The sequence below is a fragment of the Corvus cornix genome, chromosome 1 (assembly GCF_000738735.6).
Source record: "Corvus cornix cornix isolate S_Up_H32 chromosome 1, ASM73873v5, whole genome shotgun sequence".
Taxonomy (NCBI): domain Eukaryota; kingdom Metazoa; phylum Chordata; class Aves; order Passeriformes; family Corvidae; genus Corvus; species Corvus cornix.
The window spans coordinates 27383042-27623444 of record NC_046332.1 but is presented as its reverse complement, the minus strand read 5'-3'; the positions used below and the strand labels follow the sequence as shown (position 1 = coordinate 27623444).

Below are 240403 nucleotides of genomic sequence, written 5' to 3'. Positions count from 1 at the left end.
AGATCACCTAGTCCCAGTGCCCCCTGACATGGGCAGGAACATCTCCCACTGGGCCGGGTTGTTCCAAGCCCATCCAATCTGGCTTTGAACACTGCCATGGTTGAGACAGACACAACTTCTCTGGGCAACATATTCCAGTGCCTCACCACCCTCACAGTAAAGAATTTCATCCTAATATCCAGCCTAAATTTCTCCCCTTGCAATTTGTACGCATTCCTTCTTTTCCTATCACAACAGTTCCTGATGAAGGATCCCTCTCTCTTTCCTGCAGCCCCCTTCAGATACCAGAAGGTTGCTATGGGAGGGGCTCCAGTCCTCTTACCAACTTAGTGGCCTTCCTCTGGACTTGCTCCTAGAGTTCCTTGTCCTTCTTATGTTGGGGGCACCAGAACGGTATGCAGCACTCCAGGTGGGGTTTCACAAGAGAAGAGGAGAGTAGAGGGGGAGAATCACCTCCTTCAGTCTGCTGGCCATGCTGCTTTAGATACAGCCCAGGGTAGGGTTGGCTTTCTGGACTGTGAGTGCACACTTCCTGCTCATGTTGAGTTTTTCATCAACCATCATGCCCAAGTCCTTCTCCACAGGGCTGCTCTTAATCACTTCTCTGCCCAACCTATTGGTGTCCCTGGGATTGCCACAACCCAGGTGTAGGACCTTGCCCTTTGCTTTGTTGAACTTCATGATGTTTGCACTGACCCACCTCTCAAGCATGTCAAGATCCCTCTGGATGGCAAAAACTCTGACATCAATGTTTGGGAAAAAGAGGCAACTTCATTCCCTTTACTTTTGAGGGCAATTGCCAGAAAGCCCGGTGTGACTTATTTTGGGATTGGCTTTCTGTCTCATGTTCCTCCCAATCCAGCATGTGAAAACAGCATGTAAAACCCCAATAGGCACAGCGAAGCATGAAGGTCTTGGAGGAAACAAGAGCTTTGTATCAGGTACGCTTGCCTGCGTTTTCATTTACTCTCTTTTTTGCTGTTTTCAGTTTTGGATATAGTCATTATCATTTGAAAGACACTGTCACATCTGTGCTCTTTGACTCCTAAGTTCCTTCATTACCCTTAAGTTCTTTCCAAAATATTCTTTTCTTGCATATTCTCACAGGTAATTAGCTTGTTTTCTTACAACAGGTACACATATTCTATGGGAAGACTCTCCTGCCCCATGTTGAACTCAAAACAAAACTAAACACTGAACTAGTAAATTACTCTTTTTATTTTTCTAGCATGGGGAATTTTTCTGAAATTTCCACCCTATGCAACACCAAGCAGCTCCATGAGCACTGCTGTGAGCCTCCTGGAGGCAGGACATCTGTGACAAAGACTTTCCACTGCTGACTTGGAAGCTATCTCAGGGGCTTGTAAATTAAATGATCCTAAAAATGCATTTACCAGCCTTCTCCCATGTTGTAAATACAGGTTGATTTGCACAAGTTTAATGGAAGGAAATCACACATTAAGAAAATTTCCTTAACATGGCAAGTTCAGAGGATTCTATGATGCCCTCCACCCTAATAGTAAGCCATACAACCGTATAACTATCCAACAAGGAACATATTTTAAAAACACACATTACTCAGGCAACTTCCTATGTGCTTCCCCAGTCAGAAAAGTGTCACTGTTTTAATCAATTGCAAAACTTTTTCTATTGTTCATTCTTTTATAACAATATTTTACTCCAAGTTACATTTAAAAATTCTGGGCTTCTGTTTAATTATTTTGTTATTACATGAAGAAAACCCAAGCCTCTGCCTTCCTAATTTTTTATTTCTCAATGCATTTTATATCCCTTCCCACTCTGCAACATCATTTTATTATATCTAAATCTTCAGGAGAACCATGACTTTCGCTATGATTCTGGGATCATTTTGCTCTAACATATAGAAACTCCTCTTTTAATAACAAGTAAAAAACACCAATTATTTAAATAATACCTTTGGTCCAGAGATCATGGAGCATTCCACTGCCTCTGCAAGCAGAATCCTTCATCCACAACTAGGGGCGGGTATCTCTGAAAGAGAGCACAGCAGCTGCCTAAAGATACAGAGTCCCACCGCACAAATCATAGGATACAAACGTGTTCTCCCTGCAAGTGAAACTGCGGGGGAAATTCAGAGGGGAAGAACGTCATCAAACCAGAATTAGATACTCGTTTGGATTAGCTGTGGTGTTTGAGTTCCACCTAAAGGACAGGTCAGGCTGACATATTTTTCCACACTTTAAGCCAGGCCTGGCCACAGAATTGGCAAGTTGGTTGAACCACTTCTGCATCACAGGCACCATAGGTGACGTCTGTCCTCCTTTCCCAGCCCTTGGACTTGCATCAAAGCTAGTAAAGCAAACTTGTCAGCTGGGAAGTAGCAGTTGCTGGGTTCACTTCTCACCAAATCACAGCATCCTGTTTGACTTTGCAGTGACACAGAGAAGGAGCACAACCCTGTTCCCGCACAGGTCACAATTTAGAGGTGACCGCTGACTAACAGACCAGTCAATTGCTGGGGACTCTTCAAGAGTCATTGTACAGAAGAGGGAATTTAAATGCCCATTCCCAGGTTGTCCCTCTTCCAAGCCTCCTATCTCAGTGCAGGACACTTCGCCTGGAAATGGCATCATGGCTACACAATGCAGTACAAGCATAACTTCAAATAGCAGTTTGCAGGGCACCTCTGGTGTCAAGGTGTGTGCTGTATACAGAAAGATTAATCCGTATTTGATTCCCAGCTATACTCAAACACAGCTAACAAGGATTAGCTGCCATACAATATATTCTATGCTTAGTGCTCAGGTATTATATTCTTTATTTTCAGTAAGAGTCTTTCAAAATCAGCTGGGCATGTGACACCAACCTCATACTGCCTTTCAAACAGAAGGATCGCTGATCAGGTGCTACTTTTCTTGCAATAAATTAATCTAAATTATTAAATGAAGATATGATATTCAGTAGATCAGTTAAATGAGCCAAGCCTCTGTCCTAGTGCAGAAATCACTCTGGAGACACGTACTGATTTTCTCACAGTGCTTCTTATGGCACATTAACTTTACAAAGGTAAAGGAAAAGATTGGTTTTGGTTTCTCCCTTCAACCACTTTGCTGAACTGAGCTTTGAAGAAAGGACCTGATTCTCCTATTCACTGGTGTAAATAAAGACCAGCCTCCTTATAACACACATAATTGAACAACACCCTGGAGATCCACTTTGGTCCTTTCACCCAGGTCTTGCTTATAAACACCCTGCTCCAGGAATTCAGGAAATAATTGTGCTGATGCCGTCATAGGATGGGCTCTGGCTCATTCTGCTGGTCAGCTTGCTCCAGGAAGTGTGTGAAGCTGCTATGATAGCAGCTGTGGCTCAAATGAAACAGAGAGCAGCTGTGGAGTCACTTCACTAATAGCAATTAGATTTTTACGAAGGTGTGCTCCTACTAGTTTATAGGAGCATTACAAAGGCTTGTGTCTGTAACTGTCCTAATCATTAGCAAATAAAGAAAAAAGGCTAAAACACTCAATCAAAAGGATTACTACAATACTGGTGAATGCCTTATTTCTTTCTCCAGTGTTCCTGACTCAGAGGCAGCAAAATACTTCAGTATGGATCTTGCTTGATAACAGAAATATTCATCCTATCTCTGTCCTCAGTGCCTGTCCTCCACCATGTGCAGAAAGCCCAGATCACAGAAAATCCAGCCTTTCCTATCACGAATATGTTTGTGCTACTTATAGAAAGTGCTCTCTGTGCAAAAGAAACTTCCTCTTTTTAAGTTGAAATTCCCCTTTCAAAGCACATTTAATTCTCTCACAAGTGTCGGTGTTATTCATAGTCTCCCTGAGCCACCGTGTAGCCCCAGCCTTCACAAAAACTTTTGCTTGGATTTTGCCTGAAGGAAATAACCCTTTTTGAAGAAGACTAAGTTTTTATGGCTGACAAATTCCATTCTCTTTTCTTTGCTTAAATAGGTCTCAGAACATGAAATACAGTTTTTTGGCAAAGACTGAAGCTACTACAATGAGATTAAACAAAACAGCCTGTCCTTTCCCAGTACTCCACTGCTGAAAGTCACCAAGTTAATTTAAGAACTGATGACACAGTAAAAATACATCTGAATGGATTGTTATGTAAGAACAGTGATATCAGGACTGATTCAATGATATTTATGGGAAATTGAAGAAATTTAAGGCCATATCTATGCCGCAGCTGCCTTTCTTGCCATGTTCTCATTGACTTTTCTACATGACTGAGTAAATAAGTTGTGATTATGTGTTTGACTATTTATATGTATAATTCTTTGATAAATTGGTAACTTCATTTTCTTGTACTGCCAATTTATTTACATGGAATTTGATTTCTCCTGTAATCTCATTTTGATTCCGCCAGCTTAGTAAAACTTGTAATTTTATCATCCATTCAGATTTGTTTCAAGTTGGCTTATGAGCGTGCAGTGATCCTTATAAAAGCCCAGCTTAATGAATGCAGTTGTTCTTGCCAGCTGTAGATCAAACAATATTCACACCTGAGTCTCTTTAGTCTGAATCACAGTTTATACATGGCATTCCAAAAGGGGCTCCCTGGGGAAAAAAGAAATCTGTCCTGTATCCTTTGCCTATTAAGTATCTGTATCTATTGCCTATTTTTAGAAATGAATTCCAAATCAGTTTCTGTACGCACGTTTTTTTTGCCCAGGACAAACTACTCAACCGTTCTCATTAAAAATAGAGAAGTAGGCTGTTAGGAGTGAAGAAGGGGAAGTTTTTTCTCCAGTCTGTAGCAATCAGAGAACTATAATTTACTTTTAACAGTTTCCTGTGAATGCAGCCAAAAGAATAATTTCTTCAACTAGATTGATTGAAGACTAATTGGACCTAATTTAAGTGTTTCCCAAACATGTTCAGCAAAAATCTAAAACCTAGGCGCATTTACAGGCTTCAGATTTTCTCCTTGCATGCAACTTAGTGCTGCAGTTAACAAGAAGAACAAGAGAGGTGCGTAGGATTTTCGGAGATGATGGAGTATCCTCCTCCCACTCTGAGATGTCACCAAAAGTGATGATGGATGAGACCTAAACATTGCACTGGAAGAAATCAAATTGGAAATGTTAAATATTCTTTGTCTTTCTGCTTACAGAGCCCCACCATTTATACTGAATGTCATACAAATTTCTTGAGTTCAGTTCTCACCTGAATCAAATCACCAACCAGCCAGGCTGGTTCCAGTTGGGTTAGAGGGTAGTGCTCTTTGTATGAGCCTGGGTAACTTTTGATGAGAAGGGATATGGTTCGTAGTTCATGGTGAAAGTTTTGCTATGCATTTATATGTTAGCTTTACCTATATTTTATTGAAAATAATTGGTATTTAATGCATATAGCTGTGTTGGCAATGTATTGCTTGTGATTCTCTCTTAAAAACTTGTTGGGTGACCTCTGAAATAGGAAACCGATGTGTCTAAATCAGAAGAGAATCTAAAAAGTTTGAAGCAAGACAGAGACAGTGCGTAGGCAAGGAAAGAGAAACTAGATCAGGTTTTAATTGAAACACATAAAAACTACATGAAAAGACCATAGAGAGGCAGGGATTTTGTAGAATAGAACTAGGAGTTAGCAGCTGATAAGAAGGTTTTTAAGAAGAGGTTACCGAGAACACTCTAATAGTCTTGGGAAAAACATACTTCATGGTAGATCATAAATAAAAGGTAAGCAATTATTCAGAAAGACAGACTGAACTTGAAAGCCCATGCTTAAGAGTGAATTTTCATCAGAATTTCATCCACTCCTTTGTCTTTTGCTAAAAGAAAAACCTTGAAGTTGAAATTGAAGAAAAAACAAAGATACAAAGTAAGGATTGAATATAGATCTCCAAGTTGGCATATACAGAAAGAGGAAACATGTTCTTTGTTGAAACTTGATCACACAAAACATTGCGTGTATGACTAATACAGCACAACCCTAAAAGCTGATAGGTATTGGGAAAGATGTTTCCTTGTAGTTTAGATTCCAGCTCAGAAAAGGTTTCCCTTGGAGATACATAGCAGCAAGGACAAGATGCTGTGGTGTGCACAGAGCCTCACTGAAATTTCCAATTTTGCATCAGGGCTGCAGGTTGAAAAGGTTTGGCAATCTGGAGCTGCTTGTGATATTGCAATGCACTTACATTATGATAGGATTGTAGATGCAAAAGATTGATTGAAGCATATGGGGACACATAGGGACATAAGTCTGCCACCCACAGCACAGGTGCAAATGCTGTGAGCAGCCCAGACATGCTGAACAGACGCCCCCAGCTGACAGAGGGCCAAAGTGAGGACGGCTGAAGTCTTAATTTTTGTACGCACAGGTACTACTTACCAGTTAATGTTAGAAAGACTTTACTTATGGTAGGCAGATGTTTTGTAGGTACTTATCAGAGTGGGAAAAGCATGAGATAAAATGGCCAAAGGCAAGCAGATCTGGTGTACTGAATTATGTGAGGATGTGGAGAGGTTTTTTAAGAAAATTGGTAGTGGGTTGTACTGGAAAGGAGGTAAAGGACGTCCTGAAGGAAGGGTTCTTAGTGCCCTAGGAAATGGTGTGGCCTGAAATTAAGTGCTGCCTTCCTTGGGAAACCCAGAAAGCTTCCAGAGGAACTGTGTGATCCAGTGCCTAAGGCTGAAGTGGCCACCAGGAAGGCAGGTGAGAAATCATGAGGAGCCCAAAACTGGGGTGAAAGCATTGGCGGCAAAGAGAATCACCAATTTTACAGTGACAGAACCCCTTTAGCCATATATAGGATCTGAGTTTTCTGTTAAAGGCAGAAGGGATGTCAAAATATTCTTAATTATCCCCAGACTATTAAATGCTGATGCAGAAATGATGCCTGACTGATTAAAAAGCAAGACGAGTTCCAGACAAAGATGTGTTACAGTAAACAACAGAGAAGTGCTCAAGGCGTTGTTAGGAGGTATCTTGACTCTGGAGATAGGATTAGGAAACTGTTTTGGCAATTTCCAAAAAAGTCCCCCTAGAGTCTCTGGGTACCACCAAGGCCATAACCTCTGCTAAGTGGCTTGAGGGCATAAAGCACAAAAAGATTGAGAAACCAAACTGTCTTGTTTCTGCTCCCACAGTCACAGCTCACTCCGAGAAATGAAAGGAACTCTGGCATGGAATATTCTCACAATGGGTTGTACTGGACAAATCTTATAACCTAGGGAAGGTGGTGATGCATTTTTTGCCATGAATGGATGAGGCAAGTTTTATAGACAGAGAAATATCTTTTATTAATCCAAATATTGGGGGGAAAAAACAGGAAGAGCTTGAAAAGGCTTTAAAAATGCCTGATAGCCTGCTTTCCTTTTCGTGTTGTATGAGTTGCTCTAGGAAACATGATCTCTCTACAAATCTTGCTTCATTTAAACTATCCTGGCTACAGCAAGACTGCTATTATAATTAAGGCTTTGAATGTCCCCATCCAGAAAACAAGAGTTGCTAAACAGAGTTCATGGGGAGAATGCAATGCTTTCAAATGGAAATTTTGGCAATTAGCACACTGAGGAGGGAGTCACCTACATGAGTCTATGGGAGAAGCCTGCAGAAATATGTCTTCAATCTGACCACTTTCTAGGGTATGGCTTTCTTATTCTATGATAATAGGTTCCTGATTTCCCTCAGGATTCCCAATCTAAAAGTTTTTTCTGCTAATAGGCGGCTTCATCACCTCCTCTAAAAAGAAGGATGCATCACTCTATCAGAAACTCTATCAGACACAAACCAATCCCCTTTCTCTTCTTTAGGAGGCTCAGGTTTATCAGAAGATTCTGACTTACTTTTTCACACTGCAGGACTACTTTGTGTACCAGGCTAAAGGCAGTCCTGCAGTAGGACCAAATCACTTCTGAAGCCGCTCCACTTTGCACAGAGAAGTTACAAAGCCTCTTGGTCAGAAAAGAAGGAGCATAATGACCTCCATTTACTGGTGCTTCAAGTGGGATATGGGAGCTCTGGATTCATATTGCTGCTCCCAGGACTGTATTAAGACTTTTGTGTGAAGTATTATTATGCCAAAAGCACAGGCAGTGGTTGGGGCTGAAAAAAGAAGACCGGGAATGACCTCTTCTTTGAGACTGCTTGCATCAGGCAACTAAAGCACTATTCCCCCTTTCTAATTCACAGGTTCACGAGAGGTTGAGAGTTGTCATCTACCAGGGAATAGCTGTCTACAGTGCTATTCCATAATGTGAGAGTTGGAAGCATATCAGCATCTGACAGGCAGGACTGGGAAATGGCCTGCACCCTCCCCACCTCTGAATGAGAGCTCTAACCACTAAGCAACTGTAGAAATAGTCCCAATCCAATAGGCAGAGAGAGACATTATTCCTCTAACCATATTTCCAAAGGAATAAGCACCTGCAATCCAATTTTGTGCAGAGACTCATTCAATAAATATGTTCTGAGACAACCAACTATGTCAAGTCCATCAAACAAGACAACAAGAGGAGAAAGGCTGGGACTTGACTCTTAGTAGGGCCTGAATTAGTAAACTGTCTCTAAGCATCTCGGGTTTTGTTATCTGGAAACCTGAAATCCTGGAGGCCTATTGAATTTAGGCTAAATAACAACTGAAAAGGGGCTTTTATCTTTGTCAGTCTGTGCTTGGATGCCTTAAATCCAGCCCAGGAACCATACTAAGTGCTGAGAGATTTCAGTGGATTTGTCCTAACTGGACAGACTTTTTCACTCCTTTCATGGCCAGGGCAGCTCCTGCACTGCTTTTTGTTATGTCTTCGGTCACTGGTGAGTACCAATGTCTGCTGAAAATCACGTCCCACATCTTCTCAATGCATAGCATGGAAAAAAACTTCTGGAGATTAAAAGAAATCTCATAGAAGGTACCTGCTGCAGTTCCTAGGAGCCATGGCCAGCAGTGCCTGGAAAAACCCTCTACCCTTCAGAAAAGACTGAGATTTAAAATTCTGCTGGTCCCAGGACCCACTTTGACAACAGTTGTCCAGGAATGAGAACTCTCAGGCACACCCTACTTAGTTTTGATTCAGACAAAGGAGTTGCTATTATGGGGCAGGGGAACTACATGTAAACTTCGTTCTTAAGTTTATTTAATCGACTGGATCTTACCGGATGTTCCAGTTAAACTGGGAGCAAAGTTTATTTAATATATAATGCCTGCAGTTTGAGAGATGGAGATTAAAGCATCCAGTGCATTTAGAGAGGATTTCATTCTCATGGAGCCTGGTTTTGCAACTTGTTTAAACAAAATGTGGTCCTTTGATGTGGAAGTGATGCTAACATGCAAGGGAATAAAATACATGAAATTTAAATACAGGGAATGAGTTTACAAGTACTTAACCCTGTATATAGGCTGATGTACTGAAGCTCTCTTGTTCCATGCATCCTATATACTTATTCACTCTTTTGATATATTATGCCAGCTGGAAGAATTATGCCCTTTGAGACCACAGCAGAGAGAATATGCTGTTCAATTCAAGTCCTCCCCAAGCATAAGACAATCTGGCCATCCTCCTAATAAAAAATAAAAACAAAAACAGGCTGAAAATGGAGGAAAATTACTGCAGCCTCTTATGCAGTGCAAGTCCACCGTGTGGAAATATTATCAAAGGAGATATGTAAGATTTTACTATTAAATCTTTTCAAGGGTTTTTTATATATACCTGAAAAGAAATTAAACTCATCGCTGAAAAATAGAAATAATCACGTAAGTTGACAACTTATAATCACTCAATCACTTTTGTGCTTTTTTTCCAATAAATGTTAAGAATGACTAGTTTCTTTGAAGCCACCACTTGGAAGCAGCAGTAAGATAATAAACTCCTCTGGACAAAGGTTATGCATTTAAAGCTGTCTTTCCATCCTCTCCTATCTAATGCTCTGCTAATGCTCGTTTTATTTGCTTGACTAAATTTTTTATTAATGTACCTGAAAAAATCTTTGGCCAAGGGTGACCTTCCTTCAGCTAGGATGAATAAAATGACTTCATTCCCTTGACTCTTTGCTGCTAATGGGACCAAAAATGATTGAAAAATCATTGAGAGAGTACAAAATATTGACAGGCGCAATGGGACTATCAATGAAGTCAGAGAAAATATTGGTGAATCAGATCATCAATGAAACTAAACAGCCAGAGGAAGTGAAAGAACCTGACAGCATCATCAATTTACCTCTTATCCTATGTGGGATTTGATAAAAGAGCTGTGCACTCCTCCTTATCCTGAAACCTTCCTATTTTGAGGCCCTTCCATCATGGCTTTAAAGGAGGTTGACAACATGCAAACTGCTAGCAGAAGAGTTCAATTTACAGGGTCAATTAACTGAAGATAATCCCCTGAAGTTATAGGGGACAGAAAAAGGAGAGGAAACAGCATATTTCAGAGATGTACTATGTGACATCCCTCAATACATTTGAGCAGTTGAAGAGAAGGAAGGATCCCATCCATGAGGATAAGCATCACAGGAAGTTTCCTCTTGGACCAACAAGATGCAGATTACTGCTGTCCTGAGGCTAGTCTAAAGCAGAAGACAGCTCAAGACTCTGCAAACTTGCCTATAGATAGTTTTCCTACTGGTGAGTAATATTTGTAACCTTTAGAAACTGTGATTGTGTCTGCACAACAACTTGTACACATCCAAATATGTAGAAATTGCTGTCTTAAATAATATTGCATTGCAAGGGTTGGAAACTGTGTTTGTAGTGTATTAGCTTGCCAAAATGGGAAGGAGAGGGTTTTAAACCATTTTGAGTGAAACAAGGGCAATTAGGTTGAATAATGGAAAATTGTGTAAGTTGCTCAATAAACAGCAATTCTGATAAGCCTAATGGCTGCCTCAAAGAGACTGGAAGAAGGTTATGTTTGTCATATGTTACCATTATCATGTGTTCTTAAGTCTCCGACAGGTAATTTCACAATCTGAATCCCAATTGTGCTTATATAAAGTGCAGTTGTTGACTTCATATTATATCTTAAAAGTATATTTATTGTATATGTATTGTTGTAATTTAATTTGAGCTCTATCTTGCTTTATTTTAGTTAGCTTAGTGGGTAACACTGGTTATAGGCTTCTTAGTTTATTAACAGGTAATCATCCTTGTAAAAGGCTCTCAGGCATAGGGTTTTTCCCTTTCAGAAATGCAGTCAGGTTATAAAAGCTATAGTAATTCTGCTGGTAAATATTTATCCTTGTTTCTTGATGTGTACCTGTGTTCTTCACAGTATATTATACAGTCCTGTGTAAGACACTTGCTTACCTTAGGTTTTAAGACTCTTACTTTAGATGCCTACATATACCTGTGTGTCAGTGAGCACTGTATTAACAGGCTATGAATACAAAAACTAGCTGTTTCTAATTATATATGACTTCAGAAGGTTTAATGGACTGTTTGTGAAATTATGGTCTCCTAAAAATCTGTTTGGTCTACACTGCAGTTCCCACTGTACTTTGTCATCCTTCATCATTAGGCTCTACTTTTTGAACTACTGTAACTTCTAGAACTTGAAGTACTTCACCTTGAATTTGCATTATGTATAACAGCCAATGGATCTTGAAATATTCTTCAAGGTGATATAATGTGCTTCTGCTACCTCATCACGGATCTGCCAAACACAAGTGAAAAGCTGTGGGGTTTATTAGCCATGCTGTAAATATTTAATCCATCGGAATATGCCAAAAAATAATTATATATAATTGACAAAGATGTTTTTTATACATTCTAGATTTACATTTTTATTGCAAAGGCAGGCTCTTCAAAATTCAGAAATTCCCGCATATATTGTAACACTCCACCAGCCTTGCCCAGTGCATTCATTCATGTAGGCCTGAAGGAAGCAATGTACCAAAACCAGTATTGTGCAAGAATGGCATAGTCAAAACCTCATTAATTGAGGCAGATGTATCTGCTTATGTGTAGTACTGTTCAAAAACCTCCTTCAATGCGTTATTTCTGTTACGTACTATTTATATCCTACAGAAAGTCAGGAGCAGCATTGGAGAGCCTCACTACGCTGGCATACTAACACTTGAAATAAGACATGTTATCAAGGATTTTGTTTTTATGAAGCATAAAGGCTGGGTTCCAGTCTGGTGAGGAAAAGACCTGAAGAAATGGAACAGCCTTAATAAAAAGACATTTTAATTTCACTGACATTATCAATTACATTGACCTACTGAGATGTTAATGATGTGAATGTTAACACCTCTGATTATGATGTGATTAAGACAGATAGAGAGGAAAAAAAGAGTTTCAGAGGTAGAACTGTACAGGGAAGATACAATTACCTTGTTTTAGGTCTGTAGCTCATAGAGCCATGAATTATTTAGGTTGGAAGGGACCTCTGGGGGGCATCTGGGGAACCTCCCTGCTCAAAGTAAGTCTAATTAGATCAGGTTGCTCAAGACCATTTCTAGTGGAGTCTTGAACACCTCTTGGGAAGGGGATCCTGTAACCTCTCTGGGCAACCTCTTCCAGTATCTGACCACTCTCAAGGTAAACAGAGAAACCCAAATCAAACCAAAAAAACGTGATCTATAATTGAAATTTTTCATGTTCTAACTTGTGTCTTTCGCCTCTCACGTTATTGCTGTGCACCTGCAGCAAGAGATGAATTAGAAGTGAAGATTCCTGAATGCCTGTGGACCAGTGTGCCAACTGACACTGGAAAATACAATGAGGCAGCAGGGTGGAAGGAGAGAATAAGAGAAATATGAAAAGGGCCAACCCCTTAGAAGGGTTAGAAAAGCTGCAATTACATTGATGAGTTACACCTAACCAAGTTTCTGTAAAGGGTAGAATTCAAATCTGCACTGTTATGGGGAAATTAAAAACTGAAAGGTTTGCAGTTACCAATTAAACATCAATAGAGTTTCATTTTTGTTCAAAGACTTTCAGACTCTCTGGACAGAAGGGACCTCCCTGTTCACCTAGGCTGACTCTCCACATGCAGAGGCTGGATAATGTTTTTTCAGCACTAGATCAAAGAATGTCTTTTAAAAAGAGATCTGATCTTGTCTTCTGCATTCAAAGGGATGGTGACCTAACCACTTTTTCCAAAAAGTTGGTAAAATGTCACTTATATAACTTAAAAGCCTTACCATCATAAGATAAATATTTTGGACTTCACTACAAGGAATAAAGATGAAAGTTGATGAATTGGAAGCTGGTGGTTACCAAGAGACCAGTGCTCAAGGCCTGATTATATTTAGTGTGGCCAATTACATGAAAGTCTCAAACAGACAGCTTCAAAAGCTTTAATTTATGAAATCTCCGGAAAGTTATAAGGAGAATCTGTTTGGGTAATATATGTGGGCAGAACAATGTATATGGAAGATTTTGGCTCTTGAGGAGCATTTATTAGCTGTCCAAAAGTCACCATCAAAGAAAAGAACATTGGTACAGTTTTCATTTGTTAAGGGAAAGCCATGATTAGAAATAAAGAAGCAATTTATAACAAATGAAAACGTTGGGTACAGACTGGAGGAATGTTGAATGAGGAGCCACAAACCTTGGGAAATTGATACAGGAAGATATAGCTGCCAAAGAAGAAGGTCTCTGACTGGAAGGTCAAAAGGCAATATACAGTTAAGAGCATAAATATTAAAAAAACCCCAACAAACCCCCCTCTCAAGCCCCAGAAATGTTTGGCCGTAGCTAGATGAAGCTGGTAAAACTGCTTCTAATGGTGCAGAATAGACAAAATAATAATTTCCTTACTATATTTGGAAGAAAGCAGTGTGATACACATATATAAAATGAACTGCTTTCTGACCCACTAACTATTGGCATGTTAAGTAATGGATGCTAAGATTGATAAATCTGCAGGCCCAGATTATTTGCTCCTATGAGTTATAAAAGTATTGGCCAACTTGACTTCTGCACCTTTGATAATTTTAACAAATACGGGAATGATGGAAAAAACCCAGAAAATCATGTCTTACTGATAATATTGTGTCAATATTCAGAAAATGAGGATGATGCTGCTAATTATAACTTAGCTTGCCTGATTCAGTCATGGTAAAATAAGGGAAAAGCAGTTAAGGGATTAGCTGAGAAAGACCTGAGGGGCAAGATTATAATTAATGCCAGTTAGCACATTTTCAGGGAAATGAGTCAGATCAAACAGTTGCGCTGGGAAGAGGGCAAAACACACCAATGAAGGCAACCCTGTTGATACACAATATACAGATATTTGTAAGGCACTGGATTTAGTACCTCATTCTGCTGATCAAAACTTTGCACAGTGCAGTGAGGAGGGAGCCCACATAAACAGGGTTAATAACTGGCTAAACGAGGGCTCCCAGTAGCCGTCTGCAAAGCAGAAGCTGTGGAGGTGAGCATCAGCTGGCAGTGGGCTCGTCAGTGCTGTGTGCTGTGGGTTCCTTTGAAACTGCTTCTGGGCAGCCACGCTGTGGCTGGGCACACGCTGGTGGCTGGGTCTGTGCTCTACAGGGTCGTGTTGGGGGGCAGATGCAACTGTGAGGAGCCTGAGGACTCTCACTGGGATAACTCCAGCACAAAACCATAGGTAAATGGACCACAGCTTCTTCTCCAGATGGTTTTGAAAGAAAATGTCCACTTTCTCAGCGAATGAGTGGAGGACTCTGGTTGATAGTCCATGCACGTGGACAAATAGCTCAGAGGAACTTGGTGCAAATCAGGTCAGAGGGTCTGATGGCCATGGACTGGCTCTTCTTGGGCAGGAAAGCCAGCTTGATTTTTCCCTGACTGTGGCAGGAATGCCCCAGAAAGATATTTTCAAAGTCTCCTTACCTAATTTAGTCAGAACTTTTCTTTTTCAATTCATCGTTCAAGATGGAAACACTTTGAAGATAAGATTGTAACACAACAGGAGTTCCCCCTGCTTTCCTAATGAGAATGGCTGAAATTTGTTTTGCCTAAATTTAACAAGAAAATTCAGCAACTGGATAAACCAAGCATGGGAAATTTTTGTCAGAAGGTAATTATGGGCAATTGTAAACAAGAGATTTGAATTTAAACCCTTATGCATCCTAACCAAAATGAGCATTACTGATTCAATAAAACTACAGTTTAGATGATGTATCTTCTGTTTAGCCTCAATTTTTCAACTAGTTTCTATTTTTTTCCAAAAAAGGGGCTCAGTGTAGGTACATATTTCTCTGCTTCCCACAATGTGTGTCCATGAGCACTGAGCAGAGGCAGACTAAAGGGAGTTTTTGAAAGATTTTTCAGAATGAATCTTGGGTGCTTTCTTCTTAGGTGCATTTCTCTTTCAGTAATGATAAAGAAGTACCACAGTGGAACATTTATTCTGACCTGTGGGGAATGTGTCATGATTTGTTTTCTGCTTGAAGACTGATGAAGCTGCTAGCATGTGGAACTCCAGTTGTTGGCCATGCTGACAAAAAAGGAATTTGTAGTTTTTAAGAACTGACATTAATCATACCTCATGTCAGGGAGGGAAGAGTGCAGCAGTGCCAGCACACTTCTAAGGAGAGCTGACAAAAAGGGGAGTGGGACTAAAGAATTGTCTGTGCCTGCCTGTGTGGCTGTCTGGTGCTGTGTCATGCAGATGGGGTGGGCTGGTGTCACAGGTAACGGGGTTCCCCAGGCAAATGCAGATGGGAAGCTGAGCTGCTGATTCAGAAGGTAACTTTCACAATGCATATGCCTTTGGGAGAGGTGTGGAAGGTGGAAGCAGGTTTTTTTGCCCAAACTTTTCGCTCCTTTTCTTCCCAGAGTCCGTGCCAAGACTATTTTGTACTTGTGTACCTTAAAATTATTTTTAAAGTGCATCAAATTAGTTTCCTAATACATTTCAATTGTTAAATAATGTCTGTGAGGGATATGAAGTGTAGCTGATGACAGAGAACATCCAAGATTTATGTGCTGTCATTAGCTGTACACGAAGTTTAGTGCTACAAGCCATACTTGAAAAGCCTTCTGTCTAATGCAAACAGTACATTTCTTTTACCTGTTGGTAATCAGGTAAATAGACATGAAAAAAAAGTGAAATATCATAAACAGAAACATTCCAGGCACAGATCTACACTAAGTGTTACAGACATTTGCATTATTTATTATGGGATATCCATGAACAATCTCTGAATCTCTGCCATGAGAAAAATTCAGCCAAAACTAAATTTCAAGCTCTTCATAAAAAGAAATCATAAAACCTGAATGTTGGTACTTTAACAGTAGCATTTGAGCAAAAATGAATGGCTATAAATTAGCCCAAGCAAATTTAAAACAGATGCTAGAAGATTTTAATCACTGAAGAATGAATTTCTGGAACATCTTTGCACACTGAGATGTAGTTGCAACCCAGGCTGAGTCAAATACAGCACAAAGGAGGCAGAAAATGTGGGTATGGTATGTCATAAACTCATAAAAATGTAGCTGATAAATTGAGAAGCTGATAGACCTGATGATGGGAGAATGATGGGCTGGGAAGTGTGTCAGTTTAGCCACAGGATTTCTGCCAGAATTGCTCCTCTATGCAAAAGCAGGCAGAGCAGGAGCAAGCAGGATGTAGAAACCAGGCCTGGCAATATCCAGTCAGGTCCTTGTGTCTGCACAGAAACATCCACAGCTGCAGAGCATGCTATGAAAGAGTTTTGTGAGACAATGTCTACCAAACACATGAGAAGAACAAGTTTTTAGTTTTGTAAAAAATCTGCAAATTACAGTGATCTCCAAGGCCTTCTATAAATATTCTTTTGTCTCTGGGAGACATCTCTTTCCTGCTAATACAGCTCGGTGTGATGCAACTGGCTCACTCAGATCTGGGTCAGGTTTGTTAAGGAAGCTGATTTTCTGTAGTTGCATACACCTTGTTAAGGCCAAACACATGTGCTCCCCCTGAGACTGATGGAAACTCTCTGGTTGCCTGGGTATACCCCTGTGCCCTTATCTCGGTGGTCTGCCTTTTCTCTGAATCGATGCTGCCCAGATCCTCGGTTCCGGAATTTCTCCCCCAGTGTGGCATTTTACTCTATGACATTTCAAGCTTGTTCCATGTATATAATAATTTTGTTTCAGTTATTTCTATTTCTGCTTTCACTTTCCTTGATGGAGTTCTGTCTGTTCTATATGTTAGAATATAAAACTTCCGTGCCTGGTTTCATCAGGTATTCTCAGAAATTGTACATTTCCCCTTGATCCTGCCTACAAGGGCCTTATTCCCAGTCATTCCATCTTTAACCCAAATATTTTCCTGCCTTGTATGTACATCTTTGTGAACTAGTTGGGCTTATCACTACAACCACTGCTATTTTAACATTTTCTATTATATCTGCCAGCTGCTGTTTTGCTGACATTATCTGGCATGTTTATTTATTTTGCTTTTTTGTTTTTCTAGTCTCTACTGAAATAGTTTAAAATGAGTTGTTTAGTATCATGTAATTGTGCCTTTTAAAGACCTTTGGGACTTTGATTCAGTTGTCATTCAGATATTCCTTTTTTTAATGAATCACAAGTTTCTTGTCATTAATGAATAGTTTGGATTAAACCAAACAAAAAAACCCCAAAAAACCAAAAAACCCAAACCAACCAAACCAAAAAAAACCCCAAACAAAAAACCCCCCAAACCCAACACAAACCAAAACAAAAACACCAACCCAAAAAACAAAAAAATTATACAAAATTCTTCAGGGTGGGGAGAAAATCCTACTTCCTCTTTTTATTCAGAACTGTCTCTGAGAAAATGGACATTTCTTCCTATGGAAGAATGTTCTTCCTACCTTTGCATTGGGATTTCCAAAAAATGCTCTCCTTTAGCTCCCTACACAAAAGGCTACCAATATTCCCCATACCAGCACCATTCCTTTAATGGTCATCTCTTTACTAGTCTAAATAATTTTCATGTACAACAGAAAGTGTTGGTTGAATCTGATCTTTTTCAAGATTTCATCAGCGCCTCATAATTTTTAAAGTTGCCACGTTATTTACACAGTGCCACCCCAGAGACGTTGAAACTCTGCTTTTATTGTGATTTTTCTGTACCAAGGTTAGTGATTTTCATCTAACATCTTAGAGTTATAGGATCATTTAGGTTGGGAAAGACCCCTGAGATCATTAAGTCCAACTGTAAACCTGACACTGTCAAATCCAGCATTAAACCATGTCCCCAAGTGCCATGTCTACATGTGTTTTAAATACTTCCAGGGATAGTGACTCAGCCCCTTTCCTGGGCAGTCTCTTCCAATGCCTGATCACCTTTTCCATGAAGAAATCTTTCCCAATACCCAATCTAAACCTCCCTGACAACTTGAGGCTATTTTCTCTTGTCCTGTTGCTTGCTACCTGGGAGATGAGACTGACTTCCAGCTGGCTACAGTCTCCTCTCAGGGAGTTGTTGAGAGTGATAAGGTCCCCCCTGACCCTTCTCTTCTCCAGGCTTAACACCCCCAGCTCCCTCAACCACTTCTCATCAGGCCTGTGCTCCAGACCCTTCACAGGCTTTGTTGCCCTTCTCTGGACCCACTCCAGCACCTCGGTGCCTTTCTTGCAGTGAGGGGCCCAGAACTGAACACAGCACTCGAGGTGTGGCCTCACCAGTGCCAAGTACTGAGGGGCAATCCCTGCCCTGGTCCTGCTGGCCCCTCTACCTCTGATACGGGCCAGGTGCCATTGGCCTTCTTGGCCATCTGAGCACACTCTGGCTCATGTTCAGTCGACCAGAACATCCAGATCCTTCTCTGCCAGGCAGCTTTCCAGCCACTCTTGCCCAAGACCGTAGTGTTGTAGGGGTTACTGTGACTCAATTGCATGTCCTGGCAACATCTTCCACTGGCTTGATCTTTTTCCTATATTTACTGGGAGCTGTGGTTTCCATTCTAAGGACTCCAATACAAATTTTATATGCAAATATATAGATATACAAATATATTTCTATACAAATTTTAGACAACAAAACCACAAACAGTAAGCACAGCATTCATGCTGCTAACTTTTATTCTGGCTTTTGACTCAGCCTCTGTCCCTGAAGGAGTATGCGAAAATCTAGCAATGATACAACACAATAACCTGTCAGCAGTTATTTAACTATTGGATGGAACATAAACTTCCATCGCTGCATTTATAGGGAGGCTGGATAGGCTCTCCGAGGCATGAAAGGACTAAATGTAAAGCTCTGAAGACATTCAGGTAAGATCAGCAGATTTTTATTTATACTTGAGAGACGGGACGAAGTTGGCTTCATTCCTCCTGAGGGGACACAGCTCTGTGTTCTTAGTTTTCAGAGTGTGTGCTCACGTGTGGGTGTTTCTGGAAGGGAAAGGAAGAGAATCTATAATGATGGTGAAGGTATATAATCACAGATGCAGTAGAACAGAAGTACCCAGTCTCCTGTCTCTGGGCATTCTCATTAACAGCAGCAACTCTGGTCATCACAACAAGTAGAAGCAGCAACAGAAACATCTTTTTTCTGCACCAATATCCCATGCCTAGATTTCACCAGAGAAGCTCAGTTTTGGTATCCAAAATTTCAAACTTGCTGGAACAGGAGGATTTCTAAGTGTATCTAGTAGATCCAAGTAGCTGCAAGTCTCCTGCATAGTTGTTCCAGCTGGGGGGGCTGTGTATCTGGAAGTCAGGGTGATTTCCAACACACACCTCATACAGTTGCTGCATGCCTGTCAAGTAGAGCTCGTGCCGTGAGAATGCACTGGACTCAATTACTTTCCGTCTGCTGCTCAGCCAGTGGAGCCTGAACGGCATTTTAAACAAATTCTGGGTTCATTGTGTATATATGACTTTGATTCATACCCTAATAAATGCAGCATGATCAAAAAGCTGAGGCTTACTACTCACCCACACCCACGTACATCTGGGAAATCCCAGACCAGCAGTGGGAGGCCACTCAGCCTCACATGGCACAGCTGGAATACAGGCAGAGATCCTGTGGGATTTGTGGCTAGAAAGCCTCATGCAGTGGAAGGGGGGAGGGTATTAGAAGGTGCACAAGGCATATCCTAACTAGAGGCACTTTGGAGACACAAAGTAGGGCCTTTGCTGGATACATTTCCATTGCAGCTTCTGCAGGGAAGCCCTGAAGTGCTAGTCTGATGTTTGGATATGTGTAATTACAGACCTAAGCACAAACTCAGCTCAGAGATGGCGGGTAGGAAGAACAGTGGCCACCTGAGGGCTGGGTGGCTTTAGATGACTTGGAGGGAATGATGGGGGAGAGGGAGAAAATGCTAGGTAAATGAGGAGGAGGAATACTGAAAAGTGTAATGGGACTAACAAAGACTAACAAATCAAGAGGAAGCCTTGTGCTTGGGTGAGTAAATCTTCCATGGAAAGCATTTCCACTGGCTTGACTTTCAACCTGCACAGAGGTGGATGGAAAAATCCCTGTCTTACTGTTACCAGTCCTGATAGGCACCCTGATAGCTTCACAGGGTAGCAAGGATGAGCACAATGCTTGGGACACAGCACTGCAGCTTTCCCAGCTGCACATCGATCTGCAGCCAGCTAGATAAATGCAGGACAGACAACAGTCTGACAGACATTTGTTGGCTGAGCATTGCATCCATGCAACAAAGTCATGCATTTGCCCACTGTAGCTGATGATGGTGCTCCTGATATGGCTTTTTTGATTCATTTGGAATAAAGGAACATTGGTACATGAACTTCATGGTGTATCCTGTGAACTGACAGCTACTGCATCTGGTCAATTTGTCTTGATGCCTTCAGCTCCACCCTCAGGCTTGAGTCAGCCTAGGAGATCCCAGGTATAAAGGTAATATAGGTAAAGCCTGGAAGAGCTGCCATTTGTGTAGAGCCTTTCTTCCCTCCAGATCTGCGGCTGGGCTAATGTAGGGGGGTAACAATGTGAGAGCTGACGCTGTTATTTTTACAGCAAGTGGTACATCCTCCTGTAGCAGCAGAATTCTTCACTGGCTGTTCATGCTCCAAGTCTCATTCAGTAACATAAGCTGAATGAGAACGTTTTACCCAAAGTTTAGGCTTCCAAAGGGCTTGCTTATCAACTTGTTGTAGGTCTAAGGCAGTTTACACTCGAATGTCCATCTTTCCTTTATGTCTTTTTCTTTTTCTAAAGCTAAATGTCTTTTAATTGCTCTTTTAGCATTGAATGAAGATAATGCAAAGCTATCAATAATACAATGATAAAATGTTAAATGCAATATATGCAGGGGCCCTTCAGTTTTCTACATATTTATGACTGACTTTCCTTTAATAGAAAACATTTTTTTTTTCTTTCAATGTACAGATATAGAATAAAAACACTTGAAAGCAAAGCAAGAAATTGGATCTCATTAAAACATGGAGTTAGTGAAATGGTGACAGATGGGCCCTGCTGGGAAGGAGAAGATTGTTGAACAAGACTGGGATAAGTTAGTGAGTTTGCAATTATAAAGCATGTGGCTTTGTAATTTCTAACCCCCAGTTCTGCAAAGTAATCAGTGCAGTTGGGCCCATATGCCTGCAGGGAGGCTCATTGAGACAGGCATGAAGATCTGCAGAGAGGAAGAGGGGACATGCAGATATTCCAAAACACAGCTGCAAGGGAGTGAATCTCTCTCTTTTCCAGCCAAATTTTAATCTGCCCTCTCCAGAATGGAAGAAAGCTTCACTATGAAATATGAACTTGATTTTCACGCTCCCCTGTAGTTCTCACCAGACTAGGGATGGAATTTTAAGAAAAACATGACCCTTTCAAACATTGATTGATCTGCCACTGTTAAATGTTGTCCATCTCAGTATGCCTGTGGCAGTGGGCAACAGGTTTTTCTAATTATGTTTCAAAGAGGACTCTCACTTGTTTTTTATAATGTTGAAAGTGTTTATCTTGACTCATTTCTGTAATAAACTTCTGGCAACAGGAAGCTATGATTTATTTACTTAGAAATTTCTCATCTCTATTATTGTAAAGATGTCTTAGCAATTCTATTTTTAGGATTGCACAAATGGGGCATAAATCCTATTTTTCTTTTAAAGCAGATTGTGCTAGGATGTTGTCATAGGTTAGCAAGCATAGTCCCGGAAGGGATGTCCTTGCTAAGGGGTGCTTACAGTTTCCTCTGGGAACTGACAGAACCTATCAGCTGGCCAGGTTGAATATGGACAATTCTTTAAGCCACTTAAAGTTGTGACCACCTCTGTGATCCACATTTAAGAATAGACAAACCTCCCCCCCCACAAGCTCTCTCTCGTTTCTGGTGCTGGGGACAGGTGGCTGCAGGCCCCGTGCGGGGGCCAATGGGCCCAGCCCCTGCTTGGGCCAGGCCGGGCCGGGCCACGGCTCCAGGACGACCCCCCCAGCAGGGCTGTGGGCAGCCAGAGCGGGCTCGGAACCACCCCCCCTCTCCACTGCGGCCAAGATTTCAGCAAAGAGGCACCTCTGTCCGGCAGAGGCCGGGTGACCAACAGCGATAAGGCACACAGCTGCAAGGCTGAGGTGAGATTAACCCTTTTATTGCTGTGAAGAGCTGAAAACCTGAGGGAAGAGAGAGGAGATGCTTAAAGCTGAAAGTTTGTTGTGAAGCTATGATATATCAGAGTATCCTGTTGTAATTTCATGAAGATATGGGGGGTGGAGTGTTCAGCTCGTAAGCAAAAGCACCTGCGCTGAGATAGGCAGATGCTGACGCAGCTGTAATTTCATGAGAAGTTTGGACAGGGAGAGATGGAAGTGATGAGGACTTTTGCTCCAAATGGGAAAGGAGAAAAACTCAGTTCCTAGAGATGCTCCCAGAGATAGTCCTAACGATGAAGATGAGGAAGACCCTTTGCTCCCAGGGAAGGAGAAGGGCCTCTGTTTTTTGTTTCTGAACAGCTCAACCTTAAAATTGTACCCCAAAAAACTTCAAGAGTGGACCCTCGAAAGCAGTTGTGGGAAAAGCTGCAAGTCGGGGGAAGGGACTCACATGGGAGCAGAGAGACTCCTCTTCCTAAATGGACTGAACAATATTTGGAAGTGGGCGGCTGTCTCGTTGTGATAATGTTTTCATAGCATGAGCAAGAAGAGACTTCTCTTTCTAAATGGACTGAACAAGGTTATTATGGAAATGGTGAACAGACTGAACATCTTAAGGGCTGTCTTTTTATATTGTCAGTGGGAGAAGGGAGGAAGGTGGGGGGAGGAGGAGAGTTCTGAAGGTGGTATAATTTTTTTTTTCCCCTCTTTTAGGTCTGTTAATAAACTTCTTTATATTCTTTCAAGTTTGGTGCCTGCTTTGCATTTCTCCTAATTCTTATCTCACAGAAGATAAACAGTAATGAGTATTTTAGACCAAACCACTACACTAAATTGGTGTTTCTGCCCGGTTACAAACTGAACCCGCGACAGATGTTGAACATCAAATGTGTGAGATTTGTGTTCATCTGAATGATCAGCTTGGTTTTTATTTCCAGGGACAACCTCAGCTATCAAGTCCCACCATATCAAACTCAGACCACTAAGCAGATGATATATTTAACTTGTTAGACAATCTCTTCCATGCATTTAACAAGCTGCAATAATTCAGGAATGGTCTTCCCAGTGCGCACTACAGGCAACTATTTGGTTTCAAGGTCTTGAAGTTGTGCAGCTCTTGGTTCTTTTTTCTGACCATCCCTGCAAAACTTAATTTCACTTTTAAGACAAAGAATGGCTTTGCTGCTGCTGATCCCAATACACACTCATAGGTACCACATTTTCCTTTACAATCTGATATTTATGCCCATTTTGTGTCTCTGTAGAGAAGTTGCCATGAGTAAGCTCAGTTTTCATAGCTGCAAATTTTCTGGTGTAGTCTAATACACTTTCATGGCTCCCAAATTTCTTTTTGATGTGCAAGTCCTTTCATGCCTTAGGGAAGCACAGAAGAAAGCATGGAAGTACTTGAAACATTAATAAATAGGTGCTGGAGGCTGATATTATGGGCCAACTGGGTGTAGGAGGAGCTGGTGTCTTAGTGAATCAGAAATGCTAGGAGAGGGGGAAGGCATGTCAGGAAAGATTGGGAAGATGCAAAGCTTGAAGTGACACAGCAAAGGCAATCACTCACAAAGAAAATGCCTTTCCAGAAGCACTCTGAACAGCCATGAAAAGTGCAATACTGCCTTTTTGAGAACCAGAGACAAGGAAGCATGACAATGGCTAGGTGGAATAGTTTGGCTGAGATGATGGATCAGAAAGTTCATATCTTTGATATGTTACACAGAAAAAACTCGGCAAGGAGTGACTCAGAACTTGGATGTGAGGACGTAAGGAGAATTCAGAGCAGAAGACCTTGCGTGGGATATAGGCCTGAATTAAGAGGAGATTGTGTTCTCACCTTGATTGAAAATGGAAGGAGGAGAATGAGATTAGGACAGTATTAATCATCCTGCTATAGTGACATCAAGGATGAACAAGGCTAGTCTTCCTCATAAAGTTATAGGGTCAGGGTTGCTTGGAACAAAATGGGATCTGAATTGCAAATAATTGTGATTATTATTTTGATAGAAATAATAGTAAAATGTATGTTTACATACATCCAGCAACGCAGGGAGGAGAATATAGAGAGCAGGGCAATGGGGCAAAGACCAAAAGTTTGTAGCAAAGCTTGGCTGAGAGTAAAGTCTTTTCTAGAGAAGCTATGATTGGAGGGATAGGGGGAGACACATAAAGACAGTCACAGGAGGCACTAGTGAGTCTAGTCACAGCAGAGACTAGATTTCATAAAGAATGTGCTCTTGGGACCCCAGTCACCACTGAGTCCAAGAGAATATGAATGTTATTTCAAGCTACATCGGACTTTCCATGGAACCTGGAAAGACTGGACAGTTTTGGGGAGAAAACTGAAGAAGAAGCTTTGCAAATAATGAATCCAGACTGTATGCTCAAATTGTGATGCTAGAAAGGATCACTGCAGTTTCAAGAAGAAAGAAATAGTACATTGATATGGATCTGTACTTCTATAAGACTTACTTTGTGTACCTTTGAAAAATGTGAACTGCCCTAATAGCTTTCCAGAAATGTTGGCTTGTGGAAATGCAGTGACTTTAGTACTGATGATCAAGCACTTTTGGACCTCAAGTTCCCAGTTACATTAGCAATTGATCAAAGTCAAGGCAGTGAGTACAGGAAATTCCTGGCTCTTGTGAAAACTTTTAGGTTTCAGCTTGGGACACTTCAGAGAGGGTTCCGGGCATCTGTGATAAAACACTAATAGATGCAAAATCTATATAGTGTAGCACAGGTTCATAAACCCCAACTAATTCAATACAGTTCTATATTTAATGTTGTTCATCTACAGGGTAACAACACTGCAGCATGGAAAATCACTGGCAAACTTACAGGGATATGCATATTACCCAGTATGACAGAACCAAAGATTGAAAAATTACTATTAGACTTTGGTAAAAAGTGAGGAAGTTGAAACAAGCGCAAAATTGTAGAAATACAAAACTTCATCATGGTTTAGACACAGATGCTTTAGAATTTGGAAAGGTCATCGTAAACTAAAAAACCTACAGAAATGTCACTTTCTTCCAATAAGCTAAACACAAAGAAACATTTTATAAAGAAATTGGAAGCTTCTACTCAGTCTTTTAAAGGAAAGGAAAAAAACAGCAGTTGGCAGAGAAGAGTGAAGCAAAGGACAAAAAGACTGAAGAACAAAAGCCTTCATGGACTGATCTTTGTTTTCCAGACTGTGTGTAAAAGCAATTTAACAAGTGAAGACATGAACAGATTTGAAGACAGTTTGCTTTACCAGACCAAAACCAGAAGACAGTTGGAATGGCCAGCAGACCAGTTGAAGCATGTTGATCCTGTTCTAACATTAAATGTTGGGTTTAGTTGCTGCACTGATTGGAATGCATTGTAGTATCATTGATAATACAGCTCTTTTTGTACATGTCCTCTCTTTGGTATTTCTGTCCCACACTGGCTTTTTGGGTTTTATTACCTCACGGCAGTTTCTCACTTTATTCTGCTTTTCACTAGTGCAAGATGACTGAGCAGGGCCCAGCTGTCTGCTGCACAGCATTGTCATGGGTCCTCTTTGTAGAAAACCGAGAGGAGGAAGCAAAATAAGTTGATGGAAGAGTTTAGCTGGGTGGAGAGTTGGGAAAGGCCAACACCTCTGATATGTTATGCAATAAGATCTAGCAAGGTGGGATTCATAGCTTGGTTGTGAGGACATAAGGAGTGATCAAAGCTGAAAAGTTAATCTTGCCAAGGTCTCCTTTACCATGAGCAGTTAACTTCAACTAACTTGATTGGCCTTAAGTGTTCATTAATCTGGATTTTTTTTTTAACACACCCACACCTGTACCACTCTGTTGACTGTCAGAGTATTTTTTGTTAGCTCAGCTGCTTTCCTTCCCTGGAAACCTCCCAAAGTAACCTTTCTTGAGGGGTTAATTTTCATAGTAAACCACACTCAGACCAGAAGCTGAGGAATAACCTTTATTAATTCAACATGTCCAGTTGGACTTGGACTTCTTTTTCCACAGGCCACAAATTCAAAACATGTAAAGCAAAGTATAAGCCTGAGAACAAACCTAAATGCCTGGTATTGCTGTTATCAATCCTGCATTACTCAGATTCCAGCTGCTGTGACAGGGATCAAGGGCACCCCACGCAGGGCCATTGGCAGCATTTCTGGTAGTGGAAGCTGCTCTTAGCTGTGTGTCTGCTCTACCTGCAGGACATGTGCCTTGATGCTTTCTCCCTCACTTTCTTTGTGTATTTTCACCTCCAGATAGGATTCATCATCCTTCTGGAGCTTGTCTCAGCAGGAAGGTTTTCTGCGGGGAGGCGCTACCTGTGCTTCAGTTCAGTTCTCATCCTACCACTCCTACCCCAACCTAGGGATGCTGCCTTGCACCTGGGAAGTCCTCTCCAGCCCAGTCAGCCTTACTTCAGCAGGCTGAGCTGACCTGTTCTCTCCCCTGCCTTTATGCTTCCTTGTCTGCAATTCAGATTTGGCTGCCAGCGTCACTAAGTAGACTCTGCTTTCTGCCATCTGGGAGTACCTCAGCCTCCAGTGTTGTTAAACCTTTAAAACGTGGAAAACACTTCACTTTGAAGAAAAAAGCTGTAGGTGCAATTTGTGTCCCAAACTTATGGACCTGCTTTTGTTCTGTGACCTCCACTGAAACTGGTTCCGGCAGCTTCCTCGACCAGGCCTTTCCTTTACCATTCTTTTTGCTTTTACGTTAAGCTCATGTACATGGGACCCTATCATACGGGGTGCCCAGGATGATTTCATGGAGATCTCTAGTCCAAGCCCCCTGCCGAGGCACAGTCACCTGGAGCAGGTTACTAGGTGCAAATAATAGGGCAGGAATGTGTCCAGGTGGGTTTTCTACGTCTCCAGATAGGGAGAGTCTAGACAGCCTGTTCCAATGCTCTGCCACCCTCAGTGAATAGTTCTTCCTCCCGTTTTGGTGAAACTTCGTGTGTTTTAGTTTATGGCCACTGCTCCTCGCCCTGTCGCCGGGCACCACAGGAAGGAGTCTGGCACCGTCCTCTTGGCGCCCACCCTTGAGATATTTATGAGCGTTAATGAGATCCCGCCTCAGTCTTCTCTTCTCTAGACTAAACAGGCCCAGCTCCCGCAGTCTCTCCTCGTACGAGAGGATGCTCCCAACCCCTCAGCATCTCTCTGTGGCCTCCGCTGGGCCCCCTCCAGCAGCTGCTTTGTCCCAGCAGTGCTTCCCCACTCACTCGCGCGGGGTCCGCAGCCCGGCCGCCCTCGCGCTCCCGCCGCCGCCGCTCCCGGTCCCGCTCCCCGCGGGGGCCGCGCCGGCCCCGCCCCCGCCCCGCCCCCCGGGCCCCGGCCGCGCCCCGCGCGCGTGCGCCGCCCGCCGCCGCCGCGCAGGCGCCGTGGGGGCGGGCAGAGGGTCCGGAGCGGGAACCGGCGCGGCGGCCGCTCCCGGCGTCGTTCGCAGCGGGGCCCCGCGCGGGCCAGGGGGATGCGCCTCCGCCCGGCCCGGACAAGGGGACGCGGGCGGAGCGACGCCGCGCGCCAGGCCGGGCTCCGGGCTGCTCGCCGCCGCTCGTCCCGCAGCCCCGCGGCCGCGGAGCTCGGGGAGCGCCGCTGACCGGAGTCCCCGCTCGGGCCCGGCTGGCACCCGCGGCGAGGGAGGGAGGGAGGGAGGGGGCGCGCAGGTAGCGGGGCGACCGCGCCCGGCCCCAGCCCCCGTGGGGGCGGGGGCCGTCGGGGCGGCCCGGCCTCCCCCCCCGCCCTCCCTTCCCCCGGCGCCCGCGGGTAGGATGGTGATGGTGCAGCCGCCCGCAGCCCCCGAGCCGGGCCGGGGCCGCCCTCCGCTGGGGCTGAGGGGATGAGCCCGTGCCCCGCCGGGGGGGTCGCTAGCGGAAGGATGACCACTCCCGCCCTGCTGCCGCTCTCCGGGCGGAGGCTGCCCCCGCTGAACCTGGGGGCCTCCGCCTTCCCGCACCACAGGGCTACCTTGAGACTCTCCGAAAAATTTATCCTGCTCCTTATTCTTAGTGCCTTCATCACCCTGTGCTTCGGGGCGTTCTTCTTCCTCCCCGACTCCTCGAAGCACAAGCGCTTTGACCTGGGCTTGGAGGATGTGCTCATTCCCCACGTGGACACCAGCAAAGGGGGCAAGAACCTCGGCGGCTTCCTTATCCACGGGCAAGGGCACGACGAGCACCGGCACAGGTGGGTGCCTCGCTCGCCGGGAAGGGAGCGGGACTGGGTGACAGGGAGATCCCTTAAAATAGGTCCTTTCCCGTACTGCTGTCCCTCCTCTCAGCGACATCCTCGTGTCTTCCCAACGTGTATCAACTTCTGAGCGCTAGCCTTGCGTCCTCCAGCTGCCATATGTAGCTGTGGCTCCATGTGTCCTTTCCCAGTGCGAATTTAGCCTTCTGGCGAGCGAGAGCTTGGAGGGCAAATATGAGGTGTCCTCCGGTGACTGATTTATTTTCTCACCCTAGCCAATTCCATGCATCAGCCATGGAAAGAAGGGGGTTAAGTTATGGCATTTGTGGAGACAGTATAAGTGACTGAAAAACTGCTGCATCTCTTTCATAGCTATTATGTACTTACTCAAAACAGCTGCTTGTTGCTGAATAGTGCACAAGAACTTTGATCTGCAAGAGACTTAATGCTGTGATCCAGAGGCTGTCAGCCTGTGATGTGCAGGACACAGAACTAGTGCAGGTGGCACAATTGCCTTTTTCTGGCCCTTAAAATCACTTGCTCTAGTGTTAATCCAGACGATTGAAGGTGCCGGTGGCTGAGTTTCCTTAATTGTATTTGCCAGCGTAAAGAAATTACAGATAAAATAAGAGTATCAGGGGTGGATATGCTGTATCAACAGCTTTTTGGGGCCACCTAAAGCTTTGTGTGGTGCAAGCCTCTAAATGTTCGGGACTGGATCATGTGAAGTTAAGCATTCAAAACGAAGGTAAAAAACCTTAAATGATGACTATACAATATATTTGCTTCTAACATACTTCAGTTGCCTAAATTCTACCCTGCTGCCTGGATTTTAGTGAGGCTGACAGATCTCTTGTCACTGTCAAATATATGTTAAAATATGATGATGGGTGATAAAATGCCTGCTTTTCCATACTCAAATTAGTAATACAGGGAATTTTAAAGGAAGGTTACTTATGCTGATAGTGTTCCTTTAAAAACAGCTTAAAATATATCTCATTGGCATAAGAATAATTTAAAGGTTATTTGTATGAGATTAAAAGGAGAGGGTTTAATTTACTTCTCTTTATTAATCTGTTATGAGTTATAAAGAATACGTGAATACTATGGTATTTTTCCTTAAGGCATCTTTGCTGTTGGATGTCTTGGGGCACTTAACATGAGCCCTTTCTCCCTATCTGAAAGGGCATGGGTACTTAATATTTAACAAGGACTTATTTTGTCTATGATGTTAATTGCTGGTGTGGTTAAACGCTGCAGTAAACATAGGTTTAGACAGTCTCTAATATGCCTTTGAAGTTCTTGTCTTTCACTGTGTGAGTTTAATTTTTTGTATGTGTGATCTTATTTCTTAGCTTCCCCAGTCCCTGTGGCACATGCAGTCAAAATCAGTTTCTAAAATATAGGACAGATGAAACAAAAAGGAGAGTTCAGAAATGTTCAAAACTCCAGCTGTGGCTGTTGTACCTTGTGTTGCCCAGTAGATGGGCTGTAGAAAAAAGGAGTCTGTTGATAGTGATAGTTCATATGAATCCTTTCCAGGTTTCCTCTTTTAGTTACTGAGGCCACAGCTTTAGGAATGAGGTACATACTTTTTTGTCTGTCATGTGTAGATAAGCAGTAGCTTACAACTGTCAGAGCTAAATGCATTTTGGTTGTTTGGGATCTGTTCTTAAAAAAAGTGGTTATCCTGACGTCAGTTAACTGTCCTATGGTTCCTGTACTGCTATGAACGTGTGTTCCTCTCACCTCCCCTCCATCCAAAATTTCCCTGTCACGTTCATTTTTTTAGTTGTTATTTGAGCAAGAATAGTTATTATTCCTGTTGTTTTAGCTTTGCAAACCAGGCGTATCTTAACTACTTAAAAAGCCTGCCTGCTTAACCTGCTTGTAAGACCCTTGTGTGAATGTCAGAATATGCATTGTGAAGCAAGGTTATGTGCTTTTGTGCTTTAATTTTGAAGCAACTGCTTTGGCTGGTTACCACATAGTTTTATCAACGGGCTATTTGCCATCAGCTTGGAGCTGATGTGGTTGTTTACCATAATGGAAAACTGCCATTTTTGTTGCCAAGTTCTTGCTCCTGGATTGCCTGGACGTTGACAGATGATATTTTGAGTAAGTGTAGGACCTTCAGTGGTGAGCTCTAGATTACTTGTTGTCTCACTTTGGGGTGGAAAAATTTGTTCTGCTTACTATCAAGGGGCAAAGTCAAGCATCAGGTACTTTTTGACTGTTGGTTTGTTGGGTGAGGCAGAGGAGTTATGGTACCAAATGTCAAGAGAAATTAACGTAATCCTAATATGAAGGAGGATGCAGTCTAAAATGTGAAGTGTGAGGATGGATTGGCAAACTGTATTTCCAGAAACTGAGGGGCTTCAGAACTAACTGGCTCAAAGGTCATTCATATGAAGTATACACTTGATTGTGAAATGATGGGTGTTTTGATTTAGTCACTAAAAAAAGAAAGTGTTTCTTCTGTGGATGGTGGTATTGATGCCTATCAAATGATAAAACACACATCACATTATACTGCTCCCTTAGTATATAATATTTTAATGCTCATTTTGCCCCGCTCAAATTTTTAGTTTTGTAGGCTGCTGGAAAATATTTTTATTTCTGTCTTCTAGAAAAATGCAGCAGTGATGTAGGTAGAAAATCATTTCACGATCATGCTTTAGTGTTGGGTGTGCAAACAATGGTTCCCACTGGACTTCTCTGTATTCCTTGCATTGCTTTCCCACCTCTTCCCCTGGGCACCCTTGACATTCTTGAGTGCTTTTATTTTTATTGTTACAGTGGTTACCCCTTGCTGACATTAACTTTACATCTTCCATTAAATTGTTTTCTTTGCTGCTCCTGTCCCTCTTTTGTTTTCCCCTTCCAAGCAGAAAAAAAGGGTGGGGGGGAAGCCCTACTCCCTTCTTGATGTTCTTAAATATTTATTCAAGAGTTACAGTGTTCTTGCCTATCTCTAGAGAAAAACACATTTTTTCTAAGAAGATGGTTAAAATCTGGGGTAAAACTGCAGTTTATGTTTGGGAAATGGACGGGCTGTATTACAAGGTAATACTCACTTCCAGCTGTTCATTTGATCTGTAAGCTCTTCCTGCAGGGTAGTGCGTGAGGAATGAGTGAATAATGTTGGGAAGGTGTACCACTAATTTTTGCCTTTGAGAGGAGGGAGAGTGGAAAAGATTAGTCCAGGACTTAGGAAGATATGTGCATACATACACTTTTAAAAAATCAATTTAATTTCCTGAAGATGAATTTCTTTCCATTTCAAATAGGCTATTGCAGAGATTCTGGAATGAGAGCTGCATGGTTTTGAAGACACATCTTGCCAAACGAACTTGTGTAGCATCCAAAATTTGTTACGTGATTTTAGATAACTGTAATTTTTCCCAAACTTCTGCATCTCTTGCCACACAAAGATACTTAAGGTGTTTCTTACTAACCAGTTACTTTTCAAGTGTATGGTATTTCATTCTTCAGTACCAGATCTAAAAGATAGCTCTGGAAGTAAACCAAAACATTCTTACAGCTTCTTTGCATCTAATGTAAATGAGTGAGAATGCAAATGCCCTGTAATCTCCTTGATTTCTCAGATTTTTTAAAAATAAGATTAGCTGCAATATGAAAATCGAGAAGACTTGTTTCTTTAATGATGTGTCAAAGCAGCTGCTCTTTGTATTACTTGACAAAAGCTAAGGCCATTTCTGTGGCGAAAGTACATTAATCCTAGAGGCAATGAATAATGTAATTTTATGAGCTCAGAGCTACTTTGTAACTGCTGTTGGGCCAACAGTTCAGTCCTTCAGAACTTGTGAAGATGTCTCTTCAGCTGCTGAATTCCTATGTGTGCCTTCAAGTCAAAATTTGTGGTTTAAAAAAGCAAACCCACCAACCCTCAAGTCATCAGGTTGACAGCAGCTGCTGCTAATACAAGTGACCACCTCAATGGCCTTGGCCTCTGTGGGGCAGTGGGTATAGATCAGTTTAAATCATGCTTTTGACTTTTTGTTTCTGGAAAGCTGGGGAATATTGACTGCTGTATTATGCAAAGATGGAAGCTCTGCAGTCTGATATGACGAGCTGTGGGTCAGCAGCTGTATGGCAATAGTCTGAAAGTGCTCTTCTGTTGCTCAGTATGTGGTTGTAGCAGCTGCTGCCTCTACTCTTAGGGAGTGAAAGTAACAAAAATTATTCTGAGATGCTTTTGGCCTTAATTTCTTCTTCTAATTTCTACTTTAAAAAAAAAATGAAAAGCTTAATATGCTTCTTTTGAATCCCTTTATCTTCTCTCATCTATATGACTTAATTAGCCATAGTAAAAGTGGGCAGAGGAGATAATTTAGCTTCTATTACTCAGTGGGGTCAATGTCTTCTGTCATCCTCTGCCATGCCATCAAGTATAAAAGTGCATAAAACTCTTTGCTCTTCCTTTCCAACTTTACTTGAGACACACTTCATTAATGTAATTAAGAGTATTTGCTATTGTGATTCAGGCAACCTGTTTTTTCCCCTTAAAAATCAGGAGCCACTCTAGTGTCTGCGCCCCAACTCCTACTCCATTCAGTTTTTCAGTGCATGAGATCGAGCCTGTCTTCAGAGCAGACTCCCCACAGTCTCTCTGGAATGTGGGCGCTGATGTTAAGCTGAGATGCTCAATCTAGAAGCAAGAATTTTCTGGGTGCAACATGCAGGAAATGCAGGTCCTCATGGTGATGCCTCTGGAGCCGAAGAGGGCAGGATAGTGCATTCCAAGTCAGAGTTCAGAAACATCTTGTATGTTCAGTGCAAAGTTGAGGTAAATGCCTGGTGTCAGTCTTCAGCTGCTGAAGCTTTTGCAAGAGCACTGACCCTCTTTAAATAAAGACTTTTCTCAGCTGGAGTTTTTAGTAGCCACATGTTATTCTTTTCTCTGGAGCCCCTGTTGAGAAGAGACTTGAGAGATGATGCTAGTACTTGAAGAATTATGGGAGTTTGATGTCCCACATTATAACCTTAAACTTAATTGTGATTTTTCCTGAAGTTGCTCTGGACAGTGGGAGAGGTGCCCTCTTGGATTATTTCTAAGGTTCTGCTGAAATTAGCACTTTATGTTGTAGGCTGAGAAGTGCTTTCAATTTTGAAATACAAAATGCAAATTTTAGACCATCTGTTTAGATGTCCTCCCTCCTCCCCCCCCCCCATCTGCTGAACAGCCTACATCATATGTAGAGTGCTGCTTTCTTCATGTTCTCTTGCTGTACTCCAGTTCGTCAAAGTATTTCCTGTATTATGAAAGAGAGGAGTTGAGTGCTGGTGTTCTCCAGTTCTTACCCTTTCCAGTTAAAAAAAAAAAAAAGCTTTAACTTGTTGGTTTTCTGCATGATCTACACTTCGTCTACATGCTGGAAAACAATCAGGCGTGGGAAAACTGCAGAAAGCCTGGCTGGATTTAGGCCAGCTAGTGGGTGGGAGGCAGTAGCAATTTGGTTCATTTGGAGTTTTGTAGATTAAAATCTCGAAAGAACTTTAGCATAAATGTGGGTTGCTTGATGATGGTAGCAGTGTAGGCAATAGTAAGCAGTATGGCTAGTTGTGGGCATACTGCACTACAAGAGTTCCCCCATCTTCTGATCCTTTCAGTTTCATGTAGTAAATACAAACATCTCAATCCTACTCAGTTTGTTCTGAGTTATGGGTTTTTTCTTCCTTACAACAAATATTAGCAAACTTGTAATTGGTTTTACATACATGTGTGGTATGTGTACATGTTTTCATAACGATTGAACTGAGACTGAATATGGGCAAAGAGGAGGAATTTTGTAATGCCTTTCTTCTTATGTCCATCCCTAAGAAGCCCGTAAAATTCAAAACGTGGTCAGTGACTTTATTCCACCATCCTTCACTTTTAATTATTGCAGTTCTCGATATTGAGAAAAGTCTGGTCTCGTGGGTAGGCAGCTGTTTCTCACAGTAGTTATTCAGGCTAACAGAGTAGGAACTTGGAGACGTGTGTTTGGGTATAGCTTGTGGGATTTGTTCTTTTCCCTTCATTTTCAGATGCAGGCTCGAGTGAGTGCTATGATCTGTCTTAATTCAGTAACTAGATTATCACTTTTTTACTGAAATTTAGAGTTCTCGTGCAAGTAAACTGTGGTGAGAGGGGTGGCCAACAGGCCAGTAAGGGGCAAGAAAGGGAAAAAACAAATGCTTTTTCCTGCTGCCTCAAACCTTGAAATAAAAAGTCTGAAGGCTCCAAATGTCCTGTATGACTGTAACTGGTTTATTTAGAGTGAATACATGGAGCGGAAGATTGGGAAAGGTTTTTGTGACTAAGTTCTTGTCATATGTTTGCTCATAAAATTTGTAGGCTTTTGATTCCTTGTGTCTTTATGTTGTCTGATGTAGTGCCCTGTATAGAGCAAATTATGTAACTTCATCCATTCACTCAAGGATGTGGAAATTCTGTATTATTTTTGAGATCTACAGATACTAAATGATAAATAGTAAGGGAGATAGCTGTCCCTGGTAACTTCCATTCCTGCCATTTTTGTTTTTTTGAGTACCTAACCAGATACACTGGAGTTTCTAAAACAAACAAACAAAAAAGTTGAGAAGATAGGTTAATAAGTAAGCAGTAATATTCTTTTGTTACCTAGAGACTGCTTTTTAAAGGTCTTTTTGGCCTTGTCACCGAAGCAAGCAAAGTTTATCTGAACATGCTATGGACACATTGTAGCTCTCACTGATCCTTCGCTGTTCTCTACTCCCTCTTTTTCCCTGATCGATCAGTAGCAAAGGGTGACCTGTTAAAATAAGTACATTTCTGTATCTTGTGTGTATCCTGGTGCTGAGGGAAAGACCTTAATTGGAAACAGTGCTGAAGGAAGGATCACAGACCCCAAGAGTAGTTTGTGATACTTGTTCTGCTGCTAGTCAGTCTGCACAAGTGTAATTTTGAACCAGCCACAGCACGTGTCCTCTGTTCTCCACTGATAGAGAAGGGTGGTTGGAAATGAATGCTGTGGCAGGGAGGACCTGGCTTTTGTGGGATAGCAGTAGCAATGGGGTGTGTTTACTGAGGTGGTAGACAACATTGGGACAGAAAGCTAAAGGCCATTGATGTTTGAAATACAGGGGTGTGTTAATTCTGCTTCTCAGAGGATTTATTTGCCCAAACATTGAATCATATTTGTCATTCTGTCTTGCTGCCTTTGTTCTTTTAAATATTCTTATCATGCACACCTATGAACTGGATTACCTTGTATGTTGTATTCAGCATCAGTTTAGTTAATGTTTTACGTGCTCTGTTACTTGTTAGTTACCTCTTAACCCACCAGAGGATTTTGTGCTTCCCCAGCTCCTTGCAGTAGCACTGCCATTGCAGCTTACAGTGGACAGCTAGCTATTTTCTGTGATTCTATTTGAGAGAGCAAGTTTGAGGTTTTCACTTGGCTTAACATTATGTAATCTGATCAGTATGGCATGAGCAAAATTACAGTTTTAAGGGAGTGCATGTGACGAAAGTATTTTCTTGCTATATAAAGCTTTAAGAGCTCCTCAATGAGATTACTTTGTGTCTGTTAACACCAGCATGCAGAAATGTCAATTTTCACAGAATCCTAGAATGGTTTGGGTTGGAAGGTACCTGAAAGAACATCAATTACTAACCCACCTGCCAAAAGCAGGGACACCTTCCACTAAACCAGGTTGCTCAAAGCCCCACACAGCCTGGCCCTGAACACTTCCAGGGATGGTACATCCAAAGTTTCCCTGGACAACTTGTTCCAGTGCCTCATTACCCTCACGGTAAAAAATTTCTTCCTAACATCTAATCTAAACCTTTTTCAGTTTAAGGTCATTTTCCCTTATTCTAATCACTACATGCCCTTGTAAAAAGTCCCTCCAGCTTTTTTCGTAGGACGCTTTTTGGTACTGGAAGGCTCCTAGAAGGTCTCCATGGAGTTCTCTCCAGGCTGAGTCAACCCCAGCTTTCTCAGCCTGTCTTCATAAAGAGGTGCTCCAGCTTTTTCTGTATGCTAGTAGCCAGCTGGAAGTCTTTTGCCAGATGACATTCATCTCATCTGAGTTTTAGCACTGTTTGCAGGCCAGCCAGGCATCTGAAGCTTGCACAGAGAAGCTGCATAAGTGGTTTCTCATTAATTTGTTATCATATCTCTCTGTGACCTGCTGACATGTTTTAAGGCTGAAGTGTATCATCAGGCCACTTACGAGCAGGTGACCATCAGTGGTAAATCAAACTAATCCAATTTACTTTTTATTGGATCAACCTGAATGTACTTACAAAGGGTGAGAAAACCATCATCTGTGGGAGTGGTATATTCCTTAAACCCTGCAGTGGGAATGGGAAAATCACATCTCCTTGCTTTGACTATCCTGCTGGATAAACAAACTTGTGGTGAATATACTGGATTCTATTCCTGGTTTAGGTTTGTTGGCTGGTAAGAATAGCTTACAGCCATGTGCTGTTTCCTCAGCAGATTTTTTTGGGTATGTTGCTATCTTTATAAATGTATTGCATTTTGAGTGCTGTTTGCTGTTTTCCCAGTGCAAGTTAGAGGATCTGCTTTTGCTCCAGAATACTTGCATCCTTTCTGCAGTATATTTAGAAAATCATAATCTAGAGCTGACTTTCTGGACCACAAACTTCCTGTTTGTTTTCACCACTTTTATGAAATAAAATTTGCTGTATGCTTTAAACACAAAACTTGAAAAAAGACCTGCCACTCTTTTGGCTTGTTTGAGATGGCAGTAGTGGGAAAGATGCTGAGAGAAGAGGGAAGTTATTTTCCTGGTTAAGATAAAATATTTCTCCCCCCTCCCTTTTTCTTTCTCACAGAAAGAAAGTATTTTGTCTTGAAAAAAGGATAGCGTGAACTAGTTTGAATCAGAACCATGTTTCTAATGACCTTTTAAATCTCTTAATCAGTTTTATCTTGGAAACACTGATGACTATTTAATTCTAAACTTAATAATTGCAGATGATGCAAGCATGTGTCTGTTTTTTCAGTACTGTAATCACACATCCTTAGTTTCCTAAAGGCATCTGTTCTGTTGTCACTGGCTTCTATTTGAGTGGAAAGTGTTCTCCAAGTTATTAAGTGACACATGTAGTGAATTCTGAATTGCAGTGCACGGAGTTCTGGGGAAGAAAATATTGCAGAGGTGTAAGAGGCTCTTTGCATCATCGAGTTACAAGGGGTATCTTGGAATTTCATATTTCTAATTTGTGAATAATTCCACCTTCTACAGACAGTGGGATCCATGACAAAATGTTAATGTGTCTGTGATACAGCCATTTTCTAATAAATAGAAAAAAACATAACAAATGTGCAATAATGCAAGCAATTAAACAAATTTTAACTTCAGTTTTGTCACTGTCTTGCACAAAATTATTTAAACTGGTTGTTACTCTGAGCTGTTCTGATTTAGATACTTAAAAACAGTCAAGCTGGATCTGCTAGTTGTTATACTTGTTAAATTGGTCCAGATCCATGCAGTGAAAAGTGCAAAGAGTTTCACTGTTACACCCATTTTTATGTGAAATGAGTTACTTTTTCACATTGTAGATGCTCGAAGGGAACTTAAATGCTCTTCAGTAGCTGTCACGCTGATAACTAAGAATTTTTGTAGTTTTACATTGTGTCTGGGAGCTTTGTCCTTCTGAGGGTCTGATACCTATGGAAGGATACCAAGGTATCTGTGTATGTGATATCTATAAACTGCCCCGTGAGGTTGATAATCAGCTGTCACTGCCATCATTTAAGTACTTGAATGTGGAACTTCAAAGCCAATGGCTAAGGAGATGACTGATATTTTACTGGCAGTTTTTATGAATAACTTCCGTATAAACTTGGTTCATCATTTTCTTGAAGTGATATTGGTGAACATGGTGATTGGAAAGAATGCAAAGTTGTATTGTTAACCAAAGGAAGCTCTTTTGTGAAAACAAGACCAAAATCCATTCAAATCCCTACTCAAAACCAAACAAGAAACCCTGCCATCACTCCATCATTCTTGGTATTCCTTAATGTGAAAAAGATGCCGAGTTCTTTTCCACCAGTGTTTTTTTGTTGTTCTTTCTGACTGGCTTTTACTTTGCCCCATGTTGGCATTGCAGTACTTGGCAGCTGCTTGCTGGCCAGAGTAGGCAATGGGAGCAGTTTATTGACTCACAAAACCAAATGCCTAATGGTGACTTAGTTCTTGTGTGTGTGGTGAAACAATGGAATTTTTGTGATTGTGTTATAAGCACTGCATGTGGGCCCCAGGTCCTTGGTTTGGTCTGGGTTTTATACATCTGTAGCCTTTTGATATGTTTGTTTTGATTTCCATAAATCACTTGAGCACTAATTTTATTCAGATGAATTTGCTATTGCAGTTAAGCATTGTCGTTTGCTTGACACCCCGTCTCCCCTCTTTAGATGTAATTTTCTCAGAATAGCATCTGGCCATCACACTACAGTGGGACTAGATCATCTCATCTACTGCTGTTAGAAAGAAAAATGAGGCTTGACATATTCGTGTCAATTTGGCACGATGCCTGAACCATTATGCTCAATGAAATATGTGACATTTCAAGTGGTAATGTAACCTGCAGGAACACACTTGCAGGAGAAACTTGAGGCAGTGCAAAGAAAATGCCACCCTTACTTGGGCTGGGAGGTTCAGGTACTGACACAAGCCACCTGATCAATACCCATCACAAGATTGTGGTTTAGTCCATTAAGATACTTAATTTTGGTAAAAATTTTTCAATCTCTAGAATTTGGTGGTGGTGGTGATCCTGGGAAATTTAATGTGCCTTTTGAGTTTAAAAGAAAAAAAAAAAATCCAAGGAAACATCTATGGAGCTTCCTTTCATACAGTAGCAAGTAACCAACTAGCAACTAACCCAAACTCCGAAGTAGTGTGTGTAACTTTAGAGTCAGTTGTAATTACTTCTAGCAAATTTGTTTTGAACCTTCATGGATTCATAGTGTAGAATTTTTAGAAAAAAAGCAAGCTGTGTAATACTGTCTAGTGTTTTACTAAATAGAAAATACATGGAAGCATAAAAAATTTTAGGTATTCCTTAAATATGGTACTTAGCAAATTCATTTTTCTATATCTGAATTCTTTTAAGAAGAAAAAATTCTGGAGCCTGTACAGACTGTAAGTAGAGTTCTTCCAAGCTGTCTTGAAAAATTGCCTTAAATTCCATCAGCCATAACCTTGCTCTTTCCAGCTTTAAAGTGTATTTAGTAATGCTTAAAATAGAATGCCTTTTGAGATTTAGAAACTCTTGTATTTACATCAAACTGTTCAAACACATTTGTGGCAGATGGTTTTTGGTTTTGTATTTAATTTTCAGTTTCTACTCTACCTTTCCTTTTTATAGAATTGTTCACTTATTTTTAGCAATTTGACCCTACTGTTTTCAGTTCAGTGCTCAACAGTTGAAATACAACAGGGCAGTGAAAGTGGCAAGGGCCATCCAATGGCTCTCTAGTCCAGGACTTCTAAAACAGCAGCATCATCTTCTATGCTCTGTAGAGATGGAAAAGCTGGGAAGGGAGGAAAGCATGGGAGGAGCTGGATTGAAGTGTAACCCAGAAATTTTTCTTATATTCCTTTATACCATGCTGTTTTTCACAGCACAGCCTTTGGCCCAGCCTTTTTCCTACAAAGGCAGGTGTGGCCCTGAAACGTGTTGTGGTGATGGATGGGCAATACTGCCTCTTATTTTAACCTGTTAATAATGACTGAACTTTAATTCTGAGAAGAAAGAATGAGTAAAAGCCTCCATAAAACTAAAGAAATCCTCGAGAAAGGAAGCCACATTAGGCTTTGACAGCCATCTTAAATACCATGTTTTGTGTTATTTATTTTTCCCCATACCTTTTTTCTGGAATACAAAGTGGTAATGACTGATGGTGACATAATATTTATAGAGGAGGGAATAAAACTTCCATTTCCTAGGCTGAGTGCTTGATTTTGCAGCATCTTTTCTTTAGGGGTGGAAAGAGCTTCCAGCTAATATTGTCTTCCATAGAATATTACGTGGGTTGGGCTGCAAGGATATGACCTTTTGCCACACCATTAGTTTTGAGAAATAGAGTCTGTCTTTAAAATTGCCGTAGGTGAGTGTTCGGCGTCTTCTACCAAGCACAGAGGTTCTTCAAGCAGGAGATTCACAGCAATCATTTACTGGCTCATGCAGAGAGCCTAGCCAGTTAGGCAGTTTACTCTGGATTAATGTGCTTACCCAAGCTCAAGGACTCCCTGCTGGCCTGGAAGGTATAAGGTAGGAAAGTATCAGCCTCCTTTGATCTCAGAGTGGGTTGATTCTTGATCTTGCTGAGTCAGCTAATTCCAGTTCCACTTTTTTCTCAGCTTTTATGCCTTTTTGAGGTAGTATTTTTCTCTTGAATTAATGTCTCATCAATTACACTCTTTTTCTTACCCTTTGTGGCTTATAGCTATGAGAGAATCCTCTTAAAAGGTACCAGTTTATTTTTAGAGGAGCTCAGCCCAAGCTCACACTGGGTTTTTGGGTTGTAAGAGAGTTGAATTCTTGGTTTGGTGATCTTGGGACTGTGTGCTTGTTTACTCGGGACCAGTATATTTGCAACTATTAGACCTGAGCTCAAAGTAAACATGACTTTGATGCCAGTGAAGTAAAGGGTTGTAGGTCTTTTTCCAGTTCGAAAATTTTCATTAGTCAAATCAACAGTGTTATCCTGCTTGAGTAATCTCTTTCTTAATTATATGCTGTTATAGTGTGGATGTATTTGTTAGTGAAATGAACACTTTTTCATGAAAGAGGTAAGAATGTTGCCATAATAATTTTAAGTAATGAAACAGATCTTAATTTAATCTTCAGGGAATCAAACATGGGACTATGACTCGCCACGAGCTGCATTTTGTTGTTGGGAATTCAGGGAGTTGTATATGGTGCATATATTGTGGAGAACGAAGAAATGAGACTCTAAATGCTGGATGCATATGTTATTTTATTCAGCAAATGAACAGAGGAAGATAATACTGTGTACTATGTACTGGTTTCTAAAGCTCTCTGAAAAACCTGAGATTCTATTGATGAAGACAATTCAAAGATCAAATTGCTGAGACGTTTTATACCCCCAGCTCTCTCATTGTTTTAGATTCGTGTTTTGGGCTACAGTATTTCTGTGTGTTTTCTGTTTTGGTCATGTCAAACATGAGTTTGTGTCCAGCTCATCTGCTGCTGCATACATCTAAAGCCTGTATATGTAGCTTGTAAAACATGTTAGTATTACAGTATTTTACTGATACTGGAAATACCACTGATAGCTTTAAATCAGCATTTCATTGCATTAGCTTAATCTGTTAATATTATGATAGGCTTGTGAAAAGCACACATGGTAGTTCTAAATGTACATACTACTGAAACATTGCTCATTTGCTGTATTTTGTTTCACTTTGTGTGTCCTGACAATAATTTGATTGCAGGTATACATGAACAAAGATTTGCTCAGCAATTCCTGAAGAATGCCAAGTCATCTTTGGCTGAATTATTTGTTATGTGTTAAGAATAGTTTACGCATCACAGTTAATTCTCTTGTACTTTTCCATTTTGCATTCTGTTTACTGCCACGATGCTGGCATCCTTACCTTGTTTATGGGTCAGTCATTCCTTAGACTGCATCCTGGATTTTGCTAACCGAGATGGCTGTCAGTGGTGTTGTTTCCTCAGCTGGGAAGACATTTCAGCTGGGAAGGTGTCTTTTGCAGAGTGAAGCTTATAATTGATATTTTGTGCAGCTTGCTCATGGAATGGAGCAAATGAGCAAACTCCTGCATAATTTGTGGCAATGATGTCTATATTCTTGGAAGATATTTGGAAGCTCTCTGGACATGATCCTGGGCAACCAGCTCTAGGTTGACCCTGTTTGAGCAGTGGGGTTGGATCAGATGACCTCCAGAGATCCCTTTCTCCCCTCAACTTTTCTGTCATTTTGTGTTGAGGACTGTATTCTCATCTGACACGCAAAAACCTGCTTTCCATATGCATAGATGTGCTGAGTAGTGTGAGCCTTGCATTGTTAGTTAGGTTTTTTTGAATGGGGAGTTCCTAATCTAGTGTTGCTTTTCCGGCCTTTTTGAAAAGGAAAAAACCAACATCCAGTTATCTGTCTCCTGAATCAAAATTGCATATTTTATTAGCAGTGGGGATTATTTTCATGCAGAAACTTATTAAAAGCACCTGGAAGGCTAAATAATTTGTCACGTAGTTTTCTCTTATCCTCTGCTTTACTGACAAGATTAAAGAACTTTGGGAGTAATGAGATAGAGTTTTGCTCTGTGGAACAGTGCAGATTAGACCTTATGTCATGATTTCCAGGTATTTTGTTGCTCTATCTTTAGTTACTGTTTTGGCTGATTTGCTAAGTAGAGAGGTATAAAGTTTTTCTTTCTTTCTAACTAGTCCCAGCAGTGCTGAATGGGAGAAGAACTTGTATTTCTGTTTTAATTAATGCAGTATTACTATTAAGTACATCCACACTGCAGTCTGTGTCATTTTATATGAAAACCTTTTGAATCACAGCATTTGTGTTATGTGTGTGTATGTATATATTTCCCCCCGAGACAAGGACAAGTGTTTCACAACAGACTGTTGCTTGCAGCTCCTGTCCTGTAAGAGTTTTTCTGATGATGTGTCATGTAATACCTTCTGGAAACTATTGATAATCTGACACTGAGTTCGAACTGAATTTTTTTTTGTTGCTGTTGTTGCCCTGTAAGTCATCCAGTTTCTGTAAAGCAGGACTACATTTTAAACTGCTGCCACGTAGAAGGAAGGGAGTGATTCTGCCAATCCTGTGCTGCAAGGATCTGTGTGCTTCAGACAAATCCAGTGCTGCCGCTGTGCCACAGTGAGGCGAATCGAGTAGCACTGATGCTGTGTGAACCAGGAGGGTTGTGCACAGTGGTGTCCTGGTGGCGAGAGGAAGAAGTCAGGAGAAATTGCTTTAGACCTGGGTTTGGACAGAACTGCACACCCCTAATACCGTTGATTCCCCTTAATGAAGAGCTTGTCTCCCTTCCCTATGGGAGATCCCAGGATATTCCCCCTCCTCTTTCTCTTCAAGCTCTGCCATACAACATTTCAGTGCATGGCTTATGGCACCGTGCATGTTGAGTACTATTCTGATTTTAAACACATTGATAGACAGGTGTCAATTTACCATACAGACATATGGTAACAATTATAGGTGCAGGAGGAAGATAAATCTGAGCAATGTTTGTGAACTTCCAATCAGATATTTAAAGCAGTGTTGCTTCTGGGGTGTGCAAGGCAGCTTTGGCTGGGTGATTAAAATAGCATTATGGAAATGTGGTAGCTTGAATTGACAGAACATCTGTGTGAGGGTAGTCACTTCCTTAGAGCTTTGTAGGACCTGCCAGAGGGTTTCCCTTGCAGAGAAGCCTGGTACCATCTGCTTACCTGAAAGTTTGCCATCTCTGAGTCTGCATTATGCACCACTTGCTACTTTTACTTTGTAACAGCCTTTCTCACTTTGTGGGGTTTTTTTTTTTGCTGTCAGTTTACTTGGTATTTGAACAATTAAGAACTTCTAGAGTAAGACCATACTAATATCATGGTGATTGCTTTAAATTGCTGACTTTCCCCAGCTGTTTTTCTTCTGTTGGTTAGAGTTTTGGTGCTTACTGCTGGAGATCAGGCTACCAAGAAGACTTAGAGTGTAAAAGGAGGGAGCTATCTTATTTACTGGGATACCCCTTTGGAACACAGACATCAGGAAGAGGACATTGCTTCAGTTAATATAGTTCTCATTTTCCGAGTATAGGGGGTGGGAAAAGGGAAGGAAGTACCTGAGTAGGAATTGGAAACTGAAGGGGAGGGGGGAGATTGAGCCAGTGCTAGCAGAGGACCTTGATGGTGGTGAGGAGCAGCAGTTTATTTCTTTGAAAGCTGGAGATGGAAACTGCACTTGGAGCAAAATAGAAGAGGGTAGGATAACTCTGAAATAGTGCTTTTTGGTTTCCTTCATTTTTTTCCTAAATAGAAAAAGATCACTGTTGTCTCCAGTGTAAGAAGAGTTATTGGCTGAATGAGATACCAGAGACTAGTCAGAGTGGCTGTGGCAAGAGGAGATATTTGGAGGCAGTTGATAGGAAGGCATAAATAAAATTTAGGATTGTAGGGAGTGACTCTTGCTGATGGAAGAAGTGGTATCAGTGGGATAAACTAGAGAAGAGGAAACCATAGGGCTGAGTGATGGAATAGATGATAGAACTGAGAGTGGGGAATGGCCATGGATAGTAGTGGTTAATGGCCGTGTGAATTTGTGTGCAGAAAACTTGCTACTTGTACCTTGGGCTTTAGTTTAACACTCTTGAACGTGCAGGTCTAAAGCAATTGAAGCTCCTTTCCTGTTCTACTGTGTCCCCAGATGCTTAATCTTGACTATATTCTAGCCCCAACATCAGTGTTTGGGCAGTCAGCCAGTTAGGAGACCTGATTTGGCCTGAAATGATCCATAATTTTTCAGCTGGCTCAGCTCACCACTGGCTGAATGGCTTGTTGCCCAGTCTCCTGAGTACCAGCATAAGGAGTAAGTGAGCTTGCTTTTACAGGGCCTCTAAAGCCCTGAAAAAAGAATGATTTGCACAGAGATGGTGACCAATATAAGGAATATAGGGTTATAATATCCTTCATCCGTAAACCAGTATTTCAGCTGTTACAGTTGATCATTCCAGTAATGCTGCAGTCATACACAGTCAGTCTTTAACGTAGTAAATCAGCAGCATGTATGAACATACAAGCATCCTTACGTGCCAGTAGACTTGTTTCCACAGAAGTGCTGGTTTTGTAGCCATAGGTGACTGGCTATGACAATGCCAGGGGAGCTGTGTTCCTGTGCTTTATCTGGCTGGTGATCAGCAGAGGGGATCCATGCTGATGGTGTGCAACTCTTACTTACCCAGGGATATCTTCTTACCATTCCACACAGCTGAACTTCTTGACCCCAGGCATACAGTGAAGGCGGTGTCATCACTTTTCCAGCTGAAAGTTTGGTCTGCAGATGGGTCCCCTCTGAGTTTGTTAGAGAAGAGCTTCCCAAAGCTTAATCTGCCAAGGCTTGTGCATTGCCGTGGTGCTCTAGGTGTTGTTTGGGTTGTCCAATTATCATTTATCTCACTGTGGTTTTTATCCAGTAGTCCTCAGTTTCCAGCAGATCCTTACCCTACTGCTGTTGGGACCTTTCACTTGTCAGTAGCTAGGTATTAATCAGCTTAAATATAATGTGCAACTGTAACTGGAGTCTCTTTTATATTTTTTGCTGCAAGCTGATATGTGTGAAACCCTGTCAAGGTATTTTCTCTTCCTCTGTGGTTTACCTAGATAGAGGATGCCAGCCTCCTGCTACTAGCTCAAATGGTGGATTCTCTTAATGATGAAAAGCTCCAGCATTTCCATTTTGAAACATGAGGATATTAAAATGATTGTCATAATTTTTAGTGATTGCTGCGTCTTAATTTTCTTAACAACCACACCTTTAGCCCCAAACACAATTCTATATGACAAATGTCTTTTGTCAGCCCATTTTCTCTTGTCTCAAGTTCTGTTCTTAAGGTGGCTGACTTGATATTCTAAAGGTCAGTAAGATATTGCTGCTCACAGTGTTTAAATTTTTCTGGTTGTTATTTGAAGCTAAATAAACTGTTCTTAACAAAATAAAATAAAAAATTGGGTCGATAGAGGTGTTTGCTTGTTAACTGTGTTGACTGAAAAGTTTTCTTGGTCTGTGTTATGGTTTGCTTGGTCTTTTATCCAAAACAAGAGCAGACTAGGAGTTTTCTTCTTTCTACTTTTGTTCATCCTGGAATCACATATTTAGTGTGGAGCTTTCGGGACAAATTCTTTTCTAGTATGTCCCCTCTTGTTCTTTCATTTTAGAACAAGCTTATAATATCTGTGTAGAATGTCACAGAAGCATCTATCCTACCAGATGTGGAGAATGAGGCTCTCCTGTTTTATTAAGCATTTAAAGCATTTCTATTAAGCACTTCCCATTGCAAGGAATTAATGCAGCTTTCACTGTGGTATTCTTACACAGTGATTGCAGCAAGCTTTTGATACCTGCTGAAGGAAAGTTTTTAAGCTATAAACTTATGAAGGTAACGGGCAAGATCCTGTTTCTCTTTTGCTTAAAGATTCTCATATATTGCTGTTTCTGTATGTCAGACGAAATGTTAGAAAACTCTTCATAGCTTATTAGGCAAACAAATGTTGCTCTCAAGGGCATATACACATCAATAAATGTGCTAAAAATTCCTTTGCTTTAACATGTGCATATGCAGAAGGAAAAGAAATTTTTTCAACTGGCCAAAGCTCCTACTCAGAACTTCAGTTTCTGGAGGCTATTATTTGGGTCGTTTCCATTACTCCTGAAGATTTTCTGCTGTGCCTCCCGGAACTTTTTTTCCCTTCTGGTAGTACCATGTGCAGAAGAAGAGATTTGTAATTCTGGGGTCAAGGAAGATCAGAAATGAAGAGAGAGCAAGATACTGTGTATAATGCACGTGTACGATTGCAGTTCTTTTGTTGTCGCTTTGTCCTTGTGTTTGTCCCCATATCCTCCCAAAATTCCTGTACAGATCTGAGGTTTTGAACCCAGCATCCTGTCTTGGTACAACTGTCAGGCAATGTGGGTGGTACAGAGAGTGGAGTAGCAAGTCAGTACTGTAGTGCTGAAGATGTAATGCAAGCTTCTGTAGAGCATACACTGAAACAGTTGCGGCTGTTGTATAAAATGATGATTCATTTTCTTTAGGTAAAAAAATATTTTAAGAATTATATTTTTGAAAAATCAAAAACTCCTCACTCCAAAGAACATTAAAATGTTGTGTAGTATAGTAGTTGCACGTGCAGTTGTGGGTCTGCACATTCTTGAAAGGATGAAAATTAAGGTATAGGAGAAACCAGTGATATTCTTGGGTTTTAGATGTTTGAATCTATTTTGTTTAATCTGAAAGTAACTAAGTCTAACTAATTTTAGGGTTCTGTTTAATATTGGGTAGCTAAGTTAGCAACTTCTTCCCAGAAAAACTTCTATCAAAGCAGCTTTGTTTATCATTGTGAAAAGCTTGAGTTTACAAATTCAAAAAGTTTTGTATAGAATAGAGAAAAATAAGTAATGCTTGTAAAGACTGTAGCATGGTGACCTCTGTGAAAGATGAACTTTGAGTTATATGGAAAATGCAGTAATGCTTCGGACTTTGCAGCAACTTTTGTGATACGTGCCAATTCATAGAATGTACCACTCTTATTTTCCTTCATGGCCTTGTGTTGATGGGGTTAAGTCCTTGGGGTTTTTTCCTATTGGAAATTTACTTTTGAGCAGTAGTAGTAGACTAGAAATAATATTTGAGAGCTTAATGCTGTATGTGGGAGTACTCTGGTTCCTTTTAGCTCTGCTTGAGCATATGCTTCAGTATCTGATCTGTGCCATCAACATCAGTGGGACTGCCTTGTCCTATATGTAAATGTGCATATTTATAAAAATTCCTTCTTTAATAAGAAGCAGAGATGATGCATTGGTCTTGCAGGAGAACTCAGTTCGTTACTTCCTCAGTGTCACAGGATCAGTTATGTATTATTCTGGCTTTATCAAACTGTTCTTTGTATCAATAAATATTAGAATATCCAAGGTGTTGGTCCATGCTGTCTTAGACTTGACTGTGGTGAGTAGAGTGTAAATACATTGCTATATATGTGTTTAAATTTGTATAATAGCAGTGTTTCCAGTGACTTAGAGTGGTTTATAGTAGAAAATATTGTGGTTTGACATTGTTAATTGTAATGGGCTTCTGAAATTAATCCTGAACTAAAATAATCCTACTGTTTTTTGGTGGATTGAATCCCACATCAAAATAAACCTTACATTTCCAAATGGAAAATTTTTAACTTTTTATCCAATTCTCTTGTTCAGTATTGGATTTCTTTTTCTGTTTCTTATTCCTGTAGTCTGTATGTGTTTTTCACTCCCATTTCTTGTGAAGTTCTTTCATCTTTATTACTTTTAAAAGAGAAAGTCTGTCTCATTTGGGTACTAGTTGGAAAGGAAGATCTGATGCTCCAGTCAGTATGGTGCTAGGAGACAGGAAGCTATTTAATACAGTTTTACACAGGGCAAGGTAGCACCATTCTCCTAATTCAGTTTTCTTGAGGAAACAGGAACAGATCCTAAATTTCCTGAACTTTTAGTAGACTTTTAGAGTTCTTTTTTTAGGCATAATACTGATTCCTAAAAGATTTTTTTTTTCCCTCTGTATTAGCATTGTAAGTGCTTTGACAGTCAGATTTAAGACCTTGTTCTGCAGAGGTTTAATATTCTGCACAGAAGTAATTAGTTGCAGATGTTAACTTGAGTTCCTTTAATCATCAAAAAATCTGAAATAATGCCTATTTTTGATTGTGTTAGTGCCTTGAGGCACATGTAGTTGTATTCTCTTTTACACTGTATAAGCAGAAGAGATACAAATGAGATGTGTTTGACAGAGCTGTAGTGATTGAAAACTCTACATTGTTGAACTTTGTGAAACTCTTGCTTTTCTAATGAAATGGTTTTGTACCAGAATGACGTAAAGATACTAAAAACTGAATGAGCTTGCTTATATCTAGTTGAAAACGTGTAATTTTGTTTGTTCACCACTAGTGAAAGTTGCATTCATTGCCGTTGTAGTCTTTAAAAAATATTATTTTTCTTCCTGAAGTAGTTGATCTGATTCTTCTGAAAATCTGTTTCAGCTGATACTGTAACTACAAAACAAAGATGTTTCATGTAAGCTTAAAATGTTTACACAGTATTTAGTGACCTTTCTTAGCGTTGACAAATGCCTGGTTGCTCATGTAAGTACAAGTGTAGGAGTGTTTGTAGAAAATGACTACTTTTCTTCCCTAGTAAAACTTGAGCTGACTGTACCAGCTGTGATGGTGCTTCCTGAGCTTGGCACCTTCCTTCTTTTTTGAGTTGGTGTTTGGGATTACATGGCTGCTGTAGGCAGAGGGGAGGAACAAATGCCTTTGCTAATGGTCACACCACTTGACAGACTCTCAAAATAAGTTTTACAAATTCTGTTCATGTAAATATTCATAACATAGGAAGCAAATAATTCCCAAAGGATGATCCCTTACCTGCATGTCTTTTCTTTTTTCTTCTCCCTTCGAAGGCTATACATGTTCCACATTTGATAGTGTAATCTGTACTGTTTTGTTCTTAATTGGAAGGTATGTTTTGTTCTTTTTATTATGGTTGTAAAAAAATCTTATGAGTTGTCTTTTATGTTAACATTCTTTATTAATAAATTATTAGCATATGAAGATTCATGAAAGTCCTGGCTATGTTCCAAAATACTATAAAAGATACCTAGGAATACTTAGTTTCTTTTCGTTTTGCAGAGGGTTTCTATGCATAAGGGATGTGCTTCAGCTCTGCATTCCCTTCTGCAAGTTCTGAGTGCCCATTCAATCTGTGTTTTTGAAATCCTCTCTAAATATATTTCCCTCAGGATTTTGCTTGTCCTCATTCCAGAGCTGTTTCCATGGGCCATATCTAAATTATAAGCCAAAGGACAGCAATTAGATAGAAACGGTAAAGGAGTGTAGTGGTTTGGTCCAAGGTACTCATTACTGTTTACCTTCTGTGAGATAAGAATTAGGAGAAACGCAAAGCAGGCACCAATCTTGAAAGAATATAAAGAAGTTTATTAACAGACCTAAAAGAAGGGGAAAAAAAAAAAGCATACCACACCTTCGGAACTCTTTTCCTTCCCCCCACCTTTCTCCCTTCTCCAAGTGACAATGTAAAAAGACAACCCTTAAGATGTTCAGTCTGTTTACCACTTCCATAACAACCTTGTTCAGTCCATTTAGGAAGAGGAGTCTCTCTTGCTCATGCTATGAAAACATTACCACAACGAGACAGCCGCCCACTTCCAAATAACTTTGTTCAGTCCATTTGGGAAGAGGAGTCTCTCTGCTTGCCTTCTCTCGTGAGTCCCTTCCCCCGACTTGCAGCTTTTCCCACAACTGCTTTCGAGGGTCCACTCTTGAAGTTTTTTGGGGTACAATTTTAAGGTTGAGCTGTTCAGGAACAAAGTTCTCTTCACCCATCTCTGGGAGCATTTAATCTCTAAGAACAGAGGCCCTTCTCCTTCCCTGGGAGCAAAGGGTCTTCCTCATCTTCTTTGTTAGGACTATCTCTGGGAGCATCTCTAGGAACTGAGGTTTTCTCCTTTCCCATTTGGAGCAAAAGTCCTCATCGCTTCCATCTCTCCCTGTCCAAACTTCTCATGAAATTACAGCTGCGTCAGCATCTGCCTATCTCAGCGCAGGTGCTTTTGCTCACGAGTTGAACGCTCCACCCCCCATATCTTCATGAAATTACAACAGGATACTCTGATATATCATAGCTTCACAACAGAATTTCAGCTTTAAGCATCTCCTCTTTCTCTTCCCTCAGGTTTTCAGCTGTTCACAGCAATAAAAGGGTTAATCTCACCCAGGTCTTGCAGCTGGAATTTTGCTTATCGCTGTTGGTCACACGATCTCTGCCAGACAGTGGTGCAGCTTTAGCTGAATCTTGGCCGCACTGGAGGGGGGGAGCCGAGCTGCTCCAGCTGCCCACAGCAGGGCTGTGGGGGTTCCACGGATGGAACAGGGCCCATCGGCTCCAGGATGGCCGTGGCCCAGCCCGAGCAGGGCCTGGGCTGGGCCCGCTGGCCCCCGCATGGGGCCTGCAGCCACCTGTCCCAACACTGGAAACAAGACAGAGCTGGGGGGGGGGGTTTTCTATTCTTAAGTGTGGATCACAGAGGCGGTCACAGCTTTAAGTGGCTTAAAGAATTGTCCATATTCAACCTGGCCAGCTGATAGGTTCTGTCAGGTCACAGAGGAAGCTGTAAGCACCCCTTAGCAAGAACATCACTTCTGGGACTATGCTTGCTAACCCATGACAAGGAGTGACAAGCAGAAGTGGCCTCTAATGACCAGCATGGAAATCTGTGAATTTAACATGCTGGACTTCTGGAAGTAGACATGTTCTTTGGGTGTTTCTAAAAGAATACATATTATAAATTACAGTTGCAGAGGGAAAACAGAAAGGCAGTCTGAGGATGTCAGTAGTTAAGTGACTTGTCTTCCTAGTGGAATTGCTGGATGAAAGGAGCACAATCAAGTTCTGAGGGCTTCTTACAGTATGGGTAAAGAAAGACTGAATTTAAAATACATGGGAACTAAGCAGATAAATTTAAGTGTAGTCAAGTTCTAGAAAATGGGAAGAATGCCCAGACACTGGCAATCTGGACAATGGAGAAGTTTCCACTGCTAAACAAAAGATATGGAAGGAAAACTAAAAGTTAAATTACAGTTTATTTGACTTGAAGGTGACACCCAGCTATCGACAAAGAAATGTCAAGGGCTGAGGTTTCGATTTAGACAAGAGACCAGATCTTAAACAGGATCTGTGAGCTTGCATCATGGAGATGAGAAGTCCTGAGGGCAGTGATGAAGGTGGCTGAAAGCCCAGATGCTGGGTCTGAGATTTGGCTGCAAAGGAGATCAATTAGAGGCATCATTTCTTGCACAGGAGTAGAAGTAAATTTTATTTGGAGAATGTTTATGCGGACTTTGTGGGAGTATTTAGGATTGAAGGAAAGTGCCTGTGTCAGTGAATTCTCTCTTCTCCCTAGCATTGTACAAATAAGTTGGATGATTACAGTGAGGAGGACTGGCATTCAGAGTGGTGGCCCTGCCCTTGTTGCAGACCAAGGAAGCAAGCTGGTGAAGCCTAAGTTGGTTCAAATAACAGTAAAGGAAGGGAGAAAGTAGGAAAATGAAGGAAGTCAAGAGGAAGTGTCAGAGCAAGAGGAAAAAGAAAACTAAAACTAGATGGAGAGGGATAGGAGTTGAATAAGGATTCTGTCTCACATTCCTTCTGTTTGAGGAGCAATGCTCATGTTGTATACTTATCTAACCACTTGCTAGAAATGAATTCTACTGTCATCTTTGCCTAAAAGAAGCCATTTAAGGAATCTGTTTTTTGGGGTAATTTTCTGGGCAGTGAATCACAGAATCATAGAGTATCTTGAGTTGGAAAGGACCGACAGGGATCATCGAGCCCACTCCTGGTACTGAGAGGACAACCCCAAGAGTCACACCAGGGGTCTGAGAGTGTTGTCCTAATGCTTCTTGAGCTCTGCCACGCTGGGTGCTGTGACCAGTGCCCAACCACCGTCTGGGTGAAGAACCTTTTCCTGAGATCCACCCTAAACCTCCTGTGACACAGCTCAGACCATTCCCTTGGGTCCTGTCAGTGGTCACCACAGAGAAGAGATCAGTGCCTGCCTCTCCTCTTCCCCTCATGAGGAAGCTGCAGACTGCAGTGAGGTCTCTCCTTGGTCTTCTCCAGGCTGAACAGACCAAATGACCTCAGCCACTCCTCACACGGCTTCCTCTCCAGACTGTTCCCCACTGGAGGATGGCCCTCCTTTGGACACTCTCTAACAGCTCAATGTCTTTCTCATATTGTGGCACCCAAAGCTGCCCCCAGCACTCGAGGTGAGGCCGCCCCAGTGCAGAGCAGAGCAGGACAATCCCCTCCCTTGCCCAGCTGGCGATGCTGTGCCTGATGCCCTCCCAGGGTAATGTTGGCCCTCCTGGCTGCCAGGACACTGCTGAATCAGATTCAACTTTCTGTTGACCGGGATTCCCAGATTCCTTTCCACAGGTTTTCTGCATGTGGAAGAGTTGTTTAACAATAATTTTCAAAGTGAATTAGATATGTTCTGATGTCATAATGAACTGTTATTAACCCCCTTGGGGAAGAAGGATTGAAATGGGAAATATTCTGCATTTCAGCATTATTCCCAGGCCACCACATACACGCACAAGTAACTGTATAGTGTAAGTAACTGTATAGTGTATGTATATAGCACATGTAGGTATTGCTGTTTTAACTGAAACAGTGAGCAGGTAGGATGCTTGCCGATAACTAAAATCATAATGTTCTTAAAAAACCTTAGAACATTGACAAAGGACAGTTTGACTTTGTCATTTTTTTTAAATAACAAAAATATTTTACTACTAAGTTATCATCTATCTACTCTGCCTGTGCTAGAGTTTTAGGCCGAGTCCATTTGCAAGGGTATTTTAAACAAAGGTGAAGATATATTTAGAAACAGTGCTTTGGACAAACACTGTCAGATAGATGATTTGGGGACAAGATATTCCCTTGAAAACATGCATAAGATTCTTCTTAGAAGTCTGTTTGGAAAATCTTTATAACCAATACTTTGATACAGTGTTTTTGATACACTTGAGTTAGCTTCAAGTTACCCTGTAGGATTCACTTGATTTTCACTTATTTTCCACTGAATATTCCTTTCTAACCAGTGATCTCTGATTAAGTTCATTATGTGAAGAAAAAAAAAATCAGTGAAATAAATACGACCTTAACTTGTCTCAAAAGGGAAAACTCTTGCTAAGTAACAGCCAGCCTCCCTGTTAATGGTGGAGCTTCCATCTTCAGCTGTCTTAGGCACACACAGATCTGGTACTCCTACTCCTTCATGAGTGTATTTCTGCTGCCTCACAGCAGCCCAGCAAATTGGGAGAGAAGTTGTAACTTTTGCAGGATGATCATCCATACATTAGAAAAAATAAGCCTCTTTTTCTGTACATGCTTGATAGTAGAGAGTAATGCAGCCATCCATACAGGAAGGGTGATCAAGCAAGAACAAAACCCAGCACAACTGCTCCTTTCTTCCAGTTCTTCCTTCTTCAGACTCCAGTCATGTGAGGGGCAATATATGTATCTCCATGACTCTTGTATGCCGTGAACGTATATTCTCCATATACTGAGAGAACATAATGGGATTGTGATATGTGGGGATATTATAAAATTGTGTATGCCAAAAGACTGGAGTAAAGTCTTGCAGTTAATGTGTGAAATTCTTTTTAGGCACTGACTCTCAAACTTTTTTTTTAATTAGTGCCTGTTTTTCTGTTTCACTGTCTCTGAAAGTAGCCTCTGGTTGAAGATCAAGCTTGACCAAAGGGTAAAAGTTCAGAATTTCCACACAGGAGGTTGTTTCTGTATGATAGGCTTACACAAATATTTATGTTCTCTAACAGTTGTCTATCCATCTGCTGAAAATCCAAATGATAATAAACTGTGTGTCGTTTTGGTATAGTGAGCCAGTGGCCTGCTTTTTAGTGGCAAGAACAGTTGCTAGTGGCCTGCTTGCTTTTCTTGATTCTATTCTCATTTTTATTTCTGTTTTTTTTTAAATCTTGAATCTCAGAAAGAAATTTGAAAGCATTTTTAGAGGGTTTTTTATGCAGTTCTTTCTAAAGAGCCTGTTGTGTCACAGCAGATAGGAAAGACTTTTGTTAAAAGTCATTGTCTTGACAAGTGAGGCTTGGTAGCTGTTCAGAAAACTCGCTACTGTGTGCATAATTAAAGCACATTAAATTCCGGTTGGTGATTCGGGTGTCAAGCGTTATAATTTGTGGTCTTCTCTGAATGATATTTAGGCAGCTCGTGGACACTTTGAGAACTTACAGTGTTCCTGCATAGACAGCTGCAGTAGTTCATTGCAGTGATTGTTTAAAAAACTTGCACCTGTTTCCAGTTTCAGATTCTAATTATTAGATCTATTTATGGTTCTTCTTGGCAAAAACAGTCTAATCACAGGTTATTTTAATAACATTGCTTGTTTTGAAGTAGCTACTGCTGTAGTTTCATGGTACTTGAGCCTCTCTCAATACTTTTGCATAAGCTTTTGGGATGACTAGAAGAAAGTAACTTTCTGTTAGATAAGGTTTTTAAGATTTACTCAAAATACTTTAAATTTTAAGAGTTTGCTCATGTTGCTTGGAAGCGGGGGTGAGATACGGAAATGGTTTGACAAGTTTTGGTATATGTGCTTTTATTGGAATTTTCTCCAATCTTTTTTAGATTGATCCTTCTGAGGTCTCTTCTTTAATTGTGAGTATTTTAATATAGTGCTCTCTGCATGTGTAAAAGTGTTGCTTACTCTTTCTTCTGCTGGCCAGGTAGCTTGTTGGTGACTTGAGGGGGTGTCAGCTGCTCACACCTAATCAGTCTTCTCATTCCCTTAACTTTATTCTGTATTTTCACTTAATTCTTGTTGCTTAAGAACTCAGAAGAAACGCGGTGTTGGTATTTAGGGGTGCGATTTTTCTTCCATTAGGGTCATATACTTGAATATATTTGGTAAAATGTCTTTAGCTGGCTTGTAGAATATGACATACCGTGTAACTCATGCTGTCCATCACTGGTAATTGCACAGAGAGTGTGTCTGCAGAATAAGCTCTTGTACTATCTCTTGTAAACGCCCTCAAATACCTGTTGACCTTTCTCTTCATCTTACTGTTTTCTTATGTTTATCTCAAAATGTCACTTCCTGGAAGAAAGGCTTTGAGCTGAGCATACAGTTAGCGTTGGGATTTTTCATCTCTATTGAGTCTGTTTATTTTCTTCTGAGTGACTGAAGGAAAGCTGACTGTGCCATTCAAACTTCCTAATGACTCTAATTGGATTATAGTGCTCTAGAAATCGACAGCTTTTGTATGTTTATACAGTGGTTCCTGCAGTGTAGACAGATGTGAGCTCAAAACTTGTTTTCCAATTTATGGCTGTTTCATGCGGTTTGAATCTAGAAACAGATGAAGTTTGTGGAGTGATGGAACTTTTATTATGGTTGTTTCATGCAGCACCTGGAACGGAAAACTTTTTTTTAAAGGTGAAAGATTAAAGCAAAATCTTCCTGGCACTTCGTCTTGATGGTGTAAAGTTGTGAAGGTGCACAAAGCACATCACCAGTGACTCATTTCAGTGAGTCAGACTCACTGTAACTACTCAAACTTCATTAATTTTTTTCACACCGAGGGATTGTATTTTGGGTCCTGTAAGTTAACCATGGGTTTTACCAAAAACATTTATATTTAGCAACAAAACAATTAGGTTAATGTAAATACACTGTGACCACCTTTTTATTAAGGTCTGGGATACATTGTTACCTCCCCCCCCCCCCAAAATGCAGTTATTTCAAGGATGGTTGATCTTTTGCAAAAAGAATTTCAGTATCTATTAACAGAGTGTTAGTCAATTTAGTCAGAAAGTAAAGCCTGTCACTTGCTTCCAGATAATGAGTTTTGAATATGAGAAATGTACCTGCAAAATACATTATTCCCACACTGAAGTATTTTGATTCTTAACTGTTCAGTAACATTTCAGGTTTCTCATTCTCTGTCAAGCACCTCTTTGGCTCCTGAACAGTGTGCTGTCTCATGGGGAGAACATGACTCTGGGAATGATGTCTTGTTCCGGCGACCTCATTCACATTCTCTCTAGTTGCATCTTACACAGAGCACTCTGCTAGCCTTGGAAAAGCTTTCCAAAGCTTCAAATCTTCCAGGTGGTAGAAATTTTTGTCTGCTTTTGATATTGATATTTGAGCATGATATTGCTGCCAAGACAGAGTGTGAGTAGCTTTTGCAGGAATACAAGGAAGTTATTTTCTCATATAAGTGGGTCATAGTAGGAGTAAAAGTTATCTTAAATGGTATTAGTTGTTTTGTCTTTTTAGAATAGTGTTTTGGCACTTTGAAAGTTTTTTCTTTGCTCCTCAGTTAAGGGAGAGAGGCACTGATACCGTTGGACAGTATTAATGAGCTTGGATTTGACAGTCAATTTGAGGATCTCAGTCCTTTGTTTTTTTATTGTTTGGAAGAAATATGGATGTGGTGTGAATCATGTTGAGAAAAGTGGCTGAAGATCTTCAGTTTGAAAGCATTTCCATCAGTGCATCTATTAAAATGTTGCTTTGTATTTCTAGTACTGATATATTGAAGGTAATAATGCTGCTATAATTTATTTTAAATGCAAACCTAATAGCACTTCAGAAAAATGTAAGGGCTAATAAAGTACTCTTAGTGTAACAATGCATTTTTTTTACCTAGTGCTTGTTTTAAATCCCTACAACTTTTTTTGGCTTACATTAGTCATTGAGCAGCTCTGTATTTTAAAGAAGCTTAAAAAGGTGGTGCTATATTGAGAGTCTGATATGTGTCTTTCTGATGCCTTGAAATATTTTAGGACTGGAATGGGCCATTTTTGTCTGTTCTTAGAATAACCTCTTGTTTACATGAAGCTTTAGAACAGTACTTTTTGTTTTGTGTGCAAATCTTAAAACCTTAACTGATCATTAAAGATCACACTCTAAGATACTGCTTAAAACCAATATGATGTTGGTCTTGTTGACAGTGAATTTCAAAATCATGTTTTAATAAAAACTCCTATGCTCCTAAATGGCTTCATAATTAATTCTGTTTTTAGGACTGATGCTTTAAGGACTGTACTGATTGGAACAATGAGTTGTGAATTGAAGGGAAAAGATGTTGTGGTGGGGGTTGTTAATAAACGAAGTGGCTGTGATTTTTTTTTTTTTTTTTTTGGTAGTGGTTACTTCAGATCTTGTCAAGTTGTTTATAATTTATTGTGCAGAAAGTGAGGAAGAGCCCTTCTGATTTCTTCAAAAAAATTACTGAATTATTGCTAGACGTGCCTTTGCACATATCTTGTAGTTGAAGTACAGGATGCAGGGCTTTTCCTCTCTAAATTCTTGAGTGGACAAGTAAATGTGCCAAGACAATCTAAAAAATTCCTATTATGAATTTTTCCACAATAGTGTTGTGGATGTGTGTGCTGTTCTTTTGGGGTTCATGGCAAAAATAGTGTAGGATTGTGCACTAAGATAAAATCAATAAACTTGTCTGAATCATTAGAATTACTTAGAGAAAACCAACTTAGGATGTGGCTTCTGTTGAAGCTGCAGTTTGTTTGTAAGCAATGTGTTTTTAGTAATGAGATGCTGACTAGCATTTGTGTCTCTAGAGAGGAAGAGGAACGTCTGAGAAATAAGATCCGAGCAGATCATGAAAAGGCTCTGGAAGAGGCTAAGGAGAAATTGAAGAAATCACGGGATGAGATTCAAGCTGAGATTCAGACAGAAAAGAACAAAGTAGTGCAAGAATTGAAAAAGAAAGACAGCAAGCCACTGCCTCCTGTTCCTTTACCAAACCTGATAGGGATAAACAGTGGAGAACCAGCAGACCTGGATATCCGAGAGAAGAGGAACAAAGTCAAAGAGGTAAAGATGACTGTGATATGGTCCTACCTGTTCCTGTGTCTGACAGCAGTTATTTATATGGCATTTAGTTGTTATGCTTTATATTAAAAAAGAAAAACAGATCTCCAAATCATTAGTAAAAAATAAACTAAAAGTGCACAGGTATTAATGAGCATCAGCATTATTGCATGGGGTTTTTTTTCTGGTATTGGAGTATTAATATTTCACTGGATAACAACTTAGAAATTATTTTATAAAAATTATTTTAAGGATTTCTTCAGCTTAGTGGTATGGATTCAAAGTGAGTTTGCCATTAACACATGGAACAGTAACAAGAGCTTCTTTAAAGTAGAGCATGACTTTGTCAGTTTCCTTTCAAAGAATGGGATATGTTACTGTGTCATAGGATATTTTTAGATGTTAAAAAATTGGATTGAAAAGATAAGGAAAAAGAAGACCTGCTGCTATTATTTGAAAATGATTGAATTATCACATGCTTTTCAAAATACATTTTAAATGGGTCTAAAAAATTAGTAAATTTAAGTAGATTGAATGTTTTACAGGTAAATGAAGCACACTAAGATGATTTTGATTCTGTGGCAACTTACGCTATGGGAATTGCTGTTTGTGGTCTTACCCTCTCCACTCCTGGTTGGCTGTGAGATTCATTGCCCTTTTTTGTCCTGGCCATGCTAATTTCCTATGACTGCTGCCAGACATTCTCTGAGTCTGTACTTCTAACTAGTATGGCAGAAACCTTGTACAGCCTTACTGTTCTTCTTCTTTCCTGCAGTCTGATTTGTTTAATCCCAAAAAATTGGTTTAGCAAAGCAGGAATGGTTCAGGCCAGACATAAACAAGCACAGACTGTTACTAAAGAACATCCAGGACACAGCACTTAGTGTTTACATCAGCTAAATCTACTTTTAAATTGTGATCTGAGTTTAGTTACTTCATAAACCCAAAGAGAAATTAGTCATACACCTGTCCTTGTTATAGGAAGGAGTTGTAGCTGAAGTGTGTGCCATTCTGTGGGTATCACCCAAACTGGAATTTTATTTTGAATATTAATGGTGGCTAGATGGAGTCCACTCTTATCAAGTAATGAACAACTGTATTATACGTGCATGATATGGTGTGGAGCTGTATCACTATTTGTAGTAGTTACTCCATATAGAGCCCTGTCACAACCTGAATATCTGAAGTGGCAAATCATTCCCTGGAAGATGTGCCTGTTAGTGATTACTTCAGAAGGACTTTTGCTTGGGAAGTTGTGTCTGGAATATTGGACCTTCTTGACCCTGCTTGGTTAGGGCTGCTTCCCAAAGGACAGCATTGAATCGTGGATTTGAAAAGGCTCTACTGCTTCATTTGTAAACATTCTGAATGAGAATATACAGAGCATTTTACTTTTCTAAAAGTCTCTGTAAGGTGAAGATGAACAGTGAATGGCATGGTTGTCAACACTTCTTAATTTTTACTACCTATTACTGTAGTTAAATACCTTTGAGATGGATTTAATGTGTAGAATAAAATTGAGTTTACCAAGTAGTGCGAAATTACTGAGCACAGCTAACAGTGAAGAACTAGCTGAAAGAAATAATCAACCAAAGTGTGGAATTTGGAGGGAGGGTTGAAAATTAGTATTTGCATTTCTGAGGTTGTTTGGTCAGAATGCAGACCAAGAGGAGATGATAAGCTCTAGGTTAGTATAGAATAGCAATTTTCTTGGTGTCATGAAAAAGTAGTAAAATTTGGACCATTCTTGCTGATGTAAACCTGAAGGTGTTAGCAAATTGTATGGAATTCAGGGTAGTTTGTGAGTAAGAATCACCAGGTGGTGATCCTTAGCTGCAGTTGCCACACACCTTGTGCTGTGAAAGTCTTACTCCTTTTTTTGGTGATCAGCCTACGTGTGAGTCACACTGACAAGCTGTTTTTCTATTGCATAACTTGTTGATGACTACTTTTATGGTTTCTGAAGTGTAACTTTTCATTACCAGACCAAAGGTTTTTGTGAGACCATGTCTTAAGTGGGTAAGTCCTTCAGCTAGGATAATAATGCCTTTGTCTTGAGCAGTTTTCAGTTGTGTGACCACTGTGCTTGAGCGGCCCAGGATCAAAGGAGCATGACTAAAAATTCTTTGTTATGTGAATTGCCTTCATTGACTCAGTCACTTTAGTACTGTAGCTACCAGGTGATCTCCAGAATTTTTAGTTTTTGTTTCAAGCAGGGCAGCAGATTGTCACTTCTACAGCTGGATGTGTGAAGGCATAGAACACCGGGGTGGGAGGTCTGCCCGGGAGGGAGAATGGACAAATGGTAATGCTGAGGAACAATTGTTGGAACAATGTGGCTGAGATAAAATGTGTATTAACAGTGTCAAATGAATAATATTTTGCCTGAAACCTGTTTTTGACAGCATCAGATATTTCAGAGAAGTCTGCAGCGATTTCAGAGATGTGAAGTGCATTCTGAAATATGTTCATCACTGAGGTCCTCCCTCACTGTTTTATGTAACTGGTATAGACTAATACAAATAGTCTTTGTAGAAAAAAAGAACAAGTTCCAGGAGACAATATCGCTAATGTAGGTCCACAACTAATATATATATATATATATATATATATAGCTATCTATATCTATCTATATGTAAAATATAATTTTTGACATGCAAGATACTATGATTGCCTGGACTGAGACCCGAAAAATAGCCCAGGGAAGCTCCTGCCTCTTTGGAGGCTGCATATCTGGCCACAGAATTCCAGGTGATTTGACCTGCTTTGGTTTACTGTGAATTGTCCTGATACATATTTGAGGAACTTGACTCTCCGAGAACAGCTTTAGACTGTTCAATTTCGCAAAATGAACGATGTTATACAGCCTATTTCACCTCCTATCAAATGGTGAAAAACTGGATAGGATTGGGTGGAATGATGGGGACCATTTGTAACACACACAAGTCTTTACATTTGGGAGAAAGGCTGGAAAATTTTCAAATGAGGATCCAGTTTCTTTTTTTTTACAGAAAATATATTACTAGTTTTTCTTTCCAAATAGCAATTTGATGAAGTCTGTTTTTTTAACATCTCTGTATAAGAAGTGGTTTGGCAGTACTTTAATATTTTAAAAAAGCATAATTTGATTTTAGAAAAAAGTGCATATAAAACTAAAAAAAAATTGTGTAATGCTCTTAAGAGAGCTTTGTAAAAAATTTGAAAGCTTTATATAATAGGAATGTTTGCTGAGCACAGAGAGGGAGGCTTCTTAAGGTCGTGGAATACAACTGGGAGCAGAATCTGCATCTTACTGGTTTTGTTTTTGTGTGTCTTTTGCTTCTGATAATTATATTTAGTGTTACATTGTGTTCTCATGTTTAATTTACAAAATTGTATAATCTGTCTATATTCTAAGAAGCTATTAATTCAGTTATTTCAATAAGGAGCATTTATGAGTTGGCTGATTATTTTAGATGCACAGTGACAACTCTGAAAAGTAAAGGTTTTCCACTTGCTTACCATACATGCTTTATAGCACTTCTCTGGCATATTAGCTTGCTGTTCAGGCTTTTGAAAGATGCTGTGGTGTTTAATTAACTGGTATTTTAAGAGCAAACACATCTGAAAATTCTTCTTGCTGCTACGCTTTAGCTTTGTATTCATATTTTGGCTTTTTGTACTATATAAAAGAAAAATATTGAAAATAGAAAGTTTTTGGGTTTTTTTTAAGATCTTAAGTGCAACCTGTATAATTTTATAGAAAGGCTTTAAGATGTATCTTTTCATTGTGGTTAATGCAAAGAAATCAAGAACAAATTCTGTCTTTTGGAAGTTGTTGGCTTCCTTTCCAAGTTAAATTAGATATAAATTGCTTGAGCACTTGGAATTTTTGGCACTTAATTTCCATTATTGTATTCTTTAGATGGTGTTCAGAATATTTTTTCTTCCTTTCAGTTTAAATGTAATCGTTACATAGTGGTCTGTGGTCTATAGTGAGTTTTATTTCCCTGAGAAGGTAAATTTTACCCAGTCAAATAAGGAAAATTTTGTAATTCTTTTCACTCTATTCAGGGTTCAGGTTTTCTTTTAATATCAGCCTGTCACAGTATTATTTTACTGCCAGCATTCATTTAGGATACTTGTTAAAATAGCTATTTCACCCAACAATGGTTCTAATCCTATGCCGGTGATCCTTCCTCTCTACTCAGCACTGGTGAGGCCACACCTGGAGTCCTTTTTGTTCAGTTTTGGGCTCACCAGTATGAAAGAGACACGAGCACGTTGGAGAGGGTCCAGGGAGGGACCACAAAGATGCTTAAGGGGCTGGAGCATCTCTCATCTGAGCAAAGGATGAGGCAGCTGGGCTGGACGAGAGAGGGAATCTTACAAAATACCTGAAGGGAGGATGCAAGGAAGACAGAGCCAGGCTCTTTTCAGTGTTTCCCAGTGGCAGGCACAAAGGCAGCAGACACAAACTGAGACACAAGAAGCTCCATCTGAACATCATAAAACATTGTTTACTGTGAGGGTGACCAAGCACTGGAGCTCACTGCCCACAGAGATTGTGGATTCTACCTCCTTGGAAATACTCATAAAATGACTGGTAATGGACCGGGAGAGCTTGTTCCAAATTACCCTGCTTGAGTGGGACCAGATAACCTCCAGAGGTCCCTTCCAACCTCAACCATTTTGTGGTAGGATGATGTTTGTTGACTAAGCCTGTCAGCTGGAAGACAGCTTCTCTAGAATGTTACGAGTGCACATGGTAAACTTAACAGCGAAGTAATAATGCTGTGGGTTTCAGATAGACTGGGAAATCTGAGTTCTCTGGAGCTTTTGTTCTATTACTTGTTCTGTATTTGTTGTGATATGCAGTTGTGTAATTACACAGTGCTAATTGTAAATACACACTTTAAAAATAGAGCTCAAAGGAGGTGTGGTGTCCACACAGGTAAGGGTAGAGTTATGAAGTGACTGAAGCTGCTGGCTGTACCATACTTGCTTGTGCAGTTTAAAAGCTCTTATGTTTAATGGGATGGGATAGCAAGGTGTGGTATCTTTCTGATAAGCTGTTCTCAACACAGCAAAATTCTGGTTCTGTTCCTGTGTGTCACAGCTTTCTGGTAAAAAAAAAAAAAAAAAGGGTGGAGGAAGACATTTAAGCAAAAGTTGTTGTGAAATGGACATCCAGGAAGTATAGGTCCCAGAGTTAAAGGTCATGGAGTCATAGAATAGTTTGGGTTGGAAGGGACCTTTAAAGGTCATCTAGTTCAACTTGAAGTTCATTTGTGACGTATGACACCTGCAGAAAGAATTACTGTTAAGTTTGGATGCTTTACACAAGTGAGGAACAAGTCTGTCTGGGAAGCTGGGGTTGTTCTGACTTGAGTTCTTTTGCCAGTGAACTTCCTTCAGCAGAACTTTCCATTTATCCTCTTTTAAAATTAGACTTGTAATATATTGCCTCTTTGAAGGGAAGGTAGGAAGTTAATTTATTGAATATTAGTGGAGGCAATGCCAGAAATACTTACAGATATGTGCCAAGAAGAAAAGTGATTAAAATGTATTTTCATCGTCATCTCTGGATGATACTCAAGAGGCTGTTAACACTGTTGAAAAGTAACAGACTGTGAGATAAGCAGCAAAACTAATGGTTTCCTATGGATTTTTAACCTACATCCCCTTATACCACCCTCTGCTCATCATGCACTTGTTGCTGTGAATATCCTCTTACCTTTCCTGCTTGACTGCATGAATTTCAGTGTGTTCCGTGCCTTCTTTAGAGCTACTGGTGTGCTAAATGCTGCCTCCTGAATGAAAAAAGGGCTGAATTATAACTGCCTTTGTCTCAGTCAGGATACTAATTTCTGTCTGTCTGCCTTATTTGGCCACAGATACTTTTTCTTTTCCTCAACACAAGAAGTAGAGTATCCGGTTCCTCCAGCTCTTTAAAATCAAGTGTGAAATTAGAGAATGGATTAAAAGGCTACTGCAAATGTATGTGTCAAATGATGGGTGTACAGACAGCAAGGTTGCATAAGCCTCATTCTTTTAAGAAATTGGGCTAAAAATAGTAAGTAAGTGTCCTTTTACCTGAGTTCTATTTTGTGTGCTTATTGAGAAAAGAGCTGTGTAGAAGAAAGAATTACTTAATTGTCCAGAGATCTTTCCATGCTGCCTAACTCCTCTTTTCATAGTTACTATTCATACAACTTTCAATGCTAATCTCATTTATTTTTCTAATTGCAGTGTTTCTGATCTAGCCAAATAGGCTGCCTTCTGTGACTGGGAGACCTTTTTTCAATATCTGAAACCTATTTAGAACAATCCCATTATTGCTGGCACTTTACAGTCTTCGTTTTCTTGGTCAAACTTGCTTGGACTTCTAGTTGGTTGTGAGATCAGTTTTTAGTAATCCATGTTTATCAAAGGTTTTGCATTGTATTTTGTAGCTCACTGCTCCTGACTTACATTCCTTCAGTTACATCCTGAAACTGAAGGATGTGTTATGACCCAGCTTTTTCAGTATTTAAGATAACACTCCCTGCAGCGTGAATGTTTGTATAAAATCTATACACATTTTATATGTAAGTGTGTGCATATAAAAATCTCTTTGTATCTCTACATGTGTATACACGCAGGTTGTTTATTAGCTGGTTTTGTTTGCACACTGTTTGGATTCTCTGTGTTCTGGGTTCTCTGATGTAGTTTGACAAGTTGAGAACAGGTAAATTGGCTTTCAGTTAGTTTTGCTACGCTCTTCTAAAAATGATCTTAATTTTACTGAATTAGTGAAATCTGTAAATTATGGATAAAATCTTTTTGATCGAGCCTGTTGGTAAACTAATTTTCCATTTATATATTAAAATGGATATTGTGCAATTAGCCCTTTGGCCAATGCAGGCATGTTAGGAGTGGCCCTGAAAAAGTTGTGTCCCAGCTTGTTGGAATGGTTGTATAAAGAACTCATTTTCCAATTGTAAATCAATCATTTATGTTTGTGAGAAGCTTTGCAGCTTGGTGCATTTATTTTGCTGGAATTGCAGAATGGAAATAAAGCTCCTAGTGTGGTGCTTCATGTGCAATATTTCAGCTGCACATCCTGGATATGCGGATTTGATTTGTAACTTAAAATGTGCTACTCATGAAGAATGCAAGTTTTTGTTTGAGGGTATTTTAAAAATGAATCAATTTAGTCAAGTTGTAGAAATTACAGAATTCTCCAGTGCTCATGCAGTGTTGGAAGCCTGTTAAAAATTCAGGAAGGTGTTCATTATTAAAGATGTCTTTTTTCTAGACCATTGTGAGAAGAACCTGTCTTTCAACAATGAATTAGCACATTTGCAGTATTTAAAACTCATAAATGCAAATTAAAATCAAAGAAATAAGGATGTATTTCACTTTCCTGATATTATCAGCCAAACAAAAATGAGCAAAACTCCAGGTAAATTTCTTGTCTACAAAACTGGGCAAATCAAAAGGCTCCATAAAATTTAATTGACCTTACCGCTTTTTCTTTTTTTCTAAATTTTGTATTTTATATGCCATTTACTCCTGTAAAACAGAAATGCTGGTAGCAAAAAATCATGAATTATGGCTAGATTGAAGAGATCTCTATTTTAAATTATACCTGATCTATTATACAAGTGACAATAGGTGTGTTTCCAGCTATGGAGACTTTGACTGGAAAGCCAGAGCATCCTGTTATGTTCTTGTTAGTCATCTTTATATAATTTCTCCTGTAGTCCCCTCTGTGTTTGCTGGAGCAACTCCATAGAATATATGCCGGTGTGTTCTTAACATGCACTTTTCCTGATGGTGTTAGCTCTCAAGTATTGATATTAATGATGTCATTGATACACCATGTGAGCTACTGGTAGTTGAATGAGTAACCTCTCACGGTGCATTCCATTAAGACAGAGACCACCTGCATACAATACTGAACTACCTGAAACTCCCTACAGTTCACTCAGTCAGTTTGCTCTGAGATCTGGATTCCTGGTTTGCATCGCTGGTGTCTATTCTTATTTTCTGCTTTGTTACCAGAGGACTAGTGGCTATCAAGGCATCAGTTTTTGAAAGGGCTTCAAGGGGAAACCAAAGCACTGCAGAATCCTGTGCCTGCTGAATGAACTGCACATTAACAGAAGCCACAACAGGGAATAGAATCACTGAGCATACAGATACGTAAGATGTCCTGCTCTATTTTTATTGATACCGTGGTGCACAAAGCTCTAGACAATCCCCCAAAGAGTCAAAAAACATGTGAACAAGAGATGGTTGGGTACATCATTTTTCAAAAAATATTTGGCAATGTTCACTGCTAGTAGGTGTTGAACTAAGCAGCCATGGCATGGAGGATAGTTTCTATGTTTGTCTGGAGAAATTGGTTAGAAGGCAAGAAATTGAGAATACAGATAAACAGTGCTGGAGGCCACAGAGGACATGTGCTGGGGATCCATGCTCTAAATTACACAAATGAATTATTTAGAGTTTGAAAATGAATGAGTAGTGGTATGACACCTTTACTGCCAACATGAAGAATTGCAGAAAAACCTTATGTGGCTGAGTGATTATCTCCATTTTTATTTCTCAGCTAAATGTAAAATGATGCATATTGGGGCTGGAGATGGAGAGATTCCAAATTCATGCTAAGTATGGAAAGCTGTGAGGTGACTTAGTACACTTGAGAATGAGAAATTGTCTTTTTTATAGTTCTTGGAAATGTCACTGTGTAGTGCTCAACAGCAGACAGTGAGCAGATATTCAGTATTTCAGAGAAGAGAACAGATAGCCTATGAAGTTCAGGTGCCTGCATCTTGCAAGCTTCATGTAGTTATTGCCTTTCAGTTTCAAAAAGGATAGGGTAAAACTGGCAGAGATGCAGGGATAAGCTGATGAAGATGCTTAGACTGATGCCTGAAAGGACAGGACTGGAAGAAAGGAACTGTAGGAACTTCTTTCTGCTGGCTGATGTGCAGTTGTGATTGTTTGCAAAGATCATCCGAGGGGCTCTACTTTTCTAAACAACACACCACCAGAGAGCACCATTCAGTCCTGTTAACACCATATTCTCTTGAAACCATGAGGATGCACAAGGTCAAAAATACCTGTTCTTCATCTTGGATTAAAAATATTTCGCTTTCTTGAACATTTTTGAGCAGTCAAAACTCTGCTGCAAGCTCTCCAAATTTAGCCTCTTTACATCAACTGTTTCAGTTCTCACCAATCTGAAGGATTTTCCTATGTAATTTCATCAGGCATCTAAGACTTCAAGTATTTAGTGCCAACAAAAAGAGTTTTCCACTTTGCATCCATTTGATTTGCATCCATTTGGTTTTGTTTTAGTAATGGTTTTGTTACCAGACTTGACACTAAAAGAAAACCCAATATTCTGTGTGTGTTAGGAACATATTCCAAACAGACTCTTTTGGTGACAGTGTTCAAAAATGCATGACAGAGGCATGAACTGATGCCTGAAATAATTTCTCTTGAGACAGAGCTTCCAGAAAAACAAAAAAAGTATGAGTTTTCTAAGTTTCATCAAAAATCTGAGTATACAAGGAAAAGATAATTTCTAAAATTAACGTCCATAAAGTATTCTTTGCAGACAGTAGGAAAATGGTCGTTAGTTTTTAATCTGCCAGTTGAGCAGTAATTTTGTCTATCAAGTCCTTGGTTAATTTTAAAACAGAGTTTGAAGGTGGTTTATATAAATCTCTCAAAATTGTACCCTTAAGCAGAATACATTGCTTTGAAAGCAAAACCTGTTTGCTGTCTGTTATGCAAGTTCCTGATGGAATGGCAGGAACCAGTAAATACTGCAATTTGCCAGTAAATTGGTTCTTTTATTTTCTCAGGTCTCCTACTTTCCGTTTGCTAGTTGCCTGTCTTTTTTTTTTTAAGACTGGAAAGGGTTTTTTTAACCAGTCCTTGGTTTGAATTACTGTTTCTGACATGCTGCTGTAGTGGTAGAACTTCCTTACAAGTCTCTTTTCAATCACTGTGACCTCCTTTTATTGTTTGTCAAAAGACATCATTGCCACTCTGTCTTTATAAAGATCTGATTTCCCAGAGACTGTAGAGGATTAGATCCCATGAGCACGTTCTAAAGTCAGTAAAACCAACTGGATAATGGTGTACCTACAAAAACAGTTTCATTTGGCATGCCCTGCTTTTTGCCTTTCTGTCTGTCTTGCAGCAGAGTCCAAATCAGTCTTTTTGTAGAATTATCAAGTTGTGTGTGCAGCAGCATCTTGCTGGTTATTTGCATTGCATTCCATAATAATTTTCAAAATTAGTATGCAGCAGACTGATACCCTATGAATGATTTTGCTTTCAAAAGCAAAATCTGTCATTAATGGTGTCAGTAAAGAGTCCATTGCCAAAACTGCTCGTTCTCTGGGAGACAGATTGCAAGATTCTATATATGATATGCTATCGAGCTCCAAGCATTTCCTGTGACAAACTGCTATCAGGTATGGAAATTTCAGCTATGGAAATGTGTGTCTTGTGTTTTTCACCGTTATTGATCCATGTTATTTTCATTCTACTCAGCTTGAGGTGCCCCTCTGAGTTCTTTAGGGGTTGGGTACACTTTTTTGCAAATAGTTTTACATTCTTTCTACTATCCCTAGTGCTGATGTCCCAGTCAGTGTCTGAGACTTTCCTCTCCTCTTAAAGACAAAGTTTTGTTTTAAGAAAAGCCTATCTATTCCTGCAGCTATTCTTCAGCATTTCCAACTTTCAGTACTCAAACCTAGTGTACCTATAGAAATCAGTTTGTTTTCCAATCAGGAGTTCATGTTGCTTGTACTTCCTGAGCCAAAATGCCAACCGAAGGTAAAACTTGTAGCTGTCAGAGACGTCTGTCTTCTCGTGTCTCTCCAAAGCTTTTGTGTGCACAGCTGCTCCTGATAATATAGATGTTCTGTCTATAGTATAACATGCTATCTGTTCTGGCAGTAACAGCAATCTCCATGTTGTTACAAGATCTCTTGGTATATCATCCTTACAAAACTTAATACCGTATACAAGAGCTGTGGGGCTTCTCACTTGCATGTAATGTGCAGTTCTCTGCTAACATGATATTGTGAAATCTCCTTGCTTTGTGGTGGAGGAAAGCAGTGAATTGTGTGCCAAGTAATGGTCAGCATTCATCTGGAAAAAATCAGTTGGCTACTTAGTGTAATAAAGTCAAAGGATTCTCGAGGACTTAAAACACCATATTCTTAGTGTTTGGGGGAGGCAGAGGGGCAGGACAGATGTTTGTGGTTACCAAAGTAGCTCAGTCTCCTCAAAATACGATTTCGTATCTCAGTCTCAGTTGATGCAGTCAGCTATGTCTTAGTCTCTCGTGTTCAAGAGACTTTCAGGTCTCAGTAGTGTATTCTTATGTTAATTCTGTGTTAGTTCTTGCATCTAGTGAAACGTACTCCTTTGCAGTTTCTATCTTAATAAAATTTTATCTTAGGATAAATTATATCTATAGAAACATCTTGTGTTGTATGTATTCTGTTTTAGCCCTTTGTAATTTGCATACTTTTTGGGGTTTCTTCAGAACTAAATATTCTGTAATAAAATATGTACCTTCCCCCTGGAAGCACAGCAAGTTAGGATAGTTAAATATTCCACAAGTAACATTTTGCTGTGAGGAAACTAGTTGTTCTTCTCCTGGACTTAGCTAGTTTTGATCTGTTCTGGTATTTGCCTATACCATCAGATTTTTACAAAGCTAAAATGGCAATGGTTACTTGATTCTCCTTCATGAATATTTATTTGGGGCATCCAAAGATCTCAGAAGCCCTGTCTGCCTTGCATGCAAGCCAGTTGGTTGGATCTGCCATGTCATGGTCATGTTGCTGTTTACTCATCTATCTGTTTTCAAACAGAGAAAGTGGACTGGTCAGTCTTTAGTTTCATCCTCTAGTACTTTCTAAACCTTTAAGTCTGTCTTCCCAAGTAGAGCTTTTAGGGCTGGCAAGCTGCAGGTTAGAGCAGCACCCTTCACAGAAGCCTTGACTGTCCCCTGTCCTGAAGTCTACCCTGACTGCATAAAGCCTTAAGTAGCCCAGTCTGATCCCGTAAGGGATCATGGTTTGACCAGGAGGTTGAACAGGAGAGGCATCCTGAGGTTCCTTCCCATCTGAATGATACTGTGATTCTCGATTTTATGATATTAACATAATGAACAATTTTGTATAGAAATTTATAGGTTCGTTCTGGATAACGTTAGTGAGAGCTCTCAGAGGAACTTCTGTGCTTACTGCCTGTGAGCAGGTTTTTATTAGGTTTGTCATGCTGCAGTTTTGTTACCTGTCCAGAGAGGATCCCTTTACCCGAGTCATCTTGATGTTCCAATAGCTATGAATTGGCCATTTTGATAAGTGCCATGTAAACACTAAGGAGTTTGTGAATGCTAGGGAAGTGGCTTTTCTCTCCTTAATATATTCGCATCCACTTTTTCTTACACTGCTTGTTCATGACACTAAAAAACATTCTAGAGTATTATGACCTAATCAGGTGTCAAAATTAGTGCAAATACTAAAAGCAACATGTGAGCTGACTTTGAATGACAAGCAGTAGGAGTGGGACTGTGGCATCTTGAGAGGGACAGCTGTGCTTAGGTTGATGCCAGTTTAACAGAGAAGTGCTCCCCAGCTTCTTGGGCCAGTGTGGGGTTCAGATTTATTGTCTAGGCATGAGTTAACTGAGCTGTGGGAAATTTGGAGGGAGTTTACATTTAAAGGAATTACAGCTTTGTAGTTTGGACAGGGATCTCTTGATGGTTGTAGGGAGAACAGAGACTTTGTTTTCCATGTCTCAGCAGGCAGTTTAGCTGCAGTTTGAAAGATTTGGGATTCTTGGATGCTGACTTCCACTAAATCTTGAATTTGGTAGGAGGAGGGACCTGAGAGGTGGTAAGAGGAGAGATGTGAGGTAGTGCTGGTAAGGCAGCTGGCTGCACCTCATTTTTTAGCCGGCATCTGCTTGTTCCCTCACATTTTCTGTGAGTATGGTGACTCTCTGATTAAAATAAGAAAATTACAGTCATATAAATCATAGAGAAAACTGATTGCCTTGCCTCAGTTCCTTAAAGGGTTAGTATTGTTCTGTTAGATACATTCACATAGTTTCTCCTTTTAGAAAGCATTTCTAAATTTGTGGAAATCATGGTTTTAAAATCCTATACATTTTCTTGGGGATTTTGTTTATATTAACACTATTTTAATACCATTTTTAAAATGAGATATAAAAATAAAATAAGTATAATGTTGTGGATACAGACACATGGCTGTTCTAAAGGTTTTTCCCTACTGTTCTTGTGTCTGGTGCAGTCAGTGTCTTTTGATATCCAATTTCTTCCTATTACTTGCACATCTGTTTAGGTACTAATAATATTTATTTCTTTAAAACTGCATTCACTTTGCAATTTGGCGGCTGCTGAATTTCCAACAAGGAAGGAGTTTGAAGAGTTTTAGCAAGTCCATAAAAGCTTTCTCAGTGGCTGAGGTGCACAACTAGTCAGCAAGACGTTTTGGGTTTTGAGACGTAATTTTCTTACTAGGTGGTGGAAATATCTATTAAAAAGCTAAATGTTCTGTGTAGTAAATATTAATGACATTACACTGCTTTGTTCACTATGCTTTCTAAAAAAGCTTTTGGCATTTCTTTTGGTAGAGGCTATATGACAGTACTTCTTTGTTAAGTAGGTGTTGCTAATGAGAAATTTATTATGCCTTTTGCAAAATTGTTTAGTCCTACTTGGATGTACCAGTGTAAATAAATCCTTTTTATGCTTCAAGTATCGGTAGATATGTTTTTCTTTCAGTTAGCATCTTAAGACATTAGCCAGTGTTTTACAGCAATTCCTTACACTTAAATGTATTCCTTATGCTTACATTCTTAAATGTCTGTGCATCTCTTAAGGGAAAAGAAAGAACAGGAAAACAACCTAATGCAGAGCATTAGGCTCCATAGCTCAAGTCAAATAGACTTGAAATTTTTTCCACATTTATTCATGCTATAAAATCTGATTTCTGTAAAAGACTGAAGCAGTGACAAACTAATTAGTCAGTATGCTGGAATGCCTGTGAAAGATGAAGTCTCAAATAAGGAATAAAATATTGTATTCATAGAGAGTAGTTTTGAGAGTAGTTTTATGATGTAATCAAATCCTATTTTTTTTTCCTGTTTCTTAGATGATGAAGCATGCCTGGGACAATTATAGGCAATATGGATGGGGACATAATGAGCTCAAACCAATTGCCCGGAAAGGACATTCCACCAACATATTTGGTAGGCTATATTTTCTGATTTGTTTGTGATTTTTCTTTTTTTTTTTTTAATATTTCTGTCCATGGGTCTTCTCTGAAAGTCTACCCAAACTTTCTAGCAAACTCTCTTGTAATAAAAATCTTTTGACGTGTGAGTGACAGAAATTTATTATTTCAGTGGTATTTCATTGAATTCCTTTGTTAATCTATCTTTTTGGGGGCAATACATTCTTACTTTTGCAAAGGCTAGGCTGTGTCTATGTCCACTGATGCTTTGTGTGTATATGTAAAAATAAAAGTCCTAATGCAATGATGGTTATTTTTTGGGTATATTCTGAGATGCAATGAATATACATGTGTTTATTGTGTTTTATTTATTTTTTTTTTTAAACCCAGCTCATCTTGTCTAGATCTTTGTGTTTAATTCTATGAGAATCATGGAACAGTTTGAGTTGGAGGGAACCTTTTAAAGATGAACTAGTCCAGCCTCCCTGCCATGGGCTGGGACACCTTCAGCTAGACCAGGCTGCTCAGAGCCTCATCCAGCCTCGTGTTGAACACTGCCAGGGGATGGGGCATCCACAGCTTCTCTGGGCAGCCTGTCCCAGTGCCTCACCAATGGTACTTAGCACAGTGCAAGGAGAGAGTGTGAGCTGAAGGGAAGACTGGAGCAAAAGGCTTCTTTTGTGACAGGACATTCCTTAGATACCAGGACAGCATTGTGTAGTAGTTTTCTTAGATACTTTGTTGTTGTGTACACTGGTACTGCCTTAATTTTCACTAGGAAAATCTCTTCTGAAGCTTACTGTGATTTAGTTTTATGTTATGACTAATTGATGGCTTCCCTTTATATTTTTCCAGCTGATGAAATTGGATTTGACAGTGAAAAATCTTTAATATTCACCTGTATGATCATGAAGTCTTTCCTGTTGAAATTACTTGCAATTCTGTTGCTTAATTTGTCATGTATAATTTTAGATTAGCCTTGGTTTGTAACCCAGACTCTATGAAGTTTTTTTCTTCATATGGCAGGAAAAAATTTTTATAATGTTTGTTTTTAGTGCGACTGACATGATATTTTGAAGCAGTTATGAATTATAATTTCACTGTAGTCTTTTCTTTCCATTCCTCCTCTGCTTGCTTCTAACATGTCTGCTAAAGAGTCTGGAGGATTTCTGCTTTTTTTCCTTGGAATTATTATTCTTTGGAATGCTTATTTTTTTAAAATTTGGCATTGCTTTCTGAAAGAAATTGCAGGCTTTGTCCACACTAAAGTTTCTGCTCCTCTTGTTCCAGCTTACTCAAGCAGCCAATGCCCTACATGTTTGTCCTTTTAAAATCCAGATGCTATTTTGTGCCATTTAGTTTTTAGCCAAATCATGTCATGATTGCTCTATTCAAGGCTGTTTCATATGAAAAACTTTTCTGAAACACAATCTTCAGCATATACCAAGTCTAAAATAGAATCAGCTATTGTTCATTTGGTGGATGCTTGATGGGGGGGTGTGTGTGGAAATTGGTCTTTGTACCAAGGACTGTCTAGGCTGTATTGTTATTCCTAGCTCTTTACCAATGTCTATTACCCCTAGTGACACGATTCCCAGCAGTATTTGCCTTTATAGAAGGTTTGCTTAATTTTTTTTGAACCCTCATGCTAGTTTTAATAAAAAGATGGTCAGCAAATTCTGTTTTCATTATTCATCTCAAAGATGATTTGATCCAAACTATTTTCAGCCATTACTGCAATCTACTGTGCTCCCATTTCAATTCCTAGCACGTCTCTGAGATCCTGCAAGGAGATGGTGTCGCTGGTTGAACGGCAACCCTTTGCATGAATCTTTGGGAAATCAGGTTTGCTGATAACTCCCAAGTGAGGTTAAACATGACTCAATTTAGAAGACAAATAAGTCATTAGTCTTCCCTGTTGGACTTCACTTTTGTCTAAAGCAGTGGATAGCTATATCTATGCCAAGGAGAACACCAGGGTTTCTAACATTCCAAGATCTAGCAGGGTTCAGTCTGGGGTTAGAGAAGGGGAGAGAAGGTGGCCTGCTCTGCTCTTATAAATCTTAGTTTTAAGTAATTAAAAAAATAAAGAAGGATAAACGTTATAAACTTTAAAGCAAGATGCTCTGTGCCTCACTGAAGCATGCCAGCAAGAATGTTTATGGGTCCCCTCAATTACTAGTTTGACTTTTATGACAAAACATGCTAGGGTTGCTTTAATTGGCCTGCAGCAAGAAACTCTTGCCAATCTTTTTGAGATGTCTGACTGTAAATTGTAAAGGAGAGTCTGCTAAAAAGACTGTCTTTCAAACTGTGTAGTCAGGCAGTATCTTGAATAGTACGTCTTAAACGGCTGGGTCACAGCATCAGTAGTATGGCACTGCTTTGGGAAAGTATCACTGGGAATGGGTGAGCTTTTAAAGATATTTACATTTAGATGATATACGAAACAAACCTTTATAGCTTCTCTGTTGGTGAAATGGGGTGATAACTGCTTTTGAAAAGGCTGGCATTTATTCCTACCCTGTAAGATGAAATATAAAAGTCAAGGAGAAAGTGCAGCAGAAAGGTGTAAATTTTCTTTCCAGTTTAAATTTTTATTTGCAGCTCTGCTGAAGGTTGTAGCAGCTAAGCTAAAAAAAAAAAAAGAAAGTTGACCTTTTTTGTTGGACTGCTTAAATTGGTGAAAAAAATTTATGGCAGCTGCAGGGTGTTGTTGCAGAGGGAGTTTGTGTGGGATCTGGATCAAGTTCTCATCACAAAGGGTGAAGAGAAAAGGCTGATGGAAAATGATGCACGTAAGATAATGAGCAAGCACAACAAACACTGAGCTTGCTTCAGAAGGGTTTCTGAGTTTAGCACAAACCAGAGTAGTTGACGGTATTGTCAGATTCTCTTCCTGTAATGAAATCTGCCTGGATTTGCTTTGGAGGATGAGAGTAACCATCTGAAAGATGCTGTTCGAAGATGGTTTGTCCCTGCACTTGTTTGATGACCTGTAGGTGAACATATCCTGAAAACACAATTAAAATTATTCAGTCCAGATATGCTTCAGAGTTTGAAACTATTATGTGTTTGTGATATCTTTTGCTCCAGTATCATATGAACTAATTACTGTAGTATAAGCTGTAAGGATACTTTCTTGTGAGTTAAATTGAGTAGTTAGTACTAGTTGGGTTGCATCAGTCTTCAATCGCTGTTTTTCTAAAACAATGTTTATTTGAGAACCTGGATTACTTTAAGGAAAAATATAAAGAAAAGAGACAATCCCTGGGCAATTTGGAACATTGTCCTCAGCAAAACTAGAGATCATGGGCTGCCATGTAATCTGATACTTTCTGAAATAAGAGTTCTGAAATTTGTGGTGTGCTTTATTTTGTTGTTTTGGGGTTGTTTTTTGGTTTGTTTTGCTAATTTTAACTATCTAAAAATAAAGTGAAGATGTGCGGATTGTCAGGTAATAAGTGCACGGCAAAGTACTGATACAACTCTTGCAAAATAGGAGACTTCCCGTATTACTAGCAGTGCATTTCTAAACCTTGTATTTGGATGTATTCTGTCTAGAGATGAGCTGCTTTACATGAAGATGATCTGATAATGTATATATCCATAAACAGTTTTATGTTTAGGTATGTTTTGAAGGGTGTGGAAAGATTTTAATAATGATAAAAAGTTTTAAAGTTGTAGATGCCTGCATACACACATGCCCACTCTCATACACAGATTTAATAAAGTCATTATTTTGTATTTTGTCACACTAGAACTGTCTCATGCATTGATAGAGCTTTCATGCCTCTCCTGTTCTCTCATCTCACATGCCACACAAACAGTCGATTTAATCTGAGTTGCCTGCCAGTTCTCTCTTGGGATCTTGTCTTCTAGGGGGGGAAGAGAGAATTGTCAATGAAGTCACAGCGTGATTACATTTGTGTTACATGGTAGAGCCCCAAGGCTGCAATGCAGTGCCTTATCTCTTCCTTAAAGCGTGACCAAATACCCTCTTTTATGAGGAATTTTTGTCTGGCATGTTAAGTATCATTGGTGAGCAAGATATGTCCAAGGGAATAACTCAAGGATTCAGGTGGGGCAGTTAGTGTGCTGAATATTCTCTAATACACAAGTGGATTGCTTGGTTTGTACCGCATCACTGTGTCCTGTTGCCTGGCATGTGCACAGCCAGCCTTTTGCTGCCAGTGCCACTGGTGAACCCTTGTGACACGGGAGGAAGTTGCTGAGCTGGCTGCCAACTGCCCAGTGCCGCAGCAGTGTAGGAAGCTCCTGCAGCAGCTCCTCGTGTTGCTAAGCAATGGAGATCTGGAAGTGCATTTCTCTCTGTGCCGGGGAGCAGGAGCAGTGAGACTCCCAAAGAAAATGCATCTGTCAGACTGCAAGGATGGGAGGCTGTTGCAAGCAGGAGCTGAGTCAGGCACAGGAGCCTGCTTTTCCAATACCTTTGACAAGTACAGTGTAGCTTGGCAGAGCAGTGCGATTTCTTTGTCCCCTTTGTGGTTCCTGAAAATGAGAGGTGGAATATTTCTTGTAAGCACCACAAGAAAACACTGTAACAGATTTTTTTATTATTACTTACCCTTGGAAATAATCATTAGTTTATAAGGCATGTTTGTTATCTGTCCTTTTAGCAGTTGTCAGAGCAGCTCAGGCTCCCCAATACTATCTATCATCTGCTGTCACCTGATTAGTTGTAATTTACTTTTGAAGCTCACATTAACTGAGTGTCAAGAGTGTCTGTTTTGGTAAGCCTTCTGTATTTTCTGGTTTATTTGCTTGTTTTTTACAACATCTGCAAAAATTTATAAACACTATGGAGACAAACACTTTTACTGGAAAGAAAATAGATGACACACTTTAAAGACTGAGGAATGACTTCTTGAAAATACGACAGAAAACTTCTGGCGTCTTCTCACTGTAAAATCCTAATGAAAAGACAGATGGGAAACACAGTTTCTGCACAGCATCCTTTTTCTGTGCATGTGTTCAGCCTCTGAATCCATGTAGAGGATAAATGAGCACAAAAAGGGGATATTGAGGTATATATGTAAACAGAAATGTTCTGGACTATATGTTATCCTGATGAAAAGAAAAACTCCTTACTGAGCAGTAGTTCTTACCTTTTAACTGTACATGCACAAGTAATCTACTCATTATTGCCTTTTTCTGTTGCAAATGAAAGAGGAAAGAAAATCCATTCATGCTAACTAGTAAAGGGAGGTAATTTCACAATGCAAATTTCAGCCTAATCTCTGTATTTCAGGTTCAACTCAATTTTAAAATAAATGGAAATGGCCTTAGGAGAGGTCTATGCATCTGTGTCCTCTGCAAACTCATGAATGAGTGACTACAGTGAGATAATGTTGAATATTATATGTACATTGAATATGTATTTTTTTTGACCAGTGACACAAATTTTGGAAAGATAAAATTTTGAGAAAGAGCGTAACTCCTGAGTTGCTGGCTTTATTTGAAACTAGAACAGTGTTTTAATATCACGAGAAAAATTCCTTCAGGTCAGATGACAGATCAAACATGATAGTTGTTACTCAGTCTTCAGAAATTGCTCACAGCAGGTACCTAGGGAAGACATGTAAGAGCAGGAAAAGCTTCTAGTGAGCTTGTCTCAGAGTACTCCACAGCCTTACAGAAGTTTGTGTAGTGTTAGTGCTTCTGTGGTCAGAGGCAGCAAATTTTATTTAATAACTTCTGGTTTATTTTTCCTTGATTTTTGTCCAAACTGCTTTGTAGTTTGGGCAACCTTAAGATTAACATAACCCAGAGTGTTTCCATAGTTTTTTGATTTGATATGGTGTAGTAAACTTTTTAGTTTTGAAGTCTGCTTGCTCTCCTAGGTGACTAGTTTTGGTGCTGGAAAAAAAATCAACCCTTCATTCATTTCTTCCTTGCCATTCATAAGTTTGTAGGACTGCATATGCCCTCAGTAGTGCCCCTGTTTTGTGTGGAGAGTCTTGGCCTGTTAACTCATTTCTTGTACTTACATTTTTTCATACCTGATATGTTGTTACCTTCTTTCTTTGTATATTTTCAAGGTGTTGGCTTTGGGGTTTTATTTGGTCTTTGTGAGGAAGACTAAAACTTTGTTCCATTTTCTGTTTTGTTTGCTTTTCCTTTCCTAATAATTGTGTTTTCTGTCTTCTAGGCTCCTTGTTGAGTCTACAAACACATGACAGGGTAGCTTTTCTGCAGTAGCAATCCTTTTGGAAATTGTCATCCACTGTATCCGGTGATACACATTATAAATCTAATGTTATAAATATTTTCAGTTATTTCATATTTAAGCTTTTGCCTGAGCAGCCATCTCAGTAGGATCCCACTGGTAGTTTTACCTCACACTGATGGTTGTTTACACTTACCCCATTTCCTGTCTTTTAAACCATTATTCATCTGCGTGAGAACAGTTTTCTTTTGCCCTGTGGCAGGTCAGTTTTCTTAAGAGCTTTTGTTAAGGGGTGGTCTCACATTCCTTCTGTGTATGTTCTCTGTCCATGTGCAAGTTCACTTCTTCAAAAGACTTTAACGTTGATGCTAAGGTAAGACTTCCCTCTACAAAATTTCTGACTTTTCCTCAGTTTATCTCATTTAAAGCTGTCTTCTGATGGATACTGCCATTTGGGCAAATAGTGATTTGTTAACACTGTTTTGCTTCATTGCAGTGTGTATCATGCTTATTCAGAATATAGCTGTTCTCTGAAACTTGCAAATTTGTGCAGACAGGATACAATCTGGCTGTGTGTTCCCTCTTAAGTGCTTTACAGTACTGGTGCTGTAGATAAAACCAACTGCTTAGCTAAGAATGTTTTTTGAATGTCATTGATATTTCATCAAACTGTCCCAAGTGTGCCTATGCATATCAGGAAAATTCACCAAGAACAGCTGTTGTCTTCTGTTCTTTTTAATAATACAGTATTCGACTGAATTCTTCTCACACAGTTTGTATTAGTTCATGTACAACACATTTAGGGCAGTTGTACTGAGTGGCTTTTTTAAGTGTTTCTGAAGCAATTATGTTAAATGCTATTCAGAAGATTGAAAATTCTGCTTTAACCAGAAAATCCCACAAAACAAACGAACAAAAGATGCACAAATGCAAAGTGGAATTAGATAAACACACCTCGTTTTTGTAATCTGCCTTGTTAGAATAGTGAGGTAAACATCTGCATGAAATGGTAATGAAAAAATTAAATCATACTAGAGTTCAGGGCTGAGGCTTAGACTCAGAATTTTGATTCTTTCCAATAGCATTCTCTCCTGTTCTTGTCTTATAAACCAGATGATTTGCTTTGATTTAGATTGTGGGGATGCTATTCACGAATTTAAACCTTTTTCCTATCATTTGGAATTGAGAGCAGAGGGTGTAATAAGGAAATAAGTTAAAGCTATGCAGTCTTGTTTTGGACTGTGTTAAAATATGAACAGGCATGACAGCTGAGTAAGAATTAGCATACTGAGCTGTAAAACTAAATCTGCTGAGGACTGCTCCATGGGCACGTGTACAGCAAGGGAGTCAGATGTGGGTACGCTTTGCTGTCATCAGAAGCCAGCAGATGTACCAGGCAGCTGGAATTCAGAAACAGTTCAACCACATGAGCGGAGCACTGTGCTTGTTCCTAATGCACTGAGTGAGACTGTTCACTCAGGTTTTGCACCCTTCTTGTGAAGTTTTTGGCTAACCCACTGAAAATCTGCTCCTCTTACACTGTCCCAAAGAAAATTTATTATGTGGGTTGGACCAAAATGTGCAGAAGTGGCCCAAATATAAAGATAGAAAAGCTTGTGTGCCGTAATGGCTCTTAGGTGGGTTTTTTTTAATATGCCTTTCCTACTGCCTAGCTGACAAAGTAATTTAGCTTACAATTATCTGTGAGAGATTGTATCTTGTCTTGGAAGATCCATACTTAGCTTGCTTCATACATCAGGTCATACAACTATACTGAGTCCAGATAACACCTTGTTCTCTTACTTACTCTGAAGTATTAATCTTGCTTTGCTTGCTGCTGTGTTTAACTGATTGCTGCCAGTGTTTAGGTTCTTTGTACTTCCAGGCCATTGTTCACAGGTACTTTTCCTTTCAGTCTTCTGCTTCCTATTTTCTTAAAATGGACTTGCTTCAGGTCTGTATTTTTGGTTAGTTTTGATTGACTGCTTTGTGTGTGCAGCAAATTTGCCATCACCATTCATTTCTCACAGGTTATTCTCGCTTTCTTTCTGGTACACTTTCATGGCCTCCTTTGTACTCAATGCCATCTCCTCTCCCTCATTCCTTTCCTACTCTGAAATTCATCCTAACCTTTCTCTCCTGATATTGTGGCCTTTCAGTTATCACCAAGTCTTAACCTTCCACTAACTCAGATCATAGTTCCAGCATTAATCTTTATTATGGTCTGCACACAGTCCTCTTCCTTGTACAGTAATTCAGTTTGGTTTTTGTGCTTAAAATAACAAAAATATATGGAGAAAATTGGATAGAAATGTAAAAAATTGAAATAGTCTGAGGATATTCAGGCTTTGTACTAGGGGGACTGCATTCAACTCTTGCTTGCATGAATTTTGAATTAATTTAAAGGGCCATATAAGATATAGTTAGGGAACAAAATAAAGCAATAAGTGAAGAGCAGTCGAGGAAGGTTTATTGCAGTATGGAGTCTTAGACAAAGTTTTAAAATTTGGGTCTTAAGAACATAGGTATTTAAACAGCAGTTTGATTATTAACAAATACCAGCAGATCCAGTTTTTAATAGGTTTAAAGTCTAGCATACAATTCAGTGTTCTACTCCCATTACTTCCTCAGTTATGAAATTAAGGAAAGCATTACACTTGATTATTTAATGTTATTTATATGCTAAAGTACTCTATTGTCTGGTACAAAACATTAAGACCTTCTTTTCATCTTGTCTATTATCAGCAATTTAATAGGACTAAGCAATCAACATGCTTAGTTTTTTGTTCTGCCTTTTTAATTAGTCTAAAATGTTAAAGGCAATTGGTTTCTTCATGGATACTTACAGGCTTATTCATTGTGTTTTATGACTGAGCTGAAATCCTACGCTGCAGTTTTGTATGAAATGTATAGTTTCATTGACTAATTTTGAAGCACTCGTTTTCTCAGTGAAATCAAACTCTCTTGTTCAAAATTTTAATTAATTTTCTTAAACGTTATCTTGTTCCTTGTGAGTCATTAAGATATTTCGCAAGTGGTATGCTTCAGTAGTGGCAGCTTTATTGCCAGAGCCTCATTAGAGATACAGAAAACAGTTGATAATTGTTTGCTTTTAATTTTCACATTACATATTTTCCTACCATGTCTGTAATTGTCTGTCACATCAAGAAATCCTGTTGCTACAGTCTGAAAACTTGAATTATTTGAATCTTTGGGAGTAGAAATTGGTATAATTTCTAATATATAGTGCAGTCTTGCCCAGTATGTGTTTTTCAGCCATTATGAATCTGAGCAGACAGGAATATCAATAACAAGAGTATTTATTTTCTTTAAGATTGTAATAACTCTGTATTTAATGTCAGGCTGGGTTTATCAAGGAAGCATTTTCACTCAGTTGCTAGGGATTAAAACAACTCTCTATGTGAAAAATAACTAAACTTTTAGGTTACACGTGTGAGAGAGTATATATTCGTCCTTGGGGAGGCTTTACATCTCCTCCTTTGTTTCTGGAATCACTGTGGTGGAATAGGGAGGATCTGCTCTATGCTTGTGTACACACCAGTGGTTGGGTTGCTGTCAGTAGTTCTGGACCAGTCTGAAGCTGAGGTCCCCTGCTTTAGTGGAAATTTATCTTAGAAATTATGGTAAATTATCCCTTGAGGCTTTGGTCCTCTTACATTCCTTTTGCAAGCTTATCTTCCCTCCACCCCCAGGTAGCTACACCAGTTGTCAAGCACGTTCTGGACCATGCAGGAGTAGGTTCAGCTTCCACTAAATAATGTCTGTCCAGGGCCCTGGAAAAAACAAGAGCTGGATATGAGGCTGGCTGAGACCAATTCTATTTCTGGTGTGGGAGGAGGTCTGTTTGTATCTTATGGTTCTGTTGATCAGTGTGATCATCCCATTGGCCATGGGAAGCTGTTTTGAGAGTGAAAGCTATTTTCTTGCATCTGGATCCCTAGTCTTTGCATGTAACTAACTATGGAATCCAGCTTTTCTATTGCTTAGGAAGATAAGTCTGCTTTCCAGTGTATAAAATAACTTACTTCAATTGGAGGTTTTAACACAGAGGTGCTTGCTCTTTGTGTGGTGTAGAGGCAGCTGTCTTCAGTAATTGTCCAAATGCTTTTACTGTATCCAACTGCTTGTTCTTCCTTAATCTTGCCAATTCCCTTAGCTTTCTTCAAAATGTAGCTGCTGATGTCTGCAGGCTGTCCTTGTAAAGGAGAATAAGAGTCTTTATTAGATTCCTGTGTGATTTTGTCACTGGTTTAGGAAATACTAAAAGCCTACCTTGATTGTAAATGGACTGATGAGTATCCTGCTTTTGGACTCGTTATCTGCTGTCTTTTCTGAGGAATAATAAAATGCTTCTTTCTTAGTCACTGTGTGAGGTAAAAGAGTAGGAAAGGTCACGTGCACCTATTAGGCCCATTTATATGACTTCCTTGGAAGCAGAGTGGCCTCAGTAGTTTTCCACTTAGGCTGATTTCCTTGACTTAGTAGCAGCAGAGTGTACATTTTGGTAATGAGAGATCCATTTGACTAGGTCGGATTTCCTTCAGGTTTGTTCCTCCTCTAGCAAGTCTCTGGGTAGATGCCAAGCATGTTGTAAGACACACACTTGTGGCACAGAAGTGTTGGAGCACAGGCAGAGGGAGAAAGGGTAACAAGGAAATTCTCTCTCCAAGCTTTTGCCTACCCCTGGTTTATTCACTGCAGGGGGATGGGAAAGAGCCTTGATGCTGTGCAAGCACTGCTCAGCAATAGTCAAAATTCTGGTGTGTTTCCAACACTTGTTTAGTCACACATCCAAACCCCACAGCACCATACAAGCTGCTGTGAAGAAAATTAACTCTCTCCCGTGCAGACCGAGTACCCCTGCTCAGCCCTCCACTTGGGCCAAGGAAAGCCCCTATGGAAGTGTTTTTCAGAAGTAATGAGATTTGTGTGTGGCGTATACATTTTGAAGTAAGGAGGAGGTATGGATGACATGTTAAATAATCAGAATTTCTGTGAAGCACCTATTTGATGATTACCTTTCAGCTTAGTGCATGCCTTCAGTTTGCTGCTGCAGAGTTTTAACTTGTCTGTGTCTCATATCTTCAGTCTTCTCTGTTCATAATTGATCTATGCTTATTCACATATTTTCTCTAGTACCTCACTGCTTACAGTCTCTTCTGCTTCCACATAATAAATACTCTAAGCAACCCTGAGCTGGTACCAGACTTTCTAAATCTCTACACTTTTTCTTATGGTATAATGAAAATGGGCTATTTATTTTCTTCATATTCCTTTTGTCGTGAACACTTGACAATGCTCTGTCTCCCTTGTACTTTGATAGTCTCTTGTGAAACTTTCAAATGGTACTGATAAGCCAGTTCTTCATCTAGCGCTTTGGCATACTGAAAGAATTCTAGATAAGAAGACCATTTTTCTTTTAGAGGTCCTAATATTTACACTTAGTCATATGATTTGCTGGAGATTTCAAACTGTAGATTTATGTGGTATCAAGTGAAGGAATTATTTGGCTTATCTCAGGAAACTGAAGTCTACCTAACTACAAATCTGATTTACCATTTCGCAGTCCTTTGGAATAATACTCTTCCTTAATGAGAGTGTGCACGATTTTCTTAATAGTTCAGCTATTTCACTGCTAAATTCTTTCCATTAGCTCATGATGGATGTTCTGTTTTATTTAGAAGAATGAGCATTGCATTCATTAGGCAAACTTCATTAAATTTGGAGCTCAATCAACTAGAACTATAATTATATGGAGAAGAAACTTCCTAATCTGACATTTGTAAAACTGGGCCTTTTTGGAATTGGTTATTATCCTACGCAACATGACTAGCTGAGCCTTTGTATTGAACAGAGACAGACCCTGGGAGGAGTGCCTTCAGCCAGCAGAAGTGTTATTTTCTATTATAGTTTAATTGTTTTATAGCCTTTTTTCACCACAATGAGACATCTGCTCCCTCTGTGTCTGGAGCAATAATGGACTGCTTGAGGTGGTAGCAAGAAGTGTATACTCTAACCTGTTTTCTCATTATTTAGGGTTACTTTATGGCTCTTCAAATGATACCTTCTGCAGTTTAATTCCAGGGAGGTTATCCCCTTGTCCTTCAAGGAAAAATTTATGGATCTTGGCATGGCTATGAAAGGAAAAAAAAGAACATTCTCTATTATGAATGGAAAATTATTTCACTTTGTGACTTCAGACGAATGGTTTCTATCAGCATCAGTAGGGGGAAGTACCGCTGCCTATCCATTTCTGCTTTACCTATAGCAGCACACATGACTAATGCAGGCTAGTGATTGGAACACTTGCTGTTTCTTCCTTCTTTAGTTTTCAGTCAATGCCTTGCTGGTAGTGCAGTACTTTTTAAGATGAAGACAGCTATTGCAATGTTACTGCTTGTTTTGGGCAAGGTGTAGATACAGAAGAATTCAGTGGAAGCTCTTACTTAAGACCAAATTAAGAATGACATTCTTTCCACATAGTCCTTGAAGAAAGAAGCTGAGAGCAGTTAATTAATTTTACTCTCTGACCAAACATAGTGTAGCCCACAAATGATTTTACGTTGTACCCGTCGTGCAGTATGGGGCAGCCAAGGTGTTACATGTATATTGTCCTCAGTGTTGCATTATGTTCAGTTCTGCCCTGTATTCTTGTAAGCACAAGACTTCTGAGTGTGAATTCTGCATTTTGGACTTTTCCACCTCAATGCTCATGAGGAGGGTATTAGCTTGCTTTCTGCTGCCTGATTGACACTAAAAGAAGAAGATTGAGTAGACAATCTGTTGCAGAATACTGACTTGTTATCTCTTGATCTTTTGGAAATGTGTCCAGCCAAAAGGGTTTAAAAATGCAAAGATTGTTCCTCTGAGTCGTCCTCAAGGAAGAAGTACTCATGTGTAGAAAAGAAGAAAAGTAACTCAGATTTGGTCAAAATAGCCTGCTTATATGAAAAAAGAAAAACTAGTAATTTATTATAGGTTGAGATATAAATGCTATCCTTAGGAGATTGTGGTAAAAAATAGTTGGGCTCTCCCATGGAGTCTAAAAACTATAACCATACTGATCTGTGCCTCAGAACCAGGTGCCCATCACTGGTTAGGGAAGAGGCACAAGAGAGTAGAGGGGGCTTTTCTCAGTAATGTTTTGTTGGACATTCATGGTTCTAGGAAAGAAACATAAAAGGTGAAAGAAAGGACTGTAAAGGCAGGCAGAGGGAGGACTTGAACAAACTATTAGAGTGTTGGGCTTGAATCATGCCGCAACTGGGCCAGGAGACACTTCTGAGACAGAGTCAGAGAAGTGGGTATTTGCTTTATTCGGCGCGCCGGGTGTGTGGGGATCGCTCCTCCGAACACACACGCCTGGTGCTCTCTACAACACAGTATTAAGGGCTAAATTATGAATATTCATCACATTCCTTGGGACAGGTGTGGTTATACAAATTATTTCTCGGAAGTCATTAGCATATGGGCCACGCATGCGCTGTATGTCCTGGTGGTCGCACTGAGGAAGACCTCTCCTCTTCCTCGGGGGTCTTTCTGATGAAAACCAGTAGTCATCCTCTCATGAACTTTTCACCTTTCTCCCTGGACATGCGTAGTCCTTTGAGGAATGATTCAGCAGTCTGATGATCCTTGTCCCCTCTAGCTTGACAAGATTAGGGTGAATTCAGCTTCTCAGGCTCTGTAATTAACATCTTCTGTCTGAACTAACATTTGCTGTCTCCCAATAGTTAACTTGTGCTTACATGAGTTAGTTATTGACTGCCCCTTCTTCAGGCTGCATTTGTTTCTGTGCCTGCAAACAGTGCAGAAGGATCTGGCGTGAAATGGGTTGTAGGTAATCCCTTTTGGGGACCACTGGTTTAGGTGAGATCTCTATATGGGGTTGAGGGCTCACTTTTAAGTGATAACAAAAGCAAATTTCTTGTCTGTGTTTGGCGAAGTCATATTGTTCAGTAATCATGGGATGCACTGGGGAAACTATGAACACTTCAGTTCTGGAGAGAGCTCTGTTCTGTTCTCTCTGAATGCATCTATTGGGTTTATGAGATAGCAAAAGTTATTATGTGCTTTTTCATTTCCATGGCCCTTCTTCCATGGTTCTGTGCAGAGAAGGCCATGAAAAAAGTTGTTTAAATTTGTATTTTTGAAGATACTTCCTTGAGGGCTGGCAAGTACATATTCTTGCCCCCCAACCTACCGCTCTCCCATGTTGTGGACACTGGAAAGTAGTTCTGAGAGCTAGAAAACTTTGGAAGATTGTACTATGGTGTCTGAAGTTTTTTGGAGTAGGTGTAGAGAGGTAGGGTGGCGGACAATGACACACCAGTCAATTTACATGCAATGTGTTCTCCTCATCCCATGCAAATTGAAGAATACAAGAGCTTACTGATGGGATTCCCACTGTGTTTAAGTTGGAAAGTTTTTATTTTTTGAAACTATTGCAAGAGGAACTTTCAGGATTTCCCAAGACTTACATGTCCTTATTTATTCAAACACTTCATGTATTTGAAAATTTTATCAATATGGTTTAAATAAAGGAACAGAAATTACTTTGAGCGTGTCGTGGAAGCAGTATAACACATTCCAACTTCATGTTGAAAAATACTTTGTCAGCTGGTACTGAAGGTAGTCCTTTTGTCATGGTCTTATTTACATATTTTTGAAGTGGTAAATTAGATAACTGTCACATTATGCTTTTGAGAAGGTGCTAAGTTAAGTGCAGCGCTGTGGCTCTTCTCACAGCAACCTCCACTTCGGCACAATCGGTGGAATTTGTCATTTGGCTGAAGGCGTTAAACCTTTCAGTACTTAAGTACCACAGTGAATTCATTTCCTGAGAGTTATAGGTATGGCTGATGGACAATTTGTCAAAGGATTTGTCTTTTAATTAATCTTGCAAAAGGTAGCATGTCCCAGTCTGCACTTCAATTTTCTTAACACCCCCAACCTTAGGCTTTCCATATCTAATTGATATTAATTAAAACTGATGCTATTCTTTAAAAATTAGTTGGTGGTTACTTTGTCATGGATACTGTCGTGTTTAATTTTTATTATTTGGGGAAAGAAGCCCCTGAAAATGGAAATAAGCTTACATGTCAGTCATTTAGGTGTGTGAAAGAAATACAGTGGGGGTGATGGCTTCATTCAGTTACTATTATGCTTGAGGGGAAAAAAATAGCTTCTAACCATGTGAAAGTCAGGAATGGATGAGTAGAACTTACCAAGCAGGAACACTCTGCTGTAGAGATTCCCATTATAGGTGGAAAGCACATTTAGAGAACCCAAAAATTGACTTGTTAGGACACTACCGTCATTAAATTGCTAATCGTAGTCATTGCACTGGTTTATAGATTACAGGTACGAACAGTGAAATTTGGCTACTTTCTTGGTGCACAGGAAGTTTTATACACTCCATGAAAACAGATAACCCATGATAATTTTTGCTTTCCTCTAGAAACAAAGATCTTTGCCTACTGAAGGCAGCAGCTTGGGTTGGGATGGCCTTGGGAGACCAGAGCTGTCATGGGCCATGGCTCACCACCTCGTCCTCCCTTGCACCAGACCGATGAGTCACTCATCAATCAGCTCTAAATTGCTGCTGTTTCGAGTGAATGGCATTTTAGCTTAAAGCGCCATTGATTTTTATTTGGCTTTCAATGCTCCACTTGAAGTGGTGACAGTTGAGAAATCCATTAGCGGCTCATAGTGTGGGTCCCTGCAGACGCTGAGGGGAACATCTTGGGACTGCGGCTTTGGCAGTCACGCCAGGCCAGCGCTTCCCTGCTCATCAGTCCGTGCTTTTCAATGATTAGGTAGCATCCATAATTGCAAAACTTTGAGTATTTCAGAAGTAAATGTTGGGAAATGCAAGGCATTACTGCAAGTACTGATTGCTTTGTCTTGCATATGCTTTTTTTTCTTTTTATTTCCTAACGCTTCTGTCCTAGAATTCCTAGTAGCTTTTTGAAGCTGAATGTCCTTCTGTCCTTTGGTATTTTGTGGCAGTTTTTTTTGTGTCAAAGTACGGTTGCTCAAGTTAGGAAAGCAGATGAGTTCAAGTTCAAGTTAGGAAAGCAGATGAGAAGGGCTCTTTTTTCCATCTTTAGTATGCTTTTTTTCCCCAGAAGCCAAACTGTGCCAGAAGATTGATGATTTGAAAGAGAAGTGGGAATCCTCTTACGTACCTGCTCATTTTGGTTCTTCTTTGAGCTTTGTACACCTTTGTAGTAACTTTGCTTTGCTACTGCTTGGGTTATTTTCTCATGTTTGTGATGTTTAAGAAAAGTAACAAAATAGTCACTTGTAACAGAAATCCTTCTTTTTGCATGTAGGAAACTCACAAATGGGTGCTACCATAGTAGATGCATTGGATACTCTTTATATCATGGGCCTTCATGATGAATTCAGAGAAGGACAAGAATGGATTGACAAAAATCTTGATTTCAGTGTGGTGAGTAGAGCCTGCCCTAATATTTCTCTAGTCCTTTTCACAGTGTTCATCTTGGGGGGAGACAGAAGAGGTCTTTCAGGTGAAACTTAAAAAAACGTATGGATCAAAGTGTCAGATGTGAACTTAAGTGACATTCTCTGTGTATCTAACGTTATTGTAGAAAAAAAAAATATCCCACAACCCTTTCACGCTTACAATTGCGAGTAAAGATACATCTATATATTGTATTTTCTAAGTGCAAATTATAATTGGATAATGGAAGAAAGGGGAAGTGTTTTGTGAGAAAAAGCCAGGCTTCAGAAATGAAGACCTAAAGATGAGGTTTTACTGGCTGATAGTAGCTGCAATTAACTGAGCTACGAAAGACAATTTTCCCCCAAACTACAGCGTATAAATTACTTAAGAATACAATCTCTTCTTCCATTTCTTAAGAGTTTTAATGTAAAATAGGCCATTTGAGTTCTTGAGTTTTCCTACAGGTTCTTAACCTATCACAAGAATTTCCCAGGTGGTCATACAGCATCTGACATTGTTGAGAGTTTGGAAGCATTAAATGGAAGAAATGGCTCTGTTCTAGTCTTATTGATTAGTGTTCTTAGTACTAATTTTGGGACTGTCACAGACTCTGTGATGGAATTTGTATTTCAGTCCTTGGATTTGCCCTATGGTTCCAAAAATAATTTTTCACTCAGTAAATGCACATAATGACATGTATTTATACACTCAGAATTCACCAAATGGTTACTGTTGTTTCTCTATTTTATCCTACTTTTCAAAAATTATTTGTTTGGGCTTTTTCCTTTTGATTTATACCTTGACTGTCTGGCAAACATCAAAGAAATCTTATTCTGCTTTTACAGTTAGTGCCAGATAATTATTCAGTCGAAAACTGAAGATCTTAAATATATCAGAGAAAGTGTAGACATAATGATACCATTGTGAGGGTGAACTAAATTGCTTCCATAACTTTTGTCTGATCTAAGGCAATTTCAGTATAAATTTGCAATATTAATCTAGGATTTTGATGGAAGAAATTTACATGGCCCTCTGGGGTTCAATTACATCTTCCTATGTATCAAAAACCATTTCTGAAGGTTAATGAGTTGCCTTGTGTATACACCAAACTTGGGTAATTTCCTTATATGGTTTGGAGTTTATAAATAAATACAGGAATTTGTTCCTCTTAGATTCTTTTACTGGGAAATGGAAATGATTGGTTTCGCTTTACACTGTCCCACTGCATGTGTGATTCATGAGTTTAATAGGTATTAAGTGGAATCATGCTGCATTGGTGTTATTTTTCTAGTATCACCTCTATGTGAAAAGAAGAAGTCTTTTACTAGAAACATTTGGGAGTATTTCAAACTTTCAACTTTTTAATCAGTGCTGTTTGAAGAAATCTTTATTCATATTAGCTTTCTGGAATATGTAATATGTGCAAAATGCATTTAGTTCAGATCCAAGCACTGTAGGTGCCATAGAAATAGCACGAAACACCTGTAAATCTCATTCCAGCTGTGTGCAGATTGGTGAGTCAGCTTGTTCCGTGTACGTTGTAGTGACTTTTCTGGATAAAAGGAAAAGTCTTGCCTACCTCAAAATCTCTTAATAAAACTACATTTTTATGTCTAATAGGTTGAAGAGAAGTTTATGGGGGAGACAGATGGAGTGTATGTGGAAAATTAAGTGAATGGGGCACAGAGGGAGTCAGAAAGATGTTAGAACTATCTGGTTCCTCTTAATTTTTTGTGGGTTAAATGAGTCAAAAGATATGGTTGAATTTAGCCTGAGGGTAAAAATGTGGAGGAAGGCAATAAAATGGTTTATTCTCTTGGGTTTCTCAGTGGCCTTGCAGTAGTTGTCATAACATAAAGGCTATTCCTAGACAAAGAGTATGTTAAAATGGAGCTCTGAATTTGAGCTTAGTAATTCAGGTTAAGAAAGTGCATTATGAGAATGCTCTAATTATTATTTTGCTTTATCTTTTAAACCTAGAAGGTTTGGTGTTATGCTGAAACATAAGAGAAAAGATGCTGAATTATGGAAATGTATGGTCCTTGACTTCTTTCCCATGAGCCCCAAATTACTCTAATTGCACTTTGTGGTGATAAAATGGTTAGAGAGCAGGAGAAAAACTAATTTGATTTTAATAAAATCGGTTGAAGCTGTAACTAGAATTGTCATTTGGTGTCAGGAAGATGTGTGTGAGAATTTCAGTATGGATCTGGAGACTGAAATGGTACAGACCCTTGCATGTGGATTGCCTTAGGATATGTACTTTCCTCTGCCTTGTCAATTTTTTTTTTCTTCCCTGATTAAGGAGTTGCTTAATTATTTATTTATGCTTTCTTTCTGTTTTAGAATTCCGAAGTGTCTGTTTTTGAGGTCAATATTCGCTTCATTGGCGGTCTTCTAGCAGCATACTACCTTTCAGGAGAAGAGGTAAGGAGACTGGAAGGTGTCTGAAATTCAGTGTATTCTAGCAAACATTGCATATGGAGGCTTTTCTAGAATCTTGATTTTTCAATAGCTTGCAAACTAATTTCACAGCAGTCAGTTGTCCAAAATAACCAAATTCTTAGAGTATGGAATCTTTAAAGTTTGCTTCTGAGTAGGTCTCCTGCCATTTAGGACACTTTGTTACCATTTTGAAATGCTTCTTTTATCAAGATATTTTCAGAAGATACCCACTCAAGCATCAGCTTGAAATGTCAAGTGAAATGTCAGCCTTCTCATGCCAACAATAACTTGTTTTGATATTCTGTAACTCCACGAAGGTGGAAATAATAGCTTTGTTGCTTGTCCTGCAAAGCTGTAGGTTTGCCTCATCAAAGTGCTACTCAGTCTTCTTACCATTTTGTTAGTGACAAACCAAGAAATAGCAAGCCAGTTTTATACAACTTTTGAAACGTCTGTTAAAAAAGATGTGGAGACGTGCTTCGATTGAAAGGATGCGTATACCCTAAGTCTTGCAGCCATGGACTTCCTTAGTCCAGCAGTCACAGTGCCGTGACCTCTTATTTCCCATAATTTAGCAAGGCTAGAGTTTGACCCCCAGTTCTTCTCATGTCTTACCTGTCTTTAACCTACTACCCGTGTCTTTGATTTCTTTGGTTTTGTCCTTTTTTTGTCATGACCCTTCTGTAGCTCACTACCAGACACATTTCCTGGCTTAAGGCTTTCAATGTTCATAGGTATCATCCTCCTTTGTTTAGGGAAGCACCACGTACCTATCAACAAGTTCTCAGGGATTTTAAGCCTGCAGCCCTAAAAGTAACCAAGAGAAAACCTATAATTTGTTGGCTCTTGAAGTCTTTGGCATCATCCTGGATATGTGAATTTTCTCTTTCATGAGTATCTTCTCTTCAGAAGAAGAGCTCAGTGGCAAAGCAAAAATCCTGTGTACATTTTGAAAGAATTGGGTAGTTTATTTTTCATCCAGTGCTCCTGCTTCATCTTCTTTAAACTGGAATATGCTTCTTGGAGGCATCTGCTGTGAGTATGAAAAACCTCATCGAAAAAGCAAGGATCACGCATCCATACCTGGATTGTTTGTACAGATTGATACTGCACCTGTGCACAAGTCCCTTAAAGAGAATTTTTTTGCCCCAGTATGCAGATGAGTGCAGCCAAACACTGCCAAAATACATGCTTTGCCTGCATTTGTAAAGCATAGTATTCCTTCTTAAATTTGCTTCTAACCTCTTGGTAGAGTCAGAACAAGCTCCTTTGCTTAAATAGCTTTAATTTCTTTCCTTCGTAGAAAGCATCTACCCTCTCTTTGCTAAATGTTGGTTGGGCTGAGTGTTTTGTTTTTAAGATTTTTATGGCATCATTCTCTCCAACAGACTTCAAATGCTTCATGATTTGTGATACAAGATTATTCCCGTCAAATGTCCATATGTATCATCTTTATTTTCCTAAAGAACTGCTAAAAAAAAGTCCTCAGACTGCATTTCTTTCAAAATAGTGTGGCAGCTAGGATTGCTTTGAGTATCTGAGAGACTGCTTCATTTGCCAAGTTGGATGGGGTTTCTCTGCAATTTGTCATTGTGCGTATGACAAACAAGGGAATTTGAGGCTCTTCAGCAACTGAGCCCAGGAGAGACACCTGTGTCTGGGAACTCCTTGGAGTTGGAAGCAGGTTGCTTGAGATGTGATTTCCAATCTGGTCTTCTCTCTTCTGTTCCCAGAAAGGGAACATATTCCTTATCTCAGGATTGTGACATGCATGATTTCTTTATTCACTGCATTCAGGCATGTGAGGAGACACTTTTTAGCATTGCTAAGACAGACAAGTCTGTTCCCAGCCATTTGGGCTGATCAGGTTGTGAACATGCACATGGGCTTACACCTTTAAGGCAGTCTCTGTCTCCTGGTAGGTATCCTTTCTTTGTTCACCAAGCTACTATCTACTTGATCATATTCACTTGTTGATATTCCAGTCCCCATCTTCCTACCTCCAAGCCTCTACTTCTGCAAGTCGGTTGCTAGATTGGTTTAGAAGGTTTTCATACTGATTGCCATACTTTTGCATGTCTTGTTTGATGTATTTAAAGTGAGGTCCAGTACAATGAACAGGCTTCTTTGAATTAGTTCTGGTTTCTCCTTTTAATGAACACAAATTCTGCTTAGGTCTGCAACAGGCATTACTGCTGTTTGGTGATAGTTACAAAAACTGTTTTTATTTCATTTTGACTTCTATCACTTAGTGTGGATAAAGGTGCTGTAGGGACAACCATAAAACAAAGTGTCTAAGACTCGACATCAGCTGTGGAGCTTTAATCATTTGTAAATGGCCACATCTGGAGAATTTTATGGTCATCATGGTTTATCTATAATGCCTTTTGTAGGGACAGGGTATTTGTGCTCGATAGCATTTTATCTGATTGAGTCATAGTGGTAGATATTGACCATAGTTTTCAAGTACAGCAGACTATTAATTTAGATTAAATAGTCCTTTTTAATGCTTTTATTGAAAATATGTTCGTTTTTAAAGTTTATTTAGCATGTCTAGTGGCATGGCTCTGTGGTCTCCATGCTGTATTTAGACTGTCATGTTACTGGTATTACTTAGAGGAGCATCAGCAGAGATCATGGTTTTAATAATGCTGATAATGGTAGAATTTTAAGCCTTTCATGTTAAGATTGTGAGTATTGCTGTCCTTTTATCAGTAAGGGTTCCCTCTTACTGCAGTGAATGGGTGAATAATGAAATATAACTCCCTTACAACTAAAAATAAAGTTGCTGTTTTTAGCAGCTGACAGCTTGGCTGAAAATGCTGTAGGGCTTGTCCTGTCCAGTGTTGAGTCACAGGCCTTTCTTTGTGAAACATGACACGTGTAAATTTTTTAACAGCTCAGCCTTTCACATGTGGGTATTTCTGCTGGACTTCCATGAGTGAGGAGCATGTAAAGCTAAAGCTTGAGAAGGATGCATTTTGGTGCAAATGTCTTGGTTGTCTTGCCTCACTGTACCTTTCTGCTGATGTAGGGAGACAAAATTGTTTCTCTGTCTAACAGGCAGTTCTCTTGATGTGTGAAAGATCACCATCTTTTTCCATTTTTCCATGTCAGCATGCCTACTGAATAGAAGACAATCAAAATATGCCTGTGAACCTTGACAGAGTGGAAAATTTGCCCATGCATTGTTTCAGTCGTCTGAAGTTGAAACAACACTGATACCTCTCTGGTGGCAGGGGTCGTAGGTCTGCAGTCTGGGGGGCCCTTGTTTAAATCCTCTGCACAATATGTTTTCCTGGCTGATTGTGGACAGGCCATCTGGTGTCTGGCTAGGTGTATGTTATCAGATCTAAGTGTGCCTTCTCTGCCTCAGCTCCCACAGAGAAATGAGGTCTCAATCTGTCATTGATTTTGAGATTCTTTGGGCCAGTGACTTTTCTCCAGGGTATGTTATTGAAATATATAATGAATATATGCTAAAACAGTGGAATATAGCATCATAAAATGGTTTGGGTTGAAAAGGACCTTTAAAGATCACCTAGTACAACTCCCCTGCCATAGGCAGGGCCACCTTTCAACAGACCAGGTTGCTCAGAGCCCTCTCTGAACTGGCCTTGAACACTGCCAGGGATGGTGTGTCCATAGCTTCCCTGGGCAGTACAACCTCATTATCCTCATTGTAACAAATGTCTTCCTAATAGGGCCCTAAGAGGGCTTTGAGCAGTCTGATCTGGTGGAAGGTGTCCCTGCACATGGCAGGAGTTGGAATTAGATGATTCTTTTTGGGTCTCTTCTAACCTAAACAGTTCTGTGATTATATCCACTCTAAACATACCCTCGTTCAGTTTTAAAACAGTTGTCCCTTCTGCTGTCATTAGAGGCCATAGTAAAAAGTCCTCTTCATCTTTCTTATAAGCCAGGCCCCCTTTAGGTGCTGGAAGGTGCTATAAGGTCCCTCTGGAGCCTTCTCTTCTCCAGGCTAAACAACCTCAACTCTCTCAGCCTGCCTTCACAGGAGATGTGCTTCCCTCTGATCATTTTTGTGACCCTCCTCTGGACCTGTTCCAACAGGTCCACATTCTTCCTTGTAGTGGGACCCCAGAGCTGCAAACAGTAATAGGGACCTCAGTGTATGTGGGGGGTATAATGTATTTCTTTTGAAATTATACTGCCAAACAAAAGAAAGAGGAGGTTGGACCAGATAATCCCCTGTGGTCCCTTCCAACCTGCCCGATTCTGTGAAAGAAAAAGAGGCTCAATAAAAAATGGAGGAAAAATGCATAATCTCTCCTGGGAGTGCTGTGTATCAAAAAATAATAGAATCATCTAGGTTGGAAAAGACCTTGACAATAGAGTTCAGCCTGTCCAGGCAAACTCTCTTGTATTTTGCTGTATGCCAGAGATTTCTTCCCAGTTTTCAGTAAGCAACCAATGCAGTGTTTACTTCACTCATCATTATTCTTTATTAAATTGTATGCTAATAGGTAAATTTCTAAGTACCTAAATAGCTAAATAAGAAACGCAAAATTCGTTGTGCCTATATTCAGTAAGGAGCCACTAATTAAATATTTTTGAGGTATAGGGTTTAGGAGAGTTGCTTATTAGAATTGTGAGTGACTGGGAGACACACTGTGAAAACTAGGCACTCCTATTTTCTACCCCAGGTTGTGATAGAATGGATAACGTGTTTATATTTTACATTTTGATCAAACAGGATTGTAGTTAAAGAGTGTGAACTGCAAGTTTTCCACCTTCTGAGTTCAGAGGCACCACTGTGCTTCCTCTTTTGCATCTGTCAAGTAGAGTTAATAGTCCAGAATAACATACTGCTGGTAAAATATATAATGACTTCTTAATTTAAATTGAGCCAGACTGTTTCTCAGTAATCCCTGCAACAATCCTTCAATTTCTAGAAGAACTACATACAGTCTGCATTATGCTTGTGGGGTGGGGGACAACATTATGATACAGCTGATAATACAACAGAAATAAGTAGGAATTAAATGTTCCATATGCCTAGTTTGGAGTAAACATTGAGTATGGCAATTTAGGATGAAAATCAGCCTTACATGATTTAAAAAACAAGCAAACAAAAAACATCAATAAAATCCCAAAACAAAACAAAAAAGCAACTTTTTTTCATGTGGCTGCTGCATTAAGGGATTTTCTTTCTTTTGTGATTCATACTGGCACAAATATAATTTTTGTCTTTAGTTATGAATCCATGTGTTTTTTTTATAGTTTTCAGTGATGCCTAACAAGGCATTGTTTAGCATTTTCCCCAGAACAATAGGCTTCTTTGTTTATTCCAAGTTAATTCCCTAGACTTACTGTATAAGAATGTTTTGTGTTCTTTTTGATTTTCTGTAACGTAGTATCCAATACTAATAAAATATCTTGATATTGTATGTAACAGCATCAGGATAGAAAGGCTTAATGAAAGAGTATCATGTATACAAGGAGATTAGAACAAGATAAAGCCACTTGGATTTCACAAAAAAAGGATGCTATTGCAAGTTACACTCTTACTAGATTGGATCTATCTGTTCACACAGTCTTCTAAAGTCATTTTCCAGGGAGGTTACCTGGAAATGAGCCTATGGTGTATAGCTGGTTTCTCAGGATGTGCCTCTGGAATTCTTTGATCTCCTTTGGTGTCTGACTAGTTCTGTGGTTCAAGATTTTATTCAAGATCAGTCATGTTTGGTGCTTGGTTTTTCTCTAGGTAACACCAGGTTTTTCTCTTCACTATGGATGTTGGGATTGGTAAATTATTTTTTTCAACACGAATTATCTAGTTAATCTATTTGGTATATGATTGTTTATATGTCCATCCACTTCTTTCAGTCACATCTGTGGATCTGGATCTTTCTGGGCATCAGGGTATCTGATACTGATTTCTGAGGGAAGATAGGAGCACTGCTTTGTGAAATCACTGCCTGTCCACAGTGCTTTCAACTCCTGGTGCAAAAAAGCAGCAAGCAGGCAGGAGGTAAGAATGAATGGCACGAAGTAGAAATGAGTTGGCTGATCTCTCTGTGTTAATGCTGAAAGAACAGAGCTTGCCAACAGACCGCAGTGATAAGCTGCAGGAGAATACACAAAATGGATCTGTGATGATTGTGTCTGAATGTAGAATTAGTTGAGAGCAGGCTACCAGGAGATCAGTGTCCTCAAGGACTAAACAGTAAAAAGTCTGTTGCAACCTGATGTAGGATATCACAATGGAATCTTTAACAGAAGCTGGATTTTCTTGTGGTGTGCTGCATCAAGTGGTCCAAGAGCTGTAATTTCTGCTATGCTATCCCCAGACCTGGCTAGTGAAGGAGCAATCAGGACGAGGAAGATGTCACAGATGACAGTGCCAGAAGAAACCAGCTTCAGTCCTTCATATTGGGTGTGTGAATTTTTTTGAGCTCATTAAAGCAGATGGAGATTCTTAGAGCACCTTGAAGGATCCATTGTTCCTCATTTCTGAAACCCATCCAAAAGACAGCAGTGAAGGTGCTGAGCCCTTCTATGAGCACTATTTTCCCTTCCAAGTCTGTGAACACACTGTAAATGAACTTTCTCCTCTCCAAATGTGAGTTTGTTCAAGGAGGGAGGGAGAGACAGCTGCAGTCCGAGTGTTGCATGCATGCAGAATCATCCTGTAATTAAACACAGAGAATGATCATTGGAACAATAAAGCCTAAGTAAGATAAAGAACAATCTTGTACCAGAGATTATTGGTCTGTGTTCAAAATCCTATTTTTTACAGTTGTATTTGATGAATTGCTGTCACTGCTCCTCTATGGCTCCTACCCAAGAGCCTCCAGCATTGATGATACCCATTGCTAGAGTGAACAGGATTGCATGCCAAATGTCTGTCCAACTTCTTGAAAAATAGATAGATAAAGTCCAATTTTTGGAGCAAATTTACAAGAATAATAATCTCTTCACAGTGATCCTAGTCACAGGCATGTCTGCTGTCTCTGGATACTGTGACATCTTCCCAAAAGGTTAATAGTCCTTGAGTACTATTTTTTCTCCATGTTATGGGACCACTTCTTGCTTTAAGGAAGTTTGTCTTTCCAGAGCAGCTTGGCATAGTTACTTCTTACACAGCAAGTCCTAGCCAAGCAGAAAAGGACACCATCCACTGATAGTTACAGAGTTATCAGCATCTCCCTGACAGGGGGGGAGTCTTCTACCTTCTATATATCAAGTCTGTGCCTTCCCCATGGCTACAGCCCAGGTCAGTGATGCTGCATGGCTAACTGATGGCTAGCTGTGGTGGCAAGCCCTCGTGACCACGGACCCCTTCTGGGGCTTGGTGTCACCTGTGGGAGTTGGTAAACTCCCTCAAATAGCAGTTTCAGCCTGAGTTAGGGATTTTGGTATTTCCCCTGTGTGTTTCCAGCATGCTTTATTTTCTGTTCTCTCATAATATGTGTTAGGATATGTGTTAAGTGAGATACTGTTTATATGGAGAGCAGGAAATAAAATCCTCTAACACTGAAAGAAAGTACCTGGAGCAAACATGTGCAGGCACTTGCTGGAGCTGTGTCTCCAAATAGGAGAAGGCAGGTTGCAAAATGCATGTCATCATCAGGAGGCTGAGGAGATGTATTTAACTAAGAGAGTCAGAGGAATATGATGTTACATGCATTTCTTTTGTTTCACTGCAGACTTTCTTTCAGGTACCTAGATTTTTATCCAAATTAAGATGGATCCTTTAAATCTGTGGATTTCCCCAGTCTTTCTGAACATTAAAGAAGAAATAGTACAAAACCATGTAAATAGATCCCACATCTATACAGACAAAACTCTTTAATGGTCGTTTCAGTGAGTAAGCCTATTTTATTTTCTGATTCTCAAGAAGTCATTGCTTGTTTTGATGTGCTTACTCTGTGATTTTTTTTTTTTTTAAATTGTATCACAGGCTGTAGAATGCATCTGCCAGGCTGGTTGTTTTGAGCTAGGGCTTCCTCCAAAGAGGTCTGCATGCTGACTGTAGTACCATACTATCAGCAATCCTCTGTTCCAGGTCTGAGATGAGTACTACATTCCAGGGTGCTTGGGAAGCAGTGCTCTGTCCTGCAATTTCATGAAATGCAACCTCAGCCAGAGGGGAGATCACAGGGGAAGAGCTAGCCAGTCATCACCCATACCGGCTGTGCAGGAGAGTTGGCGGGGGAGGTGTGTGTGTGTCTAACACCTGTCTTTATGAGCACCCAGGATAAACTTCCTGTTCTTGATGTTTTCTGTGGAATTGTATTGGACATATGTCCCATTCAGGTTCATGAAGGTTTACAGTATTGTGAGAGTGTGTGTTCTCATGCTCATTTCAGGCATTAGTAATTGCAAAGTGTATAGACTTGAGGATAAAAATACTGGAGATAGTTACTGGATTTGGAGTGCTTCAGTGATCAGGAGTATGACTTTACCTTTTCTCAGCAATTAGCACTCTGAGTGCCTGTGGCCCTCACAGATTAGAGTCCTTAAAACTTCTGACAATTCAGCACATTTTCTGAAGCAAGAAGAACCAGGAAAAGGAATGCCACAGCTAGCAGTGATCTCTTAAAACTTGGATTTAATTCTTCTGACTAGCATCTCACGGATAGTCTGTCACAAAACCAAATACTGAGCCCATGGCTTCAGAACTGCTCTCCACAAAAGTTCATCTGCAGCTCTTTGCAGCAGAATTTGGAGGCTGTTTCCAGTTCTTACATGTGTTCTGGTTTGTAAAGAAAGTGACTGAGAATTGGGGTAAGTGAGTGATACTTACATGCTCTGCCAAGAGCTCCTTTGTTAGCAGTCCACAAGAGATTTGTAGGGTGTGCAGGAGTGACCCCATCTTGCCTTTAGAGTAACTAAGGATTCTCTGGTACGAACAGCATTTCTGAGGAGAGAGGGCACAAATGACCCATTGACTGCTTGCTTTTTTTCATGAAGTGAAGCTTCACAAATCATTAAAACTTGTGGTGTGACTGGCAGTGGCAAATAAAATATTCCTGCTGGCAGTACTGCATGGAATGACAAAAGCCTGGAGATGGATAGAGGGTCGGTTGTTGCACAGTGTACACGGCTGTGCTTTTGAGGAACAGCGACAAGTAAGGAAAACAAAGTGAATATTATTCTAATGTCTCTTGTGTGATAGCAGCAGGAGGACACTTACACCATTATGACAAAGTGTTCTTGTCTGCTGCTGATTTATTAATACAATAAAAAGGGTAGCTTATTGTTTTATTTTTGTTGAACAAAGTTATTTACGATATTTGCAATATAAAAAAAAAAAGATTAATGGTTTACTGTGTTTACCTTTGCCAGCCTTAGATATAATGCAGTTCATTTCATGACTGTCTTTTTCATCCTTTTAAACGTCATCAAAATGACATATCTTTCTGGGCAAAATAATAATATCATTCCTGTGGATAAATCCAGCCTCAAATCTCATTTAAAGTAGAGCACAAGGGATGTTAAGTACCTGATATTCTATTAAAAGATAATCAAACTAATCCTTTCCAGGAACCTGACAGGCAGCATCTCCTCTGTTCAGGAAAACTCATTAGTCAAATTATGTTATATGGTCAATGGATATCCCCAACAACCAACTTAAATATATAAAAGATAGGTCTTCATTAAGTAAGACAATACTGTGTGTACTGGTTTCACAGAATTCTTAGATGTACTTAGGAAATTACTGAAATTAAAGCTTTCAGCTTTATCTAAATTAAGTTTTCAAAGGGTGAAAATCTCAGAAGAGTTAACAGCATTGCGTATGTCCTGTTCAAAGATGAGATTTGCGCTTGTTGCCAGGAGATGAGCTGCTTATTCATAAGTAGTTGTGACAGCTCACTGGTCTCTTAACAGGACACAGCCTGAAAAAAACCTCTATTTTTCTTTGACTTTTAAAGCATTGTCTCATATTGGGCGTTGCCACTGCTCACTGCAGTGCAGATTGCATTGCTTGTGCAGTTTCTGTTTCCAGGCTTGTAGTAAACATTTTCTTGACTGGCAGAGGACACTTAGCCCAGTTCATTGCTGCATCTTGGTACTGCACGACACCTGAAGTGGAGAAAACTGACTTCGCTGCGAATTTGTTTCTTCCACTCTGAGTCTGATTGGAAATAGGTTTTTCCTGTTAGTATAATATACTTTAAACTGGTGGAAATAAAGGACAATCTGTTTTAGCACTAGAAAATACAATCGCTATGCAGTGATTGCTACTCTTAAAATTCATTATTTGATCATGTTCCCGTAGAGGGCTATAAAAACTAAGGAGGAGTAGATCATTGGTAACTATTCCTCACATGTCATGGATCTCCTCTTGACCAAGTCTGTTTTTCTGTCCCTCTTCAGTAGTTTAAGAGTCATATTGATGCCAATGGGCACCAGTGACAGCAAGCACAGTATCCTACGTGTTGTTTTTCCAGACATTCATTTACTGGCATTACTCTTGACAAAGTAATATATTAGTTTCTACCGTGGAGTTTTCCTGTTCTTTCCTCCTAGGTTAGCATTTGCACTGAGGGTTTTCACGCTTTATCTGATCCAGAAAGGAAGTCTGGCATTGTCTTTTGTCAACTGAAAGCACAGTTTTCCAGCAGGATTTTTTTCACTTTGGAACAGAGCTAAAATACAACTCTGGACATGATACTGCTTTAAAATCGAGCATCTTTGGCTGGCTTTGCCTTTTGGAACTTGTTCTCATTCAGTACTAACTGTTATGTTTCTGTCTTGAAAAGGAATTTGCATGTTAGCTGAGAACAGATATAGTGAGAGGAAAATAAATGCCATGAATGCTCCAATAACAGCTAAGCAAACCCACTACAGACTAGGAAAAATATTACCAGAAAATTGTTCCCTGTAATGATGTGTGTAGCTACCACATGAGAAAGATGGTGAACTCTTCTTGCCTGTTAGGAATCAAGAGGATGCTGCCTGCAGTGATATTCTGTTACCAGTTATGAATCGGATAATCAGGAGACAAATTTTTAAAGGAATGACCAAGAAGTTCTCTAGCCTTCCAACTCAGCATGTTCTGTGATTTTTTTTTATTTTTTTTTAATTCAAAACACAAGATTGAAGATAAGTGCCTAAATCAAAATAATGCAACTCTGTCCATTTTAGGAAAAGGTCTTTTAAGGTGACCTAGGTAATTGTGAACCAGATAGTCTGATTTCACTTCTTCTCCCCATCCCAGAAATTTACATAATGGAAAATAAGAGATCATCAGTACAATAGTGACTTGACAATAAAAGGCTTCTCTTAAGAATTTATATCTGACTGTAGGTTTGCTCTTATTGAGATGGCAAATAAGTAGAAAACTCCAGAGAAATTTAATTGAATGTTCAATTAGGCCTCTGTAAATTAAATCCACTTTAGTGTTGCTAAAGGTGTAGGTGCAGACCGGAAGTTACAAAAGAAATGAACAACCTATGTTGAACAGACTAACATGGGGAGAGAGTAAGGGACTGTGTTTTGAGTCGTTGTGGCTTTGGAAGAGTATGTGAAACTCAAACAAGGCAAGCTGCTCAGCTTGAACTTCAGGTATGAAATCCTGTGACAAAAGACCGATGAGCATTTGGATTTATAAATAAGAACTTCAAATATGAGGAGGAAATTATTTCTGCTGAAGTCATTAATAAGGACTGCTGTTGGTATGCTTCAAGCTTCTTCGTAATCACATTCTTAGAAGGACTTGTAAAAGCAGCAGAAGCAGTAGAAAGTCATGAAAAGTTAGAGGACTGGTAGTTGTGCCTCTTGGACATGAGTACTCAGTATGTGGTACATGACACAGTCCAGATATCTCTCTGGAACGAATATTTCACTTAAGTACTGCTAATTGATGTAATTATAAAGGTATCTTGACACTTACTCCTTTTTTTATGCAGATGATCAGATTGTTGCTCTTGAACATTTTTTGTTTTCATTTGCATGGCATAAAAGAACAACATTTTTATCTTGCATTTCTGGTCCTGAGAACTATAAATTACACTGCAGGAGTCTGGATATTTATCTCACCATTTTGTCAAAACAAATGTCTAGTTTTTCAAGTGCCTTGCAGAATTTATGCAACTATGAAGATTCAGTGCTTACTAATTCATTGCTCATAGGTTTTGTTTGCCAACTAATTTTCTGCCAGAACTCAGTCCATATATATGTATATATATATATAATATATATATATATAAAATTCATATATAAAAAAACCTGTAGATAAGCTACATATCTGTTGATTGGTGAAAATAAGCCAGTTCATTAAAAACAAACAAACAAAAAACCAACCAAACACTACTTAACTTCTATCAGGTGGAATGTAATGTGCTTTGCATCTGACATTGTATCAGGGATATGTTTCTGAAGATGTAAAAGCTGTGTGATTTTTACTTTTTTTTTCTTCCCCTAGACTGCAATTTTTGCATTGTAATCTGTCACATTATACCAGCAGGAGAGGGGAGGCTGTGTGTATAATGACTGCACATAGTGTAAAACAATATGTAATTTAATCTCTGTTTAACTTTTCTTTGTAAAGGCAAATACAGTCTAAAAGGGACTGAGTCATTTCTGGCAAAAACTAAAGGGGAAATCAAGATGAAATTTAAAATGGAAAGCTTGGCAGCACACTCAAGAGAAATGGGAGACAGAGGAATAACTGAGAAAGAAAGTAGAAATTGAGACAATCTAAGCACAGAGTGAAAAGACAAAAAAGATAACATGGCACAGAAAAATATATGGGAAATAAAGGAAATACTTGTCATGAATGGAGAAGGTGTTAGGAAAAGATGTTACCAAAAAGAAAACATATGTCAAGAGAGATTAATAATCACAGGAAGTAGATAACTTCTATTGCACAAAAATTATTCCGATAAAACTTGTTAGCTTAGTACAAACAGCTTAATTATTTGACTTCAGAATCATTTCTTAAGGTTTCTAACACAAATTTTTCTTCTTAAAAACCACAGAGAGGCTGGATCATGAGTTGGGTTGTGAACTTCAGGCACATAATGGAGTCTGTTACTCAACTCAGTAGGACAGCTGGTAGTACCAAAATACCGAAGATCATTGATTAATAGAAAAAAACCACCCAAAAATGGAAAACAACACCCCCAAGATTCATTGATACCATTTGCTTTGCCTGGATGTGTTTGGCTACAAAGGCATATTGAAAGACTGATATATTGGAGTCAATTCTAGCTCCTAGGAATGTGTTTTGGAGATGAGAAAGTGTTTTTCCCCTGTCAGATTCCCCCACATGTTTCTTATAATCCTGTTCCTCACAGCTGTACTGTTGGCAGTCCATCCGTTTTATGTCTTACCTTCTTTAGATCTCCATTCATTCCCTGTCCTTCCTCTTGACACCTTTGTTTCTTCCCTTCACTGCCTATTTAGGCTCCCTTCTTTTACCAACTTCTCCCTGACACTTCACCTTGTAGGAGGTGGGGAACTGGAAGCCCTGTCCTTAACCACTTCTCCTTCCCCACTGGCAAAGCTGTCCCTTGATGGCTCTTTTCTTCAATTTTCTGACGGCCATTCATTTTTCTCCTTTCTCCTTTTCCTTTTTCCACAGTTTAAATCAACCTTTCTCTGTGCCAGCTACTAGTTGGGGAACATTTAAGCTAGAAGCCGTACATTGTCTGTGCTCCCACATCTGGTTCCCTCTGCTACTGTAGTAGCTCCTTCAGCAAGAAGAGATTATGCTTAGGCATGAGTGATTGTGGTTGGTGTGTTGTGCAAATTCAAGATTGTCGCTTCTAGGCCTGGGACCATTTTTTTTACAAAGGTAACTAAGCTGGCAGGTTAATATTGCTTGTGTGGGTAAACTTAAAGTGAAGAAGCCAGAGATATGAAAAGCAGGAAAGATGAAGCACAAAAATTGCCTACTATTCTAATAATAATAGCAGAAGAGAAAATTAACTCAAGACTGCCATGGTTTTTGGCTCAGTTAAATGGGATGTGAAGCAGTGTGCTACATCTTCTGGAATTATCAGATCGAGGAGGCATTTATATGCCAGATTTTCATCACATTTATTCTGAATTTTAAGTCATCTGTGATGTTGACTGACTGGTGTAAAGTGCCTTGGATTTGAAGGCCCTTTAAAAATTGAGAACATGTAACATTTCTACTCAGATATGCATGAAACCTGTGCCAAGGAAGCTGATACAGCTATTGAAGTGAATGGAAATTATGCAGTTTAATTGAAGTATTTATTAGCCAGTGGCAGGTAGTTCAAATATGATTAGCTGGTTGTCCAGTGTATGCCAAATTTTTATGTTCAGATCTTCTAAAGTAAAAATGTTGAATATTTCTAATAAGCTAATATATGCACAGACTTTCTCATATCGGTTTTTCAAAAATATCAGTAGTGTGAAACCAATGAATATTTCATTATATCCTAAGATGCCTCAGTCAACAGTAACTGGATTCCTCATGTCTCTTGTCCAGGAAAGCAGCTTTGGAAAACTTTTGAAGAAGATAAAGATAGTATCACTTAAGAATTCCATTTGCAGATCTTTCCCTGCTGATGGTAGAGAATCACCAGAGTATTTATCTTTTATCTAAGAAGCAGCATTTGAATATGTAATTGCTAATTTGTAAAATGTAAATAGGGGAAGTTGTAGTCCAGCAGACAATATCTGTCTTATCTGCAGTTAACTGAAGCAGTTGAAGTATTTTTGTGTGTTTATTTTTCAGCTCATTTGTAGACTGTAGCTGAACAATATGATCAGATAGGCATTTTAATGCTTTTCAGTACAACTCAACTTAGGAACTACCACTATGATAGTTCTCCTAGATTGTTATGATGGGGTAGTTTCTTCCCATCTCTTTTGCTAGTTTTTGTCCCTGTATTCATTAATCCAAAAAATCATGACCTGTATTTTCATCTCAAAGCAGTCTAGAGGCTCTAGGAAAGAAACAGCTTGGATGTATGAATGGACCTGTTCAGTCCTGTGGGCTTTACTGAGCTTTTGCTTTCAGAAGTAGAATGCAGAACACAGTTGCAGCTTTTACCTTGGAAGTTGTGATAATTCTGATACACTGCATTAGAAAACTTTTACAAGCAGAATCTCTGGATCTCCAAAAAGAGAGACTAAGGATAGCCAAGCTTGTGTAGCCATGAAGTTTAGATCAGAGGCAACTGTTATGTGACCTAATTTCATGTGTCATCTGAAACTGGACAGCCTTCTTTGCCTTCCTACTGTTCTTTAAAATTGTCAGCAAAAGTGTATCTTTCAGGGAGGAATCCAGTGTGAGTTTCTTAAATAAAAGTATTTGTAGAAGTCTTGTTTGTGATTTTACTGGTTAAAGAAAATGTCAACCTAGTCTACATGTTTTGAAAACTAAGGGAGTTTCTTTTTTCCACAAAGAAGGAACATTCCATGACACATTTATTGCCTTGTGAAATGAGCAAATCATCAAGTTATGTAATATTTATGGCTTAAGTGCTATCTGCTTTATCCTGTTGCTCTTGAGAAACCAGAATTCTTATAGCACAGGAATACTTTGCAGCAGCAGAGGTAACCAGTCCTGGACTTCCATGAGGGTGAATTTGGCAGTGTTTTAAAATTTTGGAGACTGTTAAAATTCAGCAGTTTCTTTCCCTCTGCCTGTATAAACTGCCTGTGTGTAACAGCTGAATGCCTTGCAGAGGTGTAGTAGCTTTACTGGCAAAGGTTTAAGTGAGTATCATTGGGCACCAAAGCTAATGCACAAGATGAGCATGATGGCATCACCCCTAAATCTCTCCTGCCTTCAAAAAGGGCCAGCAGGAGGATCTAGGGAACTAGAGCCTGGCCAGTCTTACCTTTATCCCTGGAAAGATGATGGAGCAACTAATTTGGTAAACTATTCCCCAGCCCACGAGCAACAAAGTGATTGGGGAACTCATGTTCAACCAACCCTGATGACCTATGATAAAATGACTGTATTCCACAAGATTCTCATAAAGAAGCTAGTGAAGTATGGGCTAGATGAGCAGATAGTGAGGTGGATTGAAAACTGAACAGACAAGGTCAGAGGGTGATGATCAGTGGTGCAAAATACAGTTTGAGCACAGTAACTAGTGGTGTACCCCAGGTCCAATTCTGTTCAATGTTTTCACAAATGATCTGGATGATGGGGCAGATGGCGCCCTCAGCAGATTTGCTGATGACACCAAACCAGGAAGAGCAACTGGTATGCCAGAGGTTTGTGCTGCCAGTGAGAGGAACCTCAGTAGGATGGAGAAATGGGCTTGACAGGAACCTCATGCAGTTCAACGAGGGTAAGGGCAAAATCCCGCACCTGGGAAGAAACAAGCCCATGCACCACTGTATGTGGGGGCCACCCAGCTCTGCAGAAAAGTGGTGGACACCAAGTTGGCCACGTGCAGCAATATTCCCTTGCAGTAAAGAAAGTGAATGGTACCCTGGCGTGCATTAGGAAATTTGCCAGCAGGTCAGCGGAGGTAGTTCTTACCCTTTGCTGTATCCAGTTCTAGGCTACATAGTGCAAGAGACATGAACATACTGGAGAGAGTCCAACAAAGGACTCACAAAGATAGTTCAGGGACTAGATTATCTCTCATTTGAGGGAATGCTGGAAGAGCCAGGACTGTTCTGCCTGGAGAGGAAAAGACTCAGGAGGGACCCCATCATTGTGTGCAAATATCTGAAGGGAGGAAGTAAAGAAAGTAGAGCAAATTGTCATCATAGCCATTTTAAGTTGTCACCATAATCCAGATTTGATTCTTGTTTTTTTAACTCTGATCTTGGACTGCTGAGATGGGTTTAGATTTTTCATTTCCATACCGATTTTTTTCTGCCATAAATATAAATTCATAGAGCATTCCCTTTGCAGAATAAGCCTTCTCTTGTTTAAAGTTTCAGTGTTTTAGAAATGCTTAGTGTTGTTCATCAAGTACTTTGGTAATCATTGCAGCTTACCAAGGACAGCAATAGTACCTTAGCTACGGCATTGTCTTTACAGTATCTGCAAAATTTCCTTCCTTGAACATCTGCTACAGCTCAAGAAACCTACAGTGCTGATGAGGTGCTGTTGAATTTATGTATTTCTACATCATTTCACCACTATAGGTAGTATAGTTTGTAACTGCCTTGCTAAATTTCACATGAACATGATTTACATTCTCCAGGACCAATTCTAGATATGGCATACCTCTTCAATCATCACTAACAAACATCTGTAAAATATACCTCAGGTGTTCTCCCACTCTCATTTCATACTATGACAGCAGAAATGTTACCAGAATCTTATTGCATCTCCCTCATCTCACAAGATGACTTTGTAATTACATCCATGAAAATTACTAGAAGCAAGTGTGTAAAGAGGGAGCTGTTTTTCCATTTCTTCGTAGCAGGATGGCCTCCACTTGCAGGGGGAAATGCCCTAGGAACACTGTAAAACCCAGGAGCCCCCAAACTTTACAGGGGCAAGGTGTGTTGGAAGTTAAGAGCTATTCATCTAGGAGCTTAGAGCTATTGATCTGGCATGCAGGCATCTTTTTCCTATGCAGTAAGACTTACATATAAACAGGCATCAAACCAGCAATAGTTATTAAGCTACTTCTGGTTTTCTTAGTTTGTTTTTTTTGGTGATAATGCAGCTTGATTTTCACCACGAGCCTTTATCTCCACTTATGCAGAGAGTCCTCTCTAAGAAGTTGAACTTTAAATGAGTGTTTAAGCTACCAAAAGGCAGCGAGGAGCTGACTGCTGCAGATTGAACTCTGAAGGTAGAAAGGTAACTATTCTTGATTGGGCCAAGGAGTACCACATCGTTTCCTCAAGGGTGTGAGTCTGGAATTGCTGTCAAGTGCTTTGGTTTTTCAGTTTATATTTAGTAATGAGATAGGTCTCCCTCATCATCTTCATCCTTAGTGTTCAAAGGAAATGTGTTCAGGATTTGATACCAATAGTAGTACTGATGGTGAACCCCAAGTACTGTATTTTTGTGAACTTGTGCAGTATATCTGTTTTGTCTGATGTTTTTTCAATGATCCGGGGCTATCAAAGCCTACAGAACCAGCCACGTTGCATGGTCATAGAGACTTGCTAGTTAATAACCATCAGATTAGAGAGAAGTCTGGCATTTATTACTTTTTAATAAGAATGATTCAAAGGCTGGTCTATGCACGTACATGAAAGAGGTTCCTTATTTGTAGAAAACATCTATCATTGCCCTCAGAGTTAGGAACAGAGGGCATTTGGTGCTGTTTGCCATTTATAGTGCTGGAAGGGAACACCTAACAGCAGTATTAGCATAATATAGTCTTCTGAGAGCTGCAGCTATGCATTTAGGCAGTCACTGGATACATCAATAAGACTTTTGAAGAATCATTGAAATCTTTCAGGCCTTTTCTGCTGAATGTTTTAAAGGCCTTGCTTGGATTAATAGGCTCAGGAGCAAGCTTTCATATTGTGGAGTGGGTGGCAGGTTTGATATGTTAAGCATCAATTTAATGGATGAAAATTATTCAGGCCCTCACAGCTGGTCTGCTGTACATACTAGTTTGTAAATACTGATTGCTGTTTTCATCTTAATGAGGGATCCACTTACCCGATTTGGGGTTTAGATTTTGCTTTTTCTGCCAATTTTCAGTCTCTTCCCTTCTAGCTGTAAACAGCTTGATTTGTTTTTGAAAGGGGGAAGAAATTCTTCCACTGCTTTATATTATTTACAGAAAGAAGTATTAGCCTAGTAAAGGCCATGTAAACTGATGGATTTAATGTGTTAGATTTTGCCATGTAAAATGGAAATACTTTTCCAAGTCTACAGTGGCTTCTAAAACTTTTCTGAAGAATGTCTGTCTGTATTTTGAGAGTGCACAAAACAGCTACCTTGGGATTAATACCCGTTTACCTAGAACAGTGCTTTTGCATCTTCAAAGCAGGATGTTTGCTACTGCTGTTACGGTGTCTTTGAGAAGATTCTGATCAGTTCTGTACTTGGAGCTTTGTGCTAGCAAAGAAACTTGGGGATAGATGGTCTCCATGATTCATGGAAGGTCCTTTGTGTGTCTACAGAGTAAATACCATACCTGAGAGGCAAAACATTTTCCTCTTACATGTACGGAATGTGCACAAGGCATCTCATTACTTGGGAACTGTGGTGGGTTGACCCTGGCTGGATGCAAGGTGCTCCCCAAAGCTGCTCTGTCACTCCCCTCCTCAGCTGGACAGGGGAGAGACAAAAAAAATGCAGTGAAAGACTCATGGGTCCAGGTAAGGACAGGGAGAGATCACTTGCTGAGTATTGTCATGGGCAAACCAGACCCGACTAGGGGTATTAACTGAAAATGAGAAATAAAAATTGAATCTTAAAACACCTTTCCCCTACCTCTCCCTTCTTCACAGGGTGAGTTTCACTCCCAATTTTCTCTACCTCCTCCCCCACAGCAGCGCAGGGGGACAGGGAATGGGGGTTGCAGTCAGTTCATCCCATGTTATCTCTGCCCCGCCTTCCTCAGAGGGAGGACTCCTCACACTCCTCCCCTGCTCTAGGGTGGGGTCCTTCCCACAGGAGACTGCCCTTCACCAACTTCTCCCACGAGTCCTTCCCACAAGCCACAGTTCTTCACAAACTGCTCCAGTGGATGTCCCCCATGGGGTCACCAGTCCCACCAGCAAGCCTGCTCCAGTATGGGCTTTTCTCCACAGAGCCACAGGTCCTGCCAGGACCCTGCTCCGGTGTGGGCTTCCTACAGGGTCACAGCTTCCTTTGAGCATTCACCTGCTCTGCTATGGGGCTCTTCCACGGGCTGCAGGTGGATCTCTGCTCCCCCATGGACGTCCATGGGCTGCAGGGGGACATCCTGCCTCACCATGGGCTGCACCATGGGCTGTAGGGGAATCTCAGCTCTGGTGGCTGGAGCACCTCCGTTCCCTTGTGCACTGACCTTGGTGTCGGCAGTGTTGATTCTGTGACATTCTCACTCCTCTGGCTGCAGTTGCTGTTCTGTGGTTGGTTTTTCTTTTACCCCTTTCTTAACCATATTTTCACAGAGGCTCTACCACCACCACTCATGGGCTCAGCCTTGACCAGTGGTGGGTCTGTCTTGCAGCCAGCTGGCATTGGCTCAGCCAGGCATGGGGAAATTTCTGGCAGCTTCTCACAGAAGCCACCCTTGTGGCCCTTCACTACCAAAACCTTGCCATGCAAATAAAATGCAGCAACATGGCTGGAAGAGTGGTAAGGCAGCTGAGTAATTCTCAGTTATTCTTCTGTTCCTTGGTAAAGTCAAATCATCTAAGTCTTTGTATGTATTGTACAGAGCATTTTTAAATGCTGTAGTGATGACTTTGCAGTAATCACAGTTATGCTGCATTAGTAGTTATTCTTATCACCAAGTTTTTCCTAATAACTAATTTACTTTCCCTTGGTCCATTTTGGTGTTATTTTCTGTTCTCCATGTCCATGGAAAAAATATTATTTCTTTTTACTTGTGTTAGCCTTTTATATACTGAAAAGTCATTATCTTCTCCTCTTTTGAACATCTTTTGTCTGGACTAAATAACCCCAATTCTTCTACGGTTTCCTAACGAGCTCTATTTTTAAGGCAGCCATTCATTTTTTGTTCTTTTCTGTTCTTCTTGCCTATGTATTTTTTGAACTGCATTGCCTGTCAACAGGGAACTGCCAGGGCTGAAGTAGAATCTATGAGTTCAACCCATTTAAAAAAAAAATTAAAGTAAAAATATTACATGATAAGTAACGATGTTGTCTGATACCGGCACATTATTCATAAGCTAGAGCCTGAGGCTTTTGCTGTTGTTCTTATGGCAGGTTGGAACTTGCTAAACAAGGCACTTTAACGAGCTCAGCAGAGCTCTCTGGACACCTCTGCAGTTTCCCGTAAAAGGCACCTCACTCACCACTGCTTGCTACATTTCTTTCTTTTCCCTCCCTCTCTCCAAGAGTACTCTTGTGGTCACTTGGCTCTGATAAAATCCTATGCAGCTGTCTCCCAGTTCTCACTCCAGCTTGCATAGGTATACACTGTGCCAAGCACTCAGTCGTTTTTTTATGCAGAAGTAGCAGCAAGATAGGACTGAGATGGCAGTAATAGAAAGTAAAGGCATGCCTTCAACCAATTTTTTGTTTCCTTACATTCAGTTTTGGATGAGAGGGATATAGAGAGGGAATGTTGTACCTTCTGATGCTAGATCAGTGGTACTCAAGAGTCCTCAGCCCACTGGAGGTGACAGGAAAGTGCCTTTATCACAGCCAGTTTGGGCAGGTACTGCTAAGAACATGGTTGTCTGAATTAGCAGTTCCTGCTGGTGCTCTGATGCTGAAATGGCTCAGTGATTGCCTTGCTTTAACTGTCTTGCCTGGATTTGTGCACATTTAGATCAGCTCAACCTTTACTTCATACACTCTAGCTAAAAACTCCTTCCCCACGTACCATACGTTTCAAACTGATTAAAAGCTGGATAGCAATGTAAATAGTTAGCCATTAAGAATATTCTTTTAGCAAGGATGTTTCTAAGGATGTTCTTCCATTGAATATTCTCACCCTAATGTTTCAATATCTTTTCTTAATGAACAATATGATAGTGCATAGCAGAGGGTGCAACATACGAAAGCTGAAGATAAACAAATTCATGTTACAAATGTCTTTCCAAACTGTTTACGATTTCACTGGAAGTCATCATTCTGTTCTTGATTAAGTGTTAAAGCTTGCCTGCAATGTAGAGGGAGTCCCTTCAGATGACTCCCAGTAGATAGTTCTGCTCTTGACCCATCTACTACTTAAAATTCTAGAAGTTCAACATGAATTTTTGATGCTTATTTATAGATGCAAATGAGGTAGTTCTTATGCAACTGGGCCAAGACTGAGCTTTCAGTTCTCTTAAGGTTTTCTTTTTTCCCAATTACCATAGATTTCACCTGTATTATACCTCTTCCTTATACTATGCCTCCCTGTTCTGACTTGGTCCTTTATTCAAGGTCAGAGTGTTGTATGAATTTTACTGCTAAATTTCTGCACGTTTTCTCAAAGACCATCTCTTGTCGGTTTCTTTGCTAAAAATCATTCAAGCCGTATTGCCTCTGTTACTTCACAATTCTATCAAATCATATCCTCAGGTATATTCTTTTTCAGTTTAGACATATCCCATCTTACAATTCATATGGAGAACTTCTGTAAAAGTTCTTTATCCTGGCTCATTGCTTTCAGATTCACCTCCATCTCTCCATACTCCACTGCATCAAATACAATTAGATGTCATCTTTAATATTTTCTTCTGGTTTATTTCATGTCTCACTAGTCATCTCCTCAAACATTAAGATATTGATTTTTTCCCACCTTCATATGAAAAATAAGGATGTTCTTGATTGCTTTTTTTTTCAGCTTGCTTCTCTAGTGAGCATCTCATCAGTTTCCTCCCATAGACTTTACAAATCCAACTCCTGTAGTCCTTCCTAAAGTTCTTATTCTTCTTGATTACAGAGTATTGGTCAGGTAGCTGACGATAGAATTGTAGAATATCTCAAGTTAGAAGGACCTTTAAGGATTGTGGAATCCAACCCCCTGCTTCTCTCAGGACTACCTAAAACTGAACCATATGACTAAGAGCATCATCCACACGTTCCTTGAGCTGTGACAGGCTTGGTGCTGTGACCAGGCCCTTAGTGAAGAACATTTTCCCTATCTGAAATTGCCTGTATGCATCTTCATTTGATTTCCTCGTGTCCTATTGCTGGTCACCAAAGAGAGGATGTTTCTATACTAAGTCCATGTTGCATAAGTTATTTTGGGACGGGGTAGCTCTTTTTGTAACTAGTTTGTATGGTGTTAAACTGGTGAATAATCTTATCTCCAGATTAAGGAGATACTTCTCCAGAAATGTAGTGAATACTGAGAGTGCATTAATTAAAAAGCATGCTAGCAACTAACTGGTACAAGCCAATTCATGCCATGGAGATATACCAAATACACCTTCTTTGGAAAACATGCTTAGTAGCTAAGTAGGCTTAGAAGGAACTTTATCCCAATTGCTTGTCTGTCTAATAGACTTTGGGCTCTCAATAAGGCTATTCCAGATTTATGTTCTAAAAGTAAGTAGAAATAACACTAGAAATGACAGAGATTTTGTCCTCTCAGTAATTTCTGTGAGGGATCAGACTAGAGAGGGAAGATTAACCCTGTAATTATTTTTCATGTTATTCATATTATTTTTCATGCATTATCGATGAAGGAAAAACTAGAGGAAACTGCGCATCTGGTTTTGCCTAGACAGTGTTCATAAAAGAATGGGAACTCTGTCTGCAGTAATCTGATTAAAAAGAGACTGGAAGTTTGTAAAAGTTAAAATACTTGGGTAGGAGAGTTGTGTCTTGGTTTTTAATGAGAAATATAAGGTACGATTTAAAGACTGTTTTAGAAAGCACTTGAAATTCCTAATACTGGTGGAGGGAGGTGGGAGGAGACCTGATATTCTTCTGTAATAGGAATCTAAGAACTATTGCTGGAGAGCTTAGAAGGAAAGAAATTAAAATGACAAGTTTTCTTTTCATGTTCAAATCTAACCAAAAGTTATAAAGTGAACAAGTGGCAAAAAATTATAAGTTAATATGTTTTTTACTATGTAAAGCTTTTTTAATACAAAGGGGTAGGTGGAGCAAGGAAATTTCAGTCTTTGTAATTCTTGGAGATAGATCAGACTTTGTAACTATTTGCAATTGATCCTACTATCTTAGGTTTTCAAGATCAAAGCAGTGCAACTGGCAGGAAAACTTCTTCCAGCCTTCAACACACCTACGGGTATACCATGGGCAATGGTGAATCTGAAAAGGTAATGAGTTTCCTTTTGTGAAGTGTGTTCCTCCCCCTCCCTCCAACTTAAAATTAGTAATAGCATACATCACTTTTTCTTAGTAGTGGAACTGTAGAAAATGCAGACAAATTGTCATTCCTGGCATGTTAATTTTGATAGAGTTCAGCACATTCTAACTCATTAACTGCAATAAATTTTGATCATGTTGTTTTTACTTCTGATTCTGCAATAAGCATTCAACCTGCCATTGGACCACGCTGAGCGTATTATTCTGTGTGTTGCTTTAGAGTTTAATAATTGTTTCTTTAGTCATTACAAAATCTATTGAAAACCACAATTGTTTGCAGGGCGTGGTTGAACTTACTGGGTTTTCTGTACTGTGTGAGCTGTATATTACCTTTAGAAGATTCCCAGCATTTGAGATGATGATGGGACTCTGAAGATACTGTTTCATTTTACATTTTAGCTTAGGTATCAAGTCTGATGTGCTGAAGCCAACTATTGTCTGTGCAGATGGAGAGGTTCCTTTAGATGAATGCTCAGATCAGACTGAACTTCGATGGTCTGCATTACCTCATGGAAGACAACTGCCTTGTCTAATTTATTGCTTGCTCAGTGCTGGGATTTCCCTCAGATTTTGAGAGAGCTTTTTTAATGCAAGGCATTCTTTACATTTTTCACTATGTCCTTAAACAGTAGCTGATTTTGGATGTATATCTAGATTGTGTGTACACTTACTCATAACTGAAATATTTTATGAGAGGAAGTAAAATTAATCTTCAGAAATATGTAGTTAACTCCAGAAATTAGAAGACCCAATCCTGAAAGGTGATGAAAACTCCCAAATTAGAACAAACCAGAGGTAATTTAGGAGTTAGGACTTAGCAAGATGGTATCTCTTAGAGTGCAAAACTTAGGAGGTATGTGGCACTTTCTGCTGATTCTTTAAGTGAGCCTGAGGAACTCATGTGTTGTGCCAACAGTAAACATCCTGTATTCCTATGTAGACACAAGATAGGGATGCACATCCCCCACAGGTAAAGGGAAGACAGATCCCTTAAAGATCGGCAGCGTAAAGATTGACAGGACAAGGAAGCGAACACTGCGACCTTCAGAACTTGTGTTTTCTTGATTCTTGTCTTAGGAGCATATGGTGAATAAAGAACAGCTGAGACTGAGCCCAGTGTTAAGTCATCAGATTTGTGTGACATCAAGGTATTATATTTTTTAATCGTAGGACTTCTTGCTGATGTGGTTATGGCGCCTTTTTTCGCAAAAGACCAACCAGTGAACCAATTGATCGATCAAATCACAACTCCTGTAATCTTAAGTGTGGGTTAAAGTGTTGTTGCTACTTGTCTGATGGGCTGTGGTAGTTGTGCTGTGCGCAGTAATTCTGAATTTTCTGTTGTTTTCTCCCCTTTTTTATGCATATTTTTGGAATTCAGTGGTGTTGGTCGAAACTGGGGCTGGGCTTCTGCTGGCAGTAGCATTCTCGCTGAGTTTGGTACTCTGCACATGGAATTTGTCCACCTCAGCTATTTGACAGGGGACCCTGTATATTACAACAAGGTGAGTCTCAAAAATGAGTATTTTTATCATGTTTTTCATCATAAATTGCATTAAAGGGGAAGTACTTTCTGTATTGAATTCTACTTCCCTTCTTGGTAGCAGGTAAATTTTTTCTTGCTTGTATTTCTGTTACCAAATAGATATCTTTTTCAAGTAGAAATATATGACAACCCAGGTTTTCTTATTTGTTTCAGAATACATTTAAAAATCATAATTTTTAAGCATGTTTATATAAGCAGTCCTTTAAAACCAAAACTATGCAAATCTGAAGAAAGCCCTCAAGAGAGCTTGTGGTTCAGATTAATAAAATTTGCTACTAAAAATGAAAGGAAAATAAAAAAGATTTTAGATTTAACTATGTGCACAGGGCAGATGAACGTTGTTAGCGGTGAACCTGATTCTTGATTTAATTTAGGTCATGCACATTCGGAAGTTACTTCAAAAAATGGATCGTCCTAATGGACTTTATCCAAATTATTTGAATCCAAGAACAGGCCGGTGGGGTCAGCGTAAGTATTCTTATTTTATTAATTCCTAATTAGAAGTCTACTTCTTACTTTGTTGCTGAGTTGCAGATCAGAAAGCTTATTCTGTAGGGCACAAACAGCATTGCTTGAAAACATAGAACACAGAAGGATTGCTTGAACTTGAGATCTCCTGAAACAAATCTTTGCCTGTCGCTGTCTGAAGTCACAGAGCTCACATTTTAGGGTACTTCCTGAAAACAGCTTCTGATGCCTGTCATTACGTGTATCGGTCAATAAAATCTTAAGTAATAAAGAATAAGGCTGAAAGTATTTCCTCATTTTAATCCTGTTCCTGGTTTTGTTCTGCAAACCATCTGGTAAGTGGATTATTGTAGGGTGACGCGCATTGCTGTAAGTTAATGCATGTTTGTGGTGGTTAAATTGTGTTAGGCACTGACATCTACAAACATAATTCATCTACTTATTGGCATGTGAAATGGCATGATGAACCTCCTTATCGATGTGAAAAAAAAAGCCTTGGAATGAAAAGAAAAAGCAGGTTTTGTTGCTGACAATGTAAGAGGAGAGATGAAACATCAAGAGCGAGACACAAACATGATTCCTTTCTTGAAGTGGTTCTTTCAAAAAAAGTCGAGTGGTTTTGTGCTTTGATAGTGATGGTGATAAAAGAGAATTTTTTTCTTCAAGATTTCTATTTCTTTTATAAATGCAGGTCTATTTAGGAAAAACAAGCAAGATGATCTATTTCTGTCCTGTTTGACATCATTGATAGGTTTTGGGGACTTCAGTGGCTGGCTCTAAATATCCAGGAGAACATGTTCTGGCTTGCAAACTGAGAATCTGCTTCTGACTTTGAATCTGATATGTGAGGGAGATGAATACAGCTGTCATTGCAGTCATTGTGAAATACTTGTCTAATCCCATCTTTAAAGCCAAAATTCTCTCCAAAGCATCTTATATCTTTGAGTGAATCATGACCCATCTGAGATGGGCAAATGGATTGATGGGACAAATTCTTCTGGTAAATTTAACAATGCATTCAGAAATAAGAAAATACGCAAATGCAAATACTCAGGTGTTATTTATTCAAAAGGCAATTTTATATTGTTGCTTTGGAACAATTTTTTCTATTGATTTTTTTTTTGTATTCCTAACCATCTGCTTGTGCTGGTTTTATCAAAAGTAGTCTAATTTGACATATCACCAGCATTCTTTAGGGACTGTTTCATAGAATCATGGAATGGCTTGGGTTGGAAGGGGCAGTAAAGATCATCTAGTTCTGACCCTCCTGCTGTGGGCAGGGACACCTTCCACTGGATCAGGCTGCTCAAAGACTCTAATCCAGCCTTGAACACTTTCAGGGATGGGGCATACACAACTTCTCTGGGCAACCTGTTCCTCACTCGCCCCACAGTAAAGAATTTCTTTCTAATACCTAATTTTAACCTAGTCTCTTTCAGTTTGAATCCATCTCCCCTTGTCCTGTCACCACAAGCCCTTGTAAAAAGTCCCTCTCCAGCTTTCTTCTAATAACAATGCACAGAATTAGTATCTCTTGGGAATAAAATACTTCTCATCACTAAAAATAAACATACAGTGAAAAGTTTAACTTTGCAGAAGTTTGGTGGAGCTCAAACATACTATTAAATGAATTTTGCAAGATAATACATTTGGGACTCAAGTTTAGGATTATAAACTGAGACTTAAGTTCTGAGGATAAAAAGAAATACAAATTTATAGAGCTTTTAATTTTTCTGTGCTGCTTATGAGTCATAAATTTATTTCCTGGAATTTGGTGGTTGGGATTTGGGGGGTTTTTCTGAGCAAATAACGTTCCAAATGCAGATTCAGATGTTCTGATAGTATTTCTAGGATTTTCCCAGTGCAACAATGTTGTGGCTTAGGATGGTAGTCTCCAATTTAGTTCCCCTAAAACCACACAGCCGCTCATTCCACCTCCTCCTGCCTCCTGTTGGAAGCACAAAAAACAATGATCACTGGTTGAGATAAGAACAATTTGCTGGAAACAGCAATGAGATAAGAAACTGAACAATAACAGCAACAATATTAATAACAAAACATATAAGACAAAGAAACTATTTACATAGAAGACCTGTTCTTCCCAACCACTTTCTTCTCCATGACCAGAAAGGATGCCCTTCTCCTGAGAGAAGAGTCATTTTCCCTGTCCCTGGCAATGACCTGAGGTGGTATTGAATAACATTAGGGTCTGGCCATGTCCCCTCCCAGCTACTGTAAAAAATGAACCCTGTTCTGGCTACAACTAGGACAAACAAGCATTTGTAAATCTAATACTGATTTTGTGGGGACTAGATAGCAGGAATCCGTAATTCACTATTTCCTTTCACAAACCTGGGTGGAATGATGAGAAAATGTCTCTGTTGTATCCCTGGTAGATCACTCTTCAGTCAATCTATTTGCAAAAATTTAAGAAGTTACAGTAAAGGAGCACGTGGTCTGAAACACTGGACAGATGAGATGGAATAGCTGAGGCTTAGGCAGGCATTTCTTTCTGCCTTGCAGAGATTGTGTTCTGCTACGTGTAAGCGAGTCGAGTGAGGATGATGCCTTCACACACAACATCCCAATTCACTAGAGGACTCGTGTCGAAGTCCCCTACACTGTTACTGGCTTGAGTCCCATGGTTGGTATTAAGGGCAGGCAAGGCTTTTATGTTCTTCTCAGAAGGTAATTTCAAAGAGCATTGTATTTGGCTTGTTATATACTTTTGTACTGGAAAGACTGAGACAATGGGAAGAGTATCAAAGCATAACTTTTCTTTTTTCAGCTTCTGGGAAGGCTGCCCTTCTCATCTTCGCTGTGACCTTTAGTTCGATGCATCTTATCTTGGACAAAGTACTTTCTGCAGATAGTTTCTGAGCATTATTTCAGAACACTTTATTAGCCTAGATACAAGTAACTCTTCACTCTGTCCTTTCTGGTGTTGCTTTTCTTTCTTGCTTTCAACAATTTTTTCCCTCCTCAAACTTTTTTTGGTTCAATTCTAGTTAGGTTTTCTGTTAATCTGTACAGTATTCCCACTAAATCATGAGGGGTGTGAAATAGATAAAATAAACTGGCATAAATACATACCTAAATGCACTGCTGAAGAACTATGTGATATAGCTGCAATATAGCATCTTTCTAGTGGTGGGGTTTTTTTCTGTTTCTGTACCTTCCATTCTAGTGGTGAGTACCTTTATTCAAAGTAATAAAAACATCAGTGGTGATGTGAACTTAGCAGTCAGAGCAATTAATGCTATTAGTACCAGTTGATTCTTAGTATTAGACAAAATATATAGTAGAAGAATTCATTTAGGTCAAGTTTTCTCTGCAGGTATATTTTGTCTTTGCTTTTTAATTTTTTCTTTTTTAAAGAAAAAATGTACATTATTTGAATAGAAGAAGAATTGTACCCTTCTAGAAGTGTTGCTGTTTGGTTTAATTTTGTTCTAACAAGATGATAGGTAAACTTGAATATTTAAAGGAAATTCCTGTTGCAGGATCATGGAAGAAAAGAAAAGCATCGGTTTCTGTGGCTTTGGTGTGGCCCCATAGGGCTGTAAACTGGATCGATCTCTACTTGCAAAAAGAACCTTGTGGAAAATTCTTGATACCTTCTACCTTGATATTTGATAGGGTATATTGATACCTTCTCAGAGCTGTTTGCACAAGGAGCCTAGGCACACCCTAATTTTGTGGGGTTTAACCAAAGGTACATTTGGTTCAATGTACTTTTACGTTTACATTTGGTTCAATGTACCCCCCAGCCCTCTTTGCATATCCAGGGTTCTTAAATGGTGATGAGCTAGCTTTTGTAAAGGTCTTTCAAGCCTTTTGGGGATCAGCAATTGTTATGGGGTTTTTCTGTACCTCAGAATATTTCTGTCTTAGCCTCCATGAATGTTTGGCCATGTTGCTTTTTCTTGTCTGGTTTGCCTTGTTTAAATGTATGCTCAAAATGTGGTCTGTGCTCTTCTTGGGTTAGGAGAAGGGGAGTGGTGTATGTGATATGCTGCAACCTTGTTGACATCCTTCTGATGTGAGGATGCAGGGTCCAGTGAGTCATTTCTGCTGGGGTTTGATTTATCAGAGTGCAGGCCTTTTGATCTCAGTATAAATAGCACGTTCTGCAGTTTCACTGCTGGGAATGATGTGCTGGGGACACTGCCCTCAGACATGCAGACCATCTTCTTCACTTGTTCTTTTGCTGGAGCTTAGAAAGACAGGCTTTTTCATTTAAACCAGTCAATGTTTCTGTTACACATCCCTGAAAAGTTATAATCAGTGAAGTAACTTACCAGTCAATTAGTAATAATGATTTCATCAAGAAGGATGTGACCATTGCTTCCAGGTTCTTAACAAGTTGTAGACATGAGTCAAATCATTATGTCGGTGTGACATTAATCTATAGCCATGTCTTTGAAGTAATTACAATTTAATTAATAAAAATTTTCATTTGCATTTAATGCACTTGACATAGCCCTTGCAGAAGGATTCTGGTGACAGATTACTTCCTTTCTTTTTTTGCCTGCCTCAGGAGGCAGCAGCAGCCAGGGTCTGAAGCCACAGCAGGCAGGACTGAGCAGGGACTACTACTTCATCCCATCATTTCTTTCCTCTTGAATGCTGTAAACCCCAGTCCTAAAAACTGCTGGGTGAATGGCTTACTGGTCATTGCTAAATCCCCATCCTTTCCAATCCAAGTGCTTTGTAATACAACTGGACACTTAATGCTGTGTAGCAGCAAAGGGGTTCATTATACTCAGGAGGAGGAAAATGATGGGTAAATATTTGGGTTTAAGCTTATAATGTGCAGGTATTATTACAGCATAGGGGTCATGACAGCTTTTGAATGGGTTCAGCTCAGGATTTGTCAGCTCACTGGGGCATTTCCTAGAAGGCAGAGCTATAATGCCCACAGGAATGTTGACAGATTCCATTTTTACTTATGGGCTAAGGTGATGGTCCAGTAGGAACAAGTTCTTTATGACAATTCTGGTTTGGGGTTTCAGTTTCTCTAAGACTGAAAGGAAAATAGCTGGCAGGAAGCATTTTCTAACCTCTCACATTAACCTTCAGTTGACTTTGTTAGCTTTTTGTTTACACATGGTGAGTGGTTGGTTTGGTGTGAGCATCAGAACTTCGAATTAGATTATTTTCAAAAGCAGTAACTGTACTTTCTAGAGAAGCCTCCTAAGCAGATACAACAGAAAGTTGATTAAAAGCAGGGATTTCAGAATTATGGAAATTGATTTGAACTGAAGGAAAGTGATTTCTTAAAAAATTAAAATATGTTGAGAAAATTTAATTTGCATTTGGAAACACGTTAGATCAGCATACCAACTAGAAGAGCAATAACAAAAGAAATGCCAAATCTGTATAGTATTGCAAAGTCAGGGCACGCCACTCATGTTTGCACATTTCTGTAAATTGGGCATTCTTCCTTTTTGCTTTCCAACACTGAGAATAAACTACTGAATTTCATCTGATTCCAACATCTCTTGCAAATAATAATGTTACTGAAGGGGAACTCTAATTACTCTTGACTTCAAATCTCATTTCCTGCACCTGGGCTACGTATGGAGTTACCTGGATTGGTTACTAAGAGAGTTGTCAGTTTAACTAAAGTTGGGGTTTAGGCCAAATATGGCTTCCATATGCAAGAAAACAAGCAGAAATGTCATTCTGTGTTAATCTTATGTGTTTACTACACCTTAGTTTATTACACAGTAACAAGTTGCTGTGAAGTAAGCTAGCATGTGAATTTACAGTGCATGGGTGGAGCACCGCTATTAGGAATGTAGCAGCAGACACTGAATTTGTCACCACTAAATGCTGATGTGATGAACATTCAGGCTGCAGTCTATTCTCTGGTGCTTTATTCATGTCTCTTTACAGAAAACAAGCCCCTCCATCAGACTTGCAAGTAGCCGAAGTTAAAAGCCTGGTGGGGGACACTCTGTCACCATCTTTACAAGGACTCACTGACAATGTGATCCTGATCACGTGTAATATGAGTATTAAATGCACTAAATTTAAATGGTGTCTTCCAGGTCAAAGTGACAGCTTTCCTTTAAAGACAGTAAGAAGATTCACACAGGTATTTAGCCTGTTACATGCACTACCTTAGCACCTTCTGGTGATGTTCTCACTTTCTTGCAGCGTCCTGCACAGAGTAGGTAGAGGCACAACCCAGGTGGCTGAATGGGAGGAACTTACATCCTCTGTTTCCCCGTTGCTTGTATTGGAGACTGGCCTTTAAATAAACCTAAGCAAATACCTTGTTGGATGTGCATATTGCATTTTCTTCAGGTGGTCTTTAATTTTCAACAATAACTGCTTAAATTAAACCAAGCACTTTTGATTTTAAAATACTACTTGTAGAAGGCTTCTCTGCATTTAATTTATTTGTGTTGGATTTACACTTCTTTTAAAACGGTGCAATTTTCAAACATGGAAAAAAAAACCAAAATGATTTTAAATTACTGTCATTAAATCAGTGGAAATGCTGGGCAAGTATTCCAGGTTTTTTATGCCTGCCCGTACAGCTGGTTTTAGGCTAATGCCCTTGGGCTGAGCTAAGTAATTAACCAAACTGCTTAATTTAAACTCTTGCAGGTAATAGACAAACCATGAGCAATACATCCTATCTATTTTCATTTGTGATGTGGTGTTGTATCAAATACATAGCACCATCTGTCTATATTTACTTTTCAGAATTTAAAGGAAAAGTGAAAATTAATTTGTTGTAAATATATGTAACACAGTTAAAGATGGTAAGAAAACTGCTGCATTCAGTAGGCTCCAAGACCTGGGGATTCCTCCTTCCCAGCTCTTGAAGCCCAGCCAAGTCCAGGTCTCTCCATCCCTGTCTGATGGATGTGACTGCTGAAGTTCCTGTTTGCAGTTTGGCTGTGGCGAGGCTCAGGACGCGTTGCAGAGAGGTGCACACATGCATTAAGAGGACACTGCTGCAGCTGCCCACACAGACAGCCACCAACAGCCCTGCCTTTGTAGCACCCCTGTGTAGTACTGCCACAACTCACCTGCAACATACCCACAGATAGCCAGGTTTTGATCTTCCTCCTTATGTTCACTGTCAAACAGATGCAGGGGCTTGCACCCTTCACAAGTCTCCTCATGCTCATGGACCCTTCAAACATTAGCAAAGGCTCTCAGTCTGTCCAATACCTGTGCTTGCACCCTGGACCTCTTATGCAGCGATCAGCACAGAGCTTGGGTTGTTTCTGATGCAGGTCTCCTGCTGTCCAGCTGGGAGTTTGCTAATGAGCTACACATGAACTCAGGATTAAATTCACTGGGAAAAACAAGCACACACGGGTGTTTTCAGTTACTGGCGAATAAACCTAGGGCCCTGTGACCCACCATCAGCCCCTGAGCTCTACCATCCAGCTCTACCAGCCCCTATCATCTGCAGACACTTTTGGATGAGGAAGGTGCTGTCACATTCTGCGTATCCCCTGTGTGAGAATGTGAACACTGAGAATAATCAGCATGTTAGCTGAAGGGTATTGTCCTGACAGTGTGAGCTCTAGCTGATCCATAGGGAGAGTGGGTCTCTTGAATGCAAGCTTTCAAGGGTGCTGCAGAGATAGAACTCCAGATACTGATTTATTTATCAGTTATTGGGCCTTTCATTTTTAAAATTAATCAAGAAACCTTTTCAGTCTTTACACCTGCCTCTGGGAGATGAAAACCCTTGCAGATTGCAAGGTGAAGTGAATCATACTGAAGAATGAAGTAGTCTTTCAAAAGATTAAAGAAATACTGCAGATAAATATTTCAGATAAAAATGTAATTGTATCATAAATTAACAGGTTAATAATGTAGTTAGAGATAGTGAAAAGATGCTAGTACTGGAAAACCTGTCTTTGCCAGCTGAAGCTGCTCATAATCTCCTTTAACTATGAAGATACTTTGCATTCTCTCTCCTACCCTTATTTATTTATTACATGCCTTGCTTAGCACAAGGGGTATCTTAAATTATGTCTATTAATACCTGTACCTTCTTTAAAGAAACTAGCGATGCCATGAGTCAGGAAAAATAAAACTGTGAAGCGTAATGTCAAGTTCTGGCAAAACATCCAGAACCTAAGAAGCAGCAAAGGGAATTGAGTCAAGTAACCCTGTATATTCCAAAGTATTTTCCAAAACTCATCAGATAACTACTTGCTATTTGGACTTGTGAATAAGAATTTCTAATACTTTAACTCTCAGATGATTATTTTTCCCCTTCAGTGCAAGGAAAAGATTTTCTCTCACTTAAGTAGAAATGGTCCAGAATTAAAATAATTGCATATTGTAAAAATACTTGTAGAGTAGTTCCCAACCTGACTGCATTTTTGCACAGTTATTCGATTTAGCAAGTAAATTGCTTTTTTAAATTTGTGTTTGGAACATCATTTATAGAACTTGAGATATGTGATAGTTAGTGTGTGATAGTTAGTTCGGCCATTGGTGTAAGCATTTATTTATGTAGATTCTTCAATTTGAAATCTGCTTTCAGGTTATCACATTATGAACAAATAAAATTACAACATTATTTCTTGGCTTCCAGCAGTAGGCTTGCTGTTGCAGATGAGGAGGTGGGGGGTGGGTTGGTTCTTTGCACTTTTTTTCCTATCTTGGCAGGTGTCCTTAATTTTACTCTCCAATTTATTTTGTGGTGTTCTGTCTTTAGAAACATGCATGTGTTTTGAATAGAAAATAATCTGTGTAATCTCTGCTGGGGAATTCCCCTTGCCCTTTTGCTTTGCACCCTTGTACAAATGTAATTAGCTGTGTTCCAAGAAAAAGCTGCATTCAAATTTGTTTATTCATTAGAAGCCAAGAGCAAGATAATCTGTTAAAACTTTATTTTACGAAATGCAACAGAACTGTGCATTACAGGGAACATGCTTTTATAAGACTAAACTTAAGACATTTTGTTGGTCTGCTGAGCAAGATGCTGAAAAAGGTGAACAAATAAAAGCTTTGTTTAGTGTGTTAAAGATTCTAGTGTTATTGGAAGGTTAAACATGTATATGAATTACGCATTTGAAAAGGAGCGTCTATAAATAGTTCCTAAAGAAAGGATATGGATATGGTATAACTGGGTTTTGAGAATGCTTGCATACGTAGCTGGGCAAAGAGATGAATATTTCATTTTGATGTACCACCAAGCTGTACTCTTAGAGCATGATCTTGGTGGGGAGTGCATCAATATCCAGAATTTGTAATTTGTCCCACAGCAGCTTTTCCATTTATTTTTCTCACTGTGAATTCAGTAAATTCACCTGTATTAAAGAAATCGGACATGTTTAGGGTACTGCCTGATATTTCTGAAAGTTTACATTGATGGCTTTGAAGACATTCACTTAAAATGATTGGGGAGTAAAAAATTATCCTTTGACACATGCTCTGTGAGTTTTTAGAGTTTGATTTCCTGTGGAATCTCATTATTTCTTTGATAATTATATGCCTAAAGCTGCATTTTTGAACCATTCTTGACTTACTATTTCTTACAAAAGGGAAGCCTATCAAAGTCAGTTACAAACTTGTTACAGCCTTATTAAACTTCCTTGTTTTTATTTTATTCCTTCTCTATCACTTGTTGGAGGCTGTGCACCTGAGTGTTTCTATCAATGCTCTCTAGACGACTGGCAAATTTGGATGACTCATCTATTGTCACATCTGACATGTTTCTTTTCATTCTGTCTTCAGTACGTGAGACTTCATATTCTGCGTTCTACGTGGCGATGTACCTGTTGGTGGTCACATGAGAAACATTTCCAGTTAGGTGACATTGAGAAGAGAGGGTCTATAGCTCTGTTCAGTGAACATTGAATGTATCTTACCAATGGCTTCTTTTCCTGAAGTTCCATTGGAAGCTGGACTATCCTTGTAGCAGCAAGCTAAAATACCATCTCAACGTGGAGATCTGTGTGATCTTGCAGATATGGTCCCATATGACCTATGTGGTCAGAAGTAAGAGAGGGGTGGTGATGAATGCAGTCCACATACAGTGTGGTAGCTCCGTCTCAGCCACAGAGCATGGGCTGAACAAGTCTTAAAATCAGCACAATTTCCCAGCACCTACAGAGTGATCAAAACTTCAGGTGGCTGTGTGTGCCATTTCAGGCATCTGTCTTGAGAAGAAAAATAAGAGATACATAGACTGAAGTTTAGGAGAAAGAAACAGGAAGAGTAGCCTGGGTTTATATTGCATGTGGTGTAATCCAAAAGTGCATCAAAAATGAGGAGTGTCTTTCCTTGCTTCTTGGAATCACTTTTGACTGTCAGCTTCCATGTGGGATATATATCCATCCATACATATGTAAATATATAAACTGCCATGTCTTTATACAACTTGAAGGGAGAGGGTGAAGTTGTTGACAGTAGGTTTGCCAGCTGATTTGGTACAGATGAGCGTTGGACTAGATTTAATCTAATAAAGGTTTCCCTCTCTCATGTTCTTTTTAATCTTCAAGAGGAGAATTGAGCTCTTCAAGGAATATTAAGGTGAATAAACTAAAGGGTGTAATGATCTTAAGAGCTTGTCAATCCCCCTATGTATGGTCTCTTATTAAAAAGGGACTCCTTGGGTTGTGGGCACATTTGCAGCAGGTGATGTTATCCCTTTTAGCTGCTTTTTGCAGCCACCTTGTCAAGTAAAAAAAAGTCATCAGAGACAAACATGCATGTGACTTCCCATCAACCCACTGCAAATCCCAGTGGCTTCATTAAGGCTTCCCACACAGTTGGGATTTACAGTGACTCTACACTTGGCTGAGAGGCAGGTGTGCTTCATTTGGGTGGCTCTGTGGGCGAGTGTAATAATCTTGAAAAGACAACTTCAGGTGATAAAAGACCACTTCTCAGTAAACACACTGAGGTAAGGATTTAATGTGTTTCTAATTTTAGCATGTGGACTTGATGTATTTAGTTGATTGTTGTTTAATTCCTGAACATGTCTTCTGAGAGATGACCTAAATCTTTCCAGAATTATAAATAACAGCTGGAATGTTTTGATGTTTCAGGAAGGTTTGAATAAAAAAAAAAAAAAAAAAAAAAGAAAATGTTTTTTCCAGCTGTGAATTCCTGGGAGTGAAAGTGCAGTCTGTTGTAGATACCAAATTAGGATACTCCTTTGACATCATAGAATCATAAATTACATTCAGTCTGAAGAAGTGTTTTGATTCTGAGAACATTAGTTACCTAAATATGTGTATTAGTTAGGTAGTTATACTTGCTGGTCTGTTTCAAAGTACTTTTGTTGTCTTTGGACACACTTGAATTGTGAAAGCTTAGCCATTTTTAATCTTTAGTTTGATAGTCCTTACAGTTCTAGGAAGTCATTTTGCTTATTCTATGAGAAACTGGTAGCACTTATAATTAAGATTGCTTAATGCTTTTCATTAAGTGATTGTGTTTTCAGTTTCTTGTAGCTGTCAGACTTCAGTTCTTCCAACTGGAGTATTCTGTCTGCCTCAAGCTGTTTTGTTTGGATTTCTTTAAACAACTTTGACAAAAATGCTTTAGCCATCTCTAAGTGAAGCTAGAAATGGAATGTGATTCTATTCAGATTAAAGTTTGTTTTTTCAAAGAGTACAGTTAAGGAACTCAAGAACCATCCATATTTTTCCAAGCCTTGTTAAAATATTCACATCTAGTTTTTCCATCTGGAGTATTTAGAGTTCAGTTGCTCTGTTCTCCAGAGCTGTGTGTGCTGAGCAGTCGTGATCTGCACCCCCAGGCTGGGAGGAGCAGAGCGAGGTGTTTCGTGTTGCTTGATTCTGTTGTGGCACGAGGCTGTAGAATGGGAAGCAGTGTCTGTTCAGCTTCCTCCCAACTGATAAATGCTTTACTTACTTTCTTCAAATGCAGTTCTGTTATGTGAGACCTTGTTTTCAGAAAAATTCTCATGCTGGTAATGTGTTCCTTAGTGATAAATAGTTTATATTTGACTAAAACTGCACCTCCACCTCCTTTTATCAGGGCTGCCTCTGCTGCAGTTAGTTTACAAGTGTTTGCACTTTTAAGCCAACCACTATGGCTTATGACATCCTTAGGTTGAATTTCTGCTGTGAATTGCAACAGCTGCAATTTCCAAGGCCTCAGCTTTCTGGATTAAAGGATTAGAAGGAGAGCTTGCACCTATTTAGAGCAGCTGAGGAGCAGTAAGCCCAACTACATGAAGTAAAGATTGAACTGAAATTTAATCAGAGCCAGTCTGAAGACAAAGAGACAAACAATTCTTTGAAAGTTTCCTGCACGGAGAAAGAGGTCTCCTGCAGTGTAAGGCCAGTTGGTGCAGGCCAGAACAACTAATGGTGATGGGCTGTGTGGGTTTCTTAATGAAAGTTAACATTAGCTTAATCACTTTGCTACCCCCTCCTGGTCGCTTAACTTTTCCACTCTTGAACTTCTTCTCTGACGTATTACTTGTCAGTTTGTGATCCTTGAGTAATATTAGCCTCCCTTTTTATTGCTTCCTTCTTTTGTTGCCGAGTAGTTCTGTACTACTACTCTTGGTTGAAATGAATCAGTGATTTGTTTATCTTGGCATTTCCAGTCTACTGAGTATAGCACAAGTTTTAGTGAGTTCTACTTTATTTTAAAGTCACAAGTGACTATTACAGTTCCAAGATTGGAATTTACAAATAGCCAAATTACTATTTTTTTGCTTAGTTGTTCTCTCTCTGTCTCTAGTTCAAAACACTGAATCAGTGTTGTAGTTGCAGTTTGTGAATTCAATATACTGTGGGCATAGTCGATCCTCATCTCCACCTGCTTGTGCTTATGCACTGCTCCAGTGTTATCTCACCGTCTTGCTTTCCCGTAGGGCAGCCTATGCATACTAAACATACTTCTGCTCAGTATTGTATTTCATCTTTTTTATTCCATGTGCAGTAAGGGATGCAGAAGCTTTCTGCCTCGGGTGGATGTGCCCTGCGGTCAGGGAGGGGCAGTGGCTCGCTCCCAGTGTGCTCCTGGCTAGCAGGAAGCCTCACCCTCAGGTGTTGGGACTACAGCATCAGCCCTGACATGATGTGCTGTCTTTAAAACAATGCCTGGCTTCTTTCTTTATTCTTGCTCCTTGCCAAGAAATGACAATTGAACAATTAAGGCACAAAGCAGAGAGGGTTTAGCAAATCATGAACTGTTTTTAATTTGCCTCATTAAGCTGCTGTTAACTACTTGAAGCCATCTGCTTAAAAATAATTTGCACAACTTCAGTTTGCTCTAGAGAGCAGGTAGACCTTCATTAGAGCAGGCTTCATTATTAATGTTATCTTTAGGGGGCTTTCAGTTGTTGTGGGAAACATGCTGTTGCTCACTGAACCAAACTTTCCCTGTAAACAAAAGAAAGTGGCACGTGTTGGTAACTTGCAGTTTGTGGCCGTAACCATATTCTTGGGAACCACTGCCATTCATGTGGAAACTGACTTGCTGTGGAGGAAGTTATTTACAGATATTAGGTAGGTCTGGATATGAGAAATGAGAATGAGCTGTGTGATGCATAATATCCATGTTATCTGCAACTGAACCCAAAAATTAGTCCTGTAGAGAAAGAACAGCCAGATCCATCTCAGTGCATCACCTGTCGTTGAGGAGGGGGAACCTTGTTGCCTATGCTTTGAAGAGCTGTTTGTGGAAAAAAAAGTCTCCCCAGATTTGTAAAGAAAGAATTTCGCTTACAGGGAACAAATCACCAGAGCATTGCAGATCCTCCCTCCTCTCTGGAGCTGAGATCCAGTGGCATTTCAGTGAGACTGCGTGCACCCTTGTCTGACCTCCTGCTGCTGTGGTTTAGTGCTGTTCTGCTTCTTGTCAGGGGAGACTGTGTCAGCAGAGAGCTCAGGGATTGCTGATACCAATAAGATCATTTGGAGTGAAACTATCTTTAGGAATATTAGATAATGATGGTGTGAGATTTTAAAAGAAGGTCCCCCTCTCAGTCTGTGGGAAAGAGATCTGGTTTTTGGCATATTAGCTGAGACACAACATGTTACTAAGTATAGATCTTTTATCAATACATTAAAAACTCATCAAAGTATTGCTCTGAAATTGATTGTTGTTCATTGAGGGTTTTTTGTTTACAGCTGAGTGGTGTTTATTAAGAAGAAAAGTGCCAATATTTAACAGGATGCAAATCTTTTGTGGTAGCTGAGCAAAACTATTGCTATGAACTTGAAATATCATTGTCTTTTTATGAAGGTTTTATTTGTCTCTTTTTGGCAAGAAAAATCCTTACAAACAGACCGACTGCACAGGTTTGCACACAGTATGCTTTCAAGTGTAACAAATGAGAAAAAGTACAGGGTTTCTCGTAATTGCTTTTGCTTGCAAAGTTGAAGGTATTCTTTCCAACTGCAGCTACTGTGTCTTTCAGTTTTAAAAGAATTCCAAAGCAATCCTTGACTGGAATCCTTTTATGTTTGCCCAGTCATCTGGGCCTACATTTGAAAAAATGAGGACTGAAGAAAATATCTGAATTTGTCTTGATTTGAAGGAACAAATGGTCTAAAAATGTATACATTGAACAGAATATGTGGCTTCAGCCACATTTGTTGTGCTATCATACTTGTTTTTGCTATATTTGTCTTAATCTGGAATGAATTCTACTTCAGGATTTCACTGTAAAAATAATAAAAATCTTTATGTGACAAAGTGCTAATTAAATGATTCTTGTAGATCAAATATGTGAAAAACAAATCCATTTTTAAATGTTCAAAGTGCTTATAAACTTAATGCTTATCTTCTCAGTTGTTTACTGAGGAGAGTACTCAGTGCCAAGATGCTATTGTAAGCTCAGTCCTTGAAATCACAGGTTGTTCTTTTTTAGTACTCTGGATTGACAGGTAAGGTTAGGGCCAGTTTGAAAATATCAGTATATTTTATGTGTGAAACATTTTTCTGAGCAAAACATTTTGAGTTGAGCTGAGTTAAATCTTTGAATCCATCTGATCTATAGCTTAAATAGCAGGAGAAGGTGATAACCACCGTGGACCTTCTGATAAGTTTGGATAGGGAGCTTTCTTTTTAGGAGAGAATGATATGCGATGACCCAAATCTACAGTTTCCACCAGTTATATATTTGCTAAGGAATCTTGGAAATATTTCTTTAGCATTTCCACTCTAGGTGAGAGCAAGTTGTCAAAGACCCACAATCTGTCACAAACTGTGTTTTAAGTCATTTCTACTTATAGTTCTTATAAAATGCAGCAAATTCTGCTTTAGCAACACCTTCAGACACTAGCAGAAAACCTGAAGAAGACCTTGCCAGGGCACAGTTAATGCACCTGCAGAAGTTGGAAAACTCACTGCATTTAAACCTCAGTTCAGCTGCTGCATTGGCCTCCTTTTCACTTCTATCACTTTTCATTTCCATCCTCTTTTGTCTATTTTTGTGGATGAGGAGGGGTCAGGGACATAAAGACAGCTGTATCTTGATGCAGCCAGCTCCTTTGAAATACTATCATGTGTTCCCACCAGAAATATTTCCTATGTCCCTTTCCTGCTGCTGAAGAGAAGGAACAGGATCAGTTTGCCTTTTCTGACAGGTCTTCCCTCTGGTCCAGCTGTGAAAGGCATCAGCTGGGGTGTGGAGTAGCCCACTGCTGAGTGAGAGAGGAGCCTTGAAAAGTCTTGGCAGGTCAGAGCTGGAGTGAGGTATGCAAAAAAGGAATAAGGAAAACACTGCTGCTGGGAGTTGCCAGGCCTTTGAAAGGCCTTAGTTTCTTACCATGTGCTTCTCTACTTGCTGAGTGGTAGGAGGATCTGAATCTGAGAGGCTTGAGCAGCCCTGTTCTCTGCACAAAGAAGGTGCAAAAAAAGGCTATCTAGGGGATGGCTCTGAGTCCTGTGTCCCCTGATGCTTCTGGTTACTATGTTCCCTATACTGTTGTCTGAGATGAGAAGCAATGTGGAGGAGAAGAGCTGCTGACAGAAGAGAAGGACAGTTCTCAAATGACTGGCTGAAGAAGTAGACGTGAAATGGGACATGTTGCTGATAATTGACTTTTGAAACACACCTGGAATGTGAATTTCTCTGTTTAGGAAGTAAACCTTTTCCACTCATTTTCCTGCTTTTTCTTGTCCCAAACCCAGCTAGAGCCTACTACAAGACGAACCCTGCTGAGGGTTCAACAGCCTGTCCTTGTTGGGACCTGAGTGCACCTGTCAAGGAGATGTGGCTGAGGATCATCCCTGACTCAAGTGACAGAGCTCAGCTTGGGAGGAGGCAGCAGCTTAACAGAAGTAGTTTTAAACTGCCTCTTGTGAAGTCAGTCCCTGAGCAGTGCTGGCATGAGTTGTAGCTTTGAAGTCTTGGGATAGTCTGTGGTTTTAAATTTTCTTTTTCTGAAAACCACAGACCCTTGCTTCTTGTGTCTACTTAAGAATGTAGCTGTACACTGAAGGAGTAATTTCTAGCCCTTGCGTTTGTGTAAGAGACTCACGACCTGGATGTCCTCTTACAGCTCAGAGTGAGAAAGCTTAAGAAAACTCATAATCACTGAGTAACTGCGCGTGAAAAGGCAGTCAAGGAGATGCTGTCGTCTAAGAGAAGGGCATGAAGTAATTTGCTTCACATTTACAACTCGAAACTAAATGTGAAAGCTACAGGCTCTCCACTTGACCCTTTGTTTAGAAATCCATTTTTAAGTAGCAGAGGAGCCAAGAGGAGCCAAGAGGCAGCTAGAAGAGTTAGGTTAGCAACATCTACCAGCTCTAACCTCCTACTCACATCTTCAGAGATGAGCAGACATGCTGTGGTAGGGTGGTGCTTGAAGGAAAAAAGAACAGAAGGAGAGTTCAACCTCTCTTTTACACCTTTATCCCAGAAGAACTGTGAATAATACCGCTTTTTTGAGGTATTTTGTAAAAGGAAGTACCAAATCTTTTCTTTACCTGGTAAAAGGGTACTTGCATGACTCAACCAGCCATGCTTAGGGCAGTGAATTTCTGGCATTGTGACAATGTTGGTGTTAAACATTTCCCTCGCCTAGCTTCAGGAATCTTAAGACTCTTCTGGTGCCACTGTTTTGAGGGCTGTAACATTAGGAAGGAAAAGGTTATGTGTATTCTGGTTGGAGTCATTTAGTAAATCTCACAGAATGCTGCTTTTTGAATGAAGAGTGTACTGAGTGCTTACCCTGGTTGGAATAGGAGCTCCAAGGCTGTCAGACCATCAGTAGGCTTTTTGTGGGGATGTATGATAGTTCAGCCAAAGAGAAACAAATAGTTCTCAAGTGGTCTGTCAGCACAGAATAGCAGTGACACTATTTCTGAAAGGCAACCTCTGCAAGAAAAAAAAAAGAAAAAGGAAAAAAAGGGGACAAAAAAGAAACCTGTGTGTTAGGCAGTTCGGTTTATGTGCTGGTGGATTCTAATAGTGAATCAGCCTTACCCTGTGGCACATGGCACAGCTCTGCATAGCTGCTTAGGCACAGTGGAACAGAGCAGGGCTTGTGTTGTACATGGCAAAGGCAGTTTATTTCCCTTTTGACTAAAATAATTTCAGTAAGAACATTTAGTTTGAGGAATTCATTAGTCTGTCAAGTAACTACCCTGTTAGAAATAAACATCTCCTGGAAAGATCAGATTCTGTGTTGTTCATGGCAGTTTGTAGCCAGCCACATGACCTGGTTGCATCCTGGATACAGAGGTCTTAGGAGGTTTTCTACATACTTTTTTCACATATACCTTAAAAAAAACCTGAAAACTAAACCCCCCAAACCCTAGCATTAAAACTGTTAGGTTCTTTGGAATGAACTAAGAACAGAGGTTAAAGTACATTTTTGATATGAGGGGTAGCCTGTGCACAATGACAAATAGGGAACACGTACAGAAGGTTCTACGCCTATGATGTAAGTTTGGAGGGGAAAGAGTGCAGTGCAGCTTTGTCCTGCTAAACAGGCTAAAAATGTTTATAATTCTACAACAGTAGGCCTTAAAAACATAAGTTTATGTTTTGAATAAATTTAAGGTGCTATTACATAACAACTTCAACCTTTTTTTGTTTTCTTCCCTCTTTCCCTTCTACAGATCACACATCCGTGGGCGGGCTGGGAGACAGTTTTTATGAATATTTATTGAAAGCATGGCTTATGTCAGACAAGACGGACACGGAGGCAAGGAAAATGTACGACGATGCAATCGAGGTGATTATAATTCATTGAGTTTTCCAATACAGTGGAACCATCTTTAATGATTTTAAGAAAATTAAATTTAAAAAAAAAACCCAAAAAACTAGGCAGGAAAACCACCACCAACCACAGGACTTGTTTTGATTATGTAAGTTTAAGAAATCAAGTGATGAATAATACTAGCTTTCACTCTGAGTAGTTCAAAAAGTATTATTGTGGAATACATGTGATGCAGATTATTGTGCTAAAAATAATCAGCTTGTCCCAAATGATGTAATGTAAAAGCCCAAGCTCTCATTTATTAGATCCAGCAACCTTGAGATGTGTGCAGAACAAATCAAGTCACTTTTTTCCAGTGTTGAGAATTCATCATTCTAGGACCTGAAGTCCCAAATAGTTTTATTCTTTGCATTATTTTCTAAGGCATTTACATGTTATATTCCATATTTATCTTGTAAAATACAGTCCATAGCGCTTTCTTGCTCTGTGGTTCTTTTGTGATACGGTCTTACTCCCTGTCACAGATCAAGACGTGCTTCCCCAGGCAGGGCAGTACTGCAAGATGGTTCCATGGGATTTGGGGTGGGGGCCTTTCTGTGGTGGCTCTGAGCTTTTTGCTGCCCAGCTCCTACTTTCCCAGTTTCCCCATCCTCTCTTAGCAGCATCTCTTAGTGGTGCCCACTATGCCACCATTCCTCTGCTGCAGTTTAGACACATAGAGAGTAACTGAGCTGGTTTGAGTCATGTGCTGTGGTACCAACAGCAGCAGGGACTGTGTAGTCTCATCCAGTTGCAGACGTGTGGTTGGTGCCTAATGTATTCCATGATCTGTGCATGCCCTGTTGCTTTCAACATAAGTTTTTAAAGCCTAGTTGTAGTGCAGTCAGACTTCTAAAGGAAAACACCTGTTCCTGGAGTTCTCAAAAGTCACATTTTTAAAGATATATAGTGAAAGTTCTAGTACAAAATTGCTTTGAAGCTGTAATATTTCTTATTCCTGATCTGAATCTGATTACATTTGACTTCCAGGTGCTTTGACTTTTTCCTTCTCTGCATTGTTTTAGTGGGTTATCTGCACCATGTAGCTGGTTACTATCAAATGTACAGTAGGCATTCTCTCCTGAAGGAAAAATGCTGGTTTTTTTATTTTTGGTCTCACAATATAAAACAGATTTTGAATTATTTCTTAACCTTTTTTCTATGTACTTTCCAGCATCTTCAGTATGGAGACAGCAATGTAAGCGTTCTTCTAATGTGATTCTTCTAACTGATTCCTTCTCAGTTTTCTCCTCTTCATCCAGCCAGGAGCGCTATTTGCACTCTTAACCTTTGCCTCACACAATCATCCACTTTCCAGTTGCTTTATTCTGAAGGTGGTTATAATCTTTTTGATTTACTGCTTCCCTACCACTGTGATTTACATTCCTGATTCCTCAGTGTTTGACCTTACACTTATCTCTATTACAACACATTGTTCAGGCAAAACCCGTTTTGTCACCTGTTCTGAGTGATTTTACAGAACTGACTTTTTCTTTGTCATTATCTATAGTTCCATCAATTTTTGTGTTATCTGCAATTTTTTTCTAGCATTTTTCTTGGAGATCATTGTTAGAAATACTGGCCAGTATTGAATAAAGTATCTATGCAGAATCTTCATGGGATAAGGATTTTTTCACAATTTTTTTTTTTTTTTTTTTTTTACTTTGAACCGTTCTAGCAAACCAGCTTTTAATCCACTTCATATTTGCTGCCTTGAATTTGTTTAGGACTAATATTTTGTAAAATGCCAAGAAATTCCCCAAATCCATGATATTCCTAGTATCAGCATGCACATACCAATCAAACATTTATTTTTGAAACCACATCATTCATTTTATTTGATTGTTGTATTAACTTTTTAAACTACTGATAAAGCATTGTCTGCTTCCCAGTCCTTTTGAACTTCCTTAGTTTTCCAGGGTTTGTTAAATTCTACATTACTAGTTCAAAACATTAGTTGTGTATTTTTAATAGACTAAAATACAGCTTATTGGGTCCTGTGTGTTTAAAAATGTTTAGCAGTTGATATCTAACATCCATTGTGGTTACTGTTGAAATATTTTACTCTGATTCTTGAACTGTGAGCACTTCAAAATTAGAGGAAATAAACTCTCCTATTCATCTTCTTCCCTGTAAACCATCTTGCAGACATTTTGCATGGGCAAATCTGAATGGAGACAGAGCAAAGCAAATTTGGGATCAGGTTGCAAACACAGTGTGGATAGGAGGGAGAAAAAGCCAAGCTGCCCCTGCTTCATGTGTGAAATTACCTGCATCAGAGGGTTCCTTCAGCTTTTTCTCAGCTAAATCCACCCTGTACATTTGAGTCTGCATGAACTGTACTGATTCATGTGCTGTGGAACATACTCTGTTTCAGGGTTTGTGTCTCTCCCAGGTGCTACTTGACATTGAAAGACATGGGCAAAGAGTCATTAAGTAGGATTTGCTTTGCATAACTGCAATGTGAGCTTTTATTTTAAATATTTTTAAGAGGCCATGCCCTTAACATTCTTTTGTTCTTGCCTATAATATAGGCCTTCCTCCACAGTCCATAGCTAACGCTTCTTATTCTTTGTTTTTCAAAATGTGGAGCAGAAGTTCTTTGCATCATTTATGCAAGCAAGGGGAAAGGTGTAGCATGCATTCCTCCCACTCACAGCGCAGTGTTGGAAATGTTCTCATCACCCACCAGTCTAAAAGAATGTCCCTGTCCAGCCACACTTCACTCCCTTATCTTATTACAGCAGGATGAGTGGAAGATGGACAACATAACCTCACTCCAAAGTCTTGCAGCAGACAGTGATATCTCATTCCTTGGAGCTATCATGGGGAAGAAAAATGCAGCATCTGTTCTTCAGATGTCATGGTTTCCGATCCGTGGCATATGAAGTCTTATCCAGGTCACCACATACTTCCTAACAGGAATACAAACAAGTTGCATATCCAAAACCCTTCTGTGTATAACATGGGCGCAGTCTTCCACTGTAAAGGACACTTCATTGCCATGTCCCAGTATGTAAATTCACAGCTGTGATAAAAGCTGAAATTGTGAAACTAGTTGGGAAATTTTTGTGGTAATAAAAACTGAGGATGGGCCTCTTAACTTTGCTTTCAACATCATCATGTGGGCCTTCCAGCTAGTCTGGTTTCAAGTGTTTTTCTCACATCAGCTGGAGCATAGGTAAGCTTCCCTTTGATCTGCTGCCTTGAGTAGTCTAATCTGTTAGGCTCATAAATTTGATCCTCAGTCTTTCTTACTGCACAGCATTAGGTAGCTAAAAGAAGGATTCAGCAGTGTGCTTGGCTGTCACAACATAGCAAGTACTGCTGCAAGACAGCTCAGAAAATGCTATTTTTTGTAGTCATGAAAAGCACATGAACTTCAGATAGAGAACATTGAGTTTTTGCATAGAATCACAGAATGTCCTGAATAGCAAGGGACCCTCAGGAATCATCGAGTCCAGCTCCTGGCCCTGCACAGGACACCCCAAGGGTCACACCATATGCCTGAGTGTTGTCAAAACACTTCCTGAACTCTGTCAGGGTTGGTGCTGTGACCGTTTCCCTGGGGAACCTGTTTCAGTGCCCAACCACCCTCTGGGTGAAGAACCTTTTCCTGCTATCCAACCTAAACCTCCACTGCCACAGCTTCAGGCCATTCCCTCACATCCTGTCACTGGTCACAAGAGTGAAGAGGTCAGTGCCTTTCCCTCTGCTGCCCCTCGTGAGGATGTTGAAGACTGCAATGAGGTGTCCCCTCAGTCTCTTCTCTAGGCTGAACAAACCAAGTGACCTCAGCCACCCCTATGGCTCAGGCATTTCACAGACTGAGGAAACATCTTCCATTAGTTAATCTCTTAGTTGATGTGAATTAAATCTTCTCTTTGGGAATTGGGGTATACATGTCCACTCTGGTACGTGTGTACTCCTTGTAGTCCAGCTGGATGTCATTGCTTTGCAGTACCTATTGCAGTGCTCTGTGGCCCCAGCCATCCAGCCCAGGATGCAAATGCCACATCTATCCCAACCTGCACAAACTTTTCTTATCTGCTAGGCAGTGCTCTGAACAATGCCCAGCTGTCCCTTGTTAATTACTGTAAATATTAATTTTCATTTTTCTGTGGTTGGTAGGCAGCGGGTTGTTGAATATTAAAGTATTTTGAGAGAGTTGCATTTATTTTCTTCTTGAGATGCTTCCTTTGTGACTCTCAGAATCGAACCTAGTAATTAAGTAGCTGATAGAACTTGATTTTCAGATTTCAAAAACTACCCCTTCTACCAGGCAGTTATTTTCAAATTCAGAAGATGTGTTTTCTGCTCAGAAGAGGAGCATGTTGCACCTAAAACATGCTCTTCAGTCAAACCATGAAAGCAAGTCTGGAGTAGAGGAGTAGCTCATGGAGAAGGGTATAAATTTAGCCTTTGTTGGCTATCCTGGTGCTAACCACAGCAATTTTGTCCCACTGGAAATGCTTCTGCAACCATTTACTCCTCAACAGTTACGAAGTTATGGGAAGATACAATTGAAAAATAAACCATAACACTTAACATTTTAACCATTAACCACTTAACATTTGGGGAAAAATGCTTTCCTCTAAGAAATAAAGAATCCATATGCTTTTGTGCCTTCTTGCTCTTCATGGTTAAAGTGGCTTTCTTTCAAAGAGGACTCAACTTTTATGTACCGTATGGTCGAGAAACATCAGTTTTGTCACAGTCTAGAGTAATGGAATCAACAGAGTTAATGCTCCAGATCTTAGAATCCTTCTCAGTGGCAGTTTTCAGCAGATCAAATATTTCCTGTACTAGTACTTTCAGAACCAATGAGGCTTGTACATTTAACCACACCAGGCTCCTTTAGCAGCAGAAGGCAGTCATCAATGCCAGTTTGCATGATGGTTAGACAACCACCCTGGCTGCTGTCAGAGCCCTACTGGTTTCTGCTCTGTCAGTAATTTCTGCGTTCTTCTTGCTGGATCCTGCCATGAGCACAAATCTCAGATCTGTCAGTGGTATTAGTGAAGGAATTAACCCGATAGGAATGCAGACCAGCACTTCTCTTTCATTGCTTTCTCATTGTCTAATGCTAGACATAGTAAATACTGCAGTAGGTTGGTGGGAATTGTGATCCTCTCTGAAAGAGGCTTAAGCAAATGTTGTTCCATCTAGTTTGCAAACTCTGGAAAGTTAGGTCAGCTATTCTCCTTCTAAGAGAAGGATGCCATTTGTAAGTCACAAGCAACAACATGTATTGGTACAAAAGTGCAAAAAGAAAGCAGCAGTTGCCTCACATATAAAATAATAAAGTTTTTTGTTAACAGCTGCTCTAACACCCATTGTTTGAGAATGTGCAATCAGAAAGCTGCTATGGAGAAGCTAGAAAGGGGCTGGAGCATTCCTGTCACCTCCTGTTAAAGACTGACTGAGAGTACAGATTTGCATATATTGCTGACCAAAAGTTTCCAATATGAATGTGTTTTCTGAGTACTCACAGAGCGCACAGAGCAACAAATAGGTACTTCCCAGAGTTAACATTTAGACAAATACTGTTTGAGCCATAAAATAAGTGTGAATTCTCTACTAAAAGTACAGTGTTTTCTATGTTGTGATTTTCCTATGTTAGATGTCATTAGCATTATTAGCAGTTAGGGTATTATTTTGTGTGCTTTGAAATTATATTCTTATAGCTGTTTGTTCCTGTAGGGCTCAGAAGTGAATTTGAAAGAAAACTACTCTTGTTTTGAAAACAGTACTTTGTTCTATAAAGGAATGTTAATGTGTAAAACTTGGATGTGAAACAGCATTTGAAAGTTCTCTTAATCTCTTTGTAGGCCATAGAAAAACATCTCATCAGAAAGTCCAATGGAGGACTGACCTTCATTGGGGAGTGGAAGAACGGGCATCTTGAAAGAAAGATGGGCCATTTGACCTGTTTTGCAGGGGGAATGTTTGCCCTTGGAGCAGATGGTTCCAGAGATGATAAAGCTGGACATTATTTGCAGCTTGGAGCTGAAATTGCACATACATGTCATGAGTCATATGACAGGACAAGTAAGACCTATTGTTAATCTAACCATTTCAATAGTTGGAATACAGCAACTGTTGTAATTATTTTTAGGATTTGTTATGGACCTTGTCTAACATACACTGGTTTTATACCAGTATGAATTTTTAATATTCTTGTATTTACTTCTGCTCTACATCATGGTGAGTAAATGTAAACCCAGACTTTATGGTTCCTTCATGCATGTTTGTCCTTATTTTTGGATCAGTCAGCTAAGATAGGTTATATGGGTATGGGGAGGAAAGAATTTGTGTGAGCTCTTGTCACACAGATATATAGGGAAGTGTTTCGTTTCATATATACTCTTCTTACAGTTGAGGGAAAAATTTGAAAATAGGCTTTTTCCTGGTTTTAGTAATAGTGCATTCTGGGTAAGTACAATTAAATAAGAGAGGATGAAGACTACTGTGTGGACTGTGAGGTCAAAGGCTTGACTAGTGAGGAGGCAGCATCAGACTTCATTGTTGGGCTGGAAGTTTCTCAAGGTCAGTCTTTTGGACCAGGATTATTTTAGATCTTTAGTAGTGACCTTGATGCTTGAAGTTGAAATGTACTGATTATGCTTAGGGTGGCCATAAAGTTGTAAGACATAATTAAAATGGAAGAGTCTCAGAACAGTAAGCAGGAAGATCTTGAGAACTGGACTATCAGAAATAAGAAGTTCACTAGAAAAAGTCAGGAGCTCTTTGTCTGAATGTGAGTTGAAAAATGTCCTGGTCTGTATCAGATGAAGAATTTTCAGCAGAGATTAGATAATATTAAGACTGCCTTAGAAGACGTGTAATTTGTCACCCAGAATACTCGGTATAAATCTGAATTTCTAGCAGAACAAATGCAGAAAAGGACCAACAGAATGAATAGAGAGACAGAGCTTTTATGTTACAGTGGGGAAAATACGAGAGATTGGTCTGCTCAGGCTAGAAAAATAATACTGAAGAAAGGAAAAAATTTATTGCCATCTCAAGGGGTAAACACTGAAGAGAAATAGTTATTTTAAGACATAAAAGAACGCAGTTGTAACAAGAGCAAGATTTTTAAGCTTGCTGTGAATAAATGTAGGTTGGAAATTGGAAATGGTTTTGCATAGCCATCAGAGAACTGAGCTTCTGAAATACCTCCCCAGTAGAAATAATGGTAACTAAAACGAAAGCAGTTTTAAGATGAGAATTCATGTATTTATTCACAGGATTACATTGTATCGTTGTATAGTTGCCTGTCTTTTTAAATAATTCAGTCACACAAGCGATAATTTCGTTTGGGTAGCAACAGCATTTAAAAAAGGAAAAGAAAAAAATATGAGTATGCTTAAGAAGAAAGGTAGGACATAGTAGCTATTGTTGCATTCTGAAAAAAATGCATTTAAATGTTTAATTTGGCATTTAAAAATAAGCAATGTTAAATTTACAGTTGTTTGAGCAGACCTAATTTTATTCCTTCAGATGTTTATTCTGTACCCTAAATAAGTCAAAAGATGGGGGAGATAAATTTTTTGATTACATATTTAATGACTGCATAAGAACACATGAGCAAGAAAGACTGAAAGCTGTACAGACAGCTATATATTTACAGTGCCCTCATTTTCTTTTGTTCAGTCATGCAGTCCCAGGAATGTGGATTGTTTGTGTTTGGATGTTTTGGTTTTAGTTTTCTGGACTGATTTTTCAAAGAAAATTAAGAACTTATATGTGCCAAATGTCAATTTCTTCATTCTGTTTTAACAGCAGTATTTGAGACATAGTTGTACACTTTAATGACAGAACTGGCTGATGGCAGAAAAAACATCTTTAAGAGGGCAGACAATCATCCTGGTTCAGCTAACAGGTTTATGGTTCAGCAGGGGAAGAGGATTGCCTGATCTCTTTCTCCTACGGATTTGAGAGAACTTGCCCTGTTTGGCATCCCCAGAGGACAGAGAAGGGTGCTGAGACTGAGTGCAAGGGATAGGCAGCTCTTTCTTTATAAACCAGCAGAGATGCCCTTTCCTGTGTCATCCCACAGTTGCTCATAATAAACTACAGTATGTAGCTGGTGATGTAATGCTTTATTATGAAAATACCGCTTTGTGAAGCAACCTAAATTTCCATAGCTGAGCATGAGTCTCAGCAAAATTGAAACAGAATTTTACAGAATAAAAGCATTTCCGGAAAATGAGGGCATTATATTGCCAACTGTCATCAACCTGTTGACATATTGCAGGTTTGAAAGCCTGTTAAAAAAACCCCTGATGTTTCAGAAAGCTGGTTATTTCAGTGCTGACTAGTACAGAGAAGCTGGAAAGTCCTTGAAATTATTCCTGATGTATTTTCTTGTGGGTTATGTCCCAGTGGCAACTGGCATCACTGCCATGTAATTGAGAAGTTTATGCAGGGACATAGTCTTGCTGATAATCTGAGTCACCTATCAGTGTTCTCCAGGAATATCTGAGAGAAGACCTTAGACTCCAGAGTCAGAGGCTGGAGAAGTGACTAGGTATGTTGTGAGAAGCTTGGGCCCTTGCCATGGCTCTGTGAAAACCCCTGTAGCTTCTGCTTAAGCTGAAGGTCAGTCTGTAGCGCTCCTCAAAGGATGCCTTTCTAATTCAACAGCTGGAGGAAGCTGGTGGTCTTTGGAAGGTGAAGGCAGGGGGTGTAGTCGTGGTTCTGGTCTGCCTCTGAGCAAGGGATTTGTGTTTCCAGGATTGAACTAGACAGCATGAAAGCTCCCCCAAGGCTCTTCCCCTCTTCAGGAAATTGGGAATGCATGTGACACCCCTTAGAAACACCAAGGATTCGAAAAGGGTTATTGATGGTCAATTAGAAAACTTAACTGTAACCAGAATAGTCTTATGATGTGTAATCTAGACATGCCTCTGCTTCCTACTTACTCTACTATTTTTTTGTACCATAAACTATCAATAGATTAATGCTGCAGCCATCCTCAATCTCCAGTCCTATGACAGGAGGTTTCAGGATTTTTCTGTAGTCCAGTGTGCTCTCAGTTTGGAGAGAATATTGAGAAAAACAAAGATAGAAAGCATGTTCTGATCTGTATGCCCATGTAGCAGCACAAGAAATCATAATGCTGTCAGCGGGCCCAAGTAAGGATACAAAAATACAGCTTCATGTGCTCATGGTGCAAGGTTTCTTGATGTTTAAGCTTATGTGAGTACTGCACATCTTGAGGTGTTCCAGTTTCTGGGGAATAGTTCTTTGTTTTCATGCTTAACGTGCACCACTGAGAAACATGGCACAGGCATAAAATAATTGGCAATGCGAAATTTGTAAATGGCAACAAGAAAGAAGTCCAATGAAATTGAAAGAATAGAAAGATCACTAGTAAATCAGTCTGAATAATCAGCTTTCATAGGTATTGCGGAGGCTAGATAAATAAGCAAAATTATCTGTATAACGGCATTGTGTGATGATGTATAGCGCACAGTATTTTTAGTACATTATACCATCCCTTGTGCATAAGAATTTTCCTAGCCATTAGCTGATAGTGTGTAAAGTATTGACTGACTACAGAGAGCTTATTTTAGGTTGAAATTTTTTGCACTTCTTTAAGTTTCTTGACAAGAGCTGTCCTCAGAATCGTGGTACAGCTTTAGCTGGTTTTATGTGTGACAATTCTAGTGCAGAATAAGCCAGATGACTAAGAATTCAGTTGAGACATATGCAAGGCTGTGAGTAGATGCTATCTCTGTCCCAAGACTCTCAGTAAGCAGCTAAACAGGCAAAGCTGAAGAAACGAGAATAATTACATGTTTTTGTGAGAAGTATGAAATAGCAATGGTTTGGAGTCTCAAACAGAAGTACCTTGGAGGTTCTCTTCCTCCTATTTTGTATCAGTTAGAGCCTAGCAAGTATTATTACAATTATGAATCCTTTCTTACTTTCAGGAAATTTATGAAATTAAAGGAACATACAAAACATTAAACAATGTTTTCAAAAATATTTCTAAAATTAGAAATATATTTATCAAAAAGTATAAGGATTTGTCCTTTTTTTTGGCAGTGCTAAATACAGCTCTCATTGAAGTCAACTTTGTGTCAGTTAAAATCTTTTAAAATGGTGCTAGTTTAGCTTTGCAGTTTTGCACTTGTATGAAATTGTTTCTCATCTGCTCTCCCTGCCTAGACTATAACCTACCAGCGCTATTAATATGAAAATATCTGGATTATATTGTGAGCACTATAGCATTGTAAAATGGCCTTAGATGGTTCTTGGCTTAGAAGAATGGCCCCTGAAAGGTACTGTGCCCATAATAGCTTCTTTTCTTTAGTCGACTATTAGTAGAAGTGCTGTGATTAATTTTACATCCTTGGTTTCAGATAAGGGTTCGGTGAAATCATCACAATGTGCAGAGGTCACCCATCCTTGGGTAGTTTAATTTCTTGTAGTGCCCAATAGTATTAACAGTGGGTGTGAGTAAATAACTAAAGATTTAATGCATGAGCAGGCTACAAAGCAAGAGAAGACATCACAATTTCTGTAGGTGGTGGTCACCAGAACTGCCTGAAATCCAGCTTCTTTGGTGGATAGGACTAACATAGCTATTGTGTTTCCCTGATTTCTAAACAGCTTTTTCACAAGTATTTTACCAAGGCCAATTAGGGACATTAAGCAGTTACTATCTAAGCAGCAAGTACCTGTACAGAGGAATAAAATAGGCATAATATAGAAAACAGGATAGAGGTAAATAGTCCACTCTTGCAATGGATAAATGCTGGTTAACCAGTGGTACACTGAAATATTTGATATATATTTACACATACGTGTATAGGTGTATAAAATGTATACTGTATTTATACACATTATGTATATTTCCATTTCATATTTTAATATGTGTTATATATAAATAAAACATACACATATATAAATGATCAGGAAAGGGCAGGAACAGTAAGGTAAGTGTGCTGATAATAGCAAAAAAAAGCGCTACACAAGGACCTTATGAGTAATTGCATAATAAATTACTAAATTAAATTCAGTGTAGTTAAATGCAAAGTGAGGCACCTATGAAAAAATCATTCCTAAACTCATATTAGATGATGAGTGTTAACTGACCATTGCAATTCAGGAAATTGCCCTTAAGATTATGAAAATGTCAACTCAGTAACACTCAGGAAAAACAAAATGAGAAAGAGCAAAATAGAAAATGTCGTTATGTCACTGTATTAATCTTGTCCGCACTTTTTTTTTGCTCTATTCAGGCTGGTCCTCTCATTTTACAAAGGATATAGTAGAATTGGTAGAGTTGCAGAGAAAGGCAAGAAGATTAACTAAGGGCATGGAACAGTTTCCATTCAAGGCACAACTAAATTGGATAGTATTATTCAGGGTGGAAAAGGAACATTCTAGGTAGGATTCAGCAGATTTGCAGAATTGCACAGGGACTGGAGAGTGGTTCTGCATCAAATAGGTGTTAGAGATGTGGAACTCCTTAGCAGAGGTTGTTTTGGATGCTCAAGGCTTACACAGATTTAAGGAAGCACCAGATAAGTACTTGGGAAATCAATCTATTAAGAATTACTGACCACCTAAAAAAGTATGTCTAGTTTGGGAGAAGTCTTGAGCTCAAAAACATTAGAGGCTGGTAGAAAAGATGGGAAAAGGTATCTCATATACTTGATGGGCGCTTCCATGTGCCCATCCATGTTTGATTTTGGCCATTGTTGGAGATTTTATTCTGGAGCAGACAAAATTCCATCTGGTTCACTATGACCATTCTTATATTCAGAATTTTGGATAGGTAGAATGCTGTATCTGATCTCCTCCATTTTATAGTGAGATTTGTTTAATTTTTTAACTGAAACTGATAAAACTGGCCTGTTTTGAAAGAAGTAAAATAAACATTTCTTGATGGAGTTTCCCTTACCATTCATGTGGCTGAAGCAGAGTGATGCTTTTTCTTTTGGCATCCAGAGCCATAGTCCCTTGAAAACAAAAAAATTAAGGAACATTTTTGGAGATTTTCTGTTGGGGCATGCACTGAGAGTTGCTCGTATTTTTCTTTATAGTATTCTAAGGTTCCCCTTCCAGACCCATGAGACCATGGTTAATTTGAACCTCTAGCCCATAGGAATTACATGATTAATTGCTTTGATAATTTTTAAAGCTCGAGTGCAGCTTCAGAGTTCAGTGCCTTAAAAATTCTCTGCCAAAACAAATGGTGAGGTGCAGCTGTAGATAAGAGTACATTATTAATGTTAAATTTGAGGACTAATGTGCAGCTGTCTAATACAAAATATGTGTAATTGCGACTTCACATTGTAGACAGTTTTTCTACAGGTGTGTTGTTCTTAGATGAGTAGTCTTCCAGGTGCCAGCACAGGGCCTTTACAGGTTCCTTTAGGGGCTTAAATAGTGAATCTCTTAGTTCAGAGATTTATTTTCAGGTGTAGTTAAGACTTCATTGCCAGTTGTAAGCCCTTTACTTGAAGATCACAGTATATCACTTACAGTGGCCTGACAGCATGTCCTTAAACCAACAGTTTGGATAAAGATACAGATTATTTGGGATGATGCTACTTGGTTTAGTTCCAAGATCTTTTCCTGCTGTGCTGGGTGGGATCAAAGGACATCAAAACCTGTGTTGACCGTTCTTTTCTTTTTGTGTTTTGCTTGTAAAGAACTGATGTCGGTCACTTCAATTTTATGCTAAAATTGAATGTGTTAGTGTGTTTATATTCTTAGTGTTTCATTAGTTTTCAAGAGGATTACTGTAGTCCTGTCAAAATAGGTAGTTTTCTCACAGGAATTGGATAAATTATTGGATAAATAAGAAAAATTGTAGGTCTCAATAGTAGGAAATATTTATGAGACTGCTTAACGACAAGCTAGTTTCTGTTTTTTTAACAAGTTTGGCATATAGCAGTCTCCTACCCATCCTTCACGCAAAGATTGGTTTGGAATAAATTTTTTCTTACTTTTTTGTTGTTTGTTTCCTCTGCAGCACTAAAGCTGGGCCCGGAAGCGTTCAAATTTGATGGTGGCGTGGAGGCGGTGGCAGTACGGCAAAATGAGAAGTATTACATCCTAAGGCCAGAGGTGATTGAGACCTACTGGTATATGTGGAGATTCACCCACGATCCCAAGTACAGGCAGTGGGGCTGGGAGGCAACACAGGTAACTATTAATTGTCGTCAGTAACTTAATTCCGTGCATTTTCCCTTTGGAGGCACTTCAGTCTCATGGTTCTGAAACACTTCAATTGTAATTGATTTTCAACAGGTTCCTGAAAACTGGGGTACATATGAGGGTGCACATAGTTGTTGCTGTTTGACATCTGCTGAGTCAGGTGCTCAGCTGAGAGGTACATTCAGCACAGCTCGTGAGTTTTAGACATGGAAATAGAACCCGCTAGTCATGACTCCTACTGTTATCAGTAGTCCACAGCCCCTGAGAGTTCCTCCACTTCCCTGCTATCACTCCAGCAGTCCTTGGAAACAGCTCAAAACCAGTTTCAGAGATGAGAATAAGCATTAAAGATAACAAGACAGTAATGAAATATTTTGACTACAGCCAAAGGAGATGAGGGAGGAGCAAAGGAAGAGACAAACCAGGAGTCTGGATAAGTTTATTCTGTGGCTGAAACTCAGTTTTGGCCCAGAAGCAAGAGACCAGGAAAAAGTAGGAAGAGATCTTCTGAGATGCCTGTATTTATTGGGTGGAAGATAGTTAAGACAGGTTCAGAATATTTAGCCGAGCTCATTCCTATCCATTTCTCAGCACAGCTGCAACCACATAGAAGAGACCAAGTATTTTAAGGCTGCAACTCAGTGCAGTTTTGCCTTTTAGTCTGTTTTGTTCCAAACAGAATTACATTGTTCTGGAGACAGGTTCCACATTTGTAGCATTTGTATTCCAGAATGCATTGCCGCTGTCTCCGAAACATTGAACATTGAGTCTCATCATCCCCCTCCCCAAACTATGCATGTTTCTAATATGACAAAGTTCATAACCTACTTCTTGCCTGTGTAGATACTACAAATGCTTGCTGATCTAACACCAGCTCCTTTCAGAAGCTATGGCTGGATGATTCAAACTGAGGTCAGGTCCTTTGTAATAGGTTAAAGAATTTACAAATATAAAGATTTTCAGGCCAGGATCGGTCTCTTAAGCACACTGCAAAGCATATCTTTTAATTGCATTTTGTTCAGTTTTTTCATTTGCTTTCATTATCTTGGTCCTCATTAATGCTTTCATAACAAACCCTCCCTTCCTCCTCCCCTGCCTCCAATTTTCTCTGTGTGTGGGGTAGGATTTTATTTTATCCTTCTGTCAACCTCCGTCGAAGCTGTAAATCAAGCAGCCCATGTGCTTAATTGCCTCTGTCCTTACAGACTTCTTCTGCTTGTTTCCTTGATAAAGGATTTCTTTATTGAACATAGCCATAAAATATTTTTGACTTCTTCATAAATGGTTTTGCAAACCCCTCCTTCCCACAATTAGGAATTTTCTTACCCCACCATCATACTGACACAGAAGCTTGAAGCTTTTTGTTCCTCAGGGTTTTCTGTTCATTGCATGTAGATAATAAGTTCTTGTGTTTATTCCTCACACCTACTCACTACTTTTCCTTCTTTCCTGTCACACACAGCTCTGGCTGTGTTTATTCTGTCACTTATAAATAGAGAAGAATCTGGTGTGACACGCAGAGCAGTTGGCTTACTGCTATTGTACGACACTGTCTGAATTTGTCTTCCTTTTGCCTTCCAACCTCTGAAACATACTTGGATTTATTACCTCTATTTTTTGGCAAAACTTAGGCACTTTAATGCAAAAGCTATGCTTTTTCCAAGGCATGTTTTGTTACATCTCTCCAAATCCAGTATCTGTGGAGGAACAAACAGGAAGTTCAATCTTACATTCCCTCAGTGATCATAAATCCCTGTGACAGGGTCTCTATCTCTTTCCTAACGAAAAAAAGGCTAATTCTCCCTAATACTATACTTAGCACAAGAGACAACATTCATCTCAATTGTATTGGGCCAGTCAAATTGGATGATGGTGTGCTGGAGGGCTGGCTGAAGTATTACAGAAATATGCATGCAGGATACTCAGGGTAAATACAGAAAATGACTAAAATCCTTTTTAGGCTAATTATTTGAAAGTAGTAAGAGCCACCACTTCACAATAGGCATGTAAGGCCAATTACTAATCTGAGCTGTGTGAATGAAGGGTTCAACTCTTTGCTGTGGACTTGTGTATCTCACTAAGCAGGATTGCACCACAGAGGCTGCTCAGTTCGTCAGAGCTTCTACTAACAGTGAAAATAGTAGACAAGACCTGAAGCTCGGGCTAACTTCAGGCAAATTGAGGATTGATAGTAAGATGGAGTGGACAGACCTGTAGCTCTCTGCCCTCATGAGACCTCACCTGCATCCAGATCTTGGGTCCTCAGCACAAGAAGGACATGGACCTGTTAGAGCAGTTCCAGGCAGGGACACAAATGTGATCCAAGGGTGGGAGCACGTCTCCTACAAAGACAGGCTGAGAGAGCTGAGATTGTTCAGCCTGGGGAAGGGAAGCCCACAGGGAGAGCTCACTGCAGCCTTCTAGTACCTAAAGGCGGCTTATTAAAAGAAGTGAGATGGTGTTTTTATATGGGCATATAGTGACAGGTCAAGAGGCAATGGTTTTAAACTGAAAAGGACAGATTTATATTAGATGTTAGGAAGAAGTTCTTTACTGAGAGGCTGGTGAAGCACTGGAAAAGGTTGCCTGGAGAAGCTGTGGATGTAAGTGTTCAAGGCCAGGTTGGATGGAGCCCTGAGCAACCTAGTCTAGTGAGTGGCATCCCTGCCCATGGCAGTGAGGTTGGAACTAGATGATCTTTGAGGTCCTTTCCAACCCAAACCATTCTGTGATTCTACTTAGTGAATTACAGTAGACAGAAAAGAGCCAGACATAGGCTGGAGGTAAAAGAAATATGGTTTCACAGTTTCATGGGTTAGAAGCTGTGAGTATGACAGCTGGTGAAGAAACTGGCACAGTTTTTATGGGTATGTTGTTGGCACAGTCAAGAAAAGTCACATATGCCACAAAAAACACCCTCAAAGAAACTGAAGGAGCTGGGGTCCAATCTAGAGGCACATCAAATTTTATTTCCAAGGAACTTAGGTTCACGTTGACCTCCCTGTATGTTACAGGCACTGAAATTTCACTTTGTGTCACTTTTGAGTAGCGACACGTGTATTTGACAGGAGCGCACTGTTGAATATTTTCCTGTTCTATTTGGTACTTGAATAAAGGAAACTAGAAAATCCACTACTTCTTGTAGTTTGTTCCATTATTTATTTACTCTTGCTGTTAAAAAAAACATGTTTTATTTCCCGTTTGAATTTGCCTAGTTTCAGCTCTCAATCACTGGATTTTCCTATGACTTCCTATGCCATTTTAAAATGTCTTTTCTCCCATGTTTTCTTTCCAAAGGATTTTCATAGATTGTCATAAGCTTGCTACTGACTCTACTGAAGATACTAAACAAATTGTATTGTCTCTCACTGTAAAACATTTTGTCCAAATACCTGAACCTACATTAGTTCATCATCCTTCCATAAAAATGAATTCTAGAATAGCATACTCCAGTTTTGAGTTCAGCAAAAAAAAAAATTCAGCCTGTGCAAAAACAAAACTGTGTCCCTGCTACTGTCTCCCTGTTTACTGTCCCTGTGCGTGCATCTGCCACAATGTCAGGAACTCAGACTGAATTCTTACATGGCCATGGAAGTCTTTGAAGTTTCTCTGTGTTCCAGAGGTTGTCTCTACCTTCCAGGCTAGCCTGGATCTGCAGTTACACAGTCTTGATGACTAGATTTAGAAGTATGTGCCTGGTTTTATGAAACTCATTTTGTCTGGCACCCAGTTACCAGCAGATTACACTGTCTGCTGTTATTTACGTATGTCATTTTAGCCAGCAGCAGTGTTGCAGTGATTGATAAAACTTCAGACTGCTCCTTGTGGATCTCTGTGAGAAGCAGCTCTATTTTGTGATGATTTTGCATTGCCAGTTCCTTCTTAGAGCACTGTCAGTCAGTTTTAAATTGAATTATATTGATATAGTATAGTGCTGCCTTGTCTTCCCATAACATGTTAAAGTACCCTGTCAATTGCCTTAGAAGCTTTTAAGCTTATATTACAGCTCTGCAGTTATCTTTATTTGTCAAATTTGTAGCTCTCAAGGAATTAAATCAAGCTTGTGACCAAGATAGATGCTGATTGGTGTAAATTATCCTCTAATTCTTCTATATTTTTCCATGTGTTTCTGTAATTGATTGGAACTAACATCAGGTATGCCATCCTAAAATTATTCAGTTTGCCAGTGCCTCATAATGGTAGCATTACCTTAATACCCTTCCAGTCATCTTGGAGCTTCCCTGTATTCTGGGGTGCAATAAATTTAGCGTTGTTTTTATCGGGGAGACTGGTCTTCAACTTTGGATTGAAAGTGTATCCAGGTGGCAAATCCAATGCCACTACACCAAATACTCTGAGGTCTGTGTGAAGACAACACTGAAATTTTCAAGTAGCATTTAAGCAGCTTGTCTATGGCACCAGGCTTTTCAGCCAGTGTCCTGAAGTTCTGTACACCTCTGAATCAAGGTCAATTATTTGTATTTTAAAATTTTCTGTTTGGATGAATAGCTCTATAGCAATCTTTCAGAGGCTTTTTTTCCTGTACAGTTCATTACTACCTGTACTGTGTAGAACTCTGATCAGCTAGGGTAAATCCTTTGCCTATTCTGAGCATGAGTCTGCCTTCCCAAGGAAAAATTTCTGAAGATACAAGGTTACTTGGTAATTGTAAGGAAAAAAAAGTTAATATAGATCATACATTTTCTTTCTCCAAGCTTGCAGGCCTGCTGGCTTCACCAGTGTTGCACTTAGTTACCCAAGCATGAGACCTTTGCAGCACAGAGCAGGATCTCAGTGCTGTCCATTAACTACAGTTTCCAAAATAAGCAAGTTTTGTCTCTTACACTGACTTGGGGATTTAATTCTTCTGGAGGAAGGAGATGGTGTCCTAACAGTGGTACCATTTATTCCTTGTTTTCATTTTGCCACAGTCACTAGAAGGTTTCTCCTGTCCAAGCTGTGGCACACAGCATCAGGGTTGCTGACTGGTTCACCAGAGAAACACCTGCATGGTCAGGCTCTGCATGCTGGAAATTCTGGCAGGAGTTGTAACCACTGGGGCTTCCTCCTCCATCTTGCCATGCTTTAGAGCAGACACAAGGTCATGTTCTGCTGTATTATAAAAGGGGATAGTGGCAAGAGGAGGCACTTTATTTTCTGCCTATAAAGCAAAAGTGCTTTGGCTCTTGTTTATTTATGTAACACCTCCCTAGTGGCTGTAGGGGAGGAACATGCAAATGTGTTACTTCTTCAGAAGCTGGCTAAGCAATTAATTTTTTTCTTTCCTTTTTGTTGTTGTTGGTTGGTTGGTCTGGTTTGATTTTGTGTGAGGAGGGTGGTGTTGTAGTTGTTTGTTTTGTTGATGTTATTTGGCTGCTATGTAGTAGGTGCATTACTTTTGATGTGCAAGAGCATGCAAAGAGATTGTCATGCATTTGGTGCTGTTGGGTTAGATGTGTCACATACACCTTTCTCTTCACAGTAGGGGAAATCTGGTCAACCCAGATCTCAGCATGTGAATAGTCTCAGTGTAGCCCTAGCTTGCACAAGCAACCAAATCTGAAAAGAATTCATCCAGACACTTTCTTCTTTTAGACTCAAGTCCCAACAAAAAATGGAGTGTTGCCATCCAAACTTGGAGGAAGCAGTGCTTGAGATGAGGAATTACAGCAAGAATTAGATTTTGCCAAGAAAGACTGTACCTTTCTTGGCATAAGCTCAGGCTCTAGAGCCACAGCCATTCCAATAAAATCCTTTTGTCAGTCTCTCCAGTTGCTTTTCTAAAAACCTTGCTTTTCAGAAATTTGAAAGAACTTTGTACAGTCTGGATTATTCTTCGGTTCATGAACAGTCTCGCATTTCCACAGGGCAAGAGTGTATTCTAGGAGGAGGTCAGCTGTAGTACTACTGCTCTGTGACTTACTTTCCTGAGTATCTTGCTCAACTTTCTGCTTTTCCTCCCGATTTCAGTGACAGCATCTGCTGACATTATTTGTGCATTTGTCCAGTGGAAAATTCTTCTTTGTCTCCCAGTATTTCTAATATGCAAAGGCGATAGTGAGGTCCTTGAAGAGTTAGTTTTGATTGAATCTGTTTTCTGTGCATTAAAAGGGCATCGTTCAAAACTTATTTGCTCCCCTGCCTTGACTCCCCTCAGCTTCTGTTGAGTATAACTAGCAAAAATCAAAATTAACAAAAATCTGGGCCTAAAGCACCATGTGGAGAGGAGCTTCACACAGGCTATCAGGCTGAACCATAGATTACTGAACTACAGGTAGCTACGTTCAGTCATTGGTAATGACAGGCATCTTGAGACAAACATTTTCCTTCATCCCTGCTTCTTTTCTGTCCCTGCATGAATCTATTAAAAGAGTTGGTGTCTGCTGAGGAAGCACAGTCAAAGCAGCAGGGAAGCACAAATAACCTGTGAATCATTTCAGAGTCGTTTCTTCGGAGCCAGTTTTAATGGCTGATATCCTTGTGTGCTGTAAGGTCGTGTGTGCGAGTGGAATAATAAAAGTGTAGGCGAGAGGTGCTCCGAGCTGCTAATGCTTTCTTTCCAGTCTCCTCCTCTTCCATTGTGCTTTTCACAGTACTGTGTTGGAGCTGGGGGGCAGGGGGAATCCATTGGCCCCTTCCTTCTTGGAAGATGTATGGATTTAAACTCCATCCTTTGAAGATAAAGAGCTCTGCTGCAGTCCAGCACACAAGCTGACTTGAGTTTCAACTGTATAAAGGGGAAACAGAGAATAGCATATGTAGGAGAGGGAGATGAGGGGAGAAAGCAGCAGATAGAAGAGTTTATAGGATGAAATCAACAGTCCACAAAGATGAGTACAGTATTTTGTTTCTACTTCCAGTAAGTCTCCGTGACTAGCTACTAGTCAAAGAATTCCTGTAACTTTTCAGACTCTTCCAGCTCCAAAATCTAGGGATGTTTGTTACTTCCTGTGCACGTCATAGCCCATATTGCATTGATTTGAGTGATGGATGTTCCACTCGGTGTTACTTACGAGGAGCTGTATGAGCTCAGAGAAAAAGTCTATGGAGTCCTTGTCATGTCATCAATATCAGCCAACAGTAAAACCCAGGAAGGAAAGGGTTCTTCCCCAGAATACTTTCTTAGCATGTAGCAGTTTGCCATATGTGGTGTTATTAATAACCCTGGAAGAATGCTACTTCTGTACGTGTCCAGTCTGGTTTTTATTCTTTTCAGCATAAACTGTTAATGTCCATAGCATCCTCCAACAAAGAGATTCACGGCAGAATAATGCAGTGTGAAAAGAACCACCTTCTTTGTTGATCAAGCCTGATGCTTTACAGTTTCCAAATTTTGTTCTACAATTAAATTCTGTGTGTCTTTTCCCTTCCTTTTTGCAGGCAATTGAGAAGTATTGCCGAGTTAGTGGTGGCTTTTCTGGTGTCAAGGATGTCTATTCCTCATCTCCTACATATGACGATGTACAGCAGAGCTTTTTCCTTGCTGAAACTTTGAAGTAAGTCCTTTTCATTCCTGCATCTTTCTGTGAAAGCTCTCATCTAAATTCTAGAAGAATATAGTGGCTCCACAGGTAGCTGATGGAAGCAAAGAGTGATTTTGAGTATTAGGAGCACAAAATGGAACAGGGAGAAAGCAGGTCCTGAAAATGGCAGTTCTTGTGCCTAATTCAGGCATCACAGCGTGTTTCACTGGGAAGAAGGGGCTCTGAGTTCATCATGTGTAAGGGGATAGTGTGGCTATTCTGTCCTTCTGCTGGCTCCTTACCAAATTCCTCTACGCAATCACAATACTTTGTTGCCTCGCGTTACCATTATAAAAAGAAAGTCAGCCACTGCTACCTCCTCTGTTGTCTTCTTTAATTTTATTTCACTTACTTCTTCAAGTTCATTTTCTGGAGACTAAAAGCAATGGTCCCAAAGAGAGAGGCAGCAGTTTCAAACAGGTCAGGTCAGAGAAACAGTACCTCTCCAGGACCCGATGTTATTTGATTGATCTGCCTATAAAAGCCAAATGGGAGAATGAAATCTGCTCCTAAGGGATTTCTGTGGTGACAAGGCTGACTTTTGATGTATCACCAGAATCCTGTCTGCATCTTAAATAATCACAAGGAGATCTGAAAATTCACTGATGCATCATTCAGTAACTGGATATACTACAGTGCAAGGATTGCAGAAGGTGGCAGTTCTAGGAGAGAACTCAGAAATTTTTACTGACGTTTGGGTTGGGGCATTTCCTGCTTGTGGGACAAAACAAAGGTATACTGAAGAGCTGGATATTAGATGTTTCAACATTGATGCAATTGGCATAGCCAAACCGGAAACTGGTTTCACGTTGGGATAAAGCAAAGAACATAAGGTCAAGCAAGATAGCCCAAATGAAAATAAAGGCAGAAGGGTTGGGTGTGATGTCATGAGGAAAATGCAGATGTTCCTCAGAAGAGGGGCATGAAATGTGTTTTATGGAATACTTGCTGTAATCTTTTCTGCTATTGATGATTACTTCTGCATCTTTGTTCCTCTCAAATTCAAATTTCGTAACTGTCCCAAATACGCTTTTTTGCTGCTTGGATACTTCAATTCATTGAAGATACACCGCAGATTATGACAGTTTTGGGCAGTACCTGGCATGAAGGTACCTGTTGAGTGGAAAGGAGCAAGATGGAGAAATAGGTTGCTTAAGTTATTCAAAGGGAAAGCATGAATCAAATGAGGAAGGTGAGTTTGAGTAAGATGAAATATTGCTGCTGTGGTGAGAAAGAGCTCAGAGAGCTCCAGCAGGAGAGAGCAAGGCAGAAGTATTGAGGAAAGGAAGGGCCTGGTGCTTCAAAGACAAATGAAGAGGGTGGAGAAAGAGACGAGATAGGTGTGACAAAACTGAATCATCTCTGGAAAAATTTTTATCTGTAAACAGTTAATTGATGAGGAAGGAAAGAAAAAATAGAGCCCCACTGACTGGATTGTGGATAGAGCTGGCAAATAAAGGCAGCAGGAGAATTGATCAGGCAGTGACACATGGCTGCAAGCAGCAGACACTGCCAGTGTCTGATGGAGAGAGAACGAAGGAACAGCAGAACAAGTGTGCACATTCTGGACGTGTCAGAGTCCACTAACGGGAATGACACCCTTTCTTTGTCGGTTGCAGCAAGAGCTGTCTTTTTCTGGATGGCAGGAAAGCAAGCAGGAGCTGAGAGATCCTGTACGCCCACGCTGTTGCACTTGCACTCACACAGTCAGGTTTTCTGTAACAAGGGAAATGTCTTGAGTTTTAGCAGTTGGGTTAGGCAACTTTGACAGATCCCTACTACCAGTATGTCCTACAGAGTACAGCACAACCACATTCAAAAATGTGCATTAAGAAAAAAGGAACATCAAATACTTTTTTTCCTGCATATGTCCAGTAACCCTTATTTTGTTACATCCTTGATGTCCTCTGCATTGTATTGTAAAGTACAACTTCTGTAAAACCCCTCTCCACAATCTATTGTCTCATCTCCTCTCACCAGAAGCTGACCCAGCTTCCAGAACAGTGATGACAAATCAGATATCTGCCACAGTTTACTAGCTTCTCTTGTGCTGTTATGAAATCTTTGGTTCGGATTAGAGGTTTACTCCATTAAGAAAAGTTTTTTGACAACTTCTTCTCTGCTCTCCTGTCCCCCAAATACTTGTGGTTGGTGTCTTGATGTTTATTTTACACTGCAAGTCTTTGACAGGAGACTTGAAAAACAAGTTTCCTGGAAAGATTAAAATGCTGTCTTTATAACAACTTTTCATTGAAGGGCTTGATCATAATAACAATGACTTTAGATCATCGTAATAGGGAAGGTTGTGTGTGTGCTGTACAAAGATTGAAAGCAAGTAATTTGTATATAGCTGTAGCTGCTGAACTGTGGGGCCTGAAGCTGCTCTGTTGCCCCTGCCTGCCTGTGCTCTGCTTTAATACCCGTGTTTTTCATCTCTGTCTTGGTATCCAGGTATTTGTATCTGCTTTTCTCCAATGATGATCTTCTACCATTAGACAACTGGGTTTTTAACACAGAAGCTCATCCTCTGCCTGTTTTACATTTAGCCAACACCACACTGTCAGGAAATCCTGCATATCGATAAAAACAGCTCTATGAAGAGGAAAAGAGACTGTTTTCAGCTCTGTTTTGTTTACATGGACCACTTGAGACTTTAAGCAGGAGAGGAGACAGACAGACACTTGGTAAACCTAGACCCCCGAGTCAAGCAAGTATTGGCATGGGAAACGAAGCTCTTCAACATATAAATAAGTTAAAAGTTCTGTTTTATACATGACCAAAACACGTGAGTGTGATTTTTGCAGGACAGAGACTTCACGCGCTTTGAACCCTGGCAAGACATGGAATCTACAGATAATATCAGTGCAGCAGCACAAGGAAGAAGAAGCTTTCCTATCCAGGGAGAGGAACTTGCTGCTTGCTGTTGCAAGGAGCAACACACAGTCACCTCTTCAGATTGGGTGGGTTCCAAATACCTAGGTTTTCTTTTTCTTTTTTTTTTTTTTTATGATGGCATGAACAAAGCAACAACAAAAAGCAACACCACTGCACCAGCAGCATCAGGGTTTGAATTTCTTTCTGTACCTGTCCAAATTTTCTAAGGACTGTCTGTTTATCCAGACTGGCAGCCATTCTCAGAGCCTCTAAGCTGTTAGAGTGCAAAAAGTATTGCCTCCTCATTTTCCCTTTTCAAAATAATGTTTCTATCCAAAAAGAAAAATCAATTAGTAAGCATTTGGTTTGTAGTTCACTGTCAGCAGGGTGGGCTTAGTTCATTTGGCAAGCTCAGCCAGAGTCTGGAGTATATCATAGCAGTAGGAAGGAGCCTAAGTTTCTCTTCCTCCCAAATTATGTCACATGAAAAAAACCATTCTCTTCTTAGTCCTGGTTCTTTTATCTAAATAAACAGAGATGACAACATGAGCATAACAGTCTCATGATTTATATAGGAGGATACTGGATATGGAACTAAAAGAAGCTCCCCTTAAGCTAAGCAGCAAGAGTTTGCTGCTTTGTATTTTTCTACACAAGCTGGATTTTTCCTAAAAGTTTCATTCTTTGGACTATTCACAAAACCTTCTTTACACTTATATATGTGTGTGTGTATATATATATATATATATATATATGTGTCTGACAGAAGCCTAAAACTGCCTTTGATTTACTTTACAAAACTTGCTTTTCTTCTGGGTGCCCCAGTACAAATCCAACACGCTCTTTGGAAACAGCGTAACATCTCTTACATGTGACTGGGAAAAGAAACTGAAGAGTCTCTTCTTTCATTAATTTATGATGCTGCTACCTGCATGGGTTTTTTTTCAAGTACTTCATGGCTGGCTGGACAGTATTACTTAAATGGGGTCTTTTTCAGTCATTTATTTGCTAAAAAAAGTTGAATCTTTCCAGATTTTTCGTCTTTTCTGTTTTGTCTTCCTCAGTCTCTTTTTACTGTTGTTCAGAACCCTTACAGCTCAAATTATTCTTTTTATTCTCCTATATAGCTCTCAAATCTTTTTGCCATGGTGATTGGCCCCTTTGCTGAAAAACAGCCTTTAGGTGCTGGTTTCCCTCCTAATTAGTGCACAGGCTGAGTCCTTAAAAAATCTTGATGATGGTTTTGTACTGAAGCAAGTGGAAGAACTCTTCAGTGGACTACAGCAAAGGGAGTGAGTGCTATTTTTCCCCTCAAAAATGTTTTTATATGAAGTTTTATACAAAAAAATTTTTTCCATATCATAATACATCTGACCGTAGAGTTTCCCCCCAAAATTATTCTTCATTTGTCTGTGACACTAACTTAGACATAGAAATCATCATATGATCTAAGTAAAAATGCTATCAGATGCTTTTTTCCAGACAGTTACTTTAGTTTAAGAGAAGTTAAAGATGGAGCTTGGAAAAAGTTCCAGTCTCAATGTTTGTATCTTAATCCCAGTTACTTTGTTACTGTAATTTGCAGCAGTATCTTAAGAATAATTTGAGAATTTACAAAGGAATTGATATAGTAAATAGTACTGATTTCAGTAATTGTTTATTTAAAATTAGAAGTAGCTTAATAAATGGCTTCTTATTACTGGCCCCACATAAATTTATTTTTCTAATTGTTATTCAGTGACTTACTGAAGAACTAGTAATTTTTCATTTTCCCAAGTTCAGTTATGTTGTGTTTTCAAATTGTTTTTCTGATCCTGTGAGAACTCTTACTAGTTTAAAACTGCACTTGATTGCCTTGTTCTCCTAAATCTCTCTGGGTGTAAAGGAGAAAGAGGAAAAGCTAACTCTTCTGTTAAAAAAAAAAAAAAGAGTTAAAAATAATAGAAGCATTTCCACCCCATACACCCATCCCTGTACACCTCCTGATAAATGCAGGTGTAGAATGGCTGCCAGTCTGTTCAGAGGAAGGTCAAGGACAGAATTCTGGAGTCCCAGAAGCAGCAAACTTCTTATCATTGCTGCTCCTCCTCCATCCCCTTCTTGTGAATTAAAGAGGAACCCTTCAAATTTAACTTCTCCATGAATCCCAGTGGGTTAACTTACTGCCATAAGAATGCCTGAATTGAGGACTAAGCCATTTCATGTTATGGGATGGTGTTTTTCTCAAAGCAGATTTACAGTACTTCTATTTCTTTGTGTAGATAGCAGCAGGTACCAAATAAAGGAGTCTCGTGTCTCGTTTTCCGGTTTCCCCAACAACAGTCAGTTCATACTCCATCACTCTTTAAAATACCAACTATCCTTTTCCTCCAGAAGCTAATGATGTGCAGAGTCTATCAAAAATAATGCATTTTAAGGACTAATTGCTGTGTCTTTCATAAATTTCATCCTGAGATTTCCTAGATCAAGCAGAGTTTGGAGGTAATGGGTTCTGGGTGAGGTATGTGCTTAATTACCAAGCACGACAGATGCTGAAACTTCTGACTGAAGTGATGTGCCCTCGTTCTGAGTCCTTCACAGAAAAGTAGGTTCTGATCTACAAAATGGCAGTATGTGCAACCCAAAGTTCAGACTGTTTTCCCTCTGGGTACATGAGGTACAGTGAATATTGCCATTTTCATTCTGTTGCTGCTGTCTTACTTTCTTGAAGATAAGAGTGTAAATTTAAGCACAAAAAAGACTTTTTAGTCCTAGCTGTTTCTGAGTCTTGCACTGTACTCTCTAACAAAACAATCCTCATTTTGTTTAGGTAGCTGTCCCATTTTACAATTTCTACAATACCCTCTCCCCTTACAGAATAAAATAAAAAACAAAATCATGTACATTTTTGGCACACTGGATTTGGGCAAGAGCCTGGAAATCCCAGAATTGTCTGTTTCCTGTTTGCATGCAGTCAAAACAAGGATGTATGGTTCTTTTCTTATTCCAAGCCTCAAACTTGCCTGTTGGTCAGGATCTGCCAACAGTAAATTTTTTTTTAACAGTTAGAGCTTGACTTTTCAAAGAGGCCAGATTTCTGCAGCTTCCATTAACAACCCCGGAGCTGTGTGTGTCCTGCAGTCAAGAAGTCAACTTCTTAGCTTTGTCCTCTAAATAAAAACAAAACCCTTGAATGATACTCTGAGTGTTAATTTTGCTGCACAATATAGCCCTTAAAAGGGAATGTTCAAGAAAAGTATAGAAAATAGCAAGTGCCCTGGAGCAGAAGGAAAAGCAAGTAGTTCCATGTGCCAGTCACACCTTTGCTGTTCCTTCATCTGCCTGCTCCAAATTTGTGGATCACTGTGTTCTAGCTCCCAAGCACTGACATATTCCCACCCAGTATTTTACAAGATTTGAATGTTGCCTGCGTTCTGATAAGTGACAGTAATTACACATTCCCTGTAATACCATCCTTTAAGGTTAGAGGTGCACCCCCTAAGCAAAGCCCATTGGGCTGTTGTTTATGATCTCCTCTTCTGTCCATGGGAAAATGCCATTCCAAACCTTCAAAACGTGACTCTCCTCAGTGTGAATGGAGAAGAGGTTGACAGGATGAACACTGAAAGAATCAACAGTGTGATGGTACCCACAGAAGATGGTGAGGCAGTCTACGTTTTAAGGGCTCTAGGAGCAGGCTTTTAGAAAATTGAGCCTGATATTTACACTATTAAGCCTAGTCTGTGTTTATAAGGGGACAAATAAGAAACAGGCTTCTTGATACCAGAGAAAAATGAAAGCAAGCTCTTGATCCATACTGTAGTTGGGAGATCCTTTCACCCTGAGTAAGACATCCCTCTTGAATTCCTTGAATTTTGAGAAACAGTCTTCTGACTCAAGAGTTGGAGTTGCCATACAAAGAGGAAACCCAGGCTCTTTTGCAAGTTGGGTGCGTCCAACTGTAGCAGAGATGATAAGCACGAGCTGCTTCAGCTGTCAGCACCTTCTAACAAACTGCTCTGTAATTGCCCAGGAAAGTTGGGAGCCACCAAAGTTGGAAGAGACAGCCTGACCTGTTACAGTGAATTGTTGCCTTTAATCCTAATCGCTTGGTGGAAGTTGGATTTGCATTCTGCCTTTATTCTTGCTTTGTCTAAAACTGACAGATTATTTTTTCCTCCAAAATAAAAAAAGGGCGAAAGTCTATCTTCTGATGTGGAAACCTTCTGCCTCTGACCTGGAATCCTGCATATGTACTTTTTACAGATTAAAAAATAATATTGTATATAAAAAAGATTGAATAAAGAATGTCTTTAAGTGAAAAGGGTATGGTTTTTGTCCTTTGCCTCCAATGGCAGCATCCTGCAGTAACACTGGACTGTGAAGCTGTCCGTATTCCAAAGGCTTGGTGGTGCTGCAGCTTTTATTTGCACTGCAGTTCTACTAAGGACTTTGTCAATTTAAACATGCATAAAGACCCCCTAATGCAAAATTAACCCCCTGTTCCCCGTACGTGCTTCTAACAGGTCCCTGTAGTGCTCAGATTGTTCTCACAATGCAGCTTCATCCACAACAGTTTCAGACTGTTCCTGTGTGCCATTGTGAAAGCCACCAAACCTCACAAAAGTTTGAAATTTCTCCCCATTTTTCAAATTGTGTGAAAGTGGCTAAAAGGTTTAAAGATCCTTTTAGATGAGTGTAAAGGGACAGGCAGGCAAGCAGTGGTACTAAATAAATTTCTTAAGCCATGAGGTTAAACTCCTAGCTTTTCTTAAGTAGAAACAATTGGGCAATAGAGCCTGTCCATCCATTGCTCTGCTGTCTGTGAAATGGAGAAAGTTTGCAGTTGTTTAAGCATTATTCACAGGGAAATTGGCATGAGGAAATGGCTTCAGCTGAGCTTGTTTTCCCCCTACACCTTGAAATTCCCTGGAACTGCTGCTATAGCTATTACTTTTCACAATACAGCTTGTAAATAACCAGATTTGCTTTGTGATTCATGTTAACTGTAGATAATCCTTTCTGTCTGATGTCACCCACGTTGTTCACACGTGGCACCTTGTTTTCGTGGTGTGCCATGTCCTGTTTCAGTGCTTTATATCCAATGCCCAGCCTTCCCAGGGTGCTTGAGCCTCAGGATGTAATGATCCTAAGAGGAAATTGCTTCCAAAGTGCCGTAACTGAGTGCAACTCATGACCCCTGCTGTACTGCCACGCTATCCACCTTGAGATCCAGTTTTCCATCCGGTTGTTGCTCCCTAGCTTTTTGCATGCAGCTTTTGCATCCGTTGATCTCCCTGTGGTGTCCTCAGCCCCTAAGCCACCTCACTGGAATTCACTTGGTGTTATCAAAGCATGTCCTGTCCTTTGTGGTTGCACTGCATTGTCTCTGCCTCTTCAACAGTGAAGTGCTTCACCCCTCTGCTTCCATCTCGTCTGAGACAGACTTTCTTTCGCATGTTTTCTGCCCAAGGGATATATATATAGGGAATATCCTCTTTTATCTCTCCGTTGGCACTCTGCCTGCATGTCACCCGCCCCCCTCCCTTCCCTTGCAGACTCTGTGATTGTGTGTGCTCCTTCCTGGAGACCATGTGCCTTTCCTAGGCATATTAATTAGCTGTATTTAAAAATCCTGAAATTAATCCTTTAATGGGTTATTTTTAGCCTTTGTCTTGTAGCTCTGGGAGCTGGCTTCTCTCAGTGCAAAGTCATAGGCTTTCTGTGGGCTTTGGAAAGGAAGCATTACTCTATCTGTGCTGCTTCACGTGTGGGATGTGTGAAGGCTGGTGATGGTGTGCTTTTTTTTTTTAAATGTGAAGAGCAGGAGTCTTTTTGACAATATTTCAGGCTGAGCCAACTGCCATGCAAAAAGGTTTGAGAAAGAGCAGTCACTCATGTAGCCAAACTTACTTGCAGGTAAGAATTCAGGGAATAATTTGGGGAGGAGGGAAAAACCACTATGTCCATGTGTACCAACAGTGGCGCTGTTTGCTTTCTTAGATGGTTTCCATTGTACAAGTAGTCACAGGCAACAGGTACGATGTCTGTCTGCAATGGTAAGAAGAATTTGTTTGTAGAAAAAACCAGAAAGAATTGTCAGTACAGAGAATGAAGGATCAGATATTGCTGAGGTCTGGAACAGCAGAAGACAAATTTAAAAAGTCAAAGTGCAAAGTTGTTCCTCCTGGGACGAGGAACAAAACCTTCCACTATAATCTGGGATGTTAGTCTGAAATCAGTAACAGAAAAAATGGAACATACAGTCAGCCACAATACACAGATCACCAATGCAGGCTGAAAAAAGTGAGTGAAAATAAAAGAATGGTTGTGCTGAGTCAAAACTAAGGTCTGTCTGACCTCGTATCTTGACTCAACTCTGATCAAGAGCAAATTCCAACAGAAGAGCAGGAAAGTGAATTTTGATACTTCACAAATGTACCCCGAAGTGATCTGCAGCTTCCTGAGCCATAGGTGGTTATCTTGGTATTTAATAGGCCTTGACATCCATGGAGAGGGGGCTGTTCTTTGGAATGAGTCCAGTCACTTATCGAGTCAATAGCGGCTGTCAGGGAGCAGAGCAAGCTCTGCCAAGGAGCCTCATGGTGCTGGCAAAGCATTCACGCACTGAGAGGGTGTTTCTGATGAAACAAAAAGCATGTCAGTGCTATGTGGAGATGGGTGAACACATCTGAGATGTGGGGTGGGGTTCTGGTCGGAGCGCTTGTCTCAGTGGAGACAGGAGAATTGAGGCTTACCAGGGAATGGAGTGTTGGCTAGATGTGAGAAGAGTTCAGCCTGGCAAACTGAAAAGCTGACAGAGGGGATAACTGCTGTCCACAACACATCAAGTGGTTGGTCATGCTGGGAGAGAAAAAAGCTGGTTTTCCTGGAGGAGAAACCTGACACAAAAGCCCCCCACAAAATGATACCTGCAATGCCTGAATAATTTCTGACAATGAGGTCCTAGAAGTAGAAGACATGTTTATATCTGCTAAATAAAAGGATGATGTTTTGTGCTTGCCTGCGGTTTCATGTACCTGAATCAAGGATGTAGGAGGTCCTTTCCTGTCATGCATTCCAGAGCTCCTGTGGGATCTCTAAGTCTAGGGTTGAATTTATAAAAGCTCTTTCCTTTCCTCTGTTACCTGCTTCTAGGGCAGGACAAGTGTAAAATGCCATTGAATCAGGAAGTAAAAAGCTTTCATAACTTCATGGATGGGAGTAATTCATTCACATTTGTTATGCTGCTTGAGTAATGAATAGAAATTCACCAAAATACTTCCTTATTAAGTTTTCTAACACAGATATCCAATGACCCTTCACCACTGGATTTGCTGTGGAGAAATCAGAAACAGATTGCAGTGTGTTGGAGCACAGTGTTAACAACATAAGGGCACCAGTCTCTTTTGATCTAAAGATTGTTAATTGAACAAACCCCAAGTAACTAAGAATATGATATTAAAACAGAAGAGCTGTACAGTCTACAAATAAAGTCCTTTGTGCAGTGATTCTTACACAGCAAAATAAGTGAAGATCATCAGTACCCTCAAGAGAATCTCCTAAGATACTCTCTGGTGCATGCATTTAAATTCTTTTTGCCCCCAGTTGTAAATGGCTCGTCTTGTCCTTTGTTTGGGTACACATCCCATTATTGCTTGAGGTGCTTTATGCCTGTGGGCAATTTCTACACTAATTAATGTTCACATCAAGGGATATCCCTGGCAGTTCTCTGGCATTTTTGCAAGTGTTCTCTTTGCTCTGCACTGATACGTGGTCATGCATTTTAGCCAGGCAAGTAATTTCAAAGAATCTATAGATTCTTGCAGTTAGTGTGCTCAAATCTTAGAACCAGTGTAACTTGGGCGACCATTTATGTCAAACCAGTACTACAGTCTGCTAAACCTTATGCCAAGCTCCCATACTGTACTTTTATTTGTATCACAGCAAGGTTAGGTTTTCAGGTTCTCATTAGGTATTTTGCAACTGAAGTGGAAATTTTCCACAGGAAAAGAATCCTCCAAACCTTTCAATACACACCAGCCATCAACTTGTGGAATTAATTGCTTCGCTGTGAAGCAGGCTTTGATGAGTTCAGTGACAACAGTGAAAAATTCACTGCCACATCCAGGTGACATCGTTACATTGATTTTTTATTAGGTTAAATAATACACAAATGCTTCTTTTTCAAGTGTGTCCCTTAGGAAAGCCTTTCAATATAGCGCCTCAAATTTCCTCCAGATCCTGCTCATGCTATTTCTTAATAGAAGTCTGTGGGTAAAGCACCTCCACCCCTTCACAGAACAGTGTAGCCCTGGAGATGTTCCCTCTGAACAGGTTATTTTCAGTGCCAGATCCTTGTTAGCTGCATCAGGAAGATGCTCTGCCCACATCCTTTTTTTACCCCTGCAGTAGAACCTTCTTGCCGGCTCGAGCTGTTGGGAAAGGGCAAGGATGTGCTCTGGTGCTGGTCAGCTCAGAATTGGAAAGTCATTATTTGTTTTCAATAATAGTATCGGACCGACTCCCAGAACGGTGACATTTGAACATTAAGGTTCAAATGTCAGACACTCACAGTGTCTCCCAAATTCCGAACAACCTTTGCCCATCCCTGTGTGTGTAACTCTCCAGGATGTGCGAAGTTCCCTGTTTGAGGAGTCAGCGAGGCTGAGCAGAGTCAGCCAAGCACAGGGGGCACAGCAGTCTGCCCTGAACAGATCAGAAAATCAATACAAAGGATGAAAATGAATTTGTGATGTGGGATGTGAACAGTGACTGTGAGGAGCCTTCTTCCTGGAGGGAAAAAAATCGCCTGATGTGGAGGGTCTGTAACCTCTGTGGGCACCGTGAGATTTTAACTGGCTCCTGTTGAGAAAAGACTGCACTTTAGCTGCTTGACAAGCCTGATTTTTAGAAACTGATGAGGCAGGCTGTAAGAATTATGAGATTGCTTCTAAATAATAAGTTTCAGGGTCTTTTTCTGTGTCTGCAGCTGTGGGGTTTTTTTAAATCTCGAGCCTTCGGGTCACTCATAGTTTAGTATTTCCAAGCCCTGGCCTTTTCTTTCAGAATGGTGAGAACCACTCTTAAAGAAAAAGAAAACTTGGCTTGTCTCCTGATCTGGCAGAAGTTCCAGCATCATGAGATGATCAAGAGTGGACACTGCTGCATTAAGTTCACCCTGAGCATTGCTACAAATGCTTTAGTAAGGGCAACTTGCTTTTTGGAAAACAAAATTTTTTACAACTTAAATGTGAAGCAGACATGGATCTTCATTTTGTAGCCATACCAGGCAATTTATCCTGTTGACTGCTCTGGTTCAAACAGTTGGCAACATCCTGGTTTCAGTGTGATGGCTCACAGTAACCAAGTACAACACTCAAAAACAGGACATCCAAGTCAAATGTTCCTGTGATATAAATGTTCTGAACTTCTCAATTACTTTTGGATCCTTGAACTGGTCTTTACAGGGACAGAATAATTTTTGCACACCAAAGTGAATAATGAATTATGAATAATGAATAATGAAAAATGAATGGGATTCATACACTTGACTCTTATCACCAGTGGTTCTTCCACCACTTGATGCAGGAGTGCTGGAGGGAGGAAAGAAGGGAGAACTCAGGGGATTTTTTTAATCCTGTGCTACTTATCTGCTTGTACAGAGAGACCCAGCAGACTTCCAGTGTATTAACCAATTTGTTCTCAGACAGGAACAAAAAGCTAGACAGTGACACTCTGGTTTTGGAAGCTTCTTCCAGACACTATCTCAGCTGTGCTGTAGTTCTTGTGTTGTCACAGCTAAGCATGGCATCACTCCCACTGGAGCAGTGTTCAGAGGATGAACCTGAGACCTTTTCTTGAAATACATTTATCAAGTCATTCCCTTAAAACAACATTGTGAAATTTTGACTTGTAAGAGGAGTTGTCTTGGGTTGCAAAGCACCCAAGAGTGTTAGCAGGAGAGGAGGTGGGATGAATACCTACTTCTGTGATGTATCAGGGTGGATCATTTGTCTCTGTTTGTCTGGATCCCCCGTACTCAGCAGCAGGCAGCCCACACCAGCAACCTTGCACTGTGTTTTTTGTGATAAAAGTGCACACTTTGTGAAGACAGAAACTCCGCAGTCAGAATATTAAGCTGGGCTTTGCAGAGCAAGTGAGGGGAAACCATCGCTGAAGATACCATCTTGTGGCAGTAAGAGGCACAGACCAACGAGCCGGCAGATCTAAACTGTGTGAAGCAAAGCATCCATCCTGCCGAACAGCTGGTCATACACTCCTTCCTCTCCAGGCGAAGGATGCCATCGAGGAGCAAGTCCTGCTCCTATGCCCCGATCCCGCTCTGCCCGCTGTGTCCTCGCCCAGGAGCTGCGGGAAGGGGACGCACAGGGTAAGTGCCAGGTTTACACTGCGCTTACCCCACCCAGCGGCCGCTCCAGGACATCCCTTGCCCAAAACACCTTCCCTGGGAAAGGATGGCGAGATCAGAGTGCGGATCCGGTCCTTAGCCCGGGACCTCTCCCAGATGTGTCCGTGGCCACTTCCCACGAGCCTTTCCAGTATAGCAGGGAGCTTTGCCCTCTGCCACCAGCACCCTGATGCCCAGCAGGGCTTCCAGAGCTCCCGGCTGCTCCCAGAGCCTAAGACCAGGCATAGAGGCACTGACGGGCAGGAGATTGCAGCCGCGATCTGGATCCTGCGGGAGGACCCGGTCAGTTTGCAGTTGATCACAGTGCTTGTTACAAGAGGTGGTCAAGCTCCTGCTGTGAAGTTTTCCTAGTTCCTTTCCCTCATTTACAGCAATGCCAGGAACAGAGAGTTCAATTTAAATGAGACCATTGTAAAAGTAACTACTTCCTCTGTAACCAGTACATTGAAGGGGGCTAGTCCCTAGAAGCAGGAAAAGCTGAGCACTGCAGAATGGCCGCCTCAACCACTTTGTAGAGGCAAAATCTACTGAGCCACGATCGGGGTCAAACAGTTTTCATCTCTCGATTCTTCCTCGTGGCTGACCAGAGACACCATTGCTGCAGCAATACCTGTGGGCCAGAGTTTATTTCAAGAGCCATGTAGAGAAGAGACATTAATTGCAAGATGGACCAAAAGCAGCGTGCCCTGAAGGTGAACTCTCTTGGACTTAGTGGTGAGTGTGCAGCATTCCTTACATCATCAGCACTTGCAAACGAAGCATGTAGAAAGCCCAAATAAAGCATGTAAACAATCCACTGTGCTTTTGGTCTGGATAAATCAAACCTAAATGGATTACTAAAATTGCATGTGGGATTATCAGAAAAATATATGTCTACCTTCTGATGAAATCACCACATTGAAGAATTTGAGGTGCAAGACTATTTGAAAAAGAAAATGGAGAAATTGAAGATGCTTCATTCCTGCATTTTTTTTTTTTTTTTTTACAAAAAATACAAAAGGATGAGATGATTATAGAGTATATAAGTACCTTCAAAGCAATTTTTACCCTCAGGTATTTTGTTTTCTTTTAACTTTCTAGGCTGTCTTTCCACATTTTAGTCAGCAAAAACCCCTAATCTTTCTTTCTTTCAGTAGTCTTCCACAATGCATATCAAGCATTTTGAGTGGCACCTGGTATAGAACCACGCTGGAGATTTAATAATTCTTTGTTTTTGATTAATGTTCTTTTCCCTTTTGCAGATTAGTCCTTAACTACTTAATATTCAGTGCTTGCTGCGAGCACTGGAGAGACACATCTTATTTAAGAAATGTGACAAGTTTAGTTATGTGAATGAGGAATGTCTAGAAATAGCAAGCATTGGTCTGAGTAAGAAATCCATTGCACAGCCATACATGAATTCCAGTTATCCAGTGGTTTTTGAACTGAGATGGAGATGCAGATGGAGAGTTTTCAGGAGGGAGAAGAGTATTACATGGGACTGCAGGGGTCACAACAAGGAGTGGTGAAACTGGTCTTTGGGAATGTACCTGACTGTAATCCCACTTCCTAAATTAGCTTCACAGCCACTAAAATCTATTGTATCTACATGTATAAGTGGCAGGTTTTTCAGGTCAAGAAACAATTGTTACTTTTGGTTTCCAACGTAACAGGGGCTGTACATAATATTTCCCATTGAGCCAAAGCTTTTTTTAAAATGCCTATTAATTGAGCCAAAGCTTTTTTTTAAAAAAAAATTTAAACATCATAATTGAGAAAGTTAACATTAATTTTATGATTCTTATAATTTAGTCTGTACTAATTCACTTCATAATGTAAAAAAACTTTATTGTTATTTGAAGTCTGCAATCTACTCAGAATACCAGTGTCATATTTGTCTGATAAAATGATAAAATGGGTTTTTCACAAAAACATGCTCATTGGCATTAACTACCCAACTGTCTCCCACTGACTGTATCCTATGGTAATGGAACCAATTTCAGACATGGATTTCTGGTACTGACATGATAGCCACTTTTGCTTCTGTTCCTCTGGAGCTTCTTCATTATTCCTATATCTATTCAAAATGTGCATTCTTATAGTTCCTGGTCCATTTTAGCAAGCAAAAGTCTGCTCTTCTTCAGTGACAAAATATTTAACAGCATATGGTCATCTCTATAAACGTAGGTTTTTGTACCTGCTGGAACCAGAAGTCATTAATTTACCTGTAGCATGTAAGTATCACTGATACATATTTGCTATTTCTTCCTTTTTTGCATGCCTGAAGGGTAAATAAACACCTTCCCTTAAGGCAAAGCATCCTTAATGCTTTGGGATTTTTTCTTTTCCATTGTTCATACAGAAGTAAAGTTCTTCTTACTGACTGTTGTCCTGTTGATGGTGGAGCTTCATTGATAACCAATAGTTTGCTTTACTGATTGCCAGACAAACTAATTAGATCAGAAGAATGGTCCTGATATAAAAACAATAAGGCTTGTCCTGATCAAGTACATTTGGTAGCCATTTTGGTAACCTGCTAAGAGTAAGGGTGTAGAAACAAGCTACTACAAAGTAGAACTTGCAGCAAATCAACCCTCTGCAGCAAGTCTTCCTGTTCTCCCTCTTGGTATCCTTGGAATATCTTTATTGGCTTGTGTTTGTTACTGGGTAACAGCACACACAGCGCTGGTGCCTGCTAAGCAGCAGGATAAATGTGTGCAGGTATCTACTCCCTTGGGCTTCCAGGATGTTTTATTGCAGGCACTCCACTGTTTTGGGCAGCCACCTGAAGCAAAAGACAGCACAGATGCCAACCCAAGGGGGCTCAGGGAGGGACAGAAATGGGCAATAAGCTTCCTGTCAGCAGGGATGGCTTGTCATGGGATTGAAGGAAGGGATGTGGTAGCAAGACACAGGGAGGAAGTTCAACAAAGGAGGAATTTGGCACTTAGAAATCTGGTTGTTGGGAGCAATGCTCTTGGAGAGATGAAAAGATCCCACTCTCTTCCTGAGAAGGCAAAAATTGCAAAGAAATCTCCAGCAATGGGAGCTTGCACTTGAGAAGTCACTGAACTGTGGAAGAAAAATTGTCCTTTATTCTCCCTGGCAGCATCTGTGGATATTTTAGGACCTCAGTTAAACCTGGGGAAAGATGTCCCAGTTTTTTGGTATGTGTTTTAATATCCCAGCCCTCTGATGTGTTAAGTGTCTCCCCCTGTTAAATAGCAGCTTTGCTACTGTTGTTCTCCCTCTTCTTTTCCTGCTCTATTTCCCTGTGCCCGGATTGCCCTTCCTACTCCTACTTCAGTGACAGAGCAGCCATGGCTGCACCCATTGCTTGGTACTCACTGAGCATTAGGATGAAATACCATTAGCCTAGAAAAACTGTGGATGTTACTGTGTGAAACACATTTTTGCTGTTCTAGGGTTGTGCAGAGAGCAGAATAAATAAAATAAGAGTGTGCATGCAGGGGAGAGAAGAGGAGCAGTGTCCATGGAAGGGAATGGAGAGGAAGAAATCACAGAGGTTTCAGTGCAGTGTCACAGCTGCAGGGCGAGGTGAGGTCTGACAGGACCAGCTGATGCTCTGGTAGGGCCTAAAGCAGCAGCACCCAAAGTGGTTGTGCCCCTTCCTTCTCTTCTCAAACCTCTGTGGGAAGTCACCCTGTGTTCCTTCAGGATGTTTGGCAATGTCACCATGGCAGAAAAGGTGAATCATCACACGTCTGAAGGGAGGGGGGATTAAGTAATCTCCTCACAAGCAGATGGAAACCAAAGCCCATACCCTTGTGGAGGGTCTGTGTCCCCAGAATTTGACTGGAAGTTCGGGAGTCTGGTATTCTACCACTTCAGATCTTACATAGTTAACCAAAGATTACTAAAGCACACAGTAATATTTGCATTGGGACTATCAAATGTCTAGGGCACTGAATAATTAAACTCAGCACAGACTTCGAGCTGTCAGCATCCCTGGAAATGTGATTTATTTACATTAGTACTGAGTCAGGTAAAATGTTTCTGTTCACACTATCCAAAACAGAACAGAGAAATTCCCATCTTTTAGAGTTGTTTCCAGCAAGTGAGATGTATGTTTAAGAAACAAACATCTGTTTGTTCAGACAAGGTCTGCATTTTTGCCCAAAAGTCAAATTACACATTCTGCAGAAGCTCCTGTGGCCATCAGAAAAGCACAGGGGCAGCACATGTGTACCTATCAGCTAAAGTTAGCCTTTGTTCCCAGCTGAAATGTGGTAAGAGCATGATTTTTTTCAGCACTGTTTATTTTTCCTCAGTGTTCACAAATACGTTGACTCTGCAGTGGGAACCCCTCCGTGACCAAGGCTGTCCTGCAATATTTTTCTCCCTTTCATTTTCTTGAAGATGTTCTGCTGGGCACCCACCAGATTTATTGCAAAAATTATCTCAAAATCAGTATAAAGAAGTATTCACCTGGCCAAATCTGTCCCTTCTCTCCCTGCACACACTGTCCTAACTAAAACTGTATTGCACTTACATTGTACTTTTGATCTCTCTTTGCTTACAGTGCTCGAAGTTTGACTGTTGGGTGAACAGCACATGAAATGCACACCACCCTTGAAAAAGTGAGCAAGATTTGTTACAGCTTTTCCAATCAGGTGGCTTCTGCCTGCTGCCTGTCCAGTGAGGTTGGCAAGCACTGAGTGAATAGGGTGTAGCTGAGTGGTGCACATTTGTAAAGTGCAATCATACTTCTAGGAGGAGTTGTGTTTTACAAGAGCCTTAGAGGTGGTGTGGAGTGAAAGAAGAGCTGAAGTGTTCACACCACAGACTTTGTGGAGTCTTACTAAAATAAGTCTTTGTGCTACAAAGATGTAGAAGTGGGTGTGGACTATGCAGAACAGTTACCCTCATCAGCCTGTACTCAACAAACAAATGAACATTTCACTTTTATTTATTCCGAGGTTGGGGCAGGGGGTGTCAGTGGGCTCTTACACAAAGTATTCATTTAAATACTTTGTAGAGATCTGCTGCTGCTGCTCACCGAGCTCGCCCCTGGCTCAAGGCCCTACTTGCTTAGCTGGGTTTCAGCTTCTCTTCAGGCTTAGGCAGTGCTGCTTTGCAAGTACAGCCTTCTCTGGGGGATGACAGAGGCGATCCACTCACCAGTGCCCTGCTTGGCCTCCTCCCACGTGTAGCGGGGCACGTAGCCAAAATCCTGCTGTGCTTTTCTGTAAGAAAAGGTGAACGGGGTGTTCAGCAGCGTGACCAGGTGGCGGTTGGTGGAGGGGATGTAGCGGACGAAGGGCCGCAGCAAGAAGCTCACGATCTCCAGCAGCAGCGAGAAGTAGTAGAGCACTGTCAGAGGCATGGGCAGCTGGGGCTCAATGCCAAACCCCAGGTCCTTGGTCAGCTCGTAGTTCAGATCAGCGTAGCTCATGTGAGGAGTGTCATCTGAGATGTAGTAAAACTTGCCCCTGATGTGCTTGGCTTTCTGCGGGGCTCGCAGGGCTTTGGCTGCCTGCACGTGTGCCCAGGCGATGTTCCCCACGTACACAGGGTTCACCAGAGCCTCCTTCCTGGAGAAGCGCAGGTAGACGTTCTTGTTCAACAGGCACTTATCCAGATGGCCCTGGAGAAACGGGCACCCTTCCCCAAAAATGTACATGGATCTCAGGGCACAAGTCATCAGTGTGCCACCATCCTTCAGCACCTGGCCATCTGCTTTCAGCACAGAATCCTCTGCCAGTCTTTTGCTTTGGGCATAAGGAAATTTTGATGTGCTCTCATAAGCTGTATCTTCGTCCCCGTTGAAAATGGGGTCACCTTTGCAGTTTGGACCTGTCACTTCTATGGTGCTGGTGTATATGAAGTGCTGGACGTTACAGCGGACACATGCCTCCAGCAGCAGCTGAGTACCTTCAAAAAGAAACATGCAAGGCAGTCTAGAGCTCCCCAGCCAGGAAGAAGTGGGCTTTTCAAGTCAGAAACAGCACCTCTGGCCTGAGCTTGGCCAGATCTCCCCTCCCTGCAGCTGGAAGAATCCTGTCCTGAACTGGACAGTATATTCAATGACACTGAACCTGCTCTGAATCTGTATTTAAGTAGCATCAGTGCACCTTCCAGAGCTAAACAAGGGTGAACATTTGATCCTAATTGCATGCTGTGGGGTTTTTTTATGCCAAGAATAAAATTTTTGCCCTTCCTTAACTTAGCATGGGTACTGACCACAGATTCAGGAACTCGTGCCTCTTGGTTGGATTGACTTGGCTTAAGGCAGAGGACCTTCAGAAGCTGCCCCTCTCCTTAGGCATCGTCCATGCTCTATGCTGAAGCCTGTGTTTTTCAGGCGTGAGGATGCTCTTGGGTTGTTTGCTAAGAAGGGACAGAATTAATACAAGACCTGAAGGTTTGCCCCAAAATCCATCACAGCCAGTGCAAATCTATCCAATATTCAATTGACTAAAGAGAAGGGCTTGAAGAGAAACATGGTAAAGCGAGGCACAATAATATGAAGTCAAAGATCATAAAGTGCAGTGAGAAAAGTGATGTTTATGTGTGTATGCCTCCTTTTCTGGCATCTTCTGTCTTTTCTTTGCAGTAGTACAGGATTTCTTACTTTTAAAATCCTATCATAATGCTTTCACTGGGGGCAGCAGAGGTCAACTGTTCAGTCTTTCAAATAGTCAAGAAGGTTAAACAAGGAAAGCACACTGAAGGGGGAAATAAATACTTTAATGTGTTGCATTTAGAGTCTTCTTTTTCCACCCAGCTTTGAGGCAGAAATTGCCTTATTTGCTGTGCATGGTGTAATGGGAGAAATTGTGTGTAAAAAGGCCAGTGGACTTTGGAAGAGAAGACACAGCTCAAAGACATTTGGAAACATCTTTGGCAAAGGAACATTAAACTAAAATGACTGATATAGTATCAGAAGAGTGTAGCCTAAAATCTAGGGGATGAATTCAAACACCAGCAATGAGGCACATAAATTATCTTCCAATTCTGCTCAGTCTGTCACAGCAACAAGTGAAGGCAGCACAATGCAGATCAGACTAGTGTGACTGAAACGAATATAATGAATTAAAGAGGTTCAGAACAGCCAAGAACATGGACTCGTGAATGAGTGAAAAATAGGAAGCATTATTAAACTGAATATTGTTAGGGCACCAAAATTCCTCTTTCTAAGCTTGAACAAGAAAAAGAAAGAAATTGAAACAAATGGAAAACAAATCTGGATAAGCCTTTCAAAAACATTAAGGAAGTGCACTGAAAAAAAGTTACACAGACAGGAATAAATGAATGTGAAAAATGAGTTCATGCAAGTCACTATGTTTAGATGACATACAAGCCAGGGTAATCTGGAAAAAATAATTTTTTTATATTATTTTAAAAATAATAGCTTAATTCCTGCTGTCAATACTGTTTAGAAAATGAGGGAAAGTAATAAAGTGCAGAAGGGCTTGATAAAATCAAATGAGATAGCAAGTTTTAAAAAAAGCAAACATAAAGTTATCTTGACAGTTGGTATCTGTTCAAGATGAATTTCACCCAAATAAAATGTGGTTTATTTGCAAATCAGAGTTGTATGTAAAAACTTTAAAGATTCCTAGAGTAATAGGAATCTGAGTGTCTTCCAAACAGCATGTAATAAAGTAAATTATTACTTTATTACATGCTTTATTCAGTGAGCGGGTCTCCGTGGTTTGCTTGCCCTTCTGGCTGAGGATCTGGTTCACAGAAGGTATTTTGTTTAGATTATAATAAATTATTTTCTCAATTCCCTCCCTTTTCAAAATTTGCTTCCCTTCCTTCCTAAAGAGATATTTTTGCTCTGAGGTATTGTGTGGCAGTGGAGGAAAGCCCTGCATCAGGGCATGTTTAACTTGTTCTCTTCTGTCCTTTGTGGTTTGTGAACATCCACTTCTGATTCTTCAAACATTTATATTGTACAAGTTCTGTTTCCTAGGAGAAACAAAGCTTTCATCCTGCAAGACTGTGAAGTACATAGCAGTGCCCTGGCTGGTCAGAAAGCCAGAAGAGCATCAGAATGGAAATGGGAGGAAACGGGGAAGAGAGGGCAGCAGTATCCACTGACTGACCTTGTGGTCAGTTGGCTCTGGCAGCACAACTGTGGATGGTATTTAATTCTAGCAAATGTTATCAGCTAACCCTCACTGGCCCAGTGGGCTTTCTTCACCCATAGGCAGACACTGGTGGCAGGGGAGTGAGTAGTGGGGAGTCAGAGCTAAAGAGCTTTTTTGGGTCTGGGACATTTTAATATTTGTTTGATTTTTCTTTTTTTTGTAATTGTTTTTTAAATTATTTTTCCCCATGGAAAAATGTGTTTAGGCAACACATTCTGCTGTGAAAAACCAGATTGTAGCAGGAGTATCGTCAAAGACAGAGCTTTACAAATCCTCTTTCTGAGCTACCAACCATGTATATTTTCGTATTACCCAATGCATGGGTTTCCAGGAACTTGCCTTTCTGCTCCTCCCTCCTGACAGGGGCCTAAGAGGCTGCCCACTGGGCTCTATTTTTTGATCACTGACAATTTGTGGCTTTGATTGAGCAGAAATGAAAGGGTCTGGGAGCTAGTGGTACAGGCAGTGAGCCATGCTAAAACAGCTAAAATGTGATCCCACTGTTTTTAAGGTACATGTAAGAAACAACTCAACTACCAAGAATTCTCTGTTCCTCTGAACACTGGTGAGCAGCCAGTATTTGTGAAAGTGATGCCTCTACAGGTATGCTCCTTATTTTCCTGTGAGGAAGCCCCGTGTCTGTGGCAGAGAGGAACAAAGAACTGGGAAAGCCGTTCATGTAAATAAGAACATCTTCCCCAAATCTCCCCCAAGCTGTTGAAGCAACACAGCCAGGGAGGTCAGTGGGCATGCAGGTTAGGTTGTACCAGTTCTCTGAATGGCACTGAGGGTTTTGGCATCACAGATGGGGGGGTGAAGTCGTTCTTTAAGGAAATACATTTAAATTTCCTGGCAACTGATGCTACGCAGGCCATTCCTAAGTCTAAACCTTCTCCCTTCATCTGATCTTTCATGAAGAATGGGGGTTCCTTAGTAGAAGGGAACATCCCATCATTGAGTCATTGAAACCCCTCCCTCCCATAGCTTTGAGTCTGTTGGGGAATTTCAAATTATAAGCTCAGGGTGGGAGAGCTCTTGTTCCTATCAACTGCCTTCTGGCAAATGGGAGGAAAAGGAGAAGAGGAAGAAGAAAAGGAATAGCAAGGAGAGAACCACAGGCTGTGGATCAGTGCAACGTTTTTGTAATTGCAGCCAGAGTCTGCAGTATTTGTAAAAATTGAAAAATGTACACAGGCAGGGATGCTATGTGGGGAGGGAGAACAAGAACCAATTTCTGAGGTGGGCATTGGGATTTCAGATGTGAATTCCTTTCAGAAAGTTCCACTGAGCGTGGGTTTATGACTGTCACCACTGAAGGCAGAGCCTGTGCAGATCTCAGGATGGGCGTATGTAAGTGTTGACAAGAGTGAATGGTCCTGCATTGCCTTGCAGTGGAAGGCTGGGTGTGGAGAGGCCCAGAACTGCTTGGGGCGGCACAGACACAGGCTTTGCACCCTTAGGTATCTCTGCACGAGATGCAGAACAACCCCCTTAACCTGGCTCATAACGAACACAGGACAGTGCTCCCTTTCCTGAGCAGATGGTGATCAGGACATAGACGTGGGTTTGAGAGAGGTGCTTCACCTGCTCACCTGTTACATTGACTTCCCAGAGCAGCTTCTTCTCGATGAGGCCCAGGGTATCAATGAGGGAAGCCGTGTGGATGACGAGGGACACCCCCTGGCAGGCACGGTGCAGGAATGTCACATCTCGGATGTCCCCTTCCAGGATTTTCACCTCAGTCTTACCCTTGAACTCTGCAGGGCAGCAGAAAACAGAGCACAAGACCTTACAGGCATCCTAAGAAGAGCATTGGAAGGAGTGGTGAAGGGCTGACCCTGCCTGGCGGGTGCTGACTGTCCAGGAACAGCAGGGATATTTTAAGGCTGTGAAACAGAAGGCATTTCCCAATTACTCTGTTGTCAAATGCTACTTACAGGGCTAAATAGAAATTTATTTTGCATTACCTACCATAGGTCTGGAGCAACATGTTCCTTTCTGTTTTATTTTTTTAAAGAGAAATCTTTTCTTCTGCTAGCAAGCTTCCTTTAGGTGTGACTGTTTTAAAGTTCACAGAGGAGTAGTTTTAGCTGTGCATGTTCTGGCGACTGGCTGGCTATAGATGTGCTAACCCAAGTGTACTGAACAGGCACTGCATGTTCCTGTCTTCAAGGTGATGAATGATCTCTCTCCACCCAGAGCATGTGAGCACAGGGATGTGTTCATACCTACTTTCTGCCCCTTTACCTTGCCTGTATTGCAGCTCTTCTAAGAAATTACATACAGCTCTTACACATCTTTTTCTTATACCTTGGCCAGGACTTACAGTGCCTCTTCCAACTCCAGCTCCAGCTCCATTTCAGTGTCTGTGCTGTGGGGTCATTTTTAGCCTGCACATCTTTCTGGTTCATATTTGAACTCTCAAGTCTGTTCTCCTGAGCTACCTCAGCCCTGGCTTGATTAAATCCTGCTTTTTAAGCCCTCTCTCTCCACAGCAGCAGCTGTGTGTGATGCCAGTGGAGCTCTAGGTCTCAGAGCCATCCTTCCCTAAGCTGTGCTGGGCAGAAGCATTCTTTTTGCAGCCCAGAGCTACACAAACATGAGCCAGCACCAGATGATCACTTGGAAAAATTTACAGTCCAAGGCAATGCTGCTCTGCATTGCTCAGTCATCTGGCCTGGCTGCAGCCATACCATGGGAGAGGAGAGGACTTTCTCAGCATGACCCACGGCTTGTAAGGAGGTGGTGTCATTGCAGCAAGTCCTCTGAGAGCCTCTGCTGTGGCTGCACTAGGTGGCTCCCCAGGCACAGCTACTGGGCAGGGACTCTGCACCACAGGCAGAGCCTCTGTCCTTCTTCCAGCACAATCAAATGCCCCTTTTAGATTAGAGAAAAACCTGATTAATTTGTACAGCTTTAGCTTCAGCCATGACTGAAATGTACCCAAGTGCTTTGTCACCAGCTCCAAAGCAGGCAGTATTTCATCCCATGTCCTTAATAGGAAACACTGAGAGAGACAGCTGTTGGGATCTGGAACTGAGTGGGAATATCTTTTAGAATGGTTTTATCTCATTTTCTCTGTAGCATGCTAGAATGTAACCCTGTATCAATTTAACAATTATTCTGATGCAACAGGCTTAAGAGGCTTTTTTTTTTTTCGCACCACACAGTTGGTCTGAGATTTAAGATTTGTGAAACATTTGCAAAACTGTTACTAAATCTAGAGTTCCTGCCCTCCCCAGCACAGTCATTGCCACATGCTCTCTTCTGCTCCTTTATTTTACAGACTGCATTCATTTCCTAGGACTCCATCTCCAGAAGGTTCACACTGACCTCTACTTGCATGGATGCAAAAGTGTCAGACTAGGGCTGGGATTTTTATTAAGCACCTGGTAGTCAGATTTGCTCTAATAAATATTAGTCTTTTTACTGCCCTTACGTTGATGTTCTCCATGAATAAGGCTTTGTGGGATTGCAATAATGCCAAGAACAGACAGAAAAAGTTTTCACAACATAAATTCTGACATGTGACCCCTTCAAAGTGATCACAGTGCCCAGGCAGGAGTTAGGAAAATGGAAGTTTTTCCACATACATATCAAAGCTTTTGGGAAATGTACAGAAGAAGCCTGTCCCTTTTAAAGCTGATCACAAGAAATCTGCTGTCTAGGTGCTTTGTGCCTTGTTTGGGCTTGCTTTCTGTGTGTGTGATATGAGTCAGGATATCTGCTCCTCTCTTCCATTTTAGCCAGCAGAAGTTACATGGTAAGTACAATATGGGCCTTGCTGACTTGAGCAGCATCAGCTGCATGCCAGGAATCAGCAGATTGATCTTGTTTTGCTCTGGGTGAAGAGAAAACTACAGGTGAGCTTGGAAGCAAAGAGAGGAAAGAAGAAGCGACTCACAGAGAGTGGTTTCAGTGTGAGGTGGACAGCAGAGAGAAACTTGATTTCTGTCTACACAAACCATTGCCCAAGCATCAAAAGAACACGTGTGGGTAGGTCAGAGGGGGAGGAACAGAATAAATTCAAGTCAGCTCTCCATTTTTGCATAAAGTGATTATGACAAAGTACCTACTCACTGGGAAAGCTTGTTCTTCTTCACCAGTGGTTTCTGTGTCCTCTGTGTGGTAAGTAAATTCCCTGCTTGCTATGGGGTAGTTTTTGCTTGAAAATGCAATAGTTTCTCAATGAAATTCAGTGTCCTGTTGTGAGCAGTTTTTGACTCAGCAATACAGTCAGAACATTTGCCCTAAACTTAAGAACAACATAGGAATTTTGATTTCTCCGGAAGTGCCAATGCAACAGTAAACAACACAAAAAAGAATCATTTAAGTGGAAGCACAGGAAAGGCAGGAAGATAAATCAGAAGTGGAGATGGGAGGTAAGAAACCCAAGGCACCAAATACCATGTTCAATGTGACGTTCATTCTCAACCACACAGTGTGACTGGATAAGCTCCAACTCACAGCACTCGACATGGACTGGATCATCCCCGACTCCCTGGGGCTGTGGGAGACCACAATTGCCACTCTCCTACTCAGACTGAGTGTGATGGTCAAGCTCTCAGCAGGAAAGTTCTTTGGACAATAGAGGAGTGCCCCTGAGCACCTTCTGGCATGAAGACCTGTGACTTGCACATACTTTTCTGTCATACTACCCACAGCCCTGACTCTGAGCAGATATTGCAAGTGCAAGGTGCTGAAGACATTAGTGAGGAAAAAACCCACTCAGCTCTGCTCCTGGCTATTCCAGAAATCCAGACAACGTCTGCTAGCCAGTAAAAGTCCCTGTAGTAAAAATAATGCAGGTCAGAAGACTCCAGCCCCACCAACAGGTTTTGTGGCAGCCCCGCACCTGGGATAGGAGTCACTGTGATAGAGAAGGGCTTGAAAGGGAATGGTAGGGAAACATTCCAGGTAGTCCCGAGCACAGGGACTGGCAGGACACTAGAAGAGATGTAACCACAACGGCTGATACAGACAGAGGAGCTGCCAGTCAAAGTGCAGGAGTTCAAATCTGTTTAAACACATCTGGAATGTCAATCTATGGTCCCTACTACCTGTTTGGGTAAATAGGGTAAAAAAGGCTTTGGTAACTGATTTTTCCCTACCTCCTGCACTGCTCAGATAGGCAGAAGGAATGTTAAAAGAATAGGAGAGGGGGTGTGTGGGCAGTGCTCAGTGGAGGAAGAAGGGAGGATAAGGAAAAAGGGCATAGAACTTGCCTATTAACAAAAACCCCAAAACCATCAAAACCTTTGCTGCAGTTCAGCCAAGTTTGTGCCCACACAAGCAATTGTTTTCACTCCCCAGGATGCTCCATTATCCCCAAAAAACTCATCTGGTTTAGAACAGTGTAGATGCCTCTGCACTGCTGCATCAGTGCTAAACCACACACAGAGTCCTGCTGCTTCAGCCTCTACTGTAGCTGCAGGTTTTGGGTTTGTTTCTGTGGAAACTCTCTGGAACCCAGAGCAGGAAGGGCTGCTGCAAGGCTCAAGGGCATCTAGAAATCCTCAGTGAAATGCTGAGTCAGATTTAATGAGGAAGAAGTTTGAGTTGTAAAAAACCATGATAAAGGCTTGTGCAATTTGTACCACGTTTCTGGAGCACTGTTGCTATTCCTTGATGACACTTAAATGCTCTATAGAGTGATCAAGGCACTTTAGCAAATCATACAGAGATATTCCTCAAGGGTTCCCATATAGCTGCCTGTAGAGAAGAAGCCTTGCAGCGAAGATATGATGGAGGAAGTTATTGTCAAGTAAATATAATGTAAGGACTTATGAACCTGACTGAATTTAGCCCCCCTATGTGCCTTTTTATAGATGTGCTCAGTATCTCAATAAACAGGACATTTAAAATTAAACACTCTGAGATGCTTTCCCTGCCACAGACTGTCTCTGACACTGGGCACATCACTCACTTGTGCTGTCTCCAGTCCATTCAAGAAGGCAGAGTCCTGCCGTGCACTTTGCAAATGGGTCCTGTCTCTTCTGTGTTTAGCATTTGCTTAAACAGGAAACTGCAATAAGTTACCAACAAAAGCAGTTTTAAAAATACCTCACCACAGCTCTCAGCCAGAAGATCATTATTAATCTAATTAATCACAGGTTGAAGAAAACCATTAGAATTTGTACGCACAACTTTGTCACTGCCTTTTAGTCTGGCATACCAGAGCCCAGCACAGTATAGCAATGCTTGCATTTCCCTTTCCCCCAAGAAGAAGTGTGAGATTTTTGCACTAATTTTGCTCTGTGGGTTTTGTTGTAATAGAAGTCAGGTTTAAGACAGCCTGTTTACTGCATGAACAGCATAAAGAAGCCTCAGGGCCTGACAAGAACACTCTTGTTTTCGTATTTTGCACCCTATTTTTGTGCTGGGGGGAGAGAGAGGGATAAAGCAAGGCTTCCTTGAGATAAAACCTCTATCTGCAAAGCTGGTTTGGATGAGAGGTAAAGGCTTCCAGGCTCCCCACGTGGGACAGCAACACACATAGCTGCACACACAGTCCTCATGGAATGGCACTTACTGTCGAATCTGCCGAGTGCCTCATCGCTGAAGGCTTTGTCCAGCAGTCGGATCTCAGTCAGCACCTCCTTTTCTTCCAGCAGCAAGCACACAATCCTCTGGCCAAGAAATCCTCCTGCTCCTGTCACCAGGCAGCTTACCCCAGCCAGGGACATTGCTCTGGGTTGCTCCTTGGTGGTGAACTCACTGTGTCTTGAGCTTGGTTCTCCTGCTGGCTCTCCTCCTGCCTGAGAGAATGAACATATGACATCAACTTCTGGAGACTTTACAAATCAAAGGGTGTTACCAGAAGGAGACACTACTGAAAAACAAACTTTAATCCCTACATCAAACAATTTTTTAAGCATATTTTACTTTTGCTAGTTATTCCTATTCAGAAGTAGTCTACATTTTTCCCATGCAAAGAAAAAATTTTTACAAATCATTACAAACCAATTAAATTAACAAATCTGAAAATGCTCAAAAACAACTTCAATGCCAAACAAACCCCACAAAGGTTTCCCACAAAAGTCTGCCTTGAGTCTCAGTTCCACCTCTCTAGCACTCAGAAGACTGTGGGGGAGATTTGCCTGTATTTATATACTGCAGAGCACCACCTCAGTCATTTTGCTCCCCTCCCTCTTGAATGGCTCCTTTGCTGCAAAAGAATGTGATGCTTCCACACCACTCCCACCGAAGTGGAAGGCTCTGGATGCAGTGAGGTCTGAGCCTAGATGTGGTCCTGCATCCCTAAATCCTCAGAGAATAAACCCTCATCTTGATAATTCTCTCTAGCTGCATTTCCTTGTGCAAAATTGTGCCAATACTGAAGGTAGGGAGCATTAAAATTAAATACAAATAGCAGGACAAGCTATTTAGAGTGGTTTGAGGAGTAGACTCTAGTGCTGTATATTTTCTGGGCTTCCATACTGGGTGTACTGGGCTTCCCCATTACAACATGGGTTTCTCACTCTCTCTGTGTGAGATCAAAACCTAAGCCCCAGGATTATGTATTTGTTCAGTATACTAGAGGCATTTGAAGTGATGAAATTGTTTAATGTACCATCAGAGTTAAATTCAAGCTGCAGGAGGGAAAGGTTCACCTCTGGAAATGTCTTGTGCAAGAGTACCTAGTAAAAGTCAGGCTGTTTGTGTCTCTGCAGGGAAAATACCCAGGTGTTTCTCCCTGGCATTTCACTCCATTTCAAAACTGTTTTCTAGTGTGAGACCAGAGCAGGGCTTAGGCATTAGCCTGAAGCTCCTAGTGCCAGCTCTGCCTTCCTGGGTCTGTCAGCACACGCTGACTGCAGCTGTATTTTCTCTCTCTCACACACAGGGATAGGCTGACATCCCTGCTGAAGAAGGAAGATAAATAGGGAGCTGCCTTAAGTGAAAAGGCCTTGAGTTGCAAAGAAGAAATCTAGCAACACCATTAACTAGGCTGAAATCACTGGAAAAGGGATCCCTGATTTGGGGCATAGCTGGAATGGATCTCTAAAAATGCTTTGTTTCCATTCGTGCCACTAACTGCTAAGCTCCTTTTTTTATTCTATCATGGGTTTTGTTCACTCATTAAAGACAGCCCTGGAGAAAAGCTGTAGAAGAAGCATGCCACACTTTTTTAGAGCAAAACTGGGCTTGCATGTGACAGGAAGAAAGCAAAACCATTTCTTTTGGGGGAGAAAGGTTTCTAGCTGACACAGATGATGAAGTTTTGGCAACTGTTTCAGTCTCAGCATCCTTGAAAATCTGTTCCTTACCCCAACAAAGCTTTAAAAAAATTGTTATCAGTGCTTCTTTCCTTGGCTTTTCACAGTCAAGACCTTGACATTGTATGCTCTTATCAGAAGCTGCTGCAAATTAATTTTGTGCACTTTCAAAGGAAAAATAACTGGCTAAAGCCTGATGCTGCAAGCAGCATTCTCTGAAACAGGGCTTCCTTTTGCTTTTAGAAAGGAAATAAAATGCTTTAAAGAGGCATTATAAAACCAGACAACACCACACAGCCTCTTAGGATAGAAAATGCTCTCTTACACCAAGCTTGCCTGTTAGAATAACCAAGTTTAGCAGGGGTAGTGCTTCTATGAGAATATGAGTGCTGCTTAGGGGACTGTAGGGAGATTTACTGCTGCTGTTCTTTTGTCCTCTTAGGTACTACTCGGACAAATGCTTGGTTTAGTTTGAGGGAATTTGATACATCACTACATAGCAGCCTTCATCTGAACTGCTGTTTGTGAATGTCAGTGGTCAGACAGCAGCAATTTGCTCAATTCCAGCTCAGACCTACTGGTGCTTCCTGCAGTCTCACCTACAGACAACATTTTCACCCCTTGTTTCTTGTTGACATTGCTGGTGGGGTTGCTGGGTGGCATGACAGCTCCTCCTGTGCAGACAAGACTGGCTCTGGTGCTCCCCAAAGGACATGGAGGCAGATGCTGGAATGGGCTGTACACCCCAGACTGGTGCCAGTGAGCAACAAGGCCAAAGTCCACCAGACCCCAGACCACCAGGAACAACTTGATAAACTTCAGAGTTATTGCACAGGCAGGGGACTTGCAGACTAAAATATAACTGAGCAGTATCTAAAAAGTTTACCAACGCTGCATTCGGTGTTGAGGCATAGACATTTTTTAACTATGTTCTTGTCTTCCTTCTCTTTGACTTCATTATAAAACAAAGCTGCCACAATCTGATATTTTGCTGTAGAATGGACTGCATGACTAAGAGCATAATTTTAGAAAATCAGAGCTTGTACATTTTGGGGTGTGTTGGAGAAATGCTATACATGGATTAAGTGGATAGCTTAGTGTATGTGCAATGCCATGTCCCATCCTGGCTGTGTCCCTGATTTGCTGGCGCAGGAACAGTGTTGCTCCTCTGACTTTACTGGTGCTTACTGTGACAGAAACTTTGGGGCAATGACTGGCAGGTGTTAGAGAATGTGTTTTCTTAGCCTTGTCACAAGGAGAAAAAGGGACTGGGAGGGAGTGTAGTGGAGAAAACAGAAAGAGAAACAGTGAAGGGAAAATTCCCAGCAGCATCAGGAAAAAACTGTATCATGGTACTGGAATGATTATATGCAATAACATTGCAAGGAATGGAAGTTTTAGATAGGATAACATGTACTTTTGCAATGCTGTTTATTATGGAATCAGGTAAAACAATTTTGCAATCAATCAGGCTATCCAGGATTGAGAATGGGAGAAGACATCTTTTTGTCCAGAAAGAATTTTAATTCAGGAAAGGGGTTTCTAAAGTCTGCCCTGTTGCCCAGAGTGATGAGAACTGAAGCAGGGAAAAGAAAAAGCATGCTCATTACTTAACTGGACCTTTTGATTTCAAAATATAGAGTAATTGTGACCAAAAAGACACACACACACACAAAAAGAAAAAAAAAATTCATGTTTCTTCTGATGTGGAAAATTAATGTGTTTCTTACCACTGTATGCCTGTAAGCTCAAAATGCTTACATGGTGGCAGCTCTGGGAGAGAGGCTGTATTTTAAGCTGTAGATTTACTCAAGGAAAACTTCTGCCCTTCAGGGTGGGGGGCACTGTTCCCTCCTGGAAACATTTTCCTCTCTTCTAATTATACATTGACAAGAGGGAACAAGATTTAAATAATTAACCTTTGGACGACTGTCCTGCACCAGATTCTGAACTTCTTATAGTGGGGAACAGTTGTAAGACACTTTAATCAAGGTATGAAGAAAACCACCTTAAGGGGCTTTAGTGTTTCTGTGTCTTCAAATCTGACAAAGAAAATATCTCCTATTTCAGTACTACCAAAATTATTTGGTAGAAATAGAAAGGTGATTGTAAACATTTCAGACATTATCTCCAAGATCAAAAAAACCTTCTGGTAGTAGTCTTTGCTATATTAGAGAGCACATAAGTCGGGCAATTAAGTAGAAACAAAACTTTATCTCCTTTTCCCTTTACTATTTCCTCAGCTGAACTTGATGGATGAATCATATATTTAAAGGCTGGAGAAATTTGCATCATATGCCAAAGAAAAATGTTTATATTTGGATCCATTTTGTAGATAAACTACCCTTGTAAGTAGACTGATTCTCTGTCCTGTCCTCCAGGGATGCAAGGAAGCAGCAGAGTTTGATTGCTCCTTAACCCACATGTTTACAATCTTCAGGGACAGTTTTTTGTAAGGTTTAACCTTGCTTGAATGTGTATCAGAGGTATTCACAACAGTTAAGTACAAAAAGCAGAACAGGGTGCAGACAAGGGGGCATAAAACTTTGGTAAGCATTGGCACAGGCCTAATACAGATCACAGAAAACTCTCAATGTCTTGGAAAAACTGGGCTTGTTAAATAGACTCAGCCTGATTGAACCCTGTGATGTCTTAGTTTAAGTTCACTCACCAAATATCTTTGCTTTTCTCTCAGAAAATGCTTTCTTGCAGCCTTTCACAGAGATACATGTGCTGCCTCTGCAGCTCCATGTAGTTGATCATGGCAGCACAGTGGTATGGCAGAGTACACATCTCATGTGCAGCTCTTATTTTATGATTCTGTGATATCCCCCAACAATTCAGATTAAAGGGAGCCTCTGGAGATCTCTGTGCCAACCTCTTCTCACAGCAGTGTCATAGAGGTTGCTCTGGACCTTGACCAGTCAAGCTCTGAATATCACTTATGATGGAAGTTTCACAAACCCTATGTTGCAGTTATCTGACTGCCCTCATGGTGATTTTTTTCCCCCACTGATTTCTACTTGGAATTTTCCTCATTGCATCTTGTCCCCATTGCCTTTCACCCTTTTACTGTACGCATCCAAGAAGCTGATCTGGATCCAAATGAGTGGTAAAAGACAGCGATGTGATCCCCCCTCCCCCTGCCTTTAGCCTTCTCGGGACTGAGCACTCCCAGTTGTCTCATTCTCTTCTTGTACATCCTTGGAATCCATCAACGTGTGTGATGTGCTGTAATTCCCAAGTTTTATCTGCCAGGCTGTCAGTCTGCTGACAAGGTTTATTGTTACTGGAACAGAGAGGAAGGCCTCTGTGTGAAGGCCTCTGGAAGATCACTGCAGACACTGTTATCTCTGAGAGAAATTAAAGTCTAAACAGAATGAGCTAACAGGGTTAGCTTCTTCCTTCTGCCTCCTTTGGGCCAATTTGAAGTAGGGTTTATGCAAAAGGTCACTTTTTGGTAGCATGGGTCCCCCGGCACATTCCAGGGAAATGGGTACCAGGGTATCTTCCAGCTCCAAAGCAGGGTGAGGCAGGGGCTCTGCACACTGAGAGCTGGCTCTTTGCCCCAGAAGTTGTACTCTGCTCCACTCTTTCATTGCTCTGCATTTAGAAGCAGTGGGCAAGAACTGTCCCCACCTTCAAAGGGTAGCTGGGGTCCCTGGTAACTTATGCATCTTGTTTCTATATCTGTTATGAATAGATCCAGGAAACACCAAACTATGGTCTTTCCATAAAGATAGCAGCCTGAACATTTACTGTCCCAGAGCAGGAGAGGTGTGTGGATTGAGTTACAGTGAGCGTTGGCACGACAAGTGGAAAAAGCAGGGCATGTAGTTTTCCATGTCTGGCTGTCCAGTGTAGCAGAACTTTGGAGGAAGACCCAACATAGGTAATGTATTTAAGCAAGTAATAATTATCCAAACTCTTAAGGAATTCATTGGTCTCAATAAAGGCAGAGTGCAGCCTGTGCAAACACAGAGCCTTTCCTAATCTCTTCAGAAGCTTCTGGAAGGCCTTATAAGGTACTTATTGCACCTCCTTTTTCATCTTCAGTCTGGCTGGGGCCTCAGCTTGAGCTGCCTCTATTTGGTGGGCACAGCAGGAGGCTGATCACAGCTTTGAGAACTGAACCAGGTGTTGGCCAATCTCTGAGACACTGGCACAGCCTGCAATAAATGAAACATTGGTGAGAGAGAAAGGTGTATGGATGAAGCTCGGAAGCCCCCCTGCTCTGAATCACAGTCTGGTATGAGCCAGGTTGGAATAGGCTGGTACTTTGATATCTCTACTCCTCAATGGCATCTTCAGCCTTGAGGTTTGGCACCGGACTCCCCCCACAAGAAGAGTTAGAAACACGAAAAAAATTATTTTTATAATAAACTGAGCAGGGTGAAATCTGGTCCAGTCAAGTCAGCAGAAAAATGTAGACAGGAAAGATACAGGGTTTGCTGTGTGCCAAGTGGCCAGAGGTGGAGATAGGCATTCCCATTTCATTTGGTCAAATAGGGGTGGGATAGGGGTGCTGTTGACAGCTGGCTGAACATGAGCCAGCCGTGTGCCCAGGTGTGATACAGGCATCCTGGCCTCTATCAGCAATGGTGTGGCCAGCAGGACCTGGGCTGGGCCCCCTGTGCTGGACCCTGGTGAGGCTGCACCTCAAATCCTGTGTTCAGGAGAGGTTTAGATTGGAAATTGTTATCAAGCACTGGACTAGGCTGCCAGTGAAGTGGTGGAGTCACCAGGTCTGGATGTATTTAAAAGGCAGGCAGATGTGGCACTTAGGGACATGGTTTCATGGTGGAATTGGCAGTGCTGGGTTAACAGTTGGACTTGATGATCTTAAAGGTCTTTTCCAACCCAAAAGATTAAATGATTCAATGAATTTCACAGCTCCAGCAAAAGGATCTCAACCTGCTACTCTTGCTGAATCCTGTGCCCCTTTGCATGTAAAGAACTGTAAAAGTCTGCTGGAGAAAAAAACAGGAATCTTTACTGCTTGAAAAAGTAGCCCATAAAACCAGATTTCGGATTTCGGCTCCAATCTCCCAGTCAACATTGCTATCCACTTGAGTTCATGGCTGCTAGAGCATGCTGATGTCTGAATACTTCTACACTGGATCTGCATGTCATACTTACTGTCACAATATCCTGCATTAGAAGGAACCCACAAGGATCATCAAGTCCAATTCCTGGTCCTGCACAGGACACACCAAGAGTCACACCGTGTGCCTGAGAGCCTTGTCCAAATGCTTCTTGAACCATGCCAGGCTTGGTGCTGTGACCACTTCCCTGGGAAGCCTGTTCCAGTGCCCACCACCCACTTGTTCATGAGTAAAACTGGAGTTTGCACCGGGCTCTGCAAATTTGCTGTTTGGTGAGGGGTCAAACAGGGCAGGTACAGCTGGGAACAGGAGTGAGAAATGCAGAGTGAGAGTAAAAGCTTGGAGGAGACTCAAAGGCTTTTAAAGCATGTGTAATTACCAACAGACTGTATTCTCCAACACACAGAGAAAAACTCTGCATCCATTTTTAATGACTTTTTCATGCAGAAAAAAAATCAGTTGCATTTTACCTTGATAAACACTAAGTAAGTCCTGAAAAACATATGCTGCCATTCCCAGGAGAACAGAAATTCCAAGTTTTGCTTGGCTATACTTAAGAGTTTTGCATCTCTTTACTTGGGTCACAAAGCTGCTCTAACCCACTCCCTCCATGCAAACTTGATGGCTGTGGCACCTGGAATGCCAAGTGGTTTCACAGGAAGCAGAGAATCTCCTCAAGTATAGCAACAAGAACCCGCACAGCTCCTGCGGATTCCCTTTTTGTGATCCATCCATCGCACTCCTGATTTTATAGGGCTTGCATGCAGAAACCTCTGTAACACCCATTACAAAAAAATACTTACCAGCCAAGGCCATAGACAAGCGAAACTCATCCTGCAGAATTCTCAAGACATCTTGAAGACCTTCTTCACCCTGCCCCAACAGAGAAAGCAGTCAGGATAAAAGGAGCACTGGCACGGAGCAGTGCTGCAGGATGCCTGCACCCTGAGAGCTGGGATAGTCCCTTAAGTCCATGCCAATTCCAGTCTCTCATGCAGATGAATGATTAAAATGATATGATGGATGTGCTCAGTTCATCACAGATTAATTTAGATGCTTTTCCTTTTGGGATACATCTGAACAGGGAAAGAAAACAAAGCTGTTTTTCACTTCTGACATTTTGTAGCTGGCTCTTTTTTTAAGCTTTCTGTTTTCCCCCACCAGTGGGCTTGCTATTTAAAATGTCAAGCCTTACAATGCTGACAGTTTTTTATGAAGTAATGAGAGTTTTATATACTTCAGAAACTGTAGTTTATTCAAATACTGGACTGAATCTTTAAAAACAATAGACTATATGTTTTTCTCTGTATGACACCAAGAAGCTCAAAAGCCAACAAAATGTATATAAGACTTTGATCTCCCTATAAAATATTGGAGGAATTAAAAATGTTTTTTCTCTTAAATTTTCTTTTTATGTCTTGCAATAATGAATGCTTTGGGTGCAGACAATGTTAGCACGTGTTTGTGCCCTTCCTCTGTTGTATGCTATGGTAATGCCACTGAGATACATCTTTAGGAAGATTCCATGGAATACAATACCAAAGCACAACTGAACCGCCCCAAATCGCATCTCCTTTCTGTTTGCATTGTGGAAAAAGTGCAGGCAACTCACAGGAACATCTTTTTCATCTTAGGCCCTTTTTTGATGTTTACTGGCAAAACAAACAGTACTGCCAACTCTTACAGGTTTTTTCAGAAGATACAGGCAATTCCTTCCACAAAGCCTAGCTACTGGAATCCACAGCAATCATACCACTGGACAAGAGTGCCATTTAAAAGAAAGAAAATGTTTCTAGACCATAAAAATAAGTATCTTTTCTTTTAGAGAAAATTCTGAAAGGTTCCATCCAGAGTGTAAAAAGAAAAAAAAAAATAGCAAAAAACCCAACCAGTACAATAATATTTTAATTTTAATTATATTGTGTTTACCTTCTGGATAAGACACCTAATTCATGACTCTGGATCATAGAAATATGCCAGGAGCTAAGCAGCAAAGCTGGAACTGAAATAGCAGTGGAAAACTCAGGCATCTCCAGGACAAAGTTTTGCTCAGCCTCGTCCAAAATATTTCAGCCATCAGTGGGATGGAGTTCTATGTGTATTTCTGAAGAATTCATAGCACTGCTATGAAACTGGTGTATCAAAATCATGTACTGTTCCCAAGTATTTGCTGAAAGCAAATAAAATTGTCAGACTCCTCTTTCTGGCAAATAAGCCCAGCTCCAATTTTCTGAGTCCTACAGTATTTTAGTGCCAAACTGCAACACCAAGAAATCAGGTCCACAAAACAATGTTATCACCTTCAAAATCTCCTTGTTCAAAACCCCAGGAAATTGTGAAATTCAGTGATATTTTTAAATCACGGGAAATGTCAGGGTTTCATTCAATTTGGGATGATTCCACTTAAAACTCAGCAAAACAAAATTAAAAAATATATTCTGCACTGGTGAAAACCCTGTGACTTCAGTTGCAGGAGTGCTGGAGAGTGTGAGAAGCAGGCATATGAACTCAGAGCTCCTTACTCACCTTGTAAGCCAGGCCCCATAAAGCTGGTCTTCCAATAAAGACACATTTTGCTCCCAGTGCCAGTGCTTTTAATACGTCGCTTCCTTTTCGTATTCCACCATCCACATAAACTTCGACTCTGCCTCGTACTGCCTCCACAACCTCAACCAGAGCATCAATCTGCAAAGAAGCAGCCAGTCTCTCCTTGAGGGCAGCTTTTGATTCCAAGAGAAGGAGGATATATTCCAAAGAGACAGGCAGGGATGCAATGCTTTAGTAGGATACCGTCTCCAAATGAAACGTGATGATGCATCACAAATAGTGAGCACCAGGAGCTGCAGAACAATGTGCAGCTTGCTGTTCTGTTTCCCAGATACTTAATGCCATTTTCCAGTGCTCTGCTTATGCTGATATTCTTTGCTATCACTTTTGATAAGTGAAAAAGTAACTTTTTCACTAGATTTATGAAAGATTTAGAACATAAATTTCAATGGGGTAACTGTAATCAATATTTTACTTTCATTTGAGACAATGATGAATGATACAGCTGTTTGCAAAAAAGACTGATGTCAAACTTCTACTCCTCAAACTACCTAACCTTACATTTCAACTTAATCCTGGTGACCACTTGTTGAGTGCCTCCCCATAAAGCATCTGTGAAGAGTTTCATTTGCTGTGTAGTACAGTCAATCATTTCTTCCAGGTTAGGTCTCCTGATTCCCCAAGGTCTTTTCTGTAGAGTCCAGCATGGATTAGAGCCTAGGATGTTATTGCAGGGCAGCACCACACAGAGATGCTGACCCCAAAGGCAGTACAACCAGGGGCAGGATATTGCACTAAACATAATTAACTCTCCTTCAGAGCAAAGCCAAAAGGCTCTTTTCTGCAGTGTTTTATACCCTTTTGCCTTCTTTTAATCTTCTTTTTTTTTTTCTGAATGTCAAGCTGAAAACCTTCAGGCTGAAATTTTCTAGGACTAGCTCAGCAAGAGCCAGGCTTGGCACCAGAAGAATAGCAGAGCCCAACTAGGTATCTATTCCTTGTCTGTGTATGTAAAGCGACTTTTAAGGTAGAAGAGCAGCTAAATGTGGATGCCATTTCTGTTATTATGCCTTTAGCATTTGTTTTATTAATTTTTTTTATTCATTATTGTCAGCCTAGACGTAGAATAGAAGAGAATTCCCTGGTACCTATTTTTATTTTACAAAAGAAAACCGAGAAAAGAAAGTTCATAAGATACCGTGCAATGCAGAACTGTAAAATAAGAGCAATTGGAAAAACTGTCAGAAGCCAAATTACGCCAGTGAAATACACACACGTCCAAACAACGCATGATTTCTTTGTACAAATTAAAAAGCAGGGGAATTTTTCTCCAGATAAGTTATCCTTTTTCTGGCTCATGCAAGTCAATAAATTTCCACTTAGACTTGAGCCTGTAAATACGCAAGCAGACCTCTCACTAAATCTAGCTGCATTGTTTTGCATGTTTTGACAGATGTGAACAATGAGAATACATTATGCTCTCATTTGTACATTTTTGGTTCCAGAGCTTTGTTTTCTTTTTGCTGCAGTGCGCAAGGAGTTTGTGTGCACTGCACCAGCTAATGGAGACACAGGCAGAAACTCTTCCTGACGTAGGCCAGTAGTTTATCTGCACTTACATGGGTCCTGTGATACTTACAGAACCCTCCCAAGAAGCTGAGGAAATACTTCAATAGGTAGTCCTTGTCAGGGCATGGACCTCACCAGTTTAAAGCTAAAGTACATCTGCACACATCCATGGCCACTGGACAAACTCAAGTCCACCAGAAGTGTACACACAAACCCGGGCACAGAGATACCCAGGTTAATGCAAACGTGCAGACCGTAAACAGGGAAAAGGTGGGACATGTGCTCTCTCACTTACAGTGGCAGGTCCTTCATCCAGTTGCCTTCCTCCATGATTGGACACAATAATTCCCTGAACTCCATGTCTCACTGCCAGCTCTGCATCTTCTCTTGTCAAGATGCCTTTGATGATGATGGGCAGGTGGGTCAGGCTCCGCAGCCAGTAGATATCATTCCAGGTGACCGAAGGGTCCAAGCTGTTGGGTGGCAGTCCGTACTCAGACCAGTCATCTCCCTACACCCAAAAGGAAACAACAGGCTGAAACAATACACAGGTCCCTTGGTGTCTTTCCTTGCCCTAGAACAGACTAATCAAACTTGCCAACAGACATGTTCATCAGCTCCAGAAATGTCACGTCTCTGGAGGAGAATAATTACAATGGGGGTGGAGATCAGTGTCTCTAAGGCAGCTGGATGGGGATTTTGAAGACAGAATCCAGTCTGGCAGGAGGTCAAGCCAGGATGCTGCAGAACCAGCAGGGGAGAAGATACGCCCCGGTACAGCAAATGCCAAGGCAGCAGTTACCCAGTGGTTTTTGTCTCATGTGGTACGTGCCAGCGCAGTGAATGAAAGGACAGGCTCATTTTACAAACCTCAAAGGCTCGTTCCAAGTTCTTCACTTTCATGTGGGGAGGAAGACAGAAACCATTGCGGACATCGTCGCGTCTCTTGCCTGTGTAGGGCAGATCCGCGGTGAGGACGAGGCCCTGGAAGCCCGAGGCCTCCGCCCGCTGGACCAGCTGCTGGGACGCTGCCCTGTTGCGGTGGATGTAGAGCTGGAACCAGCGGAGGCCACCGGGCGCGGCTGCGGAGATCTCCTCCAGCGTGCAGGTGGAGTAGGTGCTGGCAATGTAGCAGGTGTTCATTGCTCTGGCCGCTTGGGAGGGGTTGGGAAGGAATCAGAAACAAAGGGATTTGAACATTCTTGCCAGACATCAGGTACAAAACCATGCACTGTTTGCAGACACCACCCAAACTCCTGTTTCATGTGATCCTACAAAGCACAGGGCAGCTGTGCCCCCGGAATTAACAGTGACTGTGTTTACCATGCACCCTTTTTGGTCCATGGTTAAGAAAGCAGAAAAGGGAGAGGTAATTAACCAAGCTGTGCTTTCATTTTGCAACTACATTTTTTTAAAAAGCATGAATTTTATCTTTATGACTGAGTCCTCACAGGAATGCACTGCTAAATCTACTCAGTGTACACAGATGAAAAAATATTTCTAGGGGTCAGCTCCCCAAACCCACCACAGAATTTGTGAAAAGGGGTATCTTTTTCTCCAAGGGAGACATTTCTTAACCAGTAACAAGGAATTCACAGTCTGAGTCCCATTTACCACTTTCACAAAACATATAGAGCCCCCAGGACTGAAAACCTTATGTGGTTTTTGGTGTGAGCCAAAAATGTGTCCACTGCCCTTGTTTTAAGTTTGCAGCAGACTCCATGGGGCTGAATTTGTATGGTGGTAGCTGGAGAAGAAGCACATCTATACTGCTTCCCATGCAGGGTGTCAGAAAGTGGGAACAGAGTTTGCCCCTTCAAGCCTGAAAATTTTTCTCAGTCACACTTCAAGTCATCCTAACAGCTTCTTGAGGCTTTTCTGCAACTCCCTTTTTGCTACATGGCACCAGAGCAGAAGAGTACCTCTGGCTGTGCTTTTCTCTCCGTCAGGCCATGCTAGCTGGTGGAAGCCTGTAGGGGCGATTCCTACAGGAAAGCTGATTTCTGTTCCCAGGATTTTAGTCCTAATGTCCGTCACGGATACGTCCCGCAGCATACGTGGCCGGAAACGAATCCTGTAAGGGAGAAAAACCCCTTCAGGATAGTAGATGTTCAGTGAGTTTTCTGAAGTTTCATGGAAGGCAGGTCTTCATTCACCAATTGCAAAGCAGGTATGTGAGCCAATGAAGAGAACAGCACACAACAAAGACTCTTTGTCCTTTCTGTTTGCTTTTAGAGGTCAATTCAGCCAGCAGTTCAGTCACTTCTACTTTTCATTAATCCTGCTTTACTGGCCACAGTACTTAATTTCTGCATCTCCTGCCTCGGCTCACTGTGTCTTGTTCTCCCACTGTCCATCCCCAGGTTCCTTCTACTTGCGGCCGGGCTGAGCCTTCCACTTCACCAGGCCTCACTGTACAGTGTGTCTGCCCTCAGGCTCTGCAGCATGTTCCCCAAATCCCACCCTACTTGCACATAGGCTTCCTGCTGTTCACAAGGAGCTCAGTGCTGTGTTTTATTCTATTATAGCTACTCGTGCCCCTTCCTGTCACGCCACACATACCATAGCACACTGTACCCTACCCTACCCTAGCACTTGCCTGTACCCTCAGCATCCCTAAAGCCTCATACAACCCGTGTCATACTCAGTCTGGCATCAGAGCATACAATATATGTCACTCAGGTTTTGCATTTAGCTTGGGGACCCCCTGGAAAGGACCCACCTGGAAAGGACAAGGTGTTAGGTGTCTTTGCTTGTGAAGTCCAAATACTTGCACAAAAACAGTTTAAAAGGTCCCCGTACAACCCCCTTCATTTCCTCCTCACATTACCTTTTATATGCCAGGATGTTTTCATCTCGTGTGGTACAGTCGTCTGCTCCAGCTGCAAAATAATCCCAAGCAATCTTGGGTAAATACTTCTTAGCATAAGCTTCGAAGTCTGAAAGACACACCATAGCCATTGCTGAGAGAGGTGCAGGGGACCTTGAAGAAAAGAATAACATGGAGCAGAAATTAGATCCCTAAACTGTCATTCCCTCTTTCAGGGGCTCTTATGTCACTGAATACAAAACCTAGAGCCATCTGTCTTAGAAGAGCTGCTGAGAGGTTATCTCGGTCTATCTTGCACATCAGTCTATGAATCCTCCACCCTACTACAAAGAAAACTTGCAGATGCAGCCATGAGAGGCAGGAGGAAGCTTGCATCGCTGTGCCTCTCTTCATTCTGTTCTAAACAGCAGCCTGAAGAGGACATTTTAGGTCCTCTGCTATTTCAGTTGTGTAATTCTGTCATAAGTTCCATCTTAAAACAAGCTGCATTATTTGTTCCACTAATTCTGCTCAAAGGTTGTCCCAGAACATCATTTGTTAAATTACCCCTAAGGACAGCTCCATGACTGAACAATTAGTTACGGAGCACAGTGATGGAATTCAAGATCATGAAATCTGGAAACAGAGTCTACATCTAACCTGCTCCAGCATGAACACACTGTAAAACTATGTCCAGACTTTGAGTGCCAATCACTGTCAAGGCCAGTGCTGTGGAAAAAACAAAGCATTTTCTACAGATCTTCCTTTCTCTTCTCTAACAAATATCTTCGGGGCATTTGCATTACATGCTGGAGCATTGATATATACTATAAAAGGAACATACAGAATTTGGACAAACCATGAGAAAACACTGGCAAAAAACAAATTCCACAACATGAAACATGTTTCTGAGAACTACCCTCAGCTTTTCAGGGAATGGAAGTGAAGTTGTGTGACCCAGATGTCTAATCAAACCAACATAAATGCTGCCCAGAAAGTGCCTGCACTTACATACTTTTGAAGTAGCAAGAAATAAAAGCTATGCAAATTAATGTTTTAGCAAACCAACCCCGTATGTGCAGAAATATGTACAAAACACAGACAGAGTCAATTTTCTAAATTGTTTGTTGCAATTACTTCCATGGCACTGATTAAAATAGGAATTTAGCAAGGTATGTGGAAACATGAAGTTTTAAAACAGCTGTGGCTCAGTCTGACTTTTCTAAAAAATGTACAGGAAGAAGTAAGTATCCTAGTTTTCAGGATTAACCTCCCACTGCAGATTAGCCAGGGTTGCAAGCTTCACCAAAATCAGTCCCGTGTGTCCCATGCTGTACACTTCTGGCACAGATAAACACACAGGTTATGTACACAGAAGCAACCTGTCAAACTGCAGGTACCCTGTGTCTCACTGACTGAAGTACCCGTGTCTGCATCTGAAAATTAGGACTCACAGTTCTCTGCTAGTAAAGAGCCCAAGATGAGGAACTTGTTGGAAGAGGAAGAAGAAATGCAACTGATTTCTTCAGTATTTTTCTGTCTCCTCTGACAGGCATTAGGTAGCAGGGGGTGTAAGTATTCCAAGCCTGCTCTCTCTGACTTCAAGACATCAAACATTGCTGATAGTGCAAGTCTTCATATATAGATTGTGACATTCTTTAAAACATCTGTCACAACTTCTGCTCTTCTGACTTTTAGAAAGGTCAGAACCATCATTAACCCATTAAGGTAAACCAAGTCCTCTCATGGCAGAATAAACATGAATTTTAAACAACCCAGGCCCAGTCCTGTCTTCCAATTCAGACCTCAGTTCAGACTTACTGTGGGTTTCAGGGAAAGCTGCAGGGGGTGAGAGCCTCTCCTTCAAGTTTTCCTGCAAACAGGATGTCGAGGAGGTCTTTTCACTGAGTAGCTTCTGTTTCTTCTGCAGTCAATAAGCAACCACCAGAGATTAAAGCTCAATCCTGCGGTAAACTTTGTACTGTTTGTATAACACTAACTTTGTTTTGCTATCAGGAGATTAAAAATCCCTTCTAAAAACATGCATCACCTTGTCAGCATTGTGATTGCTTGGGACAGAGCCTGTTGCTGAGCTCTTTGTCAGTGGCTGATGACTGTGCATTCATTTAGGCAAGCAATTTGGGGGTTTTAATGAATCTCTGAACTGTTGGTAACTTGTTGCTCCATCCTACCAAAACGATGATTCACAGACAGTATGAGCTGTTACAACTCCCAGCTACAAAGCCTGGACTCTTTACTAGCCCATGGGAAATGTTTTTTGCTTCCTACAGTGCATAAACAACTAAAATACCCTTTGTCTTCTGCCATTTTTAATGGCCTATAAGTGCCCTTGTCAGGACTGAGGTACCAACAGTTTTATGATATTGATTTAAATTTACAAGATATGAAAAATAAACACTGGACAGTTTTATTTGGCTTTTGGCTTCTTTTAGCCTTTAGGGTTCATGCTTTCAACATTTCCATGCAAGTATGAGAGCCTGAAGCTTTAGTTTTTGCTAACTGAGAATTGAGATATTACAATAGCAGGTGCAGAGGACGAGGCAGAAAGTTGTTAAAACATTCCTGAAGTATTGTTGGCCTCAGAGTTCAAGCAGCCCAGACAGGGCAGTGAGGGATCTACAGCACTGGGAAAAAGCTGGAAGCTAAACAGAGCTGCAGCCTCAAGACCTAGTGTTGAACTGGCTGGTCTGGTCCAAGAGTGCAGACCTGACATATCTGACAGCAGAAATTATAGGTCACTGATGCCATCTGTGCAGCTGTAGTGAACACCTATTCCTTCTGTTACACAAGACCCTGCCCAAATTCAACCAGACATGCTCATGTCTGCTACTGTCTTTTGAAACTTTTTAAAATTCAGCCTTCAGAGCTCATTATCTGCTGACAGCACTGTTGAACTGGCTTCTGGCATGCATAGCTGTGGATACAGGTGACATGAACTAGACAAGGTGTGCACACTTAGCTGGAGTGACCACGAGCTCCTTGGTTTGCTTCCCCACCCAGCAGATGAGCCTTCAGGTCACTTCTGAAGAGAAGAGCAAACTGCTCTCTCAGTGTGCACACAGCCCAGTGCATCCCTGGGAAGGCAGGAAAAATCCTGCCCTCATTCTTCCTCCACTAGATGTCAGGTTTGGGTCATATATATCAATCTACGTTGGTAAAAGCAACAAAAAGAACCCACTACTTGCCGGCCTTCAAGGCACCATGGCCTTAAAAAATCGCTACGATCACACCACAAGAGTGCTGCTAATATGTTTGGAAACCTTCACTCCCTGTGCCTTATTTTTAGCATTTTCTGGAGCGCAGCACAGCAATAAATGTAGCTACATCTGGCCTGATCTTTGTTTCAGCCTACAAGTTGTCTGCAGGGTCCTCTGTCATATTTCTCATTATGCTGATCTCAGTACTTCCCTACTTTAGGGAACAGAGCTTTTTAGGGATGCACATTGCAGCCAATTCAGCAAACCATAAAGTTTATGCTTTCATGATTATCATAATTTTACGTGAATTAAAAATAGTCTGTGACTACTGTATTTTGGATCAGGAGAGGGGGAAAATCTATGTGTTTATGCTGTGGCTTTTAAGAGGCTGTACTTTGCATCTAGATATATTTTCTTCTTTCAGCAATGGACTCAATTCAAAATAGCAGTGACTTCTGGTCCCAAAAGTAATCTCTGATACCAGTAATACTTCTGATTTAGCTGTGAAGCTGTAATCTGAGGAAATCAAAATTTGCCACAGAGATAATATCTTTTATTACAACCCCTGGATATACTTGAAAAAAGTGGACAAGTTTTAAAATCCTGGAGCCTTTTTATTGGAGTACAGTAAAAACCTTAAAAAGACTCTCTAAAAACTTTGCTGGACACCTAGCTGTCTTCTTTTGAAAACTGAAGAAAATAACATAGGAAATAATTACACATCTGGTCCAGCCTTGCAGGTAGAGTGTCAAGCAGTCAACAGCCAAAGCTTGATTTTTGGACAGATCTGTGTAGCCGGGCTTTTGCAGCTGCTTACTTTTCAATACTAACATAGTCAAAGGCTCGTGAGTCCAAATACAAAGATCCTCTAAATCTGTGCTCCAGTCCCTATTACAGTCACAATGCTCCTTCCTCCAGTTGGTTGTATTTGTTTGCTTTTCACAGATGGCAAATCACCGTGGGTCAAGCTGACATCTCTCTCCCTGATGCATCCACTACTGCTCAGCTCAGTCTGGGACTCTAAAACACTTTGGTGAAGAATCTGGTGAACTCCAAGCAATGTAAATAATTCAGATCACATAACAGTTTGCATACAGTCACCACTGTTTCTCCTTATCAGATGTCTTGCTTGGGCATATGCCTCCTGTTCGGAAGGAAAATGCTTACTCCTTGCGTGTCCGTCATGCAAGAAAGTTTTTCCCAAATTTAATACTTACATAGCCATCCCTCTGTTACAGGTGGAGATGGCAACAAATCTTTTATTTAACGTTGCCTAACAGTTTTGATTACAAGATCTGTTGTTCAGTTGCTTTTAATTTTTTCATATTTTAGTCATTCTAGGCTGAATTTTTCCATCCTTGTTCTCTGTGTACGGATGAATTTTATTTTGGGAACATTTCACTGAAAGTTGGTCAGCAACTTCCAAAAATGAGGTTAGTGAAAAATATGGTTGGCCCATGCTGAAAATGTCTTACAGTGGTTTCACTGCAGTTCAGTGCTTCATGCAGGGGCTTGAAATTAGCAGGGTTTGATCCCTGGAGACATCAGCCTGTACTTGGTGGCCATATGAAAATCCTGTCAGATCTGACCTAGCTGTAAATCATTGCTTTCCACCTGCACATGGTCTGCAGAGCTTGTCTGAAATCCAGATGTTATCTTTGCTGAAGACTTGCCCAGTGCAGAGCATGCCTCTGCCATAGGATCTCAGCCCCAAATATGAGCCAAGGGCAGACAGTTGGCTGTGCCCTACTCTCCCTCACTCCGTACCACCCAGAGTTGGATGCAGCCTAAAACAGCACTGAAGTGGAGAAGGAAAAGAAAAATAACGGCTCAAAAGAGGATCTGCAGGACAGCAACCAGGGACAGGCAGGGAGGGATGTGCAGAGGAAACAAGGTCAGAGACAGAGCAGGTGGGAGCCAAAAGGGCAGGGATATCCTGGGATGGCAGGGTTTCAGGAGGATAGAAGGATCAAGAGACAGGGATAAATTTGGGAAAGAGGCAGAAGGGAACAACCTATGACACACTGTTCTAGTGTTTTAGGAGACTACCAAGCATCTAGCCATTCTTTCTGCAACCACCTCTGCCTCCAAAACCCAGAAGAGAACTTGATTTATGCTCAGCATTCATCTGAATTTTTTGTGATATCCCTTCTTTCATCTCATCCTTACAATTTTTTTTTTCATTTCTCCTTTCCCTCCCCCCAAAAAAACCCAGAAGAATTCGGGATCATTCTTCTGTGTCCTACTGGAAGTCTGTTCCGTTTTATCTCTTCAGCTGAGGAAGATCTGGAGTGCTTTGTGGCACTGAAGAGAGATAATGCAGTCTTTTTCCCCGGTTACCCCTCTTCATAAAAAACCTGGAGCTGTAAACTCTGACACCAGCAATGCTTGAATAAGTCCGATAGGCTGGGAGGAAAGATCACATCAGTGTTTGGTGTAGGACACCCAGTTAGGTCATGTGAGGAGTGATGACCTGCAGGTAGCAGGGAGGGTGTGTGCAAGCGGGGTCATGGGCTGAGCAGACCATAACAAAATATTAAAAAATGGACTTCAGAGAGCAGATGCAGAGTCACTGAACTACTGCTGGGAAATGCCGAAGAAGGGAGGACAATGACTGTATATTCCCAGTATGAAAACATACAGCACCCCTCAGGTACATATCTAAGACTACTGTCAGGCAAAGAACTCCACAAATAAGTACAACTTACAGTATTTATGAAAAATATGGGTAAAGTGTGAGGTGAGCAAGAACAGAGTTGGGAGGAAGGTCCACAAAAGCTGTTTGGTTCTCACCAGCTGCTGCCAATGCTGTCTCCAAAGACACTGAGCTCCCACAGGGTGGAGCAGCAGAGGAGTCCAGACACGACTCAGGTTGCAGTTTTTCCCTTGATTCCCATGGACAGCTGTCCCTCTTAAAGCCAGGGAGTCAGAGGCAGCTGGATATGACATTAATCATGATACACCCTTATGTAGGTTTAGTTATGGGTTGTTTTGTCCCTAGCCTTACCTGGCCTGCTGGGCCAGCTAGGTTTGTGTAGCTGTGTGGCCTTCCTTCTTGGCTTTGTTTCTAAAGTACTGTGGTGCTGGCAGTGAAGGAAGTAGCTCACTCAAATCCTCAGAGGACACTAAAACCAGAAACAAGAGGTACCTGGGACCTGCCCTGATCTGAGTCAAAGAGCACTCTGCGCTTGGTGTCCCATTTTATCAGCTGGAAAACGTCCTGGTAACTTCTACTTGCAGTGAGAGTGATCCTGCTATCAGCAGCACCATTTGGGAACCACTGAGGTCTAAGTTTTTGTCAGCCACTGGATAACATTCACAGAAGAATAGAAAAGTAGGGTGGAGAGGAGAAGCCATCTAGTCCACTCCTGTTCCTGAATTCAGAATTAGCTACACCCATGCCTGCCTCCACTCCACTCCACTCCACTCCACTCCACTCCACTCCACTCCACTCCACTCCACTCCACTCCACTCCACGGGCATGCCACTTCTTCCAAAGAAAACCAGTTTCATTGATTTACTATACAAGGAAAATTTACAGCTGTTTCATCTGGATCTCCCTTCCTGTAATTTCAGTTTTTTCCATCCATAATGGGCACAAAAAAGATTTATTCCCTTTCTCTTTATATCTATTTAAAAAATATTTAAAGTTCACTGACGGGCCACCCCCTCTATTGTCTCTTTTCTAAATCAACTTATGCAAATTCCTTTGGCTTTTCATCACGAGCCATGTTTTCTAGACTTCTGGTCATCCCAAGTTCTGTCCTCTGACTCTCCAGCTGTTCAACATCCTTCCTTAATTAAAGCACCAGGAACTGGCCATGATCTTCCAGCTGAGTCCTCTCCTGGCCTTCATATGGAACAAAGGAGACAGATTATGCCAATACTCCTGTTTATTCAGCTGTGATGATAGACATTATTTTTGTGTTCATTACTCAGCAGTATGTTCCTTACTTATTTCTTCAGATGTGCCATTCCATCCTGAGATAAGAAAGGAGACAGACACTTCTGTTCATCTCTTCCAAACAAAGAAGTAGTCTCATCTCTTCTTCAACTGCAATAAGAGTCAGACTAGGGGTAATAGATGTCTCAAATCTCAGAGATCCACCACCTAGCAAAGAACTCTCATTTTTTGCTAAAAATGCTGAGAGGTGTCAGATGACATAAAAAGACTCCACCCTACATACATGGCAGAGACACCGTAATATATCCAGGAAGTCACCTCAGAGAAACAGAGACAGAGAAAATTGTATGGTATAAAGGAAGCCTTTGAGTGACAGTGTCAAGAACAATTTCTATCGTGAAAGATCCACCTCAGCCTTGAGATTTCGTGGTGGTGGAAGTGCAGAAAATAAAGGAGATATTCATGAATCTCAGTGTTAATGAGACTGTGGACTCAAAAGTTCAAATGAGAGGCTGCTTTTACCCTTGAGACTGAATTAGTGCTTAAGCTGAGCCTAGGGCTCTGGAATACCAGAATTGATGCCTTCAGGAAAGCAAATCTCTCCTGGTGCATTGGAAGTTGGCTTGTCTACTATTGCTAATGTCTAGACTCCCAGTAGAGCTTCAGTTCTCTCTTGAAAGCAGAGAATTTGCTCTCAAGAGGCCACAGTATGGGATCAGAGGCTGCCCCAATCCCCACCAGCCCATGGCTGCCCCACTACAGAGGCATTCTTCTGGCTGAGTTGAGGCAGCGTGACCCTGTTTGCCCACTGATCTGTGGCAACTTTCCACTGAGGGGTTTCTCTTTTTGCAGCAGCTCTGCATGAAGCTTTCAGCTTGGTACACACTGCAGCCTCCAGATTCCTCAATGCAATGATGCTCTCCAGCTCATGAACAGCAGGTGATTAAAAGCTAAAGGCAGAGTTTTCCTCACAAAACTACATCCTAGCTTTTACAGATTATTTCTCCAGGTTGTTAAGATCATTTAAAGTAATTTCAAATCCTTCAAATATATTCTGTGTTAGGTAATCCATTTGATTAGTTAAAAAGATAGCAATAGAGATCTCAATCACCAAGTTAAGTCTGACTATCAAGGACTACTCTCTGAATATATTGTTAGGTCAGTATTGCTCTCAACTGTTGAAAATTGTACACAGATATTTCCTTATCTTGCATCTTAGAAGCTTATATGAGACAATGTTCAAAGCCTCACTAAAGTTAAAATAATGTTTCTGCTGCTGTTCTTCCCTAGACACAAGTCCCATCACAGGAACATATTAGATTGGTTTGGTATGACTTTTCTTAATAAATCCACTCTGTTTGCCACTCACCTTGTAGTTGACTTCTGGAAGCTCAACTATAGCTTCCCCTGCCCCCTCACTATTGAAAAAAAAATGTAAGAGGCAACACATTCATCTCTGTACCTCACAGTTCCTCAAAGATAGCAGCTAATAGTGCTGGCATTGCTTCAGACAACCCTCCCAGTATCCTAGCAGGAATTTCATCAAGTCCAGCTGATTTGAAAATATCCAGCATATCTAAGTCTCTTTCATGATATTGCTTGGTCTTGTGGCAAATTGAAAACATCCTCAGACATTCTTAGCAAAATGAAGGCCCTAGACAGTAATTTTGAAATTAAAATATTCCCCAACAGGCTGGAAAACCCAGGTAGCTGGGGCAAGCTGACAGGGTGGAAAAGGCCAGGCCCAACATGAGCACCCTTAGGAGATAAAAAAATGGGAAAGTTCTGAATCCTCGAGGAAATCAGAATTCAAGAGATGCAAGTAATCCAGCAGGGAAAGGAAAACAAACATAATGAATTTTATACAAGGTGCCAAAAAAAGAACCAATGTAGTGGTACACTCACTTCTACACAACCTTTGAAATCTAAAAAAGGAGACAGAGAAGAAGAATGTTTGATCCAAAATTCAGACACTGATTTACCATACATATTGGAAACCTGGAGTAAAGAAGACCATCAAAGGGACACTAAACACAGGCTATAAAATACAGAGATACACTGTGCAGGAGGAAGAGCATTGCTTTGCCTCATTGAAGGCACATAATCAAATCAAGTCTACAAGTTCACCATCTCAAGTAACAGGAAGTCTGTACTGGTTGAAATTCCAGGCCTAAATAGGAAGATTATTGTTATGACAGATAATGTTACTGACCCAGGACAGCAAAATGCCTTGAATTTAATACACTGGAAGAAATCAGAGAGGCAGGAAAAACAGAAGCAATGCGAGACATCAACTGCCCTCCTGTAGATTGACAAATGTCATACCAGCAGATGAAACAGAGATGACATTTTTGGGCTCTGTCAGCAACTATTCCATGGAGCATCTGGTCAGAGCCCACAGGAGCAAAGGCAGTCCTCAGATTTGTGGCTCTAGCCCTTCCAATGGAAGCTCCACTCTGTGACAGTGACCACAGAGAGCTCAGCTTCACCAGCTCTAGAGGAGCACTGAAGGCCAAACACGCCACTGCCATTGTCCTCCACTTCAAGAAAAGCCATGCAGGAATGAGGGAGCTTGTTAAAAAGAATCTAGAAAGGTCAGCAAAGAGAAATCCTAGCAAACAGCATGGAAACTTCTGAAGAACACCAGACTGGAAGCATAACACCGCTGCGTATGACCTATTGAGAAAGGCTGGAGAATGGATTAAAGGAGGCCAGCACATATAAACATCCAAGTAAGCAAGTTTATTAGCAGTAAAAAGGCAATTTCCAAAAAGATGTCTATTGTATCCAAACCAATAAAATGAAAAGAATAGTGTTGTCAGGCAGATTAAAAGCAAAAATCCTAAAAGAGTTTGAGGAGAACTAGCTAAAGAAATCAAAACTAGTACTTCATCAAAAATGTCTGGAGAAAAATCTTGCTAGGGGCTCTGCATGGCCAGCTACTGATTAGGCAAAAACCAGAGACAATTAAACCATTCTGCAGGGCTTTTCACTGGGAAGAACAGGGAAAAAGTTTTCACATGGGGGGAAATGCAAAAGGTATATCTGAAGTCAAAGTAATTGTGGATGAGATTTTGTTTCACATACACAAAGTGAGATTTTGCTGGAGTCAGATGATACCTAGCAGAAATCAAGGATGGAAACCCTGAATTACTAATCACACGTGCAACCTTCCACTTGGAACCTCCTGAGGTCCTGGAGACTGAAAGGTGACACATACAAAGCCAATCTTTAAAACACATCCTGGGGGACACACAGGCAAACACAGTTCTTATGCTTCATAATACTTTTTAAATGTAGAAATGTGAACAGCACAGCTCCAGAAGACCAGGGTGTGCTTGCATCAGAGGGCAAATTCTTCTGTTGACAAATCATTAGCATTCAGCAGAGAATTCATTTTTCATATGTGAAGAAATAGAATATAATTCAAGTGAGTCAAAATCTTTGTGTAAAGAGAAGTCTTTTCTCAGAGCCTTCCTTGGATATCTCTGAAAGGATCATCAGCAGATTGTCGAAGACAGCCCTGTAGGCAGAATCTGGCGTGATCTGTCCCTCACCAAAGCCTGCTAAGTACACAAAATAGCCAATGTATAAGAAGGAAATTAATGAAAAAAATAATTGAAATGAAGGAAATAGAGAGTAGTGATAAATATTCTTCAGAGCAGATGTCTCCAGAGGAGCTGCACAAGGATCTGTGCTGGAGCTACAAGTATCCTTGATCAAAACAGGAGAAGAGTTTTCATATACCTCTTTCCTACATAGAATCCTAGAACCGTTTGGGTTGGAAAAGACCTGTAACTGTTCCTCCAGTAGAATCCTGTGGGAAATGTGTCAAGGACTGTCCATATGGTGTCATTAGCCCTTTGAGTGACCAGTCTAAGGTAGCACCATAGCTACACTCAGGCCAGGAGAAACAAGCCATGCAAGAATCACCCTCTACCGTATGTACCCATTATCACAGGCCCCCTTGCCTTCAGACTCTTCAGAGTTCCTTCTAAGTCTGAGAAGAAGGTACTGAGCTGTCTTCTCTGTAACTAGACTTCCCAATTCCTCTGTTTTGCATTTTTAAAGAAATGGAAAGACGAACATTCCTTATAAACACGAGCTGCAAATAAAGGTACTCGTTCACATCTCATTCCTTAAATATTGACAAATATTTTAATGGTTTACAGCTCTCTAGGCACAACCACACTTCTTTGTTACGCTTGCATTAGGATCAGTTCTGCTGTTCAGTCTGAATTTCTTGTTCAATTTCATCTTACTATGCCAAGGTGTCATCAATACAGTTCTAGTCCTAGGCTCCTTTATCCTTTACCATCCATCTCCCTCTTCATCCAGGTCTTCCTGTTTTCTTCATATTTATGCATAGTGTTTATGGAAAAAAAATGGCTGTATACTTTCAAACTATCCAAAATTATGAGCCCTGAAAGAACAGAAAGAATTCCTTGGGTTTTGTTTGTTTTCTTGAATGGATTGGCTCCACTGAAACCAGGCATGAATTTGTTCAATTTGGCCTCCTCTCCTACCAGATTATTAAAGAGCTCTTTAGAATGTAGTATCTCCTACAATGAGAAATTTGAATGACTGCAGCATTTACAGTGCAGTTTTTATTTTTTTATATGCACCATTTATTTCTCATCATTTTATTTTAGGGCAAACGAAAGCTTGTGAAAAAAAAATAAGCAATCAGTCTTCTTTAATTAAGGGTTATCATTCCCTCTGGTGAATTTGAGGAGAGCAGGAACAGAATAAATTTCTCTTCATTTCCTCACTGGGAATATTAAATGCAATGTAACTAATTTGTCTGCGAATTAAATTTCCAGCTCTTTTTCCAGCTCTTTAGTGCTGGTCTTATCTTTTATTTTACTGCAGCAGGGGAAGATGCAGTACTATGCTAACTGAGATATAGTGGAGGGAATAAGCTTCCTGCTTTTTCTGGTATTGAATTTCTGTAACAAAGAGAAGTAAATGCAGAAAATAATATATGTAGTTGCTCTAGGAATCAATTTCTTATCAGTCTTCTCAGCCTATTGAAAAAAATAATTCTCCTTTAGACAGCAGTACTTTCAACGATGTTGGAATCATTATTTTTCAAATGTAGCATTCTTTCTCCATTTACACAGATTTCATGCATGTCATTTCTGCTGGCTCCTATTAGCCAGAATGGTCTATGGCAGAAGCTTTAAAAACAGCCCCTCTCAATGCATTTTCATGGAGGTCCAGAGCCTTGGCAAGGTTTGTGTGAGGGGCAGGTGTCAGTGCCTGTGAAAAGGTTCCTCAGGCTGGCCTGAAGGACACCAGAACTTCGCAGTGCCTTGATTCCCTGCAGCACTTCCTGCTCTGCTCCTTCCACAAGCAAGGCCAGCACTATCCTCCAACCAAGCATCTGCCCTGATAAAAAGGTTTGTTTCTTGAAAGTAAAAGAACTTGCAGAGTAAACAGATTCCAACCTAGCAGAACAACATATCTGCTTGCAAAGAGAACCCACTGACAGTCCTGTACATTCATCTTCTCTCCCTTCCTCTGTCCCGAGGGCTTTATAAATGTTCAATGGATTTTCCAGCTGTGTTGTGTTTGAAGCCTGAAGTTTGGCCGTTGCCCTGTTAGTTTGGATGTTGGTGGGAAATGTTGCTTACTTGCTGGCTACTGCTTTGCTCTCCTGCTTACTTTTTCTCCAGCAATGCCAATTCTTTCCCCTGTGAAAGCATTATAATCTCAAGTACAGTAAATCATCTCACTAATAATGTCATCTTAAAGTTATTATATCTCATTATTCTAATTAATTTGCAGTGGTTCCACATTTTTCACCCAGCTCCATGTGGGAGAAAAGAGGATATACAGCCTTTCTCAGAGCAGAATTAAGGATGGGCCCTAAGAACGATCCTAAGGTAAATTCTAGATAAAACAAAGATCCTTTGTTTTCCTAATCTCCCATGTTTGGGCTGTGTTTTACATGTGACAGAGTGAGCAATTAACAAGCTTATACCAAGTTTAATAACTTATTGACCACTACTGAACAAAACAAAACAAAGAAACCCAACTGAATATGTTTGTTACATTTAAGTGTGAATTGTTCATTATGCAAAAAATTTCTTGCCCTATTTACTATATGAGTTCACTAAAAACTATCTTGATATGGAACTTGATGCTTCTGGAAGAAGCCTTTCTATGATCTGCTGTTCTACTTTTCCTTTACACCTATATCTGCCTGCTAACCCACTAATCAAATGAACTCCTCCATAAGCATTTATTTATTTATTTATTACATTTTATATATGTTTGCAGTTCTGTTTGAACTACAGTTCTTCCTTGCAAGCTTTCCTTGCTGAGGAAAGCAAGGACTTTGTGGCTAGGAAGTGGCTGCAAAGCATAGTTTGTAATTTCCATACTCCATCTCACCTTTAGCAATTCACTTCTCTGGATGTTCCTTCACTTGGGACTTCTGTGCTTACTGAGGGACAATGTCCTGCAGAATATGCAATTTATGGTATCCAAATAATGGTGTAGGACACTTGACAGAATGCTATTGGCAAGTAGTCACCTTCTTGTCAACACTTTAAGTTTTTCCTCCCTATCTCTAGAAATTTTGGCATATCTGTCTGGCCTGGCGTAGGCCTATTACACCCTAAATTCTAATCAGACTATCAGATGGAAATGGATAAAGTACTGGTGGGTGATCTACTGGTAAAGCAGAGAGAGCACAGGTTTATCCTTGTCCTTCTGGGTTCTTTAGCATTGTCCTGGTATCTTGGCGAGACACCAGCTGTCGGTGATATGGGGTAAAGGATGAGATTGTTTCCTGACAAGATACATTCAACAAGCAGTGTTGAATCTCCACCATCAGCCTCTTTATCTGTGGAATCCATCAGGTGTTTTCTCTGCTCTTCTCAAAGTTTACACATTTGAGGCCCCGGTCCTTATGGCTGTGCCCTCTGTAGCCCAAGTCCATCATCCTGAAATAATCCTGGGAAGTACAGAGCAGAGACACATCAAGAAGGCACCATCCTCTACAGAAGACAGATCCTGAAACCTTGTGAAACACAAGGGAGAACATGCCTTTTTGCATTTTAGAGGAAATTAAGAAAGAATAAAGGGTAAGGTCAGTCAGTAGTGGCCTGCTTTGGAGGAACTTATTGAAATGGAAGTTTGAATGCATCTTGTGTGGCTCAACATCTGCTAGAGTGGAAAACCTGAGTGACAGAATTAGATCCAGGTCTGAATAACATTTGCATGTGGGTCAAACATATTGCATATATTTGATCTGGTTAGGCTCCTTGGCTTAGACCAGAGGAAGAACCAAACAAAGTAAAAAAATATTAAAATGGAGTCTGTTTCTATTCTCTGGTATGTTCAGCACACTTAAAGTAGCTGTCTTATCTTTTTATGAAAAACATACATGTATTTGAAGTCCTTTTCTCCACCTATCCTTTCCTCAAAGAGGCAGGGTCTGGGTTTATCATTTCCTGCTACAAGCAGGCCTATGACACAGGAACAGGGGCTCAAAAATTATGTTTGGAAAATAAAATAAAAATGCTTTAAGCAATTTACCCTCTGCTCATTACAAGGAATCCATATGCTTGGAGATACAAAGCCAACCTCTTCCCTTTTCTGATTCACACAGAGGACATTCCCAGCAACACAGCATTTAAATATAGTGAATACAGATGTATAAGTCATGCTGGCAAATGTGGATAGTGAGAGCCCCAAATCTCTTTTGTGAAAACACATATGAACAACATCAAGGTCAAAGTAGAGCAGTTAATAGTGCTTTAATACAGCACAAGCCTACTCCCAGAGCCTGTTACTCCCTTAGGCATAGATCCCTTCCATTTGCACAGCTTGACAGTACGAGGACAACTGATGCTGGAAGAATATGGGCTCAGTATGTCAGCCCAGCAAAAGGAGATGAATAAGTATCATACAGATGGTGTGTGCTTAGAGGAGAGGACAGGATGGAGACACTCTCCTTATAGCTGGACCAAAATTTAATCATCTGTGCACCTGGCTTCAGACAAAGTCAGAACAGAGATGTGGTTTTAGTTAGGGATGTAAGCTGCATCACAAAGGCAGAAAGTCTATTAGTTAATGGCTAGTATCAGTTTTCATGCCTTTTAAGACCATAAATATTTTAAATATCAAGGCCTTTTTCTTTCATGTGTGTATCTATTTCTCTTAAGTGCATTCCACTGCTGTCTGTTCTCTTCTCCTCTGCTCTGGTCTGCAAAAGATTATACATGATTTTGTCTGATGTCCACCTCCAAGCCCTCAGTCATGCAAGGTATTCCTGGCTCACCACAGGTCACATCCATAATTATTTCATAATTCCTATTACCTTTGGGAGAGGATTTCACATTAGAAGACTGAGCACTCAGTTTCACAAAGACAGTGAAACTTATGACAGAGCAGGGATCAAGCACTTCTCTAGGAGATATGGATTAATTCAAGAAAGATAGTGTGAAGCTGTGACAGAGTAAATACTCCACCTGCCTACACGTGTCTGGGACTGATACAGAAGCACAAAAGCAGACCTGTCTGACATGGTCAGAGAAGCTTCTGAGAGCCTCCAAACTGCAGGCTGGAGTCTGAAATCCGTGTCCGGGTGAGTACTGTTTGATTCGCCAGATGTGCTCTCCCCCATTCCACTCACCCATCATCTCATTTCCTCTCCATCAGTGCTTGTGGTATTTGGAGTGTGTTTCTACATATGAGGGCTTTCTTATTTGTTTCTTTGCAGGTTTTATTAGTAAGGCATGCTGCTATTTTGCCCCTATGATGGGGAATACGCTGACCTCTCCTCTGCCTTGCTCAACTTTGTTCTTTTTCCACTCCACAGTCAGCTGGAATGACAAGTACAAATAGTCTTGCCTCCTCTTCTATGTACTTTTTCCACTTCAGCTCTTTGCATTCATTAGACATCAGTATTAGTTGGTGATGTCTCTTTGCACTGTCATATGCAAGGGAAATGTCCAAGTGAGGAGGTTGACAGCACGGCTGAATTGTACACTGTTAGAGAGAAAAGTGTCCGTGAATTTAGGAGAACTATCCACAGGTTAGATCAGCTTTAAGGACAGGACTGAATCCCCTGAAAAACACTCACATAATTAATTTGTGATCGATAATTCCAATTCCTTCAAGTTTTTGTTTAAGGATACCAAATGTTAATGAAACTAGCAGACTTTGTGTTTCCAGAAATAATAGGATCTAAACAGTAGCTAAATACTATCTGGAGGATTGTTGGCATCAGTGGGGTGGTGGAGAGACAGCACAACTTCAGGCACAGCAGACAGGTATCTCCAGGATTTTTATTTCCCATCTCACATACAAAGATGAATAACCCTATATTGACTTTTGTCATCATCTGGTGGCAAAAAAACATGACAGAAACTCAAAGAGTTTTCACTGTATAAAGCTTATCTGTCTTTAGCACGGGGCTTTTGAGAGCAGACTTTTTAAGTTTTGTCATTTTCTGTGAGTAAAAGCCTCCCTGCAGAATTGGTCATTGCTACAGTCCCATGCCAGCTAGCACGATGTCCCGGGCACCGAGCAATCTTCTGCCTGCCTTGAGCGAGGATGGATGGAGACCGACCGTGGTGCAGGAGGGCCGGCGAAGCACCTGCTTGGGTTCGCCTTGGCCACCGGTGTCGAAGGCACACAAGGAGGTAGGAAAAAGGCAGAGGGACTCCTTCGTCAAGGAAGAAGCTCACTGCAGGGAAAAATCCCCTGAGAGAAGCTGAAGCCGCGTGGCTTGCAGGGAGTCTTGTACTTCCACGGTCTGGGCGTGGAAAACACACAGTAACCAATGGAACATCAACCAGGGGGTGTTACCGAGGCGGGGAGAAGGAATTACAGCAAATGGGAGAAGGGGAGGAATAACAAGGACCAATTAACAACCGAAGAACATAGAACTCTCTGGAAATACAACCAAATATGAGAAATAAGGGGAGGCGAGGGCCGTGGCCAATGGTAAGGCATGGATTTATGTGTTTTTCACAGCCTTTTGAATGCTCAAGGCTTTTGGGCTGTGGCAGCATCAAACCAATGGACCTTTGGGTTCACTTGATCCGGCTGAACCTGGCTTTGGCCGTGGTTCACCGCAACAGGTCATGTATTCACATTCATCTGTGTTTGTGATGTGGGTCATCTGGGTCTCTGATGGTTAAGTGGTTAGATTCTCTGCAGGTACTTCAGAGTTATGACTCTTCTGTATTATAATCACTAGAAACATGAAAAATATCTACCTTTATCAAGCTTAATGAATAGGTAAGTTTGTAATCACTTGTCTGCTGCTGAGGCTTCTGTGCCTAAAACTAGATTAACTCTCCAACTTTGATAGTTGTCTGTTTAGAGGTGTTTAGGTAAACTGAGTAGATACATCAAATGTTGCTTTCACATTGTCCTTTCAGAACAATCTGTTAGACCTCAAGCAGCTGGGGTCCAGATTGGAAAGAAGATGCCTACAGCAACTGAGTGTGTCATTTAACATCACGAGCTTCACAGAAGGTGTTAAAGGAAGCTGGCATGCAAGGTATGCAAGGGACATAGGGATTCAATCTTACATTGTGCAGTTTCAGACAACCCAATTGCAAAGAAAGAATGAAGTGAAATTTGTGCTATTATGTAGGAATGATTCAAAACACTTTGAAGTCAATGGAAAGATTTTCGCTGACTTCCAGAGCTCTGAATCAGGTCCTGGATAGTCTTATACAGAATGACAGGGAACTTTCATCTTCAGGAATTCCTTTCAAGGGACACTGCATTAAATGGCCTTGACTAGCTGTCAAGGTCAGTGTATCTTTAGATAATGAAATGGAAAATGTTTGGATCTTCATGGCAACTTCAGCTGTCATACACTAAGCAACTAAAATCTAGACACCTATACTGAAATGTACACATCTAAACTTAACTTCTGTATAACTAAGACCAGCTATGCAGAGAGAACAAACTTATAGCCCTTAGCCTTGACATTGAAGTCCATGACAACTGTGGATGATTATCAGGTCTAAAAAATTTGTCTCTTGCTGAGGTGCCTAAAAAAAGATTACTCCAAGGGCTGCATCCAGGAAGAGACTCTGTAGTTAAAAATGAATTTTCTGCTTGGCACCAGCCTCACCAAAAGGCTGATTTTAGTGCTCCACTTAGGGTTAGGGTTTTGCTTAGGGTTAGGCTCGAAAAAAACCAAAAAAACAAGGGTTCCAGGGACACTGCAACGACAAAAGGCATGCCAAGGGGGAGCACGGCACTGCCCCAACATTGCTCCCATACCCATGTTTGTTCACAAACAGATCTTTGTTCTCGTGCAAATCTATGCAAAGACCAACCATTCTACAAAGGACCTTAGGGACTGTATCCTAAAGTGCATCACAGCTGCAGCCAAACCAGCCAGCTGTTTGGAATTTGTATAAATGACACTTCCCCAGCATTTGAACATTTATCATACAGAGCTTACTTGATCATTTATACATACATACATACACACATATATATATATACACTTACAGGTGTGGGCCTTGCCATCTGAGTCATAACTTTTGTTCCTTTTCATTGGCTTCACCCAATAACTATCTCTAATGATGCTGCTATAACCAAATCCAACAGGCAGATGCTCAGCTGGTGTTCATTGGCACAGCTCCACTGACTTCAAAGCCCCTGAAACTTTCAGGTGTGGTCACACCAGGCATGTAGAGAGGGGGTTTACTATCATGTTCTCTGATGTGGTGCCTTTGTGTATGCATCCCGAACTGTGTTGCTGACACGTTGCAAATTCATGTCTAATTTACAGACTGCTCTGAAACTTAGGTCTCTTTCTTAACCTACCTATTTCCATGGCTCCCTTGGTGAATAATGTGTTTTAGATAATTTTCCCCTATGTGCTGGTTTATTTTTTTTCCCAAGTAGGATTTCATTTTGTCACCCAGTGACCTACTCTCTGATTATTGGGCTTTTCTCTATTCCAGTCACCCTGAGGCAGTACCCTCATGCCTGCAGACATGAGAAAGTTGAGGCTCACCCTCCTGCCCAAAAGATCTAGAAAATATCAACATTATTGTTCAGTGTGCAATGTGTTCTGCAAACTTCTGGAGAGCTATAGCTCGTAAGCCAGTTTTCAGGCAGTTTTCAGGTTGCCTATTATTGACAAAGCATTTTAAATTGTGCTACTAAAACCAAAGGCCCGAGAGCTACAACATGATTGACACAACCATAAAAAAAAGACAGGACAAAGCAGCTTAGCACTGTGGAACCTTAGCAGCAACGCACTCTTAGCACTTCCCAGTCTGGCTGCCAGGCAAGTGCCTCCTGAAAGCTAAAACTGCTTGAAGGCTGCTCTGATTTGTCTCAGTGACCTCAGGCAGGTGGAAGCCAGACGAGGTGAGGACAGGAAGAATGTGAAGGTGACATGCTTGCATTGGTGACCTGGAGAGGGGATAAAATAGGAGGCAGTGTGACTGGCCTCCTGCAGTGCAGGACAGGAACAGGGGTTACTCAGAGGGCCATGTAAGGCATGTTTGAAGCTGGCTCCATGTTAAAGTTCTCATGTCGGATTTGCTCCACCTACTGCTCTCTCTCTTCCCATTCATCTCACACACTACTGGAATCTATTTTAAAAGCTTCTGTCTGACAAAGTCTACTTTCTCTTCATGCTTCCATACTGTAGATCTTGCTGCTTATCCTTTGACAGGTGAGATCAGATGCACGGCATCAAGGCTCAAAGACAGCACTGGATTTAGGCAGTCAAATGAGGTATACACTGTAGGATTGCAGGGAAGCAGCTGCAGCAGAAAGCAAGATCAGAAGCACAGAAAGTTTGTCAGGAGCCCTTCATAAAGTGGCCCAGGTCATAAGGTGTGGCACACTCCCAACTGCAAAACATGGCCAGAGCTTTTGTCCCAGTCTGAATTAGTGTGTCTGGACTATAAAATTGCAGATGTTGTGATGCTGCACCACAAATGACTAGCACACAGGACTTATGAGCAAATATTTTTAAACAGAATAGAAATTAGACACAAAGAACACTTCCTTTGTTTTTAATAACATTATGATTGCTTTTGTCAGGTTTTCCAGATTTGTTTCTATTGTTACCAATCATGCATACTGCGTAAAAGCTGCATTTGCAAATGGAATGGGAACTTGCCTGCAAAAAAATCATAGCCTGCATCTACCCTGAATATTATTAATCAATAGCCAGGTCCAGACAGTAGAATTGGTGCTCTGACATCTCCCAGTTAAAGCCCTGCAACTGACCCTTGGTGCAAACTTGGTGTAGAAACACAAAAAGGAAGAAAAGATGAAGGGATAATACAGTGTACAGGAAGGTTGCAAAGTTCCTGGGTGGGGAGAAGCACTGCAAGGGAGCTGTGTGGAAGGCAGAGGCAAGTCAGAGGCTCCCAGATGCAGCAGAAAGGGCAGAAGAGTTGTCAAAGTGTGGGGGAGAAAACTGAGAAGGTCAAGCACGTGAGATCAAGACAGCGCAAAACCTTGTGGCACCTTTATATTGTGTAAGGGACCACATAGCAAGTTGAGGCCAAACTGCACTTGGAATTTCAATGTTCCTTGGCTCTTGCTTTGCAGAGCTAAGCCCTGAATCAATCTGTCTTGCAATCAACTCTCCTTGTACCACTGCACAGTACATTACCTTTTATTGGATTGTGTTTCCTGGCGAGCACATCTGAAATACCCACAAATGAAAACTGAAGTCACTAATTCACAGTAACAGGATCCACATTTCCCTATAATCTCATTCAGTTCCTGGTACTGTCTAGATAGGTGGTTTCTTCTACAATCAGAGTGAATGCCTTCATAAATTTAACTAATTCATGCTCAAGAGCCTCTTGTTGAATGTTCAACTGAACAGCCTTTTGAAAGTATCACCTTCTCTCCCATCTCCCATGTCAGAAGTGCAGTGTCTTCCCAAAGGCTTTTTGGTGCCCAGATATCCAAGCCAAGGTTTTTCATGCTGTTTTTCCTATCCTGTGGTTTTAAAGGAACAGGACAGGAACCTCCCCCTCAAATTTTAGTTGAAGATAACTGAAATGCTTTCTCAAAGCAAATTCTCTAGGTGATGATTTACTTTCAAGCTGAAATACTTCATTTCATTAATGTAAACTTGCTGCTGTGTATTTTATGACAGGGTAAAGCTAATTATTATGCCTTTTTAAAAATACTGTATTAAATAGAACAGTCTAATACTAGAAGTTTTCCAATGAGCTAATTAAAAACATTATGGCAAATTATACCAATAAAACTTATGGGGCCATTCACACTTTTATGTAGTGGAATTGGAATTAAAAAGCCAGCTTAGGAAATAATTTTAGCTAGTTCCAATCACATAAATATGCAGTAAATACTAAACACCAAAAAAAAATTCTATATGGTGTTTAGAAAAACAGGAAATAGTATATTATGTAAATACATTTCTGACCATGAAGGTAGGGAAGGTAGCATTCATATTAAAAACAAAAAAAAGAGAAGAAACAGTCTAATAAATAAAGGGTGTATGAAACATAAGCAAAACGCTGTGGATGAGTAACTTCAGCTGTGGTATTGTGTGTTCTGTTCCTGGCTCCCTGACAGGAAGTTTCTGCTGTGTGTGATCTCTGCTCCCCCTCCTCTTCTGCATTTTATGGGCACCCCCATGTTCACGCACACTCCTTATCTTCTTTCCTCACCTGTTCTATCTCCTTTTCCTACACAGCACTCTGTGAATCTCCTCCACCACAATTTTCTATTGCCTCCTTCTCTTCCTGATCACCTGTCCTTATTTCTCTGTCCCAGCCCATGGTTCCCATTCAGGCTATTCATACCCTGCACCTTCTGACTCTCCCAGTAACCCACCTCATTACAGCTCCTTTTCTTCTCCCCCACCTTGTATTTCCTCAGGAATTTCTACTCCCTCTAGAACACTCCTGCTTTGCAGCTGCCTGAGCACTGCAATCTCTTGCATCCGTCTGCCTGTTGCACTCACAGTTTGCTCTGTGGGCCCACCAGCAAAGACTGTGGTCTTCCATCTCTGGCTTCTACCTGAGCTATGTCCATCCATCTCTTCTTCCCACTTTTCGTCACTCTTATCTTTTGTTTCCTGAAGTCATCTTTAGTGACAGGTACTCTGCAAGGAGCCACTTTCTTTTGTTTTTCTTCTTTATTCAGTCCTTGTTGCCTTTCATCATGGAGTCAGTTTGATGCTGTTATTGACCTGCTGGACCCTTAATCTCTTTCACACACCTGTTAATCAAGCTGCAAGAGGAACTGTCAACAATCAACACAAATATGAAGTCCAGTCTCTCCCAGATCTAGGAGATATTTTGGGATATTTTGCCACGTGGGTTCACAACATGGCTTTGTCTTAGATGGGTGGATGGATGGATGGATGGATGGATGGATGGATGGATGGATGGATGAGTTACCTGTGGTGGTAGGAATCTACAGCTTAAATAAGTAAATACAATTCTCTTGTACAGAATGCCACTTCTGTATCTCAGCTGCAACGCTGGTTGCATCACCCTACAACTGTTCCTTGCTGAACCACACAAGGACACAAACAGATTCTGTGAAAATGAATACAAAACATCACTGGAGAAACAACTGATAGTTCAATGTAACTTACACTTCTGCATTCCCAAATCTCAATGTGCCGGATATCCTGTGAGTGCAAGACCATAGGCAAAAGACAATTGTTTTAATTGATTCTTATTGGCAGAATCCCCATCTGCAGATTGAAATTCCTGCATAAATGGTAAAACAGATCTCTTGGCAAAGGACAGAGAGATTGATTTAGCAATTGGGAACTGAGAAAGAGGGGAAGAGACTTCCTCTTGAGGGAAGAAAACTGGGAAACACATCTAAAACTGCGTTAGAAAAGTGTTCTCCACAGGTACCAAAGCAAAAATCAGTCAGATGTCCCACCTGCCTCCTTCCTCTGACCTCTCCCCTGTCAAGGACCAAGAGGCAGGTATCCTTACAGCAATCAGACTTAAGCAAACAAAACAAATTGGAGAGGTCATGAGTGTGTTACCTAAGTGTAAGAACAGGCCTCTTGCATCAGCATTTAGTGAGCCAGCATGTGAGAGTGATGGATGGAGAGTCTGGGGGAAGGGAGATAAGGAAGTGTCCTCACTGTTGAAGCCCCCATTGAGTTTGATTGGAATATGTGAGCGGGAGACTTGCAAGGAATATGGAGCTGATAATCAAAAACATGACAGGGAAACAGATGTTGCCTGCTTTGGAGACTCTCCTTGCACATTCAACACAATGGAAAGGGCTCAGATAATAAAACAGAGAGGATCCCAGCAAGAAATATAGTGTGCTGACACTTTTATGACCTGAGATGCTTACAAAATACAGAAATGGCGTTTTGTTTGCTTTCCATGCGCAGCTTGATATCACATGCTCAGCTCTCTCTGCTGCCACTCGGAGTCAGGAAGGACAATATATTTTCCTTTCCAGATAAACCTAGTGATTCTAGTCAGGTGCAGAAAGCAAATAAATTACATAAGAAGACTTTCTGTATCTATTAATCAAGAGGCTTGTCATTTTCCAGGCCTTGATCCACATGAAAGAAAGTGAGGAGGGGGAGGGGGATGTAGGAATAAAGGAGGATGTGGAAGGGAGCAGAAAGAAGATTCTTGCTGAAGCTGCTTGAGAGGTTTCTCATAGCACAAAGGACCACAGCTTAGACAAACAGACTGAAAAACAGCTCCCTGCCCTCTCCTTTTGAAGTTTTTCCTCTGCAATCCAAGGGGACGTGGTCCAAAAGGAGAAGTGTATGAACCAGGAATATTCCATTATGCTTTTGGGGAGGTTATTTCCACATTTCCTTCTTCTTTTGAATGCTGAGAGGGAAAAACCCAGCTGTTGAAAAAAGGAGCCACATTCAACACCTTGCCTTCAAGTACATCCCAACAGGCTGTGTCACATACTTGAAGGTTCCTTTCCACATATAGCCACTTAAGTATTTGCGGACTATAGCAACAGGGTTGGCTACTTACACAGACAAAGGAGGAGATAATTTTCAGTGCAGTGCACAATAATTCTAATATCAAGTAGAGAGATACGATGGACTCAGTAGTTTGCATGAGACTGGCTCTATTTCCCTCTCGGAAACTGACCTCACATGTAACGTTAAAACAAGGCTCAGAAGAATCTTATTAAGGCAGTCATATTTACTTTCTTCCTTGGATCATCCTGAATGTAAATCAATGAATATTTATAGCATTTTTGAGATCTTCCAAGAAAACAAGCTAGAAAAGCATAAAATTACTGTATGGAGGGACTGAATTATTGCTGCAGACCAAACATGAATCAGAATAACATCCCACACGGAAAACTGTCAGGAAAGTTCTTGAACCAGGAACCTGGTTCATGGCCAAAGAGTAAATCTGGTTCTCTCTGAGTCAGCTGCCTGAGAAAATCTGTCTGCACACTGCTAGATTATCATGTAGTGACAATATGGGCAAAGTAATTTTTAGCTCCAAGGTTTCTTACTCAGGCTAAGCTCGTCTTAGGGAAGCTGGTGTCTCTATGCTCCCTGTAGCATCTTTGACAAGAGAGGATGGCTTTTCCCAGAGGCACCTTGGAGGAGTGGAGCTTAAGCACTTCTGCGTTGCTTCCTGGAGCTGCCCACACAGCTCTGTGTCTCTCATCTTTCTAATTTCTGCACAGAAATGGGCAGCAGCACAGTTTATGCCAACAGCTAAAGTATTGTGATTGGAACAATGGTTCAAGTTCTGGTGCCTACACCCATGACAGAATGGTCAAAATTGAAATGGATTCCAAAAAATTCCAGAAAATAATTTAATGAGTAATATGAGGTCAAGAATATCTGCTGTATAGTGAGAAACGGAGAAAGGCAAGCCTACCTTATCCAGCAGATGTTTTGAGAAGAGATTTGAACCTTAACTACAAATACGTATGTGGAGAAGAGGTATCTGATAAGAAAGAACTCTTTAGTTTAGCAAGAAAAGACTATGAGAGTAATGAATTTGGATTGGACAGCGTTTCTAATTAAACAATGAAATCACCTACTGGGAGACATGAAGGATTTTCCATTATACAAATGCTTTACATCAAAACTGAAAAGATTTGCAAAGGATATGCTATAATTCAACCACAGGCCACTAAAGTCCCTGAAAAAAAATCTAAACCCTTTAGGTTTACAACTTTGATTTTAAATCCTGTAGAGGCCTACAGTTTTTTGTAACTCTGCCAATAACCTCTTAGCTTGTTGGCAGTCTCTGTGCTAGGTAATATTCAAGATCAACCAAAGATGATTCTGTAATTTTTACTCCTACTTTAACATATGTTGTCAGGCAGACAATGGGAACACTGAAAATACTGGTTAACAAATATTTCTTCTGCATATCCCTGTTGGAAGTGAGTCCAGAAAACAGCCATCAAGTCTTTCATAACCAATGGCAATGCAGTAAAGTTTCTTGACTGGATACCCACACTCCTCAGACAGGGAATTTGTCTCTAGATTTACATTGTGACTTGCTACATCTATGCCTTCTGTGGGTCGTGACAGATGTAACAGAATACCAACCACAAAACTTTCTCCTCATCTGAGTTTCTTGTAGATGTATTTGTTTGTTTACTTTTAATTAAGAAGTGGTGTACTAGTTTCCATTACATTTCCTGTTCTGGAGAGATCCAGTTGCTTAATTAATAAACCTCTCATTTAACATTTAAAGGCCCAATGTTCGAATGCCAAATCTGGTCAAATTAAGATTGGGAATATAAATTTTTATATAAATATAAAACCAAAACAAATTATCTAAAACATTTCTCTCTACACCACTATGGATACTCAGTCTTGCTCAAAGGCTTGATTTAAAGTCTCCAAATACTGGAAAACCCACCATGTGCCTAAATAAGTTGCTTCAGTAGTTAACTGACTCCACAGTCAAGCACATGCTTCATATCCAATCTCAATTTGACCAGATTTGGCTTTCAAACATTGGGCCTCTTGTGCCAGAGTTGCAAACTATCATACAACATACATTCCTTAAAGTACACACCCTATTGATTTTTAAAATCTAAATGGCATTACTGCGGCTCCACTCTTAAGCTAATCCCTTGGAAGAGTTAGCCCCTCTGCTGTATATATGGAGGTTGATGCCTTATTACAAATGCTAACAGAAATTTTATGAAAGACTCATATTTCTAGAGGAAAGCTTCATAAATTTGGAATGTGATTGGACCAGTGCACTTCTGGATGTCAGAGCTGTGTCTGTTCCATAGATGGCTGACAATATTGTGGCTGATTCTAAAATTTTCTTGGCTGGATCCACCGTTAAGGAATCTTGAACTTCTTTTCTTTTGGTTTTTGGTTTTTTTTTTGGTAGCTAAGATATCTGCCATCTTTCTCATCAGGGTTACAGAGGCCTGAAACCAGCCTGTTGCAGCAGTGAATGGACTCACCAGTTCACATTATCCACAAACCAATGAAATCCACAAATGCACCAGATTCCCACACAAAGGATGCAACTTATGCATCCAACATACAGAATTTATACACCTCCACACTCCTCATATAATGTGCATTCTCAGATCAACATTTTTCTCCTCTCAAGGCAACTAGTGGTATCTGTACCCAGGTCCTCCTCTGAACAACTACCTAGGATGGGAGTAACTGTTTTTGAGGTATCATTCTGATCATGGAGCATGATCTAACACGTTTCAAAAGTGCTTAATTCCTGTTTACTTGGAGGTTTAAAAACAAGTTCTGTGTGGTGCTTAAGCTACCTTTTATGAAGACACTTCAATGTTTTAGAATCAGATTCCATCTTGATAGAAAGATTTCAGCTGAAGTACTGTTCACCATAGAACTGTAAGAAGTTAGGTTTGAAAAGGAAACTCAACGATTTCCATCACATTTCATACAAAATTTGGTCACTTAGTCTCATCTGAAGCAAGAAAACATCCTCCTGGTTAATTTATACAAGTGGAAGTGTCATGCAACTCTTGGAAGTATGTTAATGGGGAAAAGATACCCAGTGAAAGAGAGATAAAAGCAAAAGGAAATCAAGTGACTGGAAACTGAAGGAAGATCATCTCTGAGTCTAAACTGGATTGCATTCTTGTCCATAGATAGCCATTGAAGCCACTTACCCAAGCAACACTTCATCAGCTGAGACTTCGAAATAAAAAATGGAATGTATTTCTAACAGCTAATTTAGACATAAAGCAGATGATACCATTCTGTTGATGGAACCACCAAGTGCAATTCCTTGGCCTATCTTATGGAAAAGCCTACACTCCAAATATTGTGGTGGTTACTCTGGGCGTTAATATCTCTGGGAACATCATCAATGTCCTGAGTTTACAGGGGTTTAGCTTTTATTTTACCTCTTCTGTTTTTAATAGGCTGATTTTCAGCTTTTAACCTCATGTTTCTCTTTTATGCAGCCTCCTTCCTTCTGTGTACAGGGCATTATCAATGGAAAATTTTGCTCCATTTTAAAAATACTGAACAGGCAGAGAGCAAAATACGGTTCTTTTCAGCTCACTGAGATGATGACATTTTCCTGTCACATAGCTTTCCCACTAAGTGATGTTTCAACATCCTCCTTTGACAGAAAACGGAAAACAAACTTTCAGAGAACCTACCTCTCACCAGCTGGCAGATCCCCACTGAAAACTGGCTTAGAAAGCTCACTGTGACTTCCTTGAGCTGCAGAAGGGCTGGTGGATGTGGGAGTGCTGAGTGAATGAGGGTGTGTATTGTATGTTCAGAAATCACGGAACGCGATTGAGTATGTGTGGGCGGGGATGATGTCTCTATTAATGCCAGAGTGGGTGAGACATTAAACAAAATAAGGTCACTGGTGGGGACACAGAGCCTGCAGCACCAGTGAAATCAACGTGTGGGTGCTGTAACTGGCAATCAAGAACCATGTCTTCCCAGCAAGACCTGTAATTTTTAGATGAGTGTGGACACATTGACATGCTTTACATTCCTGATCAAGGTAGCAATGGATGGCTCTTCACAGTCTAAGGACCTTTCACAAAAATAAAAATATTCTTTCTTCCCATCCATCTTTTCCCTATTAATTTCTCCACATAAGTTTCAAATAGTAAGCATGTGAGAGAAACAGCTTTTCTGACTGGTGAAAAATGTGACATCCAGGTTTCATTCTGTTTCTCTTAGCTACACGGTTTGCACTTACCCTGACTAACACCTCTGGGAAGCCAGAGCTAAGGTTGCATATGTTGCCTGTAATTTAGGAACCTGATAAAAATATGGATAATGTTGCTTAAATAAAATGAATCTGGATTGTAAGAAATGGGAGGTAAGATTAGAGATAAAAATATGCTGGAAAGGACAGAAATGCAGAACCAGCAGGGAATATAGAGTTCTCTGGAGTACACCTTTGAATATTGTGTATCTACGCAGGAGATCACAGCACCTGTTAAATTTAATACATATTAAATCTTGTCATATCTTATATATCTGAGCAAATGTAGCATACCTTCATATTTTGCTGGCAGCTTACAATTCCCAGTTTCAGCTTATGTTACAGAATGTATTCGATTCCCAATGAAAAGCTGATTTAAAGGGCACTATTGGGAATTGTAAGGAGATTAAATTGTTTTAATATTTTCAGTACATGGAAGGGGGAATTTAAATGGGAATCTGGGAATCTTTGTTCCTTTTGTGAGATGTAAAGGTCACGGTTTTGCTATAGATACTAGAGTTGGAAGAGAGTTTTTGTTGTGTAGATGTCCACATGTCCTGGGTGGGAGCTTAAGATGTTCTTAAATCACATACAACGCACATTGATGGCTCATCTTGTTAATGTACACAGGGATTGCAAATCTGTGTGGGTTGTTTTCATTACTGCAAGAGGAAAACAGGCTACAGATTGTTGAGACCTTGAACTTTCTAGGGTTTTAGATTTGTTACCTCACTGAATTTCCATTAAGCCTACTTACTTTAAACTCCAGTCTTTCACCATTATTTTTCATTCTTCAGACATGAATGGTATTTTCTTAATTTTAATTTAATTTAGATTGTTGGAGTGCTCATTTTTCTGTGGAAGAAATGTCACTCCTTTCTAGAGTAAAATTAATCTTATGCAAAAGGCCAGTGCAAGACCTGATTTATATACCAGGGTAGGACATGAAATCCGTGTTGGCAGCTGTGATCATGTTCTGCCCTGACAGTCACACTGTTCTCCTGGCAGCACTGCACCACACTGCCCATCATTGCCAACTCGTATGTAATAAAAAATTCATGCAAGCCTTGCTTCCAGCTTTACTCCTCACAAAGCTCTGGCCCTTACGCAGATGATACACACGCCACTTGTGAATTACCACCGGGTTTGTACAAGAGAGGAGGAGGAAAAAGGGAGAAAAAGATGCAGAGTTTCCTCACCACTCTTCTCACTCCCAAGATAAAACAATGCACATTTTATAGTATTTTATGTTTTATTTTTTAGCATTCTGTGCAACATTTCCTCTACTTCTGATAGGAGCTGATCTTGGCAAGATCATATAGCTTGCTGCTTGCACAGGGAGAGAGCACCTGGGATCCTCAACTACAGCAGACAAAGCCCTCTGAATCTTCAGATTGATGGCACTATCATGGAGGAAATACACAGCTCCCAGTCACCTTCTCTGTGTTTAAAACTGCTTGGGTAATTTCCCCCACATCCACTGAGAATTCACCATATGCTATACCCAAAAAGGGAAGCTACAAAAAAAAAAAAAAAAATCAAATATGTCATAGCTGGCTGGGTTGGGCTTCTTCAGGCTCATAAAAATCAGCAAGCAAGTTCCTAAAGGGATTCATAGGTTTATTTCAACTTTAAACCTTAACCAAACAAGTCATAAGCAACACTCAATGATGAGATCATCAGAGAAAAAGACTGTAAAATGGAGCTACAAAATACATTGGTGCAAATAATTAACATATTTGCTCAGAAAAATATAATTTGGGGTTAATCAAAACTATTCATAAATCCACACTGAATTTACCAAGTCTACAGAATTTTTTTTTTTTTTTTTTGGCGGGGGTGGGGCACAGGAAAAAAATTATTTTGACATTTTCTTGATAAACATCTTGATTTTTCCACAAAATATTTTGTTTTGAAATTTGCCTACAGGTAATATTCTTAAGGCTAAAAAACAATTCACAACATTTAAATGAATTCTCTGACTTGGTATTGAAAGAAAAAAAAGGCATCTTGAGAAAATGTTTTATTTTCCTGGGAGAAAAAAATAAATTTGTATTAGACAAAAAAAAAAAAAGAAAAAAGAAAAAAAGAAAAAAAAAATCTTTATTTCAGTGCTATTGACTCAGAATTCAAGTTGAAAAACCACCTATTGATAAACCATTCAAAAACCATCATTCAGTAACCATAAAAAAGTCTGACATTGAACGTGCATGGACTTGGCTCAGTTTGGCCAGATCTTTCCCTAACCCTCTGTTCCTGGAATTGAGAGTTGATGGTAATTACGTGGAAGACTGTCCCTTGGTACCCACCACAACTCCATCAGGGAAGGGAGAAAGACAACCAACCAAAAAAGGGCTGTTCCTTTTATTGATTTTACTCTCTGGGCCCCAAGAAGAACCTGAAAACCCAGACTGTGTGGAGAAAACCTATGATTTTGGCAGATCTGGAATTTTCCAGTCCATGTGCTTTTGAGTCATGACATGCCAGAAAACTTGTTTTAAAAAAAAAATCCATTTAAAAGAATGCTTCACTTTCTGTACAAGTCCAAAAATGCCTCATCCAATTTCTCTCAAATTTTCCAGAAAACTTCTGCTCTGACATGAGATCATATATATGAAATGTAAGACAGACTGGTTTGTAGTTTTGGCAAAGCTGGGGAGGAAGACAAATTGGATTGTACTTTTAAAGAGAGAATTAGGGTCTCATCTTTGAATTATCACTTATTTAGGCAAGTCCTGCCTCTCATGACACTTTAATCATTAGAAATTATTAAAAGAGTAGTAAATATGTTACTGGGGACTACTTTGCACTGGCAAAGAGATCATAAAACATGTAGGAGGAGGATGAGACGTAAGGAAAATAGGGATGTGTGGGGAGACCGCAGAGAATAAAGAGGAAGTAGTTACAAAAACTTGTGTGCATGCTGTGTGCAAGGAAGGGCTGACAGGGATCTCAGGGGACTCTGTGGTGTAGTAGGATTTTAAGGACCACAGGGGACTGTAAAGGTCAGAAGAGAAAGAACAAAGAGATGTTGTGAGGCTGGGGAGGTGAATACCCTCCTGAGGAAAGAGAAAGAAATAAAATGTAATTTTCTCAGAGAGTATTTAATAACTAGAGACATCACAAAACAGAGAGAAGGGAAAGACAGTTTATGCAAGAATCATACATCCATAAATATTTAAAAGTGGATGGGCTAATCACTTTTGAGGGCTTGGGACACCCGTCTTCCCAGGATTTGTACAAGAGGAAAGCTCCAGTACACCACCACCCACCTTGCTGCCAGCTCCTTCTGCACTGCAGGGAAAGTACCATTGCTCCCCTAGAGCTCTGCTTAAGGGTAAAGTCAACATTTAATTAATCAAATATTTAATTAGTAAACTATGGTCTCAAAATAGCTTAGGAGCAGCTTATAGTGTTTGAAACATGCATAAGGATGACTGGACTATACAAAACGGGGTAAGATCATCCACTTATGCTTTCAGCATGCAGAAGGTCACCACCTTAAAGAAATGAAACACTTCAAAATAAAATACAAAATGATAAAATACAGTAATCAGTAATAATCTGCAAAGAAATTATTTCTGTGCTAGAAACCCACCAACTCTTGTCTCAAACTCCTTTGAGTGCCTTGGGACGATGGCTTTTATTACTTTTTGTCACGATTTCATTTTTCCTTTGCAAAGAAGAAAATCTCTGTTACTCTTGGAAAGACAAGGGAGGGAACCAGAGGTGTCATGCAGCTCCCTGCCAGAAACACATATGAAGGCAGCCTACTTTGGCAGGAGGAAGATGACTGGCCCTGCCTGTCAGCCACATATGTTTCCTGGTCTTTATTCTCCCCAGCGTTACCACATGTGACAAAGTAAGTTGCAGAGCTTTAAGAGGAATTGCAGGCTTCCCACCCAAACAAAAACACAGAAAACCAACCCTGCAATTAAGTATCCATAACAAATTATGAGGCCTGAGGATGGGTTGCTGCTCCTCAATTGACACAATTCATTAAGACTTTTGACTTTTGCACTTTTTTAGGGATGAGGGGGATTAGGGAGGAGGTTTGGTTTATTTTTTCCCTAATCACTCTGCCTTTCGAGGGGAGAGCCAGGACTATGGGCATTTAGGTGATGTCATCTGCTAGACAGCAGCCATATGGAGAACATGAAATGGAAGTTTTCTACCCAGCTCCTGGCAAACCTGTGCCAGAGGCTGTGTGACTGCCTGAAGGAGTCCACTGAGGCACAACAGGATGATCTCCATCCTTTTACACGTGCTGAGGGACCACTGGCACAACCCATGTGATACATGTGTGGGCAGATATCTTATCCCATGAACTCTCTCTCGGCCTTTGTTTCCAAGGGCTGGTGTCCAGGAAAGGGCTACACTGGCTGAAAGGAAGCAGAAAGCAGAACCATAATGAACCTCCCCAGTCACCAAAGCAGGCAATCACATCATGTAATCCTTTTAAAATATTTACCAGCTCCATCTTAGAGTTTGTTCAGCTTCCAGTTTCCATTATTCCTACTGATGCTTTTCCTCACTCTTCCAATTCACCGCACACGTTTGCTCAGAACCATTTGCTCTTGTGGCAGGATGGTCACTCTGCTTATATGGCTCTTCTGTACCCTGGCTGCTCAGCCCTGGATTAAGCACAGAGAACATTAGTGTCTTCTTCCTGGTCTTCTGAAGGCTCAGCTAAAAAAGACAAATTATCTTGGTCTCCACACATAAGACAGGCTTTCTACTCACAGCCATGCCAGCAGGCATCCTCTGCAATTTTACTTCCAGTTTAGGCTTTGCCAGGCATGAACTGTGTTCTCACTGAGCTCTTGTATCATGATGTTAAAAGTCAACATCTGGTAGAAGTGCTTCAGTACACTGTAGGATGACATATGTTTTCTCCACATTCATATCCCACTGGCAGCTCACAGCCAACCTGCAATCGAGCAAACCCTCAGTTTTTATCTTGCTCTGAAACAACATTGCCATCCCCTTTCCATGCACCAATATTTACGGCCATTTGCTTTTTCCTGTGTAAAACATGACCTTTTCTGCACTGTCCCCAGGTCTGTGCCATCAACAAAGCCATGGCTGCTTTCTTATGTTTTGTACATTACTGAAACCATTAGGTGAGATCCATCCCACCTCCATACTCACCTCCCATACTGCGCCTTTCCTGAGAAAGTTTGTCCTGGGAATCACTAGATTTTGAGTACATCATGGAAAGATATTGTCCAGCCAGGGAACCCAACCTCTAAGTGAGAACAGGAACTTGAACTACAGAGCTTGTAATGCAATACACAAACTTATTTTAGTAATGAAATATGGTTTAAAAACCCCCAAAGAAAACATAATGTAGGGATATTGAAATGTTGTGTTTTAGAGATGAAGATGTGAAAAAAATTCCCTTTCTGGACAAAGGTTTACAGAACTTACACTCTGCAGGAAAATGGACAGCCTGAGCATTTGATATGCTAATGCTAAGGCTATTTACATGAAAAAATGTGTTACTCAAATATATATTTCCATTCTTTAAAGTTCAACATTATGGTGAATAATCCACAGTAGACTTAGAAGGATTCAACTGGAAGACAAATGGTAATATATTTGTACACTGAATGATAAAATTGACAGTTTGCATAGCCATAATTTCATAAACAAATGGAAAAATGTGGGCTGGATTGCGAGGTTGTCAATCGAGCAAGATTTTGTAACAAGGAGTAAGATGTTTGGATTATTCTCTGCCATAGGAGTCGAAGTTTTACCTTGCTGGAGCAAAATGTGAAAAGAGCAAATGTCTGTACCTGTAGCACCCCTCTTTCTTGCTCTACTGTGTAAAACTCGAGGAATTAAGTTGGTTGTTCTCACATCTGCCTTTTTTTCAGTGTGGCGTTCCCCACTATCGTTAATCTGCTTACCTCACTGCGGGTGGGAATCAGACATGATTTCATCTTGAATTTAAAACAATAAAACAAAAACAATTACATGATATTATAGACATGAGGGAAAAATTCCATTCAAAATTTTTTTCTGACTTCAACAAAATTATCAAACCTTTCTAATCTGACTTTGCATAATCACCATACCATGCAAAATACATCAAATCAGCTTCTGGGGGAAAAAAGCACCAAATGTCTTTCAAATGGGCGCGTTGGCTTTTATTTTAATTTCCCATGTTTAACTTTTTCTTTAGGAGACTATGTCTACGTAAAACTGCTGTATAAATTATAGACATGATCTATGACGCAGAACAATATTTATAACATGCCTTTAAAGTTATGTAATACTGAGAACCAAAATGCAATTAAAGTAGAGAGGAGAGGAGAGGAAGTTCTGCCCTCTGCAGAGCGTGCTGTCTCATCTTTAAACAATGCAACATGATGGAAACTAATAAATGTTTCTGCAGAGGTGACTGGTTACTCCTCTGATGTATTGATATGGGAGGGGTTGATCTCAAGGATGCATTTTTTCAAAATCTGTTTTTCAAATTCATTTGGGGAAAACAATGACATTTTCATTTTCTTTGTAAGAAAAGTATGTACTATCTTCCCCACATGTTCTCAGAAGAGTGCAGGCAAAAAAAGGGCATTTGGAAGTTACTTTCTAGTTTGTACTAAATTATTTCATGTGATTCAAAAATAAAAAGCCATGTTTATATGCATGGATATATTTGAGACTGAGACAGATAGCTTCTCAGAGATGGGAACCCAAGATGACAGTGACATCAAAGAATTTCTAAGGATGTCAGCTGCACTAGAGAGTCTCTTTGTTTTCCACTGACGGAGTAGTAGTAATTAATCTTCTTATTTCACTTTCTTGAGAGATATTGTTTTAATTTATTTGCTTTTCATATACCAGCTTAAATAGTTTTCTCTCACTAGTTCCTATCTGCCACATTGCACACCATACAATTTTTCTTTTGTGACTGATTAAGTGCCAGAAATATCATATATTCATCTGTGTAAAATACCTATGGGATATTGACCAATGTTAGCTTTCATCTGTGTTGGGTAACTCAGGCCCCTGTGCCCCTCTAGTGTGGAGTCCTAGATAATTTCTTAAAGCTCTGGCACAATCATGCACCAGGAAAGGGCTGATGGTGAGAGAGATGCTGTAAGAGACAAAAATCTGGAAATTAGGGAGAAGAGAGGCATCAAGCGAACTATGTAAACCACTACTTTTGCATTGCAAGTCTTAATTTCTGTGAACATGTTGTTTTTTTTCTGAAAGAATCCAAGTTCCCTGGGAAAGTGCCCAAATCAAATAAAATTCAACACTCAACCAGCTCTAGCATACAACCAAAATGAGAGGGTGAGAAAAAAGAAAATACATCCAACTACAGCAATTTGGAAGTGGTTTATGCTCATTATTATCTAATTTTCATGGTTTTGTGGGGAGGGGCTTGATCTGTTTGGGGAATATTAATTTTGTCTTTCCCTGTGTTAAACAGCAGGATGTATAAGGGACATGGAGATCAAAGCCTGAGGCAAGGAAAGGTGGCACAGAAATTGAGTGGAGGAAAGGAACAGGACAAAGAGGGTAGAGAAATTGAGAAGGCTGATAGTTTTTAATGTCCAAACAACACCCAGAAACTAAACTCTGAGCATCCCAGCCTGAAGACATCACCAAGGGTGATGGGGAGAGCCTGGGGGAATACAATCAAACTTGTCTGTCTTTCCTCCTGTTCCTTTTATCTTCCAAGACACAATAGCAGCAGGTGAGGGTGTTCATCAGGTTTGGAGTCCTGATCTAGACCATTCCTATGCACTGATTTTAATGGCAAAATATAGCAGAAATTTTATTCTGTTGAGTCTCTCTAAACACATTCACAAATGCACTTTCCAGAGAAAGGGCTTCAGAGATCATCATCTGTATTAGATAAGGAGGATCCTGAAGGAATTTGGTCTAATTTGCAAGACCACACAGAAAGATAATGAAGATCTTTTATACTCAGGCCTGTTTAACTGGAGAGAGACAGTTGATCACAAATTCAGAGGCGAGAGATCAGCTTCTCACACATTTTAAAATTTGATTCTTGTGTTAAGACATTCAAATCTGGTGATTTCATCTCCTCAAACCCAACCATGTGCACTCAGTTGAAGCTGTTCACCATGCTCAGGCATCACCAAAGGCTACACTTGTATTTCTCCTTCACAGAATTATCAAAAGTGGACAGACTGGAACTTTTGCAATAATACCTTTAAAAATGTGAAGATTTCTGAAGGAGAAACTTGTCAGAGGAATGTTAAACATTTGCTTTTTAAAAGCCTTTCACTGAGAAAAGGGACAAACTAGAGAGGGGAAGGGAAGGGAAGGGAAGGGAAGAGAAGGGAAGGGAAGGGAAGAAGAAAAAAAGGCAAGGCAAGGCACACATTTTTAAACAACTGACAAAAGGTTATAAATCCTGGCCACAAAGAACTCAGGAATGGTACTCTAAAATTTTTTGTTTCGGTTTTAAGAAGAATAAGTGAACAACTTAAAGAAATAAGGATTATTTTGAGTAATCTTCCGTTTTCAGTAAAAAACTCTTTTTTAGTTTTACAAAATGAATTTTGGATGGAAATTTTTTAGCTTGTTCTCCTTTCAATCAGGTAAACATCATAGGTCTAGGACCAACCACATGGGCTTATTTTGCTAGGACTTGAGTAAAATATAAGCTCTTCTTTGAAGTCACAGATATGAAATGAAGAAAACTTCTCACATTAGACTTTTGTTTTCCTCCTTTTTCTCTTCTGGAAAAGTGAAGAATTCTGAAAAATTAGCTGAACTAGAGGCATCCAATCTCAGAAAATAGACACAACACAGGTGTGCTTTGGTTCCAGGATTGTAGGTCATTATAACTAGCAATACCTCTCAGAAAACTTCAAAGCAAGAACCAGAAATAATCTTTAACAAGTGCTCCATTTTCTGCACTGCTCTGCTCCTGCTAAAAGAAATACTGATGTTTGCATAAAAACTGCTTTGGTCTTTTTTTGTTCTTTTAAGACACACGTGTCCTGCTGTTTAGTTCTCACTGGGGTTTAGAGATTCCTTCACAGCAACCAATAGCGATGTGATAATCTTGGCCAAGAGTCCTGACACTCAGGCAGGGATCAAAAAAGTAAGAGGCTGTTTTCTTGCAAGAAGTGTTAAAACTTGGAGCCAGAGAGAGAGCATATAGGTCAGCTAGTGGGCTGCTAGTTCTGCCACCCTGCCAAATTTACATTTGTTAATGTTGTAATAGGGACAGGCCAAACACACTGGGAGTCACTTGTGCCAGGTCTAGATGCAGAGGGAAAAACAGATTGCCCGACAGAACTTATGCTACACTGATATCTCTGACATCAGGTGAGCAGCAAGAAGACAATTGGTTTTTTCCTTAAAAATTATCTAGGTTGCCCTGAGCTCAGCAAGCTATTTGAACATAGCGTTACAGCAGTCACCAGAGTAGTCCCTTTCATTTAATGGACTACTTACATGTTACACACCACACATTTAAGAATGCTCCAGACTGGAGTCTAGAACATCATATTTTTGTACTCCTGCTTGATCTCCACTCCAAAACAGTGTGCCTCTGCAGTGAAGTTACTTTTCTGTAACTGGGTTGTCTCTAACACTTATAAAATGTACAAAATGTTAAATAAAACAGCATCACAGGCATTTTGCAGGCTGTGAAAAGAGGCTGGCAGCAGTCATGGTTGCTGACACATCATTCCACATCAGGTGCCACCACCTGCCCTACAGGAAGAACGTTCATGGAAATCGAAGGCAAGATGGTAAATGTGTTTAAAATGTAACTTAAATACAACACTCTTCTCAAGTCTTGGATCAGGGAAAAATGAAATAAGAATAGGATATTCTTCTTTTCCTACAGCAGCTCTTCCTAGGACTGTACTTAATATTTTCCTTCAGGTTACTTTCAAACTCTGAGTTGATTTAGAGCTGGTTCCCAAATGACCCCCCTCCCTCAACCATTCCTGTTAGAGTTCTCTGTCTACAGAGCAGGTGCAGCACCAGCAGATGCAGCATGAGTTTCTCCAGCTATTCACAGAGCGCATCAATGGAAAGAGGATGTTCACACAACACACAATTACCCTGTGGAACTCAGGAAACAACAGTAAAAAAGGACCAAGAACACCCACAGTTGCCACAGGCAACAACAGCAAACATTTTGTATTTGAGGGCTTCTGTCACTTCCTAACTCCTGGGGATCTGAATGGCACTGGGAAACAAGGTGAAACTAGACTCTTCTCTTTCCTCAGCTATTGTATCACATGATCCTCAAATCTTCCTCTGAAGTCTTTTGGGTTCTGGACACTGGAATGGATGGGCAACAGTCCAACAAGGCCATGAGTTCCCACTCCTCTATACCACAGAAGAAGGAAGGGAGGCTCTGGTTGCCCGATGGCTTTCCTTCTCCACCTCCTTCCACTGCGATTTGATTATAGGCATCGTATTTCAGTGCCTTTCATCCCCAAAGCTCAAAGTACTCCCTGTAGGGACTATGGTCCTGGTACAACCAGCTTAGAAAGGGATGTCAAAAGGGCTGAAGTGACTTTTGCTAAATGTCTCACAGCAACCAAGCATAAGAGTCAAGAAGAAAACCCCAATATCCTTCCAGACTGTGATAACTTCACCGCCATGCTGGTAATTTCTAGCTGAGTTGCACATGTCATGACTCTGCCCACTGTAGGCTGGCATCCAGCCTGCTGCGTTCCTCTAATCAGACTCTGGCTACTCACATTGGGATTGTGGTGGGCTGTGCTTTGAAATGAGATGCCTGAAAATGGTTGACACCTGTACTCCTCTGGCTCTCGGGAAAAATTGTTAACCTTCAAGAAAAGTTCTTGGAGAGGAGGGACTTTCAAGTTTTACAAGATGGTGAAGTTCCCTTTAGTTCCTTTAAAAAGCATTAGCAAAGGTCAGATTAACAAGTCAACACCGAAACTAGATACGACCAAGACTCCCAAAACTGATGCAGGAAAGAAAAGAGGTGGGTGGGGACTGGGTGTGGGGGAGAAAGGCCCACAACACAACATTGGCTCTGATCCTTTCCCCCTTGTTGGGCCTGGGGCACACTTGATAAGGTGAAGGGAAATTGTAAAATTAGACCTGGCAACCTACACAGAGAGGCCCAGTGCAAGGCCCTTGGCCTGAGGCAAGCTGAGAAAGTTGAGGAATTGTGGGGGAAAGGGGACTTGGCAGGCTAACTTCCTGTGGCTGCATCCAGGGCTAATTAGTTTTCAGTGTTCTGTGTGTGTTTGAATGGAAACGAGCCAGCACTGAGAGGCACGGGAGGAGGAAATCAAAAACATATGCACCGAGAAGGAAGAAGCGGGGGGAAGAAGAAAAAAAAAACACCAAAAAAACCTGTCCTTTTTAGCTACATTTTCTTTTTCAGGAGGGGATCTCATCGTTTTGTTCCATGAGCACTAAATCACCCTGGCTCCTCTGTCTATCACATCTCACATCTGCTTCAGAACTCATTAAACATCAAAAGGCCTGCCCTATCAGTTCTGCTTAGTTAGAAGTCTGAGTTACTAGAGTCCTAACCAGGGAAGATTTTGTATGTTTTTAATAATAGCTTAAGGAACTTCTTAGCACCCCATAAATTACTTAATGCAACAAACTCTTCCTGTGGACCAGCAAATGTTTTACAGAGGAGCTGAATGCTGCCTTAACATGCTTGTGGTCAGTCCAGAGCTTCACAGCAACCTGTTTGAATGAACCTTTAATCCATGCTTCAGTTTAGGAACTGTTTTCTCATGTATCCTCTCCTGCCTCTAGCCCACTCTCATTTTTACTGCCGCTCTAATTTTATATAACTACATTATAACTTGTATTTCTGTAGCATTTTGATCCTTCAGAATGCCAAGGCAATTATTAAAGCAGCGATCATAATGCTACAGCACCAATGAAATCTGCCTACTTCTGCCATACCATTTTCCCTACTTCAAATGCACATGCACAGTGCCCTCCACTACTGCATGTGCCAGACAGACAGTTCACTAAAATAATTTATATGCAGGAAACACAATGGACACAGTAAAGGCTCCAGTGGGCATTTGTTGTTAAGAGTAGAACAAGAGCACTTTAAAATGAACTGAGCCTAGGCTGAGTGTGATCCCTGAGTGCTTGTTATTGAGACAAAAGCAAATCAATTTTCACCAGCACATCCACAAGCTTTTTTCTTCAGTGAAGACACTTTTTTTTTGCCTATTTTGAAGTTTTTGTCTACAACTATATTATCATAACATTTTCATCCCTTTTTACTGGGAAAGCATGGGGTTTGCACTTTTCCTCACACTTAGGAATTACTAAATCACTTTTTCTCACACTTTTAAAAAAAATGTGACCAGTGGTCAGACTTGAAAATATGAGTCTCATAGGTGAAAATTACAAATGGTAATGGACAAATTAAAGAGAGGAACTGTTTTCTCATGTATCCTCTCCTGCCTCTAGCCTTTGAACTAAAAAAAATTCTGTATGTTCAGCTTCAGCAGTCATTCATACTCAATTGATAGCTTTGTCATTTATTTGCAACTGTTCCTTCTTTAGAAACAAACAACATGCATTTTTTCAAAATATCAGCATAAATAAAAGGAAATAAAAGATAAATAACATGACCCTCTAGCCAAGTTGAACTAAAATTATCATGGAGTATGAGCACAGATGTGTACTAGCACATCTGTTATAAGGCCCTATGCCTCCACTGGCTATCTAACACTCATCTTGGTGCAGAAGAAACAACCTGGGACATCAAAAGTGTTACTAATCTAGTAATCAAGAAAAAAATCAAGACAATGGCAAGTTGCTACCTCTTTTCTAGGATTTTGCTTGCCCACGAGCTGTGAATACTGCTTACCAAGGAAGACTTCCCTTTCCAGACACAGTGTGTCTGGTTCCTTGCTTTTCAGTGGGGCACAGTCCTGTGGAACAGTGAGGACTTCTACAGTGGGCACAGGATGGCCCATAAGGGGCCACACACTCCCTTATGTTCACTTCTTCACACAGAAGGTTCTCAGTGCTATCTGACCAGATCAGATTTATGGGAAAAGTGTAAAGTTTGTCCCAATGTGAAGAACCATGAGGAAATTAATAGGCAATTTCTAGTCATTTAGCTCTGTTTCAAGATCTGTCTCCCTTAAATGACACTGCTGATGGGACAATTTCACAACTGTCAGAGCTTCCAGCTGAATTCCTAGGTGATCCATGGCCTCTGTTCATTGTTCTTCCAAAGAGGGACCTTTATCTGAGATAGGCTTCCCATAAGAAAAGTCCAAGTCACAGAGGTCCTGTTCAATATATCTGCCTCTGGGGACTGTCTGTAACCCTTCACCTTGACAAGAAATGTAATTAAGACATCAGCTTATAAAAGTACATCAGTGAAATGCAACCAGTCACAGCATCAGTCTCTCTTATGCCATGTGGAATGAAGCACCAAGTTAATCAATAAATGAGCTCTCTTGTCCCACACAAGGCTGACACTCTGTACGAAGCAAGATGCCAGGGATTAAACTT

The 240403-nt window shown here is 40.5% G+C and overlaps 3 protein-coding genes across 10 annotated transcripts; 1 reads left to right on the top strand and 2 right to left on the bottom strand.

Moving 5' to 3' along the window:
* The first annotated feature begins 28160 nt into the window (after positions 1 to 28160).
* Positions 28161 to 164164, top strand: MAN1A2 (mannosidase alpha class 1A member 2). Of its 2 annotated transcripts, none has more exons than XM_019283823.3 (13): positions 28161 to 28607; positions 58595 to 58850; positions 73031 to 73127; positions 89660 to 89778; positions 92140 to 92220; positions 115931 to 116025; positions 117456 to 117579; positions 117995 to 118088; positions 136143 to 136258; positions 142114 to 142333; positions 149280 to 149452; positions 156845 to 156960; positions 158052 to 159404. In XM_019283823.3, the coding sequence occupies exons 1-13, from the start codon at positions 28261 to 28263 to the stop codon at positions 158092 to 158094; spliced, it is 1881 nt and encodes a 626-aa protein (XP_019139368.2). In that variant the 5' UTR covers positions 28161 to 28260; the 3' UTR covers positions 158095 to 159404. The 2 variants fall into 2 exon arrangements, with proteins under 2 accessions (XP_019139368.2, XP_010394381.2); XM_010396079.3 differs by lacking the exon at positions 158052 to 159404 and adding an exon at positions 159439 to 164164 and having other exon boundaries at positions 28163 to 28607.
* A 10045-nt stretch (positions 164165 to 174209) lies between these two features.
* Positions 174210 to 192570, bottom strand: LOC104687106 (3 beta-hydroxysteroid dehydrogenase/Delta 5-->4-isomerase-like). Of its 5 annotated transcripts, none has more exons than XM_019283938.3 (4): positions 185499 to 185565; positions 184904 to 185129; positions 179964 to 180128; positions 174210 to 176146 (listed from the first exon to the last, which is right to left on the bottom strand). In XM_019283938.3, exons 1-4 carry the CDS (start codon positions 185505 to 185507, stop codon positions 175332 to 175334), a joined length of 1215 nt encoding a protein of 404 aa, XP_019139483.2. In that variant the 5' UTR covers positions 185508 to 185565; the 3' UTR covers positions 174210 to 175331. The 5 variants fall into 5 exon arrangements, with proteins under 5 accessions (XP_019139483.2, XP_039415825.1, XP_039415833.1 ...); XM_039559891.1 differs by lacking the exon at positions 185499 to 185565 and adding an exon at positions 185390 to 185472; XM_039559899.1 differs by lacking the exon at positions 185499 to 185565 and adding an exon at positions 185335 to 185400.
* HAO2 (hydroxyacid oxidase 2) lies at positions 188005 to 200546 on the bottom strand. 3 transcript variants are annotated; one of them, XM_019283940.3, is made up of 9 exons: positions 200442 to 200546; positions 198642 to 198794; positions 197734 to 197885; positions 196682 to 196965; positions 196107 to 196322; positions 194222 to 194380; positions 192499 to 192568; positions 191730 to 191788; positions 188005 to 190759 (listed from the first exon to the last, which is right to left on the bottom strand). In XM_019283940.3, exons 2-9 carry the CDS (start codon positions 198770 to 198772, stop codon positions 190676 to 190678), a joined length of 1155 nt encoding a protein of 384 aa, XP_019139485.3. In that variant the 5' UTR covers positions 198773 to 198794; positions 200442 to 200546; the 3' UTR covers positions 188005 to 190675. The 3 variants fall into 3 exon arrangements, with proteins under 3 accessions (XP_019139485.3, XP_010394379.3, XP_019139484.3); XM_010396077.4 differs by lacking the exon at positions 191730 to 191788; XM_019283939.3 differs by lacking the exons at positions 188005 to 190759; positions 191730 to 191788 and adding an exon at positions 191802 to 191994.
* Positions 200547 to 240403: the final 39857 nt, after the last annotated feature.

Bases quoted from the DNA above. Each gene is read 5' to 3' on its own strand.
- MAN1A2 (XM_010396079.3), top strand. From the start codon at position 28,261: ATGAGCCCGTGCCCCGCCGGGGGGGTCGCTAGCGGAAGGATGACCACT. The intron at 28,608-58,594 runs GTGGGTGCCTCG...TTGTGTCTCTAG, and splicing joins CACGACGAGCACCGGCACAG to AGAGGAAGAGGAACGTCTGA. The intron at 73,128-89,659 runs GTAGGCTATATT...TTTTGCATGTAG, and splicing joins ACATTCCACCAACATATTTG to GAAACTCACAAATGGGTGCT.
- LOC104687106 (XM_039559881.1), bottom strand. From the start codon at position 192,528: ATGAGTTTCGCTTGTCTATGGCCTTGGCTG. The intron at 185,130-192,498 runs GTAAGTATTTTT...TCATTCTCTCAG, and splicing joins CTTGTCTATGGCCTTGGCTG to GCAGGAGGAGAGCCAGCAGG. The intron at 180,129-184,903 runs GTAAGTGCCATT...GCTGCCCTGCAG, and splicing joins GGCACTCGGCAGATTCGACA to AGTTCAAGGGTAAGACTGAG.
- HAO2 (XM_019283939.3), bottom strand. From the start codon at position 198,772: ATGGCTATGGTGTGTCTTTCAGACTTCGAAGCTTATGCTAAGAAGTAT. The intron at 197,886-198,641 runs GTAATGTGAGGA...TCTCCCTTACAG, and splicing joins AACATCCTGGCATATAAAAG to GATTCGTTTCCGGCCACGTA. The intron at 192,569-194,221 runs GTGAGTAAGGAG...CTGTTGGGGCAG, and splicing joins TATGGGGCCTGGCTTACAAG to GGTGAAGAAGGTCTTCAAGA.